At 43.1% G+C, this 283,905-nt stretch overlaps 4 protein-coding genes and 1 non-coding gene across 17 annotated transcripts; 2 read left to right on the top strand and 3 right to left on the bottom strand.

Moving 5' to 3' along the window:
* Positions 1 to 60,744: 60,744 nt before the first annotated feature.
* Positions 60,745 to 94,629, bottom strand: TFCP2L1 (transcription factor CP2 like 1). The gene is made up of 15 exons (XM_052675667.1): positions 94,450 to 94,629; positions 91,647 to 91,798; positions 78,788 to 78,864; positions 77,117 to 77,222; positions 76,722 to 76,828; positions 76,007 to 76,159; positions 74,644 to 74,754; positions 72,804 to 72,895; positions 71,153 to 71,201; positions 70,961 to 71,054; positions 69,847 to 69,937; positions 69,062 to 69,162; positions 68,382 to 68,524; positions 66,633 to 66,684; positions 60,745 to 66,187 (listed from the first exon to the last, which is right to left on the bottom strand). The coding sequence occupies exons 1-15, from the start codon at positions 94,509 to 94,511 to the stop codon at positions 66,150 to 66,152; spliced, it is 1,428 nt and encodes a 475-aa protein (XP_052531627.1). The 5' UTR covers positions 94,512 to 94,629; the 3' UTR covers positions 60,745 to 66,149.
* Positions 94,630 to 107,456: 12,827 nt separating this feature from the next.
* CLASP1 (cytoplasmic linker associated protein 1) lies at positions 107,457 to 262,248 on the bottom strand. 12 transcript variants are annotated; one of them, XM_052674502.1, is made up of 42 exons: positions 262,136 to 262,248; positions 252,251 to 252,725; positions 228,319 to 228,397; positions 228,080 to 228,183; positions 227,464 to 227,555; positions 227,300 to 227,375; positions 224,175 to 224,272; positions 223,349 to 223,416; positions 194,165 to 194,317; positions 193,167 to 193,240; positions 191,978 to 192,070; positions 190,523 to 190,668; positions 189,796 to 189,931; positions 189,047 to 189,117; positions 188,065 to 188,124; positions 187,310 to 187,387; positions 185,590 to 185,757; positions 184,997 to 185,046; positions 183,592 to 183,762; positions 181,921 to 181,944; positions 175,058 to 175,165; positions 173,608 to 173,634; positions 171,681 to 171,848; positions 166,497 to 166,604; positions 158,494 to 158,597; positions 156,015 to 156,038; positions 154,872 to 155,116; positions 151,920 to 151,983; positions 150,645 to 150,808; positions 149,682 to 149,760; positions 148,487 to 148,630; positions 142,105 to 142,200; positions 138,152 to 138,295; positions 137,043 to 137,149; positions 132,506 to 132,622; positions 128,814 to 128,964; positions 127,858 to 128,104; positions 126,896 to 127,089; positions 125,656 to 125,784; positions 115,664 to 115,870; positions 113,202 to 113,318; positions 107,457 to 111,483 (listed from the first exon to the last, which is right to left on the bottom strand). In XM_052674502.1, the coding sequence occupies exons 2-42, from the start codon at positions 252,443 to 252,445 to the stop codon at positions 111,397 to 111,399; spliced, it is 4,767 nt and encodes a 1,588-aa protein (XP_052530462.1). In that variant the 5' UTR covers positions 252,446 to 252,725; positions 262,136 to 262,248; the 3' UTR covers positions 107,457 to 111,396. The 12 variants fall into 12 exon arrangements, with proteins under 12 accessions (XP_052530462.1, XP_052530463.1, XP_052530465.1 ...); XM_052674503.1 differs by lacking the exon at positions 173,608 to 173,634; XM_052674505.1 differs by lacking the exons at positions 166,497 to 166,604; positions 173,608 to 173,634.
* On the top strand, positions 229,030 to 229,147 carry LOC128077383 (U4atac minor spliceosomal RNA). The gene has a single exon (XR_008204958.1). It is a non-coding gene; the product is annotated as a U4atac minor spliceosomal RNA (small nuclear RNA).
* An 8,172-nt stretch (positions 262,249 to 270,420) lies between the features above and the next one.
* On the bottom strand, positions 270,421 to 274,010 carry NIFK (nucleolar protein interacting with the FHA domain of MKI67). The gene is made up of 6 exons (XM_052675428.1): positions 273,868 to 274,010; positions 273,631 to 273,756; positions 272,941 to 273,049; positions 272,205 to 272,416; positions 271,910 to 271,987; positions 270,421 to 270,973 (listed from the first exon to the last, which is right to left on the bottom strand). Exons 1-6 carry the CDS (start codon positions 273,979 to 273,981, stop codon positions 270,797 to 270,799), a joined length of 816 nt encoding a protein of 271 aa, XP_052531388.1. The 5' UTR covers positions 273,982 to 274,010; the 3' UTR covers positions 270,421 to 270,796.
* Positions 274,011 to 274,309: 299 nt separating this feature from the next.
* On the top strand, positions 274,310 to 279,270 carry TSN (translin). Of its 2 annotated transcripts, none has more exons than XM_052675426.1 (6): positions 274,310 to 274,442; positions 274,519 to 274,633; positions 275,926 to 276,022; positions 276,685 to 276,800; positions 277,361 to 277,440; positions 277,754 to 279,270. In XM_052675426.1, exons 1-6 carry the CDS (start codon positions 274,377 to 274,379, stop codon positions 277,988 to 277,990), a joined length of 711 nt encoding a protein of 236 aa, XP_052531386.1. In that variant the 5' UTR covers positions 274,310 to 274,376; the 3' UTR covers positions 277,991 to 279,270. The 2 variants fall into 2 exon arrangements, with proteins under 2 accessions (XP_052531386.1, XP_052531387.1); XM_052675427.1 differs by having other exon boundaries at positions 274,311 to 274,442; positions 274,519 to 274,612.
* Positions 279,271 to 283,905: the final 4,635 nt, after the last annotated feature.

The raw sequence follows: 283,905 nt of genomic DNA, 5'->3' as shown, positions 1-283,905 counted from the left end.
CAAATAAAATTCAGCCTGATGTACGGAAAAACCCGCACTGACAGTCACAAGCCTGGCAGAGCTGTAGAGCTGTAGGCTGCAGGGTCTTCTAAGGAGATTACGGAGACAGTCACATAGAACCATAGAATGATTGGGTTGGAAATGACCTTGAAGCACATTCAGATCCAACCCTCTGCCATGGGCTGGTTGCCACCCACCAGCTCAGGCTGCCCAGGACCCCATCCAACCCAGCCTTGAACACCTCCTGGGATGGGGAATCCACAGCTTCTCTGGGCAGCTGTGCCATCACCCCCTTAGTGAAAATTTTTCACTGACATCTATGGTGACAGCCCCAACATTGCAGATGAGCTACATGCTCCTCCTGAAAGCCAGAGCGGCTTCACCAGCCCAGAGTCCTCACACCACAAACCTCAGTGCTGCAGGTGCAAAACTACCACTACTTTTCAGCACCATAACACAAAAGAATGCATATGCAAGAAACTGCCTTTTTTGTTGTTTTTTTTTTTTTTCCTACAGTTTGATTATCCGTCATGATAAGACATTACTTAAAGCAGCAGTGACACTGTCTAATCATTCTTGTGAAATATAGAGTTCTCTCTCCACTTCAGACAGAGCAGACATTAATACACATTTATGCAAAGCAGAGCTGGAGCTGTCAGGGGCTAATCTTTACAAGTATGATAAATGATGTTTATTTTCAGTGATGGAACGAAACACCCGGGCTGACAATAATTGTAATAAAAAGGACAGATCAACTTCTATAAAGTGATTGAATTACCAGTCTATTGCATTAATGCCTGGTCTTGGCTCTGTCATAAACCTGCTTTAGGTTACCAACAACCGTGTATTAGGAAACATCCACCTTCAGTCAGATATCCTGCCCTTGACCTGTGGGGGCATGCTGGATGCAGGTTTTGGCCAGGCTTACCTTCACTCACTCACAGGAAAACAGCATTTCCCTCTTATCAAGCTGCCAGTGAAGCATCCCATGTCTCCCGAGCCTTGTGGAGGACTTAGAGAGCTACAGCTCAATGGCCACTTGTGCATCCTTGGTACAGATGCAATGCTTGAGCTCCACACCCAGGGATATCACTGCCGAATCTGTTGCTCTTGGCTGCAACCCATGTAAGCTAGGTCACTCTGTAGGTCTGTAATAGAAAGAAAAATACTTTTTCAGTCTTCAGAATGGAATAGCTGTTGTGGGAAGAGGGAAAGGCAGGCAAATAGTTATAGCACAGTTATATTTATGTGCATCTACATGCACATCCATACATCTATTGTCCTGTGGCAAGTTGGTCAGTGTGAATGCTGCCCTTCAGCTGGGAATTCTGACATAAACATAAAAACTTGAATTCAAAAGGGAAAATGGAATTTGCAACCAATCCCTCACACTTTGGAAAACACTTTAGTTCAGGTCAGTTGAAACAATTGTTTTTACATTCTTTTTTTATTACTTCTTTTATAGGTTTTCCATTCCATTATGTTTATGTTTCGTATATATTTCTTGTTTAGAGCATCCCATGTTTCCTTTTCAGTCTATACTTGCATAGTAGCATTCTGTCCCATGATTCATTTTATATGTTTCATGCAATGACTCACACTGCGGTACGCATTAGTGCACAGCGGTGCCAAAGAGAAGCCATTCCAGACTGAGAACTTGCACTGCCCCTCCTGACAGATAGCTGCTGACTGCTGTGAGTTCTCTGAAAATAAGTTATTCCCATTTTTGTCGCCCTAAAACTTCACTCTGTCCAAATTGACACACTCCCATGAGAACGCTCAATTTTGGCAGAGTAGCGTTTTCTAACAGCAGAGGTTCAGCAGGAAATCTTTCAGCCTTTCTAAGAAATGTGCATACATCTGTACACGAGCCTGTGTGGTAGCACAGTGCTGGGACCAGGGGCTTATGAGCATGGCATAGATTGGGCAGCAGGAGTCCTGCTCACAGCCAAGCCCTGCTGTCACTGTTATTGCCAGAAATAATCCTACCCTTCAAGACTGGGGGCTCCTGTGCCAGTTTGGGTGGGCAGCTTCCTGTCTGATCCCCTCTCACCTGGACCAAATGTGCCTTCTGGGCCGTGCTGGAAGAGCCAGACCTGCTTGTTCAGTAAGGACTGCAGCGCAGTGAGTTCAAGGCTGGAGGCACTCCTGCCCAAAGGATCATCAAAAAGAGATATGAGTGCATCTCCTTCTCACCCCTGCAAAGAGCAAGGAGAGCTCCTGCTCCGTCTGTTTCTCTTCTCCTCATTGCCTACTTCAAGCCCTGAGATTTTCTGAATTATAGAATCAGTAAGGTTGGAAAGACCAATAAGATCATGCAGTCCAACCACCAACCATTCTAGACCCTGTAAATCAGTGTCATGTCACATCCATCCTCTTCTCAGAGATAAAGTCTCCACCACCTCCCTGTGGAGCCCATTCCAATGCCTCACCCTTCTTTCTGAAAATAAATTTTTCCTAATATCCAACTGGAAAACCTTTAGCAACCTGAAGTCGTTACATCTGTATATCCTTCTGCCTGTTAAAAGGGACTGTATCTATAGGATGTGCATCACCAAAGAGGACAAAAACTTCTAAATTACATTACAGATTTAGCAGCTCCCTTAATGCTCTACACTCTCCAGGCTAAGCTATTCCTGGAGTGAACGTTAACCTCACTGACAACTGAAGACTATTTTCCTATTCAGCAGTGAAGAAAGATGCAGCACAAACTGATCACCCAGCAGTCCCTGTGCCCACATCTGGATAGCAGAGGTGAGAAGAGAGGAAAGATCCAGGGAAGCCCTTCAGCACTGGGGGAGATCCCTAAAATGGCAGCAGGGTGAGCTGGGGCCATAGCAAGCAGGGAGTGTGGTGGGACTGCCAAACAGGGAAGGGGCTTCCGATGCTGGAGAATATAAAGAAGGCAGTACCAAGATAAAAACTGTGCAAATAATTTTTGCACAGGGGGAACACTCCTTTAATAAGTCTCCAGCCAGATAAATCACAGCTTAAGGAGAGATTGCGGTGCTATTTATTAGTCATTTGTGCATGATTTGCTCCCACCATGGGTAGTGGAATTTCTTTATCAGGTATTTAATTTTGTCAGAAATGATTTGTGCACTGCACAGCCATTCGTACCACCGTCACTGGCCTGCAGAGCTTGGGCACCTGTTGCTGTACAAGAACAGCACTGACAGTGACCTCCTAGAGGAGATACCCTGGTGGTTCAAGGATTCGACCTTCATATGCAGCTTTCATATAGTTATTTTCCAGTACTAATCCCAAGAAGTATTTTCAGAGAGCCTCATTGCAAGGCTTAACAGCTGCCTTGGCTGCATGTTCATTGCTGGGCAATTTTTGCATCTTCACTAGCAGAACACAGGCAAACAAGGTCTTTCATAGTATAATTAAGATTGGAAATGACCAGTAATATCATCTAGTCTACCAACCCATCAACGCCATGGTAGCCTGAAGCTTTCAAACTCTCTCAGACTAGCACCAGCAACAGTAAAGGTTGACTGCTTGGAATAGTTTAACTTACAAATTAAAAATGATTTCCATCTCTTGCTCTTGTATTAGTCCTAGAAACATTCACTTCTTTGCTCAGAGCCCCACTTGCCAGAAGTAGCCACAAACCAAAGGGTTTGGGTTTTGGAAGTAGTTATCTGACAAGTGCTATGAATCCCTGATGAAGATTCTGCCACTATCTACAATTCATTTTTTATCTTACTCAGACACACTGAGAAATTCAGTCCCCAAATGACTGCCTGCCCAAGTCCTTGAACTTGCAAGAAACATTGGCAGATGTTCGTTAGTGCACTGGTAACTGGAGAATTGAAGGCACTTGTCGAATCTGTTTGCAATGGATAAATGTTGGAGAGCTTCTGCTGGGGAATAACACTTTTGGGCTGGGGCCAAGTAACCATGTTCAAAGAACCTTTCTGAGGAGCAGGGGGAATTATGGCTAGCAGTTCAGGTTGGTTGTTCCTTTTGTTATTAAATAGAAACGTAACCTGAGTGTATCTACTCCCTACCTAAGCATAACAAATAGCAAATATTTGGATGAGATTAATGGTTTTGGAGGTTTCAATACAGATTTGACAATTGAAAATGGTAGATGGTGTCCTACAGCTGCCCTATTTCCTGGATCACCACACACATACAAGCATGTCCCTGCAGCCCAGTGCTCAGAGCATCCCTGACCCTCAGCCCACCACCATGCCCTGATGAATCCAAGTAACACTTGATACAGAGGCTGTTGACACCATCACTTACCACTTTGCTTTGTCAAGGCCTCGCCCAGTATCTCTCCTGTATCATTGGGAAATCTGCGGAGAGGCTCCAGGTCAGGAGTTTGCTGTGGCTCTCCTTGGAGAACTGACACCAAAATCCTTGCCAACACTGCATAAGCCATGGGAAGCAGTTTGGGCACTCATGAGCAGTCATGTGATGCCCTCCTGCTACCTGGTGGTTTCTGAGCGTGGGCTTCACAGCCATCTAATGAGAAGAGCAGAGTTGCAGAAGGAGCATCAGCATCATTTGGAGCAACAAAACATCTCCTAACCCCATCTTCTGCCTTGCACTTACCTGGCAAAACTCAGGATGTCTTCCTTCCTTGCAAATGCCCCTCCAGAGCCTGAGTTTGCTACTTCCAAAATTCAGCAAACATCTCCTATGCTCCCTATAGCTGTTGCTCACACCACCCAGCCCCTCTTAGCAGAAAGCTTCTAATCTGATTCATGTGCTTCCCAGGCTGACCTGGGACAGTGAGCAAGGTAATAACACTGCAAGAAAAGCCATGCAAGAAAGCAAGGGCAAGAACCAGCTTGTTTGTGAAGCAACTGCTTCAATTTGCAAAACTCAAGCACTTAAGCACTTCTTCTTAAAGTCATTCAGAAATGCAAGACTTGCCCACCAGGAGAAAAGCCAATGCTTCTCCCAAGGCAGCTGTCTGGGCCACAGCTCTGACTGAATGTGGGAGTGAGTTCAGTTCCTCATCTGCGAGCAGAAAAATAACTGAAAGTGATCTGCTGGCAACTTTCTTCATACATGCAGACACACACACACACACACACACACAGCTTTGATATGTGGGTCTGACTTAATTATAGCTGGCAAACATGAAGGCGAGATACGCTTGAGAAAGATGCCTGACAAATCTGTACTCCACAAAGGAGAACTTGGTTTCCCAGAATCCAGTAAAGCAGATAGGGGCCACATCTGGATTTTTCTTGCTCTCTCATCACTCTGTATTTCCTGGTCAGAGCGGGGATCTCCCCAAGAGAGGCTTTTCTTGTGGTATTTCTGGCTGGGAATGGACACACCACAAATCTCACGAGAAGGTCTTTCCTTCCAAGATTCACGAGCCTCCAGCACAGATAATTCAGGGAAGGAACTGACTGTGCAAACGCTTTCCAAACTCTCAGCCTTTTGGGGGGCCCAGTAGCACTTACAGTGATGATGTAGAGCCTCATCCTCCTCCCTTCCCACCAACACAGACACTTGATGTCACAACTGTCTGGGAAACTCCTTGCTTTTTAAGAAAGGAAAAACTGAAAGAGTTTTTTTTGCCCCAAACCCTCAGGCCAACACAGAGCACTCACCCTGGTTGAGACTGCGTAATCCATCTCTGTAATACACTCCTTTGGAGCTCTGCTTCACCCTCGCTCACATCCGTCCATGGTCTGCCTCTAGATCCTTTGAAAAGGTACAAGGAAAAGCACTTTGGAGGCTGTGGACATCTAGGACCTTTTGTCCTGCCATGCCATGGGTCAGCTTAGCTGATCTGTGCCTCAGTTCCATACCCATACAAACAGGAGGGGGAAGAGAACAGCACTTCCTGGCTTTGCTGGCCTGTTGTCAAGATTAATACATTAAAGAGCAAAGTACTTTGAAATGGTCCAAAAGAAAAGCAAGCTGGAAGGTGAACACAGTGCTGAGAAGAGTGTTTTGACACAAGTTTTGTTTATTCCTTATTGCTCATGTCCAAGGGAGATTCAGAGCCTAAAATTAGAGCAGAACAAATGCATCCCTCACTGTACTGACCAGACTGCTCCACGTGTGGCACACAGGAAAGCTCTCAGGAGGAGGAGGCTTGGAAACTATTGTGAAAATAGAGATCACGAAGGATTGAAACCAACCGAATCTCCCAAAGCGCCTTAACTCACATAGGGCTCCCAACAGCCACCACTTTGCACAAAGCCACTGCAGAGCCAGGGTTAGAAACTTCTTTGTAATGCAATCCTCTTCCTCAAGCACCTAACCCTTCTTCCTTTCACTTTATCATCCTTCAAACCCGAAGACTTGCAGATCTGCCTCTCCTGGAAGAAATTTCACTCTAACACTGCACATAGGGACTGTGGGATCATGTTCTAGCACAAGGTGATGTGTGAAAAAGGAAGGCGCTGGAAGCCCCAAGACAGTCACTGTGTAGGAATTATGGAGCCAACTGAGACTTGAGTACCCTTCAGCTCAGCCTGTGGCCACAAAGCTCATTTGCCTCCAGGACCCATGAGAGTCATATTCCTGAGAGGGGACTTTTCTCTTCATAGAAGCTAACACCATGTATTCAAACCTTCTTGAATTGAAAAGAAAAAGAAAAAAGAAAAGAAAAAAGGAAGTTCATACCTGCTGTCTCCTAGATCCTATTATGAGATGACTACCATTACCACGAGTCTCTCTGAAAAAAACAATAAGAGAACCATAGAATGATGTGGGTTGGAAGGAACCTGAAAGATCACCTAGCTCCAACATTCATTATCTACTTCCAGAACCCAAAATGATGATGTTCCTACTCAAGCATCCAACTTTGATGTCTAAGAGCAGGACACAATGCCTCTGAATCCTCATGTGATGTGATCCTCATGTGATCACCACCTCAAGGCTGCAGGGACATTCTGAATGAGCTGCAAAGACCTTCAGTTCTAAACACACTGCCACATCCTTGCAGCAAGTTCAGATCATCATCACACTTTTCTCCAATCCAGCTATTGTATCTAGGATCCCAGCCCACATCCTGCATCCCAGCCTGGTGCTGGGACCATGAGCTCTCCAGCTCTACCTGCACAGCTGCACAGCTCCTGCTCATCCAGTTTGTCCAGGAGAATTTGAGAGAGCCCCAGGTTTTGTGTCATCGTGTGCAGCTGATCCACTTTGGGCTTTGAATTATCTTAAGGTCTGGCTCTGAACCCACAGAGGAGTGCAACAAGCATGAACTAAAGTGAGCACAGGGGGAAAACTCCAGGTAGTCTTTTTTTAGTCAATAGGAGCTAAGGGTCCTCAGCGCTGACCTGTGGTGGCATCTCCTACTTGGCTCATCCCTACCAAGCCTGCACTTCATGGAAGCTTTGGATGATGGCAAAGGGCATGCAGAACATAAGTGTGAAGGATCAGAACACAGGATAGATCAGGGAATAGAAATTTCCAGAGCGGAGGTGAGGTAGTAGGCTTCAGATAGGCAATAAACTCCAGGAAGAAGGAAAAGCACAGTTTTTTGTGCCCCTCTTTGCACAAGAAGTCAAAGACTTCAAGTGCAGCTGTAAGGATGTAGGTTAGACAGCAAGAATATCTTGCCAACAGAAGGATAATGTAGACTGTGACAAAGCTGCAGAATTCCTCCCATTAGAGATCTCCTCAAACTGGTTAGACCAATACACGTATGTCAGGCAGGAGATGGGTTCATTTGATCCTGCCTTTGGGCCAAGGGATGATTTAGGTGGGACTTCTCCAAATCTGTGCCACTTTTCTCCTCTCCCTGGGAGCACTGGAGGTCTCAATAGGAAACACCACCTCCCTGAGGTGGCAAATCTCTTGCTGTCAGCCTCCTCCTCTCTCCATTCATGCTGTCCATGTCCTACCTTGGATTAAGGGAGCTGCCAGTGCATCTGAGTTTGACTTGTAGGAGGGGAGAAAGTGGAAATATAGAGCATTAATGTCAGTGGAAAATACCAAAGGTGCTGAAGCATGGTGAGCAGGCAGCAGAGATGTGTGACAAAGCTCTACAGCTCCACGATGAGATATAGAGAGACACTAAACTCCCTCGTGATCAGTGTGAACACTCTCCACCCCCACACTTCCTATTCTATTTAATAGCTGCAGACCATTCCATACCATATTTCCAAACACCAACTGTTAAAGTGTCATAAAACACCCACAGGTGACAAAAATGTTGTGCCTTCACAGCAGAGCCAGTAGCAAGCAGGACCTCCCCACTGCCTTCCCTCTGGCTCCTGCGCCGGTACATGTGGTGGATTGGGCTCTACTGGAATTTGAGATGAAACAGCCGGGTTTAATTTTATGCAAGCCCCCCTTCCTTTGTGCTCAGCTGTGGGAAACAGGAGGGTTTTCAGTCAAGCTCTCCTCCACCACCTAGTGGGAAAACAGATTTTTCCCACCTTGGTGAGTGTTGAGATGAGCAGGATCGCTTGTGGGATGCTGGGACAAGCCCTGTGCAGCCATTCAGGGGACATCCTACATCTCCCAAAGAGCAAAGCAACACCAGGTCAGCAAGCTGGGCGAAGATGCCTTTTCCAATATGTAATACTTCTAGTGCACAACAGAGACAGCCAAGTCCATTTTCTGATCCATCACAGACTAAAAGAGCACTAAATATAAACAAAACCAAAACAAAACAATGAACAGTATTTCCCATTTGTGCTCAAGCTTTTCCTGCTGCCCACCACTCCGGCCACATATGAGACACAGCCCCGCAGCACCTGTACCCTGGCCATCAGCGTCCGGCCCCACGGCAGCTCTTGGAGGAACGGAGCTCTGGCCAAGCTCCTGCACAGGTAATTGCTGTCTGCTGGCCTCACTTCCCCTGCAGATACAGCCGCCTTCATTTCCTGTCCTAAACTGCAGGGCAGCGTCACTGTGTGCTGTTAAACAGCTGCCAGGCGCTACCCAGAGGGGCTCACATTTTGGAGGTGGATATGACAAGAAAGGAAGCAAGAGGAGCACTGAGCCAGGCTACGACTTGCCTCTCTCCATGGCACAATTTGGGCACCACCACCTCGCCACGCTCTTTCGCACATGCCCAAAATTTGGATACACACACCCCATCCCCTTCCTCACAGCTCTTTTCTCCATTCACACTGAGGGGGGAGGGAGCAAAGGGTTAATGGGGTTTTCTTTCTCCTCGCAAACTGGGACCCCTGTGAGTTTTATGGGAAGGGCCAATGGAGGCGGAGGGACGGGGCGGGGGAGGAGAATTTGCTTTATGGCTTTGACAGGAACTCCCATCATGGTATAATTATGGAAGTGAGAAGTCTGCGTGTAATGAAGACCATATGCCGTGTTAAAACACACACGCACAAATATTAGGCCCCTGTGAGGCAGGCGGGGGGAGCAGGAAAGGGTGGGGGACATAGGCTCAGCCCTCCCTGAAATGCATGGGCTCAGATTTTCCAGCCTGGAGTGTGCAGCAGGGTCTGGGCACAGGGACAGCACAGCCTGAGCCTGCTTTGGGGTGAAAAACATCCAGTCTGAATTGAGTGGAAGGGCGGGCCACTGGTGCCAGAAAAAGGGTTTTTTCACCCCTTTGGAGGCCAGAGGACGCCAAGGAAGGGGAGCAGGTTGTCCCCCCTGCAGTGCTTTTCTTTTGGTTCCAGCAGGAACTGGGATGGAAATGACAACTTCAGTGACTGCCAGGGCCACCCAGTTGATGCTTGAAGCCCCTGTGCCATCCTCCCCATCACCCAGCCTGCTCTTATAACGAGCAGCTTTCCTGGCTACAGCACAATCGTCTCCTCTCAACGCATCCCACATCTGCTGCTCCATAGCTCCCACTCATCATAGGGTCTGGAAGCTGCTTTGGGGCTCCGCACAGCTCACACACTCTCACTCAGGGTTATCATTGTCCCATCTCAATTTTGGGGGTCACAGTTCCACCCATCCCTTCCCTCACTGACCAGCAGCAGACCCCGCTTATTGCCCTCTGGATCACTTTCTCTCACCTGGTGATAACTCTCCATATAAATTCTTCTTTTTCCTGCTTTTATATATGTACCACTCTGTGTCTTCCAAAACAAATAGCTGCCTTCCACCACCCTGACCTGCTGCCATGGACTAACTGTGGACAAAACAGTTGGGAGGTTGTAGCAAGATGGGGGTCGGCCTCTTCTCCTGGGCAGCTGTGAGAAGATGAGAGGGAATGGCCTCAAAGCATGCCAGGGGAGGTTCAGGATGGATGTTAGGAAACATTTCTTCTCCACAAGAGCAGCGATGTGCTGGAACAGGCTGCCCAAGAAAGCTTTGCAGCCCCTTTTGGAGGACAATGCTGTTGCACAGAGGGGAAGTGCAGGTGTGGTGCAAGCAGGGCGCATGCGGTGAGGAGTGACCTCGTCCTCTCCTGGTCCTCGGCTGCGATCCACGATTCCCGTCATGCACAGTGTGTCATTTCCCATGAGTACCTGCCTGTTTCTGCCATCTGCCACGATTTATAGAAAATGGGCAGTGATTAATAGCCCAGTCAATGCCGAGTGAAGCCATTTTCTTTCATTTACCTGCTCCTTGACCTCCCTGCACAGTCCCAGACAGGGGCTGGGGAAGTGTATTAATCATGCACTTAAAAAATATTTAAAAGGGGAGATTGGCCGGGAGCTCGGTTGTTTTTATGGAGTCGTTTTCTACAGAGGGTGCAAGCTAATTGCCAGATAAAACAAACGGGCTCTTTGAAATGGAAATGAGCCACTTGGAGGTACTCAGAGCTTGAGCGATGCCCTAACCCCACGCTCCCCATCAACTACCTGAGACCAAGCAGAGCAGTGGCAACAGCCTTCAGGCACCAGTCAACATCCTGGGGACACGGAGAAGTCCACCACAGTGAAGTCTGCACTCCTGAGGTGGTGGCACCACAATTGAACAGAGGGCAATGCAATGGAGCCTGAAGTAATACAATGCAACCCTAACCCTAGCCCAAACAGAATGAAATTCAACCTTAAACCTGACCCTAACCTTCACCCTCACCCTAGCCTTAATGTAACCCCAAGCATGCATTGCATCCATGCCCAGGTGGCGAATGTGATCCTACAACTGAATAAGGATATTGAGGGAAAAGATCTTGACTTCTTGTGACATACAAGGAAGAAAGCGTTCCAGAGGACATAGTTGTGGGGCTTCTGAGCATAAAACAGACATTTCCTTTTCCTGCAATACAGCCCCGGCAGCACCATGGACACCATGTACAGCTACTTAAGCACCTGGAAAATACCTTTCTGACATGTACCCCTACCAACAGCCAGGGCTGACAGCAGTAAAACAAAAATCCCCCGTCAAGCCAAACAAAATTATTGAGTTATTCTCACCCACTGGAGACCAAAGCTTTGTTGACAACTTAATTAACTGTGTTTGTAATGAATTTTTTTGGCCACATGCAACAGACTAATTATCAAAGCAAACCTTAATCTCTTACTAGGCACATCAAAGTATCAAGAGCAAAAAATATTTACATCAGTCTCAGATAAAATTCTTTGCACTAATTCTAACATAATTAAAATTATGTTAGGGCTAAGGTAATTATGCAAGGTGCTTATACAGCATAACAATGTAATAGGAGCTTGTGCTTTTTTTTCCCCCACCTGTATTCAATCAGCAAAGTCCTCAAATGTGTTTAATGTCTATCGAGTGCTGTCCAGAAGAGGGCCATGAAGATGATCAAAGGGCTGGAGCACTTCTCCTATGAAGACAGGTTGAGGGAGCTTGGAGAAGAGAAGGCTCCAAGGAGATCTCACTGTGGCTTTCCAGTACCTGAGGGGAGCTTACAAGCAGGAGAGGAACTGACTTTTTATACATTTGATTGAGATAGGACAAGGAAGAATAGTTTTAAACTAAAAGAGGGAAGATTTAGCTTAGATGTTAGGAAGAAATCCTGTACTCAGAGTGATGAGGCGCTGAAACAGAGAAGATGTGAATGCCCCATCCCTGGAGGAGTTCAAGGCCAGATTGGATGGGGCCCTGGATAGCCTGGTCTAGTGGTTGGCAGTCCTGCCCATGGCAGGGGGTCTAGAACCAGATAGCCTTTCAGGACCCTGCCAACCTAAGCCATTCTATGACTAAAATTTTTAAACCTTCCTGATAAGGAAGTAATGTAAAACCTTAAATTTTCATGCAAATTTGACAGCCAAAAGATGGAAAGGACTGTACCCATTCCAAGGAATGTCCACCCAAGAAAAGGATAGAGAGAAGACAGCAGGAGAGCACCAAAGGACTGAGCTGAATCCACCTGAACCCAGCCCAAATGTCCTCCTCCCTGTGGCTCACAAAGGTTGGGATGCAGACAGGAGTTCTTGCAACAATTCTGGCCATTCTATCAACTACAAACCACTCTGAACTCCGACCAAAGTTTCATTTTTGGAGCAGACATTACCTGTAATCTCATATTTTCTTGTCTTAGCAAAGCACACGTATCAAACTGAATGCAAACACAGACTAAGAGATGGGTGAATGAGCTCTCAAGAGCCAATAGCTCTGCCTCTTAGATTCAGCAGGAAGGTTTATGAGAAGACATCCCATTAAGCACAACATCCCATCAAGACAGATGAGGAGTTCCCCACAGGTAGAACAAAACAGCTTTCCCACTACCAACAAGAGTTGTCTGGTGTTACTATCACACAATGACTGGCTTTACCCCAAGGAAAAAGGACGCTGTCATATCCCAGTGTCCTCATACAGGGAGTGAGCTACTAAGAACAACTCCCGCATTCCTCGGGTTGCTGAGCAGCTTGATACTTCTTTTTTAAACCTTCAAAGTTCCTGTGGGATTAGGACTCGGTTTGACCTCTGACAGAGCTGACTGATGCTTTAGGAGCCGGAAAGATCGTTAGAGCTCTTTGTCCTTGGCCTTTCAGCGAAGGCCAGGACGTTTACACTGCTGCCAGCACAGAGGAGGAGGAGAGGTGCTGGTGGTGCTCCCTAGTGGCAGCCTGCACAAGGAGGCAGCGCGCAGATGTTACCTGAACATCTTGAATAGCAGTGGGATGGCAGAGATAGAACACAGCTGGGAGGCAGCTGAATAGCAGGGGTGCAGGGAAAAACAGCCAGGATCAAGCAGGGGAAGGGACAGGCTGCTGGTTTGTGTGGGCATTCTTCAACCAGGGTAGCCTCGATTAAAAGATATCGCACTTACCATTAGCTGTTAGGGAGTTTTGAGGTTTCTGTTCAATGCACTGATGCTTTGCTGTTTACAAATGGAATGCTGCAGTACCTGAGTCACTCCAGCTCTTTGTTGATTTCATCCTGAACAAACCATTTTGAGATCAGGAGATATTTTCCTCAATCTGGGAAACGTAGGCAGAAGAGATAGCTTTAAAAAAAATAATTCAGTAAATCCGTAGACATTTTCTACTTCCCAACTGATTCAGGGCAAAGATTACATACACCCACCCAGCAAGATTAGGATATCCACAGCCTTATTTTTTTAGAATAAAATAATAATCTTGCACTATTCACAAGTTACCTCTCCTCTCATCCTAAACATCTTTTCTATTTGGTTAAAAACCGTCCAAGGGTTGTTTGGGGTGCCAGGACCTTCACCTTCCTCAGAGCCCCGAAACTGATGCCAGCATCACCCTCAAGACAAATTGCTTTGGCTTCTCCTTCAATTTTTTCCTGGTATAAAACAAAAATACGGGTCTTTCTTCACAAGTATATTGCAAGTAAATCTGCCCCAGCTCTTGTTCCACGGGAGGAAAACACACACTGAGGGCGTACGGCGCCCTTTTTGGGATGCGCATAGCACCAGCAGATGGAGCTGCGAGATCAGGAGTGGGGTGACAGGTCCTGGAGCAGCTCTAGGAAAGAAACGTTGAGTTGAGGTGGGAGCTGAAAAGTCGCTGCTCAGCGTGGCCTTTTGGAGCTTCCTTTCCTTAATCTGTAGCAGTGAGGGAAGTCTGTGCATCTAGCATTGGAAGAAAACTTGGGAGGGCAGAGCGTGAGGGATGCTCCGAGGTGGGGATTTTGAACAGCACTCAGTTCCCAGCCCCTTACTTGTATTGCTTTGAGGACACATCTGAATCCGTTTTTACAGAACTCAGGCAGTTTCCAAACAGACTCAGCAGCATCCTTCAGTCCCTGTTCCCTCTCTTCCCCAGGCAGTCCCCTGAAATACCCTCTGTCCTGAAGCCTCCTGCGAAAGCCCTCAGGGATAGTAATATTCTGCTGTTTGTAGCCAAAAGGCAGAGACACAGCTTACCTAAGGATTTTTGAAATTCCTCAGGTCACTTCCCAGGATAAAACCAAGGTTTTTCAGATCACTCTGCACAGGGAACCAGCAGCGACCCCAGAGGTAGAGCTTTATACTGCATTATGAAGCTCCCGTACAAAGTCAGTGATCACGGTTAATGTCAGTTTTACAGACAAGGAGCACTCTTCAATGATGTTTGAGCATGTGGCAGAGTTGGAGGAGCTCCCATCAGTCGCAAGGTCAGCCCAATGCCTTTTTCCTACACAAGATTTTATAGAAGAAATAAAGCAATAACTTCAGCAAAACAGGCCTTCAACACAGTCCTCCTCAGCTTAATTTTTAACTGTGCAGGTGACAACAGATAATGCCAGTCTGCAGGCCAGATTCACACTGTCCAAACTGTCATCTCATTGATGGGCTCTGGACAGCTTAAACAGGAGGAATATTTGGCTTTCAGGGAGCCAATATGACTAACAGCTCCTCTTTGCTTCCACATCTCTGACGTGCTTCTGTCATGTTTTAAGAGTAGGGCACGAGCTATTTGCTTCACAGGCATCACCACTCACCTAATAACCACCATTCATCTCATGGCAATTTCTGAGGGAGCTGAAGTCTTTGTGGTTTCTTGAATTTCAGGGGAAAAAAGAAAAATAAGGTCAAAGCACAACTGCGTCTGAGATTTGGCCTGAGCAACGTTGTCCGCAGATCACTCAGTGGCTTGTGATATTCTAGCCTGCCCAAGGAACTGGTGGAGTCCCCATCCCTGGAGATGCTTAAGAGAGATGTGGACATAGCAGTAAGGGACATGGGTTAGTGATGGGACACAATATGTGAGGCTGATGGTTGGATGGTGATCTTGAAGGTCTTTTCTAACCCAAAAGTTTTTGCTACAATAAAAAGCTCTAAAAGTCTTTTAAGTTCACGAGGATGGAGCCCAAATAGCAAACACATCCCCTGACAGCCTCAGGTGTAATGCAGAACTTTAAGCCTGGGAACTTTGGTCCCTTTGGTAAATAAATAGGCAGGAATTGGGAGATGGCAGAAAGAGTCCTTTAATATCCTGGTTGCCCATAAAAAAGAAAGAATAGGTTGTACTTTTAATAACTTTACATGTTTTATGACATTATTGTCTGTAAACCTACTTAGTTGCCTTAGTAATCAGAAAACTGACTCCTTTAATAGAAAACACGGTGTACTCACCACAAGAGCCGAGAAGGAAAATTGGTCTCTTATGCAAATAGTTCAATTATAATCAAACGCAAACACAGAAAAAGGTCAGGTTCCCAAAAGGATGTCTATTTACATTATAAATAAGGAACTGGGAAACAGGAACAATATGACAGTTTTACTGCTTTTGAGCCATGATTTGCTAAATGGCAGTTTCACAAGGAGCTAAGCACTACTGGGAGAGGAGGCTGGAGGCAGCACGGACATCTGACCATCTGTCTGATCATCATCCTCCTGTGGCACCTTCCTGCCAGGTCTATGCAACTGGGTCCCCACAGCAGAGCAGGGTCTGCTCCCTGGTGCAAATCCAGATCCTCATGGACAATAAAGTAATAAAAAGAAACTGATTTTTGTTTCCAGTCATAGACTGTTAGTACAGTCTGACTCCAAGACACGGGAGCTTTTTTGAAAGAAGAAAACTAAAACCACAAAGTATTTTACTATTTATAAGTAATCTGTTACTGGCAAGTAATGGAGTTCTACTATAGCTTTGAATTAATGTATAACTTAAATAATGGCTAGTCTAATGCTGTTATGATGGTTTACATCCGGGAAGGCTTCAGGCAAAAGTAAAATCTGGTGGGGATGATAGAATAATAGAATATAAAGAGAGTCTAATGCTAGGAAGAGAGCAAGCCCAGTACAGGAAAATACAAACAAAAGACAGGAAATATAGATGTAAGAAAGCTTCCTTATAGGAAGGGAAAAGTTTCCCTCTGTCATTTCCTAACAGGTGCTCTGAGATTTTGGGGCTGCAAACTGAACCCACAATGCACATCCTGGCCCCAACCTGCAGGAAGAGGTCAAGGCAGGAGACGATCTACAACAAATACTGGCCAGCTATGAAACTTGCCACCAAGAAACATTAAAAGGAAACTAAGATCGCTCACCAACCAGCCAAGACTGCTACAGCACTGCAAATGTGCAAACACCACTCTGTCATAGCCTGCATCTCACCCATGGGGAAAGGATGGCCCAGACAGAAAGTACCTGCAATTTTGTGCCTTGAAACTCAATGCTGACAGCCTCAGCCTCCAGCTACACATTCAACAGGATACAAAGTCACATCCATACATGGAAAAACTGTCATACAAGTGCATATGATCAGTGGCAAAAGGAACCCACATCAGTCTGTGCCTTTAGCTCTTGAATCAACTGCCTTATCCCCAATTAATCAGGATAAGCTGCAGGTTTCTAGCTCATTAAAATCACATCAACAATTGCAAATTTTTCTGAGCACTGCCAAAGATTAACATAATTTCCACTTCCAAATGAGCACAAGAAGAAATGCTGTACTCTTGCCTACAAACAAGCTTCTGTTAGTGCTGTCTTTTTTTCACCTGCCCTGAATAACTGGGTTTTTTAGGCTGGAGGAGAAGCTCAACCCAGATCTGCCCCTGCTGCCAAATGCATGTTCAGCTTGCAGCCTGAAGTGACTGCAAAGGCAAAGGGCAGGAGCAGCCACACAAGCAGCCAGATTCCTCTGCCATAGTTACGCATCAGTGAGGATCCTGGTCTGCCCTTGGTACATCATGCCATGCTGGGCCTTGGCCCAGGTGCAGACTTCATGAAGAGGGAAAGCACACACAGTCCAAGAGTGATCGATTGGGATTGTGAGGTGATGGGAAGGACCAACAAATACAGGAATATCCAAGCCCTGAAAGACTCTGGAACAAAGCCTCAAGAGCTGAGTAAAAGTGTCTGAGTCTAAAAAGAAAATCAAACAATCAGAGTTGAAGAACCATTCTTCAAACCAAAACAGGATTGTATCTGGGGTGAATGGCCCACCAATGGACTCAAAGCAAAGATTAAGCAAGAATCGTGGAGGCAGGTCTAAGTGACAGCAGTTACCTACCATGCATTCATAAAGACTTCAGCAGAACCGTTTTCCTCCTCTTCTGCATGTTGCTGTGCAGCATTTAGCAACTACAGTTGCAGAACCGTAGGGGTGACTGCACACCAGCAGGTAAACATACACATACAGCACATTAAATGCATATATTCTCCAGGCTGGACTATGTGCATTAGCCATTGATCTAGGCTGGCTGCAGAACAGCATCTGTGAGACACTTGGTGTCAGTGCTGCACAACCATTTTAGAAGCTAGAACAAAGAAAAGCACAGATGCTTCCCAAAATCCTGCAGGATATTTTCACCCCTGCCAACAGCTGGACAGGCTTTTGCATGGTAACATCCCAGCATTGCAAAGCAGAAGAAAAGGAAGAACTGGGGCCTGAGGTGAGCAGCCAGCATTCCAGCACAATACATTATTCTAATAAGAGGCAGATGCTATTTCTGAGCAGAGCAGAATCCCTTCCTACCCACGCCTACTGTGGTTCCTTAGTCCCCTCCACTTGGTGATGGGAAGTCTACAGCCCATGGTCCGCTATCCATCCTGGTGGAGCTGTTGAAGTCAGGATCTACAGGGAAACCCATAAAGAGGAACCCATTGCATGTGCATTACAATTATAGGTACTTCCAAGCAGCAAAGCTACTGTGCAGGTGCTACAGTTTTCACATACATTTTACCTCTCTTCACCACAAAGGTAAAGGCTTGCCAGGATCAGTGTAATTGCTGAAACGAACAAAGGACAGAAAACTTTCCTCCAGGCAGAATACTAGCAGAACTGAAGTCACCCCTCTCGATTTGGTCTTCAGTGTTCAGAGAAATCTGCAACATTTTGCCACACCATTTGAACAAATTTGATTCTGAAGATGCACAGGGGAGGGAGAGAAAGTTATTAATGGGCTTAACTAATTCCACAGAGAGGTATAATTAAAGAATGAAGGCCAAAGCATAACTCATAATAGCACGTATTAACACAGGGTCTATCTTGCTGCAAATATTCATGTTTTTTATCTCCATACCACAATAGGACCTGCAGGCAGCAGCCTCCCTGCAATAGGTACTACACAAATATGGAAGCAAAGGTTAAACCCTGACCAGTTCTGAGGTAAAATCTATTCAGTAGGAAAGGTTCTGGAGGGCCAATCACTTCCTATATAGCACAGTCCTAAATAAACTGTATTCCTTATCGCTAATTCCTAGTGGGGCCATCCATAGTCAGAGCATAAAGATCCACCCACAGAGCTGCTTCTCTGGCCACACTGCATCTCCTGGAAATCTGGTCCACTGTCCAAAGTGCTTCTACTCTCTGCTTTAAGTGAGGAAAAGGCAGAGAGTGCCTCAGGCTCCACTTGTTCCAACCTGCAAAGCGATTTAGTTATAGTTTAACTCCTGCTTGAAAATGAGGTCAAGAGGTGAGGCATGCAAGCTAAGGAGAAGTCCTCTGGCAGGCATGTGGTTATTGGGTGCACTGCATAAAACCAGCTACTCTATCTCCCTGTATAACTGTATGAGTCATCATGTACAGAAGGCTTTCGGAGACCATTGAGGATAACCGCTGTCCCTAGAAATACCAGATAAACTGGGTAAAGATGTGAAGACTTTTCTATTCTTTGGGTGCTTTCCCCACAAGTTGTGACACTGAGCAGCCCAATTCTTTCCCAAAAGGAGGCTGAATTGGCAACTCAAAGCTTGCAAGAATCTGTATGCCATCAGCTCCAAGATATTGCATGTTCTCTGCCATGGCTTCTAGGACTCCAGATAATCTTTTTAGGTATTTAAGATATGATTTTACAAGCTGTGACAGCCCTCTCCACATTCATGCAGAAAAAGCCCCGCCACGTAGGTCCAAGTATGTTTGTGGAACCCTAAATTGCACATAAGAAATTGGAAAAATGGGGGCTTAAGCAATGAGCTTCCTGCTCCTGCGATCCTCATCTCATTAAAGGGAAAAGAGACAACAAGCCACGTCTCCCAAAGCAGAGACTTTTCAAAGAAACATGCAGCACCTAATACACGGCAAGCAACCTGGGGAAAAGCAGGGCAAACAGATTCAGTGGTCCTGCCAAAGAACACCTTCCACCAAAGGACACGTGCTGCCCACACTCAGTCAGAGCTAAGGATGGGACATCAGAATTCCTGAAGCAGTGAGCTTCAAGGCTTCATTCTTCATCTGACCTCCCACTCCCATCACCTTGGTATCTCAGCTCAATCTCAAGCTTTTCTAAGTAAACATTTCCACAGAGCAGCAATGGTATGTGTTAATGCTTTCCATTTGGCCTTAGTATTTCCCAGTGCTGCATACAATTTCCCATTCAGCAAGGCTGAAGAGGCTTTGGTGCCGAGGCAAGGATAAGCTCCTCAGAGGATATGACCACATATAGTATGTTTTTCTCTCTCCTTTTCCCTTCAGCAGTGGTTATACCCTTCCTTTCCCTCAGCCCATTTCATAAGTCGGTCTCTATAGTTAGATCTAATTCTGCACCCCTTATTCCACGTTACTTGCTAACACCATAGCATGAGAAAAATGCATGTTTCCAGACAAAATTCTCTGCCTGACCCAACCTGCTCAGGGATCCTCCTCAGATTCTCTTTTCAGAAATGGTTTCCTATAAATCATAGAATCATCGAGGTTTGAAAGACCAGTAAGATCATCTAGACCGACCAAATGTAGGTATCTCAGAAGGCTTAGAAGCTTTCGTGTGGTATTCATCCACATTATTGCAGAATTAGCCTACAATTCTTTCTGCTTCCTGGGATCAGTGGAAAATAAAGGGGATTTGACATTTGTATATGGATAGCTTACAAGATACTTCTGCATCTCTGAAGAGCTATTGAGCTCAGGAAGCAATTGTCAATGTAAATTACGTCTATCTGGAATATTTCTCCATCCACCCTTCTCTAAACATCTGGGCAGATCTTCATCTGGTGTAAATCAGCATAGCTGCACTCAGTTACTCCAGCTGAGTATCTGGCACATGCATCTTACAGCTCTTCCAATATTAAAAACACATTCTCTTCTTATGTGAGCTCAAGTATTTATATAATAATCTTTGGACAATTTTACTTTTTGGTGCAGATTTGTCTCCTACACAGAGATGGGTGTAAACTAAATGACTGCATTATAGAATCTATGAATCTATTTAGCCTTTACTCAGATCTTGGTTTCTGTCTCTCTTCCGATTATAGTTTGCATTGCTGTTTTTATGATGTGATGCATCCATGAAAAAACATCCACAAGACAGAACTGATGGAGGACCCGAAGCTATTCACAGATAAAGTTCAAACTATTTAGTGGGGTTAATACACTGCTAACTCAAATGGGACTATTTGAGATACACAGGTGCCATTCTAGAGTTGAAGAACAGAATCCCTGTGCCCCATTTTCATTATCAGTAATGGATCTGCACTCATTTACAGGAGAGGATACAATATCTACATATGCAAGTGTATTAATCTGAAATGATCCCCAGAATCCATCTTTAGTTTTGGTTGCATGAAAATCAGCGTAAAGCTGTTTCATCATAATGAGCTTCTCAAAGGGGAAAATCCAAGTTCTGATGGTCTCATGCCCCCAGAGAAAAGCAGGGAAATCTGGGGAAGACTTCTTCCCTAGCTGTGAACTTCTGTATCAGATATTTCTCCTGACTTCCACTGTTTTCTACAGTATTTGATGACCATCCCTTGAGTACTAGGGCAGACTTGCTTGTTGGCTTCTGAATCACGACTGCGGTTCATCACTGTTTTTCACAGTGATTGCTGAAACAGCTACATGTTAACTGCTACATAAATCTTCCATTTCCCCCAAACACAGACAGTTTGGAATCCTCTGCTGTGTGAGTATAGAATTCTTCCTTCTCATCAGTCACACTAGAAAAGTTATTAAAAATGGAGTTTTTTAATGAACCCCAGAAAGTCATACATTTCCTGTACATGTCTGGCTAGCAGAAGAGACTTCTTTTCAAAAGTGCCATATGCAAAGCTTGTATCATCTGCCAAGGGAGCAATACCTGAACTCAGAGCAGCAGAAGTCAACAAAAAGAAGAACCTGTGAATATTTCCTTTACTGACCAACCTCCAGCTGTTTCAGACAAATGAGTAGGAATAAGATTTCTGCACATCTTTAAAGCCCGCGGGATTCCTCTGTCAGCACTAGAAAGAATCCTATTGCAAAAACCCTCTCCATCTTGAATTGGCTGCCTACAGAATGAGCTGGCGAAGAAACATGGCTTTCTTGGTCTGTCACAACATCTGGAAGTCATATCGACACATCTATGCAGATGAGAGCCAGAGAGCAGCGACTCATGCAGGGAATGAACACATCTTCCCAATCCTCTCCCAGACATCACATTATCATAGAGCGATAAATGCAGCCCAATGGGGAAATGCAGGTGCAATAAAAGGAGGATATAGAAATGTGTGCCAGTGCCATCTTCCTCATGAAACACCCTTTCCTTAATTTGTGTTCAGAAGGACAGTTGAGAGTTCATACTTCTCAACATGTCAGCTCTCCTGCAGCAAGCCAGGGGATATATAGAAAAATGCAATTATGAACAACTAGTGGGGCAGTACCTTCTAAACTTCATTTTTAGCTCAGCAGCTGAAATAAAGGATAGTCTACATTATGGAGAGACTTCACTACCCTGATAGCAATGGTCACACTGAAGTTGCAGGTGATAGCATTTTGCCTTACAGTAAATCATTGTCTGGACATAGCATTTCTTCGATAACATCTACTGACTATCAGAGTTTCCATGTTTTCCATATTGCTGATTTCCATCATGGTACAAAGAGATTCAACATGAACTGCTTCAACATGAACTGCTGGGCACCATCATGCACCATTTGTTATGAGCAGCTCTCACCTGGTGCCATTAGTATCTCATCCTTTACGTCACCAAAGAAGCATTCCTAGGCTTGTCCTACTGCCTGCATTTTAAGGCTTCTAATCTGGCACAGCTGCCAAACTTGGGCCTCTAACACGCTCTGAAATATCCTATAAATTCTATCCCCCATCTGACATGCAGTTTGATGAACAGATGGTTTTGATGAAACATATCTTTAAGGCATCAAGTATTCATCAATAAGAAATCCCATGCCTCAGAGCCATCCAACAAATTGAATTACACTACTGCTTTGTTGACTTTTAATTGGCATGAAGATGAATGCCACATAATTCCAAACACTGTGTGATAACCACTAAAATGACAAGACGTGTTTGCTACTGTTGCTTTGCAGCTTTTCACTAAACACTCCATTTGACACTGCCTTGTCACCTAGTAATGTCTGAGTGACATCTCTGGAGGTGGGTGGCTGCTAGGGGCAAGCACAGTTGACTGGTGAAGGCAGGAAATGCCACTCTGATCACTTGTGTCACATCTCCACTGGCATGATGGAGATGGTGAAGATACCAAAGGCACACACCCCACAGAATCAGTCACAAAGAAAAGCTTTGCCTGGGAGCAAGACTGGGCACTTCTGCCCTGGCACTGCAGGGCAGTGAGTACATGAGAACACTGAAACAAATCCACGGCTTTGTCCTTGATAATTAAATATAAATTAAGAAAAAAAAAAAAAAAAAAAAAAAAAAAAAAAACCATACACACACACAAAAAAACCCACCACACAAAAAAAACAAACAAACAAACAAAAAAAAAAACCCTACATTATAGTTGTATTATTCAAAACATTGTTTTATGGCTAAGCATAACTCATGGTTCAAGTTAGAGGATCAGAGGGAAATAACATGCAAGTTCAGGATTAGAGAACACATTCTGCCCCAAAATGCTACTTCTGAAGCATAAATGGAAGCAGCGCTTAGACTGTGTTGCAGCTGTCTCTTCTGTGTTCTATCCTCAGGAAAAAAAAAAAAAAAAACAAAAAAAAAACCACATTAATTTAATTGATTTACAGTGCTAAGTTATTTCTCCATACAGCTGCAGTCACAGAATAGGAAAGTACCTAATTCCTGAAGGTCTCACAGACAGCTGATTGTGCAGGACTCACGCAGTTCTTTCTGCCCACTGGTATTTGGGGGTGATCCCACATTTGGCCAAGACTGCAATGGTCTGGTAGGGAATAATATAAACCTTCCTATTTGGAAGAAACAAGGAGTTACTGTAGGGGCAAATCCAGGCCCCAGCACACGATCCAAAAGTGCAAAGTGAAGAACTTTTCAAGGCATCACTCAGTGGCAACTGCCATATGTAGTTAGTGCACAGGACTCAGCTCAGGAGCCCACCTCAAGGGAATGAGGGCCAGAACTTCAACCCATACTTTAAAGATCGGAGATCAAAGAGCAACCGCTGCATAAAACACAGTAAATTCCTTCAGACAGATGAGGGACAGGCTGGTCTTTACTTGACACAAACAGTTGTGGAGCTTTGTTGCAAACTACAACCACACAGGTATTTCATTTGCTTTTACCCTTGGCTGTTATCTTCTCCCTGGAGCTGGCTCAGGCAGAACCAGGTCAGTTGGTTCCAGTCAAACCTCTGGGGAGGGGAGGAAGGAGGGATCACTTATTTGCACTGCTAAGCAAAGCCAATCTTTCTATCACCATCTGTCTCGCTCTTTTGCTAGATGGGTTAAAGAAGAAAAGAGCATAGCTAAGAAGAACAAAAATACATACCCCACCTAGCCTCCCTACACCATATAGCCACCCTAACCAAAGGTTAAAAATGAACTCGAGCCAATGAGATGGAAATAGAGAATAAATGTGCAGAAGCATCTGAGATTTACTACTCAGATATGACTATTTTCCATGGGATTTGACTAAGAATTCCTGGTGGAGGAACAGAAGGCAAATCTCACTTTTTCCTTTGAATGGAATGGAGATTTTCAGGTCTTTCTCTGGCTGAGTAAATGCAGGCATGTGCAGCTTTCTGTGGATGTTAGCAGATGTAAGTATCACGTTCAGTAGTCAAAGATCTGGAGTAAGCTTGCTGCTTTCAAGGTTCTAATTTTTAAGAAATGCCTCTAAAAACAGGAGCCTGCAAAGAACATCAGGTTGAAAGTCACAAGCTTCCCCTCTTCCCCTTCGTTCCAGCTACACAGCTCCAAGCCCCAGTGAATTTCAGCTATGCAGCCCAAACACGCGGCTCTCAGTGGTCTTAAATGTATATAGCTTTCAGAATATGCCAAATCTATTTTTATGCAGGAACTGTTGGTTAGAACAATAAGCCTTTTCCAGTCTGGAAACGTCACCATATCCTAACTGACATGTCACAGACAGGACATCCTTAATTAAACTTTATAATGAACTGTGCTTCACATTGCATTCCTGGCACCCAAGTGGGTATCTCTGTAAGATGCTACACTAAGACACATGGGTGTCTCCAGAAAGCCCTGCCCAGCACAACCAACCCCAATCCCACACACCTTCAGAGAGAAAAGGTTGACTCCACCAGATGCAGCTACCACAAGCTCTCATGGTTTCTAACCACCCATGGAGCTGTCTTACACAGAGAGATAAATTCCATCTTAGTGCAGGGCAAATAAGCGCCTTTTTTCCACCCCCTTTATGACCCCAAAAGGAACAACATAACATTTCCTGCAAGGACCTGCAGACACTGTAATGATGATTTTCTTCTCTAATTTGATTTTGGAAGCGTAGTTCCCAATGCGTGCACTAACACTGCCTGTATAAGTGAACTCCCATCTAGGAAGCCCTGATCCCTTACTTCTGTCTGCTAAACAACTTCAAAATAACAACCCCATACTGAGTCCAGCAGCAGGCACAACACAAATACCAAATTAGAAACCCCCTATCAGAAAAATAAAATGAAAGAATAGGGTCCGTCCTCCGCCAGTCATTCTTCTGTCATCAGCTGGGGAATCATTCACTTCTAGCCTTCAGTAAATTTTGTGTTCAAACACTGATAGCTCTTGTGGAGTATTAGCTCGGGAACACTGCTCAACATCCCCTCTTCCCAACAGTGCTGCTTTTATTGCAATCCTTCTGCCTTCCCCTAAGCCCTTCTGCACCCTCATGGCAGCAGAAAAGGGCTTCTGCAGAGGACGAGGACACAGGTATTGGTGTGGGACAGCACCTCCATTCTTGAATCAAGGCTGAATGCTGAGATTACCTCAATTTCCATCTCTCCTTGTTTTGTATCTCTGCAAATAATCCAGGTTGCTTTGTCACATTACAAAGAATAAAGGAACTCTCCCAGCAGCAAAACCTGGGGTAGGAAAGCTATGCTGCAGTATTTCCAAGAGAAAGTGCTGCATCTTAAACTTACTACATTCTCCCTGACGCACAAAGACCCAACTCCTCAGCTGGTGTGAACCAGAGAGGTCCAGTTACATCATTCATCTATCTAACCAAATTCAGTATATTCCCTGGGACTGCATCGTGCTTGGCAATAACCTCCTGTTCTATATGTGCTTTCAGCTAGCACAACCCACGTCCGAAGGAGGAGATTTCCAGCCAGAGCATTGTTTGAAGGTTGGGGTTTGGAGGTGGCTCAGCAAGTGAAGCATCCCGTATGACTTCAGATCACAGCAGTGGTCAGAAGCAGAGCCACACATCCTGGCTGCGCCTGAGGAAATCCAGAGCAAGCAAGCCAGACCTTGCTGAGATCAGCAAAGTGGGGCTGCAACTCAGTCTCTAGCAGTACACTTACTACGTGGCCATCTGGGTACTTCAGGAAAGAGAGGAGGGAGGGGAGAGTTAGTCTGCCTCTGCTTGAGACTTAAGAAATCCACTCTTACTATTCTCCTCAAATTTTAATCCTTAATATGGCCGTTCCAACCCGTTTTCAGGACAGCTACATTGAAGATTCACAATGTGATCCTGAGACTGTTCAAGATGCTAGTTTTTATCCTATTTCAGAACCTAAAAAGCATTGTTAAATTTAATCCAAATTAATCATTTTCAGATCTGTTCAGCCAAACCCACAGGCTGAGGTCAGGTAGGGTGTGGCCTGGGAGCAACTGAGATTCAACATTTTTAGAAGTCATCTGGACACAGGATTCAAATGCATTCTAAGTTATACTCATGTCTGTGCCCTCAGGAACACCCCTGTGTTGCTCTGTAGCATGTTTACCCTGCAGTTAGGAACTTTTGTCCTCCTGTATCTGCTGTGCCCAATAATAATCTTCCAGCACTGCTTACTTTGTGATGTTTCCAACAGAAATCCAGCATCAGTGGGTATCTTGAAAACAAACATGGGTAAGAAAAAAAGATGCAAGAAGCACTAGAGTTACAGGTACTATGAGAAAACAATATTTGGAGAATCTCTTTTTCAATTATAATGTTGCATAAATCTGCAAGTTTGAATGAACATGCAAGTCTTTTCACGCACAAGACAGCAATGCTTGTGAGTAGCTTAGTACAGGTGGAGTATAGACACATTTGTGATGTACCACTGTCCGCAACTGCTGCTCCATATTCACACCATGATCTCAATCACTCCATAATATTTATCTCCTGCTAAGACTGCAAGCATTTGAATGGACAGAGCCCATCCTTTTGAATGAAAAGAATGAAATGACTGGAATTCCTGACTTAGATTTTTTTCTCTATGTCAAAATCCCTAATATAGGATGTCAGTGTCATGCACACCATTTAAAAGATGGGAAAATTGAGAAAGGAGACTCATGTCCATCCAAGTTTGAGCAGCAGTGGCTCCCACTCACTTGCCTGTGCTACCTGCAGAAGGCCCGGGTGGCCTACCAGAAGGCACATTAAGCTGCTGTGTGCCTGGGCAGAAAGGAACATGCATGCCTTGGAGGATGCCTCAAGCATGGGTAACCAGCTGGACGTGCAGCAAACAAGGATGGCCTCAAGGCATAGATTGCAAAGCAGATAGCCCATAGGCATTTGACAGCCAGTCTTCAGAGCTGAGAGAGGGACTGCACTCTCCTGGCTCTGTTCTGTCTTATCCTTCTGTCTTCCAGTTCACAGGCAATTAAGGTCTGCCCCCAGCTAATCTAGTGCTTGTGTTTTTAAGACACTGATACTCAATCTGAGGATAATAGTTCTTTATCAACTTTGAGGTGGGTCAGAGTACCCACTGCCTGTGATAGCAATGTGTTCACCTGTCAGTTGAATGACATATAGAAAGCAAAACAAGGGATGGATGCAGAAAGGACAAGTAATCCTTGCACCTTGCAGAAGGTCTTAATTTCTATAACCACTACCCCCTCCACACCCCACCTCCTCCCCCCCCCCCCCCCCATAATAATTGTGTCGTAGAACAACAGGATTTAGAAAAAAAAAAAAAAAAAAAAAAAAGGTAGGATTTACCATTCTACAATGCATTTGAAAGTCAGGAAAAGAACATTATTTTATTTCTTGTTTTCTAATTATGTTGTACCTAACACTGTGGTATACACTAACATTACATGATGGCAAAAACTGGTTTACGTTACAGGATAAAGTGCTCCACACGCTTCACACTGTTTTAATCTGGAGCATACAAAGATTAGAAGGTATAGGGCTCTGGTTGGTATACAGTATGTTCCATTAGTCAGATAGAAAATCCTAAGTCCTAATTCAGAAAGATCCATTGACATCAAGCTTCTTCAAGTAGCATCCAGTGCCAAGTTACAATGAAATCCGTAGGTTTTCTACACAAGGTAGGGACAAAGATGGAGGAAATCTATGACAATTGCCATTTGCTTACAGAGCTGTACTACACAACAGATCTACTCATAGATAATGAAGATGGCTCTCATAGCAGTCATGAACAGGTTGGGATAAACAGAATTGTATGCCTCTGCGCTCACAAGGATCATTCCCTGTTGGGCTTTATTACATTTACTGGTTTTGAAGCTGCTAAAGATGGTCACCACCTGAATATAAGCCAGTTCAGAAAGACTGTGTATTAAAGTGCCAGCTAACAGGAGCAAGGACATCTGTAAAATATAGAGGCTGATGTTTAAACAACAAAATTTTTCGTCTAAGTGTTCTGAAAGGAATTCCACTTGTGGAGAAAAGAGTCAAATAACATACTCATTTCAGCTCCAAGCAATGCTCTTTTACGCAAGTCCTGGCTGGATATGCTACAAGGAATTGCTCATTACGACTATGGGTTTGTTCTGGAGAGTTTGAAGGTACATAAGAAATTAGACTTTACCAGACTTCAGTCTTATCTGCTTTAGTTCATGGACCATAGATTGTAGTGCTGCTGAAAAGCTAACACTACTGAGGAACAGACATTTAACACAAGCCGCCAGTACAATTTCCTCGATATAAAGTGCTAGAAATGTGCTCATAACACAGATGTCAAGTGTACAACAGGGCTTGAAAGTTCATCTAGTGTCAACAATTCTCATTCCTTGGATAGGATCTCTCCTTGGATGAATCATCCTGGACATAGAGTTCTAATTATCCACCCCAAATCAGATAATGTTCTTCACCTGGCCACAACCACATACTAGCTCTTTCCCACACTAAACTTAAATTAGAAGTGATCATCCACTACTGTATCTGGTGTAAGTCCAAGTGTAGAGGCTACTCTGAATCAATTCAATATTCAAGAAAATTAAGGAAGAAAATTACCGCTGATTTGGAATGACAATTATCAAAAAAATATTCCTGTAATCAGAACAAAAGTTGAGCAGTTGAGTTTTACTGCAATGAGTTAGTCCTCTTACTCCTTCACATGTTTCACCAGCATTCCCTTCAGTATCTCATCCACAAAGATTTCAGTTTTTTATATCACTTTGGGTGAGTTTTAGAAGGTTAGCTTAAAAATCCAAAATCTGGAAAGCTTGAGCAAACTGCATGACCTTCTTAGGTCTGGAAAGCTTGAGCAAACTGCATGACCTTCTTAGGTCTGCAACATTTTGTACTTAGTCATTAACATTTCCAGCCAAAAGCAGAAGAGCACTGACCGAAAACCAAGGTGAGGGAGAATGCAGCACTCACAGGAATTGGTTACAGCTGACAGCCACCACCCTTATGTGACAATTGAAGTGAGACTTGCACTCTTACAGACACAAGAGTGACTGCTACCAAAGTTAAAGAGCTTTTCCAACTGTTATTTTGCCCCAGCTTTCTTTTCCAAGTCAACTCCTCCTTTTTTGGAAATAGCATACAACTTTCTTCAAGGACTCCTTTGAGAGATGAAGTTTTCTAGGCTAACATTCAACCCAAAAGGTTTTAATTTTAGCCAAATTGATTTGACCATTTTTGAGTGGTGAAGGAATGGAAGAAAATACTTTTCCCATATGTTCAAGCTAGCAGAGAACGTCTGCAGAGAAGAAAGAATCCTTGAGGAGACAGAGGGGGAGAGGGGCTAAATGTCTCTAAAGGATAAAAATATTCCCAGACACAACATCACCATGAGCTAAGCCCCAACCTTACGTCAAAGAGCACAGCAGAAATGGCATTTGCATTTACACCAGAGGAGTATCTGGCCCATAGGAATAGAGAAGAAAGCTTCCTATTAAGATTTTGGATGGACTCATCAGAATCTAAACAACATCTCTAATGTTAACTCCCTCCTTGTTTTCTTTCAAGACCAAGAAACAGCATAACCCAATGCATGGGGAAGACAATCTTCTGCAAGCTCTACCTGGATAGAGTCACCTCAGCAAGACACCCCATTTTCAGGCCTGCAGTGAAATTCAGGACCCCTCTGAAGATTTGGGCTAATTAACCATGAGGGCTCACAGATGGCTGCACACACCTGCATACCACTTCTAGAAGCTCAGCTGGTCAACCTTTATGAGTCAGACTAAGCCTTTCCACCTGTAAAGGCTGCTTTACCTCTTAGCTATACTGAAAAAATAGCAAATTCAGGAAGAAAATTAGTTGGTAGCAAACAATATTCAAAACTAGAGTTGCTCAAATCTCAGCAATCCCAGTACTTGAGAAAGATAGGCCCACAGATGAAAGCTTCCTTTCCTGACCATGGAAGCTCATGGAATAATGCTGAAAGATAATCTGCTCCCAGTGCTGCTTTAGGCAGAGTTCATAAGGCTTAAGGCATCACACATAAAGAAGAAGAGCGAATCATACACAGCAAAGAAGAGATGCAGGTCTCCAAGAGCTCGGCTGCACAGCATGAAGCCCAAAAACTCAAAGCAGTATAGTAGGATTTCTTAACTTACTCTTTGTGGAGCCTCCAGGGTTTTCCAGAATCTTGATTTCATACACCAGGCTCAAGATGCTCCAGTTTCTTCAGCTTCCAAGAGATTTTCAATATCACATTACACTGAAGCTGGGGATAAAAGAGCCCTGCAGTTGTGAGCAGCACACCCGTTTTTTATTTAATATTATTATTATTATTAAATACCCTTATCATAAGTGCATGCAGAAGATCTCATGAAGACTGCTAAGCAGTACAAGTCTAAGTTCTTGCTTTAGACAGCTTACAATATATAGAGGCAAACATCACATAGAGGATGAACTAGACAAGGATGTAAGCAAAGTTAAATCATTTGACATCAGATTGCAGTATAAACAGCTATAGATATGCTTTCTATTAGTTACAAATAAACTCCTCCAATACCCCCATTTAGCTACTTCTAATCTGCTGGTTCTTTATCTCATTATCTATTGCAGATACAGACCTCAGAAGGAGAACAACTCCTTTTTGTATTCCACCTCTTCCACTGTCCTTTGAGAATCTGCATTTGAGTTTTAGCGGATATAGACTCCTTATAAGTGCTTGAGCACACCTGGAGCACAGCAAGAATGATTGGTAAGCATTTGAAGGGACACAGGTGATCTGGTTGGGGAGGAGAGGGGGGGGAGAGGGGAAAGGGGAAAGGGGAAAGCAGCAAGCCGCAAGCCGCAAGCAGCAAGTAGCAAGTTGTAAAGGACTGAAAAGCAAGCCTGAGACTTGGTACAGATACACAAAGAGGAGCAATAAAAGGAAAGAAATGCAAATGTCCATAACACCAACACTATAAATCAGCAGATCTTTCTAGTGGTGAATCAGCTTCCATGTTTTAGGAGGAGCAGTATGTGGGAAGCTAGATGAGAAAAGGAAAGGTAGCAGGAGGCTGAAAAGGGAGAGGAAGGTGAGAAATCACAAAAAGAGGGGAATCTCCTGAGGGAAAAAGCTGTGACATTTTTTTGGAGATTATATGAGAGTCTGTAGAAAAATGAGATGAGTGTATATTTTAAAAAGAAAGCCTTTGATGTTACTATATCTGTAATGAGAAAATAATTTTGACAGTTTACAAAGAAATAAAAATAAATCCTCTTGCTAGAACAGTCTAGCCTGAGTGATATGACCTATGCAATCGAAGGGCTTGTTTACCATCTTGCTTTTTACACAACAGCATTTACCATCTCAGCTCCACTGGATGTGAACATCTTACTCCCTTCTGTCAAATTCTTATTGTTGGTCTACAACATAAGTAGGTTCTTGCAAGACAGACCTGTCTTACGTTCCAGCCCTGCAACTAGATCAGCAAATGGTCATTCTAGGGAAAGTTTTATGCTCTGCAACCCTCTAAGCGACCTGCTGCTGTCAAATCTCAGTGATCAAAGACATGACTCACACTCTGCAAAAACTGCATGTTTAGGTTAGACATGATAGGGTTTAAAACAATGTTAGGTAATTAACATTGGGCAGAGCTCCACCCAGCCAGGTGTGTGCATAGGATTAGCTCTGCACAGCCCTGGAGAAAAGAGGTACTGCAATGTGCACAGATGGCAGCAACTGCAGCCTTTCAACCAGCCATCCTTCCACATCCAGCCACTGGCTGAGACAGTGGTACTAGCCATATGAAAATTCTAGCTACCATGAAGCTTTGTGGATTTACCCCTAAAAAGGAAGGAGAAATGGAACCCACAAATGGGTTCACTCAGCCTGCCCTCCATTCCTTATACCATCACATATCAAATATTTTGTTGACCATATTGCTTCTGAGAACAATCCTAATATAAAACAGATGTGGAAAAAAAATCTTTTCTGGTTCTGATTTCAAGACTTCACCAGAAGGGAGCAGGAGAGACTTGCAGAAGAGCTCCACTTAACATCTGCACTGTGGACAGTGCTGTCCTGCACAGAGGCTGATCACAGTCAGGCTCCCAGGAGATACAACTGCAACAGTAAGAAATCTCATCAACCAGCTCTTGTGACCTGGGAAATTGTACCTTTGCATGTGTCACAGTGTGTATTATACTTGCATGATAGAACAAAAGTCCAGTTTCACATACTTCTATAAAAATGTCACTGTATCTATGCTAACTGCTAGGACAGGTCAGGACCAATCTTACCTTTCTTACTGACATAGTTATACTGCTCCTCATGTCCAAGGACTAAGAAGTCAAGTCTTAATCTATCACCATGAAAAGAATAGTAAGAAGGAATCTAGTTTTAATCCTGCCTGGATAGGAAAAATATTTCAGGACTTGCTCAACAAAGAAAATAAAATACACAACAACTGAAAAAAAAAGAAAGAAAAGGAAAAAAAAAAAAAGAAACAATAGATAGAGAAAATGAAGCTTTTCCCCATGCTGAACAGATTCCTAGACAGCAGTCCATGAACCCCGTCCTGGACACAAGACTCCAGCTGCTGGCTGGCACACAGTTGCAGAGGCAGCCCTGGAGCAAATTGGACAACTGGTTTCTTGGAAGACCAACATTAGCAAAGTGTTGTAAATACATCAGGATGTAAATATAGTGATCCTTAATTGCTTGGAGTCTTGCTCTTACATACCCTTGTCTGGCAGCAGCTCCCCTCATGGGCAGGGCTCTGGAGTGTCAGTGCTGTACACACGGCCTTGACAAGAAGAGAAGGGCAGAAAGGTCTGTGATTTCACATCTGGAGGGTCACAGGCTTTGGGAAGGCTGTGGCCCTTGTCCCAGAATTCTCATACTGCCTATGCTTACAACTAGTGGATGTGGTAGCTGAGAAGCATTGGACACCCAACCCAATGCATTTGGTTGTACATAGTCTACCCACATCTGAAGAAAGCCTGACACAATGGATGTGAAGGCTGTGTTAAGCCTATCTTCTTCATGAGTGAAAATTCAGATTTATAAGCTATCCAGAATGATGTGACTCAAAACTTGGCTTTGCAGGACATTTGCTCATTTGCAAGCTGATTAAAGAGTTAAGCAGGAGAAATGCATGCAGGTGTCTTCTCAAGTCCAAGAATAACTGTCCTTGCTGGGTCTAGCAGTGATGGCCTTGGACATTTACAGCCTGCCTTTCACTCCCTGGCTCAGTGCTGGTGTTGCCAGAGTTCATCTGGCAGACAATGCCTTCAGAGAGGAGCAGCTGGCACTTTCAGGCACACACTGCTGTCCATCTGCTAGAGCTTGCTGTGAGCACTAACTTGGATTAAATAGTTTCAGTGTTGGCTCTGAGTCATCTCAGCTAATTTTGCTCCATGTGAAGGAGGGAAGAAGGTGGAAGACAACAAGGACTCAACAGACAGCAGTAGGCAGGTGGTACCCAGACTGATATCCAATCTCACCCATGAGAGCTGACTTTGCCCCACAGTGGCTGAAGGATGCTCAGAAGTTTCAGGTTCTGGGTAGCAATGGGGTTCCCCAGCAAAGCTGCAGAAGGGCACAGGCAATGCCCAAAACCTATCTAGATATCTATGGGAATGTGGAGAGGAGTTCGGTGGGCTGAGGAATTGACCCTGTTTGTCCTCTAGACACAAAGCAGAGTCAAAACTCAGGCTTTCCTAGTAGCTGGTTTATATACACAAAACACTGGGTGTTCATGTTTACAAGACATAGAGCTCATTTCTGTTTCTTTCTATGAGGAAAGAACAAAATATGTAGGTACTTTCTATCTAAAATAACATTTCTCTTGTCCTTTTGCCTCAGCCATCCAAGAATGAAACTGTGTGCAACTGGAGAAGGGAAATGCTTAGAAATCCTTCTTTTTCTACTGCGGCTGTTCCTTGCTGACATTTAGCCCAGACAATGTGAGCACCACCCTCAGCTACACCCAGCTGGGCTCACCGACTTCACATGATGCAGCACAGCTATAACCAACAGCACGAACAGCCCAAATATTTCTGTGCAGAGCATGACACTGTTTGCTAGACTTAATTACTCTTTGATTGGTATAGTGTGGGAGCTATGTAAGTTGTTTCAACCTTGCTGCACCAATCCTGCTCCTAGAGGTAACAGGATTGGATATAAAAAAGAAGTGTTCTACAATAAGAGTGGCAAGGCACTGGCACAGGTTGCCTCAAGAGGTGGTGGATGCCTGGAGACATTCAAGGTCAGGCTGGATGGGGCTTTATGCACCCGATAGAGTTGTGAGTGTCCCTGTTCATTGCAGGGGGTTGGACCAGATGACCTTTAAAGGTACTTCCAACTCAGATGATTCTATGACAGGGCAGAAGAGCCAGGGACCTAGATTCCCCTCCTGGCCTTGCCCTGAGGACAGCTTTCACCTCTGCTCCTACCTTGTCCCTGGGGAGGAGACCTTCACACTGGTATGTAGGGCTCTGCAGGTTGGAAATCAAAGTGTAGGCTGAGAAGCTGGCAGCTGTTGTAGTTGCTTTCACATGCAACTTTCAAAATACCCACTGCAAAGGGCAATGGTGGGTTACTGAAGGGTGTTTATGGGGACACGTGGGGTCTGATGAAAGAAGCAATGACTTGGACTGCTATTCTGCTGATGAATTCAAATCTCAACCACTGCAGTGTGGCAAATCTTGTCTCTGAGATTAATCAGAATGGCTGAAATATTGATCCAAACATAGAATCATTAAGGTTGGAAAAGACCACTAATATCACCAAGTTCAACCATCAACCCATCTTCACCATGCCTACTAGCCATGTCCCTCAGTGCCACATCTCCACAGTTCTTGAACACCTCCAGGGACGGTGACTCCAACACCTCCCTGGGCATCTCTTTTTTAGAATACATTTTTCCTACTATCCAACCTGAACCTCCCAAGATGTGCTAAATAGTGATACCCTAAGTGGGGAATGAATGTGGAAGCGGGAATCATCTCCCTGCCAGCTCCTTCGAGGCAGGCCCAGGCTTAAGGAGGACTCTGAGCCAGGGAGCACAAGCCACCAACCTGTGTGTGGCAGGAAGAAAACCCCATTGCAAGGGCTGGCTCTTCACTGAGGGCCACCAGAGCCCATATGCCATCGCACACAATACCAAGCATGGAGCACATCTCAGCCAGCATCTCGAGACAGCAAAGCCAGATCTCCATGTGAGGAGCAGCTCATTTTACGCATTTGTTCACCACAGCCCTGTTTTCTGTTCTGGGCAGCCCTCAGCTTAGTTTTGTGGATGCGAGAAAATACGTGCTGCAAACAGAAGGCAAGGACCAGCCTGAGGTGCATGCCTGAGCACTAGATTTCTGTGTGCATCCCAGCTGCCCCATCCACACCTCCCCTCCCATAATACAGAAATAAATTTAAAAAAAATTGGCATCCAGATTGTCCCAGTTAATGCTTAAGTGGTGACAGTTACACAACTTCCCCTGGAACGTCTGTTCTGATGGCTGCGGTACACTGGCGGGCAGGAATGGTGACAACAGGCAGATGGTGAAGAGTGAGTGGGACCGGGTGTCACAGTGGACACAGCAAGGCTTGCAGGGACAGACCTGCCCTTGCATGGCGGGGGAGCAGTGACCATTAGTATGGCTCAGCTCCAGGCTTTGAAAGAATACCGGAGTCCCACTGGTGTGGTGAGATCTGTGCAGCTGGGTCACTCGCGAGCACAGGTCAGTGCAAAGCAAATGCAAAGCTGATGCCTCAGTGTCCTTCTACATGTGTTTAAAAACATGCAGTGAGCTCATAAAAAGGCCGAGTCTTCAGGGCTAACTTACAAGCGCCAGACAAAAATCCATCAAGATTGATTAATCCTTTTTTTAATATGGCGTTCGGCACGTCCGACATTTTAGTGGGCTTTAAAAAGCACGGCAGGAACTAGGGCCATTAAACATCTAGGATAAATACAGTCACATAGAAATTCAGGCATCCAGCTGTTCGTTTGCTTGGGCATGTCCTCTACTTGGAAATATGGTAAGCTTTCAAGTTAAATTCCAGGGAAGATCAGCGTAATGCACAACACCCAGACCACAGCTCATGAGAAGAGACTCTAATGCAACACCGTCTGAGCAGCCCATGCGTGCACCAGCAAGGCAGCTTCTTGCAACAGCTATTGGAGACAAAAACTGCCTGGATGGTAAGAGATGTCATCCAGCCACAGGCAGCACCTGCCCAGAGCTCCAGGGTGATCCAACAGCATGTCAGTGTGGCAACATCCTGTCCGGATTTTGCAAACCTCCCTTGCATCTTCCTTTATATTTATTTGGCTTGCTAAGATGAGCAATGCCAGTGAAAGTCTTGGGCCGAGACCTCCACTTCTGAACACAAACAAGCTGCCCAACATCTCCCTCCTAATGCCGCCTCCTGGCTCACAGAGTTGATCTGGTTTATCTGGGAACCTGAGCTGGGAATCACAACAGCTTGTCACAGGGAGTCAGAAGTGCTGTGTGCGTGTGCAGTTAGAGGGAAGGAGGGGGCCAGATGTGACACTGCTTCCAGGCACAGGTGGTGTTATGGGTGTGCACAATGCTCCCCTAGTTTCCCAGCTCTTCATACCCAGTGCTTTCCTAGCAGCATGGCTGCATTCATCTACGTTTGTGGCCTCTACTTGCAGCACTGGCAGATGTGCACACTCAGTTTTGGGTATGCCTGCCATTGTTCCAAGGCTTTTACCTACCAGTATAAATCAATTATTTACATCTCTGCTGAAAATGCTTCTCAAGATGCCGTTCATGATGCATTTAGTTTTCTGATTTTCTGAGTATGATCTTCTAACACCCTTTTAAGCCTTCACATCAATTAATCTTACAGGAAAACTTTTTCTGTTCTCCAGACATCCAGTAAAGGGCTTCAGATGTCAGAGAAGCAACATCTTAGAAAACCCCATATTTGCAGATGCACCAGTTTTGCATGCACTGCATGCCTTTCTAACCCAGGAAAACACCATTTCTAATAGCAGCACTGATGTCCATGCAGCCACCCTGACATCACAAGGGCTCGTAGGAGTTGGTGTCCGCCACGAGATAGTAGCATGCTCCATATATCCCAGTGATAGACTTAAGCACTCTCATTTCCACTTCATCTCAGGAATACCTGAGAACTAACAAAACTAGGATTTTGTTTCCATTCTTGTGAGTTCAGGGTTTACAGTGCATTAAAACAATGCAGTATGACTCATCCAAGTGTTTAAAGAGTACTTTTCACATGTCTGTGTTTCTTTCCCATGTTTTGAGTATCAAGCAAAAGGGTTTTCCCTGTCATTTTTTCCTACCAGCACATTTGTGGATTTTTTTCTTCTATTTTTTTTCCATTTTTTTTTTCTCTTTTTGTTTTGTTTTTTTTTTAGCCATAAGGAGGACTACGTATGTATGTTTGCCAAGAGGCAGTGTACAAAAGCTCTGTATATCTACAGCATTAATACCTGAAGTTTTAATTTTCGGGAAATATTCATCCTAGTAATATGCAGCGGGCTGATGTCTCATAGAAAGCTTAGGGAGCAGATCTCCATCACACACCCCATCCTCACTGCAAGGCGCATGCCTCTCCAAAAGAGGGGAGAAAAAAGCAGAGCACACCTATGCAGCCTCTCTCCCCAGAAAGGATCCAGGGACCACCTTCTGACTGGAAAAAAAGGACCAGGGGGGTTGGAACTACATGATCCTTGAGGTCCCTTCCAACCCGGGTGATTCTGTGATTCTGTGTGATTCTGTGACCATAAAGAGCACAGTGAAGTATAGTGCAACATAACATAATACAATATATTTACTAGAATTGCAGAGATCAATATCCACGTTTAGAAGAAGTGCCCTTTTTAATCTTTGAGAGCCATCGCTCAGCCCTTTAACAAGCATTTAACTTTATGGTAGTGCCAGTATATCTGTGCTACCGCATGTGATTTAGTCTCTCATACAAGAGATTATGATTTGGTTACATTTTAACTGAAGTAAGAATACCAGTCATGCAGCTGTTTCATATTTGGTAGAGTCTCATTTGTGCAATGTAATCAAAGTGCCCCCTGAGAGCTCACACTCATGTTAAAGATGTCATTGATGAGTGCTGTAGAACTGGACCACGGGTAACAAAGCAGCTAATAAAACCATTGTGGAGGTCCATAATGCAAACTGCATTAGATCACAGAATGCCAAGAACAATCATGTTTAGGTGATGGATAAATGTTTGTGATGACTGTTGGTGCTACCCTCAAAAATCTCTGTGAATTCCTGAAGCATCTCATCAAGTCTGTATTTCTGACTGCTCTGGAAGAGATTTCACATCTAAACTTCGTATCATCCCTGAGGAGTACATAAAGACATACTTCCAAATGGAATTATGCTCAGCCATACAGTGTACAATCCCAAATGCATTCCTTTTTTTCCATGAATATGGTATAAGAGCCAAATCAAGGCAAGCAACAGACAGTCTGATTGTCATATTGGGAAAGCTTCTCTGAAAGAACCTGCAGAAACATGCATTATTCCAGAAACTCTCTGGGGAAACTCCAGCTTTTGGCCAGGTGAATCATCCTTAAGTGTAAAAACTGTTGCATGCATGCATCATGTTGAATATTAGGAAAAAATTCTTGAATAGGATGGTCAGGCACTGGCATAGGATGCCCAGAGAGGTAATGGGCTCATTAATTCCCTGGAGGTGTTCAAGAAACATGGACAAATGGCACTGAAGGAGGTGGCTAGTGAGTAATATTGGTGGTAGGACAGTCAGACTAGATGATCTTTGAGGTCTTTTCCAACTTTGGTGATTCTGTGATTCTATGGTCAGCAATCAGAAGTCAAGAACACCAAACTACAGACCACTGTTATTGGAGCTATCAGAAAACTGGTCAGCTCTGTAACCAGCTGCTACCCACGGCTTCTCTAAACAGTCTGGAGTCTCTGTATCCGCAACATGTGAAATTCTGTTCGTGGGTCCTTAGAAGCTTAAAACTGGCACTGAGGAAATATGTTTCACAGAGGAAGTCCATGCTCTGACAATGATTTTATATTTCTGAATACACTGATTTTCAAGTATAGATACTCTGAAATCTTTCAAGAATGGGTGCCAGCCCTTTGCACGTTACATAAACTCACTGAAAAAAAACAGGACTCTTTCTCAGTGAAAGGATCCCAGCAGTAAATTTCAGATTACCATATTTATGTCAGAATAATTTTCAACTTGTCCCCGAAAGATCAAAAATTGATGCAACACCAATCAAACGTTTAAAATATTAAAATGCAAAATTTCTATAGATGATTTTTTTTTTTACTCTTGTCAAAACGAATTAGTATTGTTAATAATATGCAGAGATCTGTGTAAATGAAAGTAATATATATGTGCATACGTATGTGTGTGATGTTCATTATGCAGTCAGAATTTCCCCAGCCAAGTCGGTTTGAATGTATGCCTTTCCCATCTCACTACCTTTTCTAAAGAGCATTCTTTGGTTTCAAAACTGCAATATGTTTTATGGAGAACTAGCTCCAACCAGTTCAAACTGGTAGAAAATTATGTTCTTTCTATCAGCAATCAGTCTCTTGCAAGGAAAGCTAAAGGGAAATGATCCTTGAAACATCACTGCGAGTGGCTATGGAAATCCTTTTAATTGCATGCAACTCCCAGCAGTGACAATAAGTAGATATGACTGCCACTAATGTTGATTGCCATCAGTTTGAGCTGCTATACTTTCACACATATGAACTGCACCTCAGAAAGTCCGTATATAAAAGTATGAGTGATAGTAAACTTGTCCTCAGCTAACCTCAGCTACAAACACCTCCCACAGAGCTGGAGGCGGGCACTCATCAAAGTGGGCTGGGTTGGTGGGGTGCAGCCAGTGCTACTGTGAACACAAGCATGCATGTCATCCCTCCTACTGCAAAATCATGAGCGTTCTACTACAGGTGATGTGTAGATGCACAGGCATGAAATCACTGTAATCAACCCATTGGAGAATTTTAGTTTTAACAAGTGTGTACTCCATTTTATTTCTACTAGCACATCGCTACCTTGAAATACTGGTAGGAGAAGAATGAGGATGCCTGATAGCATAATTCAAGCTGGGCACCCAAAACTCATCAAAATCTTCAGACAGCTGTCAATTTAGACAGCTTCAGCCAAGTAACCACTCCCCAGAGATCTTGGAGATACAGAAGCAGACAACTGCAATCCGGCTTAGATGGTCACACCGGTCACCTCCTGTCACTACCATCCAGGATGCAGGGGATACAGAAGCCACAGCAATGTGCCAAAATGTCATTCCAAAAGCAAACCCTAATCTCCACAGGACAGCCCAGAGCCTGGCAGAAATTCTACTGCTGTTACCAGGACCAAAGGAGAATACTATATGCCTGCATGCTTACAAGAAAAGTCACTAAAGTTAGAAATGAGAGACATGCTAGGTGAGTCAGTCCTGCACCCACTATTTCTGACAGCTGCATGAAACGAAACTGAGGGGACAGTCAGTCACATCCACTCCCATCCTTTGCTAATTCACTTGGTTTGTTTATACGTTATTGCTATATTGAGCAAAGTTCTTTCACCTCTCCCATGCAAAACAGCCTTTTTGTTATTTTGGTTCTCCGCTTCTCTGACTCTGTGCTGGTCTCAGTCTGTTTTCCCTTACTGGAAGTCACCACAGTTGCAAACCACAACTACAGAGGATGCCTCTGGAAGTTTTTCTATACACTTTATAAATGAAATTGGAAATATCTGTCCTATAACAACATCGAGCTTTTGAGAAGTCTCTTCCTATTCTTTCACTGCACTGAGGAACTGTCTTCTATTTCATTATTACTGCCTTCATACCTACAATACTTCTAGATGTAATGTTGTATCCCCACTTTTTTCTGCATGTAAGAGAAGCAAAGCACATTGAACAAGGTAGTGTCTTTTACTAAGCCAGAAAACGAAGTCCATATTCACTTCCCAAGAATTTCATTGCTCTCCTCTTGTATGGCCAAAATAGCTCCCTCTATTTATTTTGCTTTCGCTTGCAAAATCCAACTTGGCTTGACTTTTGACAGTTCCCCCATTATCCATTGGCTTTCTGACCTTTGCCATATGTCTTACCCAATCCATCCTTCCAGTCCTTGCAGGCTTTCTATTTACTGCAATGTAACTTGATTAGAATAACCAAGGTGACAAACAATAAACCCATATGTTTACTTTGACTTGTAGCTTGTATATCATGACATATTTTTTTCCCAGCATGGGTGCAAGAGCCAGCTCTTCTGAAGGAAAGATCAAGAGGTCAAGGCAAAGCAAAATAAGAGGAAACAAATGACTAACATATTCATGCTGAAAATCCAGTAAGTTCTGGTTCTCTTAGTGTCAGGTTTCACTAGATTGACAGCAAAGGTTGGATAGAGTCTAGAGGAAGTATTGCAGAGAATAACTAATTTTAACAGCTGACTACAGAAAAGGGACCCAAAATATTTTGTTAGTAGTGCAGTGTCTGAAAACACCCTTTTTAGGAATACCTTGATGCTCCAACTGTACGCATACAGTTCAAACCAGGTAAAACTAGTCACGTTTCCACTTCCTTCTTCACTGTTATTTATCTAAACCTCTCAACGCATTGATGCCAAGTGACGAGCACTATCAGAAGAGCTTCACTCCAGTGGAAGAACTTGATTCTATGTTTTAAATCAAAAATTCCTGCAAGATATCTTTGATTTTTAGCCTGTCAGATTGAAGAACAGAGAAAAACGTTATTTTTATCTTATTTATTTATGTTACCATGAAGGTAGCACAAACTGTCCTGCTCCCCTCTTTCTTCAAGCAAAGAAAGATTGCATCAAGGTATGTTCACCACAAGCTTCAGTACAGCTGTCAGCCCTAGTGCTCTGCTGATTTAGAAACACAGAATTGAGTTGGAAGGGACCTTTAAAACCAAACTAGTTCAACCTCCCCGCAGTGACCAGGGACACCTACAGCTCAATCAGGTACTCAGAGCTCAGTCCAGCCTGTCTTTGAATGTCTCCAGGGATGGGACATCTGCCACCTTCCTGCGCTACGTGTCTCCCTGTAGCCTTCTCCAGGCTGAACAGCCCCAGCTCTCAGCCTTTCCTTGTAGGAGAAGAGTTCCATCCCTGGTACCATTTTTGTGGCCCTCCTCTGGCTGCATTCCAGCAGCTCCATGTCTCTCCTGTACTGAAGATTCCACATCTAGATGCAGTGCTCCAGGTGAGCTCTCACAGCATAGAGCAGAGGGGCAGGATCCCCTCCCTCACTCACCCTGCTGGCCACTCTGCTTTGGATGCAGCCCAGGATACAGTTGGCTTTCTAGACTGTGAGAGCACACTGCTGGCTCGTGTCCAGCTGCCATCCAGCTGTACCCCCAACTGTTCAACTTATAGGTTCACAGAGGATGAAGTTTCAGAACACGGTAAAGATGTAAGCAGGAATTAACCACGACCTGTCCCTACAGTGGTGGCTGGTGACAGGGCTGTCACACTGGGACAGCTCTGCTGAGCAAGAGACACCCCAGTGCAGGGGCACACTCTGTACCCATGTGTTAATCCTTGCCATAAACCATCTCTTCTCATCAGAGGTTTTACTGGAGAATGCTTCTGTTTATGAGGCAATAACCATCTTCAGGCCCAAGTAAATTTGATAACCATAGGTGGAGGAGATTAATGGATAATGCTGTTACTGAGCAAACAGAGAGAATGCCAGTCATTGTGGCTGGCACTAGATAATAAAAATATAATTTGTTCTGGCCTCAAACCATACATACATACAGGTTAAAGAAAAAAAGTCTACCTAAGACACAAAAGAGGCAGTGACACCTCCAGGTATTAGGATCCTTGACGTGTTTTCTCTTCCCAAGTCTCAAGACATGCAGCACAAAGGCTTCTTCTGTTCAGAGGAGGCACTGCTCCAAGATCTGTCCTGACACTTCTGCAGCCATCTCAGGTGTTTGCAAGCCTTTGCTCCCCAGCTGGGGCTGAGCATGGGCACAGCCCACTAAGGTGTGCCCACACCTGCTGCAGGCTGCTGCTTGGCTCAAGCTTAGCTTTTGATGGGCTTCACCAGAAGAGGGATATTGGCAGCCATGGAAGTGATAAACGACATAGGGAAATTGTGTGTCCAGAGCAGAAGATTGAAGTCTGCTTTGTAAGCGTCTGGCAAAATGGAGAGGCAAATCTGGAAAACCCAGAGAGCTGACCAAGCACCAGTCTTCCAATAGTAAGCAAGAGCATGCAACCAAGATATTCCCAAGACACACTGGAATGAAACAATAGTTCAGTCCTCTTGGAGCAGCAGGAAGAGCAGACACAAGTGGTTTGTGTGCTCACATTAATAGAAACAGTGCCAGTGCACTGAAATACAGAAAGCAGCTTTGGTTTAAGGGGTAACTATTACATTCTCATGTACAGTACAATTTGCTATGAGGTATCTTGTGAAATATTGCCTCTAGTTCAGAACTATGTGCTCTACAAATGTGGGAAAAGAGTGAGGGACTGAAGAAATTTTCTTTACAGTGTTTAACAAAAACATAGAGCAACAGAGGCCATAGAGAAAGTAATGGTTATGTCAATAAAAGACTTGTCTGATCTCAGAATAAATGGTGACTGTAATTGTCAGAGCTACTGCTGAGAATTAGACAGTAATTAAAACACAGTTGGGTCAGGATACCATATTCCCTACAGTTCAAGGTGGAGGTCACAATTGCATGCAAGATTTTGTTGAAAAGCATCAACAAAATATTCAATAGCACTTTACAGTAAAATAGTGATTGACTCAGCTAATTCCCTTTCCATCATTTGAAAGTCATCAGTACAAGCTGGATACCTTGGCCTCTTCAGAAGATGATTCAACAATACAAGTTAATATATAACCTGAGTTGCTCCGTTCTACCTGAGCATAGTGTAATACAGTATCACTGGCTTAGATAAATCATTCAACTTCAGAGTACCTAAAGATGAATTCTAGCCACAGTTTGCAATTTTACCTGAAAAGGTCTCAGTACCAGGCAGCAAGCAGTGCAGCACAGACATAAGAACTAATGCTATGTGGTCTACTGATCTTATTTTCTCCATAAAGTTCAAGAATGAAGTAGATCTTCAAATCCAAGCAGCTGTACAGAAAACTGACCTTCAGTAACCCAGGTTAGGATTTAAATTGTTGTTCCCAGGCAATGGAAACGGCAGTATTCTGGAAAACAGAGAACCAGAGGGAGCTACATTACTGAAGACAGAAGGCTTCTTTCAGTCACTTCTGCCCTCAGTTACTCCTGGGATCCATTCAGCTTCGCAAAAATTATCATCTGACTACCTCTAAACTATCTTAAATTCTCCCTTGAAGGATTTATTCTCAACACTGACAGTCTCTGCCTGATAAATTTGTCGTAGAATATTGTCAATAGTCTCATTAAGTATAACAGTTATGGACATTTAACAAGTCTGGATCTTCAGAAGAACACCAACTTAAGTCAGCATGCTTAGTAACATGAAGCTGTCACCTCCAAGTAAATACTGGGACCCACAAAAAGTAACATCTGTATTCCTGAGTCAAAGGATTGGCAAATATTGCTTTCTGAAGGCTACTGCCTCATCCTTCCCAGCATCCACAAATGGCTTCCCTAATGTTAGAAGGCATCTTATTCCTTTTGCACATCAGGCTCTCTCTCTTACTTCCTCCTCAGGAAGGTTTAGCTCCTTCTGCCCATTTCCTTCCTTAACTTCCATTCACAACAACAGCACATAACTGGTTAATTTCATACTAATAACTCAGAACCTGTTCACTGTTTTTGCCTACAATATTGCTACAACATTTGGTTTCAGTGCTCAGGTCCTGCAATCAGTTTTGCTGCTGATACATTTTCCTTTTCTTATTTTCTATGTGCTTGTAATCTCTTCTATTTCATGGGTCTCTGGAAGAAGTGAGGTTTCTGGCTTACAAATTTTCCTTGGAACCTCTCCAACTAATATTTTGCTAGTTCTAGTTGTATCCTTGTGACTGTGTTGAGCTGCCATTCCTAAAGCAATTTTACTGTATTTATTTCTTCCTCTCCCAGGATGAGAACACATAGTTCTTGTTCACATTGTCTTGAATTCAGTCTTCACAGCACTACACACATTTTCAGCAGTTTCCTTCATTGTAGCTCACTTGAATTGTCTTAGGATACATCCCAGAACACTACACATTTTCTCTTCCTTTGTTGGTGGCTGCAGTAAACCCACGAGACCAGAACTGGCATCCTAACTGTTGCTCACCATACTCCATGCAAAGAGACAATTTATTACACTAATGGATTTAACATTCTGTGGCTGAAGATTTACATTCTCAGCCATGCCTGGCACGCAGGGTTGGCAGCTCTGATTACATACCAGATTAGCAGACCTGAATGGCACAGCACATTCTCAGATCTAAACAAAGACCTTTCTAAGCCCCCCCCAAAAGGAAGCTGTCAGAGGGAGTAAATTATCGTGGCTCGTGGAAGACAGTGGTACAGTTTCACCAGCCAGAGTTCAAGCTAACTTCATCAATTTCTGAGGCAACTAATCAATGCTATGCAGTCATCTCTTTCTGAAGCATTTCTATCATTTGTTTTTTAATTTCTGCCTGCACTTCTGGTCCTAACGTTGATTTTCAAACTGTCAGCTGAACAGTTCTCACTTCTTTCAATATCATTGACAAACTGTCTTTGGTTACAGTAATGATTTTTGTCTGCTGGTCTAGGTACTTGGCTTGTATTCTTTCACTATAACCAAATTTAGCTTTGCAGTTATGTTGCAACTTCTGGTTAATGCCATATGTTACCATTCCTTTCCAATTAGCTTCTCTTCTAAACATGTGTGATGGAGAAACCTTTTATTTCTAAGCACACACTGCCAGACAAAATTTACATACAGCATCGCCTTTGTCTCTCAAGTGAGAGCGGTGTATTTATGGCCAAAACATCAATAAAGTTATGACAACACAACTCAGGAGATTACAATTCAGAAGCTGCCTATTGGTGCCACAGGTTGTATTTTCTTTACACAGAATTCCTCTTGCCCCTGAAACCAGGAAAAACAAAAACAAAAAGATAGAAGAAAACAAAGATAAAGGCAAAGGCAGTCGAAAAATAGATGAAGGAAAGGCAGATGTTCTACAGTCCAACACAGATAGAGCCTCTGACTCTGCACGTTCCCATCCTTTATTTAGGTAAAATGAGATTGAAGGTCAAGGATCTCCTTCCCAACAGTCAGACAAACAAATGAGCCAGCATCAGATGCCTGTGAGAATCATAGAGAGGACAGATCATGTATTTTGCTAAAGCCCAGGTTACACCCAGCTCTTTGGCCTCATCTGACCCCAACATAGAGAAAGATAACAAAAGTCACAGCATCATAAAGAAAACTTCCTTCTCCACCCGCTTTTCAGCTCTGGAGTCCTGTAAGTTGACATTGTCCCTTTACAGTAGAAAGCCTTAAAAAAATTAAGTCTTTCCTTAGGAATGTCAGAGCTTTCATATAACTAGAAAATATTTATTTTTGCAGAAATACTTTGTGCATCTTTAAACTGGAACCTCCTGTCCCAGAGTATAAGTTATCGCTGATCATAACTCTCTTCACAGATAAAGCCTTGTAAATGAGGAAACTGTAAGAGGCTTTCAAGTTAACAAGTTTCAGTGCATCCATGTACTTTGCACGTGTATGTTTTCCCTGCAGAACTGCATATGTAGGAGCAGGGCACCACTATTACCATCTTTAATTAAATGCAGTGTCAAAGTACATTAGACTCAGTCTTAGCACATGCAGCAACCAGTGCACCTGTGAGGTGCATGGCCATTTTCTCTACCCAAACAGCAGGAGGATGAAGAAACAACCTGGAGCAAGTAATTACCTAGGTCAAGGAAGTCCTTCAAAGGGTGAACATTTCTGATATCATGTAAAAGATTTTCACCAGAACTTAAAGTATGAGGAAACTATTACTGAAATAATACAAGGCTTTATGATTCTCTACCTGACTTAAATCCCTAAATCGCACCCAAAATACAATTGAGACACTGTAGAGATTGCTTCTCTTTGCCTCCTACCCCTAACGTAATAACATTTTACAGAGATGAGAGCTGAGCATTCAAATTGCAGAACTGGCTTTTAAGAGGAGCCATTGCAAACTCACAGGGCAACAGGTCAGTGCCTCTCCAGCAATTTCTTAATTTGCTTAATGAAAGCTCATAACTAATTTAAGTCATCCAAGCCATAATTTAGAGTAGCTGTTCATGACAATGAGAATTCAAAATTCAGCTTTATATAAAATTAGAGGAAAGGGATTTAGAGAATGAATGGAAGTCCTCCTGCATTGCGGCTGAAGCAGATGAGACATCTTGATGTTTTGTTTACAGTTACCAAATGTCAGACAACACTCAGTATGCACAAGCTGTCATACACACAACAAGATTGTGCTTTGCTGCATGACTCTATAGCTGTCAATGAGAAGGAGGCTGCTGGCTTTCCCTCTGACTTTCAGAGCTCAGCTTCTCATCAGTGATGAGATCTGCTAGCTAAGGACTCCCAGAAAGCAGGGAGCACTCAGCCTGGGTGGAGATGGACTTGAGCCGTGAAATCTGGATGCAATCCCATGATGTCAATGTCTCTTGTACATATATGTCTTTCATTAGGAATACATAAGGTGGCTAGACAACAGTCTGATTCCCACCTTTTCCATGTCCCGCAATAGCTTCTTTAAGGCCTCGTCACTGCTGCCTCTTGCACAACACATGCTTCTTGTGCTTCTCTCCAGTTATGTAGGGCCAGGCCATCCTTATGCAATGCTGTTAGCATGGCCCTGGCTTGCTCTCTGCTCCTGCCCCTTGTTCACAGGCAGTGTCTTATATATTTGAGCCCAGTCCTTGACCCATAGCCAAGGAAGCCATGAACACTACCCTCTGCCCACACCATGGCCAGTGGAGCCTCCTGGGCCCACCTGCTGGCCCCCTGCCCTAACTGCTAATAAAGGGTGAAGTGGAGGCACAAAGGTTAAATAGTTCCTTCAAGCTCTGGAGCAGAGCTTAGTTAGGAATCTTAGAACTGGGCTACAGTTAGACCAGTAAATTTCAAATAATCATTCCCACAAACTTCTTCTGTGGTGATATTTCTAAACAATACCAGGGAACATTCCTTCATAAATTGTGCTGTGTTCCAGTTTCCACATTATAGCTATGATGTAACTCAATAACACTTTGTCCCATCAAGCCCAGCAACAATAGATTTAATCAGGGCATTTGTCTCAGAGAGACAATGGGGAGTTTTGACTAATCTGGCACCTAACTCTGGCAGTTGCCTATGAAGGATTTTTTAAGATTAATTATTTATTTAACTGGGTGCCCTTGGTGGCTCTTCAGTATGCAGTGTGCCAAGGCTGAGGGCTGCCAGGAGAGCTGCAAAAGTGTCCTATGCCATTTGACGTGCCAAGAACATACTTCATTTCAAAAATACATTATTTCTGCAGAAGCACAAGGAAGACGACGCTCTTCCCCATATCTCCCGTCATCCAATCAAATGATCATCAAGGACATCACAGTCAACCACAATGGCTGATCTCTGAGACCTCACTGGTGGAAACCCCACTGCAGTGACTGAGCACCCAAGTGAGGAGAGTAGACGAGGGTAGTATTGCATCACTGCTCTGCAGTGGGCTGGTTGGTCCTTTTTGCAATTCCACAACTCTTCAAGCAACTCAGACCATGCAAGTCATATAGGCTGGATCTGCACATTGAGTAGGTGTGGTTGAAATTCCACCTCAGAAGCCATAGTTTATCCTTGGATATGATGATTGACAAACATTGAAGACGCAGGAGCACAAGATACAGGCTGGCGTGATTGCAAACAAAGGGAAGACCCAATTCTGTTTCCCCATGTATTTCTGTGAGGCTTGGTATTGTGGCAGGACAAAACAACCCAGATGGTGGTAGACTTAACAACCTGCAAGGCTCCTGATATCTCTGTCAGCAAGCAGTGCCTAGAATTTCCCTCAGGCCTGCAGGGTGAGATAATATTTTTCAACTGAGACTTAGGGATAACTTACATTGTACCTTCTCACAGTCCTCTCTGGTCAATACCGAGCAGTCCTGGCCAGTCCTGCTCCCCAGCTCACATGCCAGCAGCCTCCCCATTCACCTGTCCATCCATTTGCATGCGCTGTTCTCACTACCCATGGCCAGGCTGGATCCCTGCAGCCACCTACCTCCCTAGCAATGTAGTCTCACAAAGCTTTTCTGTGAGAGGTCAGGATATATAAAAACTAAGGTTCAAGCTTATCCTTAAAGTGGATTATTGCCAGACAGTAATGTTTAAACATTAATGCTTAAGAGCATCAACACTTACGAACTGAAAATTTAGTGGGAGTTTCTTTCTCAAATCAGCCTCTGGCATTTGCAATCTAAGAATAATTGGCATGAGGTAGGGAGATGATGATAAAACAAACAAACACAAACCCCAGTGAATAAGACAGAAGAAATATAGTAACAAAAGCAAGCGATCAGGTCCCAGTGCAGTTATTAGCCTGCAACTCTCACTACATCCACAAGACCCTTCCACCTCCTGCTGCCACTACTTTCTCTGCAAGAGCACAAAGGAAAATGACTACTGGTATAGTGTTCAGAGAAAGATAGGGAGCTTCTCCATAGGTCTCCATTAGAGAAATGATAAGTAGCAGGAGATGCCAAACTAATACATGCAAATTGTCCTTCTTTGGCCAACTTTTTGTTTTGTTTTGTTTTTAATAAAAAGCAGCTTTCCCAATATTTTGAGACACAATAAAATTCCATGTTTTCCATCAACACCTTCTTCTGCTCTCATCTTTTTGCTGTGTTTACAATCTGCAAAGCACTTCTGCTCTTGCAAAAGATTCCCTACATGTTGATGCTGGAGCTGGAGACAATTCTCTGGATCAATGTAGTCAGCCAGAGAAGGAGCTTGATAGTTACTATCAGCATATTACTCATCTGGGCCAACCCCCGCCTCCTGTTCATTTCAATAAAATATGTTCATTTTGTCATAAATCTTGGTTTGATTTGTCAGGAAGTTAAATGCCCACCCCTGCCAAGATAATATGGTACATTGTACATGTCACTACTACACCTTCTATTTCTTAAGAGCTAGAAGTTGTGAAAGAGAAAGATCAACTTATATTAATGCCAGATTTTTATCAGATTAAGTCCTTGCAGTAGAGGACATTTGTGTATGGAAAAATATATTAAAAGTGCTACAAGAAAGTTACCAAAAAATTAGTCTCTGCTTAAAGCATATAAGCTATCCCCTTGTTTACCATATGATTTACCCCAAAACCCCTAGCCTTCTCATGATACCTTCTGCTCTATTTGTTTTGTTTTTAGGGCTTTAAGATAACAAGTAGAAACCTGCCTGGTTTCTTAAAAGCCTGGTTCATCTCCTGCCTTGGAGAAATAGACATGTTTCTCTAAGCAGATACTGCTCCCAGAAATTATTATATGGGTAACTGTACCCACAGTTAGTCAATGCTTATCTGATCAGACACCAGCTACAGTAAACAAGGATTGAAAGCCAGTGATCCCCAGGTGAGTTCATCATCTGAAAATGTTATTCATTCACTCTTAACTCTTTTTAATATAAGGCATTTGACATGTATATTTGGATTTCTTTTGAATTTCTCATTTCTTTCAGAGTCTAGTAAGTTTAATTATTTCCAGATTTCACAGCAAAAATTAGAATGCTGAAACTTAAAACGTATGATTCGAGCATATTTTTTTTCCTCCCTTAAAACATGATGAATAATCCATTACAATTATTTATGTCTTTGGACTGAGTCAAAGTAAGAAAACAACTGTGACATAAATGACATCTTGATATATTTTGGTATACCACTGAATTGCGTCAATGAAGTGACTTTTAGCTTGTTCAGTTTAGGTTCCTGAGAAATCTTATCATGATTACTGTTGAACACAAGCCAAAGTTGATGTTGTTTGCTTTTTTTATTCAAAGTGGCAAATTAAGGGAAAATGCAATTTGTTTAAGGTAACTCTGAAGGATAACTCAAACAATGGTTGAGTTTGGGAAAGCAGCAATGGCTGTGATGATCTAAAGATACGGGCAACAAGGTACCTGGAGGGAGAAGACAGTATCCCCAAAGTTCTTCTCTTGTGCTTGAAACAAGATACTTTTTCCAACAGTCAGTCAAACAAAAGATGGGGTCTCAACCCACAAGCCTTCCTATTCCAGGAATCCAGTTGCTTTATGTCAGGTGGGATACGAATCAAATCAACTGATGACCTGTTTTGCCTTAAGATGCCAAAGAGTAATTGCCAGATATATAGGTGCCTTGAGACATGTGACATTGAAGAACATCATACAGCATGTACCTTTCATCCTTTCTTAGTCAGAATTGGCTTGTCAGTGAATTGACTTGTTTTGATTCAGTTTTCAGTTTGCCATCCTGTTATAGCAAAATCCACTTTTTTTTTTTTATTTCTTCTGCTGAAAAACTTGATGATGGAGCACACTCTCCTAAGTGAAAGCTGGTTCCTAATCAATTCTCATAGAATTTCTCAGGTTGGAAAAGACCTTAAAGATCATCGAGTCCAACCACTACTTAACCATACAACCCTAACTCTAACAACCTTCTGCTAAATCACGTCCCTGAGCACCACATCCACACAGCTTTTAAACACATCCATGGCTGACGTGTGAGGATGGCTGACTCAACCACCTCCCTGGGGAACCTATTCCAGTACCCTTTCTGTAAAGAAGTTTTTCCTGATATCCAGCTCAAACCTCCTCATGTATAACTCCTCCAGGAAAACTTTTGTTACATTCTGCAAGCAATGCTTTTATGCTAGCAAGAAGATCAGGGTACACCTTTCAGCTCTGAGAGGTAATTTCCCAGATCTAATCTGATTAGCAGTTTTCTCCTTTGAAAACCTACAGGTTCTCCATCACGACCCTTATTTTGTTTACCATTTATGTGGATGAGCTTCCAGTTGCAATTAGCATTTGGGCTTTCAATGGCCTGTGAGTAGACTAGAGGAAGTTGGTCCATTCATTCATCAGAATTGGTCAGCACAGAAAGGACAAAAACCACAAAGGAGAACTTGCACCACACTGAGTTCAAAGCAAGTTTGTCTTCTTACACATAACCTCTCTCTCTCGAGGAAAATGGGGACACTCCATTTTTCTGAACAAAACAGGCAAACAGGAGTGCAGAAATAAGGTTTAAATAAAACTGACTATCCACACTGCCTTATAGAACGACAGGTACTCTGCATTGATTTTTTTGCTTTTCTCCAGTTAATGCCACCCAAAAAAATACCACAGTGCAAGGATTTGGCACCAATTCCTTCACTTCTACCAGGTCACTGTATCTCCCAGATCGTATTTGTGCACTGCCAGTGCCATGTGGGAGCTGTTTTGCCACAGTAGGGCTACCTGCAATGATTAACAAGCATGTGCACTGAGTCTCTTCTGCAGTCACGCTGCTTTGCTAGAACTTCGTGCTGCCATAAGTCATCTTGAAAGAGCAGCTCTGATTTGAACCTTATGGAAGAAGATTCACAGAAGAAATGAAGCAAAATTAGTCGTGCTGGCATCTGTGTGTCGCTGCAGGTAAACAATCTTACAACCAATCTACGCACTCCATGAACTTTACTAAAATGACTCATCTTGAATACTTTAATGCAATGTTATGGTTAAAAGAAAAAGCCACATCAAGCTGTTTTCCATCGTTACTTTCAAAAACTAATGACACAATGTCTGTTGTTGCAGATAAAAATGAGAGCAGTGTGCGTGAGGTTTCCTGGTTGGAGCAATCCTAACTCTTTACATGGTATGACAATTCCAAGGCTCTCACAAAGTCACTGAGAGACAGTAAGGGCTTCCCCTCCCTTTCCTCTCCTCTCCCCCCACACACAGTTTTCTCTTGAGGGAAAACAAGAGAAAAAGAAAGCATGGGTTTGTTTTTAAGTAAGTGCAAGAGGTGTGGAGCTGTAAAAAAAAAATCAAAGAGCTAAGTTTAAGAAGGGAGCAGCAAGGGTAGTCATGGCTTCTTGCTCTTCAGCCATAAGTGCTGTGGTAGCACAACAGCACAGGAGAGGGCCAAGAGGACTACCTTCACCCAACAGCTCCTCTGCTCAGAGATACCCCTATTCTGTGATCCTCTGGACAGTCACCCTTGGCACAGCTTGCCCCTTACTCAGCACCTCTCCGCCATGCTGGTAGCAGTGTATTATGGTTACTTCAGATAGCTTCCTACTGGGACAAGCCCTTTAATTTTACTGTGTCCTGCAATAGCATGTACAAGATTTGATAAGCCAGGAGCTTCCTATTTTTCAAACATCAGTTTGAACAGATCTGCTATTTTTCAGTTAATGATCACAATACACTTCATAAAGTAGTAAGAAATAGGTTTTCTCAGCTTCTCTTATCAGCTGGATCACAACCATATGATTTTTACTCCAACTTCCAAGTCTTGTAGAGCCAGACACCAGCCTGCCCACCTTTACATAACTAGAGGAAGAACTAGATGATGAAATTCTCCCAGGTCAAAGCCAGTCATTTATTTGTAACCTAGAGCAGATGCTGCACACGTGCTGGCAAACAGTGCAGGCAGCACACCACAGCCCAGGCTGCAGCAGGTCATGGGGCAAAACCATGCTGAGGGTCACTGCAGCAGCTGAACATCCCCTGATGCAAGAGCCTATGGCAGCCCCCTGACAGCTCATTCTGAGACAAGCAGGCAGGACCAATAGTGGAAGCAAAGCAAACCATAGGTATGAAAGCTGAAAGGAATAGAGAATTGAGAGGAAAAAAAAAGGATAAATGTACTGTGAAAGAGAAAGCCATTTTGGCAAGGTTTCTTCAGTCTTACTGAGAAGTATGTATTGATGCATTGCACCAGTGGTATATACCAGCAATATGAAAGCTTTGTTGTTAAAGTTTACATCAATCATTGGTTCTGCCTGACCAGATCACACTTTAACCAAGACAGTGTGATGACATTTGCAAGAGCAGGGAAGTAGAAGGTTTTACTCAGATCTGTTAAGAGCGCAGAGGAGGTCCACCACAATGTTTACATGAGGATCTTGCCTCTTGGCAGGTCATAAGCTTGCAAAGCCTCTGAAGACAGGGGAGGCCCACGCTGGAAATGTCACCAGCAGGTGCTCCAGTTGTCCACAACTCCTGCCATACCCATGCAAAAAGATGAAAGACTGCCCAGGGCAAGGAGTCCCACCTCCGAGCCCTAAATCTCTGGTGACAGTGGGAACTGGTGCAGCCTCAGCTCTCCCCAGCTCCATTTTCCCATGTGGAGGGCTCACTCTGTATGGCATGATACACTATAGCTGCTTGGTGCTCATCCAGCATTTGTATGGCTTCTCTTCCAGGGCACTAACCTCTAGGCATGACTGCCATCCAAATACACTCTCTCTCCACCACAGTTTTTATCTCTCCAGTCAGTAATTGCACCTAAGGAGGCTCTCAGATAGAGATCAGTAGTAACACTTTCTCCCTCAATGCCATTGTTCTTCCACAGCTCAAACGGCTTCAAGTGACAGATTTGAAAAACAGCCAGGGCTTGTAAAGTGTGGGAATGGAAAGTTTCTGAATGCTGGCAAGCGCTTATCAATCCCTGCATTGTAATATCGGCAACCAAGTGGCACTAGAGCTGTGCCAAATTAGGTGGAAAAGGAGTGCACACAAAGAAAGATTGATAGATTTCAAGGCAGAATTGCTATGAACGCAAATGCTCCTGGATAATTTCACCCACTATTTGCTGCAGCAGGTGTTCCTCTTTGGTAGCATCCCTAACAATTGCTCCCTTATGGAAGGGGACAGAAACACCCAAGCTTTCCTGACACAGGACAATATCTACTGTACCTAATTTTGCTGCTTTTAATCCTATACTCTCATTCATAGTTACTTGAGGGAAATATTTTATGAATTTATGACTTGCTTATCAAATTAAGATTAGCATGCTCAGGCTGACCTTCAAAGAGAAGCACTAATGGGTATCAGTTGCTTCATGATACCACAGAAGATGTCCTTGCTCAAGAATATGCACTGAGTGTGTTGATGCATGTGCACTCTGGCCAGTTCAGCCACGGATGGTGTAATCTCACTGATTTGCATTCAGCACCCAGGTTACAGCACATGGGACATCAAACACTTTGCAGTCATACAATGCACAACTTTTCCCTGCAGTGAAGAGCACCCAGGCACAATTCACAATGAAATTACTTGACGTGACTGAATTTCCATAAGAAATTTTCAGGGGGAAAAAACAAACACAAAAACCAAGAAACAACAACTCATTCAATAGCATAACAGAACAGCTTAGTTTGGAAGGGACCTTAGAATCATTCAGTTTCAAGCCTCTGCAATGGGCTGATTGCCACCCCCAGATCAGGCTGCCCACAGCACCATCCAACCTGGCCTTGAACACCTCCAGGGATGGGGCATCTACAGCCTCTCTGGCAGCCTGTGCCAGTGCCTCACCACTCACTCAGTGAAAAATTTTCCTATGACAACTAATCTATACCCCAACTCCCCCACACTAAATCAGCTTAAAACCATTCACCCTTGTCCTATCACCATCTACCCACATAAAAAGTTGGTTTCCCACCTGTTTATACAAAATCCAACTAGTTAATAAAGTCTGGGTTGAAAACTAATGCTACAGTTACTATTAGCCCTACAGAACTCACAAGAAATCTCAACTGAGAGGCTCCCAAGGATGCTGGATGTCCCCACAGCCAGGTGACATTTAAACATATCCAGCATAATTATTCTTCCTTGAGAGATGGGCAGTAATCACACTGCGGTTTGTTGGTAGAGCAGCTAAGGAGCTATTTCACCATGAAGAACATGTTAAGAGCCAGGAGCGAAGGGACAGAAAAGCTCAAAAAGACAGCTTGCCCAAATTTGATGTAGTACAGTGAGTTATGCTTGTTCTGTTCCTTTTCTGAAGGCACAAGAAACATAACATTCACTCACCCCATCTGAAAATACATCCTGCCTAAGCCAAGCCTGTGGCACATACAGCTGTAATGTGCCAGGAGGTGCTTCAGCCAAGTCACCAGGTCAGGTGCTTTTTAAAAGACAGCCTGCATACTCCAGGCAGTGAGAACAAAGCGTACAGGCTAAATGACTTAATAAGAAAATGTGTACCTTCGCCAATTGGGGTTCTACCCTCCTCTGCTGCACTTCATTTGCTGAGGTAAACAATGAATTAAATTACATTTAGCCAAGGGGGAAAAAGTCTGGTGAGTTATGTGAGAATATCCCATTTTGGAAATGAGGCAGGAGAGTTTTGAATAGTAACGCCTAAATTTACCATTGGTTGAGTCACAGTTTGGAAGTGCTGCTTTCACCTTAAGTATAGATTACACAAGGGGTTGGGAAGGATTTTGCCACTGCTTAAAGAAGTTGCCAGAGCATGTGCTAGAATTTCCAGGGGTCATGGTAATGCCACCACCGTGCTTATATGCCCACAAGGTAGAACTGAGGTTCTCAGACTTCCCATAACTTCATGACATCATGTCCTGCCTATTGTAGCCTCTCTCTTTAAATTAACATGCACAAGAAGATTTTCATCTTCATTGAATGTAAGCCTGTGATTTAAGCACTGGTGTCTCTTATCCACCAACTGCAGTCATTTCTCTTGTGAATGAATAGCCTTTCCTAAATACAAGAAAAGGTAAGTTAGCACACTTCCTCACAGCTACACATTAAGGTTGGAAAAGACCTCTAAGATCATCTAGTCAATTGAGCCACCCACCACTAATTTGCAGCAATACTATTAGTAAAACCATGGATGATTTACAAGCTATTGATATGTATTCAGCTCTATTGTGACTACTTAGCAACCATATCTCCCCAAGAACTCTCAGGCTTAGGAGAAAGCAATTACCAAGTTATATACATTTTGGTTTTTTGTTTTTTGTGTTTTTTTTTTATTTGCTGGGAAAAAATAAAGTAAAAAATACTCCCTAGTTCAATTTTTAAATTGCCTTTTTTCATGGATGAACTGAAAGATGATTACGGCTTGGTGTGCCTGTGTTATTTTACCTTCCTCCCACCCAACGCTAGAAAGACAAAAGCTTTACTTAGTGGATGTATTAACAGATAACAGAGGTAAGAACTGAGCATTATGATCTCCAGGAGGATCCCCTGGCAAGCATTGGGGAAGTCTTCCCTTTGCTGACCCCATAGGATGCTGAGTAGCCTCTGGGCTGGCCCTGTTTCCAGCAACCCTGCACATAGCATGGGGGTTGAAACAAGATGATCATTGTGGTCCTTTTCAACCCAGGCCATTCTACGATTGCATGATTCTATGAAGTCTGGGCCAGGTGACTTTCAGAAATTCCTTCCACCCTAAATTATTTTATGAGTCTATAATTTTATAGCCTTCATCACAGTCACAGGTTGACGTCAGTCATGCAAGCTGGCAAGGGGATGAAACATGAAACAAGTTTCATCCATATTGCCTGTTTTCAGGAGCAATTAAGTACAGAATCACCAGCTTGTAATTAGCTTAATCTCATCATTATGCCTCTCCCATCACCACCAAGAGCCATATAACCAACACTGGGCTGGTGATGGATTGGAGACCCACAGATGAACCAGACCATAAGAGGCCAGCTCAGTACAGGGCAGCAGCACTCTTGGACACCCCAAGACTTTGGCTTTATGGTTTGGGTTCTGAAACCTAATGGCCTGCATGATTATGTTCCGACCCTTAAACAATCTAAAGAAGATGCATTTTGCTCTGACTTGCTCAGGAATTGACTCATTTATCTCACTGGATAGGCAAAACCCCTGTTCACACAGACTCTGAAGAACAAGCAGATGGCATATTACTCACTGTATAAAGACCATCAGGATTCCTAGATGTTCTCATAACAAATTTTCTCCAAACTAAGCTTTTAATTTCATTTCTAAGGAGGTAACACAAGTTACTATTGACACAAATCCCCATTGTAGAGTCAGCACAGACCAGGCATGCTAATCTCGAGAGAATAGATGGGTGAAAAAATAGAAGTGGAAAGAAAAGGAGAAACAAAGATTTCTATGTTGTGAGACCCCAGTATAAGTGAGAGCTTAATGCAACGCTGAATGAAATGCAGTACACACCAATGATCAAGCCCATACAAATCCAGCCACTCACCTAGAACAGTCCCAGCACAGCCTCCCCTACAGCCATCATGGGGGGGGAGGGCAGCTGGTTTATAAAGCTCTGACCAGGTGCAGGGAAGGCTCCTGCTCTGTGGCAGCAAGGCTGACCCAATCACAAACCAATCTGTGAATCAAAAACACCTGGGGATGCTTGGCAACTTGTTTGCATCTCTGAGGATTTATTCTATCAACAGGAAAAGGGATTGCTAGCCCTGGCTTTCTTACAAGACCTCCTCAGAATTCAAATGTGTAGGGAAAGAAATGTCATTCTTAACCAAGGGTCATGATTTTTTTCTCCAGTGCTTACTAATAAAAGGTTTCTTGCCCACACCACCTGGCATCCTCCTGATGGTGTCAGGGACAGGTGTCATTCTGAGCCTTGGGATTCCAAGCAGTGCAGGGATGGGATTTAGAGTCCTTGCACTCCTGACTACCAAAATATCCTGTTAATTTTTTACTTAATGGCCTCTCCTGGCTTCAGCTATAAATCTCCACAAAAAGAATCAAGTTAAAAATTGCCTTATGCACAGGGACACACCCTAAATAGACACTGCAGACAACACATGTACAGTCACAATGGATCTGTATATTCAGGTCAATTATTAACTCAGTGATGCACATGAAGTTTAAGGTCTTACCATTCTCTGCTTAATGAGTGCCAAATAAGATTTCATTTCTTATTTCAACGTATGTACTTTATGATCTTTTATTTCACACCTGAACTCACCCCCACATACATATTCGTATATTCATTCAACTGGGATGGGTGGCAACCCATCAGGACTTCATCACAAGTTGGCTGCTTTGGGTCTGAGTTCTACCACGTCAATGTTTTATGCTAAATGCAAGTTCAGAAAGGCCCCTGACAACCCCTCCTTCCTGTTGAGAGACCTTTCCCAGGGGACCTGGTGGACAGAGGTGGTTGAGCTACTAAGCCCTGAAGAACACATACATCTCTTCAGGCCATATCCTTGGTTTCAGCTCCCGATCCTCATCTTTGCACCACTGGGGCTCAGAGGCATTACATTTAACTATTACCTTTAAGAACTTTCTCACTGAAAAAAAAGCAAGAGAGGAACATCACCTGCGTCTGTGAGAGCCCAAAAGGTCATTGATTAACGTTACTTGGTGGTGCTCATCACATTCACCTCCTGGTATGAGTAGCTCTCCATGGCTGCTCTGCCTTAGAGGCTACACAAGAGGGGCAATGCCTATTTTCCTCGCAGGTTGCTTAACAAGTCATGTGCTACCAGCCAGATGACTGCAGTGAGTCAACAGCGGATTGCCACTTTGTCCCCGTGGCACTAAAAATGATTCATGCTGTGTTATGAGTGAAAGCTAAGTTGCTTCACTGCCTTAGTCGCTGTCAACTAATAGTGGTGGATTTGCTTGAATTTGCCATAGTGGATGGGCTGGGGACCATTTTTTTAATGTGGGCTTCAGCTCCAGTCCATCCAGTGATATACTGGCACAGGCCACCCAGGGAGGTGGGGGGGGGGGGGCACTGTCCCTGTCCTTAGCGCTGTCCTTCATGTATGCAGCCTCTATGGTTTCACGCTGAGCCTCTACTGCCAACACAGCCTCATGTTTTTTACTCAAGTTTTCCCTGATTTTTCTCCCGTGAGTTAAACTACTGGGTGATGTCATGGAGATCTTAATTCCCAAAGTAGTGCCAATCATCCAGAAATTTTTCCTTGGGGAAGATGATAGATTTTGATATCTCTTTCATGAAGAAACTCCTCCCAGCATTGCATGTGTTCAAGGCCATCCAATGTAAGATTTCTAGCACCTCTCCTCCTACAGTCCTTGCTGTAATATACTAAAAATAGATGCAGAAACCATTGCAGAATCAAGTATTTCCCGTGCAGGTAAACCTGGAAGCATTCAGCTCCTTTCAAAGAATGAGAATGAGGAATGTTATTCCTCTGCCTGCTCCATAGTTGGGACTAACACTTTCAACTGAAAGACTGCATTGTTTTATAAATTGGAAAATTAATTTTGAAATGTTTGCTTGCTGTTGAGGATTTATATGAGATTAAGCCACAGCTTTGGCTTAGGAGCTCTACTCTTGGACCATAGCTCTCCTCACCCACGACCAGCTCTTTTCAGCTCCCGTCCAGTCATAACCACAGCTTCTAGGCGTGTTCCCAAGGAGGTCTTTTTCTTGTATGCTTCCCTCCCAGTGTCTGCATCAAGCAGGCCTCACAGATTATACACGATCTTGTTTCTGCACTGTATCACTGAGAAATGAAGCCAGTCCCAACAAGAAGAGATGGCTGCAGGACATTTTGCTATGGTCAACCCTCTTTCCCCAGCACTGTTCAGACTTCTCTCCTGTTGATCCTGAGAGGGCACACAGCACCACGTGGCTGCAACACATGGCTCTCCCGCACAAATCCACGCCAAGCAAAGGAGAAACAAAACACAGGCGTCTTACAAACAGGTTTATTTGCATTTTGACTGGAGCACAGATTCTAGATACAGATTTCTTCTGCACAACAGTACAATAGCCAGTGCAAAATATGCTTTTTTTTTTTTTAATTCATGTACAAAAAAACCAAACAAACTATAAGACAAAAAGTGTGGCAGTATTTACTCACAACTGGTACGCCTCAGCCTCCAACCCATCCTCCTCTATTCGCCCTCACCCATCACGCCAACTTTGGGGTCAGCATCGCCCATCTCCAATGGCTGCATTGTCAGTGACAAGAAGTAACTCCCATAGCCCTATGAAAGACAAACACTTGCCCCAAGCAAACTGGGAAAACAGCAGGCTACTGAAAGAAAAAAAATAGGCACACCGGCTGCTTACCTGCTCTCCCCACACAGAGCAGAAGTATTTTGAGGGATGGCAAAGAAAAAAAAAAAAAGGTACAAATCAGAAATGCACAGAAAATTAGGTACCAGCTTAACCTATTTTTAAACAGAGGCAAAGATACTGAAATACATCTCCAGTCTGCCTTCTGATATTCACCCACAGGAGCAATGATTGACAGCAAATGCACACTCCCCACTTGGAGCAGTACCCTGTGCTGTCAAGCAGGTTATAATCTTAAGAAAATATGTGCACTACTAGCATAGGGTAAAACCATTTCATAACTGAAGGAGAAAGGCAAGCCACAGTCTGAATACAATTATTTTTCTGAGAACAGTCAAAAAATGAGAACAGAGACAAAAAGAACTGTCCCAGTCATCCACCAGGCAGTTGCTAGAAATACAGCCAGTGCTTAAGCAATATAACATCAAGGTAGGAAAGTCACTGTACAGCTGTTCTGCTTAGGGAGTAACTCTTACTAACTTAAAAGCATTGGGCCAACAATTTATCCTTAACTAATTTTCAGAAGCTGTAATATAAAGCTGCAGTGTTAGCTCAAGAACGTACTCATCTTCATCAAGGCTTGGAATTTATATTGCAGAAATTTATAAAATTTACATGACTCCAAGTGTTCCACTCCCAAATCACCCAGAGCTTCTATTGTAGACTTTTTCTACCCAAAAATGACTGGACTTCGAAGCTTGATCAACGAGAGCTCTTTACATTGAACTGCAGTTAAACAAAGTAGAGTACCACTTAAAGGACACAAGTACTCAGGACAGATATGTGTGAAACAATACAGCATGTATGTGTATATGTCTATATGCATAAATATGTATATGTTACACTATAAGGAGAGTGCCGTTCAGAACATCTCAACTGCAAGGATCTTTTTACCACCTGCAAATCCTGAAAGTTCAGTTCAGTACATTTCACATCAAGCTGATGAAACTTCAGTATTTTCTAAATTGAATTATTTTTAATATTTTACTCAATTCAGCTATTCTTCTATCCTTTCATCCCCAGCAGGCCCACTTTTACTCATAGGCTTATGTTAAAGGAGAGCCCACTGAGAAATGGACAGGCTGGGACATCACACTACTTGTTAAAACTTGTACCACCCAGAGCTGATAAGCGTCTCCTGAGCTAAAAAAAGTCTCACTTAAATTACTTTGAGCGGGAGGTTTCAAATCCTACTTTTGAACAAAGAATTAGGTACTGAAAAAAAATAAAAAAGACTGCACTTAAGAGCAGTGTAAATGCAAAACCCCATTAATCGCAAGGAAAGCAACTTATCTCCCATACCTTTAGACTATGTCGAATTTAGACATTTAGCCCAGATTAATTATTTGTGCTTCTTTTATTCTTGAAGAGAAGGTTTTCTTAACACCCAGAGATGCAACAAGTGGAAGTAACTTGTCATTCTTCTAAATGACCGAGCTAGTGGTGTCTAGATCTTTATCGGTGTGTATGCTACAGGAATACAAGCCTCCAAGTTTCTGTTGGGACAAAAGCTCAGCAAGGACTAGGTTCAACTCTGTCAAGTAAGCATAAGCCTTACATACACATTAGTTACACAGCTTAACAAATAAGCTAACACAGATAAAAACAGTAGAGCCCACCTAGTAAGACAGTATTCCTATTCTATGTAATTGTTTACTCTGGAATACCTTCTTACAGTATGGAAAGGACAAGAAGATACATTGTCAAATTTGTCCTTACATCAGTATAAAATTATTTGATTTAAAGAATCTAAATGTAACAAAGCCCTAACAGAGTTATTTGTATTCAGAATTAATCAAGTGCTACTGAAATAGCATTAGGACTGCTGCATATACTTCCTTGTAGCAAGACTTGTTTCTAAAATAACTAAGAACAAGTTATACTCTTCAAACATAAGTGAACAGTCCTTAGTTCCTAACTTTGAGAGAAACGCTGTCTCTGTCCTTCCTTTGCACTGCTGTGTTTCAGTATTGCCATGTCCCCAGAATTTCAGGGCCATCACGTGCAAGTGAATCAGCTACTGACTACACTCTTCCTACCAACTCCAACGAGCCTTTTAAATCGCTCTCATCAGGTCAGATTCACCTCTCTGAGTTGTATACACAAGCAGATATGCCAGATATACAGTACTGGGCCAATATTACAAGAAAGCATGAAAAAACATAGCCAATCTTCTGAAGCATCTTCCATAAAAGAAACGAGGTAACAGCCCTGGTACACAATAGCATGTATGTTGTGGCATGCAGAGCAGGCTGCAGCGCCTGGTGACAGAATAAGGAACATCTACAACATCATTTAGTACAGTCAATAACCACAACTTCTATCATTTATGTACTTTCCTCAGAGCAGTGACAGAAAAGGGATAGATGAAGGAAACACAGATGTAGCTCTGCAGTGCCTACATCACTTGGCAGCAAGTGCATACTGGAAGAAACGAAACTACCCTCACTCTTTAGGGGAGTTTTGAGCTGGGAGGGTAGCTGAGAGGGGAGGGGTCCACCTTCCACTGTGGCTCACCTTGGGACAAAACTCCTGCCTGCTTAAGTGACACAAAGGCCAGCAAGAACTGCCCAATCAGGGTGAGAAGACAGAAAGGAATAGAAGAAAGACAGAAGGAGTAGACTTGAAAAGGACCTTCGAAGATCACCTAATCCAACTGCTTGCCCACTGCAGGCTAGTCAAAAGTTAAAGTGTGTTATTGAGGGTATTGTCCAAACGTCCACTCACAGGGATAGGGAAACAACCACCTCTCTAAGAAGCCTGTTCCAGTGTTTCATCAGAAATAAAAGTTTTAGTCACACATGGGCTCCCCTGCAGCTGCAGTTTCACTTCAACGCAAGGGTCAAGTTTCATGTGGCCTCAGCTTTCTCTCAGAAAGATGATGTTTTCCAGCTTCCAAAAGGGCATTTCTTCCCCCAAAGACTCCCCCAGCTACTGTTTGGCCACACCTCACTCCATGAACCCACTTGCAATCTCCTCACCTACACTGCCTGGTCCTTAACAAAGCAGCCTCAAGTTCCTTTACATACTTCAAGGGGTGGAATTGCCATGTCCCAAAGCCTGAGAGTCACTTCAGATAAATGCTACAATTCATGGAGCATCAGGACAGCCAGTTGTGCAAGATCGTGCCTAAGCATGCAATTAGAGAAGTTGGCTGAAGCTTTTCCCATTGTAACATAGTTTTCTATTCTAGTATTATTTTTGGTGTAAAGAAACTGGTAGGGATGGGTGGTTGTTTTTGCACAAAACTTGATGTTTTTAATGAAAAAACTGTTGCTTTTCTCAGTATTTTGCTCTTTATTTCTGTAGGGAAAATTTGAATTCTGTCAGAAAAAAATATCCATCCGTGTCTGTTCGAATTCCTCCAGTGTCAGCTGGGAGCTGTAATTCACGGGCTGCTCGTCCCCCTCTCTCCCAGAAGGCTGAGCTCCTGGGCACCCCTCCAGCCTTCGTGACGCATTCTCCCTTTGATGAACCCACAGTAAGCACATCATGGGATCTGACATCCAGCCAAAGAGCTCAACCCCAAGGGAGACATGGCGCTCAAGGCACTTGAATGGTAATTTCTGAGGTCTGCAACAGTAGCTGAAACCCATGCTGCATTAAGGGTCAAATGGATTTAATTAAATATTTCCATTTCAAAATGCTAGAACATTTTATTTAGCGTTTTTCAACTGATTATTTCTCATTAAAAAAAATAAAAAAATAAAAAAAAAATTCCATGCCAGGAAAGTTTCTGGTATTTCAGCTTGCAACCCAGGTGAAATGAAAGATTCAAGTGGATCAGTTTGATGCTAGATGGCCATTTGGTTTGGGAGACAGCTTATTAATTACCAGCCAAAAAACCAAAAGACTCCCTCCATGCAAGAAGGGTGTGATTCAGTTTGCCTTTGGACATCAGTGGAAGCCACTTTTTTTAGCTACATGGAGCCTGGATGGTTTCCCAAAAGACCACGAGAGGGTGGGGTTGAGAATAGTTGAGAATATTTGAAACAGGAGACGAGTGAAAAAACAAGAATACAAGAAGCAGCAACTAAGATGATCCATTACCCACACTCAATCTAAACACTGTTTTACATACTGTACTAATTTTCTCCTCCCAACTACTCACTAGGATCAAAAAATCTAATTCCCAGTTACAGTTAAAGATAGCAGTTAATTAATGTTTTGTAGCGTGGAATAAACCATGGTATGAATTTGTCAACAGCTCTGTAGCTTTCAACATTCAAAACATTTCCTTGGTAAATCCTCACACACTCAATTCAAGGAGACTATTTTAAAGCTCAAGATAGAATACAGTACTGAACTGCTCGCCTCAGGTTATATATTCCCCCTTGAACCCTGCAAAGCTGTTCTGTTGGATGGGTGTTAAAGAAGCTCTATCAGGTCAGACCAAGGTCTCTGGACTTTAAGCATATCTACAGGTGGAAAGCAGCTAATTGCAAGCTTCCAGGATTGATACTCTGAGTAGGCACTGGGAATCAATTCTATTCTCTGCATTGCTCAGTCTGATGCAGGATTAAGCCCCAAGCCTTCCACCTCAAAGAGTAAAAGAGGATCCCCAGGGAGCCTATGCTCATCTGCAATGGGGTGTGTGGTGAAAGACAAAATAAAAACAGAACAAAAACAAGCCACATTCAGAACTGTAAATAAATCAATTCACCCAACCACGAGGGGTCTAGAGAATGTTTTTTTGTTTATCTTTCCCTTTAGTACAAGGCAGATGTTTCTAAGCAATGTGCAGAAACCTCAGTTTTTAGGACCGTAGAGGAAGGGAGGGAGGAAGAAACATGTACAAGCTTTGAGAGTGTTCTCAAGTTCAGGTTCAAAACAAAGAAAAAAAAAAAAAAAAGAAAAAAAGAATATCTGCAAAAGTAAGGTTTTCCTTAAGCTGTTTGGTAATTCTTAGTTCATAGGAGCATTTTATCCAGAAGGTTCTTCATGTTTCCAGTCTAGGTTGTAGCAATCTCAGTGAGGCACTAAATTTTAGGCTGTCAAAGTCTTTCTGTGCAGCAGGGTCATTTTAAAATGATGTGGTAGCCATCATTGCTTTCAGCTGTAACAAAGAAAATGCAAAGTATTTTTTCATCGATTTTAGAAAACAACACGGATGAATAACTCCAGATTTTCTTAGTTTTCACTAGTTTGCATTCTTGTTCCACAATCCATTCACGACATTCAATGCTGAACATCTAGGTCAAAGCCTTTACATCATTTTACATTTAAAAAAAAAAACAATAACATACTAGCATTCCTCTTTGCTTTAAGACTTTCTGCTCGTTTATGTCAGAGGTGTTGGTGGAATTATGGAAATCTTGTAACAGTGTAACAAAGGAAAATACATATCAGTCTATCTGTAAACTGATGCAACTTCTTGACCTCCTTCAAAAATTACATTAGTTTCCTCTTCAGGACACCAGCACTGAGTTTGTGAAAAAGTTTAGTTCCATTGAACAGAAAAAATATCTTCAGAAACATGGAATAAGAGCACCAATAGTTACCTTTTAATGTGCTGATAACGAAACAAGATTCATCCTGGAAGTTTTGCACCATCTGAAGGGAGAAGAAAAAATATTTTTAGCCATTTAATTCAAGTTTCTTTCAGTGTCAATACTAACTTTAAGGAAAAATTATTGAACAAAACATGGTGTCTATATATTTCTCAGTAATCCTGTCCACAGATTATTAGAAGTACATGAGTGATTACATGTGGTCCTTGCAGCTGCTAGTGTGCTTAAGAGAAACTTACACTGAGGTGTTTTGCTAGGAACTGATCTGGCTGGTTCAGCATTCTACCCATCCTATTTGCAGCTCCTGGTGCTGTAATTTCTTTCAACACTCCAGCAAATCTATTAAGTCTGCTAAGGGACATGATCTTTACATGATGCTACAACATTTCAGTCTGAAGACAGGCCCTCCTAAAAGCCAGCAAGTGTAATACACACAGGTGTGTGTATACATGCACACATTCAGCAGAACCATAAAACTCAGTTGTGTTTACATTAGGCTCTGGGATAATGCCTAGAGATGTCCAGCCCTGAGAAATATGCTCCTTGCTGAGTAAAGAACTGTTGCTAATATGAAATCATTTCAGAAGTGTCCAACCAGTTATTCTGATCAGATAGTAGCTAGAAATGCTGTGACTCAGTGGTTAATGGAGGTGATCAGAACCTCTCTATAATCAGCCAGAAAATCCAGCTTTATTCAAAACCTTTCTCCTAACTACTGAACAATATTCAGTATATAGAGTAGAGCATTTTCCAGCTGCAAGCTCTCACAATAAACACCCTCTTCACCTGCTCCTGCAAATCAAACTTCACTGGCCAGTCTGTGTGCCTGCATCTAATGATGCATGAAGTACATTCATACAGCACCTCACTCTTGCCACTACACTACCAGAACAAGGAAAAAAAAAAAAAACCCTCACAAAAATAAAGCAATAGGCATTGTTAATAATTGACTTAAGTAAATAGTTAGAGTCTTATACCCAAGCTAGTTCAGGCAATTCCCCTACCTAACGTTGCCTTCAAGCACTTCACGTCCATAAAGCATTAAGGTTTCAGATTTAATCAGGCTGAAATAGCAAGGAGCCTTCAGGAATAAGCATTACGTCCTTCATTTTAGGCTCCTGTTGAGACCTATGCTCTGCTTCATTTGTTTTAAAAATGTTTCTTACATATGAAGCTCCCTAAGTGATTCTGGTGCATTAATAAGCAAGTCATTTAAGGGGGGGGGAAAAGAGGAAGAAGGGCAACTCGCTATTAACCTACAAGTTAATGGAATGGACTAAATTAAGCCATCATATAATGGGACACAAGCAGTTAGCAGAGGTTCATGAAATCATAGTGCGCACTTACACAGCGCTAACTCTGACCCAGTAGTCAGTCGGTCATTACTTGGCTCTAATGACTGGCCAAGATGTAAGATTAATTGCCCTAAAGATTTGCAAACTTGTCTTCTCCAGAAAACTTTCCTATTCATTTCTAAAGGACCTAACTTCAGATCTTCATTTAGGAATTTGTTTAAGCAGCCAAAATGAAAAGGAAATGCATGTTCTGTAACACAAAAACTTTAAAATCACACCCAAGTCAAAGTTATGCATGAATGATACAAGTTACTTGTTTTAACTTTCTGGGATTGATGATCTTGCAAAGTTTCCTCCAAAATTCATTCCATAATTTAAAAGCTCATTCTTACTTCAAGAAGTCAGATAGCTGTTATAGCTCTGATAGTTTGCTTTAAACCCTTACCTCATTGCTCACTAATACATGGATCCCTGTGGGTCCCTGACGATAGATTCGATTTATCTGCTGTGGAGAAATGCTGTACAAGTTTGCAATCTTCTCCATTAATTCCAAGGTGGTCAGCTCTTCCAAGAAGATTGCATGATATACTGCAACAAGTTAAAGTAATTATAGAGTAATTATAGAGTAGTAATTACAGGTAACACCAAGATGTTCAATATCAACAACCAAATGGATTTAAGATCAAAGTTCAAATCCTGACAGCAAGTAAGCAAGCTTAGTATATTCAAAGGTGATCAAAATAAGCCACTTGATGATTTGTAGAATACTTAATATTTGGGTTCATCAGGCAAATAAGACCCATGTCAAATTTGTCCAGAGAAAATCATAGGGACTAATGAAAACATGTATCATAGGGCACAAAAAAATAACGATCATACAGGGATGTTAGTATTGTTGGATAATCTACTTTTAAATTTTGATATTTTAAGCTTCTGATAAGTAGAAAACTACATTATGAGATGTTTCATAGAAGTATTATTTTATTAGATGTCATAACCTAACAGTATCAAAACTGGGATAAATGGGGCCTCTTTAAACACATAGGAACCCAAACTGTACCATGCAACAGAGCTCAGGCAGAAAGCAGTCTTTTCAGAAAACAAAATCCATACATAAAAGCTTACCACAAAGACTGCCATCTCCATTCTCTCGTTTTTGGTGGAGATGGGATCTGTTTTGCTCTGGTTCTTGACAGACATAAATTGTCATCTTGGGCCTTACATTTCTATGGATTATTAAAAGATAGTAATGAGTTACTAAGATCTAAAATTGTTCCACTCAGCCCCAAACACTGAAAGATAGAATCATCCAGACTGTGCATAAATAACCAACTAAGAAGAATAGCCTTGATTCTGGTGGCTAAACGATGCAGGAGGTCTGGTAAAGGCCCTTTGGGAGGTGGTGGCAGACTGCAGAGCACCTTAACCTCCTTCAGGGATGGATAAGAATAAACAGTATTCATCATTTGCAAAGCAGTTCATCAAACCCTTCTGTACTGATTTAAATTCTGACCAGATGAAGAATATAAGATGTTGTTGCCATTTAAATTAAATTTTAGAGTCATTTGATTTATTTTTTTGTTCGTTTGTTATATGTGACAGATATGCCAGATGGAGTATTATAGGCTGTGTTGCCTATGAAGTCGATGCAAACTATCAGCTGATAGCAAATAAACCACTGGAGATCCACATTATATTGCTTCATTTTTAACTCAGGTGAGAGTTTGATAGCACTTCTGGTCTCTGCTTGGATTTGAATACCATTGTCATCTCCAGCCTTTAAAACTATCTTTTGAGGTGTTAAAATGAGGTCTAAGTGCTATAGCTCTAGGATTAACTTATAATTAACAACAGAAATATATCAATTGGTGCTGCCATAACAAGGAAAGTAGGAAGGAAGAAGTACAAACCTTCCTTTGATGGCATTAAACAGCCGAATTCCATCAGCAGGCCCACAGATTTGAACAAAATCTTCTTTGGACATCTTCAGTAAGTCAGCACCTACATATTTCAAATTGATTTTTTTTTCAGAAGTTAAGCAAATCTTAGCTTCCAAATTGCATGTATGGGCAACAGGAGAGGGAAGGGAATCCACAAAGTTAAACTAGACAGATTGGAGAGGCTGCAGATTCAGACAGTTGTACGCTACAGATCAATCACTGAGAAATAGAGTGCAAGAAGCCATCAAAAGAGCAGTGGTCCACAGGAAGATATTCAAACCAATACAGAACCAAGCTTCATTAAATGTTTCAATTTTTTTTGACTGCTACATTCACCAGACTGCTTCAGAGAAAGGCCTCTCAAGGCTTCACTGTCTTTAATACTACCCCATTCCACCATCTTACTGCTGTGTACAACTACCTAATGGAAGGGTACAGCGAAGATGAAGCCAGACTGACAGGGCATGAGACAGCAAATGGAAGTCGGAAGACAGAAAAAATACAGATCAGGTAAAAGGGAATTTTTTTCACTATGAGATTAATCAAATACTTGAAGAGATTATACAGATCACAGAATCATGGAATGGTTTAAGTTGGAAGGGACTTTTAAGATCATCTAGTTCCAACCCCCTGCTATAGGCACCTCCCTCTAGACCAGGTTGCTCACAGCCCCATCCAGCCTGGCCTTGAATCCTTCCAGGGAGGGGGCATCCACAGCCTCACTGGGCAACCTGTTCCAGTGTCTCACCAACCCTCACAGTACAGAATTTCTTCTTGATATCTAGTCTAAATCATGGATTGCCCAGCCTTGGAGATACCAGGAATGCAACTACACATGGCCCTAAGCAATTTGATCTAACTGGACTTCCTTCAAGCTAAAGAACTCAAGAAGTCCCTTCCAACTTCTATTTCTACAATGTATGTTTTACCAAATGCTAAGCAATTTAAGAACTAAAGAACAAGTATATTGGATCACATCAGTGAATCCACCAACACCGACCAGCAGTAGATGCTATTGATAGGGAGCATGAGCTGGACTTTTAAGAGAGAATAAAGACAAAATAATTAGATTATTTAAACTCACCCGAAAAACTTGAGAAGAGTCTACAGAATGGAGAGAACCTATTACGATGAAGCCACTGCTGGGCATCTTGAATAGAAGCAGAAGGAAGGAGATGCTACATTGCAAAAAGAATAAGAAGGTCTTGAAATGAACTGTGTTCACCAGTGTCCTAAAAAAGAAAAGCACCACATTAACATGATCTCAAATACTTACATCATTGCTGGGAGGCAGGAGCTCCACTTGGTGGGTTGGAGAACTGTTGCTAAAAAAAATTGTATGAAGTTGGAAGAGAAAAAAAAAACAAAAACATTATTTTAAATTTTGCATTGCAGTGCCCAACCTCCTCCCCCTCCTCTATTTGGTTCAACTGTTACAAGTTACATACCAACTTGGCTTTAACCTCTACCAGATTTTTAAAAAGGTGCCCAAAATCCAGACCAAGAACAAAAAAGAACTGATTGAATATCTGCTTGAGCTTTCTGTTGCTCAGTTGAGCTCCTACTCAACACTGAGAGAAAAACATCAGTTCAGCCATCTCATTCAAGGTATTCCATACAAGTGACTAAATAATGTGACGCCATCTAATTATGCAAGTTGTGACACACCAGCAAGGCTGAACTCAACCATTCTATGAGCAAGAAACCCTCTAACATTGTCTAATAGCAATTCTTACTAAATTTGAATAATAAAGGGCCTTCTAACTCAGTCCTGATGTTATTTTAAACACAGTAAGCTGCAAGTTAACTGTATTAGACAAAAAGACATTTCTAATATTTCTCAAACTATTTATACGATTTTCATAGAATCATAAAGGTTAAAAAAGGCCATTAAGATCATCTAGTCCAGCCATCAACCCATCACCCATGCCCACTAAATCCTCAGTGCCACAGCTACCCTTTTCTTGAACACCTCCAGGGACAACAACTCCAACTCTGGGCAGCCTGTTCCAATACTTCACCACTCTTTCAGAGAAGAAATTTTTCCTAATATCCAATCTGAGCATTTTCCCATAGGATTAATAATCTACCACTGGCTAAAAAATGCTCAAGAGTTCTCTCTGCTAACACTGCTTTCTGCCATTTCAGTGCTCATCTTTATCCATAGGTTGAAGTTGCTCATTGAAAATCTGTGGCACGACATCAATTAATTAACAACTCATGTGGGAATCTAACAAGGTTGAAGAGTCCTGGAGGAGGAATGGAAAGGGCTACACCAAAGTACTAAGGGAAAATGTGTTGCAGAGATGACTCAGAGATAATGAGGTTCATTGCTGTGTATTTCAGCCATCAACAATAATCTTGCATATTTTTGATGGCAGTATTAATGAATTAATAATGAAACGTCTCCTTTTTATCCTTCATCCTTGAATGGTTTCTTAGAATTCAGGTTGTTTTGTTCCTCCATACAGCTTCTTGAAATCCCATTCAATTGGGAATGCAGCACACCATCTAAAGATAAAAAGGGAGTAATACCAGCTCTGAAGAGATGCTGAATGCCCCTCACACTATTGTTGGAAGATAGTAGGAATTGCTGGAACAGTGCGTAGTGTGTTTCCTGATCTCCACAGAAAAGTAAGAGAGAAAATTCATGGCAGGAATTGCCCCGGTGGTTCTCTGATGTTCACTTCCCAGCCATCACACAAGCAGTGGGCATACACATCATAAACAGGCCTCTGCATTGCGGGGAACTTTTGCCTGCAAGGTCTTAAAATCTTCGTGAAAAATCTCTCTCCCTTTCTAGGAAGGGTGCTCAGAAGCTAAAGTGCCTCTTGAACTCTTCCAGGATATGAAATGCCTGGATACATGAAACATACCCAAAGGCTACCATATCAACAGAAAAGATAAAGCATTTATTTGTTACATACCCATCTCCAAGGTTGAAGCTGTTTGGAGAACTGTTGTAGCTTGGAGATGGAGCACTGTTCATTTGATAAGGCAGATCTGGCCAAGGAGAGCACTGTTGGAAGAAAGGCAGCGGGGATACTTTCATGAGGTTGGAAATAAAGGATTTGATTCTCCTCTCATACCACATTCATGCTGTTGCCACACCACTAACTTCAGCTCATCACTCCTGCTGGGAGGAGGAGACGGGCCATGGATCCTACGCTGCACTCCAAGCAGGCTGTCAGGGAGCCAGATTGATTCCAGTTGTGCATTCCACATTTCTCCCATTTCACAAAGCCTGTCCCCAAATAACACTGGGCCAAAGTGTGCACAGCTGTAAGTCAGAGCAACGCCAGTAAGTCAACTCAGACTGAAAGCAGCAATGATACAGAAATACCACTGGTCTCAATTATGCATCCCTAATTAAATCCAGGCAAGAGTGACAAATACACTCCAGTGGCATTGCTTCAGGTTTATACCAGCGAAAAAGCAGAATTTGAACCAGCCTGTTAAAACCTTTGGCTATCAGTTGAAAAGCTCGAGATATAAATGCTTAATACACAGGAAAAAGTTTAAGATAAAACAGACACAAAGCTACTAAAAGCCTTCACAAACTCAGGACAAATCCTATACTTCATCATAAAGCCAAAGCAACCAGCTAGAGCTGGTGACTCTGCTCTGTATTTATGCCACAGTAATCAGTAGGAGAAATCTAGCCCTTTAGAAGCCCCTGCCATCAAGAGCTCAAGAAAATGCTCTGCAGGATCCTTGTTTGTAACGATAAAAAGAAGACAAGCTGGAGGTTTGGAGTTTTATTATCTCCACATACAGCACTAGCAAATATTTAACTCTTTAGCAACCCACATTTCCCTGTGCAATATGTCAAAGTGTATCAGAGCTAATAGCAAGAGTTTAGGATCTGCCAACTCAGTAGAATTAAGTCTGTACACAAGAGCCTCATTAACAATCACCATGGTGAGTTAGAAAACACCCTGGTCGCTTCTGGCAACTTGAGGAAAATTGAGTGGGAGGGGCTGGATCTCAGTGGAAGTTTACTTAAATTAAGAAAAAAATCCTCAATTTCAGAAGTCCAGCAAGCTACTTCAAAATAATAATAATAATAATAATAACAATAAGAAGAAGAAGAAGAAGAAGAAGAAGAAGAATTAAATCAAACTACAAAACATTCCCATAGAGAGATGGAACAGTGCTTTTAAAATATTGTTTAGAGCCCTTTTGCTTAGTAATTCTGCAGCCTGGGATGAGCTTATTCATACTTCTTTGCAATGAGGGGACAGGGGTTAACACGTTAATCTATACTGGAAGAGTCACATCCACAGAACATAAGACATTCAGATATTCCTAGAGAGCGAGCCAGAATCTTCTAAGAGCTGGTATGTGACAGTAGCCTCCAAGGAACAATCGCAGAGAAGCAGATTGATAATTCAATCAGTTAGGCTATTCATGTGTTCAGTGGCCCCACGTCCAACACGAGTCTGTGCCAGGCAGTTCTGAAGAAAATACCTCATACAGTTGGCATCTGTGTGCCATTACAAGTGCCCAGAAGCATGGCAGAGGATAGAGAAAATGTTTCTTTTAAACACAGGCTGTAAAGGGCTGTTTTATACCCTGAAACATAGGAAAGTTTGACATCTTTTATAACACTGCTGAAGTTTATAATTTCACCAAGCTCTCTGGTTCCGTCAGATCTTGGTGTAACAGTTCCCACAAGAATCTCCAAGGCTCAGTTACACTGCATTTGCTCTGAAATCTGTTTCCCAATATGCTGAAGTGGTACAACATATGTTTAAAACATTTTACCTCTGTGAGAATAGTTGTCTCATAGGAAGGCTGATACTTCTCTTTTTCTTGGGTGGTCTTCTTCTCCATTTTTTCCCTGTCAGTCTTCTGTTTTCTGTCTGCTCCTTTAGGCTATAAGCACAAGCACAAGCTTTGCCTTATGCCAAGTATTACAAGTTTGGAAACAGAAGCCAACAGATTTTTTCTGATCTGTTCACAGAAGACTCCTTAAGATTTATGGGGGCTCCACATACGGAGCAAGACCAGATCTGCATTTTCCAGACAGAAAAATTAATCTAACATCTCAACTGTTTCTATAACACCTCCCCTCCCAATTAACTCCTACTGCAATTCCAAAATAAATTGACCGTGATCTTGAGATTTGATAACTATTTCAGATCATGAACCCTCTAAGTTCAACCTCAACTGCTTTTGCACCACCTCTTCAGGAACAGGAAAGGCATTGCTTGTAGGAGAAGAAGTAGAGCAGCAGACCCTTCAAGCAGGGTCTACAAAAATCTTGTTATTAAGTGGCTCCATGTTTGCCATGTCCATTTAGGAGCTCTGGAGATGTACACAATCATCTTTCTCTCCTCCAAGTAGCAATGAGAGGAATTGTGTGGCGAAAAGCAAAGGGTATTTAAGATCTCCAAGTTATGCTCTCATTGTTTATGGAAGATTGAATCAAAGAAACTGTCGATGCCCGTGCTTTCTTTATTGCGTGCAGACATTCAAACACAGTGGATATATCCTGAAAATCGTCGGCATAATATGTTGACTCAAAATGACATAAAACGGTATCATCTATATTCCTTAGAATCTGGACTATGTTTGTATCACTGATGATACACAGAATCACAGAATCATAGAATGGTTTGGGTTGGAAGGGACCTTTAAGAACATCTAGTCCCAGTCTCCCTGCTATAGCAGAGATACCTACCTATACATCACCTTCAGGACAAGAACTAGAAAAAGGCTTCTAGACACTACTCAACTGTATTACACAGAGATTTGTTTTGTGCACCAACACATGTCTGATGGGCTTTCATTTCAACCAGTCAAGGTTTGAGATCTTGGTTTTCATTCAGTATTATTTAAGACAGCTGCACAGCCTAGATCTCCATGTGCATACTGTTCAAGGCACAGTGGACTGGCACCAGAGTAGGCATGACACTCAGGTTATTTGAATTTAACTAGAATTGCTGTGTAGTTCTGGGCTTATTGTTGTTTTGTGTGCAAGAGTTCTGTTTAAGATTTTAAGCATATCCAGTTGAAAGTCTCTGTTTTCTTACTGTGCTATTGGCACTATTCCTTCATGGTTTACAAACCAAATTTAACTGTTAACTTTTCTTTAGTTGATGACAAAGCCAAAATTACTTCTTACCTTGAACACCTTGATCTGGCAGCTGGCAGAATGCAAATGTTCTGTGTATTCACCATTTTCATTCTGCTTAAAAGTGTCGATTTGCACCCGGAAAGGCACCCCTTTCTCTCCTCCATGTTTCCGTGGAGTAAATTCTGTGCTGATACAATGCACCTGGGAAAACAAAATTTGTGCTCATCTCTGGAGAGTGTTCAAAGCTGTAAAAAAAATAAGTTTTAGACTTCCTGAACTTGCAGGGTTGCCTGAACATGAGGTTTTGACTCCTCTTCAGAAACTAAGAGACAGAAGGGTTCAAAATATTTTCATTTCTGTTCCTCAAGTAAAAAAAAAGAATAGAAGAATAAGAATCCTAGAGGGAAACAGGGCACCAGGAAAAGCATCCTTTGACTTAAGTAAATCCCACATACAGATTAAAAACAGACGGTTTGCATTTCAGATGAGAAATACTCATGAACAAGGACAGCAAGCAAAACTAACAGGCTGTGAACAGCTTCCTCCATGCTTGGAAAGCAACATCAATGTGGATTTCTTTTTTTCCCTTTCTTCTAAATAGCCCAGCTAGAGCAGATATTACTTCAAAACTAACAAGTAACTAGAAAGTATCCTATCATTAGCACCTTTCTCTCTTCTTCGTGTGCTGGCTATCTTAACCCTCCAGGTCTTTGTAAGATACTTCATCGCTGTATTTACAATAGGACTATCACTTCTCTCTTACCTGAATGAATGCTGAGGCTCTCTTGGATGGATCCCACAGAAATTCAACAGTGTTCAACTGTGTGGGGCTGGCCCTGGGATCCAAGATTCCAACTGACAGTGGAATATCTGTAGAAGAAAACCCCTAAAATTTTAAAAATATTACACTGAAGAAGGGAAAGCGTTCCTATACAGTTACGAGGTGCATGTGAAAAGCCAAGCCATCCATAATGTATCTATTTGTGACCTGCAGTCCTTGACTTATTTCCCACCCAAAGTATACAGATTTCCTAAGAGAGGAGTATATTTAAAACAAACAAACAAACAAACAACAAAACCACACATGAAAACACGTGGTACAGCATTCAGCACCTCACTTCCCAACTCTGCAAAAGAACCAAAATGAAATAGTCTCACCTATATCAAGGATGCGGTCCCCAGGCCGACTCCACCTCCAGCCCTCCAGCTGCTGATGCTCTGTGTATTGCAGGCGTCGGTCATGGAAAACGACACGAATTATACTCTGTTAAGAAAAGATGGCAAGGTGAACAACATGATCTAGAGGCCCTTCTCTTGAGATGACTTTGGTTTTCCAGTGTAGGAGTAGAAGCTGATCTGTTACTTCTACGTGTTTTTAACCCCCATTCACGATGAGAGCAGAGGTTTCCCCTAAGAGACCCGTTTTCATGTTTCCCACATTCCTAAGAGACCCCTGGAACAAGAAAGCAACATAATTTCCCCCTCACAGGGCACATCTGCACTGGATAACACAGCCCTACACAGCTCTCTGGGCTTTGGTCTGGAAGCACTATAGCAGTGTCCACCTAATGTTAGGTGCCACGCCATGTAAACATCACTATACTGCCTCCACATCCAAAATGGCTCACATGGGAGTTGCATTTAAGGTGTCAGTAACATGCCCCATCCCCTGTATATCCCACATCTGAAAGCCAGTCCACTTATCCCTGCACTGGTGGAGCTAAAATGCCCAGATACCCTGTCAGTGGGAAATAAACTTGATTCCAGCCATTAACCACCAGTTGTTGATAATGAATTTGCCCAGTGCAGTAAAGGAGTGCAGAATAGGAAATCTCCTGCAGTAGGGGAAGGTTCTTCTCTGGCCTGCAATGATTCGTCCTCGTCAACAACTGGAGACAAAAGGCTGGAATAAGGGCAATTCCCAGGGCAGACAAGTTCAAGGTATCCCTAAATGATAAATCCTTTTGGACACTCAGAGTTCTACACTAGCATGAGATAATGGCCCCTTACCTCCCAGTTTCTCAATTCCCTGCTCCTACTGGGGCCCTGCATATCAAATGAGTGAGTAAATTTTGCCAGTGAACCTGAGAAAGGCCCAAATCAAACCCAAGCTACGAAGCAAGCAAGCCACAGTGGGAATGCCTGCAAAATTGGAATCCAAATTCATATGCTTCCTGAAATGGGCCAAAAGCCAAGTGTGGACCTGCCTAAACTTGGACAATTGAAGTCCAGATTGGAATCCAAATTTTGCAATTAGTCCCAACTTCTCGTAAGAAATCCTGAGGCAGAACAGCCAAGAATTTGGGAGAGGAAGGCTTGAAGGTTGGATCCAGAAGCAAGATCTGGAGCCAACTTTTTGAATTTGAACAGAAACAACCAAGTTCTATATGTTTCAAAATAATGCTCATTACTGATGTATATTGGAGCTATGCAGAATCTGTGTGGCAGAACGGTGTGAAAAAAAAAGGCCAGGGTCTTCTGCATGACATGGAATTGAACAACACAGATGTGCTGCTTGGGGTAAGAAGGGAAAAAGGCCTGCGGTTTTGACCATGTTCACCTCTGAACTTTGGGATTCCCCCGAACCCAATATTCACAGTGAAACTCTGGGGTCATGATCACAAACAGAACAGAAGTTCCCCTGAAGCCTTGTAAAGCCAAGCTGCATAGTCCCGTGAAACTCCAGCACTCAGAATAACTCCATCAGCCCTGCTCCCATTAAAAACAATGGCAAAGTATCTTCCATTGTCTCAGTGTGAGCAAGGTCAGGCCCTTCATTAGAGGCTATATGTAGTAGCAGGAAGAAAAGAAATCTATGTTTCTCCTTACCTTTACATATTTTGTGTTTAAATCTTGAAACTCTCCCAATTTCCTATTCTCAAGTAGACGGATTTCATAAGACTGACCTAGAGTTTAAGGAAACATTTCCAAGGTGTTTAATATGTTGTAGCAATGAGAGAGTCATGCTGGCATTTACGTGGCTAATAAAGCATACGTTTGATCAGGGAAAGCTCATTTTTGTTAACATAATGCATTTGCCCCAGTAATAGAGTAGGAACTAAAGCACAGCAGAAATCTGAGGGGAAGGTTTGTCTGTTGGCTGCTCAAAGCACTCGGGCACCAACTGCCTGTTACAGCCTTCTGGTCACCCTCCACAAAGCCACCACAGTGCTTGAGACCTGTTTTCCCTCTACAGTGGTGTTGCCTTCATCTGCCCCTTCTACTGAAGCAAAGTTGTGTGAAGAGCTGCTGCACAACAGGTCTAGTCACTGTTCTGCTAAGGACAGCAAGGTCAGGGTTGCAATGCGTTTCAGTGAACCAGAAAGACAAGATTTGTTCCATATGGCCTCAGATGTGGCTGCCCAGTGCACAAATCCTCCTTCAGACATGTGTGAAAGCAACTCTGCATAGTACAGTAGTGCAAGGACCGATCCCTTTGAAATCCCCACTGGAAGGGAGTTAGACCCCCTCTCCCCCCACTCCTTAGCATAACAAACTCAGTTCAGTAGAGTTCCTATAGCTGGTTCATGAAATACCATCACTCTCCACGGCTGACAGTAGACCAAGAAGACTGGCGTCCCAAAACCTTATGCACAAATGGTTAAGGCATTACAAAAGCTTATAGTATCAGACCAACTGCACAACAAACCTATAGCTGGTAATGAGGCAGGGCAGGAACATATAACATATCCTCAGTACCTAGTTTTTCTTGCTCAACGTGATATCCTCCCTTTTACTGAAAAAATGTGCAGTTACAACAAGGCAGGCACCAAGAGGGAGAGCAGTTTGGTTCTTCTGGTTCAACCAGCTTCTCCTCTGAACCAGCCCTGCAGAAAACTGCAAAGCAGATAGATCTCCCTCTGAGCAGTTGCTACCAGCAGAGAGAAGAATGCTACACTTCTGGCCCTAGAAATAGAAGACTTACATGTCAGAAGGGCACTGCATTTCAGTCAGGTTCCTTTTTGGGAATTCTGGCTCTCCCATTTGCCCTTGTGAACACAGACCCTATCACCAGAGCAGAGATAGATGGCTGGGGCAGGGGGTGGAGGACAAGAGGGGCCATATTGGAGCCTCAAATGTTTGCACAGCACTCCTACTGATGTCAGTAGAGGTTCTGCAAACAGGAAGTGACCCTTGAATCCAGCATGTGGCTTAAGGGATGCAGAAGGGGAAGAATAAACCATTTGAAGTGCCAAATTAAGCACTGGAAACACACACAGATCTTAACCCATCTCTCTGCACATAAGTAAACTGAATTAGGAAGAGTGACCTCCCTTTAGAGATCACTGGACAACAAAACTGGATGTTGTAAATTACAGTGTTGAAATGGAGGTCTCCCTTACTAACACAAGAGAGTCTCTAGTGTTACCACTCATACAGGTTATTATTATTCACTTGGCAGTTTTATGAGAGATGTACAATAGCTCTCCACATAACCAATACCACTGTATTAATATAAAAAGTCAGGCTCAGGTTCACAAAATCAGAGTGATGCAGTTCATCATCTGAAATGAGTTTACACAGCCAAGCATCTCTTGCATTTGCAATTCACTCCCAAGCAAATATCAGTCTAATCATTACAGAAAATTAGTTTAGAATTTGAGACTATAAGCTTCTGTGAGACAGTAGAATATGTCTGTGACCATACTCAGATGTTGTTACAGGGACACAGAAGTGACATGACCTGTGCTACAGAGGAAAGCAATGGCTAAGCCACAAGCATTTCCATTCAGCAAGTATTGCAGGCCTTAGTTTGTGACACCTTTACATGCTTATATATACCCCACTCTTTTGGCAGCCCGGTTTGCATTTCCTATGAGATGAAAGAAATTAATCTGCATAAGCATAATGCATTAATCTGCATTGAGACATCATGTTCCTTTCAAACTGATATCAAGCACTTAAGAAGTGTGCAACATGCATCTTCCAAGCAGTTGTGTGGGACAGGAGCCATCCTGCAACCCAGCAGATAACTTGCACCATACACCTCATCCTGATGGGAGGGATTCAGCTTGGATAGAGTCAGAAACATATTGTGCCCACTGGTAAAACAGAAAACTGTTGTGGAGACAGAGTTAATGATAAATGGAAAGTCAAATAAGAAGTAAAATGCTTTGATGAAAGATATATGGGTCATCTGATGTAAGACACGGTACTCAGTTCATGCCATGATATGCCTCATTCAGAATAGTATTTTATTCTACTTTCCCTTCAGCCTCCAAGTGTTCAACTCCAGTTACTACACAGAGCAGCTATCAAAACAAGATGGCTTTCAGCCAAAATTCAATTGCAATTTATTTCCCTCTGTGGAACTCTCAGTGAGAATGTGGTCCTAATTCCTCATATTCCCATTGGCACTGAAGAGCCAAAAGCTAAGAAGTAGCTCAAGGCTCTGGCACACAGAATCCAATACCAGTGACTGTCCAGCTCTATCACGCATGGGCTGTCAATGTTCTAACTAAATTGTTGTTACTCCAGTATCTAAACCTGTAGAGAAATACAGTTGCAAGTGTTACTAAAACAAACCCTATTCCCAGTTCCCATGACAGGCCGCAACTGGCAAAGCCCAAAACATACAGCTGAAATACAGTGAGTTCACCAGTACTGTCTTTCTGTTTCTTCATTAATATAGGCTATACTAGATAGCTACAAGTCAGTGCTTGGTAATAAAGCCAGATAGAGTTGCTGAATGTCTGATGCTGAGACTTTGAGATGATATATAGGATCAAACAGCCTGACCTTGACCAGGGCAGTAGCTTCTCCTCAACTGATGAAGTTTTATCATATGCTGGGCTTAGAGGGAAGGAAAAACCCTATGGAAACATCTGTGGCAATGCAGAGCAGCGGTGGCAGATTCAACCTGCTGAAACCTTCTCCCTATCATGCTCTCAACACCAACCATACCTGCAGGAAGGCAGCAAGGGCTCACAACAGCCTCACAGCTGTCAACCTACCTGGTCTCAGGTTATTATGCTGCAGTATGGTACACACACAAACAAGGGCACCTGAAGCCAGCTATCAGTGTTTTTACCACTATCCAGTGTGAAGAAAGCATTTTGAACACCAAATCCCCAGAAGAGCTGATGCCAATGCACAACCCGGTGCTCCTTGTGCAGAGCTTGCCACAAGCCTTCTTCCCTACCTCAGGCAGGGAACAGAATGGCAATAAATATTTGAATAACCACATTAAATTCCTGAGATGTAATTTGTCTCCCAGCTTCATTGGAAGCTTTTGGGGCACCAATAAAAACCTGGGCGGGTGATGATACAGTGCAATTTGTATTTTGAGCAGACAGACCCTGAGCAACAGCACATTTATGCAATCACCTCCTAGGCTAGGGTTTGAGCAACTCTGCTTTACAAACAAGAGTAATATCCAGCAAAATAGTAACCACCCAAGTCCACAGAACTCCTGCTTGGTGATTCATAAAGCCATTGAGCCTACCCTAAAGAGGATTTATAGACTGTTTACTCTCTTCATTTTTACTGTCTTTGGCCATTAATGCATATTAAATGCAGGTATGGCCACTTATTTTGGGGACAAAATAACTGAAAGTCAACAATTTGATATAGCTGATGAAAAATTTGGTTCAAGAAAGAAATGCTTTCACATACTCAGAAGGCACAAGCCATCTCAGTTCCCGTCACCAGTAACTCTTGAGAGCTTCTGATTTCAAAAGATTATCCTAAACTCAAAAGTTACATTTTGTTTTATGTTTATTTGCTACACAATCACAATATCCAGCTTTCATTTTTGAGTGTTTTGATGTTACGTTTCCAGGGCCACTTCCACTATGCATTCTGTGGTTTTCTGCACAATGCATCAATATGATACACTCACTTTCTATTAGGCTGCTGCTGTTCCAGACCAATCTGAGTTTACTTAATCTAGCCAAGTTGTCTGCTTGCCTTTCCAGCAATTAATTAAAACCTAACCTTACACTGAGCAATATCTGTGATAGAAGTCAGTAGACAAGAAAAAAATAATAATAATTGCGAGTTCTCTTTCACAGAATGGATCCACACAGCACTGGACAGAACCAGCCTGGAAACTGTTTGATTATTAAGCCAAGCTGGCCAATAAAAATTCCATTTAGCAACTTTATATGGACATCCTAAATAGCGCAAAGATAAAGGCAAAGGAATGCTGACAGATGAATGCAGCATGCAGAAGGAGGGGGGAGGAAAAAAGAAACAGCTTTTACCCCCCGCCCAAGGCACATCCAGCAGGCAGGAGAATCACCTTTGAAGCAACCAAATGCAACTATTTAGGCCATCAGGCACACACACACACATTTATCTGACAAGATTAATGGGTCCACAGAATAAACAGGCAAGAGTGACAGAGCTGGCATCTCAACTTGCATGCTTGATTGCCCACACCTTTTTAGACAGGTAAAAGCAAAAGTATAGCTTAGCATAACACCTGCCAAAGTGTCCCATGTGCAGACATTCTCAAGACGAGGAGCAAGGGCGGAATCCTCCCTTTCCAGGCCACAAATGGCACTGGATATTCTGCAGTTGCTTATTGCATCCTCCTTTGACAAGATGCTCTAGGAGATGTTTATCCAGAGGATATTGTGAATTCAGCTGCTACACAATAGGCCACCCTGAAAGCTCCCGCTACGCTAGGAGCATGGAAATCCTGCAGAGGAGGACCAACTGTGGGCCAGGCAAAGCAAAAGGAACATAAGAGTCATCCTGAGACACCAAATCCATCATGTCCCACATCTCATCTTCAACAGCAGCCAGTTATAAGTGGCCAGGGATGGGGCAGGGCGAAGACAGTCAACCCTTCCCTGGCCACAGCTTCCCAGCAGCTGGTATTCAGTGTTCAGGCTGCATCCATATCAAGCTGTCCAGTCAGACCAACGGTCATAAACTCCTCGTTTGCAGTCTCTCTCTCTGAATGTGGTTATACCAACCACGCTGCACACATGCCTTACTTCAGTATCTGCAGTCTCAAGCATCCTTCCACTTATTTCCTGACTGTTTCTCTTTGCAGCAAAGCCATCTTGGTCCCACTGTTTGGAGCCACTTCCAATGGAGTTCGCTACCCATCTGAGTGCAATATCAAAAATAGCTGCCCTACTTGCCATTACCACCAGAGGAACCTAATGGACCAATTCCATGACCAGTTCTTCCACCATGCCATAGAGCTGCACTGTCATCATGCCTCTTCCTGAGCTTCTCCTCCTTTTACAATCTCCTCAGAGCTCTGGGGAGGGGTTTCTTTGTCCCCTTCTTTCTCTTTTTCTGCCTCTTTCTTGTGGAAAGCCAAACACATGCCTCAGAGCAAAGTTTGCTGGAAGAAAACTCCAGTGCTCATTTACTATATGAACATTTGGCTGAACACTCATCTTCCCAGACTTCTGAGGATAGCTCATTTTACAGTGGTGACACTTCATAGCTAACAGGCATAAAATAAACACTTTTCATTTACAGTGCTTTCCACTCAGATGACTGGGACGTATATGTAACTCCTCCAAGGCTACAGCCTAGCTTCGAATCAAGGATACAAAAACAGCTAATACACTCAGAAACACTCTCAGTTGCTACTGTCACTGTGTGCACTTGTTCTTCTCTTGCACACACCTTGTCTACTCTGCTGAACCCCACCAACTAATCTGCAGGAAACCTGCTTTAGCAGGGGAGCTGGACTTGATGGTCCCCAGAGGTCTCTTCCAATCCCTACAATTCCACAATTCTATAATCTCACCTAATTGAAGACATGGTATAAGTTTTGATTTTTAAAACAAATCAATCACTGAAGAAATTATGGAGTTCTAATGGAAAAGAGGGGAAAAAAAAATCTGACTTGAGAAAATAATTTCTTCCTGTACTTCCAGCTCTCTAGCATGTACACCCAGGACTATCTGGGTCACATCTGACTAGCTCAGAAAAGCTTAGCCCCCTCTGTGTAATTAAAACAGGCAGGCTTTTTCTGGTTTCAACCTGTACTGAGTCAATTTGGACAACAGGTTTTATAGCTCTGCAAGACTAGCTTGGTGTGTAATATTTACTTGAGCTTCAGATAACTAAGAAGAATGGTCCCTGGTGAGGGTGCTGAAGAGGGATGCAGAAGGGCCGAATGTGACTGCTGACCCCAATCAGCCCTCAGGGAAATCAGCCCCTCCACCACATTTCTGCAGTAATGTGGAGAAATGTGCTAGAGAAAGGAAGCCCCACTCGTGCACCTGGCTACTCCAACTGACAAATGCCCCATCACAGCAAGTACAGCTCAGAAATACGACAGCAAGCCAGGATGAGAGAAATCTTACTGCTCAAGTACGTGCTATATAGTTTCAGAAACATAAAATAAATGCTTGGTTGGAGGCAAAAATGTTTTTGGTTTTTTTTTTCCAGCCTCCTTAGAGATCAGGTATCATATATAATTCCTATAGAAACAGTTAACCTTGTCAAAAGGACACTCTTCTGTAAGTTTCTTACTGTTAACATATGTCTTATAGGAAGGATACTGCAAGTTGGGAAAAAGTGTGTGGAAAATTGAAATGTCACCTCAGATTGACAAGTTCATTGATACAGTCCAAATGTAGAAACTTAGGCAAAAGTTTCTCTCAAAATTACAGAAATCTCAAAGGAGATATGGATAATGGAGAAAAGTTAAAAAAAAAAAAAAAATGACAAGGAAGGAAAAAAAAATCTTGTAGATATTCTGAATTTTCACTATACTCACAGCTACTTCTGAGCACTTCCTTCCTTCACAGATATTGAAGATTTATGGAAGTGGGAGAACAAAATGCAGTCTAGGGGCTTCCAGTAGGAGTTATGCACAGGCTACGATCCAGCAAGTTCACAATCCCATTTGAATTTCATCCAGATGTTAACAGCAGTATTACCAAACGAACAGAAAACAGGCTCTTGGTTAAAAGACAACTGAGATTCTAGCTTCCTAAGGGCAACAGAAGTCAGATGCTCTACTTATGCAGAGGTGCCCTGTCATCTGAAGCAAGATTCATAGTGAGTTTAGGGATAGTGTGGTTTGGAGACAGGGTTGTTTATCCCGGGCTGCCAAGCAAAGACAGAGCTGCCAAGCATATGGGGAAATCGCTGCTAGCACGAATAACAGCTTCAGCTGAGACATCAGAGCTGTCTTCAGAGAAAGGTAGGAGACAAATGCCTTCTCCAAAAACAAAGGAGTGCAGCACAAGAACCAAAAAGAAAAAAACATCCTCAGAAATAGAAAAGACAGCCTTTGACAGGCACTTCTTGAAGCTACTCAAAGCCAGGATAGGAGGAGAGGACCAGAACAGCATGTCACATTGTGTGCCATAGGGATGATGGATGCACAGGTGGGCAGCCACCAGGAAGCACCTGATATTCACGGCCTCAGTGACACTCAGGCAAAGGTAGAGTGCATGTTCACAAGGGACAGGCCACCAGCAGTGTGAAACACCCGGGAGCTGGCCAGTGGCAGCAGCAATTTATAGGGAGAGTTGGTTCTTCTGATGGGACAAAGCAAAAGTCTCCCCACAAGCAGAGCTATAATTAAACCAGAAGCACACCCAGTCAGAGCTGGTCAATCAGCCTTCTCTACACTTCATTTAGGCAAATAAAGAACTGTTCCAGGAAAACTACAAACATTCCGACAGTTGTGACCCCATAAAAACCCAATTACGTATGAGTTAACGTCAACAGAAAACAGCTTTTTTCATTTACTGTAAATCTCAGTATTTAAAACTGAGTTCCTTGCCTGTAGAAGATTAGCCAACTGTATGAACTTTAAATTTTTAAGGGAGGCAAAGGTTTTGTTGTAAGCAATGACATCCACCCAAGCAACCACCTTCCATTTGTCCTCTGCGCTTTCCACGCCTTTCCTTGGAAGGGAAACCACAACATGTCTCTAGTGAGCTGAAGCAGGACAACAGCCAAAAAATCTACAACAGCAGTTTCAAGTGTACAAGTTTACACAAACACATCTTGGACCCGGATCCACTCCTGGGGACCCAATATCTGGAGCTTTTGTTTGTGCGTGACAGAACCCAACTCAGACCATCTTTAGCTTCGTGAGGCATCTGTTGCTTATGCACCACAACAGCTATGCTCCCAATAACATCACAGGTCTTCTCGGATGTTCGTGGTTTTCTCTCATGGTTTGGGTTTTTGGCTTGTTTGTTTTCCGAACTGTCTAGGACTGGCAATAAAATTAACTAACTCTTGGAAGACCCTGCGAAGCAGAGGTGGCCAGCCTTCCTAACCCCAACCGGCTGCATGTGAAAATCCTCACATGGCTGAGGACCACAAGTCATAAACCACAGACCTGGAGAGCAGGAAAACTTCACAGGCAGGTGATGGCCTGTTACTCTCAAGCACTGCTAAGGGACAGGGCTGGGTCTGGCACACAGCTGGGTCTCAGTGACTCCTGCCATCAGCCCGGACCCACCCTCTATTCCGAGCAATTTAGATCTCTGGCTCTGAGCCAACCCAACACTGGTCATGAAACAAAATCACGACTGGAACAGCTCATGCTCCACATGTGGTTCTGGCACTACAAGCCAAGTCCCTTGAGCAATGAGTTTTGCTTTGTGTCGTTTGTTGGGCTTTTTTGTGTGCGAGTGTGCTCTTTTTTAATTTATTTTCTTTTAATGATTTTATTTCCTCACATTTATTAGCATTCAGATCTGCTGTAGAGTGCTTGTTTCCTCTGCATTCCTCCTGGTACAGTTTCTGGAACCACCTCCATTACTCCCGTTTCTGTCCATGTCTGAAACTAGTTTCAACCAGCCCTGCTCAAACCACACCCCATATGACTGCAGACCATGGAACATGCAACTGCACCAAGACCGCTTGCTAAAGCAGTAGTTTGTAATATGGTTGCTGGTTGATTGTTTGTCTGAAAAATCCCGATCTACAAGAGACATTGCAATAGTGCTAAAAGGCAGGCTAGTTCCAAAAAACGTTAGGTGATGAAGTGCTCCCTGACAGAGGGAACAGTGCCAGCAGCAGCTCCTTGTGTGAGGACACACCTTTACCAGCTTCGTGGACCAAAGGGGAAGTGATTTTAAGGCACCATGGTAACATGTCTATATTACAGCTGTCAGATGAGTAATTCTAATGCAGTCCAGTAAAGATCTCTGACCATACGGACTGCCTTAAGGATTACCAAACTAAGATCACGTTGAATTGAGACTAACAGAGCTCTGGCTCCAATTTCTCAAGGAATGTGGGACACAGAAGGGAAGAGATCGGGAAAGACAAGTGTAATGAGTCAGTCTTTGGAAAGCGAGCTGAAGATTTGACTCTAGATGCCTGATTTACTGGCTAGTTCTAGAGCTGTGGCCAGTGAGCCTTTGTGGTTTCAGACCAGAGCAGACAAGCTTGGGAGCCTGCCACTAGTGAACGTCCCCAAGTCAACTTCACACGACCTTCCCCTTTGCGACCTCAGCCTTGCTAAGAACAGCCTCTGCAGATCAGGACTCCACTTGGATTTTTCCCTCGTCTTTGTGGGGAGCTAGGGCTAACGTCCTCTACCTCCACAGTGCCACTGACCAACTCCCCAGGGCCACCCAAGGCTCAGCAGAAGCCATCATGCTCTGGAAGACCAGACCTTTCTTCTTCCTATCTCTGTACACGGGCTATCTACTGAGCCGGTCATTCTCCAACACTGAACTGGTCCTGAGGGAGCATCCCAAGGCAGGGAGAATAGCTGCTGCACAGTGACAGAAGGTCTGCTACTGAGTAGTAAAGAGCTCCAGCCAGGGAAGCATTTTTGGATAACACATTGCAAGAGTCAGTCAGCCAAATAGTGAAGCAGCCAAAAACCCCCAAACCAGTCTTCATAGTCTGGATATGTCACTGCACTGGAGGTGAATGGGTTTGTTGGAACTGGGACAGCCACTTTTTCTTTGTATCTCTGTTACTAGGAGCCAGCTGTAAGCTGAAGCTCTCAGCATAGACAGGGTAGAAGGACACATTAATGAAGTTAGCCATTTGCTAAGGTCATCTGACCCAAAACTCAAGCATACACGCAAGAAGGAAGTTTTGTGTAACAGTATTTAGCCAGACCACGATAAGCACAGAAAGAGGGTAAGGTGCAAGAAGTGTCCCTTTTCTTATGTCAGTGTAAGGCAATAAGGTGTAAGGAATGGTCTGTGCTTTCTGGAATGGTACCACAGTCACAGCATGCTGAAGTCAGTCAGCTCTTCTGCTATGCTACAGCTACCAAGACCTGCCCCGAGGTTCCCTCCATGTCCCACCTCAGGCTCACACAGCATAGTTCTTCTAGTTTGATGATGAACTTTGTGTTAGTCTTACCTCAGCTTGTACTAAGAGCAATTCAGAACTGCATGGCAGCACCTGGGTGGGATTCCCTGGCTTCTGTTGAACAGGTTTCAACCCGTGAGGAGTTGCAGCACTTTCCTCTGACTTTGGAGGAGTGAGAGGAAAACAACTGCACAGTAGGTATCCTTTGGGAAACTATTCAGTTCAAAAAAAAAAAAAAAATCAAAAGTAGTTTCCACAGAAGTGTTTCTCTTCTGCCTCAAGAATTTTCATTTCTGCTGTTACTTTTTATTCACGAGCTCGACAGAAAAAGAACAAGTTCTTAACACAGATGTTAATAGAAAATAAATCTTCTTTTACATAGGCATTCCTAAGCATAAAAATCTATTGCAAGACAAATCCTCATAACTTTTTAACCCCACGCAACATCCCCACTAATATCACATCAGAGAAATATCTGTTGGTTCTGACCACAGCTGATGGAAACGTGTGCTTAGTATCCTCTTATTGTATACACAACCAACCTCACTGACTACACCAGCTCCTCACAGCAGGTCATATCCCTACAATCCCTTTTTCCTAACTAGCACGGGCAAGGGATTTCAGTTTAAATGACAAAGCACAGAGGAAGAGGAGGTTAGGGCCAAGGCCTGCCCTTCCTACCAAAAAGGAATCAATGCTGGGAACAGGAGTGCAGCTGCTGGTGTTGATTCTGAAGCAACTTGCCAAGTATGGCAGAACGGCTTTTAAGGCAGGCATACTGCATAGCCTTGAATTTCAACTGAATGTCAAGAGGATCTTAAAGAAACTAAGAAGAGCACAGTGTAATGTGCAAAAAAAATTGCTTAGGAACTTGAAGAAGTGAGGTAAGAATGCTGCTAAGAAGGTGGCAGGAAGATGTGAAGTTTCTGTCAAGAATAGAAGGCAATGAGCTGTTCAACTTAGAAGGAAGGAGATGTAGCATGTTTTACAACTAATTACCTTGAAGATCCCATAAGAAAAGATGCTTTGCCATGAAAGATGGAAAGAGCAACAGCATTACAGTTCTTCCCCAAACCCCTTCCCAGCTCTTGCCTACTGCATGGCTTCGTCCAGTCTCACCCCTGCTTTGTTCCTCTAAACTGTCCAGCCTCACTCCCCAGGGCACATCCCCAACTGCCCCCTTGGGAGATGGAAGATGGGTGCAGAAGATACCTGACATCTGGTGGCCTGTCAAGGAATTAAGTCAGTACTGTGTCAAGATGGAGCAGGAGACAAATATTCATGACAGTAAGCAGAACACAGTCTATGCTCATCTCACCCTTGACATGCCCCATGTCACCTGCTGGGATTTTGCTGTATTTGAATGGATAAATCAGGAATACAGTCACAAATCTTAAGCAATCTCCAATCTACATGGCATCTGAGCTTCTTGGGTAAAGCCTGCAGCACTTTCTAGCAGGGCTCTCTGGGCCTACCAGCAAAACAGATCCAACAGTGAGACATACCCGGAGGGTGTCAGAGCCTGTGGGGGGGGAGGAGGGAGGAAAGAGGGGGTCAGGGCTCTGTTTTGCACAAACACTGAAAGAAATCCAGACAGAGACACTGAAGTGAGCTTCACATTCAATGCACAGAGCTTGAGGAGCCGGGGCAGTGCTCAGAAGCTAGAGGGGACACCAGTAACACAGGGCAAACAGCCCTCAGACTGATGCTATTGTAATGCCCTTGTTATCAAACTAGCAGAAATTAAGTGTAGTATGTTTTTGCATAGTGCCTGGAGATGTCTTATCCCTCTGGGACCCATAAGCAGGAGGTACTACAAAGAGACAGCCAATCTCCAACCACAGATGCGTATGCACAAATTCTGACAAAGATAAAAAACATCCAGGGAAACTCAGGGCCTCGCATAAAAATTATGCTATGAGGTCAGTTATGGAGGACATTGCTACTATGAACCCCATAAACTCGTCAAGTCAGGGACTCAGCAGATCAGAGCCACATAACCCAGCCAGTGGGAGCAACACCATCCTCTGCTGAGAGCACTGAGAAACCCACAGGTACTTGCTATCTCATCCACTGCATCATGATGCCCTCCAGTAGCTCTCAAGGGCCTGCAATGTCAAGGTCCCTCCCCAAGTCCAAAGCTTGCCCACCTACTGAATTCACCTGGCCTTTCAAGACGCAGGTAGGAGGCCGTATTTCAGACTGCTGGAGATCAAGCCAGTACCTGGCTATATGAAACTCTGCATGATGTTTTAAGTCAACAATTAATCAACGGTACTTCATCATTTTGTATCAGTTGAGGAATCTTTAATTTTTTACTCTTACACGCCACATTGTCCTTTCCTCCATCCCCTTTCCCCCTTCCCACTGCCCTCCCAGTGATGCACCAGTATGGAATTCAATCTCTCTCTCTCATGAATCATTCCCAGGGTATGTGCCCTCCTCCACGCAGTACAAACCCTACCTTGGTTGAGGTAGGTCAGGGTTTCTTCGTGCAGCTTCACAGCAGGGGATGTGGCTGTGCAGAGGACGTACTGAAAGGGAGGCAGTTTGGCTTCATTCTCAGGAGACAGCTGTGGTTCCTCCTGCTTGAAGATCGGCAGCGCAAGGACATCTCTGAAACACACAATTCACACACATTTATTTACAAAGACTCTGTGGAATATTCTGCTCTCAATCTGGATTTGATTGTATGCTCTGAGATAACGGAGATGATCTCCGGAGGAACACTGAGTTGTGACAGCTAAGAATAAATTTAGCCTCCATAACGTGACCAGGCAACTTCTACTTTCATGGAAGCACACAGGTGCTCAGCAGCAGCTTCACAAGGAGCTGGGTGCAGTCCCAGATCTCGCTCCTTTACAAGACGTTTGCACTGACCTGCATGCTGACTCGCAGCCAGACTGCTCCCGGCCCACGCTAACCCCAAGAGGAACAGATGTCAGCAATGCTGAGAGCACAACAGAACCATTAGCACAAAGAGATGCCAGGAACCAGCATCCTTATCTTCGCACATCTAACCCTGGTGAGCCACATTAGCCTTTCCCACACCTCTAACTTCTCTGGTTGTTGTGTCCACCTACTTAACACACCGTATCCTTCCCAATTAGAAAGATTATGTAGAAAACAGAGACAATTCAGTGTAAGTAATCAGATTTTCCTCCCCCTCCCCCCCCCAGTCCATTCCCTCTATATGCATGAAGACCCAAGATTCCCAGCAGAGGCTGCATGCAGTTCTGTTCCCCTGGAATTCCCACACACAAGCAGCTCTAATAAGAACTGTTCAGGAGCATGCCCGTGCATACAGGCATGCTCCCTATGGAAAGGCCATTACAAATTTTCCTGGCCTGTTCTGTTAATGATCCACCTTGCACTCAATCCTAACACCCACAACCTTGAAGGCTGCCTAGGTCACCAGTGAAATGGGGCAGCAGTTTGCAACAGAGCTGAAGTACCCAGCTCACACACAGGGCTCCTGTTGAGAAACAAAACCAGAGAGCAAACCGTGCCACTCCGCTTATCAGCGGGGACAAAGGAAAACCCCTCTGTTTCCATTCTCCCCCCTAGCTGCACCCCTCTGCGCTACCACCAACTCCAAGGCACCCAGCCCCACTTACTTGCTGGCATCACTGAGGTAACCACTGCTTGCTCTTACCCAACTGTGGCCATTGAGAGGGTTTTTTCCTCTCGGTGATGATGATTTACCATGATAATGAAGTGAGAGAAATGCCTCAGAAGATGACTGAGCAGATACTACAGCTTTGGATCAACCCCCTATGAAACATTTCACCTTGCCAGAAGTGCTCGCAACACAGAAAGAAGATGCGAACAAGGGGCTGAAAGAAGCTCTAAGGTGTAAGTATAAAAGACATGGCACTATTTGCTCAACTTTTAGCTCAAGGCTGCAAACCAAGTCTTGAGAAAAGCAGGTGGGTGAGATCCTCAAACTCTCCCGATGTTCACCTCTGTGCTGAAGCACTGGGGTTCTGCCATTAACCAAGGATTGGACAATGTACCGGGGAAGGGAGAAAGGTGTCTGTGGCAGGGCTCAGAGTGAGATACATGCAGGGTTCCCGTGACAATGAAGATCTACAGGGTTACTCTGCAGCACTGTCTTACTGTCATTACAAATACACACAATGCTGCGGTACATCAGAACTAACACAGCTGTCGCAAAGGCTTTGACTGTACAAAAGTATGATCCATGGGAAGGGGTCTGCACAACTTCAGCTTGCTTGGTGCAGTCTCAGCCAGTCTGTGGGCACGGGCAGCTCTGGGAAGCACAGCCCAGAGCAGAGGGCTCTCTCTAGAAGCGCACGTCTCAACAGGCTCCCAGGAATTGGTCACAATTACAGCTCTCCACGAGAACTGGGTGTTTAACCCAGCTGACCTTCCCCAAAGCATCTGAAGCCATCAGTTAACATTCCAATCAATGTGAGTTGAGGGCTTTGAGCCCCAGCTCAAGAACCCTCATAGCTACAGCAACAAACATTCATTCAGTATGACCCAGACAGGATGATCCTGCAACACTGTGATGCTGCAAACCCACAGAGAACCCCGCAATAGAAGGAATCCACAAGGAACATCAAGTCCAACTCCTGGCTCCACACAAGGCCAACCAATAACCAAACCTTATGCCTGAGAGCGGTGTTCCAGCTCTCTCTGAGCTCCAGCAGCTCAGGGCTGTGCCCACCACCCTGGGCAGCCTATCCTATGCCCACTGCCCTCTGGGGCAGAAGCCTCTCTTGCTGTCCAACCTGGTGCTGCCTCGACTCAGTTTGCTCCTGCAGCAGCCTTGGGGGTGCACACAGGGTGCCACAACTCAGCACAACCGCAGCCATCGCTGCCCTCTGAGACTCCGGCCATAGATATTCATAAAAAAACAATTCATAAGCACCCAGCAGAAAGGAAACTCCTAAAGTTGCCTGCTTTGTTGTCTTCTTGGGGGGAGGAAACACGGGTTTGCGCTACACATGTTGCAGACTATTGTTTCGCAGCCCCTTAGAGCTTAAATTAGGAACACTTAATTAAACGCGACTGTGCAGAGGCAGGAAAAAGCTGGTTTAGGCGAGTCGAGAAAGTGAAATTGCGAGCTGCTCGCCCATCGTCCCCAAAAGAGGAGGCAGCTCCGCGCCGAGCGGGGCAGGCAGCAGCCGCGGCACCGCCGAGCCCCGCTAATAGAGAAGGACGGGAAAAAGGAGCCCGCGGCTCCCAGCGAGAAGGGCTCCCCCGGGCCGATCCCTGTGCGTTACCCCGCGGGGACTCACCGCAGATAGCTGCCGGTCGAGTGCTGGTTGTAGTGCTCCGGCTGCGTGTGCCAAAACAGCATCTTGGGGACAGCGGGGAGGGGGGGAGCCCGGCGCGGTCGCTGGGAGCGGGGACGAGAAGTGTCCCAGCCGGGCTGCCCACCCCGAGGCTCACAACCTACTGCACCACCACCACCTCCCACCAGCTCTAGTCGCGGCCCCGACGGCTCCCGGCGCTTTTATGGCCCAACCTCGGCAGGCGCGGGTTGGCTGCGCTGCGGAGCACCGGGACCTCCCCCGGCCCGCCCCGCACAGCCGCGCCGCCGCCGCGGGGCGCAGGTGGTTCCGTGCGGATGGGGCGGTGCTGCCTGCCCTGGGACGGCTTTTGTGCAGACGGTGGTTTGTAGCCACTGGAGGCCAGCGTTAGGATAAGTGGTCGTACGGTATCAACCTCCTGGAAGGAGGTTGTGGCGAGGGGGTCAGCCTCTGCTCCTGCGGAACAGCGATGGGACGAGAGGGAATGGCCTCAAGTTGTGTCGGAGGAGGGTCAGGTTGGGTGTTAGGAAACGTTTTTTCTCTGAAAGAGTGGTGATGTGCTGGCACAGACTGCCCGGGGAGGTGGCGGAGGCACTGTCTGCACCATCTTTGGAGGTGATCAAGAGCCGTGGAGGCACTGAGGGATGTGGGCAGCGGGCGCCGTGGGGATGGGTTGGACTGCATGATTTTAGAGGTGTTTTCCAGCCTTCCTGATCCCGGGATCAGGTAACCCCTCCAAATCTACCACACTGCTGCCCATGCCTCTGCTCCTCTGTGGAGCACGCAGCACTCCCTTCCACTTTCATTGCCACAGCCCTAACCCAGTGAAATCTCACAGCCATAACGGTTAGATCAAGATGACGTAAAGAGGAGCTAGATCTCTAAGCACATAGCCTTCTGATTAAAAAATAAAATAAAATCAAGCAAAACCCACCCTTCAAGCATCAATATATGTACTTTCATATCAGGGTGCTATTGTTCTTCCACCCAAAAGTTTGTTCTACTGCTTCATTGGTCTTTACAGTCCCCACAGCTGAGCACTGAGCAGAAAACACGCATGCCCTCTATCTGCTTCACTGGGTCAGTTTCTCAGCACTTTGAGACAAGACTTTGCACTGACGCGACTGAAGTGAAGACGCACATTCTGCTCCTTTTTTCCCCTCTGCAAAAAAGGAAAAGAAAAAAAACCAACAGTTTCCTTTTAGCCAGGAGACTGAAGGGATGTGAGCACGGGAGTGTCATAACCCTGCAGGGCTCAGAACTGCAAAAGCAATCAGGCACTTCTCTCCCACCAAATTAAAAGGAAACAAAGCATCCAATTCTCTTTGCGGATTCTACCACAAGTATTTAAATTACTTCTGAAAATCTAACTCGAGATCCTACGTCAGGTGAGCAATTTTGTTTTCATGAAGCCGAAAATAAACTGAGTTCAAGGATCAAGGTTGAATATTACCCTGTACTGAAAAGCTTCCAAAAGCTGCAATTAGCTCATTATGGCATTAGTCAAGGTTATTTATTCAGGGATTACTCCAACTCTCTCCTGTTGTATGGGCCAAAGCATCTGCTTCTGCACCAGTCTGTGTGTTCTAATATAATATCATACTTCAAGAGGAAGAGCATTCTCTCTCCCCTCATTGTCCTGGGGATCTCTGTATGACCAAACCTTTGTTTGTGTGCATCCTTAATAATTTTGTCCCTGGCGAAGAGCCTGGAAGGCAATGCTACGGAATTGAGGAATGGGGCAAGAGTTAATCCAGTCCTGTGTCTGCCAAGGGAAAGTAAAAAGGAAAATCTGGCCCACATCTTCTTGCCTGCATCTGATTCACCAGATCAGGCCTTAGTGTTACAGTCTGACTGGATGATCTGCAGGGAGCTGTGATCAGCAGAGACCTGGGGAGGCTTGTTGGGTAGACACCCAAGTACTACGTACTCCTGAAGGAAAGAAAAGCATGATCCCTTTTGTGTTGCTTCTGTACGTCAGCTCCTAGGTACTCCTAGGGTACTCCTGGAGGAGCGACGTCTACACTCTGCAAGATAACCAAGATAAGTGTCAGCACTGTGGCTGGGTAGCTTGGTCTGCTTTTCCTGGAAAACACTGAAGGCACCAGGAACTAGAAAAGAGTGAAAACCTGCAGTTCTAACAGCTGCGATGTTACACACAAAAATTTTAGCAGTCATTGATATGAGCAAAGTAGGGCATCAGTAGAGAAAGAAGTCATTTCCCTCCACTCTGCAGAAAGGTAAGGATTACCTGTGGCTGTATGCCTTAAGTAAACAACAGCTTCTACATGGCCATTTTCATTCTAAAAGCTGGCAAAATCATCACCATGCCTTTGCGTTTGGGACAGCTTTCAGTGGCAGGTGCTGGCTTTTCCTGGTAGCCCACCATCCCAGGTGGGTTCCCATTGACTTCTACTGATCAGCACTTCCAGGCCTGCAGTCTGGGACAGTGGCTACCACCAGAAGTGCAAATGTAGGACACTGGGTTGGGAAGGGCCTTATTCATTCACTGAGAATGAATTTGTTCTTGAAAACATGGAAAGAAACAAGGAGCTCAGTTTGGTTTTATCCAGCCAAAAATTAACAGGTGACTCAACCACTGTCTGTAAATATTCGCATGGGAAATCATCATTTCATAACCTGTGCTTCTAAACCTCACAGCAAAGATGCAAGAGCCAAGGAATAAACATTGCACATTAAGAAACTGAGGCTAAGATCAGACTGCATAGTTTAGCAGGGAAGGTTATCAAACGTACAAACACCTTTGCCAAAGTCAGTGACTAAAGGCCCCTTTCCCCATGCCCATTTTCTAGACCTAAACAAACTAGACTTCACTCCCTAAAAAAAAATACATTCTGGCTCAAAGAAGAGGGAATGCATGAAGTCCTGTGGCATGTGTTACAGGGGAGAGCAAAATGCTCAGCAGGATCCTTTTCTATCTTTATGACAGTCTCACAAAAGGCTTCCCAGCTCCTTGCTATGACAGCCACCTCCCTGTTCTACCTCACGTGTCCAAGGTGATGCCCAACACCCAGAGGTGCTCACGTGCCCTGATGCTTTGTCAACACAAACGTCACGACACAATGAAAATGCCACTAACTGAACTTAATAGCAAAACAAATATCAGAATTAATACCGCACAGAGTGACTTATTTCTTATTCAAGTCATTCATTAAAACCCTCACTGTTTTCTCACTTATCAGAGGTCACCATCAAATTTCCAGCTGACACTGAATTTCCAGGCACAACCGAGCACTCATGAACCCATGAGGTGGCGGTTGGGTTTTTCTTTGCCACAGAAATTAAAGCTTGTTTGCAAGCTTTCATCAGTGTCACATTCATCATTTTGACTGTCCTGATTTTATCAACGGGATCAAAAATTTGTTCTTCCTGGTGAACATTTCTCTTCAAGTCATTTTGTTGTGGAAACAGAAGTATTTGCACAATGAGGATGATAGATGATTAGATGACAAATAAGTGCTTTTTAAACGCTCATTATACATCTTATTGGCATTGGCTTTGTCATTGTGAGCTGCAGGCTGCAGTTACCAGCCCTGGCACTCTCTCCATCCCAGCAGATGCAGGAGCTGTGCTGGCAAGGCAAGGGGATGTCACTGCCTGATGCCATGCAGGGGTGTGAATCGCCTTCACCTATGGCAGACAGCAGCCTGGCTCTGCTTACAGCTTTACTGTCAGAGTCATTCTGCTTCACAGCAAAAAAACCCCGGTATCTGCAGCCGGGACAAAAATATCTGTGAGGGCTGCATGTATTCCACATCCGCCCACCAATCTGGTTTGCCAGCCTGCCCCCAAACAGCTGTGTCAGCATAAGTGGAGAGGGAAAGGGAGGAAGCCTGCAGCAGGGACCACTTAAAACAGCTTTGCCAGAGAGAAGAGTGTGTGAAAGTGCAGGAAATGGTGCCAAGAGATGTCTAGCAGTGGAACCCACAAGAGGCAGAAGCACCCTCTGCAAATGTGCAGACAACAGCAGATGAGGTGGTTGGCGGGGTGAGCACCAGCGGGACTGAGCAGGACTTGGACAATGTCAGGACAGAAAGATCCTGGAGTTGAGCAGAGATGTGGGTTGGATGGGCCCCATGTTTGGGCTGGGAAGCAGCTGGCTGAGGAGTTGGACCTGTGGACAAGGACCCATGGATTACCTTAAAAGCATTAAGATTACCTTAAGCAGCTGACAGCAGTTCACTGGTAAGTGCAACACTGGGATGTGTGACCAGATATGTGGTGGCATCTCCATTCATGGAGGTATTCAAGATTCAACGAGACAGAGCCACAATGGACTCAATCCAGTGCAGACCCCAGCCTTGTTTCAAGGTGCAGGTTGGGACAGAGACACGCAGAGGTTCCTTCCCACCAACATTTCAGCAAGTGTGTGAAACCCAGCCGCAAGGGATACTGTACTCCAGGCAAGTTTTACTGCATGTGCCCTACTGCCCCGTTCCCACTGAAGGCAATATCCAGGTTCAGCACACCACTAATGGCCAGGCACATGGGCTCTTTGTAGCTTCCTAGCTTTTGAGGAGACTCATTGTGAAAGGTCTTACTCTACTGCATGTGCTTTCCTGCCCCATTGAGACTTGTAAGCAAAAAGCATCTGAAAAGTGGTTATTTTTAACTCTGGAGGAGAGGCATTATAATAATTTCAACCTGGCAAAGCAACAGCAACAAGCAGACACATCCTCTCCAAAGTAAACTCCTCAAATATGAAATAGTTCCAGGACAATAATTAGACAAAGTTGAGCATGTAGAAGGATCTGAAATGCTCCACCCCAGGGCATGTATCTGTTGTAGGGCAGCATTAAGCCTGGAAAAGTACATTACTGAGCCTTTCATCTCCCCAAAAACATTTTACAGACAGTTTTGGTTCCTTGAAAGAAAAGTATTAAGACCCTCCATGTACTTAAAACATCCTCTGTGGGGCTATTGGGAGACATTTTGTGCCATAACAGAATCATAAATAACAGTTCACATGACCACCAATCCTTCACAAATACTATAACCTGTAAAAACTCGAAATACAAGCAAATAATGAACATCATTATTATTATATTTGACCCTCACTTCAAAGCGTTCTTCCATTAAATGAGGTTTTCTATACAGAAATACTCTAATTAGATGATTCATGAAAGAAATTTATAACCAGGAAGATAAACTGGAAGAGGAAGTGTGGTTTTCATGTCTTACCTATGTGTAGTCCGACTGTGATTATTCCCAGCTGGTGTACCCACCCATAAGAGCAGTTTTGCAATGACAGTAATTTACACAGTTATTCTAACAACATGTTATTCCTTTATTTTTTGTAAACTCATTTTAAGACTCTTTGTTTGCACAGTGATTCTGAAGTCCGAGCAGTGGCACCTCCTGGGTCTGTGCGTTGGCTCGCTCAGTTCCTTTCTCATTCCAACATCCCAGACACCAGTCTGCCCAAGGTGTCAGATCTCATCTCTGCAAACGCTGTGGGGAAGGTTAATACATTTGTGTGAAGTTCATGTGATATTACACACTGTGGATCTTGGCCATGCAGTAACCTTGATGAGATCAGCAGAAATTAGCTTGACTAAGATGCAACCAATTTAACTTGTTCCCACAGAACCTGGGGCGGGCGTGCTTATGGGTTAAGGTTCTGTTATTCCCAAATCAGTTAAGTTAAATCAGCATCGATTCCAGATCACTTCAATATACACATCACCTGATTGCTGAGGTTCCCCTCTGGTGTTCATGAGGACTTCCAGGATCGGGGTGGGATGGCAGTTTGAGGGCATGAACCACAACAAGTACGCTCAGATAAGATGATGCAAGCAATCCAAGCTCAGATCTGCCCCAAACCAAGGTTTACTATTTGTTTTCATAGTGAAAAACCCCGCCTTGCTGCTGAACCCCCCCATGGCGTAGTTAGGCAGGGCAGCAGCAGTTCAGCTGAGCAGTGTTCAGTACTGATAACTCCATCGTGGCACACTGAAGATGTAACCAAGGCAGGGTGTGCCAAGCAGGAACCACTGACTTTGAGCTTAAGTGTACCCTTATTTCACAGTAAAGGCAAGCCTAGAATTTCAGAGGACGTTTTCCTGTGTTCTGCTTTAATCAATAAGTGTCAATTAACCAACAATTAGGTTGAGCTTGAGGAAGGAAAGGCAAAAATGAGACAGATATGCCGTCAGCTTCTCCAGACCTATTAAACACCTCAGATGAATTGGTGATCAATTAACTGAGATTAAGAAGAGACATCTAGTGCACAAACCACCTGATATTCTCCCATCCTCTAGAACAGGTGACTACCCAGCCTCCTCTGTATGTGGTCATATAACATAACTTGGCCCATAAAACAGTTTTGGTGGTTCATTACAGGACACGGACCTCCTCTGACACTGAAACACACCATGGATTTGTTCCAGGCTGTCCCTGGCTGGGAAACAGTAAGCCACTTCTTAGATGTCTGTCTGTATGGTGTCAGCTGCATAGCTCTATGATCGCAGCAAAGTACATTCAAGTGTGCCATAGGTTCAGGTTGCCCACTGTAGAAGAAATGTGTAGTTCTAAAGACTGCACCATTGCAGGTGGAGTGAATAATCAGAGATGTGAAAAAATACTGGTGTGAGATGGGAGGATAAGATCATCTCACCCAGATTTAAAGAAAGGCAAACCTACACTTTTTAAGCATCTGTTTAGAGCAGGGTGCTGCGTTTTGGACTCCCTGCACCGTGCTACTGAGATCCCACTGTCTATAAACAGTGGAGATAATCAGATCAATCCTTCCAAACATCTGCTTTCATTTATCAAAACAAGGTTGAGACACTTGATGTCAGTTTATAAACATCTCTTGGAGAAGGAACTCACCATAACACAAACAGAAGAGGTGGTGACAGTGAGCTGGGAGCTGCCCCAGCCTGCAGGTGGTCCTGTCCAGAACACCTGGTGTGAGCAGCAGCAGTCATGGAGATTATTACGTGAGAGAGTGCCGTCATCTTTCTCATGAATAAATAGAACAAACCCCAAGTGACAGTACGTATTTGGCAGTGTCGAAAGGTCAGATTTGTGTCCAGTTTTCATAGCTGTTCTCCACTTTTTCGGAGTGCCCAGCATTTTGGTTGTGTCTGTATCACCCATGTTTTTTTACTTCAAATACTCGAATGGTTTTTAAGTCTGGGCTTCGAGTACCTTCTACCCTTAGAAGAGAGTAAGATTGCACCTTTTTGATCTTGCAGAGTTATGCAGCGATGTGCCGATGAGCACCCTGCATTGCTGGTGATTGCGTTCTGGATGACACAGAACCTGTGGGGAATTCCAGAAGAAAATACATTGCAATAATATTTACAAAAGAGGAATAGGAGGAAGTTAGATGGGAATAGCTGATATAGGACTTAAATGATGCTATAGCAGAGGCAGAGAAATCGGTTTTGAATCACAGGACAACAAATCAGGTTTAAACAAAAGCATTTTTAAAATGAGATTGTAATTCCAACCACCCAGAGTCATAGCACTGATGCAATGCACTTTTATAAGAGACTTCACTTCTGGTCTAAGTGCTGGGGAAAATACTAGAGCATAGGAGCAATGCTGCATGTAACACACAGACTTACGCTGCAGAGTCATCAGCTGAGAGGTGATCATCACCAGTAGCACTTAGAAAAGTCTAAATCATTACGTTTACAGAAGATCCAAAGATGGCCTAAGTGGAAGACGCATGAGTGATACCAAGTCTCCTAGTTTGCAGTAGAGGAAGATCAGATACAGCCAGGCAGGAAAGCAGGAGATGCATAGGGGCAGAGAGCATCAGCCACACTCCTAGGGCAATCTGCATAGGAAACACTTGTCTGTTGGGTAACAATGATAGAAGTATATCTCAAGATAAGACTTTGGAGGAGGAGAGGGGTTTTATTTTAAAAGCAAGCCTGCTTTCGCTCACGTTCTCTCTACCCATATACTCACAGTCAGTACAAGTGTTCATCAACCATGGGCTGCTCAGGATCCCTCACAATGACACAGCGCAAGGGACGTGGCTACGCACTCCTCACCCTGACTCCTGTGGCTGACATGCTCTGCTCACCCTGATGTGCTCTGGAAGGCTGGGGCTGACACCAGCTGTCCTCTTTCATCTCCCCATCCTGTCTTATGCTGTAGGCCATTGGATCCAGCTCACTGCCCTTTCCTCCCTGAATGCCCTAAGGCTCCATTCCAGCCCTTATCTATCACCCTCCATGATCTCAGGCTTGTCTCAGCCTAGCAGTAGGCTGTCTTTTGCTGCAGGCCATCCTTTCCTTCTTTGCCTATTCCACCCTGAAAATCTGCATGTAGGTGCGCTATGATCTCAACAATTAGCTGATAAGCGCGCCACTAAGTCATGCTTGTCTTGTGTACCCTATCCCCTGCTCCTGGTGCTTTCTAGCCAGCCACTACCATCCAAACCTGTGTTTATACGCCTGTTTCAGATCACTACCAAGTGAAGTTATCAGGAACACCTTTTGAACATCCATGGCCAGGACTGCTGTGAGCTTTCCCTCCAGTCCTCCTGCCCAGTCACAGGCGTGCTAATGCCAGAGCCAGCCCAGGGGGTGCTGCTGTACCACCTGTAGTGATTTGGAGCAGCAATCACAGCTGTGATCCCTTGCCATCAAACTACAGTGAACTTCACTCAGCAACTCTGAGAGTCTCCTTGGGGTTCTGTGGAAGGTGACTGCACCAAGCTGGCCAGCAGGCTGCAGATCTGACTTCTTAGGGATCCCCATCTCTGCTGGAAATTAAAACAAAATGTGTTGGAAGACATAGAACTAGATAATGCAAGAGACAGTGGCACTGAATGTGATATTCACTGCAGTCAGAAGGTGCTATGGAATTTTTCAATGTGTGATTGGATCTCTGCAGCCTCAGCTCTGGAGGTGGAGGGAAGGAGCCCAGGAGCCAGTGGCAGTGGGCCCTGGAGGTAGGGAAGGAGCATTTTGATGGCACTTGGCAGAGATGTTGATCAGTTCCCACATGGTACAACACCTTGCTGTATAGCTGGAAACACAGCATCAGGCGAGGTGCCTGAAAGGCCAAAGCTGTGCCCTGTGGTGTGCTCATGTTTGGTCAGACGGTCTCCATGCCACATCCCTACAGCTGCAATCAGGCTTCTGTGGCACAACACAGACACCACCTCAATAGCAGAAAGGCATCGCCTGACAGCAGCTTGCAAGGCCTGATGGCACCATTAGGAAATGAGCCCTAAGGAATCAGAATCAAAGAGATGGGAGAACATCATTTAAACATGCCTTAGCAGAATGCCGTGTCTGAGCACACGTTCCATCTCCCTGCAGGCACAGCACAGCTGCAGAGGGCCTGGGGAGCACAGGGGCACAAAGGCCTTGTCGCCTCCTTGGTGACAGAGCATCCATCCCTGAATGGCTCTGGGCAGCACTGGGCCCCATGTGTGCGCCTGCACTGAGCACAGGCCTCAGCTATGGGGAGGGGAGCAGGCTCAGGTTCCACCACGTCTTCTACGGGCGCCCTCTGTGCTGCCTCCACAAGTCTTTGTGGCAGCACAACATCAGTGTCTTTTACCTTGCTTACTTGCCTCTTTTGATAGAGCTTTCTTGCCCACATGGTTTCCCCACCTGCCCAACCCAGGAGCTGGGCCAGCCCCTTGGGAAGATGGATCGGTTAATATTTACTCCATGCTCTGGAGATAGCACTGTTTACATCTAATTACATTTTGTGCCCTCGTGTGATAATGTTCATCTTGGATTAGAGGGGATTAGTTGTTAATGACATTCCTGTACATACCAGTCCCCTCCAGGGCTTTGATTTCTGCTGAGGTTTTTCGTTCTGTGTTCAAATCAGCAAACTGCCCCTGGTTGTATTAACCATGGAAACAAAGATTTTTGGGTGGCTTAAACCAAAGCTGGATGGTAGCTGGGTATGTCCCAGCCAAGCACAGGTGGAATGTAGGAATGCTGGAGGGCTCTGGCACGAACTTGGAACCACAGTGCTATGTGCCTCAGCATCCTTAAACCTTCAGCAGGGCAGGGAGATGTGTGCTGGGCTCCAACGCGATGCTGTCAAGTTATTAAGTGCAAATCTCAGTTAATATTTAGCACTAGCCCAAATGGTGCAGATTACAGAATTCCAAAGCAAATGGAGTGAAAACTCATATGCTGGGCAAAATACTACAGAGACAACATTCCCGGTGTCCCCACCACCACATCCCCAGTCTGCTGCAGTTTTCTAAAGTGGGAGCCTCTGCAACCAGGTATAAAATATGCACCTGCAACAAAAATTTGGTGGGAACAGGTCAAGTGGGATCTCTGCAAAGTAGCCAAGGTCCTGCAGACCTCCCTAAGGCATGAAATGGGCGCTCAGCACGGCTGCATAGGGATGGCAGGCGAACCCTATCAGCAAGTGTTGCTGAGACCGAGTGAAACACGTAGCCAAGTGCCAGGAGGAGATTGCCTTCCCTGACACTGCAGCTGGGAGCAGAGGCTCACGGTCTTACCTTGGCATGGCAGCAGCATCTGTCTGAGGGGGAAGATGCTCACAGATCAAGGTAGGCCACGTCACATCAGAAACTGAAAATATCAGATGGGATTTTTTGGAGAATGCTTTATATCAGTAAGCTGAGGGTACAGCAGCTCTGGAAAGTGAGTGGCAGGAGAGTGAATTTTCACTGAAAAAAGGAGAACCCAGAACAACAACATTATAAAGAAAAGAAGTTTGGATCAGCACCAGAAATTGGAGGCATTTGCTTTGCTAGAAGCTAACCTGTAGCACAACAAGCACCAGGAAGATACAAAGCAGGATTCTGGGGTCATGGAAGTCACCAGGGTGGCTCCCTCCTCCATTTTTGGCTATCCATTTTAAATAGGGGTGGTTGTGGAAGTGTTGACAAACAACGAGTGCCATGAATGGGCCCTTCCAGCTGCGTTTAGGGCACAGCAGGGCCAAAAGCTGCCCGGGGCTGCAGGTACCTCCCTGCAGGAAAAAGCAGGAAAAAACTGGTGGGGAGTGGAGAGCAGTGGGAACAGATTAAGAAAGCAGCTCCTATTTATAGAGCAGCAGCAAGAAACTGCCCCAACAGCAGGGCTGCTGCGTAACCCTTCCAGTACTGAGCATCAGTGCAGCAGGCTCAGCTGATGCCAGGCATGGACAAAGCAGAGGAGATGCTGCACCGGAGTGCCCTGCAGGACAGGGGCAGGAGACTGGGCCTTACCAGGGCTCTCCCCAGAAAGGAGCACAGTGACCAAGGGTTGTGCTTCTCCAGGAACAGAGGAGGGATCAGGGTGTAACTGGATCACTGGGGCAGAGGACTGCTTCTGGAAGAGCCCATCCCAATGGTGGCTGGGGCAAGGAGCATGCAGCTCTCAGCACAGGGAACTTCCCCTGAGGACCCCACAGATATAGGTCTCAGCCCGCTGCTGCCTCTTCCCAGCAAGACGTTCCAGCTGTTCTCCCACTAGCTTGTGATAATAGCTGTTTTTACAAGATTTTCTTTACTTCTTAATTGATCTAAATCCTTTCCCTTGGCTTTCTTGTTAAAGGTGGATTTAAAGAGGAGTTCATTATCTCAGCCATTTTTGAGCTGTTATTAATTTCATCCCTCTCCTCATTAATTACTCGTTACCCCTCTCTACACCCCGTAATCCCCCCGGTCCCATGTCAGCTCATTCTGGTTCTCGCTGCCCTCACACTCCCTTGGCTGCTCCCAGGCGATGTTTTTCCTTCTCCTGCTCCTGAGCAGTTCCTTCCTGCTGCTCCTTGTCTTGCTCACATGTGGCACTGAGCTCCCGGCCCAAGGAGATGGGTTCACTCTTGGTATGCTTTCCCAGCAGCTTTAAGCCCAAACATCTTATTCTTTAACTGGAGAAAATGAAGACGGGGCCCTTAGTCCAGATCTGCTTAGCAGCTCCTCGGTATATCCCCTATAGCAGGGATATGGTTGCATGGTGCCAGGCTGCAGGGAGACCAGCTGACAGAGCCTGCAGGGCAGGGCGAGATATGCCAGGATCACACTCTCAGCCTTTTCACTGACAGCAGCAACTTTGCAGCGCACGAGCACCCCCAGCATGAGCACCCCCAGCATGAGCACCCCCAGCAGCAGTCAACCCTCATCCCCCATCTGTGAAGCAGTCAAGTAGTTTAGGGCTACAGGGTGCTTTGCACATGAGAGCTGCGAGATTCTCCGAGAATGTTTGGTGAACAAACATCCCATTGTCAAAGCGCTGCCGTCTTCCTCCACAACACGCTTTGGCATGTGCAGGAGTCAAGGACAGGAACCAAGAAGTAAAGTGAGATTATGTTCTTCTGCTCCTTGCTGCAGGACGCTCCAGGTGGGCTCCTCACTTGCTGCAGCTGCATCTCACAGAGCCACGGCTTCATCTTAGCATTCACTCTGAGTGACAGATCAAGGAGCCAGTGGAAGCCAGGCGTGGTACACAGATGCTCTGCATCTGCAGGGTGGTCCCCTGCTAAGCCCTCCCAAGAGGGTTTTCCATGGACTGACCCTTTAAGCATTGTTAGTGACATCCAACTGTCCAGGCTGCTCATCTCAAACCACATTTGTGATGCCTCAGCCTTCAGAGCTTTTCCAAAGCCCCCACAACTCTACGGCAAAATTAAGCCCACATCCGGAGCTTTACAAGACACAGACACGAGCGCTCTGTCATCTGTCCCCTTTCTAAGAGCCACAGATGCCTGGCCCTGCAGTCCCATGGCTGCTCCATCAGGACAGAGCTCCATCTCCAAGATGTGCCAAGTCCCCACTCCCAGAGCTGCAGTCCGGTCCCTGTTCCCGCACACAACACAGGAGGTCCATCTGCACGAGGCAGCAGCAGCCCTTTGCCAAAAGGTTCAGTGTATTTTTCAACACAGAGAGCGAATCCTTGAGAAGCAAAAGGTTCACAGAGAGCAAAACTTTTACAAGCAAAGGCTGCTGGAGTGGGAGATGCGCTGGACAACGCACCTCCATTGATGCTCCTCTCCTGAAAACAAACCCAAGTTCCACTTGCTCTAGGGCAAACTCAAAAGGTTTTATTTTATTTTTTTATTTTTTTTTTTTAGCAAATTCTATCACGTAAATGTTAACAAAAAAACATCTGTACAATTGCCATGATACACTCAAAAGTGAAACAAACAAGATATAAATACAGATATGGATGAAACATGACAAAAGCAGAAAAAATAGAAAAAAATACATGCGCATGAACACGGTGCCAACAAAGTCATTTCTCAAGGCTGGCGTTTTTAGAGAGGTTTTAATTCCCATTTCAAACATTGTTAGCAACATTGTTCTGCTGTATTCTACAAAGGTCTATTTTCCTGTCCCTTAGCATGTAATATTATGCTTGATAAATAAAGGGGTGGGGAGAAAAGGTTCGGATGACAAAGATGTGAGTTAGGTTACTTATAGAGGTTATTGGAAAGCTAGTAGTAAGCGATAAAAAAAGACAGTCTCGTATTGTAATCCAGGCAAGCACACATAGTGTACCTTAAGAAAGCCACATGCCTCGATAATTCTGCACTACATGAGAACTACGGTACGCAGACCAGGGGGCAGATGGATCCATATTCGCCCATGCCCACGGAGCACCGGCGCAGCCAATGGCAGAAAAACGCATCCGCATCTGAGATATTTCTGCAACCTTGCAGCCAGGAGCCGCTCGCTGTCTGCTGAGAGTTCTCTCCCATTCAGACTTAAAGCATGGTGGGCAAGGAAAAAAGAAAAACACTTTTTTTTTTTTTTTTTTTTTTTTTTTAAAGTATGAAAAGTTGAAGCCCTGCATAATGGGCAGCAAGGAAAAAAAGGCAGCTGCAGTAGATGGCTACTGCTGGGAGAGGGTGAACACAAGCTTCACCGGTGCGGTGAGGCACTGCCCGCATGCAGATCGTTCTCTGCAAACATGCGTGGACACTGCGGTCTGTAGCCAGAGAGACCTTTATGCTTGCTGAAGAGAGAACAAAACGATTGTACAGCTGTTTGAAGTCAGAATGCTGAGATCAGAGAGGTGACATTCAGAGCTAGCCCTTTGAGTACTTCAAAGGAAAAAAAAGATCATGTTCAACATACTAAACGACCCTACTATGTACATTATACGCAATGTTTTATAAATACCTAAGCAGAATGCCCCCTACTGTATACAGGTATAACATACTTCTAGAGTACTCAAAGGATGAACAGTCCTCGACTGACTCACGTAATGAAAGAAAGGAACACAATGAGCATCTGTTGACAAACAGAACGGCATCTGATTACGAAAGTAAGGCCTGGTTCTACTATTTTGCAGCCCCACGTGTGCCAATGGTATCCGAGAAACAGGCGTTCACCTCTGCAGCCACAAAGCACGGCAGATTTCACACCTATTCCCATAGGACGAGCTGTTAACTCCTTCTTTAGTGTCAGCACAGGCGCCAGGGTCAGTTCAGGGACATTACAGTGCGTTCACTCTCAGTGCATACTAACAGGATTTTATAAAACACAAAATCATTTGAGAAGGAATTCAATTCCTGGAGGTTTGCTACAGTGTGCCATTCAAAAAAAACCTAAACAAAACAAAACAAAAAACCCCAAAAAGCTCCATCACAGCTGGAAGGAACTAAGCGCCATGTAGTCAGCTATGCTGACTGCTGAACCCCAGGACTGGAACAGAAGATGGTGAACTGAGATGGGGAGAAAGAGAGGCATAAATAGTAAGCAGTTAGAGTAAAAATTGGGGAGAAAAAAAAAAAAAAAAAGGAAAAAAAAACCCAAACCCACTACTAAAATTCAAACAAGACAGCTAACTGCTGCCAACGAGTTGGCTGAACATTTCCTCAAAAGGGAAAATAAATTCACATTAAACTAAAATAATTTGAATCATTCAAAAAAATTAAAAATAAAAAAAAAAAAAAAAAACACACAAAACTCTAACAAGCATACTGAAAGGTGTTGAAAAGGAATGGTCCACGGACAGGGAGACACCAACCATGGAGCAGCCAATCCTCTCCCAAGCAAGGATGGCTCTTCTGAGCCAGCAGAGAGGGCCTGGAGGAATCCCACTACCAGACCACGGGTTTCCCCTCTGGCCACAGCACTGGGGAGCATAAGGGATCAAGCCCTGCAGTCAGCCCAAGCCTGGACTCATCCCAATGACCTCAGGAACAGGTCACCTCTGCTGCCACGGCAGCCAGGTGACGAGGCTGGGAAAGCCTCACAAACCTCAGCTCTTCTGGAGCTGCACCAGTCAGCACCTTCCAGCACAACTCCTCATGGCTGGGGCTGAGCTACAGGAGCACAAACTGATGGAGAGGGAGGGCCGCAAGGCTTTATCCTCTTTACTGTGCTTCCCTGCTGCAGTTCTGGCAATGCTCACATGCTGCCACTGAGTCTGCTACCAAGGTGTCCCTTCAGCTCCTCAAAGGGGAAATGAAGGGGGCTGCAGAGAGACCAAGGCACTGAGAGCAGCCTGGGAACACACACTGCAGGTCCATCATCCTCCTGCAATCACTGTCACTGGGGGAAAAAACCCAGTTCTCATCCATGGCAGGTTGGGGTGGGCCTGTCTGTCAGCCAGGATCCAGCCTAGGGCCAAACGCAGCACAAGCATCCTCCTGCTCCCCCCAGTCACAAGCAGCAGGCACTCAGCCACTGCCAACAGAAGCTTGGAGCAGGACGGTGCTTTGGGGTACCTGCTGCTGCTGGTTTGGCTCTTACCTGGTCTGTGTCACAGTCTAGCACATCCCTCCAAAATGCAAAGCACCCAGCAGGGTTGTGCGTGGGAAGAAGGAGGCTTCTAAAGGCAGAAGACAGCACTGCAGGCTCTTCGGGCACAAGACAGGAACAGCAGCAGGTGAGCAGCACTATCCCAGCCAACTCTTAGCTTCCACAGGGTTGTTTTGTCCAGCTTCAGATTCCCTTTCTGTCCTCTTGGATGAACAGTCTGCCCAAAGCACACTGGATTTGTGTGGATAAAGCCATTTACCACCAACATCGATGGGTCCCGGTTAAAGTGGCAGATCAATCCTTTGACGCTACAGACTTCAGGAAGAACTCAGCCAGCCTCACAAGGCAGCACTGCAATACAGCCTTGGCAGCTCTGACTGTCCACCCAAGGATGCACCCAAGCCCAATCCAACACCCACTGTGCTCATGTCCAAACGCAGGCACCAGTCTCAGAACAACATCTGAGGTTCCCTTTGGGGAGTAACAAGTAACCTGAAGAGTCTCGAGCACATGAAAGAGCCAAATGGGTTGGAAGAGGGGAAATATTTACAGTCAACAAAAGTAGCGAGAGCCCAGTTGCTCTACAAAGCACAGCTGGCTGGAGAGCAGTTAGAGAGATCAGCCATCAGAGGTCTGTCAGAAGAACTATATACAGAAAACTCAGATATTTAAAAAGAACCTACTTTTTCATTACTCACTTGATATCTCAGTATTAAAGCATTAGAGGCTGGAACCACAGCCACATCAGCAAAGATCTCCTCGTGGAGAACCCTGCACATTAGGCAAGCTGCGATAGGAAGTACAAAACAGGACCACAGGACTTGTGAGAGGAGATCCTAGCCAGAAAGGCTGCGGCCACAGGGAAAGAGCAGTAACTAGCGCACAGAAACCAAAACTGGGTATGAACTAAACCAAGATTTGTTTAACTTTTACGCGTATCCAGGTTTTTTGACTCTTTTGGAATGCTAACCTAAACATATTTCCAAGATTTCAGCAGGCTATACAATATGTTTAAGTATGGCTTTCTGTTGTTCACTTTTAATGAAGACTGCAACACAGACCTTGCTTCCTTTACATTCAATACCAGTAAGGTTTTACATGAAAGCTTTAAGGGACTAGAATACTGATTGCAATAAATATCTGCATGGCCTCCTTTAGCTGATGAAGTGCGCCAGTGAAGAGTAGCAGAAAGGTCTCTGAGAGGCACCGTTGATTGCTTCTAAGTCTACACATATGTCCACATATCTCCATTAACTGTGCGTTGAAACATCTGAAGAGGAGCTGCTGTTGCTGTTGGTAGTTTGGGCCCTCTTTATGTACAAGTTTAGTAGCTTCATCTGGAAGAAACAACAAACATCAGGAGAAGATGCCAGGAAAAACAGATGGACAAAAACTGACTGTGAGTCTTAACTACAGATTCAGTGAGCACTGTTAGAGCAAGTTAGCACCAGGCATTTCAGAACATGCAGAACCAGGAGAGGAAGCCTGGTCCAACTTAGTTTTAATTTAATAATATTTAAACTGTATGTAGAAAAACAGTTGTGTTTCACTTCAGCAGTCATCAATTCACAGCCCTCAGCCCTGCAGATTGCTCTAGGAGAGCAGGATTCCCACAAAGGTCAGTGGGACTGCAGACAGGTACGGAATTCGCTCACACTGCAGTAATCCAAGAGCTGTGGTCCCTCCTAGGAAACAGCCTGAACTCACTATGCTTGGAGAAGAGAGGCGAGATGGGCTTTGTTTTTCACAAAACATTCATTTTTAATGATATTTAAGTATCTTCACTACTTGGTTCCTCTAGTGAAACTGCAGCTGTTATGACTACGCACTTCCTTTGCAAGGGGTTGCTTTCTCATTCTGCCTTACCACCTTAGGCCCAGATCCTGAAATAATGACTCATGCACGTATTTAACTTTAAACACGTAGGCAGCCTGCATAAACTAGGAAGAATTACTCACATGTTTACAGTTAGTTATGTGGTGGAGTATATCCATGGCACCCAGGATACTGGGATTATAAAGCCCCTACAACGTTTTATAGAGGAATCTCCCAACCGCCCAAACATAAATGAGGTAAGTCTCAACATTCACAGCTCTTTTTCCAGAGCAAATGGGAGGTGAAAGTAACTTAAGGACACAACCCAGAAATAAAGTCCAAGTGTCTTAAATCTCAGTTCTGTTTCAGCCTAAACCACGCTTCCTACCCATTAAAGAAACCACTGGTTCAAAACATCCAGACGAAGCCCTCTGAACTAAGTAGCTTTTCACATTCAGAGACAACAATGCAGAATTGATCTTAAAATGGCAAAGAAATCTCAGGTATTATGACTTCAATCGGGAGAAGCCTTGTGACAGCTTCCTGAATGCCAGCTTTTGTCTGAAGGACAGAGCTGAACTGAAGTCTGACTTCATCTGCAGCATCAGGTCAGAATTCAAGTTTTGCTTCTAACATAAGCATGGGTAGAAAAGCGTTTGAAAAGTCATTCAAATTTGCCAGTGTCCAAGAAGAAAAGGACACATCTGCAATGCTATTAAGAGCAAAGCTCCACCTGCTTTTCTACCAGCCCTAATTATGACCTGCTGCTGAAAGGAGCAGTCTTGCTCTCCCACCCATCCCAACCATGCATTCTCACCACTCTTCACATTAGATTAACTGTCAAGCCATAGAGTGAGCTACAAACAATTTAATATTACAGATTTGTTTGTTTTTTTTAACAAGTGAAGCCAGCTGATGCAACTGACTGCATTTTCACCTAACAACGCAATGCAGAAGAGCTAAGGAAAGCATGACTGTCATGGGAATGACCAGCTCAGTAGCAGCTTGCAGTTGCACAGGATCAAATGCATCAAGAAACCAATCCCTGAATCCACTTCAAAAATTGCTCTGCAGGGTCCAAAATGCTCACACTGCTGGACAAGATCTGTTGCTCTAGTGGTGTTGGCAGGACCAGTTAGTCTAACACATTAGGGTTTAACACAGTACAGGGAATTTGACCCAGAGCTAGCATGAACGCATTGGCTGTTGTCATAATACCAAAGGCATTATACTCCCATACCTTGCTTCCTGTGAGTTGTGCGAGATGAGGTTTCAGTTCTTCACCAATTACTGAATAAATTGCCACCAGACAAAATACACTAGCTTTACGGACACTGCTCTCTGTATTATCATAACCCTGGGAAACAAGAAAAATGGTCACAAACAGCACACACCAACATCCTTACCAATCAATACACTGAAGAGTAGTTTAGGCTACCAGATTAATAGAAAGGCTCTGGCAATATGAACACTCAAAGAGCAAGAGAATACAGCATATCCAGCACGTTCTATTTATTCTATATAATATCCTTTCTGTAATGTCCTCATATTAGGCTATGAATTTATAAGTTATTAATGTCTTAGGTTTTATGTCATTAAGGAAGAACAGTTTCCAATCAGGCGGATTATCCTGATTCCAATCTGCCCAATCATTTCCAATCATTCTATCAGTTACACACATTCCCGTGTCCAGTTCAGATGACCTTATGCCATATGTGATCATCAGGACATCTTGGACACAGTGCTCTGAGTGTGCCCACAGGTAAGTCTTTCCTGACCCAAACCCAACCACCTAAAGGAAATAGGTGAGCAAAAGACAGATGAAATTTCCAGCAAAATGGCCTAATGATTTATATCATTTAGAATATGAAAAACAAAACATTGTTTGGTGAATAGATGTTCTATCCAGATAAGCATTTGGATAGAATAACTGTACTCAAGCATTCAAAATTGCAGAAGTCATCATCATTATGGATTATTCTTTTGCCGGGAAAGCCATGAGGAGTGATGCTACAGGGCTGGGGCTGCCCACTAGCAGGGCTAATGTTCTAGCTGCAAGGCCAAAATGCAGTCTGACATTACAGCCTGCAAACTCAAAGAGCACCACATCCCAAAGAGCAGGAGTTGGTCTGGATGCAGCTGAGAAGTTAAAGGCCAGAGTCACACACAAAAACTATTTTTGTCAGCACACCAGCTATTTGTTGGGATGCCTCATTTTCTACAGCACAGCAAGGCCTCTACTGCAGGCATATCAGTGTCCCATCTTTACCCTCACCAGGCAGCCTAACCACCGCTAACACAGCCAGGCCTCTTCTTGCTCTCCTCCATTAACGGTGCATTCCTTTCTCTAAACAATCAGGGCCTGCTTCAACAGGAGATGTGGACAGTGCCTCATCCCACAGCAGCCCTGCTATGTGGCTAGGGCATGTCTTTGTGGAAGGAGCAGGAGTGCTGTGACTCTGCCAGCCTCAGATCACTGTGACAGCTACACCCATCTCCATGCCTATGAGGCCCTGCCAGGTTGGGCTTTGTCTCTCACCAGTAGGAGACACCTATGGGCTGCTCCCCCTGCAGCGTGGGACCCAAAAGAACAACAGCTGAGACTGAGGAACTGCAAGCACTCCCCACCAAACCCCTCTAAGAGCTCTGCACTGCAATTTGCACCCAAACCCAGGTTCTCGACAGAGTCACAGCCAAGACTGTTTTATGTACTGAGATCCCTATCTGTTCACATGGGCCATGGGCATCCTGCTGTGGTGCTGAGCTGTACACTTGTATTCACATAAGCACTGTTGGACACCTTGCCTGTTCACCACTGCTGTTACCCTCACCAAGATAAACAGCCACAGTGCATATCCCTACATACTTTCTAAATATGAGAAGTAGATTCCTTTGATCATTATGATTCCTCATTCAAGGAAATAACACTGGCAGCCCCAAGGTGAAAAATCACAAAGACACGGAAGCCATTTAATAAAGCAAATATATCTTTTTGTGCTTTTAAAGGCATGATGTTCCCAAGCACTTCCACTGCACTGAAGCTCCCTTGTCTAGGTTGTTGTCACCAACAACAATGGCTAAAAACTTCTTAAAACAAAAGTTCACATCAATACAGAATTGCCTGATTCCCAGAGTTTAAGAAAAGAACTGCAAAAGCTTATGTGACAAAGTTGGACAAACACTAGGATGCATCAGGGAAAATCCTGACTTTGCCCTTGTCCTTCTGCTCTTTATGCTCACAAAAAGGATGCTTCTTTATCCTAATTCTCCACTGAAGTTTTACTCGCCTACAGGTATGAACTCTTTCACAAGGACCAATTTGTTCTTGCCACAATCCCCTCCCCCCCCCAGTAAACACACTGGTTCACTCCTTTGTTATTTTCATCATGCTTTGTCTCACTCCAAAAGCTTAGTCCTGCCAGCTGCTTGTGCAAGGGGACTGAATACAACCCCACTACGGCCAGCACTGAAAGATAAATTCACAATGTAAGATCAAGTCTTAGTGCTGGCAAAAACACAGCTCCCCACCCAGGGTTATGAAAGAGACTGAAGATTGAGCATTTAGTCTTAATTTCAGAGAGAAAATAGTCCTTCCTATCTGTCCTGCTGTGCTCCAAATTCATGCGCAAAGTACACTCAAAGTACAGAACATCTCAGTGTTCGTTTGTGCTCAACGAGCATTTGTGATGTGAGATTCTATACCTGTAACAATCCAGGAATAATATCAGGAAGGAGTTGATGCAATGATTCCTTGGAAATCCTCTCTATGACCTTTGTCTGCATCTTGATGGCAGCTAAATTAATTGGATAATCTGCTGTCTGAATGATGGGGCAAAGCACCTTGATGCATTGCTCAGGATGGATGGAGCTTGCCAGGGTAGAAGCAGCTTCCTCAGCAGCTCTGACGACCTGAAAGGAAAGCACAGCAAAACCTTGCATTAATGAGGCTGCACAGCCAAAAACACCTGTGCATATTAGGAATGAATACCAGGAAATACTTGGGGATGTTTATTAATAAAACAGCAAGAGGCTCGTCTGAGAGGAGATCAAGTATAAGAATTCACGTTCTTTACCTCCAGAGACATGTTTGTTCCAGCCAGACAGTGGTACACAGTTCCTCCTGCCTGAAGTAACCATGTCAAAGTTTGAGAGTCATCCACCACCCAAGACAGACAGGCACTGCTGCCCTGTTAGGTCAGCACTCTAGCCACTGGCAGGGAACATAAACCCATCAGCTTAAACTTAATACGAAATACAATTGCTTAATACTACAATGAGTGACGTTGTGCTTTTTAATATGCATCTGCCTTGCTGAATGCTTGGGTGTCCAAGCTGAGAAAACCATGCCTGCACACGTGTGTCCTGCCAAGTCCCAGCTAAGCACTGCTGTGCTCAAATCCAGGCTATGGAGCCAAGCAAGATTCAGGATAATCTATAACCAGGCAACAGTGCTCTGAGCATATTTAATACATGAAGGCAGTGCTGGGACACTATAAAACATGAGAGGAAGAAGAAGTGGAAACAGTGGCAGCACCCACCTTTAGTAGGTGCTTCACTCTGTAAAGCAGACACACAGGATGAGAGAGGTCCTAAACTCAGTACTACCCTTCACCCATGAAAGGGAAATCCACAGATTTCACACTATTCCCCAGTGGATAGGACAGTTAGATGAAAGAGGAAGGACCTGAATTTCTTCTCCGATGAGAGTTTATTTTACATTCTGCAGTAATTGGATTAAAAAAAAAAAAAAAAAAAAATCACAAGATGGGAAACAAGTTTTCTTTCTTCAAGTGTATGTGCCAATTGCCAGGCAACAAACTCAAGGAAAATGTGTCCCAGACAATAAGGAAAAAAAAAAAAGACACCAAAACAAGTGAAGCCACAGGTCAATCACTTAGACTGAAGCCGTGACTACTGAATTCTCTTCAATCCCTTCTTCCACACAAAATGGAATCAAACTTGGCGGTTTCTCTTTGACTCAGGCAACTCATAAACAGATACAGCTCTATCAAAGCCCCAAAAGATGAACTTTTGAAAGGAACTAATGTGGATAACGTATGTAGCAGGAGTATTTGGAAGTTTATCCTAGTCCTCACTAGGACAGCAATCTCTCTCTGCCTGGACTACAAAACATTTTTCAGAAAGGACTAATTGATTTTAAGACAGAAGCAATGAAGAATGACCAGCACAGATACACTACTGATTTAACAGAAGAGATTATCCCCATCTACAAAACCTGCTTCACCCACAGCTTTAACTCATCATGACTACAACACAGTGACTGATCCTCTACTCGTGTTGACAGCTGCCTCCCTGAAACAGGTATGGCCAAAGGTTACTTGTGCACCTGTGGAACATCCAACAATAAAAGTGATTTTAGATGGTTCACGTGGTACAAACATTGTATTTAGGCAAGGCACAGGCAGGAGCCAATCTGAGACTCTGATTGCTGAAGTTGTCCACACACTCATCTATCTCAGGCCTTTCTCAGCAATTAAACAGTGTTAAAGCACATTCCAAAAATGGCAATCCACAATGTGGTCAGCATTCAAAAGATTTCATCCTGCAAGATCTGTGAATGAGTAACCAAGCAGAACAGAATGCTTGTTTAGCTCTTCCAGATATTTCTTTGCTAATTCCCTTTTCAATTTCACACATGAGAAGCATGAAAGTTAACATTTTTCCATGCTAGCTAGCTTAGGAGGAAGTACTATTTTTTGAGAGGGAGGGGAAGAGAGAAATACCCAAATAATACCCAAATACTCAAGGAAACCTAATGCCAAAGTTTGGTACTGTGGCACTGAATTGCTAGAATGGCTGCAGTCAGGGGCTCTCAAAAGGTCTCTGTGGAATGTAAGAAGGTTTCTTCAAAGAAATTCACTTCTTGGCACTGCAACTTTTGATGATGTCTCTCCTAGCACTGAAATACTGCTGACATCAAGCTCTCTACAAATAACAGTACAATTACAGAGGGTATGAATACCTCATAATCAGCCCAACGACATTCACAGGCAAGTCATTTTAGCTAAATAAACATACAGATATATATTTATTAAAAGCTTTGTAACTGACCAGACACTGGCCACTTGGAATTTTGCCTTTTAGCAACTCCAAATGCTTTTTGTAAAAGGAAAACTTAGACATACATTACACACATTATCACAAATGACTAAAAATTTTTATTTTTTTATTTTTTTATTTTTTTCCTTTTTTTTTTCTTTCCTTCTTCAGATCCTCGTGGGTCCAGAGAGGTTGTGGATGCCCCGTCCCTGGAGGTGTTCAAGGCCAGATTGGATGGGGCCCTGGACAGCCTGGTCTAGTACCAAATGTGAGGGTTGGTGGCCCTGCATGTGGCAGGGGGTTGGAGATTCATGATCCTTGAGGTCTCTACCAACCCTGGCCATTCTGTGATTCTGTGATTTTACAAGTAATAGCATCTTAGTGTACTTACAGTGTGTACTTACATAGTATGTATGTATGTAGTATGTACTTACAGACGGACTTCATCTAATACACTTCAGTAAATTTGGATTAGGTAAAAATTTCAGTGAGTAACTCTGAGACAGAGCTCTACAACTACTGGCACAGTTATGAGGAGAGTGCACGAGACAAAAACCTTTGTTTTAAAAGCTTATTATTATTTCAAGCACCAAGGCTTGAAATACAGCTGCAATTCTTCACAAAATGAGCCAGGAGTCAAAAGTACAAAGAAAGTCACATGTATTTTGCACATCATAGGGCAGGTTAGAAAAACTGTATAGACATAAGTAGTCTTGCACCTTCACAAGTCCTCCTTTCAACAAAGCTGGCCATTTCTAGCACGCATCTGGCTGTATTTGCACAGCAGTTGGGTATTTCACATCACTTCTCCATGCAGTGCGCATCCTTTGAATACAGAAGGGCAAATTACTCATGTCCAGAAGGCTTCCTGCTGATACTAGCTTGTAAACGTGACAACACCAGAGACATTTCCAAGTCTTTCAAGAGCACATCTGGCAGACAGCATCTGCATCCAAGCCACACTTCAGCATCCCCCTTAAGCGTATATTTGGCTTTAATAACATGCTTGAATCTTACTGACGTCAATCGGACTCAAGCGTGTGCTTACATGCTTGCTTGATTCAGAGGCTCTGCAGGTAACTAGCTGCCATGCAAAGGAACAGCAGGAAACAGGGTGCAGATGAAGGTGCAGGGCAGTACCAGCTGTGGGAGAACCCAGAGGACAAGCCCTTTCCTTCATCTCCACTGACATAGAAAGCCCAAACGCCACCACTCTGCAATGCAAATAGCAGTCCTGCCCAGAAGGTCTTTGATTCTGACTTTGACAGAGAAAAGCATTTAGCCATCCGGACCAACTGTGCAACCCATGAGGGAATGCTTGTCTCTGAATACTTGCACAGCCCTGCCACAGTTGCATCCCCAGTAATGCCAAAGAAAGGCAGCAACATTCCTGCAGTGAGGGAAACGCATTATCAAAAGCTATGAACTGCCAGGTTTTTTGGCATCAAGGATATGCAATTATAGCTGAGTTTAGTGAAGATATTTTGCCGTGAGGCATAACAACCATGTCTTGCAAATTATACATAACATACAATATAAAAAGTCAAATATCTTTTTAAATCAGGGTTTTAATCTAACCAGAGTAAAACAAACTTAAAAAAAGAGTGGAAGAAATGAGGCAAACATCAAACAACAGCTCTTCCCATCTTTGGGGGGAAGATTGGAAGATAAGACACTGCGGAAGCAATAGGAATGGCCCCACTAGGTTCAAGCTACCAGCAGACACCACCAATCACTATATCCATAAAATGCACACTCTTTAAATGTGGGGAAAAAAAAGTGCTGTTCATTACATGCTCAGATTGAGGAGCTCACTGTCATAGAAGGATGCAGATAATAGATTAAAAAAAATATATAAGGTCACTGAAGAGCCATTAAAGGTAAGCAGACAGAACTTTCAGCTTGGGCCAGGGGGGCTGGAGATTCATGATCCCTGAGATCCCTTCCAACTCTGGCCATTTTGTGATTCTGTGATAGGGAGGGAGGAAGTCTTTGATGAAAAATCACTGCATGCTTGCTAGTCACTGTCTAAAGTAGGATATGGAGCAGAGTTTTTGTCTAACCTAATGCAATTATGTTCAATTATTTCAAAAACACAGAAGAAAACTACTGGAGTGTTCAAATGATGATAACAGCTGGAAGAAAGAAGTTCAAAAGGGTGCCTATGACGCAAGATCTGTAAGACCAGGGAGAGCCTGCAGTGCTTTAAAAATACTGACACTAAGCTGTGTGCAAGGTATGTCACAAACATGACTTTACCTCTAGTAAAAGCTTAAAGCAAACCATGTCTGGAACTGGATAGTTTGATGCCATTCAACACAAGGCAGGTAGACCAGGAATGCAGATCTAAACGATAGCACTTTGCCTTAAAGAAGCAGGTTTTTCTCCTTTCCAAAGGCTTACCTTTTGCTCTACACACACACTAGAGACTAGATTGAGCCTCACTTCTGCTGGCATAACATAAGCTGTTTCCTAGTGGGCTCATTGAACAAATAACATGCCCGCTTCATAGGGATCAGGGCATCAGTGTAACATGTTGAGATCTGAGTAGAGCAGCACCCATATACCTAGATGAGAGTTGTATGGGAGTACATATTACACTGCAAGCTGGAGTACAAATACTAGCTGCACCACCTCTATAAAACACACGGAATTAAGGAGTGCATGTTTTTGTTGTTGTTTCTAAGAGGAAAAGATAAAACACTCAAAAACCTTAAGAGGCTTTTTACTCCACTGTGAAACAAGTAAAGCACCAGAAGTTTACTAGGCAGAAAAACAAGGTTTTGCTTTTGGGCTTACAAGGCACACAACTTTGTTTTTAGAACCAACTTTTGGCATTTAGAGGTGGTTACTTAAAGCCTGCACAACGTAACTTGGAGGGAATGGAGGCTTACCGCTGCCTAGCCAGGCAAACTCCCATCCCTGAAGGGTATACAGTCTAATCCAGACAGGAACAAACAATTAAAGCACTGAGTTTCAAAGCAGGAAGTGGACTCAGCAATGGGGAGCGCTAAGCAGATGAAAAAAAATTAAGAGATTGAGAGGAGGTGAAGTAGATTAGATTGCTTCTCCTGGGTGCTAAATATTTCACGTGTCGGGAATTAGAGGAAGCACAGAAACGTATACAATAAAACATCAACTCCCAAACTGCAGTGCTCGGCAGCTTCCAGCATGGGCTACCAGTTAACTAACCTTAAAGACTGATCACTTCGCATTTTTCTCTAGTAGGCTATGTTGTACTGAAAGTGACACAGAGTGTATCATCATTGGAGGACATTTGCAAATAATCTTATAAATGTCAAGGGTCAGTCTAAAAGCACCTCAAGCCAGTAACAATTAAAGTTAATGGATAGCCGTGATTTGCTCTTTTCACCTTCCTTTAGATCATTACAACAAGGAGTGTTACATCCTAATTATGCCTGTGGATTTCCTGGATAGTAAAAGACCAAAGTTAGGTACCTCATACATGGCTCAAAGTCTTTTCCTTGAACTGAGAAAGTACCAACCAGCTATGTCTACAGGTTTTGCTGCAGAGAAAAACAGAGCAGCAGAAACAAAGCAAAGCATGAGCTGCCCAATGATTAGCAATGGTGAAGATGTTCCTTAACATTTTCACAAGATTTCTACTTTACTTTAGCAAAGAATAAGAACTTATGCTCATTTTGCTGCTATGAATCTGTAGCAATGTCATATCAATGGTACTGGGTCAGCACACAGCATCTCTCCTTAGTTATGGGTGAGTAAGTACACTGGAACAAATGAGTTAATATTAACCAATTGGCAACAGAAAGACAGCTCTTTTCCAAGTAACTCCAAACAAAGAGTGATAAAAATCAACAAGATTTAATACCATCCACAACTTCAATTACATTCTAATGCTCTAAAAGTAAGTGAAAGGCATTTACATGTCAACTCCCATAAATATTTACAGTTCTGACTGAAGCAGGCTTGACTTTTCTCATCATCCCATTTAATTAACAGTACTGTGCAGACTATTATACAACAAACAGAGTAAAAAGAGGCTAGCATTAAAAAGTGCAAACTAAACATGAATCCCAAGTCAGAGACTCCTAGTCTGTAGCCCAGGGTTATGTTAATTTTGGACCTGCATCGAGGTCAGCGCTTTGCTGATTTTTAGTTGCACCCACAGGACAACTCTCAGCATCCACTCCTCATACCAAATTTTCTTCTCTGGTGTCTCTTAGTTGTGCTGCTTCATTGATGCTACACTTTGCCTTCAACAACAGAAGGCCGAAGAGTTCTCACCACAGCAAAGATTCAAGCAATGAAAGGCTTCAGCTTGATTTGGCAAAACACATTCAGACATCCAAATACATCCAACCATGCTAACTTAACATCGATGCTTCCAGCTGTAATAAAACCACAGCCCCTTTTGTTTCAGACACTCTTTTAGCTAGATACTGGCACTCAAATGGAGGAAGATACGGTATTTCACAGGATTGTAGGGGCTGAAAGGGTCCTATAGAGATCATTTATGTCCAAACCCCCAGCTAAAGCAGGTTCCCTAGGTGCCTGTTGGGTTCTGAAAGTGATGATAGCCATGCTGAACACAAGTAATATTGCATTTGTGAAGTCAAATTAACTTTCTTACTGATTTTCAAAGAACTGCCTCTAAGTGCAATGACTTCTTGGAGCCATCTGAGGTTAATGGCCCTGCACTGTGCTCCTTTCCAAACTCCTCTTTCTTTGCTTGGTCATTTTACACTGATTGCCCATTAGCCCAAACATTACAGAAAATGGCAGCAATAACATACAGGCAATTAACAGTTCCTGTGCTGAAGGGGAAACTCAGGTAAGCAAAAGTGAAGTAGGTACAGATCTCTCCAAACAGTAATTTTCTGCTGATTCATGCAGCCTGTCTGAAATGATTTCAACCACAAACCAGTTTTGTTTTCTAATGCAAAGGCAGAAACAAACCCTAGTGAGACGTCCTGTCAGGGCATTACGTTGCTCAGGAATTAGCACTTTCCTAACTTTACTATATAGCAGCTTTCCTCCAAATCATTTTTACAGTATGAAGATTTTATTTTATGCAGTCTAAGGAGAGTATATCCACTGCTCTTAGTATCACTCAGTTTCAGTGAAAAGTAAAACTACAAGACAGATGACTAAGATCTTTCCATTCTTTCTTCAGCTATTCTAAAAGACTTCCAAACTGGTGAATGTTCACTTAGTCTCTCACTGAGTGGGATCAAGTCAAAGGGCAGCTCCTCCACAACCCCAGGAGATAACAGTGCTGCAAAGTCAGCACTGAGTGGGAGCTGGAGAGCCTCTGTTGGATGGGAATCTGTGACATAATGGCTCAGGACTATGAGTTTGACCAACTGAGCCATACCCAAATGGACTCAGTTGGTTTTTGTTTTTTGTTTGTTTGTTTGTTTTTTTTAACAGACATAATGGAATCAACAAATCCCAGCTACAGGTAAAAAAAATACCTACAGCATTTTCACAGGTGTATGTTCATGTAGACACACAAGAGAAGACTGAGAAACTTTTCTTAACTTCATGAATGCTGATGTCCTGAAACTGACAGAGAATTGCCAGTTTTCATGAGTTCCATTTTGGCTCTGAGAACCCCATTTACACAGGGATGAGAAAATAGACATACATAGACTTAAAAATACTATGTTGCAATGGCAACATCCTCAAACTCAGTGGATAAAGTGGGTGGGATACAAATATCATGTACTTGGTTTATTTCTAGAGTGTTGGGGGTTTTTTTTGTTTTTTTTTTTTTGTTTGTTTGTTTTTTTAATATCAGCACATGCCAGGTAACACCAAACACCCGTTCTTTGGGCTGTTCTCTCCTATTACACCACCAGTACCAATACTTAATACAGCTGTACAAACAACTGCTTAGAGATAGAAAAATGGAACTACACCTGCAGTGTCCTGCTACGACAGCCATAACCCAAAGGTCTCACTGGAGCAGTTGTAAATGTGATCTTTTTTAATGATAACAGTGCTATGCAAAACCACTGGGAAAAAAAAAAAAAATAAAAATCAAAGGAATGCTATGTGCAGAACAGCAGCTACTTGCTGAGAGCAATACAGCTCACACTTACTCTTCTATAAAGAAGTGCCAGAACTCATGACTCTTCATTCCTGGCTTGAGTTTTACTTTCTGTTACAAAAGCTGATCCTTCTCTGCTCTTCCTCAGAAGGCATCTCACATGCAAATCTTAAAAAAAACCTGTCCATACTACAAACATGAAGTACATTGTGTGGGGGAGTACAGAGACATGAAAAGTTATGCTGTCAACATTACACCTGATTTCAGTAAAAACTGTCAGTCATACAAGGACAGAGAGCTCTGAAGGGCATTAAAAAACATCAGAGACCATCTGAAAGGTGCTGTAAGTTTGGAAGATTTTGTGGGGAAAAAAAAAAGGGCACTGAGTCAAGGTGAGATGAGAAGTATGTAACCAGGAAAACTTGCCAATAAAAGGCACTCCTTCAGAACACAATGTTTTGTCTGACTATTTTATCAGGAAATCAATTTACAACTGCTTCTTATTACTCTGAACTGAGAACGACAGAAGGGTAAAAGCTCTACATCGAGGAGGACAGGCAGATTGTGGCAGTCTTCATTCACTTAAGGATTAAACATTTTCTGCCTTTGTATTTAAGGGATATCCAGCCTGTTAGGTTCCTTCTTCCCTGTGGGGGTGTATTTGGTTTTGTTTTGATTTTTAAACAGTACAGTTTTGCTATGCACACCTAATGCAGCTTTGTGTCAGTTATGCAATGATCTGGAAGCAGCCTGATCTATACAGTGATCTTTTCCATGGCCAAAAACAGAGATACTTAGCATTGCTAGTTTAGGGCAAGCCTTTTGTAGGGAAGATGAAGAGCTTTAAATTTCAAAGGAAGAAGTTTGGTAAATAAGTCATTGCAGAAACGGACAGAAATTCACGTGCTGTTTTTCAGGGCTTGGTTCAAACTTGCAACACGTGTAAGATAGAAAAGATCTATCTTGGAAGCCAATTTGCAAAGACTGACCTTTAATGTACTTTGATCTACTTCCAATATAACCATCACGTCCCTGTATTTTTTAGTCCAGAATACTTCTAATTTTGCATGAGTTCTCTCACAATAGGAAAATGCATTTCACTCTTCCCTTGGCTTCCTCCTTACTGCCTCAGCTTCTTTCTAGCAGCATGCCCTCTTTGTCCATTTTCATCTGTTATTCCACAGTTCAAATTCTCAAATGTGGCTCAAGTTCATAATTTTCACACAGCTCTGCTGGAGTACAGCCTTAGTGTTCTTCAATACATTTCCCAACCTTCCCTGCACAGATTGAGGGACCACAGTGCCCTTAATGAGCTCCAATAAATTAGGAAAAATGCACCCTCCTACCTCTCCCAGAGCAACCAACCAAGCCCTGGAAAACCAACAGACGGCCTACAACTCCAGATAGCTCCAAATACACTAAAAATGAGTCTGTTGGTCTCAACATTTTTCTTCTTGCTTCAGCAAGTATACATCTTCAGCACTTAGGTGACTTCATATTGTTCTTTTCTACTGTCAAGATGGGTCAGCATGCTTGTTTGTTAAATCTCACATTTCTTCAATATTATTTTCCCAGTAGCAGTGCCAAAAGGCTCACTCACCTCCTTGTGGGAATCCTTGTGTGCTTCCAGTGTCTTCATGATGGTCAACTCTGCGTAGTTTTTGAACCTTGCTGGCTGATTCCGTAGGATTTCTCTAAGGACTCGCAATGCCAACGCTCGTATTGAATGCTATGTCAAGAGAAATTGCTGTTAGAGAATGTAATTTCTCAACAAAATTGCATTTTGAAGCAAATTCTCATGGCTCCCTAAGCAGTATAAATCTTACTTAGCTCTACCAGCTCCAGTGGATCAAGCAGTGTGATCAATAGCTGAAAACAAGAATTGGTCTGCTTGCTTTCTGTTGCAGAAACATTTATATAAAATGACTGTTCCTACTGACAGAATCAGAATGATTCTACATTTTTAAATTCCATACTCTTCTGGCAATTAAGTATAAATTCATAACCAAAACAGCATAACTGCACACGAAATTATAAAGACATTCAGATTGTATTTGATTTGTTCTTCCCATTCTGCTTAGCTCTGCAGAAATCAGATTGAGCTCCATTCATGCAAAAGCTGTTTCTCATGTACTATTAAGAAGCAGCATTGATTTACTGCAGCGCCTCTGGAAATTACTTTCAAGAACAGTCAATTTTTGTAGTCACTACTGACCTGTGTGTTAATCCTTTATATATCAAAAGATCCTTAGGAGAAGGGATTTATAACACTTGCTTTACTTACACAACTGTTACCTTAAGTTTTTGGTCAGTAGCCATTCCAAATAGATCTATCATTTCAGCAGAGGAATACTTTACTCTATACTCAGCCTTCAAATTATGCCCTTTGTTATCCATCTGCAAAACTCACAGATTAGCAAACTTACTTGTACTTCAAGTCACCAAATCTTCCTACATACATGATGATGCTATGATTAAACATGTAGGACTACCAAAACTCATGTTGATTCTAAGAAAAATGATTGTGAGGAAATATCAGCCATACAGACTGCCTTAGAAAATAACTTTATTTCTGATTCTAGTTCAATTTCCTAGTTGTTACTAGACACTCAGACGGGAGCAGAGAACAGACACTACAGAGAACCTTGAAATTTGTCATGGAGTACATTAACAATGAAAGCAGAATCAATAGCCTTAACAGAAAAAAAGAAAACAAGCAGTGCAGCATCACTGATGAGATGCCATAGAAATGTAACAAATTTCAGTTGAATTAATTTGCAGAACCTATCACCCTAAATAAAGCAATGCTACAAGAGAGTTAAGAAAAATCTACATCTCACATCTTTGTCTCCAAGCGTTTCCAGGAGCAAGAGCAGAATGGTTTTGAAATGCTCCTCCCAAACTCCAAGATTATCCTCCCTTGTGATTTTCAGCAGCTCCAGGAGAGCTCCTTTCCGCTCCTCCACCCGCTCATTGTGATTAGAGAGCTCTTTCAGAAGGTCAGCCACCAAATCTGAATGGTCAATGGGTACTTCTAGGACAAATGGAAGCGAGTCACTTGGGGAAATGGGGGAAAAGGTCAAATATGTCCATATTACAAACCTTCCATAGAACAAGTGCACAGAAAAAAAAAGACCACTCCCAAAAAGGCATCAAATCCCAAGTGGACTCTGTCAAGAGGGAAAGAGGACCAGAATAGCCCTAATTTCACCTAAGTTCCTAATGCTGCTCATGGCTAACAAACAAAGAAGAGATGACGACTGGATTTTATCCAATTCCAATAATTACTTGTACAAGAGGAGAATCACCAGTTTGTCCCAGACACACACCCAAAACCAGCAATCACATGCGTGACTTTTAGATCAAAGTACTGTGAGTCATCAATATAATGCAAAGGAATAAACTAAGGGGTGCAGCATCGTTTAAATGAAGTGAAACACTCAATAACAAGCTAATGAGTCATTTAGGTTTTAGAGTAGAACGTCCCTAAATAAATGTCCCTTGAAGATATATTTAATTTAGACTTTAAGGGACTAGTTTGAGGAAAACTCCAAAGGAGAAAGTAAGAGAGAACAGTAACAAAAAAAAAAAAAATTGCAGCAGAGCCTCCTCTCCATATCCATAAATCAAGTTCTCATGTCACACATCAGAACAGAAAATATTTCATGCCAAGCCTTGACTCACTTGCAAAGTAATACACAACATATACGTGGACAGGCATGTATCTCAGTACTGCACAAATACAAATATATCAGGAACAGAACAAGCTGCCAACAATTTTTAAAGATACGCTAATACAAACCATCCCGAAGCTGATCCATGTCATCATCAAAAACTGCTTCCTTGAGGGCAGTCTTGTCATAAGTGTTAATTGTGTCGGAATAAGGATAGGGGTTATACTCTCGAGCTCGTGGCCCTGAAAAGGCGCGGGGTGGCTGTGTGTTAAGTAGGGAGGTTTTGTTATCTAGAGCCATCCTTCCTCCTTCTACAGTATCACTGCCTCCTCGGACATCACTGGTAGGTACTGCAAGGCCACCATCTCGAGACACCTGGAGATCAAATACAGAAAAGGCTTAAGACCACTAAAAGGCTACAACTTCCACAGAATTTGAGTTCACCCATCAACAGGATCACATCCATTAATTTTGTGTAGAATTCTCTATATACACATAATACTTAGACCGCCTCTTAATTTAGGTAACAAAAGTATCTCATGATCATAGGGCAAAAAGCTGTGCTAACATTTCTAAACAGAAATATTTCTAAAACTGCAAAGGCTAGGAAAAAAATCAAACAAGGAACAGGACCAATCTGCTAATAAGTCAAAGGAAGGAAGGAAAAGCAACATCGTTCTCACAAATGATGCTTAGAACACTAATGTGAAATAGACAACAGCAGAGCCCCAAAGAAAAACATCAGATTACCAAGAATTCTAGCTTCTGAGACTAACAGTCTACACTTGTTTATCCACACAGGAAACAAAAATACTGCTTAATTCACAGATTTTGAATTTCATGTACTTAATTAAAACAAAGGGCATCTCACATGTCACAACAACCTCTAGGACCTCAGTGTCTTTCTTGTTGTGAGAGGTTCAAATGTTGAAGTGTTAGAAACAATTGAGAATAAAACAGTTACAGGAAAAATCCAGTTACCAAAAGCAACTGGATTTTGTACGCTAGTTAACATTCCAAAGCCAGGCTTGAAAACCATAAAAGTTTCGCATATCTCCAAGTATTAATCAAACCAAACACTTACCATGTCACAGTCTTTCTTCCCATCACGTTTGATTGGTTCATTCAGGTCCTCTTGACTACGAAAACTAAACTTTTCAATTGCTTCTGTGACTCCACGAAGAGAGCTGTAGATTTCATCAGAATTTAGGTTCTCCGTGTCATAATCCAGCATACTAAAGACGAAACGTATATGAAATGTTACACACAAAATTGGGATCAACTTTTGACTTAACAAATATACGTCAAGTTGGAAACAGATGATTTGGTGTATCATTTCTAACAGAGACTTTTAACGAAACATGAATGGAATTCAAAGCAGACTTCAGGTCTGAGTCTCCTAGATTTATCCCAGTCTGAGAGGAGGAGCTCAACTGAATGAAGTGGTACCATATTGCTGCAACTGAGGAGAAATCAGGTCCACTGTTTATAACATTCCAAAGCAGTGAATGTGGTAGCTTCTATCAACAAAATATCCTGCTCCCATAAAGGTAATGGTGTTCATACAAAAGAAAAATAATCACTATGAGAACTCAAAGGGTTCTGACCGCTAGTGGACGTGAAATCAACAAAATTTAAGCTCCATAATATGTAAAATATATTCTGTCCATGAACTGAAATGCAGTAGATTTAAACAGAAATGAAAATGTATCTTGACATAAAGCTTTGTCTATCATATTCCAGTTCTTGTTTATAAAGTAGTAAAAACAAAACCACTTGCAAGAAGCCTTGAAAAAAATAAGATGCATTTCAGTAATGAGCCTTAATTTGAGAATTCTCTCACTCAAATCAAATGCTTTGTTGCGGTGAGTCTGTTTTTCAGAAATTCTTCAGGAGTATAAAGCCTAAGAGTTATCCAAAATTAAGTACTATGAGAAAAATGACCAGCAGGCAAGGGCAGATGATAAGAGGGAAAAAAAAAAAAAAAAGATAAAAAGATGTAGCGAGGGCAAGAAGGTCCTGAATGCCTTAAGGAAATTAAAAGACAGTATTGGCAAGATTTTGCCCTATCCAGACAGAAGTTCAATCTGCATGACAGTTTTCCAAGACAGATTTAAAGAAGAGACCCCAGTAACTGAGAGGAATTTCTCTGGGGGAGTCTCAGATCTTAGCAAAGCCAGAAGCAAAAAACTCAAAGGAATTTGAGATATTTACATCAAGTTGTTAGTCAATAAATGTTAAGAAGCAGCTCCCTTCAATTATCAATTTATATTTCTTAACAATTTGTGAAGGATGACAGGATGGCCTTGGAGGAAGATGGCTGAACAAAGAGTAGTGTTGCTTTCCTACAAAAGAACAATCACTTGTGAGGTGGTAAGAAAACTGATACAGTAATAATTCTCTTACAATCTCTTTTGAATCCTGGGTACACAGTCATTATTTTCAGTACAACTAAAAGTAGGATGTTTGCTATCTGGAACTATCACTTCTCTGTCTGAAGTTCCTTGAGAACTTCAGACAAAGGATAAAACTTGTGTTGTCCAAATCTTTTGGGATTAACACACTGAAAATAGCCATAATCCCTGGCTCCAAGCAACGCTATCACCCTGCAGGCACACAAGCACCAGCACAATGCACTCTGGCAAAGAAAACAAAGCATTGCTCCCTGACTTTAAATGGTGTCCATCCAGCCAGGCCTGGCTAAAAAGAAGTCACCACTGAAACAACAACAGACCTAAACCAGGAAACAAAAGCTGTGCATAAACCTATAAAAGAAAGAATATTTAGGATCTTCCAGATAACTGAATGACATCATTGCTTTCCAGACTCCCCAGAAAAGTAAAAGCAGTTTTAAAATTCTTTGTAAATATTGGTAATAGAAAAGACAAGCTTTGCTCCGTACCATCTTGAAAGTATCAGTCGTGTGTTCAAGCATGATTAATCCATACATCTTACAAGCTTCTTCAAGTGACCAATGGAAGAGCCATTACTAGACAGTATATATTGATCGTAACAGCGTACTCACACTAAGAGATGAAATGACTTACCAAAGGTCACACAATGAAATCCATGGAGAAAGAAAATTAAGATTAAAAAAAATAAATCGACCAACAGTCCCAGATATACTGACATTAAATCTGCCCAAATCTCTGTTTCTTTCCTCAGGAATGAATTTTGACCAATGCTGCTCCCAAAGAACACATCAACGCACATATTCTACAGTGCAAAATGACTGCAGCTATTTATGAACAAAGAACCACTAAAACTGAGGTGTTTTTCAAAACACAAAACCACCTTTTACTAAAATCTGGAGAATCCAGTGATTTCATATGTCAAGAATAAGCTCGTGTAAGAAATCACGTTATGGTTGTGACAAAACGTTACATGTAAACACACATCTACTGACAGTATGTGTGCTGCAATAATTCACAGACAACGTGATGGAGAAAATAAAATGAAGCTAAACCCACCTTTGAGGGGAAAAAAAAAAAAAAACAGCACAAAAAAAAAGCAACCAATCAAGAAAACTAGAGGAAAGTCACAGGATGAAATAAGAGTAGAGATGAGCAGTGTTCAGGGATGTCACAGCATTATTTTCCGTCTTCCGTCGCACTGAAACAATACAGCCCTCCACAAGCTTATCAAAATAAAATTTGGCTGTTTTGCAGTCTGTCATAAAGATTTTATTTTCATGAACTTTTATTCATTTTCCAATCCAAACTATGTATGAGTAAGTAACAGTTGAGCATCCTCAAGCAGTACACAGGGTTTCTTGCACTTTCATGCTCTGGGCTGGAATGATTCCCAAGCTCAATGCTGACTAATGAAAGGAGGAAAACATTGTTCTCAACTAGCATAACCCCCATGCCCCAGTCCAAATTAACATTAACCTCTTCCATAGATTTCTCAGATGGTCCTAGAACCTGAATATTGATTTCATGCTTCACATCCTCTGCTATTCACAGGGATGCAGAATGTGTGATTCTATTTTCTATCTCAGTTGTCACAGACTCCCAGATTTTCAGGTTTCCAAGAACTATTTGTTTGGTTTTGCTTCAACAGCTTCCAGTTAGGAACTTCTTTCGCCCTTCTTCAAGTGAGACTCACATTTAAGTCCAAATAAATCACATCCACAGAAAGCCTGCTGATAGGGCTTAAACTTCATAATAATCCGAGTAATCTAACAGACATCTGGCAAATTAAATTTGGTTTTTGATCAAAACAAGTATGCAGTTTTAGTTTCGTACACAGGTTCAATATCTACAAACAGATAGAAATAAAATGTGAGTGTACAAGAGGAGGAATAGCGACCAAAATTAACTGCCAATCCCTTAAATCTTGTGGGAAGGACACATAATACAGTTAATTTCAATACTATACAGTTCTAAGATGTTCCACGATCCTCACACAAACAGCTGGTGAATCACATACACACCACCCTCACTGGCCGCCAGATACTACTGCAGATGGGAAATCACTGTCACAACAAGTGCATACAGAAAGTGCTCAACAATTGTGTTCTGCATTCAGGAAACCCAGCAGGGAGAAATTAATTTGGAAGAATTCACTTTGTTTTTCCACTGGCGTGCCACATCTCCCTCACAAAGAGAGCAGTGGCTGATTCATCTCCCCAGTCTGAGAACTAACATCATCCCAATTTCTTTTTCAATCGAAGCTTTTGGAAATCATTCCCTATGCTTGAACAAATTATAAAGTATGAAAGGGAAATAGTACTGTGACATCTCAGACAAGTTGGTTTAACAGGTAGCTTGTTACCTGGGAGAATAAGAGCGTCTGAAAGTCTTGTGGGAAGGAGCGGTGGGGATGGAGTTAGGCTGAGAAAGGGGAGGGGGGTGCTTCGACAGCCCATCTGCACTCCAACCCCAGAACCGACTGCAGTGATCAGAGAAACGAAAGAGAAAAACAGAGAAAGGAGAGGGAGAAAAAAAAGAAACTATAATCTGAGTGGCATAGTGCTGTCATGCTGCCTTGAAGAGAGAAAAAAAATTAATAGGAACGAAATTAAACAAGAATACTCCACTGAGCCCCTTAAGTCATTGCTTTGGCCTTTATTTTCACTTTTTTCTACCATAAAGATACGGCTCACACAAAAATAGTCTCTCTTAAATTGCACAAATAGATATAGTCTCTATAAACAACACTTAAAATGCTTTAAGTGAACAATCCCTGACCAAACATCTGTATCCAAATTCTATGCAGGTATTTGCAAGCAACAGAATTTCCTGAAAGATAAGAGAGCTGAAACTGAACTTCATGAAATAAATGAAAATCAGTCCAGAGCACACATGAGTCAGGTAAACCAGGGGCTTGTTTTGTCTCTGCAGACAACCTGGAAAGACTGAATGAAAACCCAGCCTCAAACTCAGTTTGTATTTCTCTTGAAACCTTTACAGGGGCCTCTTAGTTACCATCTGGCACTGCACCTTTGGTCAAGGCAACCAAATCTGTCTGAATGTGTTTAGTTTTTACTTTTGCCTTGTTCCCTTTCTGTCACTGGAATTATCAAAATCATCTTCTAAACAATACAAATGTTTGAGCTCGTGGAATATTCAGCGTGCCAGTTTGTTTCTACTAAAATTAAGCATACTTGTCTCAGAGAGTCACATGAGTATACACAAGTGAAAGATGCTACAAGATCAGATGTGGCAAACAGGTTGAGAGTTGCTTCAGCACAAACAGCAGCAATGCCAGTTGAAAACTCATCTGAAGTGTGATGACAAATTCACGTGTTAACCAGCAATCAAAACCATAGCTATTACATTCAACTACTACAGAAACGCACCAGAATTCAGAACACTGAACAAAAATCTCACAGCTCAAGATCACACCTACCTGCCAATGGGCCTCTGAATAATGCAGGCTTGTCTTTATTGTATAAGGTGGGTGATTTAATTCTTTTTCCATGTCCTGCCTCACTCAATTTAATATAGATGTCATTAAAGTTTATTTTAACAGTATTTTTTTTTATTTTCAGTGAAAAAGCAAGCATATAAAGCTTTCAAGGCCAAATAAAGCTATCGGCATTTTTTTTCCCCAACTATGCACAAGTTTCTGGGCTGCTAATAGAGGCAAACTTAGCCATTTGATTTAATTCCTTCAAATATTCCTAATGGATTGTCAGCGAAAATTCACAACCTGTATGTGGCATCTGAGCTCACAGAGGACGGTTTTTTATTCAAAATAGCATTCACACACTGGAGGAATTCTTAGCTTAGTATTTTTCCTCTTGCTGTACTACATCACTAAACCTGCAATTTTCTCCATCCAACACAAACACAAGCCATTCATCTGTGCATTGCCCAGGAAACATTCATTATTCTTACTCAGAAATGTGGTTTTTTTCCCTATCATTTCATTTTTCCAAGTGCCTTCCTTTCTTTTCTTCTCCAGAAAGATCTCTCTTGCTCTGTAACTTCCCTCCCAAAAAGCTATCTGGACAACAAAAGTAGGTACAATTGCAGAAACAACTCACAGATGCAGTGGATATATTCTAGTCATCATGAAAGCAGAATAGGATGGAGCAAATGAAAGCATAAGGAAGGGCTCTGTCCAAAGCCCCATGCTATGCTTCTGAAGACACTAATATACATATTTATATTTCTAGGCAATCCAAACTAACCTTTCTACATGGAAGATTAGATATCCATGCCCCAAAAATACGCATGGCTCTAAATACGACTCTTCCAATCTGTGTATCAAGAGAAAATTCAAAGGAAAATAAAACCTTCAAGCCAAAACTGGCACTAAGAACTGGAGATAATCTCTCAACTCGACAGCACTCAAGTTTCCTATAAAAGGCAGAGGCACAGACAGGGCAAGCAGGCAACAGTGCACCACACAGACAACCTTGCTACACTTCGGGAATGGGTCCAGCAGAAGGTATGATCAAAACCTGGTTCAAAGAAGGGCTCTACAGTGAAACAGTGCTAACTTCATCCTTTTAGATCGCTAGCAGAATGACTTGGGTCTGCTCGTTCTTCAAGTGTGTAGACATAAAAGTCACATTCTACACCGTAAGCTGAATTGCAAACCACAAGTACTTATAATGGAAAGATGACATAGAATCATGTACACCAACATCATATTGGCATACCACAACGTACCCTACTCACAACATGTTAGTCTGCACATCTTCCAAAGCCTTTTCTTCTTAAAGAACAACCATACAATTTCCAAAAACAGAACTGAGTTCCCCTTTGTTCAGTAAGTCATGACCTCAAAGTGTGCTGCATCAGACACAGTGATGCAATCCAGCACAATGTCATAAACTACTGCCTCTGATTTGTAACACTTGCCACCGCCTCTTCTACAGGTGGTAAAAATCTGCAGCTATTGCTATTGCCCATAGGTTACAAAAAAGGTGGATAACTGATTAGTTTAAATGGCTTTTAAAGCAGCTTGCACCTTCACCCACCACTGAACAGTAATTATTACGTAGTCTTACCTAAATCCAGCAACGAATCAAGACAGATTAATTGAAAAGGCACCTAAACTTTAGGGTCAACAACTTCAAGAATTCCATGGAAAATCAAAGGAATTATTGATTTTAAAAGGACATTCCTGGATCAGAATACCAGTAACAATTTTGGTCTTCACAACTTAATGGCAGAATGTTCTAGAATTAAATGTCCTCTCTAACCATTCCTTCAGAATATACTCCATGTAATAAACTCTCCAGTTGCTAACCCCCAAAAGCTTGGAAAGAGCAACATTAAATTGAGTAGATGATGGAAGCTTTAATCTGCATCTTGATACGTATAACCTGACATCAAGACGTAATAAAGACATAAAGCTAAACAGAATAGCAGTGAGTGAAGAGGAAAAACAAGTCGTGTCACAGTGGCAAAGCCCAAAAAGCATGGCAAAAGATCATAAATTTACAAAAAAGATGCCACATGCAAGTGTGACTCGCAAAGTTTCAGCGTAACCATCAGGAGATATAATCTGTTTGTAATTCCAGTGACAAATATCAATCAGGAGAGCAACAATACTCAAGTTAGTAGAAAAGGAAGCAACATTGTTGGAACCATTCCCCTGAAACTCTATCACTTAATTTCTTAATGGAACCATTGTTGAAAAGCCTCATAATAGGCAACTTGACCTTGACTTGCAAACTTTCAGTCTGGTTTTGGATTACATCAGATTTAGGATTACAAAGATTTATTCAGATACTCAGAATTTCCTCAGGAAACTTTATGTGGTCCCCATACACTGCTGGAATAGTCTAACTACTTCATTAAAAGCAAACAACCTGTGTTTTTCTGACACATGGAAGTGCTAAGCATCCCCCACGGATACTGTCTAGCAAGTCATGACAAGGCTGATTAACGGATTTCAGTGTAAATTACTAAACTGGACTGTGAATTGCCATCCTTGCACGGTATGTTTCCTTTTGCTTCTGCTTCAGCCACAGCAAAGTGACTTCTCATAATGAGGCACAGCATTTAAGCTTTCCCAGCATGAATCATCAAAGCATGACCAGGTAACAATCTAATACTTCCCATACTTCTAAGGTCCCAGAGCACACTGTATACATGCATATCATCTCTGCTCTAAGTTTTTCTTGTACCAAAAAAAAAAAAAAAAAAAAAAAAAAATTAAAAAAAAAATTTCAGCACACAGAAGTTCATGTACACAGAATAGAAGGTTTTGGAGAGGACTAATATATTCTAGGGTAGCACCTGCAGCTTCAGTAAGATACCTGATTGCAACAGACATACTGCCCAAAGGATCAGGATGCTGTTCTGCCGGTAACCAAGCAGGGAGGAGATTTGTGAGGTGCTCAGCACTGAAATACAGTCACAACCTGTATTTTGCATCCTCACAAAGCATAAAAGAGGAACAGGGGAAGTTCAGCATTTTTCTCTGCAGTGCAAGCACTGCAACAGTCAAATAAATTACTGAACATAACAGCACACCCAAAAAACAGACAACTGAAACCCTTGACTTGAAAGTCTTACATTCTTTGTGGTATTTGTAACCTACACAACACCTCATCACTAATCTGCCATTTAGTATTACCTTTATTAAATCCACAAATGTGATTCTGGAGAAGGCCTGGTTATGAAAGAATTAATATAAGAACAGACATTGAGATTACGCAGATCAACATGAGGACTCAAACAATGAAGTCAATCACCAACCATGTACTATCATGTTTGAAGCCTGCTCCTTTGGAACAGTTTACTGTAAACTTCTGATCTCTAGTTTGTTTTTAAAGTGAGTCATATTTTGCATTATGCATGCTCAGTGTTGAAATCCTTTAAGTGGTTTAATTAACCTGCCACATTACCTTGGAGACAGCCCACCATGGGAACAGTTGGTAGGTGAAGTCAAGGGGCTGGTTCTGCTGCTGGAGTGCCGAGAAGGAGTCCTACCAAGAGTATTGCTGGGGGAACCCTGGCATACAAACAGGAAAACAGGGATTAGCAACATGTTGCAAAACAAGAACAGGAGGACACAACAGCAGCAACAGCTTCAAACACTGCCTTTGTGCTAGACAAGCTTGGCATAGTTTTCACTCTTGCTCTTGACCCAAAAATCTGCAGCCATGGTTCATGTAGTCAGTAATGTATTCTTAATGATACTGTGCTCAGAGAATGAAGAAGCACACATGTACCTCTCTACTATTCATAGAACCAGCAGTTTTAACTTTGCAGCATGTATGGCCTGCAAATACTGCCAGGAAAATGGTTTATCAATTCACCAAACTACCCAGTTTCTCAAACACTATTTTTTCAGCTCCAGAGCACGCAGACCATTACTCTGTCAATTTAGCAACTTAATTATGCAGCTATTTTACACATTGTCTAAAGCATTCTGAGGGCTTACAATCTTAACAAGCACAATCAATTAACTTATTTTTCCACTGGCCTGCATAATAATTCATACCACAGGAAAAATGAGTAGAAACCATTCCCAAATCTGACTCACTCCACAGAGAGGAAGATAAACGAGGTGGAAGGGACTAGAGAATCCAGTCCTTCCCCTTGGAAGCCTAATGCTGCAATTTGAGTTTACACAAAGGTCTATCATTGCTATGGAAGGGCAAAGATGAGAAGGTTCAAATTCCAGCAAACTTCACAAGATTTCCATGCACAGAAAAAAAAAAAAAAGGCAAAAAACCCACACCCCTAAAAACTCATTGTTGCTGAGGGAAAAAAAAAATGTTTGGAAGCAAACTAAATCTCCATTAACATTCTCTCAAATTATATATGCAAGCACTATATTAAAAATAACTGAATTATTTGTTTTAACAGACTCATTAAAGTAACATCGAACAGAAGCCTCTGCTGATACACTGTTTCAAGACAACAGCTACTGATAGTGCATGCTACTGGACATCTGCAACAAGTTGCAGTCTTTGAGGTTCTGCTGTTTGCAAGAACATGGGACTCTCACCACACTGGTGTTACTGGAGTTCTTGAGGTGGTTGTGCAGGAGCTTGGTAGCACCATCCTGGAATGTTTTTGGCAAGGCACCAAGTAACATGGTAAACTCGGGAGTGTTCAGTTCAAAGAGAGAAATCAGGACTATTTGTGCTGCCTGAAAAGAAGAAAACAACGTTAGTTTCTATTTCAAGTACACAATTTGTTGGTAACAATTCTTATGGCAAATTATACAACATCACTTCAGAAGATTCCCATGTTCAGCTTCTAACACATACCTTGCAGTGCGTCACAAGGAATTACTGTTAGAGTTACACCTTCTTAGCTTCAAGCTTACAACACACCTTTACATTTATGCCATTTCTCAGATCTGTACAGTGTGCTCAGGTGTACTATCCCACAGCAAGTGAGAAAATCTAACCATTCTCCCATCCAGCACGTATTTCCATTGAAAAGTTACTGCAAAAAATTTCAAGAACCAAAAACCAAGAGTTCAGATAACGAATCTGGGACTGCAATTTGTCATTCCCATACTTGCTACCTTCAAGTGAAAAAGAGACTAGTCCCTTTCCCACACAACCTCTCCTCCTCTTAAGGATCCAATAAATTCGTTTCATCAGACAATCCCTGATCCTGCTTTCTCACTTCATGCTTCACTGCTGTGGCTGTTCCAGCAGCTCAAGCTTCTGGCTCAACTGGAAGACCTATCAGGATGGTGAGAAGAATCTTTCCCTAATCCTTGTACAGGTTAAACCCAACCAGATTCCCTGAATTCACTAAGTAAAACAAAACAACTGACCATTTCACTGGAAAATGTTTTAACCTATCTACCTAAAAGACTGGCTGCCAGAGTAAGTTCTCCACTAACTCCAATAGTAAATGTACACTATATTGAGAAGATACGAAGATACAACATAAAAACTCATTCCAAGAACAGTCAAAATAAAGCAACAGTGAAGAACTTCTGATGATTTGCAGCACCATCTTCTCCAGCCAGTGTCACTGTCATACCAATCTCCAGAATACTTATCTGGATACAAAAGCACCAGCTTAGATTAACAAAGAAATGAAGCTATGTGAGTTTTTATTTTGGAACAGCATACATGCTTAGGAAGAGCAGACACTTCTGTCTTTTGTTTTGGGAATTTTCCAAGACTTCCTAAGAATCAAAAATAATTTTAAAGAGGGCAAAAATATAATTCACTATTGTGGTAATAACTGTACATTCATTGTTCTCATCAACTCAAAGGAAAAGGAGCTTTTAGTAAATAATGCATCTATAAAGTTGTGATAATTAAGTGTATCTGCAGTTCCCTCTGAAGTGGAATCCATTATCAAATGATGAACCTGGGTACACAGAAACCCTTTCAGGGTGGAGAAGCATCAAAAGTATCTCATTGTTTCAGTATGCAAATTGCAGTTTGAGCTACACTGATCCTTTTACTCATCTGGTCAATTTGCAGTAACACAGCTTTACTTATAAGAAAACATTTTCCACCTGTAGATTTCAAAGTTTATTAATATCCTTTTCATATAGCCAACAAAGAAATTGAGGCACACAACACCCAATGGGCTTTCTTTCCATGGACTGCACTGAACAGGTCTTCAGACTCTTCGTTTCATACAGGTCATGCTGCATTCTACCAAAATCCCATTGACTTGAACAGAAACACAGCATGTCATCATTCACTTCACACTTAATTCTAAGGATGAGAAATCGGGAGATAATTTTTTCCCCATGGCTTTCTTAGCTCCAAACTCAACTGTCCTTTGGCCTGAGTTTTGGGCAACTCTGTCATGAAGTTTGCAAGGTATCCAACTGGCATCTGTATTTCTGTCAAGTTTTGATCCAACAAGTTTCTGTAATGAAAATATTACTACAAACAAGATCTCAGATCAGCATGTTGAACCAAATGCAAAGTGACAAATCATGCCAAAGTACATTCCCAGTTGTGAATGGCATGCACATCCTGGACTGTTAGGAAATGGACATGCAGATCTTCTGTGTCAGAACAAGCAGATCACATGTTCACAAGGATCAGAAAAACAGGAAAACTGATCAAGAAGGTTCCTAGGTTTAAAGATTGCTCAAAAACTAGAATATCTGGAGATATTCTAGCAGTTGGGTGCTGCCCAAGGTACAGTGAGGCAGGAAAGGATTCAAGATACCTTTGGTTCCACACATCTCTCATCGATGGGTTAAAAAAAGACCATCCTTGGAAAACTCCTGTGTAAAAACAGCAAAAAAGGCACAAAAGTATGTGCACTCCAACACACGTTATTTCTGAAGTTACCTTTCTTGTCATATGCCAGAGGTGTAGCCACATCTCATCTCTGAGCAAAAATTTCACCAAAGCTCTGTCAGGGACTATGTGACACCCTGAGGCTTTACTTTAAAGCAGAGCATTACCTAAAACTTACAGCTGAATACTGATAGCTCAGCTGCTGTACTGCAGGAGTATCTGGAAGAAGTACTAGCTCCCTGAAATCACTTCAGTTTCATTTTAGTTTTCTGTGCTGGCTTTAATGAAAGCAGATCTCTGTCCACACTCCCTCTTTGCACAGACTACAGTTTGTTTTTAGAAATGTTTGCTAGTCTGCCAGTATTTTGTGTACACTGTGCTCTTCAGCAGCTTTGTTATTGCCTGCAAGTAGGTCACTGGGCTTTGAATGGAGGATTGAGCAGCCGCTCACAATGCTGGTACTCTTATGTGGCCCAAAAGAAAGCAGACCTACAGTCTACATTATTTGAAAAAAAGCCAAGTATTACTTACAGCCTGAGTGATGCTCCAGCAAAGCTCTCAAAAACAGCACTAGAGTTACGTGGGTTAATCTTGGCTGTGTTGCTTTTAAGTAGCCCTCATCCAGTATATACTTAGTCAAAGTTTTGTTTTTTTTCCCCTAACTAATTCTTTTGAACTTTAAAATCTGTGGATTTTCAGCCTCTGACAGACTATAGAATGTTTTTATAACCATTGGTTATTTCCAAAAATCTTGGTGCTTGTTTCATTACATTACTAAATAGGTAGAGAAAAACAGTCAATAACAAATTTCTGAACACAGCATCCTCCATGCAGCACATGTGCCTGATGATACATAATTAGAACAATTTTCCTCTGCCTTTGTATCCCCATCCCATTAATGTGGAATGCTAATCCATCTCCTATCAGTGACAAATAACATAGACTCTATAGATGACCTAATCTTAACCAGGCAGTTCTCTGCTAGCTTGAGCTAGAGAAACTCCAGTCAATTCAGAGCCTGTCTGCTAGTGAGGGGGTCTGGCTCCATGTCAGCTTGCCGAATCATTTGCGAAGGGCTGCTTATGTAACTTTGTTATTTTCCTTAGAACAATGCAGCAGGGGATCAGGTTCCACCAGCTGGCAACAGCTCCCCACATCTCATACTTACGCCAATGCAGAAGTCATGCTGCCTAACCACCAGCTGCTCAATGGACACAAGTGCTTTAGCAACTTGATGGGGGTGATTTTTTGATTTGTTTATCAGAATCTAGTAACCTCCACAAATCAGTTGAAACATTAAAGACTCTGAAGTAATTTGGGCTTATTAAGCAAAAAACATCAGGCTAACTGGAGAAATGTTAAGGGAAAATACAGTCAGTGACCTAAACTTAATACCAGTGCCTGGTGATTGCTGCTGCAGCTGGTCTGCTAACAACCAAGCAGAATAAGCAGCTACCTGCCTGAACTACCTAAAAACAGTTTTCAAGTTATTCAAAACCTATAGTGGTGATGAGCTCACTACATTGTGACCTCCATAAATGGAGAGAACCCCTAACTCTGTTTCAGAGACACAAAAACAGGGGTTAACAGAAAAGCAGAAAGCCAAAAATTATTTCACACGCAGACACTTTTTTAGGCCCCCAGTCAAGGCCTCTTTACACAGCTAGACAGTGGCAACTGCAAACAAGATTAGTGTGATTAGTGCACACAGCTTTTAGTCTACCTGTTTACATTTTTCTTCCAAGTTTCCTTCACCGGGCCCTGAGGAAGCTGTAGTTGTCCTAGCTGGCAAATCCTCACCTACCCAACTATGCATGGTCTGGGTTTGACAAACAGGAAAGGTGGTATTATTAAGAGAAGGCACAGTTTTCAACTAAACCATCTGAATAGTACACATGCTATCTTTTTGCAGATGAGTTTAATCAGTGGCTTGCCTTACTTGAAAATGCAAAAAGCATTAATATTTGATTCAACCAAAAAAGCATTCCTTTCAGCAGAGGGCAGCACTGAAAAATTAAATTCAGCCACAACTCCCATCCATACATATCATCCCTCAGTGCTGCTGCGAGGCTTTGTTTTGGCAGCTTCCTGATGACCTCCACAACAACTTGAGGTACAGAGCCCCAGCAAAACACTGGACTGAGATGGCACCAAGGTGACATGGGATCTGGCATCTGCCCACACCCATCCTTGTGGATGCATCTCTCAGGAAGGAAGAGAGGAAGAAACAGCTGAGAACTTGCAAGCTCCTGACTCCAGTTTGGTTGCTGTTTAATAGACCATCATTAGCTACAAATGCCTTTTGGAATACTGGTGTGGAATGATGACCAAAAATCATAAAACCATGACAATGATAAGATTGGCCTGAGGAAGTCCCAAAGCCAACTTCTGACAATTATAATTACACTCTATACGCATTATTCATTTCACCATCCAGTCTAAGGCAAACGCATTAATAACTTAAGGCAGACTGGAACAGAGAAACACTCTCTCACATCCCTTGGAATTATACTGCAGATCCAGTACAGATCCACAGAGATGGGGAGGCATCAGTGACACATTCAGCAGCTTGCATTAGCACGCACTGGCACAGGACAACGTTTTGATTCTCCGATGAGCAGAGCTGATGCTGAGTTAATTCACATCCACGGAGAGTGTTTACAGCCTCTAAACAAGTGTTATTCTGTGTATTTTCCAGCAGACAGGTAAGTGTTAGCTGGCACTAGACAAACAAGCTATCTGCCAAACCAAACCTCCTCCTTGTTCTTTTGTGAGACTATAATCAGATGAATATAGACATCCACATCACTAATACAGTACTGTGACACAATGGCTTCATCAATTTGTACATAACTCAATTTTCCCATGATTTATATTAGAATATGCTCTTTATATCTGCATCCTAAAAAGGAAGAAATTGTTTTTAATCAGATTTACATATAGAATTCATATACAAAGTCCACATTGCTACTGTTTTATACAGTATTTTATATATGAGAAGTTTTTGCAAGTCATGGATGGTTGCATTACATGTGTCAAAGACATCTCAAACAGATGCTAGATAAAACTGCACAGCACTGAATCATCACATTCCTATTACAGATCTATAATAGATAAAGATTTCTTATATTCTCTATTGTCACCTAGTCATAGCAAAGACTATTCATTACTTCTGCAAAGCCAGGTGCTATCCCAGAAGTCAGGCTTTTGAAGGCTACCCTGATTATCTTTGCTCCATACAATGTGGCATTTACAGCAGAAACAAGTGTGAGAAACTGTTAAAGTAAATCTAGCATGATGCAAAGCTGAACTCTGAGGGGGAGATTCCCAGATACAAGTAAAGGAGGAAGAAAAGTTTCTGAAGTTCTGTTTGCAACAAAAACACGCCCTTGAAGCTGCAAGAAGTTTCAAATCCTGGTTTTCCAAACAGACCTGTTGCTTATAACCATGCAGGTGTGCATATATTTCTATATACGTGGCATCTACACAAACATGTTATGCCCAGACACATAATATAAGCATGAGTATACACATCCTATGAAGCAATTTCTTATCTCCTATTATCAGACAGTAAGTTCTTATTGTTTGAAGCAAACTGAGAAAAGATAACTACTCATACTAAAACTGCTTCCAGCTCAAAGGATGCTAAAGAAGCTGTAAAAATCCAAGAGATTCACTTTAAGGAAACCTACCTCTGATACCATGTTTCCAACAAGCACGTGATGATTTTCTGGCAACTGATGCTTGGAAAAACAATTTGCCTTACACTAAGTACACTAAAAATATTTGGGTTCTCATAGCTTTGTAGCATCAAATTCAAAACAAACGAAATGAGGGCTACTGTTTTGGAAACATAGTTAGGACACCAAGATCTTTCTGTTCTAACAGCATTAAGTCAAGTAAACACTGAAGTCCACCAAGTGGCACTTACAATGCATGACTCTATTTTTCCTAACACCAACTATTAAAATGCCTGAACAAAGCTCCTTTTTGCACTGAGATCTAATTTGACTTCTTTAGGACCATCCTTTGGCAAAAAGGCTGAACTCTGCATATGGGCACAGACCCTACATAAGCTTAAGGTTTCATTCTCTCTGGTAAATCAGCTACTCGTGGGGGTCAGTGAAACATTACACGCTGTAGGAATATTGCAAGAATTTTGGAGAGCGCTCCAAACAAGAAAGGCAAGGCCCAGCCCACTGGGGAATACTGAAATGATTTGCCATTCAAAAGCGTTCCTGCAAATGCCCTTTGTGTCACTATTACTGTAAGAGGCCACAGCCAGCTGTATTTACTGCCCAACATTAAGGGCAAATGATGCCATTTGAGCTCAATGGGAGGCTCTGGGCATGCTTTCACACAAACTTCTGTCTCAGAACTGCTTGACACCACTAAAAGATTACAGCTCCAGCAGAGGTTTTAGAAGCTTCATGACATCAAGCTGCAAAGGAGTCCAATTTCACTCCCTTAGCAGTGTTTGCCAATCTATTGCTGGTCCTGGTACAGACACCACAGCAGCATCTAAATTATCTATGCTATCTAAAACTTTCTTCATGTTTTAGACATCATTTCCTTTTTAAAGCGATAATACCAATATTTCTTGAGAAATGATATTGAGGACTACTAGTTAAAGAAATAAATTTTATCTTCATTGGCTGTTTGAGCATATGAATAATTTGTTGACCTGCAGCTTCTTCTCTAAAGTCTTCTGCATCCTCTGGTATAACTCAGAAACAATCCCTCAATTACTCAGCTAGAGTCCAATTAGAGGCCTCAATCTAATTTCCATTCTTAAACTGATGGGCTCTTCTCCAAGAACAAAGTATTTTCCCACACAAAGTCCAGTAACGTTACTCCAACTCAGAATTTCACCTACGTAAAGAATGTACAATAACTTTACCAGCAACATGAGTGGTGGCTCCTGACAATGTCCTCAGACCATTCATCACTATCAACATCACCATTTTGAGTTGTTTTTCTCTATGCCATACCCAGTGGTGTATCCTTGCTTGGGGAAAAAGCAGGATTCAGCTGAATATGCAGAGAAGAGCAACACTTGACCTGCATCTCAGTTTCCCATGCAATGCAGCATGAGCTGCTTCTACTTTTTGTTCAGCACAAAGGACAAACGCATTTCACCTTTCTTCTACTACTGTTTGCAGGAAGTAAATCTTAACTTTAATGCAAGGTAAACATCCAAAAGTATTAACAATCTTTAAAACAAAACAAATATTTACCCGTAGCACATTGCAGATCACCTCATTTTAAACATAATGCCTGACAGTAATTTTGACCATATATTCATTGCTACTGTCAACAGCTTAAATGGTTTCTACCCTGAGAGTGGATCATGACTTTTGGTCAATATCAACGCTGCTTTCCACAAAGTACATCATAGTTTTTTTGTGTGATAACAGAGGTTATTGTTCCATACAAGAACAAGCTGACTTCTGCACAACAGCATTTCCTCTAACTTTGTTTCTTTACAATTTCACTTGCTATAAAACATGATCTGGAGTTCAAGTCAGACAGGTTAAGTTGGCTCATTAAGTGTGCTTAAGTAGTCATCATAAGAATATGCAAGGTTTTATTAATAGAATATGTACTGTTCAGTTAAAAAAGGTCTTCGGACCAGATGCCACTTTTTGTTCTAATTTTCTCCAGTGCCTTAACACTATGGGGTTGGGACCTCCATGATCATCACACACACAACTGCTCCTGAGCACTTGGAAGAGTTGAGACAAGTTCAAGAATTATCTCAAAGCTAGATTTGACTGAAAAAGTGCCTTCTTTTACATTTGTTACACACCTCTTGCAGCACCTAATCATTTGGAGTCTGAATTGTCCCTCCTACTCCATAAACTCAACTGCTCCCTCCAAGGTTATATTTTGACAAGAGTTTCAATTGCACAGCCTGCTCTGCATTTTGAGAACTTCAAACCTTTAAAGTTTTCTGTAGCGATACCTTCCACAAGGAAAAAAATGTTATGATCCATTCCTAAATGAATCTTCTTGTTATAAAAAGTGGTACTTCTTGCTCCAGGTATAGTCTTCAAAAGTGGAGGACTTTTTTTTTTAATGTTCTTCAGAACGTTTCACCTGTCTAGGCTGGTCCTTGATAATCCAGATCGTTTCTGCATAATGAATTTATTAGTGTGTTAACTATAGTCATGACAGAGATTATGGCCAATGATCGCTTATAAATCCTTTGCCGCATTGTTTCTTCTAAAGCCTGTAGTTTGCACTATGCTCTTAATAAAATCATAGTACAGCAACTGTATGATGTAATAAAGCTCACCTGTGCATTCCTTTCTAGTACCCTAAGTTAGCTTAACTGCACTATAATTAAAAAGCTAGAGGCAAAGACAAATCTAAGTCACACGCAGATTTAATAAAGAGAATTTAGATTTGGTCGCCTCTTATCACCTCCAAGGCACTTGCCCAGGTCCCACTCAGGTGGAGCTTGCTGCAGGTCTTTGAGGCAGACAGAAGGACAGTCACTGCACTGTGAATACACATGCCCCACATCCCACAGATTCCCAGCTGACATCCAGAATTTCAGCTGCTACAGAGACGCTCTTCACTCAATTTTTCATGCAGCACTGATGACCCCTAATGGTGGAATATTTCTTCCACTGAGAAATATGCAGAAGTTTACTTTCCAAAGTATCACTCTAGTTAGTTTACAGCTCCCTCTTGCCTGCAACTACCAGAGTAAACTGCTTGGGTCTTACTTGAACTGTAACAAAAGCAGTCTTTTCCCTTTTAATTCTGACTTCATATGCAAAAGTATCATAATAGAAATACATATTCCAGATTTAATCCTAGGACTTAACGCCACTTTATTTTCTGAACTGGACTATCTTGAAACGAACTTCAGTCATGCTAGTGCAAGTAAACCCTGCAAAGAGTCTTCTAAAAGCAGATGAGACATACAGTCAAGTGTACCAGAAAGCAAACAGCTTGCACTCAAAAACCTTTTCTGAATTCTTGGGTGAGCTATGAGATAATATTGCAGCTTCAGCATCTTTGATACTCAGTCATCATTTCATTAGAATTGAATAATCAACAAAAATAATTTTATTTCCAAAGATATAAAATAGTACTATTCTAGCATTAAATCAGTAATAAGTGCACATAGAGCATAAAAACTTCATACAGTTTTTATATTCTGATACCATTAAAGTTGTTTGGGATTTTTTTTAAATTAAACTCAAAAACATTTCAAAGCCTACAACTCCTCCTGGAATTGCCAGGGGAGATTTCAGCTGGACGTTAAGAAATACTACTTTTCTGAAAGAGTGGTCAGGCACTGGAATGGGCTGCCCAGGGAGGTGGTGGAGTCACCGACCCTGGAGGTGTTCAAGGAATGTTTGGATTTCGTGTTGAGGGACATGGTTTAGTGGGAGCTATTGGTGATAGGTGGATGGTTGGACTGGATGATCTTGTAGGTCTTTTCCAATATTGGTGATTCTATAATTCTATTCCTACATCTGGGCTGGGAATTGGAGGTAATTTTTAACTGTGTTACAGACACCAGGTACACAAAACAAAGTTTCACTTTTCTCTTGGGAGGGATGAGTATCACTATCTGCTCCATTTTAGCTTACTTGGCACTTGCATCTATAGCAAGAAAAGGAAGAAGTTAACTGCATTATCTGGGTCTGACCTAAATGTGCCATTATTTTTCCAGGTTGAGAAAAACATGCATTTTTGAAAAGAAAAAAGCCAAGAGCCCTTGGCAGCTTACTGATTTGTTTACTTTCTTTTAACAATATTGCAAGACAAAAATTGTGCAGATTTCATTTGAGTCTGCAAAGCAAGAAAATAAACAAGAACCTACAGATATTTTCAGACTGCTCAATAAAATGCCTATTTTCAAACTCTCTTCCCTTTCTGCACAGTAATAGCAGCTAAAGTTACATGGCTAAGTCTCCTGAATAGGCAGTTCAGTTTGGAAGCTAAGGTAAGTAAAAATCTAACTGATTAATTTTTAATTACCTCTGGGATCAGTTAACTTGTGGGGGGTTCTTTGTTGTTGTTTTTATTTGCTTTTCCTTTTTTGGAAGAATAAAGGACTGCAAATACTTCATTATTTGGATTACCTTTCTCACATCTGAGCTCTTTGGTTCTGTTGTCCAAGTTATAATTCTAGACACAGCAAGTCTTGTCTCACTAGAGTTCACAAAGTCCGTCGGATCCATCTGTCTTGCCAAGGACTCAATATATTTCAGGATAGCTACCTTCACCTGAGAAGTGAAAAGGCATCCGTTAAAATCCCACAAGCTAGCAAAAATAGAATTATCCTTTCATAAACAGATATTGCTACAGATTGACAAGACTTGTGTCACAGTGGGAAAAAAAAAACACTTCCCTGCTGCATCTCTATGTCAGTTATCAAAACCAAACAACTTCCTACACAAGAAAAATTTGGTCTGGAATGGTCCATCAGAATAGGCTCAAAATATGCACATGCCTCCTTGTGCATTAGTGTGAGCACATGAGGACTCCACCACACTGTTTCCAACAGCATGGAACATTTTAAAGTGCTGCAGTTTCATCTGATTTCCAGAGTTCATGGTGTTCCCATAGCCTTGAAACAGCAGCTTCCTGAAAAACAATCTGCACAGCAGTACTCTCTTAAAAGGATTTATTAACAGAAAGCTCTGCATCTTCTCCAAATTCTACATGGACTCTATGGGTTCTGTGCAACAAGCATTTTCACCCCTGTCACTGTCCAGAGGGACCCTGGTCCCTGCCGTCCTGCACAGGCAGGTTTCTTCCCATCAAGATCAGGATGAGGAAGAATTTTCAATGTTTAAACTTTAATATTTTTTTAGTGTGCCTAAAGCCCAACATTGATTTGTGACAAGTCAGAAAGTCTTATTTTTCAAAAATTTAGATTTATTAATATAGAGAACTAGAGAGTGGGTTTTTCAGAAGTGTACTGGTAGCCAACCTCTGCAGAGGTTAAAAAAAAAAACAAAAAACACAAAACAACTCTTCTAAACCTCACCATGGCTGTCTCTATAGCTTTGGATATTTAAAAAAAATACAGACAACCTCAGTATCAACAAAAGTCATCTGAGGAAATAGGAGTCAGGCTTCTGGAAACTATCTTTCTTCTTTAACAAGATATGCAAATTACTGCAAAAATTTAATCAAAGCTGCTGATATCATTCTTAATAGCATCAGGTGCTGGCAATTAGTCATCTTGTCACAAATTGTGTTTTCATTATACGTGAGAAGGTAAACTAAGATGACCATGCTTACGCCTCATTGAAAAGGTTTGATACTGACCTTGAGGTTTGGTGTTTGCGTCTGATCCACAATAAACCTCATCAAAATGTTAAATTGTTGATCAAATGGAAAAGAATCCCTGTCCAAAGAAAACCAAGCCAAAAATGTGATGCAACACACACTCCCAAGACTGAATTAACTATATACATAAGAAGGTACATAGCCAAGTTCAGTATCTACCACACTTTTGTTCTGAAGTTTATCATCAACCATTCAGAAAATTCCAAGTTTAAGAATCAGTTGAGTATTGTTTCACTACAGGCTAAACACTGCTAAATCAATATCCACTGTACACTGTTACTCTGCCTTCTGTACACTTCACCAGTTTTTGGCATACCTGGCCATCTTCATTTCAGGCTGTGTTTTTTTTTCAGTTTCTTTTTGCCTCATCTCTAATAGGAAACTGGTTTCTCTTTCCCACAGAGTCCATATGTGGCTTTCATTTCTCTTCTCTATCCTATTTTCTCCTGGATAACTACTACTACTACTACTACTACTACTACGTTTGTTTGCTTTTAAGTTACTCTTTTCCATGGCAAGCTGAACTTCATTGTAACTATGTCCAGTGTTGGAGGTCCTTAGATGAGGACAGGGAGTACAGAATTGGTGTGCAAAGAGCAGTTGCATTCAAGGTGTTATCTCTGACATTATCTGTCAAACACATTTAAGATGTTATGAATTTTGTGTTAAAGTATCATTTGTTTAATGAACATGTAAAGTAATTGTTTTCAATAAAAATGAAAACTGATGTCCAAACACGTGCAAACTAGCATAACTGATCAGTTATACACTTGAAACATTATGCTTTAGGTACTGTGAGATAGTTTTGTTCTCATTTATGCTGGCGTTCCTCAGGATTGAGGCCTTAAAATACATGGTGCCACTGGGTTTCTAAAACATCCACCATGTGCCTTCCCGTCATCCTGTAAAAACCTGCACAGTGTTGCCATTTAAGTACTTTACCTGGTGACATCCAGAGCTTTCTGAACTTTTGCCTGCACAGAGCCCAGCAAATCTGCTCCCATTTTCTTCAGCAACTGTGTCAGGAGAACAAAAAGCCAATCCTGCAAGTCATCTTTGTGAATGATGATGAAATCAACCAGGGTTTCCAGAAACATGCTGAAGACCTATAAGCAAAACAAGCATCACAAGGAGGAAGGCTGTGCTTCAAATAAAAACTAATCAAAGTGGAAAGTTTTAAAAACCTGGGTTTCAGAAGTATTGTTACAGACAGTTTCATGAATGGATGATTTTAGTGACCTCACTGCTTTGAAAATAAAAATCAGACAGACATATATAATGTGCAGTATTAAAATACCACATGAAACAAATGAAGGAAGAGGAACAGAATACACTTACTCTCTGTTGTGAATTCCACAGCAAAGCAGGCCATGCAACAAAACAAACAACTTGTTAGCACACAGTGATCAAACATGATTGTTCAAATGCAGTTTGTCAACATTAAAGATACATTCATTCCAAGTTTACATTTTCTCAATACAAAATACCTTCTCACTAGAGTTATTTAAAACATTATATACCTTGCATCAGATTCAGCTCATGACAAGTTTTTTCCTCACTTCCCCCAGCTTATTCTAATCTCTGAGACTCTGGTCCTATCTGCTGGCCCAAGCAGTGTTTAGTAACAGCAGGGGCGGTGGGTAGAAAAATCCCTGATTTTGCAATAAAGGACTAATGTCTGACTTCAGTTATACTGTAGCAATTTTGTGATTGTAATTTGCACTTCAAACTGATCAGTTTTTGGCAATAATTCTATAAAAGCAGTGAAAAAGAGAGAATCGCTGTCATGGAGAACATACTTTGGTTAAGCATGTAATAAGCCATCACCTTATTTATACATTGGAAATATTTGCAAGCAGATAACTGTATCTATGCCTTTCCTACAAGGGACTGAATTTTTGAGAGTCAAAAAGTTAACACCTTACAGGTAGGAATTGTCACACATGTGACCTGTTGGCCAGCTGGTCCAGACTACAATTACTTGAGGAGTTGACAGCCAGAAGGCATTCAGTTGCTTGGGAAGCACAAGGTAACCAGCTCCTAGCATCAGCAGACAGGCTGGCATCCATACTTTCACAGTAAAACAATTTGAGGTTTATAAATGCCAGCTTTCCCCAGCAGATGGCAGGGGTAGAAATACAAAACATTCACCTCTGAAGAATATACAATGTAGATACATGGTAATTCAAGAGAATGACACAGTCTTTGTGATCTTACCTTGCTGTGAGGATCAGCAAACATGCGAGTAAATATTTCACACAGCCTTTTTAATTCCACTCGGCTAGAATGCGTAATAAAAAACAATATTAATGCTACATCTTCTGCTGACAAAAAAAACAAAACTAAAACAGTGCCACCTGAAAGAGATCAGCTTTCTTTTAAACATTCTTAAGTCACACTTCTGAAAACTCCTACATATCTCTAGGCAAAGCCTTGACTGGCATTCCAGTTCACGGTGCCAAAGCTCTTAATTTCCAGTATATTGAAAAACACAAGTTCTAGCTTTGCTTTAAAGTGTCAAAGAGTGTAAAAGTTTTGTTTGTTTATCATGCTAATGCAAACAGAGTGATTAACACTTCCTGCATACTATGGATGCAATTAGATATTTTTCCACAATTACTATGAAGCCAGAGCAACTACTAAAATGCACATCAATTGCTAGGGCAACAGCCATTTAGATCACGATTACAGGTACCCCCCTTTTCCATAAAGATGTAAATTCTACATTGCAGTCATATATACAGCCAGAATTTGCCAGTAGTCTATAACTGCTTTATGTTAGCTTGCAAAGATATGTGAGATTTTTTTCAATAGATCTGTTTAAAACAGCACAAAGACAACAGTCTGCCTATGAGTTGGATATAGAGAAAAAAGTACTTGTAACGATGCCAAAGAAAGCCGGCAGCTTCATTCAGGATGAGAATGCAATGTCTCAAAACATTGTCTTGACTTAATGCAGATTGCTGTTTTCTGAATAATGCTCCATTTGTTACTCTAATTAAATTTATTTGTGTGCAAGGGTTATGTGGAAACCGCACAGTAGCCAATCTGTTTTTCCTTGCTGTGCCAAGGTGACAGTGCAAGAAACAAACTGACGAGCAGTGGAAGGCCATTTCCTTATCAGATTTGTTGGTCCCATGTCATTCAGACAACCTTACTGGGGAGCCCAGCCACATAAAGTTGTAGGAAACAATGAGGAATATTAAGTTCCGTATGACTTTGCATGCACATCTTTCTGGACATGTAATTCACCACTGATGTAAGATTAGACGTCTTTCCATTCAGAACACTAAAGAAAACATATTAACATTATTGCTTTATATTAAACTTGTTATGCCTGAACAGAAGATACCAGATTTCACTAGAAGACAGGCTTTCCTCTTATACTAAAGGCTTTGATTATGTTTTTCATGATACTGTGAGAGCAGGATGAAGAAATCTGATCATTAGTACTGGCACCAGAACATCCCCGAACTAAGGTGTGAGCAGACCGAAAGCAAGCTGAAAAGAAATATAATCTGAAGAACTAAAACCAGTGCCAATTAAAAAAAAAAACAAAAAAAAACCAACCTCTGCAAGGGTGTACTTTCTGGGAAAGGTTTATAAACTATTCAGAACCAGAGCCAAGGAAACTTGCTAGCTCAAGAGACTACTGACATCAGTAATGTTCATATACTGCAACCAGAAGGAATGAAAACAGCAGCACCTCTACTAAAAGTTACTATGGGGGCAAATAGTCTGTCACCCCAATCGTCTCAGCACTTCCTGACTTGAAACATTCGCCCACAGTGTTCCAATCTATGATGATAATCCTTGCACACCTGTGGGAAAATCAAAATCTCACCCCAACTTTTCATACAAGTATGATAGGTGTCAGAGTTTTCTCAGAAAATTTGCTAAAATAGAGAAAGAAAAAATGACATCATTCACATGGGAAGAATCTTTTAAAATACTTGTAAATGGACTACATAAAAAGCCACTGCTGACCTAGGGACTCCACCATATTAAAAACCTGTAGCACTTCCCACCTCAGGATTGCAACATATCATGTGAAGTGCTGAGTATTTTTATGATGGCAAGAGGACGACCTTTGCAGGCTAGCTGTCAGTACATATTTATCCAGACTGTTAATGAGGACTGACAAACGCTTTCAGTCAGTATAAAGACCTTTTAAAAGCAAAACAGCTACACAAATACAAGCAGGTAGGAACTAAACCTATACAACAACTGACTTATATATCTAGCCGTAATTCAACTTCATAATATTCATAACATGAAAATAAAAATGTCATGGCTATTAGTAAATGCTACCTTCAAAGGAGTCAGAAGGAACAACTTATTTCCAAACACATCACTATAAACCAATAACAAAAAGCCTGCGGCACAGGAGTCAGTGAATGTGATCTACTCTATAGTTAATGTCACACGTAGCCATGTGAAGCTTCCCCATGACTGTTGTGTAATTCTAAGATCTGGTCTTATGTGTGACATGTCAAGGGTGTTGGAAGAGTTTATTTGGCTTTCAACAAAGGGAAAACATCTCTCTCCTAGCACACAATCTCAGAGTTGGCACATCTACTTCATTGCCTTATTAAACTTCCCTCTATCCTACAAATTACACCATTTATAGGACACTCAGGCTTTTGATATTTTTGAAGAGCTACAAATAATTATACTTGATGTGCTAGAAAGAGTCATGAGTAATTATGCCTAACACAGCCTTCACTACGAGTCAAAGTATACCCAACACAGGGCACATCATTTGATCTCATCTTTTTGAAACACACACACCCTGAGTTTTTATAGTAAACGCAGTCAGTATTTGCTTCTAAGATGCAGAGAAAAAAAGTACTGAAGGTTCAAATAGATTAATGTGAAAATGGTACCACCCATGGAATGCATTTTCATTACCATCACTGTGGGAAATCTCACTGTGCTGCAACAAGATGGTATGCTTGAGTACTATCTATGTTATTACTAAAAATTTCACACAAACAATAGCGATGACAGCAGAACCTCTTCTGAAAGTAATTAAGTCCCACATTGTGGAGACAAAGCTTCCACAGCTGTGAGAAGCACTATCTGTGTACGTGAGGGAAGTACATATTACTGACTTCTGACAAGAGCCGTCGCCCATGCACACCAACACTACAGAGCTATGAGAGTCACCTCAGCGTCCGCTGGCTTTTCAGTAAGTTCTGGAGACCTATGAGGCCCTCCTTCCTTTCAGACCAGTTGGAGCTGGCACAGTGGTTCAGGACCTCAGCCACATCTTCGGTCTGCCGCAGATAGTGAGGAATGCCTCCATTCCTGGAACCATAGGAGCGCTCTGAGCAAGCGCTTGATGCATCACTGTTAGCGTCATCGTCGGAGTACATCCCATAGGGTTCATATCTTCTTCTCACTGGCTTTTTCTGGGAAAGGGGAAACTGAGACTGAATAAATTATATACAGTGACATCACTTCTAAAAGAAAAATGTTCTACCCATAATCATTAATCAAGGAAGATTAATGCTACTGTTATAGTGACATGTTTTTAAAAGACATCACTAAGCACTGCCTGCTTGTCTCTCTCAGCAGAGAAAGACAGATCTCATTGATTTCAATGAGCATGAGTGGCCAGGGAGAGCAGGACCTGCTTTTCCCAGCATGAAAGTTCAATACTTATGCCCAGTGGAATTAGCTATATTAGCTATAACAATGAAATCGTAAGTTTTATTGTAAATAATAGTCAGTTCCATTGTTACATGTTCTGTGATGAAATAGCCTCTATTTCAAGAAAAAACAAAGATAAGGAAGAAAGAACTGTAGGAATCTGTGCTGGCACATACAGACATTTTTATATTGATGATGGAGTAACTCTAGAAATGCACTGGGATACAGAACAGTCTGTTATTTTGAGCTGATTTTTTTACATTTATTTATTTAGAGAGGTTCCTAAAGGTGATGAGTAATCAAATCCCACTATTTTCCATAGCATGGGACAAGTGGAGCACATCCTTGACAACCTCAGTCCTTACAAAAAGGATATTTCAATAATTTTGATAGCTCTACAAATTGTGTACTACAAAATAAACTTTTAAATGAATTTTAACAGAACAAAATAAGACAATGTCAGAAAAGATTGCCTAAATTCTAAAATATTTGATAGAGAATTCCTTCCAGAGTCCACTCCTGCAGTTCTCAGACTTGTGAAGCCAATAGAGATTTTCTTTGAAGTGAAGAAATCAACTCAAGTGCGGTATTATGGGTGTTAGCAATAGGGTAGGGAAAGTTGAAAGTAGAAATAAAAAGTCAAGAAAGCACTAGTACCTTGCTCCTGGAGTCTCCTAACAGCTGTAGAGGCAGGAAAATATTGAAGGGTGGGAAAAAGCATAGAGAATTATGTCAGAAGCTTATGTAGGGTTTTTGTTTTTGCAACACAAATGTATAGCAAATGCATCTTAGCAAATTAAAAAAAACACAACAGTTTATGCAAAGCAAAAGTGGGTATAATAATACCTGGCTTTATTTCCTATCAGCTGAACTTGTATATCTTGCACTTTCTATTACAGACCTTGGAAGTGAAATCACCTGTTATGCTTTTGATGACATCTACTAATGCAGCGCCCCTGCCTGCATCTCAGAAATGCTGTTTCTGGAAGATACCAGTTTTGGGTAGTGATTTTTCTCCGCACATTCTCAGTAGCTTTTGATTTCTCAAGTCTCAAAGAGATTCTGATGTCAGGAAACCACTATCTACAGTACAACACATCTAATCCAACTTCACTTAACCAGGTTTTCTTTCAACACGTAGTTGATTCTTTTTTTTTTTTGAAGCTTAACTTCTTCAAAAGACAAGCTGGCGCCCACGACTTCAAGGCCTTCACACCAAAGATTCCATCACCCTTTGAGCTTTCCTGACAGATCCAAGCACTGATTCAAAGTATAGACTGTGTTCTTAGGCCAAGTTCAGCTCTCAGACAGAAGCAGTGGATCCAATGAGAATTATATGCATGGAGCAAAGGTTACAGAATGACCCACTGAGTTTTGTTTAAACTTGGCTAAAGACATCTCTATAGCAGCTTTTTTTTTAAAAAAAAAATCTTACTACAGGAAAAAGAACACTTGTTTGAGAACAAGGTTGCTGTGTAAAAGCTGGCATCACACTAATCTTTCAAAATGAGCCCAAACAGAGTTTGTAAATTGCTTGTCAAGAGGAAGCAACTAAAAAAAAAAAAAAAAAAAAAAGAACAGAGGAGGTGAGAAAGAAGGGACAACAAGATCACATTACATCCATTAAAGTCATACGAATTCAGATTGATCATCTTACACGTATCAAGGTAGCTAAAATGCTTTCCACCTAGACTCACAGACTTCCCTTTTAAACGCTTAACTCTTTAAATAACATTTTAATATTCCAGCATAAAGTTACTTAGTTTAAAACAGTGAAATACTTAGAAGTGAACTTAGAAGTCCAAGCTGAAGTCACACCAAGAAATCTTAAGTGATCAACAGTGAACTGGAACACCACTGCTACCCTCTCCACCTCCGTCAAGTAACCAAGTGTTCACTGCTCACATTCAGGGATACAGCATGATTCATTTACAAAGGCAAACTATCACCTATAACTATGCTGTGAACTACTATGGTGGCAAATTTGAGGAGCCGGGAGCAAAAACTGCCTCATGATCTGCTGAATTTAGTAATGAAAATGCCCACTAAATACAACAGCGCCATTATATACTGTCCTAACTCAGTATGATTCAAAAGAAATTATTTATTCAAAAAAAACAACAACAACAACAAAAAACATTTTTCTAGGAGTACTCTAATAATACTCTAGAAATGGAGGTGAGGTAAGCTACATGATGATTGCAAAAAGGAGAATGATGTTAGCCAATATTAGAGAAAGTAAACTAGGAAAAATGGAAAAAAAAACAAACCCAAACCTTTCACAAACTCTGGGGACATTATTTGTTCTCCAAGACAAACAAACAGATATCTGCTTCAGGTATATCAGGAAATCCTCATCTCAGCTTATGTCTAGAGGTGAGGAAGACCTAAGGTTCACCCAAATAATACTTCAGAGTAAATGTTCCTGCCTCTTAAACACCCTCTGTCTCCTCAAGCCCCAAAGTAAATCCAAAAGTTTATGACAGCACTCAGCTTCTGAAGAGCAAAAAACATCTTCTGTATTCTACCCAAGAGATTTTATATTGCTGTAACATTATATAGGACAATACATTTTTAATAATGACAAATTTACTCAGAAATGCACTTAATATTTAGAAAATAACGGCCGTATGTTACACAAACACTCCAGTTTAACTGCATGAAATGATATCAATTACAGAAAAGCCAAGCTTTGAGCTGATCTAAATACCTAGCTAGGTGTAAACAACAGAGCAGGACATGACAGAGTTCTCAGTTCTTTCCCAGACAAATGGAATCCCATCTTTCCCAGACAGTTAATGGACTCAATGGAATTCCCTCACACCACAGGTGGTGAGCACCCACGCAGTGCAGCAAACAGCTTCCAACAGCAAATCATAAGACAATCAGCTCATTCAGCTTCTCCTGCGGCTCCAGTACCGAGCCTCATTAGTCTAACTGTGGAGAACTAACATGGAATGAGGAAAAAACGTTGCTGCTCGTATACTCATGCACAGCACAACACAAGGTAACCAACTCGACAGCATCAGACACTCAGCACAATCAGAACAAAGCTACTTAGAAAGAGGAGAATGTACGTACAGGTAACTTTAAGCCACTTTCCGGTGTCGGAAGCATTTTGTATTTTTCCCCTTACCAGTGCATCAGCCACAGCGGCCTCCAGGTCTGTGCTTGTGCTTAGGACTCGCATGGCATTCACAGAAGCAGGCATCCTGCCTGACTGTCCGAGTCCAAACCGGTCTGCACAAAAGACAACATTGAAAGGGATTGTTAAGTAAATTCACATTCACTTGGAATCCTAATCAGGTGTCTGAACAGTCCTCCCCAAAGGATCTGGGAACTCTCAGTGCTTTTTCAAAGACTCTTTCATCCACAACTCTACAAGAGTTTGTCATGACATTAAGAAATAAACTATTGTTTGTCGGGCCCCCAAGACGATTTCAGATCCTCGGGGCATGTCTTTTTTGTTTTTGCTGGGTTTTGGTTTTAAGATGGGAAGAAGGGTATCTAATTTGTGTTTATTTTTAATAGAAATTATTTGGGGTTTTATTTTAATGTCAGAGGCAGACATGCAGGTCCCAGTCTGGCTCTCTCAGGAATCAACTGAAGACTTCTCATTAACTTCTGAGAAACAGAGCTGTGCCCAGTGTCAGAGTTGCATGTTAATAGCAGAGCACTCATCTCGTAAGCTTGTTCTCAGGCAAGTACGTGAGATCATCAGCAGCAGTACATTAGCTCTCTTATGTTGCAAGGCTTGATTAACCAGAACATCTCCCTACGCCTCAAAGAACAAAAATAAGGTTTATTATTTGTTTGTGAAGTTATTCCAGCTCTGTTTTGTTGTTGCTCTTGAGAAGCAGCTTAAAAGTACACTGAACTGAAATGCAATTCAAAAGTTTTATGATAAAACAAATCTTTCTTGGGGGCGGGATCATACAATATCATGTCTCCCTATGAATTGATGGCAAAGCTCTCAACACATCCAAAATAACAGGATTAAGTCCCAAATGCCACTTACATCCACAATAATCACTAGCTTACTTCATCATTTGCCCAGAGTCTGATAAAAACATTGCAGAATGAATTTCTCTGAGCAAAAGTCGTATTTGGAAAGCTATCACTAGCAGTGATACAGCAGAATCAGCAACCGGAGCCACAGGCCAGGCTCCAGCAGGGCAGCCCCTCCAGATCAGAGATCTATTTCTGCAATCCTGGCTCCAGTCAATAACCAGAAAGAGCCTGGTTTCAACATTTCAAGTTTTTGTTTCCACCTGGGGCTGTCTTTGCTCCAGAATGGCTGGGAAAGATCCCTCTGGGACATATCTTACACCATATGTGCCAATAAGAGCTCTACCAGCATTTCAGAGGTGCACAAATGAAGCTGCACAAACAGATCATCAGCTGATCCACATCTTTCAGCAGTTCATCTATATTTAATTTAACGAAGGAAAAAGACTGATTATTGAAATATGTGTTTCCGTCGTGGATTTGCACAAATTGAACGTTACATTTAGCAGTTTACTGTATTTATTTATTTTTAAAAACTCTGCTTTACTGTATTTATTTATTTTTAAAAACTCTGCTTATCACACAGTTGTGTTGCTTTTCTCTTTAGAAGCCTATTGCACTGAAATCTCTTTTAGGGAATTTGCTCAAACTGCCTTGCATAACTGAAATCAGGGTCTGAAGCCTGCCCGTCTGTCATCCTAATTTTAAAGCTTTACCTGAGCACTTCAGAGCAAGGATTAAGATACAGAGAGGAGAATAAAGACAACTTTTTAAAACCTAAAATATTTTTGAGAAAAAAAGATGAAGATTAGCATTTATTTCAGAAGTGTTACCACAACTTGCTCTTTCTCAGTTATGCAACCAGACGAGACATTTCTGATTTACAACAAAAGCACAATTTCTACAAAACACATTACAAGAGGAAAAAAAACAAAAACAAACATCTTAGAACTACTGCCAAAAAGTAATCAAATGATATTTCACAAAGAAATAAAAGTTGTATGAGTTATTACTATCCCCTTTTTTAATGCACTCGGGTTGAAGAATCATTTCAAACATGTAGCTGAAACCATACTTGATCCCTAAAATGGAAAGATCTGTTTACTCTTAGTGGAAGCACAGAAGATGATAAACTATTGAGTCAGACTGAATTTGAAGTCACTGTTACAGAGATACATACTAGAAGATGTACAAAAGATGAATATTTTTCTAAGTGGAAATGAGACCTGGTACAACACAAGGGCTGTAAATGTTGAGACAAGTTCTGGACTCAGCTGCATTTAAATCTACTAATTTGACAATGTTATTCAAGTCTTACTGAGATCAGAATTTGGCTTTATAGCTTTCAAATGGCACAATATCATATAATATCACTGTTACACGTTTTCATGTTAATTTAGTATTACATTAGAAAAGGGAAGATAGCTTTGTTTTTATTTAAATAAAAAAAAATGAAGAACAAAATGACAAAGTAATTTAACTGTAGGTCAGTTTAAATACCCAGCATAAAAAGGAAAAACAACAAAACAAAACAGGGCTTTTTAATCAAATTGAGTAAGCACAAGGTGGCATGCTGTCTTTTATCCATCCCCAACAGCTGTCAGGAAATCTTTAAAACGCTTCTTGCAGTCACTATTAAACCCATAACATCCATATCAATGTGGGCTTTTCCCACACTGCTGCCACACCTCAATGCACACATTTGATCTTAGAAGGAAGCTCTCTGCCATAGGGCTGGGAATGTATTTGGCTCCAAGAATAACCCTTAGAGACAAGCCCAACGTTACTGTCAATAAATAAGCTGAACAGTAGGTGCTCTCTCTGGTCAAACTCACTTTTCCTTCTGGCTATGTTAATTACAGTTGTTGCTTGGTGAAAAATTCCTTGATTTTGCTACTTCTTTGGCTTTCTTTAGAATCAAGATAAGCATATATAGTCTCATTATGCTTTGTACCAAACCACTGGAGCAAAGCATGAATTGACTATCACGCAAAGTTGAAGGAAAAAAGCTTAAGCTTAGATCTCAATTAGATTTGAGGGCCCTTTTTGTTCTTGACAATTTTTTTCAATACGAATTCAAACTGCTGCTTTGAAACATGCCAGAATCAAACCCGCTTGCATCATTTCTGCAGTAGCTCGATAGGGGAAATGTTTTGAGTTTAAGTGACAGAAATTTAACTGCACTTAAGAGGAACAGAACATTTTTCACTGCCTATTTGAAGAAACTTTGTTAACTAACTTTTAGTGTCACTAATTCCTTATGCAGTTTTAGCCTCCAATCAAACACTGAAGCTCTAATTCATCTTCTACATCATCTTCGTACCCACATTTGAGTTTCTGCTGACCTAACACTAGCAGCACTCATTCGTTTTTGCTTAAGACTCCTAGTGAAATATCCTGTTCTCAAAGGGAGTTGCAGGAATTCCACAACTGCAAATCCAGCATAGGAGAGGAGAAGGCATCTGGAATCTGAAGGTTTTCCTCGCTATTTTCTACTATGCAAAACCCACTGAAATTAAAGGAATTATTTTTCCAGCAACTTCCACGTGCTTTGCATAAGGTCTTCAGTAGAACACAAAGGATGAATTAGCACGTGTTATGCTCCAATGTTCATTCTGAAAACTCATCAGATGCTTAATTCTTGCTGCTTTTGTGAATATCAGACAGGATCCCAAAGCGCACTTTCATTAACAGACAGGAGTCTGAAAAACTTAGTAATAAATGGAATGAGACCCACTGGGATCCTGTCCTAGACACTGGAAACTGCTACAGTGCTGAAGAGGAAACAGGCATGAATTGCAAGGACTCTGCATTGTTCAGGATCTAGCTGATCCAACTGATCCAATTTACAAGAGAACTGAGAAAGCCCTGGATCACCCTTTGTTCAAATACTGCTCACAACGTTCCTGAAGTATATAAAATAAAAACATTCAATAAATGAAATTTTCAAAAAGAAAAAGCCATGTTGAACAAAACAGAACAAAAAGCCTCGCAGCGGTGAGAAGCACATGCCAAGTGCTGGCTGATGCACATGACAGCAAATGTTAAAATGGTGTAAAACAAGACTACATATAAGAAGCAGATTCATGCAGTTAGCGCTTGTTCACCTGACTGCCCAACAGAATCAGCAGTGGAGAGAGCACTAGTGGACCTGGAATGACGTCGAGAAGCTGCAAGTAGAAGGAATGGCAACACCCACAGGATTAACACACATTTAACCCAAGACAGAAAATGCCACAATCCGAAGGGGATGCATGTGAACATTACCAGTAAACGTGTTTCATAGTGACAGGAAATGACGTTGTATATGAATGCACAACAGATACAGTGCAAGCCCCACAGAGTCATCTCCATCTGTAGCTTCTCTTCCCCTTCCCTCATGACCATAAACACGATGCATGACAAAACTCATTTGTAACAGTTGCAAACCCAGTGTAGTTTCAGCAAAGAAAACCAGTGTGCGTCAGTTCCATTCCAGAACCACAGATCTGGAAGATGGCCATCATGACAACGTGGAGCACATAACCATAGAGCAGGATTTAGATGTGTCTGATCTAAACCCCAATGGGAAGCCATGAAAAATGGTTACAAACTGTGCTTGCAGGTCTTTTTCCAAAACATTCTAGCCTATGCAAAAAAAAAAAAAAAAAACAACAAAAAACAATGCTCACAAAAAGAACGAATAACCACAAGTTGAAAGAGTACAAGGAGTCATACAGGGAGGTCAGCCAACAACTGCTTATAGCTCTTTTGTTTTTGACGTAATTTTCTTTCTTCAAATAAACACACATACTGGAGCTGTTGCTACTACCAAAAGTCTTTTGCTCAAACAAATTTTGTATACATGCTTTTTAATCTAATTCACGTTTAATGTGAATATGCACATACATTTATTTAGGACTGTACCATATGTATACAAACAAATTGTTAATAGCAACAGAACAGACAGTAGCAGAAGAGCTGACGCCAAATATAGCTCCTATTTCAATTCTCAGCTGTCAGCAGCACATGAATCACAAAATGCCTTTGGACAGATTTTCAGTTACCGGATTCAGCATAAAGGTGAGTTAGTTCTTCATGAAGGCAAATGGGAAGCCAGCCCAGACATTTCTGAATTACAGAAATTTAACTTTTCTGAAGAGGATTTTCCCATGTGCAGCAATGATACATTCACCTAACTTAAAAAGCAAACACTGATCGTCTGTGTGAGCAATTTGTCACCAGACTCACCAAAGGCCTTGTTGATGCAACATCATAACTGATACTGTCAAGAAATTGAAAAAAAAAAAAAATAAATCACTATCCAATAGCTTTGTCAGTTGTGTGTTTGTGTGAGCAATAGAAAAATTGTCTCCACTTAAGCATTAATAAACAAATGCTAGTAATATAAAAAAGTGTGCAAAATGAGAAAAAGTTCAAATTTCCTCCCAGTTGTGACAAGTTGGCTGAAGCTCCACACAGTATGCAATGTGGTCTTTAAATACGCAGGACACTTGCATTTATTCAGGAGAACAATCCCGCTGACACCATAAGCAAGCCATGACAGATTTGCAGGATCAATACAGAACCATGGTCTGAACCCTCAACTAAAATTCTGAGCTTGCAAATGTTTTCTTCTGAGCCATCCACAGATGTCTCATAGGTGTCTCTATAGATTTCATTGCCAGATCAAGGCCCAAGACAAAACAGCAATAGAAATAATAAAAATCACTTATCCTCAATAATGTTTTTAAATAAATCATATCATCGACGCTTCCAGGGAGGGGGCATTCACAACCTCGCTGGGCAGCCTGTTCTGGTGTCTCACCACTCTCACAGTGAAGACTTTCTTTCTAATACCTACTCTAAGTCTACCCTCTTCCAGTTTAAAACCATTTCCCTTCAGCTCACTCAAGCCTCCTAACTTGGAAAGAAAGACAACACACACATCTGCATGGAAGCTTTGAAAATAAGCAACTTGCAAGGCCAGGATGCCAGTGCTGACACTGATCATTAATACTGCTAAATGCAGGAATCCTGCCGTTTACATATAGCTAGCTTAAGTAAAATTCACTAATACAAAGTTAATCTTCGTGAGCAAAAATGGACTACGCTATTTAGGGATTAATGTAAGATTAACTGGATTCTAAAAATACAGTAATGGAACCATCTTGGCTTAAATTGCTATATATACACACACACAGAGCTTACTTTCAAATGAGTTACAAGCTACAGAATGAAGTTTGTGAACTTAAGCTGTGTTCCAGCTTACAGCATTCAGTGAAAATACAAGAAAAGGGATAACAGAATAGCAACTATATTAGGTTACCATTACACTTCCATTACACTTCCATTACACACTACCACTACCATTTCCCCCCATCTTCCATTTTCCCTTTCCCGACTGTATAACAACTGTATCCCTAGAAATGAATTAAGCTTCATTAAAATGAAACACTCCTCCTTCCCACTATGAGATTTGTTGAAACCACTGTAATACATATATGTAATTGAAATTTCATATTCAGTGCACAAGTCAGACTTGGTGGTGGTGCACAGAATTCACACCAACTGTGGTACTGGAATGCTGCATTTAATTTTTTAGATCAAAGGCTCAAGATGGTATCTCAATGTAATAATAGAAGAAACAGCAAAAAGACAGAATACAAACAAGTTAGCCTTGACATGCAGCATGCTCAAAACATTTTGGCTGGAGAAAACAGCCTCATACAAAACTGAAGCTACACAGTTAACTATAAAAACAAGCTACAGTTGGATATTTACCATTCCTTTATGGCTCTGATATCAAATCAGCTTCATTTAACCGATAAAAAGCCTCTTTGAATTATCTAAAATATCTGAATGCTAAATTGAACTCCAGCCATTCTTCAGTAAATTTGAGATATTACAGATAGATTATATTTCATAAATGAATTAAATAATGAATTTCTGAACCCAAAACCTTGTTGAAGATTCTACTCTGCATCACCAAAATCAATAGAAATTTTGGCAATGATACGAAGACAATTGCACTCTCTCCTCTGACAGCACTGGAAGTCAGCATGAGTAAATGAATCAATATTGACAACAGCTATGTAGGTTTAACAGTTTATGCCAAGTACATTAACTAGGAGAACCAAACAGGAATATTTTGCCCATTTATCCTTTCTTTTTTAAATAACCTTTTCTTACCAACTGATTTGATGCAGAATTAAGTCCAAAATATTACATTTTACTTACATAGTATTTCTTACAGTTATATTTTGTCACTTACGTGCAAAACATATCTCGAAATAAAATTATTCAGCCCTAAGTATATAAGATCTTCCTTCTCACTTCTACACATGCACAACTGTTAAATTACTATATATGGGAAACGGGGCTGGAGATAAGCTATGCTTAATTATGTCTGAGATGACAAATTTTTCATACAACAAACAATGTAGTTGGTTGAATACATATGACATGATATTTGATCAGAAACATTAACTATCCTGTTTTTAGCCTCGTGCAGAAGAACATCCTGCATGTGGTAAGTGTAATGAGATTTCCTATTCATACCACGCACCCAAGCTGTATGATAGTGGTGCTCCTTTAAAACTTTAGCCTTTTTATTTCTGCCTGCTTGAAAGTCTTCTATGAAATTGCACGTGCTACTTATGATTAAGAGTGTTGAATAAAACCAGTACAAAAAGAACACTCTCTTCGTTGCAGGATTTATAATAGAAAGGACATTGCACCTACTTGCAAGAAAATCAGATCATGGATAGATTTAATCAACAACAGACTACAGTGGTACTGACTACTTCACTGTGACCTAGAAAATGCAAGCTTACTCTCCCATAAATTTGCATCAGTGCTGTAAAGCACGGCAGCCCCACACAAGCTGATTTAATGAAACTGAAAAATAACAAAATTCAGGCTACACTATTTTCATACTAATAGTGAAATGCTGAGAACCAGAATTGAAGCATGCAAAAGAAAACAGAAGGGAAACAGGGTTGGAAATAGGGAGCGTGTCAGAAATCTAACAGAAGATAGGAAACAAGCTCATTTCACCTGGCAGTGCCTTGATCTTGAAGGGGCAATCAGAACAAGGAAAAAAGGGGAAAAAATTGATCCTTAAAACTCCAATGCCTACAAAGTACTCACCAAGTGGAGGAAAGCCCCGAGCAGGGCTTGTATCTCGACTGCTCTCACGGCTGGTATCACGGCTGCACCCCTGACTCATGCTGGGTCGGGGGATACGACTGCTCCGTGCTAGCATGCAGCATGGAGAGTTTCAGAGAAGGTGAACAAGTTTAATGAGGACAGAAAAGCTCAAAGTCAAGTCACATTTCTGTTAGTTAAGGTAATTATTACATTAGTAATCATCAGTTTTAGCAGCCAGCTCAGGCTCTTACAAACCAACTATGCTACGTGCTGAGCTGCGTTTGTGAAGTGAAATTTCATCAGTATTAAATGTCTGGCTGATAGTATCCTCGTTTCTTAAGCAATCCAAGTTGTGTCATTCAAGTGGAGTAGGACATCTTCAATCATTTAGGGAAGCTCTACAATTACAAAGCATGCAAAACAGATGAAGCTACAAAAAACTCTCATGAAAGATTTTTTCCTTAATTAAAAGATAAACATCCTTCTGGAACAAAGAAGCAGCATTTTTAATCAGATTAAAGCGTTTTAAAAGTCTGTCTCAATACCAGTATAGTAACTTTGAATAGATTTCGTTTTTACAAGGATAACTTTGTCCTGAACAAATAACCTAAGAAAAAAAACCAGTACACACTGAAGGAATTTTCTCTAACAAATGATACTGGGAAAAATCATTCAGACCTAAATACCTGAAAGACAGCTTTGAAAGTGGTTTGAATTTCAAGATAGCAACAGTTTCATTTTCATTTTTATTTTTATTTTTCAAAACAACAGCTGTCTAACTTCTGATCCTCAACATTTCCAAGCCTTACACTTATGGATGAGACATATGCACATATAAGGAGAGTCTTTAACTACAATCTTTACTTTGACAAAGCCTTGCATCAAGGAGACTTATCTGTGGTCTGGCAGCTATAAAGCGTTCCGTTTCCCCTAGCAGATTTCCATCTATCAGCCATGTCAAAGCAACTCATCATATGCAGCTTTCATTGGGCCAAATGCACAACAGAAGACAGAAGATGCAGCGGCTTTCTTTGTAACAAGCAATCCCACCTTACTTCATTGGAAATTTTGTCCATGGAGGAGAAACAGAACTACAGTGCTTTCTGAAAAGTTACTTAATATTCTGGATTTGAATTTTAGTCTTTTAAGGAGAACAATTAACTCCTGTGCAAATTCTTTGCCATTGATATGAAAGATGATAGCAACATGTTATTAAAAAAAAAGCTCTATGCCCAGTAGAGAATAACACATTTTTGGATGCAAAAAATGGCAACTAATTGTCATAAATTTATTTTGAAGAACTTAAGAGCTTCTGTGAGCTCACCAAGAAAGCAGATCACACACTTATGCAGCTCCTCTTTTTGATGAGGAGATTTAGATATACGAGAAAAACCTTGCCAGAAAATAATGTCTGATTCTGAATGGTCATTCATGCCTTGGATGTGTTAGTATCCTTTCAAGCAAAACAGTACAGTGTACAATAGAAACTTTCATATCTAAGCTTTAAAATTTAAAATATAAGCTTTAATATACTGCCACATTCTTGGTTTGTCATATCCCTTCCAAATTTGTTAACTCCAACTAAAATCTTTTAGATGAATTAATGGTTCTGATGCTTGAACTTTGATGTCAGACAATACAAGATGAGATAGTGACCAAGCTGATTTGATCAGTGCATGTCTAAAAAGCCTATGTGAATTAGATGGTCTTGTAATAAATAAGGCAGAATAATAAAGAGTTTGAAATTAGGGTCCACAAGTACAGTGATCCCATGTCAGGCTTACAGGAATAAAGCTGTAAGGTGAACTACAGATAGAGGTAACAATCTGAAGTCTCCTGCACAAATACTTGCTTCAAACTGCAGGCTCTCTAGAAGCTAGTTCCTCATTCTTGGGTCTCATGCTTCTATGTAGATAATGGTAGCCTTCACATCATGTTTGCACAAGCAGTCATTTCTCTCAAAAGAGATTTATCAGTCTTTTCTATAATGCAACCCTAAGTCCACCAAAGGCTCTTCAAAGAGAGGGAGTTGTGAATGATTAAAAAAATTGATGTTCATAGTACATCCTCCTTCCATTACTGATAATCACAGCAGCATGAAGTATGAAGACAAAGCACTTTAAACTGCATTAAAGCAGTCTAACAAGACAAAGCCAAAGATAAACCACAATATTGACCACATAGAGAAAGCCCAAAAGCAAACAGTGTATTTCATGAGCAATGGTCCAAAGATTTACACGTTACTAAAGAGAGAAATACAACAACAACAAAAAAAAGAATGGATTGAAAAGAACAAAATGATGAGTCTGTTGCGGACTCCCAGGCATCTGCCCCACCATTTGTTGTTTTTTTTTTTCTTTCTGTTTTGTGCAGAGAAGATTGAATATCAATTATTCAAGAGTATTTTGTTCAGGTACTACCAAAATCAAGGGCCAGCAGCACTGTCATTTAGACAAACTTTTCATATACCCAAAGCCTGACTGTCTTTTCAGAAGACAGACGAGAACTTCAGAATTCCCAAACTCCACCAGCAGAACTCAATCATTCCCCTGTTTATCAATTTACCACTTGGAAGCCTACATTTCATTAAGGTGTGGTTTTTAATGATTTCTAAGTCTGTAAAGTCTGTAAATGCCACCAAAGCAGCCCATGCCAAGCACAGCAGTAGGATACACCCAGCAGAGGCAAGCAAAGAGCTGCCTTTGACTTTCCAATAGATACACACAGCATAACTACTGATGAAAAACTGCGTGCTATATGTTCACCAACTGCACCTGCACCACTTTCTGAAGAACAACATTATCTCACATCTCTTGCTTCTTTCAAATCCAACTTGCAATCAAAGATCTGACTCCTCACCTCCTAAGCTCAGAATCTGGGAGGCGCCATGGAAGCTATATCCCCACTCTGATGATGGGCTCGAGGGGAGAAGCAGGTAGCTGGCCTTCGGCACACACCCACACTGCAGCACCTGTCAGGATACACAGCCTACTGAGCATCCAACAGCATCCATTTCCAAGGCTTCCAGCAAACAAGAAAAATACAAGAGTATGCATGGACACCTGTGATCAGCAATGAAATTAATCTGGCAACAAGCTACTGATGCTTACAGGCATCCACATGCAAGGCTCTATTAGCTTACACTGTCTTTGCTTTCCAAAAGGCCTTATGAACTCCAGTGGGTGGCTGTTCTGTACAGCCCCACCCCATACACACACTTGCATTGTATGCTTACTCTTGCACACAACTGCAACTTCTAGTCGCCCTTGCAAAATACTACACGTCAACTCAATGGATGAGTTATGAACAGGACCCAGAAATCACCCATTTCTAACAGCTTGATCTGCAAGATTATTCAACACCCTCTGCACTGCAAACATGACTATATAAGTTAAGAGAGATTTCAGTCCACGGGTTAAGATCATAATCCCACAGAGCTTAAAGGATTGCACGCACATTTGATGCTGAATGTGAGCTCAAATATTTGAATTAGAGTGTGAAGTTTATTGGCATCCTTAAGATCAAGGTGAATGGGAGTCCATTTAATGAAATGAGTGAGTGAAAAAAAATGTGTCACAAAGACAGAGAATGAAGCAACACAAAAAAACAAAAACTGTAGCTACTTGTAAGTCATAAACACAATGGGATAATGGTATAAAGATCAAAGTTACCTTCATATCATATTCAAAATTCGATAGAGACCATTTCTGCAACTGAAAGCTAAAGCCAACACAAGTGTTAAACTACTGCTCTCACGAGAGCCTGAAAGAACAGGCTTTGGTCAGTCATCAACTTGGGAATGGGTAGAAAACATACATCTGATAGATGACAGAGTTCTCTCACTCTCAAACACTGACTGTTCACAGACAGCACATCAGAGCAGTGAGAGACATGCTACATTTCCAAAGGATTTCACGGCTCCCATAATATACCTGAAAGCAGGCAACCCAAGAGTGAGGATTTTACAAAGTTAATTCAGATGCTAAACACCGTTTCAAATCAGACCACGTAACACGATGATAAACTTAAGCATAATTGATGGTGCTGTCCATCATTCTTCATTTACTTTCAAAATGTGTGTTCTTTTGCAGAGTGACAGCACAGTTGTCTCTATTTGGAAAACACCACATTTTGAAAGTAATGAACAGAAGAGCACAAAGCATTCATACTGAAGTCATAAAATAGATCAGACTAAGAATACTACTAGAACTGGAAAAATAATCACAATAACCATGCAGTATTTTTTATGACCCCTAACAGCATGTATACTCACGTGCTTTAAGTGCATTTCAGTATATTTGAATAAGACACTTCTCTAGAAATGCTCTAAACAGAAATGCAGCTTACATTTCAAATATAGTTGCTAATGTAATAGTTAAAAATTCAACTGCCAGCACTAAAGTCATTATTTCAATTTAATCTACCAATAAATTTTTTGAAGATACAAAATATAGTAACAGTTCTTTAAAACGACTGAAAGCATTTCCATTTCAGAAATGAAAACAGTATTTACTTGCTTAGCCCATTTTTTTTTTTTTTTTTAATCTCAATTCAGGTACACAAAAATTTCTATACAACGATGCTTACCCACCTGTTCATAAAAAAATGAGTCTGCTGATAAATTTGAAAATAAATATTATTACGGATTATTTTCACAGCAGTCACTGAGCCAAAAGAACTTCGGAAGCAGAATAATTAAAGCATAAGTTTAAAATACCATCTAAAAAGTAGCTCCAAGACATTCCAGACAAGAAGCAAACATTTAAGCTGCAAAAATTGTTAAATGATCACAGAAGATGCTCAGCACCCTTGATTTCAGCTAACTGTAAAATTGCTCAGCTGGTCCGAGGACTAAGCCACTCATGTAAATGAGGTATTTTTGCTTTGAAAGTTATTCATGGCAACTGTTTTTGCTGCCTGACCTAAAAATATCACTCACATCATATTTCAAACAGGAGATACAAACATCTTTGGGTATTTTGAAACTATGCCTCAACCTGGAAAATTAGAACTACTTTCCTACAAGCCATAATAACTAACAGTTCATTTCTGGAAATAAAACATTAACTTGCCAGTTGAGGAGTTCAGAAGAAAGCCAACAACCACATACATGTTTTATGTTCAGTAGGAAAGCCCACCCTTTGAGCACGCTGGCCAATGTGTCTCTGCAGTGACTACTCTTACCTAGTCCTATTCTGTTGGGACTCGTCTCTCGACTGCATCCCTGGCTCCGGGGGATCTTGCTGCGCTTCTCTGAAGATGATGGCACAGGTTGAACTCTGGATGTTCCACTGCTCAAGCCACCATAGGTGCTTCCTAACAGCTTACCCGGAGAACTAGACCGACTACCAGCTGGAAGAGAACCAGAAACGAGGAATACAAGCAGTTAAAAAAATAAAAAAAGCAAAACCAAAAAACCCGATACCTCCGACACCTTAAATACTGATGGCAAAACTGAAACAATCAGCTCTAGCAGTGTGACCCAAAGCACACAGAAAATTAATGGGACAGCTTCCCACGGGCTTTAAGAGGATGACTGAAGAAAGCCCGTGGACAATAAACACTGACATTAGCAATTCTGTACATATGCATGGTGCTACCCAATCAAGATCAAGACCAAAACAGACACTGCAGTGCAGGAATATACTAAGCTGAATATCAGTGAGCTTGTGGAGATGCCGGGAGCAGCCTTGCAGCAGCAACATAGGGTCCATAGGCTGCTTTGCCTCAACAAGCAGCAACAAGAATTAGCTCATGTGGAGCGCTGTGCAGCAGATAACCAGCTTTTGGCACAGGTAAGCTGCTGCAAGCCCCATCTTCACATTATGCTACAGTGGTGACATTGTATTCCTACAGTAATTCAGGGAAGAAAAAACATTGCCAACAAAAAAAAAATACTGTCTCAACAGCAGCAAACCAGCATGTTGAAGGGTAAACCAACTAACCCTGTCACAATTGTAGAGATGCCAGTTTACTTGGGTCTGACTATAGCTAAATAGTTATTTTTCAGCTGGAAAAAGAATATTTAGCAAGTTAAATAGTTGGCTGGGTTTATTTTTCATTGTCATTTTGAATTGTTCATGGTAAGTTTACATTTTTTCTAAGCCATGATGTCTGGTCCGCTGACCAAGATTTAGTTACAACATTTACATTCCAGTTGCAACAGACATTTGCCCAAAATATTCATGCTGTCAAACTCAATAGGTTGAACAATATAATTATTTTTATCCAGGGAATCTTATTTTTGTAGCATGTTTCTGTTGAAAATCAAGTAATGCTGGCTTTAAGGTAACCAAGGAACTATAAAACTAATGGATTTAAGACCCTTTTGTTTCTTTAGGTATACAAATTACACAATGAACATTTGCCACTGATATTATCATCCCTAACATACAACATTTTGTTGTTGCTAGAATAGGAAGGAAAACATCTAAAAAAAGGTTGCAAAAATATTCTCTGGCAAGTTCATATTTTGTACAAATACCCAAGTTGCTTGCTTTCTAAAATGTACACATCTCAAATATTTAAGTCCCAAACTCTGTTACGATTAATAAGAGACAACTAAGAGATAAAGAGTGTTCTTAATTTAAAGAAGGTATGCAGTTTTACTTGTCTGATGGACAAAAACATAAAAGCATGTATTATTTTAACTTGCTTGCTCCCCTCCTTTCTTGGATAAAGCCATTTTGAATCAAATTATGTATTCTAATATCCCCCCCAGAAGTGAGAGCAGTTGTGAAAGATGCCAGTTTCTCTCACAACATCCACACCCTGAAAGCCAATGCTCCTATCAGTTACTCTGCTGCATTCATTGATGTCAGTGGAGTCTCACCAAGATAACTGTAATATGAGGAATTATATGCATGAAGTTTAAGCTCCAGGAGCTTCTCTGCAACGCTTATAACAATGAGCCAGCTTTAATATACAATTTATTTATTTTGATTACTTTGAGAAATCTAGGTCATCTGCCATACATATTGGTTTTCTAATTTTAGGAAAATGCTTTTTAAGCCTTGATAACCAGGAGAGAATGAAGGAAGCTAAAAGCTTAGCAGTTAAAAAAACTGAAGGAAATAACATGAGAAAGCAAGAAAGGGAAAATGTTTCTTACCACCAGCAGGATTAGCTGATCTGGATCCTTGATTATGAGGGCAGACCAAAGGACAGGCAAAAAGTGGATTAAAAGACATGAAGACAGTACAGCGTTCAGCATGCAGTTTATGCTATACACAGACAGATATATTCACAAACGTGCCACTCCAAGAGCCCCTGCAGAACGCAGTGAGTTAATGTGCAAATGCAAGTGATTTAATTTCCAAAGGCTTAACAGCTTCTCAGCAGTATCAACCCACACTGAGACATAAGTTCTGCTTAAATTATACCCCAAGCCCATGCCGTAAAACTGAAACAAAGCTACAAACGCACAGGCATACAAGTTTGTTCCTCTGGACATGTTATACATTAATCCATTATTTACTTCATGTAATGCTTGGATTAGGAGATTAAAGATCACATCTAGTTGTGCTAAGCTGGAATCAAGATTTAGCAAAGTAGACCAACAACAGGTACAGATGTGACTATCCTACAGCCTCATAAGTACATTGCATGAAAAAAATTAAACCCATAATGTTTGAACCACTCCACACTTCCTTACATATATCTGAAACTTGTCTCATCTGATCATTTCTCACTCAAGTAAAAAAATATATATATATTAAGATAATTTATGGCTTTTAATCAAGTTTTAAGTTTCAAATGATAGGAATTAAGATCAGAATACCAAAGCCCCAATTGCTTCATGACTTCAACGTAAAGACTTCCATTCAGCCCCATCCTAGTTATAATGCTTCTCTCTTCAGCCATCCCTGGTGTTATCATAATGCTATAAACTGATTTCCCATATCTCCAGCATGATAGAGCAAAGCAATGATGGCACAAACAAAGCAGAGCCTGCTTTGAAACAACTTGAGAGGTTCCCTCCCCCCCCCATTCCTTCTGAAGTTTGAATGACAAAATTCTCTTTAGACACATGACAAATATGTAGCAATGTCTGCATGGCTCCTGGGAGAAACCACAGCTTGTAAGGAGGTCAGGGAGCATGGATGCATCATGTGAATAAAGAGAATAGAACCACCTCCCTCATAGGTAGCATTCTATTCTAAACTGATGCTAAAGCACACATTAACTTTAGACAGTTCACATTACACATACAGAAATATTGTAACATAAGCAGGAGAAGCTTGACAGGGCAAGAACCCAGGACAGCAATTAGCTACAGACACAGAGGGCATCTCAATGGGACCCAGTACAAGTTTAGTCTAGCGTGTCACAAAAGTCTGCAGTTCTGCTGCACAACAGCAACTAAACATTCTGATTTTGGTGCCCTTTGTCAGTAAGAGCATACACTGAAAGCTAGCTAAGCGGGGATTCATTACATTATACGTCCAAATATTATTCACCAAAAGTGAGCCCAATTCTCAGCTGATGCTACCACAATTCAAGAGAAATGTAGTATTAATAATTGTTTTTTTCTCCTCCCCCAGAAATAAAACACTTCTTACGCTGGGACTGGGAAACCACTTTAGCCCGGCTGCGGCCTCGGGTATCAGCAGGTGTTGAGGTGACGCTGGTGGCACTGCCAGAGCTCTGCCTCCTTGTACGAATCCGACCTGGAGGAATGCAAAGACAAACTGTTAATAGGTTTCTTCCAAAGGCAACAGCCGTTTTCAAAGCACCATCTGTTCTAGGCTCGCAGTGCTGCTATGCACATAACTAAACAGACTCAGAAGGCAAATTTTACAGGGAGACACGATGAAGAACGAGGGGATATACAGTGATGGTCCACACATCCAAAACTCTTTTTGCTTTCAGTAAAGCTATCAGCTGGCTCGATTAAAAAAAAAAAAAAAAGTGATCTCTTGTGCCTGTGCTTCTGTTCTGCAGTACCTTCTTTCCTAAAGAAGGGTCATAAGAAAATTCAGTTATCTAACCGCGACTCCTATGTAATTACTTTCTGATGAGGCGATCCCCCTTTCGCAGACAGGCACAGCAGCCGCAGCCACAAATTCCATCGCTGGGATTTGCGGACAGCTCGGTGCTTTCCGTCCTGCTCTCCATGTGCACCCAGCACGCACTGCAGTGAGGCTGCCAATGCTGCCCAGCTACGCTTTCATTTCAGCCCTGTTCACATCTCCCCGCTGTTTACTGATCCCTTGTATTTATACTGAGATCAGTGCAACTTTACTAGTAACGGTGATTCCCCTTTAACACAATGAACATAGTGGAAAAAACATTCCATGGTCTGCCCTTTATTTAGGCAGAGAATGGATACAAAGTCTCAAAGTGTTCTTGGTCCTTTTTCTGTCCTTTCCTCGTGAAAAAGCCACAGTAATTTGAGCTAGAACAGCTTACGAGGTCATCAGTTCACCCCCTTCCTGCAGCAGAGCTGTTCCCCTCAGAATGTTCTTTCCAGTGCTAAGGTTCAATTATCAGTCTCTAGCTAATGGGAAAGAAATGATAATTAAGAGTAACACAAAGAAAGCCTCCACCAGCACTTTCAACAACTCTGTTCTCTGCCAAATCTGAAGCTGTTTCTCAGGACCAACGCCAAGGCTATCCTGCATTCAGAGGATGATTTCAAGTTGCAGGCATAATAATAAAAGGAAAAACACAACAGGTAAGATAACAGTCTTGACAACTGCATCCACCAATTAGATATTTATCTCCCACCCCACATATCCACCATAAGCAAAGAAACACAAACAAGGAGATATATACCTCCCACCCAAAAACCAGGGAAGTTTCACGTGGAGAACAGGGCAATGGCACGCAGCCCCAGGCTGCGCAGAATGGGAGCTCTGTTCTTTTGCCTGAGCTCTCAAAATACTCATAACACAGGCTGCATCTTTCTGATAGACAAAGTGACAAAGAAAACTTTGAGAACAAAATCTAGATTTCTTTTCAGGGGGGAAAAAAAAAAAAAAGGCATATGTACTTCACAATACACCTCATTTTAAAATCAAACTGGCAGGCTTAAAGAGCTATTCTAAAGCCAGCTAAGATGGACTGAGCCAAGATGAAGCAAGCCAAGAAAGACTATATTCAAATCATTATTTATAAATGTGAAAGTAAAAATGAGTAGCTCAAAACCAGGAAGACACAAACAAACTGGCAGCTGTTGGTGTACAAAGCAAACAAGAAGTTTAACTCAAGCAGTTTAAGGAATCAATAATGGAATTGACCATCCATCCTTCCACAATGCCAGCAGAAAGCCTGTAACACAAACTGGAATTCAAGGCCCAGTAACAGGCAGCACTGGCAAGCACAGTGATGTGCACGGGCCATGGATGGGTCAGAAGGGACTGATGCTTCCTTCTATGCATAGTCTACTGTTCTCACACTTCTCACAATTACCTGGTTTTCCTGCATCCACAAGATCACGGTGGGGTTTTTTGGTTTTTTTGTTTGTTTGTTTGTTTATTGGGTTTTTTTTTTTTTTTTTGCTTCATTAAGTATTAACTAAGAACAAAATTGAGACAAAATATAGCGACTGCCCAATCTTTAGGAAATAGAAAACCAAAAATAGTACATAAAGAAAAATCAAGATCTGCTTCTGATGTCAATTTTTTGGACTTCAACAAAAAACTGAACCAAAAACTCAAACTAAATTAACATGCAAATAGCAGCAAGATTAGAAAGTACTCAGTCTTATTTTGAAATCCCTAAAGGTCAGCAGAGAGATGCCTACAAGTTCATCAGTTTCTGAAACAATGAGCAAGATATTGCTTCATTCTGGGCTAGTAGATTTTGGCTTGAACCCTGATGTGACCCAGAATGTATCAGGGAGAAGACTGGGAAAAAAAGTGTCTCTTGAGAAGTTACAAAGTTTCATTAATTTACACTAATCCACCAGACAAAGATGGAGAGGGATGTGGGGTGTTTCACAAGGTACCTCATCTCCACACACACACGCACAGTCCGTGAATTAGTCTTACAATATCCAAAACGTACTTTGCTTTTGTAATAAAGCAAAATGAATCAGTAACTACCTGAGTGGAAAAATCAAGGTTTTAAGGTTAAGTTTTCCAAGTACAGTATACATGTTAAAATGTTCATTTACACAATGCAAATGTCTCTATTACATTTCCTTAAGCATTCCATCTGCAAACAAGAGTCTGCACGCGTATCCACACTTGCACATAGGACTGTGTCATTTAATCCCTATCATTCTACTGCTGACAAAACATTTCAAGACCAGAAATAACATAGCAAAAGTTCGGCAGACGTTTTGTTGTTGTTTAACGCAAACAAATCCAACTCCTGAACACATCTTTGCTTTCAAAGAGGTTTGTTTCCATACTCAGCTCAAACTGCAGATGCAGCAATTCATATTTTATAGCTGATATTTTTTTGCTCTTCTTAAAAGTATTACTTTAATCTGAGAGCAACAGCACAGCAAATGAACAGATAAAGTCTGCCCCAACTAGTTTCCAAAAAGCATTAAAGTGCTACCATTCAGAAACGCCTTTGATCTAAGTTTGACATGCAAAGGTGACACTCTGCTGGTACAGAAAGTATTTTGGAAGACTCCACATATATGTTTTCTGTTAAGAAATCATTTGTAGGCTTTTTGTTTGTTGGCCTTTTTTTGCTTGGTTGGTTTTGTTTTTTGTTTTGTTTTGTTTTTGTTTTAAGTTACTGCCATTTTTACAACAATTAATGGATCAGAATCAACTTCGAGGTGTCTAACACATGCCTAAATCTAGCAGGGTCTTAAAAAAAAAAAACACAAAAAAACCCCACAAAGACAACAACAAAGGAACAAGTAAAGTAATTAGTGATTAGGAGCAGCTTCGCTCAGCAGCACTGTTCTGAACCCTCCTGGGTGGATACTACTGCATCACCACTCCATGACTCAGAACAAACACAGGCTTCATGAGATTCAGCTTGAGAAGAAACTGCTTTTCTACTACTCCAGAAATCACAGATAGTATATAATAGACCCACAACTAAGTTTAATCAGTTCTGTGCTGTGAGTAACAATGGCTACAATCACACAAGTTATAAGCAGAAGCACTGGGATGGTAAGGGTATCCATCATGGATCAGTTCATGCATTCCCTGGGTTTTTTCCTCAACTTGGAAAAAGAGAAAAATCCCAAAAGAGCCCCTGAGACCACCGTAGGTGTACATGTATCACCACCAAATGACACAATTGTGAAGAATACACAGTTATTTGATTTGTATGTAAACCTATAAAAATATATCCTTCTTACAGTATGCAAGGTACAGGTTCCATACATAGCACAAATCCAACACTACCAGTACATGACCTGACTTCACAGCACAATTTCCCCTGATGCACACCCTACCCTTACCATAAACCATCAGTATATGCTATTGTTTGGTTTTGTATAAGATCTTCTGACTGAGCAAAAGCAGCATGGTGCTGCTCTACACCAGTATGCACAGGCAACTCATGCCAGCACTTGCAAAGGGATCAACCAAGAGAAGAGAAAAATCTACTACCTGAGCATTTCACTTTAAGTTACCATGTTCAGTCATATCTTCGAGTTAAACCTTGTTGCTGAGGACAATGAAGAGCTTTAAAGCAGAGAAGAAAACAAGAACAGTCATTTCTTGAAACTGTTATCCAAAGCCTTCATTAAGGCTCAAGATGCTCGATCTTTTAAAGTCCAAATTATTTGAGAGCAATGATAAATCAGACTATTTTCTTTCTGGAGTGTAATAAATATTATTAGGAATCGTGCCACTGAGTCTGGAAACTGCCAATTGTTAGTTATAAACTTGTCAGTTTGGGGACAGTCTTGAAAAACTTCCATGATAAAACAAGAGGAGACTTCTCTGAAGTTTCTGTTTAGTCATATACAAAAACAAGGATTTAGAGCACAACTGTTACTTGGATGGCACAAGCTGTAAAACCCCCATCAAGACTGAAAAAGTTTAACTCTTACAGGCTTTCTGCCTACTGAACTCTTCATGACATTCTGGAGACACAAAGGGTCTGGGTTATCAAAACATACCCTGCACGAAGACACAAACTCACAGCACACAGGCAAAAGATCTATCCAGATTAAAGTCGTATACAGATTCATGATATGTTATGTGACATGATATGTCACACAGAAGAGCACTTTTGCAGCATTTGCTAACTGAGGTGACACTACTTAAAACCAAAGAACCAATACTCTCCTCAGCTTGCCAGTGGCAACAAGCCACTTTTATCTTGCTCCTCTTTTAAGATGCCTGGCTCAAAACCAAAACACTAAGGAGAACCAAGGGCAGAGCAGATGGGAACTGCCAAGTTCGCACAATGCTGGCTCCCAGCTGAGGGGAAGGTGCAAAACTTCTACACTGCAGCTACAAAAAGCCATGATGGGAGCCAGATTGCAGATTAAACAATGCTGAACGACATGCACATGCACACAAACATACAGAGGAAAAGAAAACAAAGATTTGCTCTTGTAGTAGATACTAGTAACCTGCAACAAAACAGAGGTACACATGCAAAAGGAACTTTTGCTTTCTGTTCAAAGTTCATCTCCTGCCCACACTGCTATTTCCAGAAAAAAGATCACACTTGGATCTGCTAATTTTCATTTCTAAGAATATAAAGTTCTGCCTTCTCTACACTCTGCAAGATCAGGCAAAAGGCCCCTCTCCACACCCTCATCTGAAGGACACAACAAATTGCCATCTGAAGGCTGTTTTTTGCTGTGACAAAGAGAAACAAAGATCACAATGAGTTTCAACCACTGATTAAACTCGTCCAGGGCTCTGGCTGTGGTGTGCCACAATGCTATAATCCTTTGTGATCCCTGCTCCCCTCACCAAAATAGAATCCTACAGCAAAAGAGATGAGATCTCGTATTTAAGGTAACAAAGGCAACAAAAAGCAATTTTTGGAAGTTTATTCCCCCATCTCCCCCCCCCCCCAGCAAGTGACTGGCTGGTTTCTATTACAGATTTTTTTTTTTTTTTAACCAAACCACATCTGTATCCAGTGTAGTCAAATTGGAGGAAAACAACCCTAATCTAAAAAGTATTCTGCATAGTGACAATAGAGCATTTAATAAACTAAAAGTGAGGGCATACCAGAGGACAGCTCCCAGAACAGACCTCCACAAACACCATTACAGTCCAGGAGAGGATCTGTACGTTGCATAGGCTATTTCATAAATTTACACAAAACATTCAGTGTTTCTACATTAGGGGAAAAAAAAAAAAAAAAGAATTTTTGAAAACTATGGAGAAGAAAAGAAATGAAAAAGAAAGATCAGCAAATTAAAAAAAAGCTAAGGATTAAAACAGCTTGGAACTTTCATTTAATCTGACACTGACTTCAGTACAAGCATTTAGGCCAACTTCATATTCCTCATCACTGAGAGATCATGAAGGATAAAGAGCTGTTCATGATTCTGAACCAGTCCACCTTCCAGTCATAAGTTTAAGAGCCAGTTCTGGAGATGGTAGACACTTCTCCCACTACATATTAAATCGATGCATCAGTAATAGGAAGGAAAGAAAATACGTGATAACAGCACAGCGGCACTTCTCAGAACACCACATCCAAATACAAGCACTCATCAAGGATACTGACACAGTCCCATCAAACAGTAATAGATCCCTTGAAAAGAGACTTCTAACAGGAAAAAATTGGTTGGGCTGGGAGGAAGTGTCTTCATTATGTGTAGAAGGCCTTGTTTTCAATCCCTGTCTGCCTCAAAAAAAAATTTCCCAGTGATTTTGTTTTGCTTGAGAAGAAGAATAAGCTTTGACAAAAAGCCAGACAGCCAACCAGACTGCAGGCCTTCCCAAACTAGCAGGCTCAGTGTTCTTGAAAGAAAAAACTTTCCTCCAACTGTTTTAGATGTAAGCCATCTCAGTTAACAATAAAGAGAGAGAGCTCAGGTTTAAAGAGGGTGACTAAATGCTCCTTCCCTAGAGATCATTGTTTACTGTCCTCATTTTTCTGCCATGTGATCATCTCATTCAATTCTCTTGCTGCTCAGTCTCTTCCTGAAAGCATTTGGCAGTTGTGACCTGAGCTTTGGATGGAAAAACACAGCAAACCTTTACACAACATGGAGTAAGAAAACACAAGCCCTGCTTTTGCAATCTGTGCTCAGGTCACCGTCAACCAAAAGCGCTGCTGTAAATAGGAAGACACACATGCAATTCTGTGATTAGAAATCAGTCATGAAACCAGAATAGTGCCATTAGCAGGGAGCAGCTTGAAGAGAAAGTGAAGAACACCCCATGGCATCAAAATGAGCAGGACAACCATGCAACACTTCATGCAGGTCACCAGTGAACATGGATGAGAATCAGTAACACTTTGAGAACAGACCAGGTAGAGTGGTACGACTGTAGACACATCTCAGTTACATAGAGAGACTGCTTACCCTCAGTTTTAGTAGTAGTACCATCTTTAAGCAAATTAAAAAAAAATAAGGCAAGGATTAATAGGGAAGAATTATTAACATCAACAGAAATGGGCACTATATATTAGCTAGAGAAGTATGGAAAACAAATTAACACAAACAAATGCAAGAAGTTTGAGCAATAAATTAGAGCTTGATGAATCTGTAGAAAAGGTTACAAGTTTTTCTTCCCACATACATCTAATGTTTGTCAAACCCCACTTTCTTTGTTTGCCTCACCATTTCTCTCATGGAGACGCAAAGATAGCAAATATCCCTGCTGGCTCAAAAGGAAACAGACAGACTCCTTTAGGAGCAGCCATGCTTGCATAACGTGAACAAACACTGCGCGTTTCCTGGTTTTCTCTTTCAGTGCCTTAAGAGCAACAGTAACACTGTACTCAGTTTCCAGGCTTCAAGGACAAAACCAGCTTTTAGATTTTCTTCCCCACTTTCTGTTCTTCTTTGTGACATACATCAGTGCAAAAGCATATTTGCCATTGAAGCCAGCACACCATGTATCTAAAGGGTGGCTGTGTCCTTAAGTTCTGAAAGCACATTTTTAAGCAATCAACTTCACGGATCTGTATTAAGTGCTCACTGCAGTGCATCTAAATCTTGAACTAAATATGAACTAGCAATATAAATCAGAATAAAACATGAACTTCTGAAGCAAATACAACCAATACATTAAAGACACTATAAAGGACTTCAGATACAGAAGAAATATATCTACAAAGGGAATCTATGAAAAGCATCCTTCTTTAATCTGAAATAAGATCAAATGCTCAACACTAAGGAAAAACTACATTTCAGCTGACTCAAAGAAAGAATGAAGGCTATCTGCACAGCTAAAATCAAGAACACTGACTTTGACACTCACTAGGCATCCAATTTTTCTCCTTCTTGCGAAGGTAAAAATCAATAAAAACCTCAAGAATTAGATTACTATGCAATCTGCAGAATTATTTGGTGTTGGTCACTGCCTTGCACTTCCTACTTCAGCAAATTAGCAGCATCATCTCCAGGAGAGAAAGATCAAATGCAAACTTTGCTGTAAGAAACACTGGTGGGTACCTGACAGCGATACACAGTGCTTGGACAAAATAGCACAGTGTGGCTATAATCCAAGAAGAGTCAGCAATATCTTACATCCCAACTGTGTGATGAAATGAGAAGGCCTGCTTTTCTTTGCTTCTGTATCTTTTACAAAATAAAGTAATCAAACTCAACAAAGATGTACTCCTCAAAGCACCGAACAATCCATAGAAAACAAGTGTCAAGGAAAGGAAGGAAGGAAGAAGAAGAGAAGGGAAAGAGACAGAAGGAAATGTCAGAAGTAATAAAGCACTAAGCATTTTCCTCAACAGCACCATGGAACCAGAATAAGATCTACTTTTCCCCAGAAAGAAGGCTGAGACTATCAAAACAATTCACAAAAATGGAAAGTTGTTCCAAGACAGTTCCTTCGCAAATTTTTTGCTTAATTCCAAAAAGCAAGAGGTCACACATGTACGCCCAAGAACTGTTAGCCAGCTCAGAGAAATGTTCTTCCAGTTACATTTTGTAACTGTTTGACATTCAAATCAAGTTACCTAGGCAATTCCTGAGAGTAAAGAAAGCTCACTGTGACAGTAGAACATATAGGTTTACCTAGTGATGCATATGAGCCTGGGGGCAGGGCTGCAGCAGAACTGAAGGGGGTGGATGCTCCAGAAGATGTCACTTTTGACTTGGCACTAGCTGCTGCATTCACATCAACGTCACTGCGGGATCGCTGCAGAGATCCTGGTGTTGACACAGATTTTGTACTTACTGTAGATGCTGCAGATGGGAGTGGGAGACCCAGATTAAAGAGATTAATTTTTTGAGCTGTGTGCTTCAAAGAGCACAGCAAGCAGTTTAACGTACTATTTTTAACTCTCTCTAATTGCACTGAAATACTTAAAGAATGTCTTATTAGGGTAATGTGGGTTTCCCCACAGTGACTGAAAAGACATTTCAAGAACTTCATCAGACACTAAACCTAAATGACAAGAAAAGGCCACCAGGCCAGCATTACAACAAAACTCAGGCAGAGTACCCATCACCAGCTTGTGAGCTGCCATCTAGAAAAGACTCACAAAGATCCTTCAACCTTTATACATTGCTGGAAGTACCTTCCTTCTCAAAGCATCTTCTCATGAGGATCACTGTTCCCCCTATTCCATGTTATTTACCCTCTCAAGCAAAAAATTTGCCTATTCTGCTGCAAGCATGCATGCATTTGTGGGCACAATAAAGTAGGCGCCACACAAAATTCTCCTTGGATCCAAGGTGTCAGCAAAGTACGCTGACAGGGGCAGAAGGTGTCTCTGTTATGCTCTGTATTCAGATGTACTACTTAGGTTATTATATATGCATATGCTTAAGACAGGAAGGTTGTCTGCATTTGTCGACAGGAAAATACAGAAGCATACAGGTTGGGTTGGGTATATGAATGAAGAAAACAAACATGCCTATTGAATAAGGAAACATTTTTTTCTCATGTATTCCCTTGTTGCTGCACTTATAAAGCAAAATCAGCAACTCTTAGTCACACCCAAATATTCTACTGGTAAAAATATATTAATCAGAAGATGGAATTTAACACTGTAGGAATTCTGTGCATACAGTGCCTCCAATGAGTGCTGAAACCATAAAAAACAAGTGAGAGAAAAGTGTAAGGGTGCATGCTAGGTAGACTACTTAGCTGCATGTACTAGCATCAGTAGGAGTCAATTCCAGCTATTTCACCCCTAAACTTACCTTAGCTACAATTTTTAAAGCATTTTAGCCTTCCTTCAGGTGCAAGCAGCAACAAAATACAAGCTTTTAAAGGCATCACTGCATCACATGCCAGTGTACAAAAATGGGTGTACAATCCAGAGCTGATTAAAAACTACATAATAAGGTGCCATTTTTAAGGAGTAGTAAACAGAAAAGTTGTCCTTTGCACACTATAGTACACAAAATACTCATTTTACTTCTTCACAATTCCTCAGCAACATCTCACCGCATTTTCAGCTCCTATTCTCACCTCTTGATGTAGTACTTCCAGTAGGACTTCTTTTGGCAGACAGTGGACGGCTGGAAGTTAATATAAGTATTTATTAAAACAAAACTGATATATCACAGTCAGCAGTAACAGTGCTTCTCTGTTCCCTCAGTACATAACTGAGTTAACAGGAAGTTATTTATATTCAGGAATAGACTAACAAAGCTTACTTTTTAAAAATATAAATACAGCATCGTTTTGAAATTTTCTGTGAAAGAACTAAGGACTTATGTATGTTAATTGGGAAGTGATCATTAAGAACAGGCTGTAGGTTTAAAAGGTTGTATCAACATTATGGGTATTTTTCAGGTATCTTCAGTTGCAGATATTTGCAGCCGAAGTTGATCATCTCTTTAAGAGAAGCAAGAATACATACATGTATCAGAATAATGCATTTTATTTTAATATAATGTAAGCTAGATCTTAGTATAATCTAGTGTTGAGGCCACCGATAACCAGACGAGATAAGCAAAGCACAGAGTACCCAAAGCAGCTCCTGTGAATTTGAGGAAGCAGTCACGTTAGCTCTGCAGTTGTTTAAACCAGGAGAGAAGTAACGATGCCCAGTGACTTACTTGAGACTCTCCTGGGAGCTGGAGGAGGAGCGATCCGACTGTGGCAAGGACACAATGCTGTCAGAGTTCTTCAAATGCGACTGCAGGGCCTTCTGGTAGGAGGACTCCAAGGTGTGGTACAAATGGTCTGCCTCTCTGCTGAAGTGACTGTGGAAACCCCAGTAACACCTGGGAACAAGGCACGATGCTGTTAATATTTCCTTGCCACATTTTAAAGGTCAGTGAAGCACAGGTACAGTCAGAGCCTTTTTCACTAATGGCTGCTTAGTCCAGACATTTCAATCATCCACAGCCTCCATGCACTTAAGGCATACCACTGAGTAACAAGATTGCAAGAATGACAGCCTCACAGAAGACAAACAAAAATAACAAAAAGGGGAACTTACCACCTGGGGCTCTGTACAACATAAATTACCAAAAAAGCTTTGTCACAAAGGAAATTCTCATATCTCTCCAGCTGTCTACCATACATAAGTGACAGACTGAGACTAGAACCATAACCAGAATGAAGTTAGCATAGGACTAGCTGATCAACAGACAGTTCAAAAACAAGCCAAAAGCAGAATACACATGCATGGGTCTGATTCAGGAAATCACCAGCAGGTGCTTTCTTCCTCAAGTTTAACAAATAGCTCTCATGCATCGCTGCAGAGAGAAATCTTTTGTAGAGTTAAGGCTGCTGACTATCTTTTGGGAAAATTAAAGAATAAGATGCTTCAATACACTTCCAATCAGTACCATACTGAAAGTAAAAGAGCATTTAAAGTAGGAATTCCTCTCTGGTCCTCATCTCCTGACTGATGCTAAAACACCATTCATTCTCATCACAAAAGAGATGAAGTCTCTCAGCGCTTTTCAGGGGCCAACTAAGGGGCAGTTTGAGAGCAAGACCATTAGCTCAAATGAATCAAGAATTGTTTGTATGAGACAGTCAGTTCTCAGAGAAGTCACATGCGTTCTCACAGCAGTAAAAGGAAACAAATTTCTGTCTTACACACAGTAATGCTTAATTAAGAAACATGGGAAAAGAGAATTAAATTTGTTTTCTAAGGTTTTATTCCATTTTCCTTGCTGCCTTTTCAGCTTAACTAGTCACCCGCTGTGAAACCTCAGTGGATGCTGTATTTTTCCAGTAATGCAAACTTTCCCTTTCAAAAGGATTTCAACAGTCCTGCTGTAAAACACCTCTGCTTACAATATAGCATTTAGATTAACAAAATATATTGTTTAGTGATTTCTTATTTAACAGCATCCTCTTTCTGAAGAAAGATGTCCCTGTTGTCTTCTGAACAGAAGATCACGATCCCAGTATAAGAGCACACTATCTTAAATACAGACATTGTAACAAATGCAAGGGATCTTCAACAGAAAAAAAAAAACTAATTACATTCTCTGTACACACAAAGATATAGTTTCACTGTCAAAAATAATTCCTCTACTTAGATAATATTTAGCAGCATACCAGCATAGAGACTTTTATTTCAAGAATAACAAATACCACAATATTGTACGTAGGTAAAAAGAAAAGAAAAAACAACAGAATAGCTTTTTTGCAATCACTTCATATGACATCTTCTACTACCTATTCCCTTTGAAAGGGAAGAAGTGCTAGCCTCAGTTGCCAGAACATTACTTATCTTTCAGAGTCTCCAACATGTAATACCATAACTCACAACATAAAGAAAAGGAAGAAGAAAAGGCAACAATAGCTTCTACTTACTTTCTTGCTTCTATCCTGGCTTCAGAGTCTGCATCATGAATTCCCTTCTTTATTGTTTCAGCTAACACTGATATGTGTCTGAAATAAGAAAAGATACATGGTCCAGCAATCCAGACCAGCACACTACCTTTACAAACAACTAACTTGGCTTTCCATAGTGTCCCTGAACAGAGTTCTTCCCATTTCCACTCCATACATTTTGTAGCTCCTACTCTTCTAAGTCAGTTTAATTTCATTCACACTGCTGAGTAGAAAAAGGCAAGCAGCATTCTTCATTGGTCCATCTTTAGTCAGGTAGTTGAAGCTGCCTGGGTCTGAAAATACTTTTCTCAACCCTTATGAAGTCTTGGTCAGCCAAGGGCTAAAGAAATTGGGTCCCAATAGGTATCTCACAATTTCTTCTACTGTTCATTAGTCTGAACTACTTTACAAGCCTCAGATGCTCGGGATAGATGTATAGCAGCCATCACCTCATCTTCTCACTTTAAGGTGCAAAAGGAAAAAAGATTTATCAAGTTCAGAGACTCGTTCAGACAGGTTTTCTAGGGCTGGCATAAGAAACAGACTCGCTGAACTGTGGCTGCCAGAACTACATGGATGAATTGCAAACATGCACACACACAGATGCTTTCCTTGCCACAAATATATTTATTACTAGAACTCTGTGAATCTCACCTCTAAGACTATTCTTTCTACAGACCTCACCTCTCAGACATTAATAGGCTAGAATTAACTTCTCTGTTTTCAGAGCTTACCTTTCTAGGGAGTGGGTTTGCCACTCTTGCAGCAGCAGGTCTAAAAATTCAAAACAGCGCCTGAGAAGAAAAAGGAGAAATGTTGAGTTCTCAAAGTGAAGAGGCACACTGACTTCATCATACCTGCCTCTGCACAGTAGTCACCTTTTGTTATGATGGTTCCTCAGGACATTATAATTCAAGAAGAGCCACAACAGAAACATCAAGAACTCTACAAATACTGTCAATAAAAAGTGCAAAGTAACTGGATTCATCTCTCTAGAGGGTCTCAACAGAGAGATGTAAAACAAACCAAAAGGCACCCTTAGATAATGGCAAAGAGACAAATTAGAACCACCCTGTACTCACAAGAGTTCAAGCTTCACAAGGAAACTCTGCATCTTGCTTCTTTTCAGCTTCGCTCTTCATTATTTACAGAAAGGAAGGCATTTGTATGATGTGATTTTTTTCAAGTTTTCTCACAAAATTCATCAACTACAAAGACCTTTTCATTTAACTAGAGAAAAAAAGAATCAATCTGTATGGCACAAGCAAGAGTCTCCCAGCGAGGCTGGCAGAGTGTACCACACCTTGATTTTAAATGTAGAGGGAGCTTGTATTCCCCAGCAACACCACAGAGCAGCATCTCTGCTGACAGGCTCAAAGAAAATACATCACTGCAAAGATTAGTAGTGGGGAACAAAAGCATGTCTGTGGAAAAAAAATAATTTTAAAAGCTAATGTGAAACTGTAGGTAAGCAGAGAGATTAAAGAACATGCTTCTTTCAGAGAAACTGCCTTTTTCTCTCAGCGATGCTGCATCTTACGTATAATAGCTGATTTTGAATTTGTTCCCAGCTCACTGGGGAGAATAAGACGAATTCTCTGGAGCAATGTCTGTAACAGCTCTTTCCACAAATAAAAACAAATATGATTTTTATCTAAAGTATACACAATTCTATTTACTGGTAAACTACAGCACGACTTCAAACTAAATGCTCACCTTCTAACCGCAACAGACTTGGAGGTACAATTGCTGGTTATGATGGGTATTAGTCGGGGGATGTGTGTATGCTGGAACAAAAGAAAGAACAAAAACAGGAAGAAAACTTTATAGTTCCGTGGAATGAAAAGTAATTTGCAGTAGACACCTGAGCTCTGTATGCTTTTTTTAAAAATCGAACTGCTAAATAAGGAAACACTTCTGAATGTAGACAGATTCTTCAATATATACATTTTAACAGTAAAAATACTTTCAACAGATTTTATTTTTTCTTCTGCCAAAGAGCTGGAGTCATTTCAAGAGGATCTGAACAGTCAGTGTTTACAGCTTAAGAGTTGTCAGGCTATCGCAGGTTCCCTAGCAGAAGCCACCTCTGCAACCTAACTGTTTTAGGCAACATATTCTATCTCTGAGGAGTTTTATAGCATACTAAGTCTGTATTGCAAGTCAAGATTTAAAGCCAATTAAAAAAAATTTGCTCATCTCTGAGGGATAGAAATACCTCACTCTATAAAGAAACATTTTTCTTATCACTTCTGCCACTTTTTCCTGCTATGTAAGAATGGCTTACTTATCATCATCTACCTACACAAGGCTTTATTACAACTGGAGACAGACAAGCCTAGCTCAATCAGAAGAGTAGATTTGACATTTAATCAAACTTTCATGGCAGTAACATCCATATTTTCTCAGAAACATCATAGCATTTGGAAACAATGAGATGTTGTTCTCTTTTGACTGATACTTACTCGAATGATTAATCTAACTGCTACAACACCAGAAGTGGCCATGACTTTGGCACTATTTGGAATTAGATTAAAAATTGTTGGCATAATGGCTTCTGCCCCATGATCAAACTTGTTTCCCAGAACTGATGATAAATGTCTGTAAAACACAATGAAGTCATACTGTTAAGAGTGCTGAGGATTAAGCAAGTCAGATTTCTACAGAACATAACATCAGCACATGTAATATCTCACTCTTCACAACTGTCACCTCCTCTCCAACTCTAAAGGACAGAGCAATTTGTTTTTGAAATAGTTCCTTTCATTTCAAGTTCATGTTCTTCGTTGAACTGAACTGTGAGAAATATTTACTAACAAACAAGTGTGACAGTAATAACAGAACTATTTCTCCAGACTTGTTAGTTTCTTTGAAGTGATCAGTTCTGCATCATATGCATGAATTTCCACAAAAAATACTGTTAGAAGCACTACAAGCTTTTTCTTAAATCATTTCATTAAGAATAAAAAAATCAAAAATATAGCTCAGTCTGAACTAGAACAGAACTCATTTTTGCATCTCTCAATCACTAATGTTTAAAACTCAACAATATGGGTTTGTTCAACTACATGAACATGGTTTTAAATAGCCATAGCAAAATTTCAATCTATTAGTTAATTCTTGTGTCTTCTATCCATCATCTGTTCCATGTTCCTACAACCCATTTCAAGCATGTTTGGAAAGCAAACTTACCCCAGTGTGATACAAGCTTCCCGCACTACCTGAGATCGCAGGTCTTTAGCAGATAATTTAAATGCTCCATCCAGGAGCCGTAAGTGTTGGAAGAAGTTATCATATTCTGCAGCTCCAGCCAACAGTAAGGAGCGGATCTTTTTCAACTGTTGGCATGACAAAACAAAGCAGTGACTGTTAATGAGCAATGTACAGAAGGACAGTTAGGTTCAGAGCTTGTGTGTTGCTCCCAGGGTCCCTGTACAACCCACTTCTTAAAGAATACCAAGCAACTTTATTTCAGACCTTACATACAACTCACAGGTTAACATACTAAGAATACAAAGTAATATAAACACAGTAGCTAACTGTTACAGCAATCCACAAGTATTACATATGGCTTCTACAACTGTATTGTTGATGACCCAAACATTACTTAAGCCAACAGCTGTCAAAGGTTCATTTTTATTCCTCTTAGTATCGACCTACTTACAATAGTTTCTAAAAGCATAGAACCTCACATGGCCAGCTAGCATCTTTGAAAGATGGATTAACTCGAAACGCTTGACTTACACTCAGAACTGAGTTGTACTGACTTATATCTAGAATTTGTTCATTGACTTCATGAAAGTAAATAATTATATGGGCCTATTAGAAGTGCAACCCCTGACCTTACTAAAGCAGCGTATTTTCTAGTGATACTGGGACCACAATTTCTTCATAAAGAGTTTATTCTGGATATCTCCATGTGACCTCATGAATACAGTCCCTCTATTCAAGCTTACTACTCTCACTACAGCAAAGAAAAATGAAGCTGAATCAGCACAAGCTGATGCTTTCCTGTAATAGATGACTCGACAGACATGTCATAGCTGCTGTACCAGTGATCAAGTCTACTATATAGAAAAGTGTATGCATCTATTTGTATTATGCAAATGCTCATCTCAGAAAACAGTACAATCTTGGTATGCATACAACACTCACTTTTCCACTAATGCATTTCCTACATTTATAACCATTTATTCAAAATTTGTTTAAATTTTCTGAATTGTTTGCTTTTATTTCCGTTTTGCAAAAGTATAAGTGACCTGTCCACAGGCAAAATGACTTTCTGCCTCAACAGGAGGTTTTAAGAGATTCTGGATATCATTTTTGATATTTCCATCACACCATTTCAGCATCTGTTAGCAAATTCTAGCTTTACATCTAGATTGTCTGCATGACTTCCAGTTCAACCTGATGTTGGCTTACCAGATGCCTTTATATCAAAAACAGCATCTTCATCCAGAGACGTGGTTTAAACTCAGTCTCATAAGGAAATGTTTCCCCTAAGCTTGGGGAAATACAACAAATGTTCACCACTTAAACTGCAATTCAGTCTTAATCTGAGATTCTCTAAGCAAATTCTTTCATAAGATAAGCTCAGCAAAGGAAAACCTCATATTAATAGAGTTCATGACGAAGTTAACTACTTACAGCAGATACTCTCTGTTCCCAGTCATGTTTATCATCAGATAGTATCTCTCTTATTTTGTTTATGGATTCCTCAAGATCCCGGCTAGAATAAATCTGTAAATTTAAATAGAGTAGAATCATAACATGGGATTTGCATAATGCAAAAAATTTACAGAAATCTCCTTCAAAAATTATAACATGATCAGAGAATAACTAAAGGATTGTCATCTACTCTTTTACTACAGTTTCAGAATTTTAAGCAATATTTCTGTACTGCATACAGCCAAAAAAGTTAATGAGAAAAGTTAAAGTCAAATATATAACTGGCATCTACAATAAAACAGTCAGTAAAATGCTAAAATTCCTGCTTTATGGAAGAGATAACTGGATATGCTTTACGGAGCTAGTCAGCAATCACTGTGCATAACCAGGGAAAACTCATTCCCACATAGAAGTGAGACCTTAATCTAAACTGGTTATTAAAACTACAGGTACTAAAAACATGTATACAATTAAACAGACAGCCTGTATTGGAACACAGAAGAAAGCTGTCAAAAGAACAAAGCCAGTCAGTTTGAAAGCAATTTCACTGAAAATACACAAGTGTATCAAAAGAGTAAGGCTAACTAAGTCACCATCCTACCCTTCAGCCCAGGTTAGGTTCAAGGGTGAGCTGGTAAAAATCATGAGCACACTCATGTGGTTTTCTTGCCCCAGCAGGTAAACTGTGAAGGAGGAGAGGTGATGCACCCCACATACCAGCTACCTGACTAAACCTGCCACCAAGCATGCACTATTCCATCATAGCACTCAAAACAGCAGAGATCCTGGAGGCACAAATCACCTCCATTGCTTCCAGTTTCCATATAAAACAAATGAAACAGAGAGGCTCCTGGGGACTGGAACAGTGCTGTATGATCACACAAAACATCAACAGGCCCCATCCAGTGCCAGCTCCAGTATCTTCTCCTATGATGCCTCTATCACAAACCTCCTGGCTCCCTTCCCTCCGCTTCTGAGCACTTTACACCAATCTAATGGCATCTACCACCATTTTAAAGTTCAACCCCTACATCCTTCAACCTGCCTTTCCCTTAAGGAAGACTCGCCAGCATTCAAGCAAAGGGAGAGCTATCAGCGATAAGAACTGGACTCTACACCTATCTTTTGCTGTTCTGTGTTATGTACTTTAGCTTATAATTCTACTTACTTGAACTGTTGGGACATCTTCAAATGCCTTAATGAAGTCTTCTTCATCCACAGCACCTGCTCCCTCTTTGCCTGCTGACAAACAACAAAAAAGTCTTTTCGATGTTCTTATCAAGAGAATCAATTAAGAATCCACAAGCTATCTATCAAGGCACCTAATCAGGAGAAAGTTCACTATCCACACACAACCTCAGAGTGCTGCAAATGTAATAAAAATAGAGGCAGGAAAATTCAGTGCCAGGCACGAACTGCACATTTGTAGAATCCTTCAGCTCCAAGGCACAGAGGGCATACTACTAGTCATTATAGTAGTCACTCAACAGTTAGGGGCATAGTCTGAAAGATGAAAGGGAATATTTACTTTCATTATATGGGAGATTTTATTTTAAAGGATTTAATCCTATCTATAATAGATGAAGGTGCAGATCTTCTGACACCTGCACAAGCAGACAAACGATAAGGAAGATAAACAGTCTCTGGAATATTAATCACATTAGAAACCATGAAAGACAACTTCCTCCATTTCTCTAGATCTTATGTAATGACATTTAGAATTGATCACATTCCAAATTATCACTCCCTTCTTCTCTTTCACCTCCACTGCTAGCAATGCCTGAAGGTCTTAAAACAAAGTCAACATGTTTTAGCCCTTAAGTTTTATCACGTAGCTGTAAGCTGCCTGCATCAGTACAGCTGAAGAGTAACAGCCATAAAAACAAAAATTCAAATTATGCATCACTGACACGTTTCACCCAAAGCTCTCACTGCAAAATGACACAGTTCCAACCTCACACAAAGGCAGTGTATGCTAGAGGGATGTGAATAGTGTTTGCAGACTCACGTACATTGTACAGACTCACTTGCATTCAGGCAAACATACAAGTAACAATCTTACATGGGAAACAACTGCTTCTGGGTACCGGGAAAATGATATGGCCTGAAAATCCTGGAAATAAGCTCAAACATGAACACTACAAATATTCCATGTAATCAGCTTACTTGAGGACTTGGATCCCAGAGCTGCAGACCCAAGCCTGCGAGTAGTCCCCATTCCAACTCTACGTGAGTTTGCAGGGGCCTTTGATGATGTAGAGGAGTTAGCTGAGGAAGGTCTGTTCCCATCCACAGAGTCTTCATCATCAAAATTTTTATCTGCCAAAAAAAGAAAAAGCATAGTCAACCATATCAGGGATTTCTAAAGGAACATGCCAATGTGATGGCAAACACATTGCCTGGCCTGCTGAAACACGAGCTGGATCTGCTCTGCCAGTTTCCTTCTAAGCAGCTTCTTTATGATGGCAATCCAGTTATTCAGGAATGACCACCAGCCAATGAGACCATTTCTACACTACTGCAGCCACTACCTTATAAACCTTTCAATGACTGTGTTCTGACAGAAGAAACCACAAAACAACAAAAAAAAGATAAAACCAGAGCTAATACTTGAGCTGCCTACAGTCTATATCTCCAATTTATGTATTTGTTGCATGTAGTTTAACATGAGCTGTTTCGTAAAAAAAAAAAAAAAAAAAAAAAAAAAACCAACAAAAACAACAACAATAGACACGAGGAAATCCATGCATGGAAAAAGATCAGGAAGAGCCAGCTGCCCTTTCACACCATGCTAACTGCCTGCACAACATCAAGAACAAACAACAGACTAATCCAGGAAAGATCACATGGCAACACCTATGCTGCTGATAAGCCACAGAGGTTTCCTTTTGGGCCCATTAATCACAGACCCAACCTAAAGCTGTACATCCATTCTATGTTTTTAAGTTACCAGCAAAGCTTCCCTGCAACAAAGCAAGGAAACAGCAAACGATTATCTAAAATTAAAAAAAAAAAAAAAAAAAAAAAAATTAAGGTGAACTGAAACATATAGAATCCTTTGTATCCATCCAAAGGCCCTACTTCCAAACAAGACATAAATTAACTTCAAATGAATTACAGTCACTTTGATTTTCAGTGAAGGTCAATTCAATTCCAAAAGAGTGCTTATATTGCAGTTCTATACAAATTAGCTAATCCACTTTAAAAAATGGCCTTAGGTTGAGAGGTGACAAAACATTTGGACAGCTGATATAGATGAAGTGCATAATTTATTCAGGGTAGAAAAAGCCCCTCAGTCCCTCATCATGTAGCTTTTCCACACTAACATTTAATTCAGGATTTGAGACATGATCCATGCCCATCTCAACCCAGTGATTCATGGTATGGCCCAGTCTCACTGTTTCCTTTGAGAAATTTCACTCAACAAACACCACAAGCAGGAGCTTTAATCCATCCCTACTCAGGAAAGCAGCTGGGAGCATCAGGTAACCAATACAGGCTCCTATTGGACACTAATGACTAAAACTCAATACACGTTGAGCTTCTTGTTAGAAAAACTGGTAACAATAAATACACATTCTAGTCAAGTAAAAAAAAAAAAAAAAAAAAAAAAAGAGAGAAAGAAAAAAGACTGTATTGTCCTTACCCTTACTTTTCCCTCCCCAAAAAGGCTCATAACAGCTACATAGAGCTGTCAGAGTTTATCTGAAAATCTAAAAACTACATCTGCAACCTGTACATTTCTGCAGGATGGCACACTCCAATCACAGCACTGAAACAATACCAAGACAGCATCCAGGAAGTTAAGGAAGATGGCCAAAGATGCTTTCCCATTAATTTTAACATTCAAAAAGCCTTGGATTATGGCAAAGGAAAAAAAGAGTAACTTGTAAAGGAAAGCAGGGGCAGTAACAGGTATTTCAGTTGCTGCTCAGGCAGAAGTGAACAAGACAAAAATGAACACAAACTTTATGATTAAGAAATTTAAAGTCACAGCAAGAAATTCGAGGTCAACTTAAGGAGAAGAGCAACCATTACATTTAGGACATGGGATCCATCACACAGTGCCCTAAGGCAGCCATGGAGACTGTACTACTTCCCACTGACACTTGCTGGTTTGTTCTGACATACATAATTGAAAATATGACATTCTTAAAAAGAGCTCAGAGAAAAGCCATGAGAATGACTGGAAAATACATTTTTAATCCCCTGCAATGAACTTCCACTTAATTTGTTTACCCTGATCAGATGCTTAGCAAGTTGCTTGACTGTATTTGTTAACACAGCAGCTGAAGACTGCGTGTAGTTTTCCAATGTGATTTATTAGTGTTGTTTCTCCATCTAGTAGAAAAGGTGCCTTACTTGGCAAGTTCCGCTACAGGAGTATATTAAAAACACTGAATTCTGTAGGTTGTTTTTTCTTTTGCTTTCTTTGCTGTTTGTTTTTTGTTTGTTTGTTTTGTTTTTCGTTTCCCCTGAAAGATACAGCCTAGTTCAAACAGGAATTTTACTTCAAAAACGTTATTGGTCAGAGTTGCACAGAATGTCACGGTAGATGAAAATAAGACTCTAAAATGTGTGATCTCTGAAGCCTACAGAAAGGGGTTTAAGGGAGGATGATAAACTCATACAGACCTTGAATACACCCAGGCCAAATTCATCCAATTTACATTTATTTCAAATGCTTACATTTAGATATTAAGCAAATATTATTTATAATATATATTACCAGCCAAGAGAAAGTCAGTCATTCTCGGAAAGTACTTCATTACTTCAAAACCACTTTTATCTGGTAATGCAATTCCCCATCAGTTGCATTACAGGCTATCTAAACACTATTATTTAACTTACTTCCTCTTCTACCCGTACTCTTAAAACCCCTCCGAAAGGGAGTGAGGGTGTGGTTTGCTATTTTATAAAACATGCAAATTCAGAAAAACATTATAAAGATTGCACTCCTGTAGTTTATTTAATTGCTAAAATGCTATGTAAAACAGGCTTCTCTGAGCATTAGCTATAATCAACACACACAAAAAAGAAATACAAAAAACAACCAGCCCACAGTTTTGGATACGTTTAGGTTACAATCCCATCTCTTTTTCATTTAGCCTGCAAAAATATATATATAGTTATCAGAATAGTTCAACAGCCAAACAGCATTTTCTAATCTGAACAGTGAAGAGTAACAGAGCCACATTCAGAACTGCACACTAAGTCTTCCAGCAGCACGTGTGCAGGACAGAAAGAGAAACAAAGAACAGAAAGAAACCTGAACAAGAGATCAGAAAATAAGAGAAAAATAAACAATTATGCATTACCATGAAAAAGCCTTCTCCCCCCTTCACTGACTGGGATCACAGCAATCATTTCAACTAAGATCGTTGTGGGGTTTTTTTTTGTTGGTTTTTTTTTTGTTGTTTTTTTTTTTTTTTTTCAGTCCATCTGCAAACCACGAGGTACCAAATTCAGCATGGGTGTAACTCATCACGCTGCCAGAGGTGCACCAAAGCAGAATGTGTACCAGGCTGTAACATTAATATTTTCCCACCTTACGAACCCCCGGCGCTCATTTAGTGGGGACACAGCGCTCTCCGCCACAGCCGTGCCCTGATAAAAGAGACCTTTGTCTGCTCACCACTCCGCTGTCTCAGGGAAACAACACAACTGGCTTTAAATTTTTCAACTCCTTTACATTATTTAAGAAGAAAAGAAATGCTTACAAGTACATATCCTTCTGCAAATAAGCTTCCTCAACATTCCTTCATATTTTCCATAGCGTGCCCAGATGTAAGAGTGCTTCGCAGAGAGCCGCGGCTTTCAGTCCAGAGCATAATCAATCACTGCCCCCTGTATTCATTAAGCATGCTGTCTTCGCACATGGATTTAAACAGCTACGGCCTCAGTCCTCTCTAGCAGCTCTGTGGGATTCTCAGGAACATCCATTTCAGCCTGGGAACTGCAGTGCACTTGAGGAAGGGAGCAAGGGGAATGAGCAGCACACGCTGCAGCTGAGCTGCTCTGCCCGGCTGGGCTGGCTTGCACCAGGATCCAGCCTGGCTTTATCCCCTGGGAAGCGCTAACAGGAGCATCTCAACAGCTGTCATCATTTGGCCATGACGAATAAATTTAGTCATTATTCATTTTAGAATGTAACCCCTTCATGGCCTGGCCAAGGTGTAAAACAGGGCAAAGAGAGCATCAGTTGGTCACGAATTGCAGCAGATAAGGACCAGAGCTTTCTCTGCCTGAACCATCAACTGGGACCTTTTAAAGCCAAGTGTCTGGGGTTCAGACTCCCTCCTTGATGAAGTGAGATGCTTTCTGGCTTTTAAAATAGAAATCACCTCTGCCCATACTGAAGATGCCCTGCCACAGCCTGCAGGCCTGACCACAAGGCACCACACCTGTCCTCGCCCCACTGCACTCGTTTACCACATGCCCCAAATCCAAGCCTTGGTGCAGAAGAAAAGGGCTGGCAACTTTTACACATCTCCTTTGACAGCACATCTCCCTTCTCTCTTCACTTGTACACGAAATGTAAGCAGCTAAATCTTTATGTAGGCATCTAAGCGGAGTGGGCATGCAGAAGCGCTGTGTGCTCTGCTCTGGAGGTTTTCCACTTGGTTCTCAGCTCCTGACAGCAAGCTCAAAGGAGAACATTGATTTTTAATCAGAAAATATTATCGAACAGCATGCAAAACAGTAACTGTAAAAAAATCAAAACTCAGACATTTGCACCTGTAAATCACTCATTTCAAGACCGCTGTCAGCTGGCTGTACAAAAGCATTGCCACTCAGCACTCTGGTACCTCCTGCGAACAGAAATCAGCCAACACATCTCACATCTTACCACAACTGCTGGTCTCTGACAGCAGCCTCCCTCTGAGGTTCAGGTGAAGGCCAGCCCTGGCTGAGCCCTCCCTCCTTCCCTCCCTCACACACAGGGATAGCACCACTTGCTGATGCTGAAGCACTTCATTCCATGCTCAAGCCCTGCTAGCAGTTAAAGCTCAACTTTCTGAAGACCCAAGGGCCCTCTCTGAATTCAGAGGACACAGAATGCAAAGCCACCAAAGGCTATACAGTATGCTTCCAAGTCCCTCCTTACTCCTCCTCCCAACCAACAAAACCCAACCTGCATTTAGCCAATGTTTTTCAAGCAGCTTCCTTGGGCAACTCAGCCTCATCCTCATGTTCACAATACAGCGACGATCATCAACCTGAGATAAGGTGGTACTCAGTGCCAATCCAAGGATATCATGCCAGGCCAGTGGATAAATGTTTGGTTTTTATTTTTAACAGTCCTCCTAGTATCAGCAGGCTGTACATTAATCCAAAAAGTTGCTAGAAAATGAGATTCATCTTTTTAGCTGCTGCCTCATTCTGTCTATTATGAGCAAATGAAGGTGCTCATAACCTAATGAGTCAACTGCCATCAAAAGGTAAATAAGATTCCTGACAGAAGTAACATTTGGAATTGCTTTCTGCTCCAAATATATCACACATACAGACAGGCAATTGTTTTGATATACATTCTGCTCAGTCTGCTAGCAGACACTGACATTTCACAGCGCATTGCTTTCTGTCATCCCTCTCAGCAGAAAAACAATTGGATACTAATGGCAATAATAAACAAGTCACATTTCTGCTAGTGCATTTATTACACCAATTCCAGTATAATAAAGTTAACCAAGGAAACGTACATAGACCCTGACATGACATCCCACAGCAGACTAGGCAGACATAGGCAGCCTACTAAGGAAAGTAACTACCAACTTTGTTCTAGCAGAGAACATAAGCAACAGCCCCTGCAAAATGTAAAACCTGCTTTCAAGTACCAGCCTGGTAAACTGGACAAAATCTTTCAATAGAAAACCAATCTGAAATCGTGCAACTCACAACTGATTCAAATGATTTTTCCGAGGAGATTTCATTTTACTCATGTTTTACTTTACTCGACTCAAACCTTTACTCAAGTTTTACTCATGATGCCTGTGCAGAAGAGTGTAAAAAAGCCTTAAAGATTTGAAAACTAGAGACAAGTTAAAAGGACCTAATACTTAATAATACTTAATGCTTCCGAATATGGTCTTTAAAATCCTAAGGTTGATAGTGTTACGCCTTTAGGCTAACAAGTCACACAGTGCGCTCTCTATAGTGCAGGGACATTAACGTGACTAAGAATACAGCAGCCACAGCATTTTTCAGAATCTTGCTTGGGAAACTAAACAAAAGAATATGGGAATTAAGTTAAACTTCCAGAGTGTTCAGTACTGTGACAGTTCTCGTTATCTTTTAGGAGACCTGAAAAAGAAGCAGTGAAGGATTCCTAATATTCCTATAAGTATTGTAAAAATAACAATAGAACAAAACAGCTAAGCTACTGAGCAACAGCACACACAAATCCTTCTGCTCAAAGAATACACAAAAGGACCAAAAGTTAAGATGAAGCCGCCAAAACAGCAAGAACCAATTAGTTCTAGTGATTATTTTAGTGAAGTTCACACAGACACCTACACAAGGATCACAAACCCGTGTGTTAGAGGCGCACAGATAGAGATTTTGCTCCATAAAGATTAAAAGAGAGACAGAAAAAAAAAAGTGAGACAGACAGATGTGCTCACAAGGCAGAATGCAAAAGGAGAAACAGATTTGCCTTCCTCAAAGACGTCCTTGGGAACCTAATACTGTCACGGTGCCCCTTCCAAGCAGCCACACAACAGCCTTCCACCAGACCGCAACCACAACACACACCTTGCAAAAAAAAACAAACAACAAACAAACCAACAAATTGGCACTCACTCAAAAGCCCATGTTTGCATAGAGTTTCAGCATCAAGAGCCAAATCAGCCCTGCCTACACACAACCTTCCTGTCAGCTGGGCTTCTGGTTGGCCTTTCAGAGCACAACCTGCCCACACAAAGATACAACAATCTCTGAATGCAGCCTTCCACAACCACACCGATTATTTCCGAGTCTATCCCATGCTCCACAACAGGGAGTTCGCTCTATGTTTCACTGCTGCAGCCTTCCTTGCTGCCTTCACTTTTTTTTCTTCTGGACCCTGGAAAACACCCATTAAATACAGCAGCAGTAGCTGCAAGCAAAATGCACCTCCTCACAGCAGCCTCGTTAGCATAATCTTCACAGATAAAAACACAAAGTGGGTCACATAACCTGAGCCCCAGAGATACCAATCAATGAGAGAGGCTATTTATACAGGATGGAGCAGGGGGATTTTTAGAGTCAGGAAATATCCTTTTCCAGAAGCACAGGCATTAATTGCCTTATTGAAGGACTGGGATAGCTGCAGGAAAGCGTTCCTCAATTTCCAAACAGCAGATAAAGCACAAAGCTTTCCATTTTAACTAATATTAATCCTCAGTGCTCCAGTGCTGATGTTAGGGTTTCTCTGTGTTCTTAACAATATCCTAAAATACTAAGGCAAATAAATTTAAAAAATGAAGTGAATTATTCTGACTTTGTTCACAAGACATTAAAAATTAAATTCTGCAGCAGCAAAGGGGTTCCCTCTGGAACCACCTCCCCATGCACACACAAGCAGTGAAGCTCAGGTTGAAAGGTAAGGTCACACCTCTGATCTTATTTAGTATTTAACTTCCTTTCCACTCACAAAGAAATGCACACAGCAAGTCCCCGTTGTGCTAGGAAGTCAGGCAGGAAAAGATACAGGCAGTGACATCTTTCAGCTACTGGTCATTCACACAGACTGCTGTGCCTGCAGCCAGCCTGGCACAGTGCTCCCCTTGAAGTGAAACAAATATGATTAAAAAGCACAAACACCGTACTGCAGTGAGAAGTGCTTGGTAGAACCTCAACACATGAATAAAAACTCACTGAGATATTCTCAGGGGCAAGGAAACTTCAGGGCATTGCCATAATCCAGATTAAGTTCCATTTCTAAACATACACTTTATTCCTAAATCGTTTTTTCTCATTCCTACAAAGGATTAGTGTAGCGTTCTAAAGATGTTTGATACTTTAACGTAATCATTAAATTTGGTTTGTGCATATTCAAACAGAACACCTGCAAGTGGCTCAGCAAAACCAGAAATCACATCCCAAGGTATTCAAGTTTTAATTTAGCTGTCCTCAAACCATTACTTGAAGTCAATCCATAGCATTCTCTGTATCTTGCAGGGCTGGTTCACAGTAATGCTGTACAGGAGCTGCTCAGCTGAGCTCCCAGAGAGACATCTGCTGGTGAGGGCTTGGTTTTTACTCGCCAAATCCCATCTGAAAATGCAGATTACCAGAGAATCAAAGGGCAGCTTTGTTTAACCTGAACTGTCTACATTCTATTTGAATAAACTGAATCAAGAGGCACACCAGGAATGGAAGCCTTTAAATGGACAGATGCTTTTCAGCCAGGAAGGACGTGAGCACGGCATGCCAGCTGACCAGGTGCCTCCAACCCACAGACCGTGGTCAGGTTTCCAGCTATTAGCACCATCTGTTGCCATGACGTCATACAAAAAGGCATCTCTTCCAGCCTGCACAAATCCTAGCCTGGCCTGCTAATCATCACTCAGTTTAGCTCACCTAGATGCTAACTGCTCTGTAACTCACATCATTGTCAACAAAAGAAAACTGCATTTTCTATTGCTCTTGTATATTGCTTCCTGAAGGGCTGCTCCTTTTATGTAATACAGCACTTTGAGTTGTGAAGTGCTGACAACAAATACACAGAAATGTATTAGGTAGGAAAGAGTAGCCTGACATTTTTAGGACAAACCACTATTAGAAAAAGGCCGTAAGCATCTTATTGCCTTGGGTTTCCCAGAGCACACTGGAGCGTGGGGAGGCAACAGCAACAGTAAGCTTTCCAAAAATACCTACTCATAAACATGCCAAACTGCAGCCTTGTCTCCTTCTGTGATAAGTCTCAGGATAGCTGGGTTTGTGAAGTTACCCCAGGAAGGTGCGCAGAGAGCCCTATTGAAGGTACAGGCCTGGCCCTGTCCAAGACCCGTGTTTCCTTCTACAAGACACTGGGGCGTTTCAGAACTTCCCAAGCAGGCTCCTCCAAGCCGACAAACACCAATGGGAGCAGTTATTGACATCCAAGGAGAAGACCAAGGCTGTCAGTCTGCATCCCCCGGAGCCACAGACGAGAGGAGCCAAGGCTTCTGTCCTGAGGCATTCATCTGCCTGGCTGAAGGCTAATGCAAGAACAGATACTGCAGCTGCAGACGCTGGATGGTGTTATGCACATTACACGTCGATGATTTCCACCCCGAATGCCTGGCCTGATGCATAATTAATACATTGTAATTAGTTAACCATTTAAAATACTCAGTGGGCCAATAAGCATGAGATTAGACTGTCTAAGACCACAGGTGGTTGAGACAAAAGAATCACCATAAAAGGAACGATAAAACAGCATTTCTACAACCTACATACATCTTGAGAAAGACTTAAGTACAACAGGTATGATCAGCACACCCCCAGGAATTTATAACATGAGGAAATGCATAATAATGCAGCATATTGCTACAGCCCATGAAGGCCCTATAAGCAAACACTGAAGTATATAGTTGAATTCTCGTTTATTTAAAAATGATTCAAAGTTGGATTTCATGATGAAGGCTATACTATAAACAGTTACCAGACATGGTTTGAGATGCTTCCGCTGATGGCAGACGTGGCTGGCCTTTTTCTGCAACCAACAGCAAGAAAAAGCACTGAGGGACCTGCCTTGATGCTGATTCTTGCTCCAGGGTATTTGTAGCAGCAACCAATAGCTTGGCACTCCATCACCTCAACCAACTTGTGTATTCCCAATCACAGTCCGGCTTGGATAAGCCACATGCACACTGGATCTTACAAAAAGTGCTTTAAAACCATTATGCCTAAGCTTGCATGCTGCACCAGCATTTGTAATGCCTACAAAGTCATATTCAATAGCAATCTGAGCTTACTTAAGCATCCTCTTTGAGACGGAGGTAAATATATATTACACACAGGCACAATACCTTTTTTTTGGTATACAATGGCAGAAAGCAGCAATGGTTAGCCATAAATCTAGCCATCTTTGTTCACTCTTTTTGACACAGTGGGAATAACGAAACACTAACTGAATAATCACCATTTTACATTTCCCATAAGTACTGTAGAGGAAAACAATGAAAGCAGACTCAAGAGAATCAGTGACTTCAACTGTAGCCTTGAAAAACATTTGTTTAAAAAGTAGAAGCCTGTAGATAAAAGCACAGAAAGATTTTAAGCAAAGTGGTGGTCTATTTAATACAGGTTTCAGTAGAGTACATGGTTTCATAACAACTAAAGAGAACCAAGCTTTCAATATAAGCACAGACTGAAATCCTCATTTACAAATGTAAAGCTCCACATCCAGACACCAGTTTCATAAGTCTTCTTTACTTACCTTCAAAGCTACATTTTAAGTAAACCGCTGCCTTAAGGAAAGTAGTCTTAGGGAAAAAGGCTCAAAAGCCAAAAATATGTCAGAGCTTATAAAATATTAACAGTCCCCATGGCTTCTGCTTCCCAAAGCATGCTCCCCTCCAACTCCTTTAAAACAAAAGACATATTAAGCTTCTACCCTTCACAGTCCTTCCTCATACACAAACATCATCATTAGGCACAGAAAATAAAATTATCATGTGTGGACTGGGGAAAAAAATAGACGGGGTGAGTCAAGATCTTGTTGCAACTTTCTTTCCTTTCTGTCATTAATGATGTTAGACTACTGAATTTATATTCATATTTCAGAGGGACTGTTAAACCCTGAGCAAGCAGGGACTCTAACGTGCTACAAAGATGAAAGCATCTTTCTCAGAGAGCTTACAATATAGCTGAAGAGAATTACTGCTAATCAGACTTCATTTTGTAATAAAGATAAGCATAAAGCCTTTCTTTTAAAATAAAAAGGGCACTTAAAGAAATTCAAGTCCTTGTGTCCTCATCAGTTATCCTGCCCAACTCATTCCACCTCTACCCATGGCACCACTCACTTTCTCTTCATGGCTCAGTGCCCATTTTCAAACCTTCTCAGGTCTCTGTGCCCAGGTAAAATGCAAGCCTATCACACAACTGTTCCAAACTTCCTGCCATAATTGAAGGATGATCCCCAAGTGGAACTTAGTAATTCACTTTGATGTCACACAACTGATCATTTCAGTTTTGGTAGCCTCCCATAGATTTTGGGTGTAGTAGAAGGCTGTTCCACAGCTGTTACATCCTTGATGAAACAAGTCAGTTTCCCCACACAAAGCTCCATTCTGTATCATGGGAGACAGATTAAGTTACAAAATCAGAACTAGGACGATGTTATGACAAACAAGTTCTGATTATTCTGACCTGAATTGCAGCAGTTCCCCTACCACATCTCTACCACCTGACTCTAATCCTGAGACCACCCAACCAGCAAAAAGAGCAAAACCAAGGGACTAAGGTAGGAATATTGGTAAATTCATTTTGACACCTGTTTTAGACTGAAGATCAGAACTCGGTAAGAAGTAGCGGAAGCTACATATAAATATTTTAGAACCAGGCAGATCTCCTCTGGTACAAGGACAAAATCTGCTGGGTAAAATGAAGGATGAATTTGCCTCTGGACTCAGACCCACAATCAAATTACTGCAGCTTAACAAGTTATAAGACACCGCTGAGTTGCAGAAACAGCCCTTGTGCTGCTCTTAAGCTACAGCAAATGCAAGGTAATATAATTTCACCTTCTTTCTTGAGGGCTGAGTTAAGCCAAGCAGAATCACCCACATTTACCACAGACAAAGAATACAAGCATCAAGCAACAACCAAGCTAAACCAAGCAAAATATTACCCTGGATACAGCCATTACAGTCTGCACAAAGCAAACATGGCTGCAAGTGGAATTCGAGAGCTTAAAACCCAGAGAGGCTTACATGTCAGAGCAAGGAACACTGACTGCAGAACCTGCCTTACCCATTCTCATCACTGTTGGGGGAAAAAAATCAAATCCTCTTTCACTGTAACACTTCCACATAACAACCTGCAGCAGCTGATGTGGAATGAAATGCAGGTGAGCAGTACTGGATTTCATCCTGCCATCCTCACTGCTTCAGAAAAATCACTGAAATCACCAGGTGGGGGCAACAGCAACTATTTGCATTCAGGAAGCTAAACATCCCAGATCTGAACAGTTGTGAAGAATTCCAGATCTATGCTGATGCAGAGAAAATCTTAAGCCCAGTCTTATAGAGATGGGGATGAGTAGAGATGTAGTTTTCTTACACTAAACAAAACTGATTTACATCTATATAGATTTATAGTTTCATACTGGCATGCTTGTCTCCTATAGGACTTGAAAGAAATGAAGTCAAAAAGAAAATGTCACTTTTTGAATATAAGGAACCATAATTGTAAACAGCTTGAGGTAGCTTCTCTCCCTTAGGCAAGTTTGGATGGTTTAGATTCCGCTGCCATTTAATACAGCTGTGACCCTAAAAGATCACTGCACTAATAATACAGACACATTAGATAGCAGCTTTTTCCCCCCTGCACTGTGTTTGTCCTGGAGAGAGCAATTTCCCGTTATATATGACATTTACATTTTTTTTCCTAAATTGCAAACAGTGAAGTGTACTCCATATTAAGAGTTGCATTCTAGAAACAAGCTTTGCCCTTTTTAGCACACTATTCATGCTGAAAAAAGTCAAGACTATTGCAGACTCCATTACACCACTGTGCTTCTGCTTTATAAAGTACTGGTCAAGCAGTAAATAAAGCCATAAATATATGTGTTGGTAAGAAACATCTTGTTTCAGTTTTAAGATGTACAATCCACCCTAAAGCTTATACTCACAAAGCTCAAAAATTACAGGGATTTTTACTACATAGCCTCAAATATGGATTAGCCAACACCATATCCTGCTCCACAAGCAACAACCCTACGTTCCAGCAACACCTACGCAGACCCCACACCCTGACAACTTCTCCTGCCAAGCGCAAGGAGTGAGGAAATTAAACTTAGGAGATTACTCTCTCCACTTGGCCCATCAGGCACCATCCATCCATATTTTCAGTTCACTAGCTAATTCTGAGTGGGGGATTTTTTTGCAAAAAATACTGGATTCAGTGATCCTTATGCATCCCAACTCGGGATATTCTGTGATGATTCTGAGTGAAAATGAAGGCAAAACACTCAACTAGGTGATTTTTACTGTCAGCATAGTGGGTATTTTTGGCCTTGCTGGGGGGGGGGGGAGGAACGTCAAGCAGTGCACATATTTGGGTTACCAGCACAACGTTCAATGCGATACCTGATATATGTTGCCTGAGTTGAAGTTTTGAGAGATAGAAATGGCCTTTGGGAAGTACCAAGGAGAGACAAAGATTAAGTTTTTGTAACACACAGGGTAAGAGGGATGGTTGACAGAAGGAAAAACATGGAAATCACTGCCAAAAACAAACAAAAAAAAGGAAAACAGACTTCATTACCTGTGCAAAGCTTTGTGAGACATCCTAAGAAATTACACACACGTGCATCCTTATTTTGTCAGATCAACTTTCATGCTTAGAAAGGAAGATGCAGGAATCATTTTCAGTTCAGTAATCCAATTAAACTTCCTAGCAAGTGAAATCACGATCTTGTACCCTCTGTTATAAAATCTCTTCACAGAGTTTGATATTTAAGGAAAAAAAAAGTGATGTTATCCTTTATATCATACCCAAGCGATAATTGGGTATGGTATAATTGTCTAAAAATCCTCCCAAGAATGTCATTTGCATGCATTTTTTTTAAACTGTTAAGCACATATGTTCAATTCAATAGGATAACTACCTAGTATGAATCAAGGTTCAATTTAAACCTTGTTTTGGTTCAGATACTTGTGGTGTGTTGTTTAATACATGAAGACTCTTTGGTCAGGTCACCAAAACATCAGGTCCACCTCCTTTCTGTGACCTGCAATGTTTTGAGGCATCTTAGTACTGGGAGAGAGATAGAAGGACTGAGAAATCAAGATAAAGCAGGTTCATAACATTGTAATAACTGTAAGAGAACAGAGCATGTGAGCAAACAACTACAAAACATTTGGGCATAAATCTTAATTAGGACTGTCAATAAAAACTAATAGATTTCCTTTGTTTTCCAGGCTTTTTCAAAGTTATTCAGCAAACTAAAATAAATAAGCAAGGCTGAAATTTTAGACACTTCTATAACGGAAACTCCAGAATGGCTCCTAGAGTGGGAATGTTCACTGCAAAGAGTCACCCCAGGTAAGTATCTACAGGCAGTGGGCAAGAGATGACAGGGGCAAACTGAGGCAAGCAAGCTCCCTCCAAACACCTATTGAAAACAAAAACAGAGGAGACTGTTTCCTCACATTTGTACCATTTCCTGTAGCCCCATTTTTTACCAAGTCTCTCTTTTTAGATTATTGTGTTATCATCTCCCCCTCACACTGCATTCTTACATAGGAGAAAACGCATGACCCACAAGACAAGAGAAACAAAAGAGCACCTTCTCTGCTTTGCAAGAGGCTAAACTGATTATTTTCTATATAAGTTGAGCTCACACAGTGAGCTCCCTGCAGCTTCCCACTCAAGTACACAATGTTCTGTAATACACCTGTGTATTAAAAAGCATCAGTTCAAGCTTATTAAAGGCACTTTGCATCTTGGGCACTGGAAGGTCCTCTGGACATATCTAAACTTAACATTCCAGGTAAGAAAGAATAGAAGCACAGCAACACAGAATTGCAGGGGTTGGAATGGGCCTCAAGAGATCAAGTCCAACCCCCTGCTGAGGCAGGTTTCCTGGTGGGCATCCAGGTGGGCCTTGAATATCTCCATGGAAGGAGACTCCACAACCTCTCCTGGCAACCTGTTCCAGCGCTCCATCACTGCCACCATAAGTAATGTATTCCACATGTTAGTACAGAACTTCCTGTGTTCATGTTTTAGATCATTACTCCTTGTCCTGTCACTACAGAGAACAAGAGATGTCAGAACAAGTATTTTATTTTAAACATAAACGTTTCTGATTCAGAGGCAAACCTATGGCTAGAGGAACAACATTATGGGGATGCACTGAGACTCAGCTGGTTTGGGTGTACTTTCTAGCATTAATACTTAAAAATTCATATGGGAGACCTTTTAGAACATGACTGTTCCTTTTATACACACCCATAAGGAGTATATGAAGTGGAGAGAATTTTTAAAAAACGAATGTAAGTTGTTTAAAATGAAATATGTTTTATATGTTCAAACCTAATGAGGAAAGAGATGTCACTTGTATGCCATTCATTTCACAGTAGCCTCTCACTTGGGTGTGCAAACCTGTGTGCTTTATTCACTGTTCTGTAGTTATTTGTACTGCAGCAACACCAAGAATCCAGATGAGGGCAACACCTTCCTTCTGCTCCCTTGGAGAGGGCAAGACGAATTTTCAAGTTACAGCAGTCGGCTGCAAAATTAATCCAACCACATCATTCCTCAACTTCCAGCTTTTGGGTTCATTCAACATGGGCTTTTGTACTGGCCCACAGCTCTACAAGTGGGTTTGTCCCAAAGCATAAACAGCTTCAACAAGATGCAACAAGCGTTTGAGAGTAGAGCTTCACTATTTCCACTCATTAGTTGATCAAAAGCAGCTTAACCAGCAAGTAATGTTTAGTTAAATATATATTTCAGTTACAATATTGTTTAAGAGCAAAAGTCAGGATTCCAGACTGTCATGTATTTGCTTTTTTTCCTGCAGATCAGAGCAGAATGAGTAACCATGTCAGTGCTGTCTATGCAACTAAGCGTTAATAATCACTGTGGCAGGCAGGATGACTATCAGTAGGCACATGAAATAACACTCAAACTCTATGACTCAAACACTATCAGGGATAGAAGTGGCAATAGCATGGAGGAAGTGTGAAAGTGGAGATAGAGCTGACGACCAAATTAGCAAGTCTTTATTATTAGCAGCTGTTTCCAGGCATTGCTTAGACTATCTGAAATCTCAATATGAAGAACTAACCATTAAAATAAATTTGCATAAGTGATTGACTATAGACTGTAAAGATGTGAACTGAAGGAAAACAGGAGTATACCAGTAGTAGCAGATCAGAAAATGTCAGACTGAGTCAAAGAAGAAAATCTGGTAACTCGCTCTCCAACCAATTCAGCTGTTGCCAGCACGCAATAACAGCAGGCTGTTGGTACCCCAGCTACAACAGGCAGTGCTCCAAGGGCACTGTCATCCATCAACAGCTGCGCCCAAAACTGAGCAGTGCAGCAAGCAAGCAGCTAACAGCACACTGCTTACAAACTCAGAAGGAAAAGGACTAACATTTGTTGGAAAATATCATCTCAAATCCTGAAAATCACACTGTACACTTGAAGTATAAGTTGACCTTCAGTGCTTCCAGAGAATCAAAATGCTGGCTTGGGGCCCTGCCAGACTGAGCTGCTTCTTTGGCAAGCACATAGCATAAAGCCCCAGAAGCTCACTGGGACCCCATGAGGTTTCACCTGTAGTCAGTCATTCCTATCAGACGTAGCATTTGAATTTTGGGTGGTCCTGTGTGGAGTTGGATTCAGTGACCCTCACAGGTCCCTTCCAACTTACGAGATTCTGTGATTCCTCAAAGCAGGGCTATCTGCTTTACCAGCTCTCAGTTTTCATAGAGAGTTGATTCTGGGCCTCCCCCAGGACATGACAGCAGGATGAGTCTGGCTCACTTGAGGCTCGTAACTCACTTGGGTCTCCTGAGACACTCGAATCACCCACCTCAATCAGCCAGCACTTTACTTCCAGGCAGCAATAATTACTATTTTGCACAAGCAGAAGCTGAGCAGTGCAGTTACACAGCAGCTGGTTGCTGACTGCACTGCTGCAGCAGCACAAAGCTGTGATCAGTATCTGCTCCACGTGCACGAACAGCAAAAGATGGAGCCAAGGCACAAAAACTTTTAGCCTACCTGAAAGTTTTTGAAGCAGCAGCACTGTAAGCACAGCATGCAGTCCCCATAGAAGGGCAACCCATTGTTAATGAAAGGACCAGGGCTTCTGTAGACACAGGCAAAGCCACAATGTTGAGCAAGGGGCAACTGAAGGACAAAGCTCAGCACAGTAAGCACAGATAGCTTTTTGTCCTGCTAAGCTTCAGCTGAGCTCTAAATACGAAACCATGCTGCTGCTGCCCAAGTGAGGTTTTCTTCTTGGCATCATTTAGACTGAATGATACAGACTGTTTAAGGGATAAGAAAATCTTTGCCTCCTGACTCTACAGCTGAAGTGAGCCATGCTTTACATTTGAACCTCTCCACCCAAGTCCTGTTCTCATTTAGGCTCTGCATTTAGAAAGAACAGTTCATTAACAAGGATGACCAAAAGGTCAACAAGCACCTTTTCAGAATGGAAAAACATCAAATAAATCCCCCTCAAATTGAAAATAAAGTAACAAATGAGGAATTCCAACTCTTTAAACGAAGAACCCGAAGTACTGACATCAAAGCAGCCTCAAGCCATTCCAAGGCTCACTCCTGCAAGCACACCACCACGCTGGCAAGTCGTCTGGTTCTTTTTAGCAGCCATCTGTGCCTGTCTTCACTCACAGAAGAAACAGCAAACAGAGGAACAGGCACATGAAGTACAGCACGTGACTGACAACTACATTTACATTGCTTGCACTCCAGACTCTGAAAACAAGTTCAGGTGTTTTAATTGGCAAAGATGGCATCACCTTCACATACTGGCATTAATAAGAAGTCAGTAGCTAAGTAAGTAGCCTCATCTTAAGCTGTCTGCTTTGCCTTCTTTCCCATGCAAAGCTTCATGGGTCCCTACTATCACGCAACCTCCACTTACATGGAGATAAAAACCAATCAAGTTTTCACCAAAAGGCAGAACACAGGGAATGGAAGTTCACTGTCAGATAGCCCATGTTTTATTAGTTTTTGTTTAGTTTTTATTTTTAATATTAAAAAAAAAAACAACAGGATCCTAGTAATCCCTGCCAACCTCTGAGAACCCCTTCCCATTCACACATAGAACCACTGACCACTACTTTGTTTGGGAAGGGTTGTTTGTTTTTTTTGTCTTGGTCACAGATTGCATTAAAACATACATTACTTTGGTTTCTTTTGTAAACATCATCACTGAAGACCGTCAGAAATGAGTTAAAAAGCATTCACTTTTCCTACACAGGAAACTGCAGAGTTCAGCCACCAAAATATCTTGCCATTAAAAATAAAGGTTCAGGAGAGCTGAAAAGGACATTTTTAAGTATGACATGAAGATTTAATAGAATGAAACATAGCTTCATCCATAACAAGCAAATCTTCTGAAACAACTGGAATATATCCATGCTAAATATCAAACCTCTGGGTTTCCACATTAAAATCAAAGAGTGATCAGCATCTTAATTCTTCATTGAAATACTCTCATGTACATCTTGACAGTCATCGTGATGACTGATCAATAAAATCAGAATAAAGTATTCTCATCAATTCTATTCTAACTTCAAATTACCAGAGGTTAAACAGCATTGATGCACGCTGCCTTTTTTAGAGGTGCCTCTCTTGTGGCTTGTAGGTGTTTTATGCTGACATCAGGCTGTGCTGTTGGCAGAGGTCACATCTTCTCCTGCCTTTAGCACTGTTATCACTTTGGATAAACCAGTGTTCAGTAACAGGCGAACCCGCTGTATCAAGTGACACCAGCAATCTTTGCAGCTTACTAACACAAACAGCTATGGAGGTGCCTAGCCAAAAGCAGCTGATGATTTTGAAGTTCTTACATAACTCCTGTCTCCTAATGAATGAAAAAACAGAATTCAGGTCAACAAGGACCTCTGGAGGTCAAGCGGTTCAACTTCCCACTTTAAGGAGGGCTCAGAGCTGCACCAGGCTGCTCAGGGCCTCATCCAAATTTACAAGTCTCCAAGGGTAGAGATTCCCTAGGCAACCTGTTACAGTGACTGACCATTTACATACCAAAAAATTTTCACAGCTCATGGAAAAAAGCAAGCATAAAGCTGTCCTGGCAGTCTCCATAGTACACAAGCGACTAGAACTTGCATAAAAGTTAAAATCTCTTGCTAGAGGTCTTACTTTTCAATTCAGTGTCTTCTGGAGTTAGTGGTATGTGGATTAAAGGTACAGAAAATGAATATCCTACCCCAAAAATTAAGAGATGAGATGCTAGCCAGAATCTACTTTCATTGCCATTTGTACTATCTCACCTTCCAACAAGTGAAGGGAGCAGAGACCACCTGCCTTCTGATGGGATCATCAGTGGCACAGAGCACTGTCAGACACTGCTCAGGTAAATGCCCACCTCCAGCTGTTAGTATGAAGCATCTCCCAGGGAAGGTAAGGAGCTGCTTTAGAAGGCTGTGTGCTGCAGTCTTTTAGGATGGAAGCTAGCAGAAAGAACCTAACTGTTTTCCTCCCACACTCAGGAGGCCCACAGGGATATTCCCACTGCAGCTGATGGTGCACCATGCCTGCTTATGCTAAATAGCTGTTCCCCATGGACCTTTTCCCCACCAAGAGTTTCAAACAAAATCCTAAGGTTTTTACTTTATTTTTAAAGCACACCAGCTGGACAAAAGGAAGGCTCCATGTTTATCTTCAAGTGCTCTGCAACATCTAGCACAGCTCAGTCCTACCAGATCTGTCAGGCAACAGCACATGTAGAGCTGCTTTTACCACCCTGCTATGAACAAAGAGTGGCTTGGACAAAAATAGGGACAAAACTGCTCTAGAACTCATAATAATAAATAGGTGTCAGGAAACAAAGTGGAGAGGAACAGCAAGCAAGGAGCACACTGTTCATGTGCATAAGCAAGAACTTAGACTCTTAGAAAATGCCCAGAATAGTGAGACAAGATGCAGCATATTACAAAAAACAGACATTTGAGGAAAGCACCAGATGAGTATGAAGCTTAAGGGGTTGGTGGGCTAGAGAATAAGTTCCAGGGAGCTGGTGCATGAACATTTTGCCTGTGGAAGTTCAGGATCAGGTCTTATTTAGGTCTCATGTGAAAAAGAGCGTGATTGTCTCTCCACATCATAAAAGCTGCATGTGATATGAAATCTCTGCAGACTCAGCTCAGCCCAGCACAAAGCTCAAACAGCAGGACTGTAAATCAGAGCTGAAATGCACTGGCACAGCTACAGAGAAAGAGATGCATCCCCAACCACTGCCTCTGCAGCTCTGGCTCCTGGACTGCCCTGTTCTCACATTCACAAGCAATAATTTTGGGGGGGCGGGGGGGGTAGTGGAAGAAATCAAATAATCTAAAACAAAGTCACACCCATTCTTCACAAAGTGCTCCTAATTAGAACTGTCATGTTTCATTATGAGCCAGAGCCCCGCTACACTGGAAACCCATTACTCAGGAGAGATGGATATGGAAGACGTGCCTCATTCCTTGAGAAGATGAATGCACCTTTCCCCTCCCCTCATCACAGCCATGGAGTACAATCTCATTAAGTGGGATAGCTACAGGAATAGCTATATAGAATCTCATATAGTGGGATAGGAAATGTACTGTCAGCATCATTTCATACAGGAATGTATGTCATGATACAGTCATGTCTACCACACGCATACAAGGCTACTACAACACAGTCAAGTAGCATTTTACAAAGCACCCTGTTCATTTCCCACTAAAATCCTCGATCAGCTCCATTAACACCAAAGAGCAGATCTGGAGTAAAGGAAAAAGTGTGAATTTGTCTTTCCCATGCCTGTACATAAATGCTCTATGCTGTCAAATCACCATTCAGCCTGGCCTCCAGAGAAATCCCAGGATGCTTCATATTTGTTGGACACAAATACTAGTATCTGCACCTATACCAGGCACCTCCTTGTGAGCACCACTGGTGTTCATTACAGCTCTGAAGAAAGGTGGGTGAGAAAAGGGAGCTGGGCTCGAAATCCAACCACTATAGGCTTTGCCATTCAGGTGACATTCAAGGTGAATGAAAAAGTTCACCTCTTCTTCTACAGTGCATTGTGTGCACTGACGTTCACCTGGCTTCACTCTGAAGGCCAACTGCAATGAAAAGAGTCATCAGCATTCCTTCTCGAGGCCTTGGCTGCAGTGAGCTCTCTGCAGGCTGCATGTACATGTAAACCAAGTACAAATTATTCAGGGCTGTCCGTGGTCTTGGGCTTCAGAGGAATTAAAGAAAACATTCAAACTGCTTTGCACAATGCAACAAAAGGATTCCTTTGTCAGAGCAGCAAGGCAGAATTAATTCCTTCAGAGGGCAAAAGAAACCCAGTCATTACACAGCATTTGCTGTCTTAATGCTACGCTACAAAAATAGGACGCTCACTTATTACAGTTGGGTTGTGCTCTATTTCACATCACTATATCTGAGCAGCAAACATAATGAAGGAGGAACATAATGTAATGCTAGAACAGGGCCAAGTACAGACAACTTGTTAACTGTACTTCATACTGAAGTAACAAACCAATGCCTGTGTTTAGAGAAAATAGCCTCTTCGTGCCCCTGACTTACAGGGCTGTAACTGCAGTGACTTGCTCTACAGCTGTATGTTAGAACCAGTCAGATACACTATCTGTACCAGTATGCCTATGTCTCAGAAAGGCACTTGACAGCATAATCAATCTAGTGTAAGATAAGATCAATTGTTTGAATATGTAAAATGACAAGATTTAAGGCTACCCTTAGGCTTGCAAAAGCATTCTTCAAAGATCTTTAATAAACAAGCATGTGCTCTTTAGTCTAGATACTGGAATAAATGATTAAAATCTCAAGCTTATGGAAACACCAGCTGCTGTGGGTACATTACAAACACCATGTCCATCCACAAGGTAGTGACCCACGTCTCATAATCTAACTGCTATTAAAATCCTATCCGGTGGGCTCACCAGTTACCTTGGGATGAAAGCTGTCCCTTCAGAAGCTGATGGCTGCAGCAGCCAATCTCAGTTTACTTGTTACATGCTTAACCCTAAAACAGATCTCAAATGAATGAGCTGTCACACAGAGTTACAAGAAATTTCAGTTCCTCCAAGCAGCTTATGGCCACTGCTGAGGCTGCTGATTAAGGACAGCAATTTAATTCTAACTGGAACAGTGATTCTATATAAAAACAGCTCAGCACATCAGCTTACAAGAACTATCAAGAGACGACTTTTAAGCACCCAATATTCAGGCTGAGCTGCAGAATCAAAATATGAAAGGAAAAAGGAGAGAAAAAAAGAGAATAGGGCAACAATCCTGAGCTGCTTTTTGAGGAGACTAAACTATTCATGGACATCATGCACAGTTATCTGCATCAGATAACTGTCATCCTTATCCTGGCAGCAGAAAGCATGTGACACCATCATTTTGCTCAGTGAAATACTTTCCTGTGTTTTCCCAACAGCACTGAAGCCAAAGCATGTAAAACACAAACACAAGTCCAACCAGCTTCACTTCTGATGCCAACCTTCTTTTAGGATATGTGAGTAATTTGTACTCCTGCCTCTTTGAGAATCATTGAGAACTGAAAGCCTGGCTTACATCAGTGCTACACTCAAAGTGATGTGTGCACACACGTGAGTCATTCTATCGACAAATTTGCCCCCTTGTATAATAAATGTCAAAGCTAACAGATCAGGATCATGAGATGCAGTCAGTCCTTTTATCTGAAAGTTGGAGTTGATATTGCTCCAGCCTTAACCCCTCATTCTCTAGCAGGAGTGCTAGGGGTACAGGGCAAAGCAGCACAGAAGATACCAGCACACTGGCTCAGAGACTGGAGAGGCAGTAGCTGCAAACTTCAGGCTTTGTTTTAAAGATAAAACCAATATGACACATATGAAAAAAGTTGAGACAAAAGTCCATATTAGAGAACACAGCAATGTCTCCACAGCTCTATCAGATATTACCGCAGTTTCCATGGGAAAAGTATGGTAGCTTTGGTAATTCATCCTAATTTTTGTTATTGACACTGGACTGTAGTGACTACAGTTGAGAAGGTAAATATCAGCACACCCAGCATCCATGCAATTCAGGCCCTCTCAAACTTCCTAAATTTCATCTGCTGACTCCACAGAGCAATAGGCATTTCAACAGGACAGCAGTACACTGAATGGAGAAAAAGGAAGAAATAAGACACAGCTTTTGCAAAGATGGCTAATAGAAAGCACCTCCTCTCAAAGTAAAGAGAAGAGGCACAGGCTTCTGATATACCAAAAATAAACGCAGTACATATTTTCACTCTATAAATTAATTTGTCACAAGTGCTTAGATCCCAAGCTCCATTCCAGAGCCTTTCCATTTGCCCTGGTTCCCTCCTGCCTCTCTGACTTCCACAGCCAGTCTGTCACAGAAATGTAGCTAAAACAAAACCACATAAAGATGGTGGTATCTCAATTCAGCACGCTCTTGGCACTACAATTCACTGTTACCTGAAGGAGCTGCAAATTAAATGAACTTCCCAACTGATAATTGCAAAAGGCAACAATCAAAATGCCTTAGCAACAGCTCGAAAACATCACAAAGCAGACTGAAAACAGCTCCCCTTCACCTCATCATAATGTGTTCTCTGTCCTTACGAACACATGCTTTTCCTTTACCCTAGTCAATCATATGATCATAAATGATCAATCATTTATCATAATTTATAGCAGCTTACCCTGAACACAATGTCACCATGCTACAGATGCTTGCAGGCTATTTGTTGAAGTTTCACTTTTACTGCGAGCTGCCTCAATCTCTTCAAAATATTACAAAGAAAATTAACAGGAGAATATTGAGAGGCTAACAAAGACACCCACCAGCCCCACGGCACATTTATTAGCACTTACCTTTGCCTGTAGTCATTATCTGCAGTGCTCCCAAGCTGCTGGGAAGAGCTCTGAGCCCTGCAGTGCACATCTCTGTAACTTACCCACCAGCAAACTCTCCACCTCCCAAACGATTTCTCCCTATGACCGAGCAGACTGCCACCCCTCCTCCAAAATAAAAGCCTGCTCCGCACTCAGCTGAGCGCTGCTCGTCCTCCTCTGCCTGTTGGCTCACATCACTTCACTTTAAATGTAAGGGTTTAAAATCTAGAGGGCAGTAACATGCTTATTTACAGTGTTGTGTAATAGGAAAGAAACAGAGCCAGCGTGGCCCATTTCTATCCCGCACAAGGAGCTAACAGTCCTGATTCAAAAATCACAGCATCACTTTCCCAACCCCTGTGCATGTGAAGGAGCATTTCCTTGCTTTTTTTTTTTTTTTTTTTTTAAACACATTTTTGTTTTCTATTTCAATGTGAAAACAACATTCAAAGAAAACAACTCATAATGGAAAATTAATTTGCACAGTGAGGCACAAATACATGAAGCTTCAGCACAGAGCGTCAGATCTAAACCTGTGTTATCGTAGCCACCCCTCCCAGTCTAATTCTGGTGCTGGGATGCATGTTGACAAATCATTTCCCACCCACAGACACGTGGCAACATCCCTCATATGTAGGTTAGCTTTCTCCTTAGAATAAACAGGAAAACAGTATCCAATGACTAGCTTTCCTATCAGCACAGCATGGGAATCCAGAATTATTCATTTTCAGCTAATTGCCTCTAAGCTGTCAGCTTCATCACCAACCAGGGAACAAACTCAGCAGACAGCTTATTTACTTTAAACAGTACCTCAAATACAGAAATTGTTCTGTATTTCATCTTCACAAGACTTCTGGCAGTTGGAATCACCTTCGCTATTTCAACACTGTTTAAGTCTGATTTCTCTTCAATTCTCAAAAAACCAGGCAACTACTAAAACCACATCCTCCCCTCACCTTACTCTGCATAAACATATCAGGGGAGAGATCTCTGCTCCAGACTTCTGGGTTTAGATCTGCTTTGAGTTCCCTGCACGCAGCCAAAGACTACTACCACCTTTTGAGCAGAGTCAAAGTTCCACGCAGACAAGGAAGTTTAATCTCCTCCAGACTGACTAAGCCAGCACAGAGGCACACCACCACACTAAAGGATTTGCAGAAATCATGTCACTTAGGTAAAAATAAAATTGAAGAAGTTAAGGCACTGTATTATGATGTCATAATGAGAAAGAGCGCAAAAACGCACTACAACATGTTAGTGGCTAATAGCTTTGGTTTGGGTCACTTCCTATCAGTCTGCATCTGTCAGCAGATCTCTTTCTACATTCCCAATCCGTCCTGGAACTTCTTCCAGAGTCCCGGTCAGACTCAGGATAACTCAACCCACGGAAAAATGGCAAGCTTTATGCTCAGGTCCTTCCAGACATGAGGCCAAGGAAACCTGTGCCGCACGGATTTCCTGCAATAAATAGAACTGTTTACATCCAGCAGCTCCTCTCCACATCACAGCCAATTACAGATCATCATGCAGTGCCACATGAAGATGGCAGCAGACTAGCAGGCAATTATTGGGTCTTTCATGCTGAAAACGTATTTGTCCCAGGGGAATAAGGCATCTGCATAATTAGCAATAGCAGTTACACAAAAAATAATTAGCCTGCTGAAAGCTTGAAGGAGGAAAAACTGTAATTTTTGCTTCAAGAGGCTGGCTAATTACATGCCAAATAACAAAACAGGGATGCACTAAGAATCATCGAGAAACCAACATGGATTTTAACTTCATATTCTAGACAGAGAAAGGTCCTCTGGTAGCCTAGCAACAAGCAATACTTCAGCATACCAAAGCTTTCCTGCCTTGATGAAACCCTGCGCATACCGTGCAAACCTCCCCCACCCCACTGCTCATTTGATTCCTGTATTATCAGACAGTGAAAACAAGATCTGGCAAAAAAAAAAAAAAAAAAAAATTCAAGATAAACTCAAAGCAGCACTAATGGTTCATGGTATATATATGGTATATATGGTAAATAAATGTCTGAAAATAATCATGCGTAACAAAACTCATTCTGATTAGAAATGATTCGCAATACTTATACATGGGGTCAGGATGTGACCTGTTCTTTTAAGGACCTTTTCTAGTAAAGGTGAATTAATTTTTGTTCACCTGGGAATTTGTCTCTCAGGAAGCATGAGTTAAGAGAGATCTTAAACCAGCAGCACCAGCACTCACCCCACCCATCACTGGGAGCAGCCCAGAAAGCTTATCACAAACAAATCTCAGAGCTAGAAGATGGTTTTAATTGTAATTCACCTCTGACAACTTATTATGACATGTTTCATCACTTCAGAAACAATTCTTGCTATGCCAACCTGCCCAGCTCTGCAAGAAGTCAGGTTTGGCAACCACCAGTCACCACTACTGTCTTTATTCCATCTTCCCTACCCAAGAAGTACAGATTTCGTGTACTCATACATAAGATCACAAAGTTAGACTGACACTTTGCTAGTAATATGGGAAGTCCAGACACAACTTTAGCTGGTTTTGCCATTTCAGAGGCATGCCTCAACCCTGTCCACATAAAGCCCTTACCTTAAGAGGGGAATCTGAGAAGAAATGTGTTAATTTTCAGACAGGTCTGTTCCGTGGCCTGATCCCTGCCAGCAGCACCAGCCCCTGCCCCACCTAAGTAGCTTGTGGGAGCCAAAGGCAGAAAATCCACAGCAAGCAGATGCATCTTCTGCAATGCCATATTGTGCTTACAGGTGCTTACAGAACTGAAATCTGCACAAACATTTGCCCATCTGCCTTCCCAAACCTCTGGGAGACACGCAGCTTGTGTAGAGCTAGAAGTTGCACAATCTAGCTACAGAGAGGCACTTACATGAGCTTTTCAGACATAACCAGCTTACCATAATGCCCGAACTCATCCAATCCGCACTATAATATCAACTACCGCATGCTGGTAGTGTGCTCACACAGCTGCTATGGGCAAGGCCTGGTAGGGTTACAAACTAAAAGGAATGGCAGCAATGGCATCAGATAGGCATCCATAATCAGTACTGTACTCTGCCAGATACAAAGGATTAACTAGACAAAGTTGTTTCTTGACAAAGGCTAATCTTTTGGTTGTGCAATATTTATTTTCCCTAATGACTGACAGATACTGAAAATGTCACCTTTGTTCAAAAGCAGGAGGCGTGAGGGATGTATGAAACCCTACAAACTTAACTTGCCTTTAAGTCATAACAAACCTACTAAACCCTTGATGAAGGTAAGCCTTGCCCACCAGCTGACACAATCTCAAGATAAACTGGAAGTTGGACAGAGTTGTTGACACGTTAGACATGAGAGCAAGCATGCCATGCTTGTGTTGCTCTTGGAAGACAAGGAAGAAGCAAGGACCTTGCCTACAGGACTATGGAAAACAGAATTCTACCTCAAATGCATATTAAAAATACGTATTAAAAACTAATGCTCTCATTATTAATATCACAAATGAGAACTACTTTAATAACTCATGCAACTACAAGTTTTTTCACTCAGACAAAAAAAAATAATCCTGTTAGATCAAAAGGGAGATCCTTCCATACTATGTCATGCTCTGACCCTATAAGCACCCCACACTCCTCTACTTATTTCCTGGAGAGATGGCACTCTAAGAATCAGCTGTCCATAAGGGATCATCCCTATCAACCCACCTTGCTTCTTTTGACATCTTCAGTAGTGCCAGCAGCTACAAATCACACCCAACATGTGCTGGGATGGTCACAGGTTGGAGACCAGAACCACCTCTAAAGCCAATGGTTAGCAAGCAATGGCTCTGATACCACTCAGGATCATGCATATCTGCACTATAACTGCATAATAACTAATAACTGCACAGCTAACAATCGCACTGCAAATCTCAATGAACTTCAGTCTCTCACTTGAAGTTCAGTTTTTACACACATCTCATCTATCTCGTACTAACGTTGCTCTTATCAGTTGTGACACACACTATTTTCAACAAAGAACACCTTCATTTGGGTTAGAAAAGCCCATGTAAACTTTATTTAGCTGATGCCACAATCAACTCCTAAATCTTTTCTCTCCTCTGAGAGAATAAACCCAACAAAAATCCCACCCTCAGTCATCATCCCAGCATATTTGTTTAAAATGATACCACAGCAACACCTCTCACCACAAGACACAGTCTATCTCCTCCAGCTCCACAGAACAGCAATCTACAATGCATCAAAGTGACTTTTTGTGTTCTGAAAATCCAGTCTATTCCACAGAGTAAATGAAGTTTGCAGAAATTCTACCTTAGCCTACCCAAATGGAAAGCAAAGAATTTGGATAAAGTGTATGCTTGTTTCAGTTTAAGCTAGGATCTCAGAAGAACATCTACATGTTGTACCTATTAAGATGCTTGCTAACGATTAAATATTTGCATCCTCTTTTTACAAGGGCATTTGCTTCTCAACTGTACTCATAAACAGATGAGCATACCATAAACCACAAGCATCATCTACCTACACAGACCTACTTTCCTACTTTACACAAAATCACAGAAGTGTTTTATCCCATTCCATCACAAAGGAACCTGCAACAGGTTTTCATCATTCCCAGATGCAGAAGGTAACATCACACATTTTGGAATAACTCAAAATATTACGTAATTATCAAATACATCCATTTTATTATTTCCTGTACTTTACTACTACTGTAGTTTAAAAATGAGTATGGCAAGAAGAAGAGCACCTTGGAAGTGGAAACACATTTTCCCCCCCAAAAGAGCAGAGATCTCTACTCTCTTGGTTTCTAAGACAGCTGTGGAAAAGAATGGAGACATCATCTCTCCTACTCTCAGCTTTGCAGAAGGCACAAATCCAAGAGGCACCTGCAGCACCGAACTCAGGTTTTTCATCTCTGCTCTTGGCAGAATGATGAATTCCCTCCTTTGAACCAGAAATTCACTCAAAAACATTCCTAAAAGTAAGCAGTACATGAAAAGCAGCAACAAGCCCTTGTTTAAAAAGCAAGTAAAACCCAAGTCTCAGATAAGAAAACAGAATAAACCTCTGTTGAGAGCTTTGACCTATTACCAGTCATACACATACAAAATAAATGAACTTAAAAACTGCAAAATACAATTCTCAAGCAACATTAACGCAGTAGTGTTTGATGTTCATCTGCACACCATGTGCTCTGTAGAACATTAAAACTGAAAAGGCTGCTTCCGTTATTTTTTACTTTATTGACAATTTAAAGTAACACGCACAGAGACTTGAAAACAGAAGTTCCATTTCCCTAATGACAGCCAAGGAAAAGGAAGACAACAACAGCTCATATCTCAGAATTCTTCTTGGTGCTGCTAGGAATGCAGGACTGACCAACTAAACATCAATTTTGGTTTCTGCAAAAGCGATGCGGACATTTGTGAATTATCATTCAGACTTGTTTCTCTCAGCAGAACATTGGCTTTGCATCCATTTGAATGTCTCACTGATTGAAAACTACTGAAGATACCAAACAGAATACAGGTACTTCTACTCACCACTTGAGCTCTGGATCATGTTTCCAGATTTTTGGACCTCGTCAAATTTCGTGAAAATTACATTCAATCTGTTTGTAAGTTAAAGAAAGAAATCCACAATCAACAGTTGAATTTAATCTTTAGGAACCTTCTACTTTAAGATGTTACAGGACAAATTTTGTTTCAACTCAGGTCATTGAGAACACTGTCAGAAACGTCAAGGGGGAGGGGAGTTACTGCAAAATTAAAAAAATCACAACATGCAATGACTGATAAAAAACAGAAGAGGGATACTGCAGAGATGAAAGAAATACGACTGGAAATACAACACTGAAGATGTGGCAGATCTCATTGTAAAAATACATTTCCAGTTCATGATTACTTTGCCTATTTTTAACAATTTGCAGGAAAAAAATAAGAAGAAATGCAAACTTTGCACAACACTCGTTTGGCCGTGACATTTCTTTCCTAAGCATATCACAGGCCCAGCAGAGCATGAGATCTTTACAGCATCTCATTATTCTTTCCTAGAGATCATACTCTGAGGCCACACTACAGCAGATGTTTCCACTGGAAAACAAGAGACAGCAGCATTCCTTCCATCTGTGTGCACCCCGCCTCTGAAACAACCTCTCCCAATGCTCCCCCTGTGTACAGTCTGTCATCTATGCCATCCTCAGGTTTAATTCTGTTCTGTCCTGAATGTCAGAGACTAAGTGCATGTAGGATGGAAGAAAAACTCTGACCCCGGGAAGAGGTTCAATTATGCAGCATGAGAAGCTTCATAAAGGAAAGGAAATAAAAAAAACCCCTAAACAGTTAAAATATAGGGACATTCTCAACATACCGAGATTGGGGTAATCCTTTTTTACTGAGATCAGCCCTTACACGTTCACCGACATGTCTGTAAATTTCCACAAGGCTGTTTATTGCTGCATCTCGAACCTGAAAGAGAGATGTGAGAAGTCAATCATCCGCGCAGTCTAAAGAAATAAATCCCTGCCATACCTTGGAGAAAGAAATTTGCATATTTCTCAGCAACAACAGTTGCCACTATGTGCACAACCACAGCATCCACAAGAGCTTCCATTCTTTCATTTCAGATAGCAGCACGATCAGTAGGTCTAACTTTACCAAACTTCCACAGATGATAAAAGTATATCAGAAGGGTAATCAGTCACCCAAGTCACCATGTGGACAACTGACTCAGGCTCAGTACTCAGCTGGCCTGCTACAAACAAAGCAATTTCCCAATCAAAACTGCACAAAGTATCCCTGCAGTAAAGCTCATTCTGACCCAGATGACATTACCCAGCACAAGAAAAACAATTCATAGAAATACATGCAACAGAAGAATGAAGGCACAACAGCCCTTGTAGTCCTGCTGTACTCCTGGTCCTTAGTCACATACTTCCACTGAAGTCCAGACAACAGGCAAAGAAGCAAAAAAAAAAAAAAACAACCCAACTACATAGACAAGAACTAAAAACTCCCAACTCTCTGGCCAGTCATCAAACTCACTGTAACGCAACAGAAAGGCAGTATCACAAATGGCTAATTGCTTACTTTTGAGTGTCCCAGGCTTTAACTGCAACCCTAAGTATCTCACAGGAGCAAAGGCTGTATGAACAAATGTAGTTTTACATATTTTCCAAGCTGACTTGCAAAACTGACTGCTGGAAACCCCAGTGCAGTGACACATTTACATACCAACACTCCCTTCCTCTGGGAGGCAGACAGGTAAGCAATCTGCTCTGTCTGCTGGATTACCATCAAGCCATGCACTTCTGTTTGCTTCCAACATTAACCTTCCCCTCCACACACCCTCACTCAACAAAGGGGGTTCCCAAAGCTAAGGCTGGTTGCTGACTACACTGAAACCACCAGTGCTGGAGCAGAGCTGCAAACGGAAACAAAGAAAGCATGGAAGCAAAACAGCACTGGGCCTGAATACATCAGGGCTAGACACAAGGTATTTCTGTGGGTCCAAACTAAAATTAGCTTTGTGTGGCAATGAAGGACAGACATGCACACCCTACTTCCTAGGGAAGAATGACTAACACTCTTCTTTCACCCTGCTCTCCCCCTTTCTACATCATTTCCATCCAGAACGTTCTGAAATGCCACCTTCATGTATTTCAGCCCTCATTTGCTAGTTTTGCCTTTCTGCCCCACAGTCCAGCACTGCAGCACAGGACACAGCCTTCCAGGTGCCAATAGGGCAGCTTTCAATACTGAGCATGGCAGGAGGAAGTGGGGAGGCCAGCACGTGCAGACTGTGCCTCCACAGAAATGGAGGCACACTGCAGCTGGTCAGAGGGAAGACACACTGCTCCTCAGCAGTGACTACACTGCACATATCTGCATGAATCAGTCACCACGGGCCACACACCAGCCACAGCAGCCAAGGGCTGTGACTGCCCAACAAGCAGCCCTGCTGCTGCTCTGTCCATAGCAGCAACAGCCCCAAACACACCAGGCCACAGGCTGCCTAGCAGGGAAATTCTGGAAGGCTCGCAAGGCTGTGTGAAGCTGAAAGGGCAATAAGAAAACAGCTTCTGATACCCACAACAAAAGGGGAAAATGCCACACTTGATGGGGACCTTTGTTTCTCCATCATGTTTCACCAAGAGAGGGCAGCACTGACCCAGCAAATGGCCCAGACGTCCCAGAGCTCAGAAGGCAGTACGCTGCTGCTGACAGACTGGTGTTCGACCAGTTCAGGTATGAACTTTGCGCAGATGAGGTAGAACAGGTCCCCAAGAGATGAGTCGTTAAATCAGCTTCATTTCCCACTCCGTTCTGGAAGCTGAGATTGGGCTGTGCCAGGCACACAAAAGGCAGCAGTGAGGGAACACACTTCAGTCCCCTCGCCGGCTTTCTGGTTTCTGCAACAAGCTCACAGGTACCAGGACCACAATGCCTCTGCACAGCAGCAACTCAGCATCCCCACAGAGTAACACCTTGCTCAGCCACAGCTCAGGAACAGGGAGCACCCTGAATCTTACACTTCCTTAGAAGCCTTCACGGAGGAACCACTTATCCTCCCTGTGTTGGCAAAAATGGGAGAAGCTGCTTCTCACTCGGCCCTCCCCTTTAGCAAGGGGAGGCTTCAGAGCCACTACAAACCCATTCCCCAGCTGTCACCTCACGCTTCCCTCCAGCTACATTCCCACTCTAAACTTGGATCGTGAACACCACCACCCAAATTGGATGGAGATCTGAAATACTCAGAACCTGCAGGTGTCTGCACTACCTCACATTAATCTGAACTCTGCTTCCTTATCCCCTTCTCTCACTAGCCTCACACATTTCCAGTTTCAGATTAGGTTACAAGCTCTCTTTGGCAAGAGAGCTCTCTCCTATGTAACAGAACTGGGACAACCCCAATTTAGGATGTTAAAATTGTAACAAAGCTAGCAGACAAGATACAGACAATTGCATCTTCCAAAGCAGGATAGAAAGCACATAGAAGCAACCAGATACTTCTTACAGTATGTACTGCTGATGTAAGTTTCCTATACAACTTATCTTCTCTCTGCCCCTTGTTCACAATCTCCCCATACAAGCGCTGGCAGTGCACATGGCCAGGCTGTCAGTCTGGTCCCATTTGCCCTCCCTGCCCAAACTGGTTCTTATCTGAAGGTACACAGATGCTTCACTGAGCCTGAAGGGATGCCTGCAGCTTCCCATGCACTCAGCTGTAAGGTACAGGAGTAATTCCCTTCCTAGACAGGTTTCCTGTTCTGTTCCACATCATCTGCAGATTGATGCTGTTCCACTGAACTTATGATTCTACTGTAGGCATATTACAACTCTGACCCACGCAAAATCAACCAAGAGCTTTTCATAAACATCATTCACCAACAGCAGCACATTTTTCAGCTAATTTATCAGCTAGAATACAGAGCCCCACCTACCAACAATGGTACTCAACACTACTTTCAGAAGCAACTCACAGCAAAAGCTTACCTGGCTGTTCGGATCTCCAAGTAAGTTACATATATGTGGCACTATCTTACTCAGTGTTAAACTCTGAGCTCCAGATCTGGGAATAAAGAACAAAAAGGGGATCGGTGTGAACCACGGAGCAAGTCTGCAAGCATAACTTAAAGTTGCAGGAGGTTCTGACTTACGCATTGAGTGTTGCAATAAGGCAGAGACAGATCCCTTCTCTTGTCCGGAAATTCTTGTGTTTGAATCCTCCTAACATCCTATCCCACACATACTGTGGGAGACAGAAAACAAAGTGAGACAAAACAGGAGGCCAGGGAAGAGAGATTCATTCTTTCATACACTGTAACATTTTTGCATGACAAACTTTACATCCATTCAAGCTGAATAAGACAACAAGCAATAAAACATTTCTAAGTATGACTAGTTCTTTGCTGAATTCATACTAACTTGCCACAAACTAAAATAACAGCACTACACAAAGCAAGTGCCTTCCAGCACCCAGAACAATTACACTGACTGCTCCTTGATAAATCCAAGCAGCATTCACACACTCCCATGCATACCCTGACCACCCAGCCATCCAATAGCATTCTCACATAACATGAATCATTCATAACAGAGGCATAGGGAGACGAGGGCATTAGAGACTGCCATAGGAGAATACTGTGATAGAAGAGAAAGTAAGGAAAAGTTAACATCTACACAGAGTACCAGGACACCAACAACAGAAATACTCAAACAGCTCCGCTTCAAGCAGCTCCTCTCTCACATACCACAAAGGGCTGTGAAGCATACCTGAGGATTAGCAGCCTGTTCCATGATTTTCAGCAGCAAGGTCTGATCCTGCTCCCGCACAGAGTCCTTGGAATCCCCCAGCCTATCCAGCAAGCTGGGCAGCACTGCAAAAGGAGAACAGCAACATCCATATCCCTCAGAAGGAAACCACCACAGCCGCACAGCCCCTCTGCCCCTCAGAAGAGGGTGAGACATCAGAGCTGCAGGAGGGGAAAGGCAGCATTACTCCCAGCCCTCACCTGTGCCGATCTGAGCCTTGAAGCGGTCCTGCAGGCGGGACACCAGTGCGGAGATGATGTCGATCCCCAGCAGCACCACCTGGAAACAGAGGACAGGTGTCAGCATGAGGTTGAGGGCCGGGCAGGAAGCAGACCCCGTGGGCTCGCTTCACAGGGCTTCCAGGAGCACGGAGAGCACTGAGCTGTGGCGCAGAACCCACACTGTTGTACACAAGGGTGCGCGTGTGCTGTATGCGTAGAGACCGTAGCACGTGGGAACAAACACCTTAATTAATTGTTATTACACTTGTAATCAGGAAATGGCGTGCACTGACATCCGTCTCACCATTCGCCTGCAGAAATTAAACGCGGCTTTGAGGAGGTAACCAGGATCTGAGGAGGGCGGTTCAGGCAGTGCGACTTCGTCCAGGCGAGGCCGGGTGCTGCCGGCAGGGGGCGCTCTCCGCCACACTCCCGCCGCGCGGCCCGGCCCCCTATGCAAATCGCCCGGCGGACGGCGCGGAGCACGCTGGGTAGCGCCCCTCCGGCCCACAGAACGCCTTCAACCGAGGCCGCGAGGGGGGAATAGCGGGGCCCAGCGGGAATACGTCCCGCGGACCGCGCCCCCGAGCCGATGGGGCGTGCAAGCAGCGCCGGGAGCGCGCGTCCCCTCACCCTGACCCGCGGTGCGGTCGGCTCGCACTTAGGGCGGGCGCGCGACAACCACCGCCAACCGTCCTTATCTTGGGGTTGCGCGGCCGCTCGATGAACGCGTGGTGAGAGCGGCACTGCTAACGCCTGAGCAACACACGTAGCGCCCGCGTGCGCGCGCGGCGCAATTTTTGGAACCTCGCACCGGCGCGTGAGCCCGGCGCGTTTCTCACACGGCTGCGCGCGGACCGACCAGCTGTGCGCGTGCACGGCGGCCACCACGTTCCCTTAAGGGCTGCGGCCCTTTGTCCTGAGCTTCGCCCCGCCCCCACCGCTGCAGGTGATGTCAGAGTGGGGGCTGTACGGAGGTCACGCAGCAGCCGGCTGTGAGGACCTCACAGCAAAATTTAACGACACCACAGAGCACGAAGTCAGCGCTGTAGGAAATCAGCGAGAAAAACAACCTGCGCTACCGACTGGTGCTGCTTCTGGCTCCTCCCAACTCAGTAGTTAGGTGTCTTGCTCGCAAACACGGCCACTGCACCATGCACAACTGCTGCCAACTGAGCATTACACGGCCAGGTCCTCAGCCAGGAAAATGCAGCTGGCCCTGCAAGCACTGAGATCACGCATGTGTCAGACGGAGCATGAACTGCAGCTCTGCAGACAAGGCACCTCTCAGGTGCTGAAGGCAGCACGAAGCATCGCACAGAACCACATCAGCTATAGCAGCTCAAAGCTCCTAGCACAGAAGTGCTGACCCCAACTCCACCTGCAACGCTACAGAACAGAAAATGCTGAGCACACTGTAGGTGAAAGCAAAGTGCTTGTGAGGGGTTAGCTAGCACCTGGAAGAACAAGGCAGCCCAGCACAGGAGCAGCCAGGGGTCTGCTGGGGGGCTGAGCAGGTGCTGCTGTGAGGCACCCATAGGCCAGAATGAACAGGGCAGAGGCCATGCACCAGGTGTTAATGTCCATTGCTAGATCACACCAGTAAAGGTTTTTCTTGCCTTGTTTGGGAAAAACACTTATAAGTGTGCAATAGCATTCTCAGCAGCCATTACTTTTGCAAAGCTCTGGAAAGACCCTAAGAACTGAAGCTTCCCCAGCAATTCCCAGCCTTGCAAGCAGAATGCCTGAGCAGGATCTACACACACCTGTCTCCAGACACTGCCATAACCTGTAACAGCCTCATCATCCCACAGCAGCCAACTCCAATTGAGAAAAGAAGCACTCAAGGTACTTTGCTAGCTGCAAAATGAAAAACTGCATAGACAATAACCCAAGAGACGGATGTAAGGTACAGAAAGGAGCCACAGCAAGCAAGAGGGAGCATGTCATCCACACAGGAAGGCATCATTTCAGCAGGAGCCTTACTCCTGTGAAGCTGCTTCTTTAGCACCCTGAAATCTTTCTGCCAGGCTGCATGGCAGGGTCACTGCCAGCAAGTGTGAGGTCTTCCCAGAGATGAGCTGAAACATCCATCAGCTGACCACAAAGGAAGCCCATAATCACACAAGGACAATGACCTAAATTCTGCTAAATTCCACCTTTGATTATCACAAAATTCCTGTCTGGAATTCCCCCTTGGTTTCTGCCAGAGTCCTTTCTTCACTTTTTGTTGCTAAAGGCTGCAGGAGAGTGCTGCCAGCATCATAGCATTCCAACTGCCAAGTGAAAGAGTACTAAGTATTCTACTGGACAGTGGAGCTGGGGGAAAAGGTGGGAGCAAGCAGGCTCCTGGCTCAGCATTCAACCAGCAGAGCTCCAACCAGTCTGTAACCCATGCAGGTCTGTTCCAGCTCTTAGTACAGTTCTTCATCAACTCATGCACAGTCGTTACTATTTTAACATCTGGCAAGTAGATATCTTTCAAGAATTTGAAATATCTGGTCTAGGAAACAGCAATCAAAATAATAATAATAAAAAAAGTATCCCCACTCATTCAGAAAGTAATGTTAACTGATGACAATGCTTTCTACATGCTCCAGGATCCAGACACCGCAGCCACAAACACATAGGAAATCAGCATTCTTCTGCTTCCTGAATACTTTCCCTCTCTTCAACTCCCACTGACCTCTGAATCTGTCCCTTTGCCTTTCTGGCTGTCACTGGTGAGATCTGGAGCAACAGCTGAAGCATTGCTCCACTGAGCTCCCACACGAGAACAGAACATCTGTTTTCCTCCCTCAGACTGCAAACAGACAGCCCTTCCATCGCTTCCAACACATACTCAGCTATATGAGAGAATAGCAGAGCACACTGCATCTACATTAGGGCACACCTATGGGCCACTCTGGCACACAGCATGCAGTCAGAAACCCAGAAGAGGTTTCTCAAGCAGACTACCTGCCCCCAGATGCTGGGGGCTGAGCCAGCCACCCATAGGCAGTGGCAGACTTCTCACCAGGGCACCAAAGCAGCAGATGCCTGCAGAACAGCTCTGGAGCAGAACGTGCACCCAGACCTACACACACTGCAATTCAGTTATGTACTTACAGCTTCTCTAACAAGCTACCTAGAAAATCCAGTTACATACAGGTAATATTCCACACCATCCTATACACCTGATATTCCAAGTCTGAAGTGGGTGACGACCATCACCACAGGGCAGCTATTAACAGAAGAGAGTTAGACTGCTTTACTGCAGCCCTGTTGGAAGCCTACCACTACAGCACTCTCCCCCACGCCAACAGCCTGGCAATATCTGGGTCAGGGTCCAGCTGAGGCATGTGGATGGGCTGATGCTGGTGAAGACACACACCTTCCTGCAGCTGAAGCATTCCAATCTCCAGAGCTGCTAAACCAGTGAGACGTTTCACAGAAGTCACTGAATTCCTATAGAGCAAAATGAAACAGAAGTGCCGCAAGAGAAGAGGAGGGAATGCTTCCTACCACACTGTTTGAAGGAACCAGCATTTTCCTAAGGGAAACCAACATGCCCAGATAAAACAGCTGATAGCACAAAGAGGAAAATCAGTTGGAAAATTTTAGGGACAGGCCACATACATTTACTTCCAGAAATGCACATAAACATGGGAGGCAAATGCTTCCTGTCAGTGCTCCAAGGTCTATGACACACTGAAAAAAGCACTCTTAGGCTGGAGATGCACAAGCAAGTGTCCCCCAGTTCTTGTGGATTAATATAAGAAGAGAATTAATTCAATGTTTAACTGAACCATTAGCTCTTGGATTAATTATTTCAAACGGAACTCTTAAGAAACTGAAATAGCTCAGAGGAACAAAAGCTGCAGGCACTATACAAGAACCCACTCAGCTCAGCCTGTGCACAATGCTGGCACTCTGGGAAAGCACCGAAGCCTGCAAAGGAATCAACACAACTCCAAAGAGACAGCAGCTCTTCAAGCCTTGGAGCCAGAGCAGAGCTCAACAATAAAATCAGATTGTGGAGGTCTCCAGGGGCCAACCAGTTCAACATGCTCCCATCCCACTGCTCAAATTTAGATCAGGTTGCTCAAAATTATACTAAGCACTTTGTTTTGTTCGAGCCTTAATATCTAGGCCTTCAACTGCCAGTGATTTTAAACATTCATTAACACTTGAAACAGTTTTATGTGTTCTAGTTAGAATCAGCCCTGTCCATTTACGAATGGATTTAATGAGCTCCTCTGTCACCAACACCAAGGCTTTGCTGGCAGACTGTGAAACAGATGTGTTTTAATCCTTCTGTAGGCACAGAAGCAGATGAGACAACTCTTTGTAGTCCTCCAAGGCTCCAGCTACGCGACCCAATCCATAACAACCGTAGATTTCTAGTTTTCTGTAGGTACCAATGACCTAAGAGACGGACCAAGCAGCAAGAGCAGGGGTGTGTGTGTGTCTCAAGTTCACACCAGCCACAGCAGGCACCGGTACATTCCTCACAGTAATGAAAAGGCACAGCGCTTTTGGTTTATTTACCTAGGAGGTTTTGTTTAACTTGACAACATCTGATAAAAGTAAAAAGTTCAAAGCCGTACACAATGATAGGCTCCAATTACTGCTCCTCTCTATCAGTCTGTGTCAAAGCAGCCTGGCTCAGGAAGGAGGCTGCTGCCTGCCAGCTCCTTGCAGTATGCGGCACTGAGAATAGGAGGTTGAGTTTCACAGATAGCAACTATGTCAGCCTAGGAAACAGCACTTAGAGAAACAGGAGTTCAGATAAGGCGATGCTCAAAGATAGAGCCAACACACACAAAATGTTTCCCTGATAACATTGCTCCTGCTGCTTATTTAGAGATCCAGCAGCGGCCTTTTCTTCAGTAGAGGCTCTGTAAGAAAAGCCATGCACCTCAGTTGCTACGTCTTACACAAAAGGAATGACATCAACTGATTACGGAGGGAACCCGACTACAGTTGCGTCTCTGTGCCCTTCATCTATTTCCTCCTGTAATGCAGGGCTAAGAGCAACCTGGCAGGATGGGGGAAATATAAACTGATGTTTTCCAAGAGCTTTCATATCCTCATCTGGAATTACAGAGCATTATTACTACCATAAACTTGTCATGGTGAGATCTAGCAGTCTCATCTGTATGTTGGAACAAGTGTTGCTTGGCTATTCCATATACATCTGCCTGCAGTGCTGGGGCTGTGCCAGCATGCAGTCCAGTTATAAAGTTCAGCCTAAGATCTATACATGCAGGGAGAAAAAAAGAAACACGCAGAGCTACTCTGTACACTCACATCACCATTTAAAGAGATTTCTCCTCTCTCCTTCAAAGGACTTAAAATGTTTTGAGAGCATATATATACATTCTGTTCCTCATCTTCAAATTCATACATCAAAGAAGATGCCACAAACACAAAGCACCATGGAAGCAAAGCACAAATATCTTCATTAACTCTTTCTTTAAAGAAAATAGCTGCAAGAGACACAGGCCTTGCATTCTTCTGGCACATTTTGACTTTTTGTCAAAGGAGTTACCTACTCCAGCAAACTTGCTTTAGCAGGGTGTTAAACTAGATGATCATCTATTCTGTGACTCCAAGCTGGGGCATACTGCTGCAGGCCTGATTCTGACCCATCACGCTGGCACAAACCCAGAACATGAGGTGGTTGCCTGCACCCATATAATTCTCCCCAGAAACAGAAGGGCACAACAATCTGCAGTCATTGCACATTTCTTACCCGCAGATGACTTCATTCAGACCTTTAAAACTACCTAAATGTTACTAGGAGGGAGAAAAACAGTTGCAGAAACACATTTTTGGATCCTAAGCTGCCCGAGTCCGCTGGGCAGCCTGTATGCTCTTTGAAGAGTCGCCCAATTATGTGCTGACCTCACATGTGCCTTGCTGGTTTCTTGGATGAAGTGACTCATTAAATAACCCAAGAGAGTGAAAGCTTTTTACTTTGTAAGACAGATTAATTCAGCTGCATTGTTTTACCACAAAATCCCTCTGGTTCACTAAATAATTTGGCCTAGAAGTCAGGATATGGCAGCACCAGCACCTCTGGTGTCATTAGTACCAGGAGAGAACAAGGAACAACATCATGACAAAGTAGTCTCACTCCCTGCTCCACCTTAAGCTGAAATCCCTTCTTAAAAGGGTTTGAGAAAGGCTGTAATACCAATCAACACCAGCACTAATCGTATTGTTCCTTTGCCTGCGTGAGGCAGCATGCAGGCAAGATAACACACAGGCCAATAATGCTCTTCCAGTTGACAATGCCTCTGTGAGAATGTGGAGAGATGCTGTTTTGCTTCCTGGACAGGAACCAGGAGGCTGCCAGCAGACTTGCATGCATCATAGCCAGGGCTCAGCTCCAATCCTTCAGTGACCCTCCAGTCCTTCCACAGGAGATGCAGCTCCAGGCAGCCCCAGCAACAGCCACACTGCATTACGCCTGGCAGGAGGCAAGCAGCAACATCAGGGAAGATCTTAATGGACCTCCTGGGCCAGGAACCCATGTGCCAGTCCACATAGCAACTGGTAGAAATAGCCTGGTACAACATAACCCACTGGCTGGGGGATTCTGAACTTTGAGCCTCCGCTGCCTGTGCTCCTGGAGCTGTGACACCAAGCGCTATGCAAAGAGCCGGCCCAGCACATGCCCCACTGATCACACTGCAGCTCTCCTTTTCCACAAAGTTTAATCAGGAGAGTCCAAACCAAGAGAGCTTTCTGCTCACAGGAGTTGCTCAGAATCTTCTGGAGCAGACTTGAAAGCCACCAATTGCTCCTTTCAAGCGCTTGCTATGTTTTTCTGGCCTCTATCAATATAGCTTTCCAGGCTGTACAGCCAAGAATTTCACTCAGACTGCCTTGGGCCCTTCTGTCTCTGAGGGTTATGATCTCAGTGCACGTGTCAATTGCCTCATCTTTCATAAAAATGCCCTTAATTCACATAATCACATTCAGTTGTAGCACAAGTTCCTACACTCAGGGTGACAAATCAACATCGTGTCCCATTTGTCTGCCACAGCACGAAAGCTTCACCACGTTGTCTCCTCAGTATGACTGGAGCTGTGCTCACCCCATCTGCCAGCCTGCTCTTTTCCCTGCCACATGCTGCGGCCTTTCCAGAGATTAGAAGCATCTCTGCCCACGGTGATGCTGTTAGAGCTCCATCCCACATCTCCCCCCACCTCCCCTTTGTTAATGACACTGCTATAGAGCTAGAGCAGAAACCTGGAGAGCATGGAAACCAGAGCAGCAAGCATAAAACAAAGACTTCTCTAGAGGACCTTTTTTGAACAGTGATGTCACACCTTCAAGGGCATGCAAACCATTAAAGAAAGGACCCTGCCTTTGTGCAGCTCTACCTGCAGGCAGGAGAGGCCCTTTGTACCCTTTGGTTATTCAGCAGCTTTCTAATAGAAGTGCCTTGATCCCAGAACCTCACCAAATCCAACAGTTAGAGATGTCTCAGCACAGACAAAGCGCTGCCATGCACTGCACAACAAAGTACAAACTGCCAGCTTCAGCTGACAAGCACACTGAAGAGATTTTGCTAGCATGGACTTCAAGAAGGGTGGCAATCAACTTTTCCCTCTAAAAGAAGGATAGAGATAAATCCTCTTAGATTAGCTGGAAAGGAAATTAACATAAAGAGGAGGACACTGAAACCAAGTAATTCAGAAGGCTTGGAAATCATGACATCATGTATCCTAAGCACAGGTTGAGCAACTGTCTGACAGAAGACATTAAGGCTGAGGTGAGCCTTACACTGCCTTTCCCCATGCCTGAAACTCACACTACATCCTTTCTTACTTCCCTTCCCTGCAGGACTCCTTCACCAACTCCACACCAGTGACTCCAACTTAAACAGAAAGAACAGACTTTTCTTCATCACAGAACTATTGTGGGCCCAGCTCTGAGAAGCATGCGTGCTGTGACATTTCTTGGCAGGATAGCCAAGGGAAGCTCTTCTGAGAAACACTTTTTTTCTTGCTGCAAGACATGAGGAGGCATTTGGATTCCATCACAGAGCTGCTCTGAGACCCAGTAAAACTCCTCGTACTTGTGACATTCATTATTTAACAGCAAACAATAGGTCATAATACACTTCTGGCTATTCTGAACACCCATGCATCTAACTTCACAGACCACACATGCTGGATACTGTACGAAAAAAATCTACATTAGCATATTCAGCATGCTCTAGACTGACTTCCTTTACAATACAACCCAGTTGTGCTGCTTTGCCACAGCAAGGCCTGCTTCTGAAGCCAGACTAACACAAACCAAACCTCTCCCAGTTAACTGAACTCTTTTCTGCAACACTATCAGTGAGCTTAAAACATTTAGGAAGTCTCCAGGCTGCCCAAATCAATATAGAAGTCAGTTTAGGCTTGCAGCGTTTTAGTTCATTGGGGACATTCCAATTCCACTGTACTAAATTGTGTCAAATCAAATGAAGAACGTATTTTAAAAAGGTCTCAAGAGTTTGTTGTTCTTCTACAGGTAGGCACCAAACCCTCCATTCATCATTAATGACCCTACAAACAAGCTGGCTGGATGGCTCTTTTGTCTACACAGCACAGCTCAGCTGCAGTGCAGGCCCGTAGTGTTCAAACCTGGAATACATCATCACCACCTCTGTTTTACAGCCTCACAACTGAAGTGCAGTAAAGCTTTTGCCCAGCAGCAGAGAATAAGGTCGGCTGCAAGCAAAGGGTCAACAGGAGGCTCCTCAGTATTGAGTGCTCTTCACCATCACCCTCCTCTCCTTCATACACCTGAAATGAAATCCACACAGCTCATTTCAGGTCTGGCTGTCAGCAGTCCTCACCAACTAACAGAGTTGCAATCTAAGTTTCATTATGCCATATTCTAAGTTTGCAAGATGTTGAGGGCACGAGTGGGGAACAGCAAGGCTTCGCCCTCCACTCGTTCCCTAAGAGCCCCAAGGTGCCAGAGGCAGCACCCACCAGGAACCACCGCCACAGCCACCAGCTCAGCAGCAGCCAAGCCCTTCCTGTGGCTCCTGAGCAAATTCACACAGGTGGTTTTAGGAACAAGGCCAACAGAGCAGCCCGGGTGCTTGAATCCTGCCAATGCACTTCTCCCTTCTTTAAGCATGCTCCTCAAGACCTCGGGGAACAAAGCATCATTAACCTGGAATGAGAAGCAGCTGCACGTGGTATTAGCTCCAACACCTGTGCACCTAAGCAAGAGAAAATACCTTTTCCCCTCAGAGCTAATCCCTGTAAGGGTACTGCCTTCCCAGCAAGCATTTACTCCAGGAGAAATTCACTTCCCACTCAGTTCATCACAATCCAGCAACTCAGACAGATGTCTCTAATCTGTAACTGGAATCTTTAGAGATGCACACAAAACCCAGTCTGCAGTATTTCAGTCACATTTTTGTATCTCAAGGGACAAGTGATCCACCCAGACTTCTCCACACTGCTAAGAATCTTTACCACAGAAACCTATGGAGAGGTCTTTATTCTTCTGGGACTAGACTTAAAACTTCAGAGAAACTATGCATAAAAAGAAGAGTGTAAGAAATGACCAGGGGTTTCTTCCCTGCTGCAGCATCACTCAGCCCAACAGCCTCCTTGATGCAGATGGAGGAGGGCTCTCCCACCACTGCTGTGCTCCAGGAACTTATTCTCATCACAGCAGGCCAGTGAGGCTCAATAATAACCTGGAAGGGAAAGCTCTGGGCTCTACGGTGAGCAGAGCAGCAGTGACAGGCTCCAGGAACTACACAGCCTAACGCATCTGACAAAGCAAAAAAGGGAAGAAGTATCTCCACACAAAGTAGGCAACACCAAGAAAGAACCTGTATGTTATTTGCAAGGGCTTCTACATCTTCAGGGCAAGTATCCTGCACCGCTTTCCAGTCAAACCAACAGAACCTGAGTTTTGTAGCTCAGAAAAAGACTGGGGAGGAGAAATCTTAGAGAATAAAGTCAGAGAAAGCAGCCTGTTAGCTCCTGCCTAGCTCAGGAGCACGAGCAGAACACACACCCTCAGCAGGGCTGCAGGACAAGGATGCTGCTGGCTTTGGAAGTCACATCTTCCTGGGCTCTGGGCTGACACACAGGCTGCCTGGCCTGTGCCTCACTGATTTCCCAGCAAGGAGCTGGGGCCAGAGAGAGCAGAAGTTCATTGGCCCATTTCCACATTTTTCTGTAGGACTGTCCTGCTACTTCATTTGTGAGCTTGGGACTACATGCAGCCTCCCCATCAGTGCCTGGTGATTAAAGACCATCCCATCAATATTTAAAGCAATCCAATCTCCTTGACAGAAGAGAGTACGTTTGTGCCAAGTCTATCATTAAGCCAAGTGAAAAGCTGCATGCTCAAGTGATGGGTTTAGCCATTTTGCTGGTCTGAAAATACTACCAGATCCTTTTGGATGAAAAGCAGAACTGAAAAAAAAAAAAATAAAAAAATTAATCTCATCCTTCCAAAACAATTTTATTTTCCTTCTTTTGATCTAGCATCAAAGACTTCCAGGTTTCGCCTATCATTAACTATGGCAGTCAGAAACAGTGCATCTCCAACTTCCTTCAGAATATGTCAGGGAAATGAACGTGCATTAAATATTTCCACATCAGATCCTGCAAGGAGAAGCAGAGGCCTTGCCTCTTACCAGGCAAGGGGTTTTTGTTTGCTTAAGTACTGAACAGCTCTGGTGAAGGCCTGAGCTCTCAGACATCACTCAGCCTGAGGGCTCCAGGCAGACGCAGTTCATACCACCTTAGACCACTACACAAGGCATGCTCCATCATCGCAGTCTGAGGCCCACCAAGTCTAGAAAACTACACAAAGATGAACAGAGGAGGCTCAGATGTCCTTCCTTTAGTGCACACAGACCACATACTGTTCTTTACTAACAGAAGAACATCAACAAAACTGGGAGACCAACAGATGCTCTGCAAAAGGAGCACTTTACCTCCCTTTGGCTCTTCCCTGAGCGCAGACACAAGCCTGCTTTCAGCAGAAAGGCAGAGCTCACTGCATTAAGGAGGAAAGTAGCTGTGCAAGTCAAATGAAGAAAGCATCCTCCTTTTCAAGCTTCTTTTTAATCTTTTGATACCAGATAAAAGAAAAATAAGATCTTGCAGGTATGCAAGTGTTGCTAAAATGAACACTGAACAACAGAGGTTCAAAACCCAGACACAAACAAAAACAATATCCAAATACAGCCTAACTGTGTCAGCTGCAAACACAGGGAACCCATCAGTGAGCACAGTGATCCTGTGGCTCAGCCTCACCTGGGGGCAGCGCCCACCTCCCACCCTGCTAAGCCTCAGCCCTCGATTGCAAGGAATACAGTGCACCTCCAACCCTGCAAGGATGAGGGCATACCATGGGTCCTGGGGCAATCCACACAGTCCCTCAGCTCTTACATCTGCTGCAGAGCACAACTGCCCTTTGCAATCAAAGGCATAACTCCAAATGACAATCCAGTTAGCGATTCCAGTAAGTCAGTCACTCTTTTCCCTGCTAGTTACACCTATACTGATTCTATTCAAGCCAAAGGAGATTCTCAATTTTCTCCAAAATAACCAAGAACAGAATACAGAATGTCAAAACAGCATTGTTTGGAAGCAAGGGAACAGCCTTCTCACACACTGCTGGGAAGGGCAAAGGAAACAGCAAGGACATGGGAACAAAAACTCATTTGAAACAGTGTTATCTCTCATCAAGCCATATTAAAGAACAGAGCCAGCAAAGACCATGACCTCTTTACTCCTCTATTATTTGCACCAAAATCCGATTTTTAGAGGCAGAAAGGGCTCATTAGGTCCTTTAATCTGACAGCCTACACAGTACAGTTCGTGGAATCCCAACCAGCTCCCTCTGCTCCAACACCAATTATGTTCTGTGAACAGAGCATTTCTTCTGGAACAGCATCGGGACTTAACCTGATTTAGGATCTTCAAATCAAATAAAGGAAGATGAGAACTAAGAATTCTGTACAGTGATTTATTTTTTGTTAACAATACAACCGTTGCATATACCTCAGAAAAACAGACATGAGGATCCTCCACCCCACCAAGATCCACATGCAGCAGTTTCCAAACTTCTGAAGCATACATTACCTTCATACCTCTCTGATAAGGCTATGGATTACTCCAGAGCAAATGCAAGCAAGCAGTGGTCTCACTTCTTTCTAATTATCTTTTATAGCTCCCTAAACAAGGATCTGAGCTCCACAGGCACCACAGGTGTCAAAGCTGCAGTACTCCATGCAGCCTGCACACACACCAAGAAGGCTCACACTGTCCCCATATCAATTCCCATGGCAGTGTCCTCCCTCCCCCCCAAACAGCTGAACACAGAACAGCCACAAGTTTTCCCCATCTTCTGTTCTGTATAAGCTTTATACAGAAAACATCATCTTTCACAAACATTCACAGTGCTATAGTAATTGGTATAAAAGATGATTTCTGATAAGCCTACATTTAATTGGCCATTAAAAAAAAAAAAAAACACTGTTAAGAAAAGCAATGTGTTTTTACTTCAAAACCACCAGGAGTATAATAAGGAAACGCAGACTTGCAAGCTTCAAAAGAGACTGGGAAAATCTTAATCTTCCATCACACACACTGACTTCTGTAACAAAGAAGCAAACAGGATTTGATAACCCCAATTACTTATTAAAGGTTAGTGTGAAAGGAAGCATCTCCTAGAAAAAAAAAAAAAGCCATAAGAAACAAAATTCAGACAAATTATCCTTATAAACAGATATTACTTCAAGACACAGATGTTATTTCAAGCATTTCATGTGTTAGCTGTGTTATTTACCCAAAGTGATGTCCCATCTCCAATCAGGCAGCACAGGGGCTGTGCTAAGCAGCTGCTGGGGTCACTTTGAGTTTCTCCTGACTTCAGAGGCAGCAGGAGCTGGCTGTCAATGAAGCAGCAGTTTCCCACTGTCCCAGCCTTACCACACCTTTCCTGAATACAGAAGACAGCTCTTGAGAATTTTCAGTTGCTGCTCAGACAAGTCTGGCTGCAGAGCTGTTTTCTGCATACACTCTATCATCACACGGCTGCTCTCACAACCCTAAGTGCCTGCCTAATCCCCACAGAGCAGCCCCCAGCAATGCCTCCTTTTCCCCTTAGCTTACAGATGCCACTCACCTACAGCTGCTGATAGCTTTTCAGTAAGATAAACGGGCTGGAGCAATCTTCCTACCCTCCCCAGAGCATCTGCTGGCCCACTTCTCATCCCAGTGAGCACCATCCCAAAGTCCTGCCCTCAGCTTTCCCTGCCTGTGTGCTTACTTCCCTCCTCAATTAAAAAGAGGCACACGACAACCTGTCCTCCTGCTCTGTTCTCCCGGAGGATATATGCCATGGGGAAGGCAGGTATCCACCCTCACCTTTTGCCACAAATCCACCATTTCTCAGACCAGCAGCTCCCCTCTTCCCAGTACACACAATCTCCTGGCTCCTTCACCCTCCTCACATTCCCCACAGGACTTTCCCTGAGACTTCAGAGCTGCCAACACCACTTGGCCTGTGTGACAGCCAGATGTGAGACACGGCCTCACACACTACTCCCCACATCGTCTCACTAGGTGTCACTTCCTTCAAAGCACAGCCAGAGCACAACACTGTATTGGAGCTGCAGCAGCACCAAATGAGGATGACAGTAGCAGGACCACCTCCGTCCCTCATCCAGTAATTATGCTGATGTAGGACCAACAACCCTGAGATCACCATAAAACACATTCCTGAAAAATCCTTGGGATAGATTTGCACTCAGGTTTTAAAAAAGGAAATACAAAGGCACATTGCAGCAACTAATCCCAACTCTCTAACTTAAACTCCCTTCCCTTCATCTCGTTCCCCTCCTTTACAGTCACTCAAATGCTTGGGGAACCCATGAGATCTGCATGCCCAAGATGACCAGCAGACATGGCAGGCAGCCTTCCTTTCAGACAGAAGTCATTAAAACACCTTTCTTCTGACCTCATAACAGAGCCACCACCTACAAAAGCATTTCCAAGTGATCTTCCATCTACACCACACTCTTCTGATCCAATTCCCATGCACTAATTCCTCCTGAAATGAAAGATGCCTGAACAAGCTGTTAAATACCATCAGCCAGCAGTACTTCAGCTGCAGCACACTGAAGGGTAAACATCTGGGATAAGACCACTCTGCTTCCTACTATTCACCTCCTTCTCAAAGAAGCAGGCCTGCTGAATATGAAGCATCTTTCCATCAGCACTGCATGCACACTCAAGAAACACTGTGTGGCTTTGACTTGATCGATGATCAGTTCTTTCACTGATGATCTAAGGCAGCTGGTAGAGCTCTCAAAATTAAGCTGTGCTATAATAAAAGCTAATGAATGTATGTATAGTAAACTAAGGGGAATGGTGTTTTTTAACATGCATCAAGGAAAAAATTTGGTAGTTGCAGGAGTGAAATACAGCCTCAGTGTTAGTGCCCAACATCAGTACCCACTGCCAGGGACAGGAGCAGAACGTATGCACAGCCAAACCCTTGCAGGCCATGAACTACTCCAATTCTGTCTTAAGAAATTTTTTAAGTGCTGGAGATTGAAGGCTCTTGATAGAAGGAGTTCTGTACCACATCATTCTGTTGTCTGAAGTCCAGCCCAGCCTAAAAAGGCACACTTACCCAGAAACGCTTTAATTCTTTCACCAAGGACCTTCAGGAGAAGATCAGAAGTGACACATCCAACTGATGCACTCTGCACCCAGGCACAATGAACTGCCTGCTCAGAGGTATTACAGCTGCCAAAAGAACACATTTCTTAAATCCTCTGAATTTCTGCCCACCACAGTGAACAAAGCAATACCAAGAAATTTCCAAGTCACAGAAATTACTGTAGAAATTGCTCTTTATAAGAATCATTTTTCTAAGTTTTCCTCAGAAAGAACAGACGTTAATGCTCAACAATTCACACACATTTAGATCAAAAAGGCAGTGATGTGGAGAACACATACTTGTCCATCCCAACTCACAGCACTGGAAGAACAAAACTGCCGGGTAGCTCAGCACATGGCCTATGTGGGTGAAGGCACAAGGAGATGCTACAGGCCAGCCCTGCAAGCACTACCTAACAGCAGCTCTGCCTCAGCTCTGGTGTGCTGAGCCCATCAGTCACACATGCTTCAGCTAGCCCCCCAAAAAGCCAGCTTCCCTGCTGAGCTCTGCCTACTTCCCAGCCTTAGTTCCTCCAGCCTTCCTTCTTAGCCTTGCCCCTTTTCTCCCAGGGCTCCACACTCCCTCTGCTCCTCAGCCTCCAAGTCACCCAATTCTTCCAACATTCCAGACCTAAATTTCTTTTCCCATTCTCCTTTCAGCCAGCTTGTCCTCAGAGACTACATTAGTCTCCACTTCCACAATCATTAAAAAGCAACAGTAACAACAAACTCAAGAGTTAGCACAAGAGGAACAAATAGGGATTTCAGCCACTGGCACTATGCCAACGTGGACCACCACCAGTGTCAGGACAGAAGAAACCACTACCCCAGGTGAGACATGCTAGGAAAGAGGCTTTCAAACTCAAGGCTGGGGAGTAACAGGCCTTGCACTAAACAAACTAATCTTGTATGTGGGAAACAGTGATCTGCCACGCATACACTGCTACTTCTGCAGAGAGAAAAAGTTCTTATCCTGGTATGCTGACTAGGGTGAGCCTTCACGTCACACGTTCATCTTACTCCAGTATTCCCACACATTGATGTTCTCATCTCTGAGATGTCTGCTCTTGCTTCCCCATTCACCTGCACTGCATTTCCTACTACCCCCACCTTTAAGCAGAGGTTTTCAAAGAAGCACCGCTGCACTTTTCCTCACGTGTGCCCTCCTGCTTGGGAAAAGCACCTCTCTGATTTTCATTAAGCTTCCAGTAGACAGACGAAATCACCTGGAGACAACAGGACCTGCACAGCATGATAGCAGCAGTTCTCTTCAAGACCAGTGAGAAAGCTCAGGTTCTGACGGGGGCTGGAGCTTGTGGAGGCTTTCAAAAGCACTGGTATCTTATTCACAGCTCACAGCATTACACAGGCTTCACTTTCTAAAGACTTTTAGGGACAGATAAGGCAGAAGAGGTGGACGGTACACTACCTGAAAGGCCACCAATGCACACCTGGAAGAGAATCTCTATCCAGACGAAAGAAAAGAAAAGCAAACACTGCAATCTGTAAGAGCAGGTACTTTCTAAAGCCTGTGCATACATACAACTTTCCACACAACATCCAGAGAAGAGAAATTCCTTATGGAGGCCAAGCAGCTCAGGCATACACACCAAGCAGCACACCATGGCACCCTCCGTTCCTCAGGGCACAGCACTGCTACATTCCCTTGCATTTCTCAGCTAAATGAGCTACACAGATATCTTCTCCAGAGCCTTCTTCAATAAGCCAGAAGTACACTGCAGCACCCACCCAAGGACTTATTGTCCACTGTAATTAAGCAGACATAGGAATGTGTCCAGATATGCTGCATACCAGAGAACAGGGGTATAAGCAGTAAGGTGCAATGGGACCAACTGCATCAACTGTGAGCAAACAGGATTCTCTCCAAAACTTCAGTGTGCTTTATTCCAACGTGAAAGCCTCAGAATCATCTGTATTTATAACAGAAATACAGGAATTGCATTCTTGAAAATTAGGTTACATAAAACCTGGGGGTAGGTAAACATCAGGAAAAGCCTCTAAAATTTAGCTATAAATCATACCAAACAAGTAACATCCCTAAATGTAAGCACTGAATAAGCAAAGACCTAACTGTTAAAAGCAGGTATTTGCTACGTGTCACTGCACAGACTATAACTTACTCCACTTGCAGTAAGGCTTCCAATCAGAGCCAACATGACTGCCACCTGCTATTAGTCAAAGAGGGAGCCATGAGAATACAAGGCAAGAATCACTACCTTCCAGTGGAATACAACTGCAACAAAGAGCTGCTATAATTAGTAGTAAGAGCTCATTTCTAACGTACAATTTACGGTAACTACAGAGACATCTCAAAGGTGCAACAACAAAACACACTGAATAGAAGCAACTGGAGGTTTTCCGTTTGCTGTTAGCCAATTCTCAGCCTCTCAGGCAGGCACAAACACAGCCCAAGCAAAGTGGTAGCATCAAGGTTAACCCTGCACTGCTCCCACTTCCCAGAGGAGATGCCCACAGCCTGTATGCCATGCCTACCCTGCACTACAACAAGGACACAACAGGACAGGGTTCTACCACCTCTTTTCACATTGTCTCCCCAAGTTCTCTCAAAGAAACTATTTTTGGAGATGAAAAAGCACTACTTTCACTTAGGCAAGAAAATTCTCACACTTAAAATTCAGGACTTGATCCTACAGACTTCTTCCTCTAGCTAAGCTGCCAGCCACGCTGTTATCAAGAAATGATCTTTCTTTCTTCCATGTTCTGATAACTGGGACTCTGCTCTGGGTCGTGAATACTCAAATGCTGCTTTGTTTTAAGGTTTCATATTTGGCAACAAACACAGTACCAAATGAGGAACAACAGAGCAGTCTCGTTAAAAATGAGATCTGATCTAGGAAGTAAGTAATGAACAATTTGTAGGTGGCAGCATTCACCTGGAGAAAATAGAGCCTGCTTGTCTGCACTGTGATCCACACCTCCCCTCCTGTGCTTCGGGGTCTGGTCCCAGAGCACACAGGATACAAACAGAGGCAAATTATCCTGCAATTCTACAAGCTGGTCCCCATGCCCTGCAGGAAATCTTACTTTTCAGGCTCAAAGGAAGCTGCTGCCAAAGGAAGGCGAAGCCAGAATCACTTATCTGAAAGGGAAAGCATCCCTGCTACACACCACTGAGTCCAATGGGCTGCTGCTCCAAGAACCAATGTAGCTGCACTTACAGCCATGGACGCTGAGCTTTTTTTTTTTTTTTTTTTTTTTTTTACTAAGTGCCAGGATGAAAAAAATGCATCCATTTGCATTACTACACATCAATGCTTTTTCAGTTAAACTATTAAGGAAGAGACATCAATGTATTTGTACCATGCATTTATCATTCATATGCTCTACACTCTCCCCATAACTTGGAAATTCTTTAATAAATTTCAACAAACATCAGGACAATCACAGCATCAGATAACAAACTTGCATAGAGAAAAATATAAGGAAATGAGGCTTAACAAAGACAACTCTGCTTGTAAAGAACTAAAATCAGACAGAGGCAGGTAGATTCCACTTGCCAGTGGGACTACCAGTAGGCAATTCTTCATACTGAAGTTCAAAGCAGGAGACAAGAATGGCTTTCTAAAAGAATTTGAGGAACATCTCACAAAGAAGACAGACTGCTGGTAGGTCCTTTCAGCTGAGAAATGAAGAGGCAGGTAAAACTGGTGTTGGTGAGGACACCCTTGATAAATATTTCTTTCAGCATCAAAAGGACAGAATAATTCCACTGAGCCATTTTAGAGGCCCTGCTCCCAGCTTGCCAAAAATCAGGATGCCAGTAAATCCCACCCTGGCAACCAACCTCCAGTTCAGGTTACAGCTCCCAGGCACCAGTCCCAGCAGCAGGGAAAGCAAGGGCTCACAGTGCCTATGGAACACCGGGGAGCCTGATCACATACACACCTAACAGGCCTCTCCTCCATAAAGGCATTTCCATAGGGGCACTCAGCACAGCATGAACAGTCTCTGTAAATCTCTGTGGGGATTCTAAGGACCCAAGCCAGCACACATTTTAAAATATTCATGCTTTTTCCAAAGTGATAGCAGTTTCACATACTGCTCTACCAGAGAGACAAAGGACTGCAGTGGGCTTTCCCTGTAGCCATGGATAATCCTGTTATTCTATGATGTATTTTATAAACATACACTACTTATAAACTACTCCAAAGCATTACAGGAACAATCCTAAAACCAAATACATGTCTTACTCTCACCCATTCCTCTTTAAGAGTTTTCCAGTCCCTCATCTCACATCCAGCCTAAATTTACTCTGGCCCGTCCATACCCATCTGTTCTTGTGCTGACCTTGCCCTTTAGCTCCAACCGTTCGCCCCCACCCCACGTCCACCCCTCTGATGTGTATTTATAGACAGCCATCACACTCCCTCTCAGCCTTCACTCCACAAGCTAAGCAAGCCCTCAGCCTCCTCAGGCCAGCCATGCTCTGCAGCCCCCTGAGCACTGCACTGGCCCTTCCCTGCACCTGTTCCGGCCCAGATTCCTCCCCCGAGCACACAGCCAGCACCGCACAGCACATTCCACAACAGGGCCCAATAAGACCCAGCACAATAGCATTAGTGCACCCTTATCACCAAGGGACTAAATCCCCAATAATCTGCCTTTTCCACACAGGCATCAGCTGTGACCCTCAGGCTGCAGCCAGCTAATATACCCCCTGGCTTCCCAGGGGACAGCAAATCATGCCAGACCTCTGAAAAAGCCCCAGTGACAAGCACCACAGCACTGCAGCTGACACACTACACTAGCATTAAAGGAATAGCTTTGTCCTCTCAATTTAGTAACAGTGATGGTGGCGAGACCCCGGGAGGGCTGGCTCTGTCTGCCCTCACAACCCAGCACCCCAAAGCTAAGGGCAGGTCAGCACACAGCCTGAATGGCAGCTGCTGCAGTGCACATCCCAGCACTAACACCCAAAGTGAAAAGGGACTGCAGCAGAAACCAGAAGAGGGGGCTCACATCCACAAGCCAGATGGATTTACAAGTGAGAGCACTCAATGACCACCCAGAGTGAGCCCCAGAGAGAAGAGACAGGAAACAACACAGACCTTTGGACTGACCCTACCCAAATTTGTGCCATTACAAGAACAAATTCCTCTATTTATTTCAACATGGGGGCTCTTCACGCTCCCTAGGGATTTCTGTGGCTTCTCACTATTTATATTCCATTTCATAACATGTTGGTGAGTAACTGAAAGATCCTCTTGTCTGCACCACTTGGGATCACAGGCTTATCTGTTCTTGCTTTACAGGAGCACAAACACACCACATAAACCAGTCAGAAAAACATTACCACCCCACTGTCCAGTTCCTGCCATTCCAGGTGCTAGAGGACAATCCAGAGCCACTGCTACCTAGGAAGAGGGGATGATGAATCCATAGGAAAGTTCTCAGTGCTGATTTGCTACAGCTGCCACACAGAGCAGTGAGGGTTAAAAAAGCAGCCACAGATACTGCACATACACAGAGGAAAAACAGCCCTTCAGCTGGCCTGGGAGCTGCAGGGAAATAACTTCAATGCCTACAGGAAAATGGATATCCTGGAGCCAAGCCTCTGCTCTTTCCTAGGTTTCAGGCAGGATAACCCACCTATTAGCAGCTTGCCAACACCAGCATCTTAAAATCAGGGCCATATTCTGCAAATACAGGTGAAGCCCATTGATTTTTTTTTAGCCCTTGCTAAGATAGCTTTTCTCCCCACACAAGAGTTGGAGTCAGACTTCATTTCTGCAATATGAATGCATACATTCAGGTACAGATCTCAAAACCACTCTTGGTGGCCCATTTTCTCACGTCTGTTGTACGTCAGAATAATTCTAGTTCATCTTCCTTCCTATTAGGAGTTACCTCTCCACAGTAAAGAGGTTTTCTGGAGAGAAACCATTAAATAAATGCAGCTCTCACTGATGTTCACATACCCCTCAGCATCCCCAAACTCACCAGCTAACAGCTGTTTGGAAACCCTTTAACTCTTTCCTTCTTCCCCAGATGCCAAAGACTCCTTTCTCTGTGCATTAAGTATTCAACAAAGCCCACCTACCAAATTACCACCTTAGTCCATAACCACGCTTGAGAATTGCTTCCTTCAATCAGGACTTTTTCCACTGAATTTCTTCTAAAATAAACATGGTATAGAGAACAAATGTATGCCTACAGTGAACAACCATTCATCAGCTTAAGTAACTCTAATGGATGCCACTTTAAACTAAGCCTGCACCATCTGTTCTACCCCTCAATTAGAGAAGCCAAAAACATTACTCAATACAGAGTTTAAGAAAGCCAGCTAATTTATGTAAGTTTTCCTTCTCCTCAGCTCGGCGAAGCACGCTCTTGTAACATCTGATATGCAGACACAGATGAGAAAGGAAGGCTGCCTTCTCTAACATGATTATGAGTTCTGTCAGGGGAAATAAGTTTCCCTGCAATACTTCACCACGTGCTTCATCTTGTTATCTCTGTAAGTAACGAAAACCTTCAGGAGGCAGAGGGATCAAATCAGGAGTCCCACACACAGCCAGAGCAGGGCACAGCTCATATCCTGACAGACTTGTCTATGCGCCGGGTTCACCTGGGAGACCTCTGAGAGAAAACACCTTCAGCCACCGCCCAGGCTCTGTGACCATAGCCAGCTCCTCATGTCTCTTACAGGCCAACCTGCTGGGTACAGAGCATGACTCAGACCAAGCTGATCTGGAGCAAAGGGATTGTCCTATGCAAGGGTAAGAGGATCCTCCCCCTGGCAAGTGCACTGAGTACAGCAGCACCAAAATGATGATTACTTGATTAGAATAAAAAGCAACAAATCTCATAAAGTTCTTTACCTATTTTCACTTCAAACTACCCTCTCCTGCCATTTTTTTTACTGCCAAACACCCTCAGCCCACTTCCAGAAGCACAAACACCACTTTAAGATCCTAGATGCATTCCTCTGCATCCCACCACAAAACATCACTGGTTCATCAGTCTGGACACAGAGGAAGTCACACTGGCCACAAATGCATTTATCAGGAGATCCTGTACCTACTTGACAAGAGTATACAAGAGTATACGCTGCTGCAAGCAGCTCAAAGTAAGGTGGTCTATCAATGACTTCTGCTGATTTCAGCATCCTCCCCTTGCTATAGAGTTGGGAAGATAAGACAATACACCAAAGCCCCTAGTATCACCACAAGTCCCACAGCACATGCCTCAGTGCAGGCTTTAGTTATTCTCAAGTGAAAGAGAAGATGGTATTGTCTCCTGTCTAATGCTTCACAAAATACTGTCAGGTTAAATAAAAACAGCCTACAAAAACACCAACGTCTCAAACTGTCAGCGATGGTCATGATTTACACAGCTCAAACCAATGACAAAGACAACTCGAGCCCCCCTGTAAAGGCACAGCAGCAGCTGAAGCTCCCTTTAGTGCAAACTGAGCTGAACTGTGCCAGAGATGTCACATTTCACAGCAGCCTGGAGGAAAGTTACCAGGAATATAAATACAGGCACTAAAACAAAAAAGGGATTGGCACATTGAGATGAAACATCAGCTGGATATTAAAAAAGTATCACTTAACTCCAGGTAGTCTGCTTGTCCCACTTAAAAGCTTCACATACTCGATTACATCCATTTACTGAGAAAACAGTCTCCAGAAACTTGAGAGAAGTCCATGTTATGCTTACTAAAACTTAGTGAATGAAACCAAATGCCACCTATAGAACATGAGTGGAATCACTCCAGTACAGAAGTACCACTGTTTTGCTCCTGGATAATGAACACTGCCATGGACATGGTGGGCTGTAGTTCAACTGAGAAAAGAAAAAACACAATCTAAGTGTGACGCCAAAAGTGCAAAGTACTGCACAGTTCTGCAGTTCACATCAGTTCATAAAGTCTAAGCAAATGGCACATTACACAATGTCAAGTTTACTCTGTTTGTGTTGGCAAGAGCAGTTTCCACCAAGAAACATGGAAAGAAAGGCAGGTAGCGAGAAAAAGGGGAATGAAAGCTCTCAGGAAATTGCACAGACAACTTTTGTTAATGACAGCAGATTTCTTCGCGTGCTCAGCCAGAATGGATCCACTGGCTTTGGGTTTTTGGGTTCTGTATACCAAACAGCTTTGAACACAGTAATTTGTTGACAAACAAGAAAAGCAGACATGCAGCCCCACAGAACAAGTTGGCCAAGATGCATCATCCTCACAGCTACCTTTCAATCAAAATTTCTATTAAAAAGCTTAAATGAATCTGAGGATGTTCTGCTCCAAAGCACTCACAACCCACACAGTCAGTCTTTCCCTCACTTCTATGTGCAAGAGCTCCAGTATAACTCTTGTTAATGAGCTTCACCATCAAGTCTGTAGGAGGTTTTACTCCCAGATTTTTCTGGACTTACCAGAAAATACCAAAACCTCTTCCCTGTAACAACAGCCTAAATATCCTACCAGCCTTGTCAGCATGCCTGGGAAATGACCAGGACACAACTTTTCCAAAGCACAGCTGCAAACCCCTCCTCAGTGAGGAAACTGCAGACAAGGGATCAGAAGCAGCATGACAGGGATAACAAGGCAGCTGAGTTCTAAATCCCACTGCTCACCCACTACTGTGGATGCAAGGTTGTTCAATTCAAGAGAACACGCTCATTACCTTTCCTGAGCTAACTGCAGTAGATCCAGGAGTACTTAAATTATCTCCAAAAAACATTTAGCAAGCATTAAGGACAGTATGAAAAAGCAAAAAAAAAAAAACAAAGGCTGTATATATGTGTGTGTATATATATATATATATAAAAACCAGGTGTATATATATGTAGATACACACACACACACACTTGCTTTTCGACATTTTTATTTGGCAAGAAATCATCCACACTGTCAATTAATGGGATGATCAAAGCATCCCACAGACAAACAAGATATACAAAGAAATCAGGATATCACAGAGTACAAACACCCAAAATAAATCTGGTTTGCTGAAGTGTAACTGCCATGAATCCTTAATATCATATCAGCAATCAGCTCCCCAGAAATGGGACCAGGATGGTTGACTCAGTGCAGTGATCAGCTTTCAGAACAGCATATTAAGTACAGAACAGCATATTAAGAAGTACACAACTTCCACATGGATCAAGCACCACTTGGAATTCAATTACAACTAAAATCTTCATTGTAATTTGACAAGTCTTACCTTATAATTGCTGGAATTCACCCAAGAGGTGGCCAGTCCATCAACCATTTTATCCAGCATCGTCTGATCATGTTCCAGATCAGCTGACTTCTGTTTATCTGAGAAGTAATCTATCAATTCCTGACCAACCTGAAGTCTCTTCCCAACATCCTTCTGCAGCACCTGCGCTAAGCAGTACTCCATACTGGGCTCCATAGTGTCTCAGAAACACAGCACTAACAAAAAAGCTAGAGGGCAGACAGTCCAAAAAACCCCTCTATGAATGTACGCAGGAGGTCACTTCTTTGTTCAGTGAAGGTTACTGAGGGCCTGGGTTTCAAAGATGCAATTCTGAGAATGGCAACAATGCAGCATGTGTGTGTGAACAGCAGCTGGCAGGATATTAAAAGTCCAATTTAAATAACTAGTGATAGATGAAGCAATGAGCAGTGCTGTACTGTTGGGTCTGCAATAATTCTCAATTCAGCAGTCCATTCTGAAAGAAAAAGAACAGTATTATAGGTTAAATTAAGTACAGAGGGAAAAAAAAAGATTGAAAGCATGTCACAAAATGGGTTATTCACATACAGCTGCAAAGCTGTGATAAGCTGGATATGAGCATTGTTCTATTTTAAGGAATCAGACAAGGTAGGTCAAGACAAAAACCTCTGGTTATTCTTCACCACAACAGTTAGCTAGCAGATCCCCAGCAGCAGCTTTAGTGACAGTCAGCAAACCTGGGCCTTAAGTAAGAATTAATAATATTCTTCCAAATACCACCACCACCATTCATCCACAAAAGAAGAGACAAAACCCTTATGCAGGCCATCGGGAAAACACATCTGTTTTAAGGAGTGAAAGCAGGAAGGCATCTGGATCCTGTTTGTACCACAGGCCACCAGCAGTCAGTGCCACCAGCTGCCTGCAGGATTCAGCCCTAATGCTGGGCTCCAGGAACCTAAAGCAAGCAGTTTTCAAATACCCGATGCTCAAGCTTCTTCCAGGCTGAATCCTGAGGCACCAAAGCACAGACCTAGGAAAAAGCAGTCTGCTGCAATAGCATAAGCAGGACTTAGCCAGCAGGGCCTGTGGCTTCCTGAGAACCACAGCCACGGAGAAGAAAGGCCAGGACAAATTTTGCTGCCATTCACAGGCACAGCATCTTTTTTAAAAAGAAAGTAGTTGCACATCTCAATTTGGCTATGCTCCCCAACATCTGAAGTTCTCTTCTCCATAGACTGCATTATAAGCTTTTTTTCTTTAGGGTTTTTCCCAACCTGCAGCCAAACCATCCCATCCAGGCACAGACCTCCCAGCTGTCCTCCACCAGCCCACGGTTCCCATTGCATCCATGCTGCTTATGAAGCACTTCCTCTTCCAAGTTAGCACTTTTAGTTAGAAGAGGATAAAAACCCTGTATACCTTTTTGTTTCCAGCCTAATAATAGCCAGAGCTTGACGTCTGCTCTGCTTTCTGTACCACAACAAGGAAAGCAAGCCAAGCTCAGTATGAGGCAAGAGGCTGTGAAGCAGACACCTGGTTCAATACACTACTGGAGGGAAGCAGGAGGCACACGTTCACTAATTGGAAGCACTGGGGCTGCAATTCCAAATACCTTCCATTTGAGCAAACAAGGCCTTCGCTGAAGCTAATAAAAAGCAAAGCAGGTCTGAAAGCAGATGAGATGCTCACAGAATCCCTTGTCTGGAAGTAAAAGCACAATTGTACAGCACGCTGTATCAGATCATTATCTCACCTCCATCCTCCCCAGCCACATTTGCACACTGCTGCATCCCACAAATGCCACTCACAGCTCCAGAGGCAACAACCGAGTTTGGGATCTAGAGCCTGCAGCTCTACTGTGGCTGCCCACACCAGCTGCACCACTACTCACCAGGCAGGAAGAGCCCCGAGAGTACGGATTCCCCCTGCCCAGCCCTGCAGCTCAAATCCCCACTGGCTGACAGTGATCCAAACTGGTTCTGTACAGCCAGGGACATACCTGAGCCAACTGCCTGGCAAGCCCTGCCATCAACCAGAAGGGTTGCTTCATGCCCTTAGACTGAAATCCCTTCTCACCAGCAAAACCTGACCCTCTGGAGCAGCAAGGAAGCATCAGCTGCGTCTGCACAGCACCTGGGGCTTTGTCAGTGCCATGGGAAACGACCAGAATACAACTTTCTGCTTGCTCCTGAGCTGTCCAGAGAGCATATCAAAGTCTTATTGTTTCATAAAACCTATTTATCTACCTATTAAGTAGGAAATACAATCATGTCTTCTATTACTAGCTTCTCTGTCAGACCATAGCTAAGACCTCGACCTCCAGTTCTGAAATTGTCAACAATGGCTCAATCAGCACTCAAAGTCAAAGCAACCCTTATTTTTTCCTTTCTAAATGAGACCCTGGTTCCAAACTAGCAGAAAGCCATACCTCTCCTTACTACTGGAGCTGCAGTTTGTCCATTGTGTCAGCTCAGCACCAACTGAAATACTCTGATCTCTCCCATCCTTACAGAACGCAACAAATTTCTGGCAGCCAACTGCAAACAAGAAGTGATAGTTTTAAACTGATCTTGACAAAAAATTAAAAGAAAAACCACTCCCCAAAATGGCACAGGGGAAGAACTGGGCCACTTCAATCACAAAAGCACAGAAGTCTTCCACTGAGTCTCCTCATCTGTGCCTCTGAATACCGGCCCATCCCTGCCCTTCAGCATGGGCTGGCCCTGCTGCTCCTTGCTCAAGGCACTCCTTACACCAGAGGGTCCTTCACATCCCGCACTGCCTGTCTGAAACATCCCAAGCCAGCTGTGTGACCTGCTTCTGGATTCCACGAGCTGCCCACTTTCAACAGGAGACCTCTGTTAAAATTAGGTCGGTGTGGCGAGGAAAGCCCCCTAACTGCTCTTAACATGGAACCTGCTTACACCTGAAAATTAATTCAGAATCCAGGAGGGTGTGAATGACTGACTTACCACAGAATAGCCATCTCTGATTAACTTCACACCAACAAGTCCCAGCACATCCAACAAGCCATTAGGTGCCCACAGGGCCGTGAGAAAGAAACAGCCAAACTTTCAAGCCTTTCTTCTATGTGGTTTTCATTTAAGAGTATGTAAGTCTGTGCCTACAAGCAGAGAGCAATCTCTTAAGTGAACTAATTTAAGCAAATTTCAATAAGAGCTCCTAATTTTTTTTTAAGACATTTGAAGGAAAACATGGGACCAAGATTACAGTGCATTACAGAAGAACAGATGGATGCTATGGACTCAAGGGCTGTACACTACAGAAGACCCACTGCACACAATGGCACCGCCTCATCACATGCAGGAGAAAAGAGCCACAGACACCTTTAAACCCTGAGGCAAAGCTGAGCAGTAAGCCAAAAGGAAAGGCTGGTGGCTGCCTAGCATCTACAAGCCAACAGGTGTTCAATTTGCACCTTTAAAAAAAAGCTTTTCTATACATGAGGAAGCCTGCTAATTACACCCCTTTCCTCACAAGAGCAAAAAGTACCTCATGAGAAAATCAAGACCCAAACTCCAAAATATGAACTTCCCAGGCAGCAGAGAATGCGGCAGCTGCATCTCAACACACCTGAAATTGATCTGGCAGATACTCCACACATAACAAACTCTGGGAAACACAAACTCACAATCTCAGCCCCAGGAGGCCACTTCTTTTCCTGCAGAATCTCATCACCACTGGTTGTGGGCAGCCATTGTTACAGGACACAACCGTTTCAGACTAACATTTGAAGTACCACCTCTTCCCCTGAAGCAGGGTCACACAGGCTTGGAAACCAACAACTCAGTGGCACAGATCACGTGCATGGATGTTTCAGAAGAGCTGTGAACGCAGGCTCTGGAGCACAGTCCTCCAGCTATGCTTGCAGCTTCTAACAAGACTGACAATGTCAGTATGGAGGTTAAATAATGAGAGGTGGGAAGGGAGAATATCCCAACCACCCCAGCTCTGCCACTGCAAAAATACAGCTCCTTCTTTCACTACCAAGCCATGAAAACTATGCGCTTAACCAAAGCCCCTGCCAGCAACACCTACATTTTCCATCAAGAGCTATCCAGCAGAAAGCCATTAGAGAGGCTTAAGTGTAATGCCAGCTTGGAGCTCTCCTCAGTTAAAGGAGAAAGCTGACAGCCTGAACAGTAGTATCAAAGCTAAGTAACTTCAGGCTATCACCATAACTTCACCAAAGCTGCCACAACTCACAGCAAAGCAATTGGAATAAGTCAATTCAAAGAGTAAAAAGGAAATACTCGTTACCCAAGATGCACCCACTTTCATGCCATCGCATAAGCCAAAGTCTTTCCAGTGCATAGCAGAATCCCACTCACTCCAGACCAACTCCCCTGCTCTTACCACCATGCTGAGCTGGCACCTTCCAATTATATGGGCACCTTCACACACTGACACCAGCGCAGGTCACAAGCTCCCACTGAGCCCCCAACACAGCTACCCAGGAGCTCACAGCCAGCAACGCTCCCTTGTCCTCACAGGTCTTCCCAGCCCTTCCTGAAGGTTCCCCTGCCTGCTTCCAGCTGTAAGCTGGTCTTCTCAGCAACTCCCAAACCAGACAGCCCTTTCTGCTGCAATGTTTTGTACGTGGTGGGGTGTAGCAGAGCAGCTGTATGAGTAACACAGCAACACAGGAGTGCCAACCAAGCTCCTTCACAGGTCTCGGGACATAACTGCATGCAAGATTCAGCTTAAATTTGGTTCAAGGTACGAGACAGACAGTCTTGAACCTTGACTTTCCACAACAAAGAGCAACTCCTCCCAATCTCCACCCCAGTCAAATGCAGCAACTCTTCAGGTAGCTTTTATCAGCTTCAGCAGCTGAGCACTGCAGGAGGGCTGTGCCTGGTCTCAGCAGCCAGAGCCCTGGGCATGTTGCATGCAGAGGCACCTGGAAACCATGCCCTGCAAAGCCCAGACAGGGCCCATCAGCATGGCAGCTCAAAACCCAGGCTCTGCAGGAAGGGAGGTCCTCTTCAGCCTTCCATCTCCTCTTTCTCCTTATGGTCCTCTCCACATGCTGCCCAGGGGGCTTTGATATCAGCCCTCACAAAGCAGGACACTCATTAAGCACCCAAGTGGACCTGCTCCTCCCTAGATATGCAAAAAGCAGCAGTTTGCAGGAGACGCCCACCCAGCACTTGGCATGGAGGGGCTCTCCCTTCTCTTCACCTGCCTCCATATGTAGCAGATAATGTTTATTTGGTGCCCGGGGGTATTTCACAATCACTGACTGCTTTAAATCAGTAATTAGTGCTGCCTTGTACTTAAACCTCCCCCTAATCCAGTGATCCTCAGAATTCCAGCCTAACAACTCTTGCTCCTCTAAGGAGGAGCTGGTCACCAGCCGAAGGGGCAGCTCCTCTCCCCTTGCTGCAGTGCCTGCCAGGTGCCCTGGACCCAAACAGCACCAGCTGCACTAAGGCAACTCCTCTGCAGCCCTGCTGCTGGGCTCACCTGCAGAACCACCTCTGGCTGAAGGCTGCTGGGACCCTGCTATGTACCAGCTGTTCTTCAGGCTTGCTTGGAGTGTATGAAGGGGCTTTGTCTTTGAAGAAAAGACAGTAACCAACCCACACCAGCACACAAATTCACTGCCACAAGCAAAATCAAGGCAGATTTCCAGAATGAAGTCTGAAAGATTTCCAGGGCTTAAGCTAAGACCCTGCAGTCCCCCTGCAATTCTTCCAGGACAGATGCTAGCTGTGAAAGTTGCATTACACTGCCCTGCGTAAGATAAGCTTTTAGACAGCAGGCCCTCTTTCGTGCCTCCATAAACGTTTGCACTGCTGCCTCAGCAATGGGACAGCTCACAAAGGTGCTGATTTCAGCAAGGCCTCATCAATCTCCAAAAACATCTCTGCAGCAAGCCCAGACTACCTGCAGGCTTACAACCTCAGTGTGCTCCCAGTGCCTGGCACTACGGAAACCACTGCACTGAGCAGGAGCCACTCCTCCAGAGCACGGCAGGAAAACACACGAGTTCCAACAGCCTTTGTTTTCCTAATACAGATCTCCCCTAGTTTCCCCTCTTCAAAATTAGCACTGACTCTGGACGATATCCAGCCATACAGTTACAGTACTTTAAAATGGAGGTGTCTGGCTCCCTTCCTACCACAATCAAGTGCAGGGCAGTTTCCCAGCACCAGGCTCTAAACCTCTCTCCGTCCTCCAGCAGCAATGGGATCTGTTGGAGAAATCTGGGAAGAAGAGAACACTTTCACCTGAAGCCTTGCTGGACTGTGAAGCTTAGCAGCTGTGCAAGGTTTGAAAGTAAAACATCACTAAAAATGAGTGGCGTCCCATTCATTCCCTGCTCACCAGGAGCACTCACACAGGAGCAGGGACTTCCAGAACACATCTGACTCCTGCAGTCCCTATCTGCACTGCAATAAATGAAGTCTCATAGGCTCAGACCACTAATTTACATGATCTTGGAGATGAAAAGCATTTCTTAATGTAAATGAGAGAAAAGGTGGGAGAATACCAAGAGCCTATTTTGCAGGCAGGAATGGGGCAGAAATTCACTGCCTTTCCCAGAGTCACTGGGAAAAAAGTCTGCAGCAGAAGTAGGAACCGAGGGCCAGATAGCACCATGGGGAAATAAAACCCCACACTACCACATGCTGGGTACAAGATCCGGATAATCTAGTTCTAAGAGATCAGTGGGGTTGTGGTAGAAATGCCATATTCCACAAATCCTCCAGGAGCCTGTTATCCCCAGCAATACATAACTGGTTGGAGGCACAGAACACAGAGGTAGGCTTTTGTGTGCCAGCCCAAGCCAGAATCACCCTGGCAGCAAGTAACAGAGAGGGAAGCCCCAGTGCTCAAGTGCCTGCTTGTGAAAACCATCATTCCAAGGCACTGGTACTCTGAACACACACACACACACACTTCAAACTGAGCGAGACATTCACTCCAGCAGGCCTAGAGAGAGCCTTCAGCACTGTGGAATGGGGCACCAGCAGATCCTAAGTTAGTCACTTTGCAAGGTTTATTTTTGTCCCGGGCTCCAGAGGCAGCTCAGTGACTGCTGCTATAAGAAGCCACCTGCAGAGGAACAGGCGCACCTGTGAACCCTCCCTGCTGCTTAGCATCACCCTGAAATACAGGTCAGAACCAAACTCCAGCTGGACCAGATCCCTGCTTCAGCAAACCACCGTTGGTTCAATGCAGATTTCTGAAAGCTCCTGGAATGGAAAGCACCTGCAGGCAGAGCTGAGAGAAAATCCCAGCCCAGACGTGAAACACAAATGCTGCTGTTTATCAGTCTGCTGGCAGGGCAGGCAGGTCAGACGCTGTAAGATCTGACTTCCAATAGGCCACTGATGATGATGCCTTTTTAACATGTCTACGACAGAGCCAGGTATTTAACAGCTCAAAATGCCACGGAACTCGTTGAGTTTTTAGATATCCAGCTGTGCAAAAACTCTTCATTAGCTCACTTCAGTGGTTCAGACAGCTTTAAAGACTGATAACAGGTTGGCCCAACAGACAATACCCAAAACACTGAAAGAGCTATAAAGAAACATGCTCTAAACTTCTGCATAGGCCAATGAGAATGAAAAGCAGCGTTAGGGCTAAAGCTGAGGCTGTTCTGCATGAGGCTGCCACAATCAGTAACCATTCATCAAAGAAGAAATGAACTCCTTTCCTCACATGCAGACTTTGTTTACAATTTAGTAGAGTTTGAAGAAATCAATAAACAAATTGGTTTCATCTACTAATTCAGCTGCACAATTTTTTGATACTTGTCAGCATTTTTAACACACCGACAAGAGCTGCTGGAAGGTGCCCTGGCCCCTTCAGGATCCAGGAGGGAGCTTCAATTCGGCGCAGATGAGGCTATGGATGCCCCATCCCTGCAGGCATTCAAGGCCAGGCTGGATGTGGTTCCAGGCAGGTCGGTGACCCTGCACATAGCAAGGGGGTTGAAACTAGATGATCACTATGGTCCTCATCTTCCCAGACTATTCTATGATTCTATGAAGACTGCAAGCCCCAGCCATGGCCCAGCCATGATGATGAGAGGCTCGGAGTGACACATGTGCCTGAACCAAGTAACCTGAGGCCAGACAGGCACCCAAATGGCAGCTCTCTTCAAAGCCACATTGCTCTGCCATCTGCCTGTACAATGGAGTGGGGAGATGTGTGGATGCCCTTACTGCATCCATCAGAATATTTTTATGCCCAGCCTGTTTCACACTTTCTATTGCAGTACAGCATGACAAACTAACTCAAAAGGTTGTGAAGGACAAGATTTACCCCAGTTTGTAACTCACCACAGCACCTGGACCTGCTGTCACCACCCACCCTCTGACAACCTGCAGCCCCAGAACTAAGGAACTTGTGGAAAAAGGAATACAACATTTCCATTTTGTTCTTTAAGTATCTTCAATCCTAACAACTACAGCTATAGCTCAAATTTAAGGTTCTAACAGGACTTCACAGATGAAGTGTTGAGGACCAGCTCACTTGTTCACATACATTCTCTGCAAGTGTCCCTCCAGGGAATGTTAAACGAATAGAGAAACCCCTCCTGGCCCACAAGCACACTGTTGTCTCACTTTCAGCACCCTATGATGCCAGCCAAGTGAGGCAAGGACTGAGTGTTCTTCTTGGAACACAGACATTTTTGAACCTGTCTAATCAATCGCAAGCATTTCACAGGAATGCTGCACACATCCCTGTAGAAAAGAGATCCCATTTGTGCTGGCAGTCATTTAAAGAATAAAAAGCACGACTATGAAATAGAGGCTCACAGTGACACAGTCATTACCCGGTCCCTCTGGTAACTTCCAGACTTTCATCCCACTAACCGATGGGATTCCACGGTGAAAAGAGGCAAGAGCTGGACTGGGCCAAGCCCAGCGCTGCAGCACAAAGGCTCATCCCATACAGCAATGCTGCTGCAATAAGGAATACCCTGAACGTTGCAGTGCTGTGGTTCCACCCTGCTCGTGGTTCACTCCTTGACTCTATCAAAAACTCCACTTTTGGAAGTTCCCAAACCCATCCATCCCAGATCTTTCCAGCAAACCCTCATTAAACCCAGGTCAGGACCCTGTATAAACAGCTGTGCTTCTGATGCCTTTGGGAACGACTGTTTGAACGGCGGGCTTGTACTATGGAGCATCAAGCAACGACATTCGGCTTCCTCTAACACCAGCGCCCACCGGACGCCGCCAACAGAGGCAAACGACAGAGACAACTCATCAAAAGAGGTAGAAAAACGTTACGGACTATTAGGCTCCGATAACAAAATGGACTCCAGCACATCTGCACGAGACGCTGGCACACCACCGGGGCGGAGACTGCGCCTCTGCCCTACCGGCTCCAGCTTGGCACGCGCTTCTCTTACGGGTTCTCTTCTTCACCAAAGCGCTCCGAGCGACGCGCAGCCCGCCGTGCCGGGGCGCTGCCGGGGAGCGCCGCATACAGCGCGGGGCCTTCAGCTCCCGCCCGGCGCCCGCGGAGCGGCGCGGCCCTTCCCTTCCTTTCCCTCCCCTGGCGCTGCCGGGGGCGCGCGGACAGCGCCTCGCGCAGGCGGCGCGGGGCCGCGCGCAGCGACGAACAGCCGCGAGTGACCCTGCCCAGAGCCCGCATCTCCGACCGCCCGCGCGGGATGCGCCTAACGACGGCGGGGCTCTTCGTGCCGATCCCCGGCCCCGAGCCCACGTTCCGAAGGTTCGGTTCAATAAAGCGCCGCGCACACAAAAGGGGCGGAAGAAGCCCCGACCGCCCCCCCGCCCTCCGCGCCCCCCGGCGCTGCCCTCGCGCGAAGCTCCCCCGCGCCCCTGAGGGAGCCCGGCCCCGTCAACCGCCGCCCCGCTCCCCTCGCGACCGCACTCCTCTCACGGCCGTTACCTGGCGGTACGGAGGGGCGGGGGCCGGGCGGGCTCAGTGCCGGCGGCGGCGCCCGCTGCGCTGCATGGCTGCGCCCGCCCCGCTGCCACGGGAAGAATGGGAGCCGGCGCGCATGCGCCAGCCTCATCTCACGGCGCAGGTGCGGCACCGCCCCGCGCCTCTAGAAGGCTCCCGGACGGGCAGCGCGCATGCGCAAGGGGGAGCGCGCGTCCATCCCTCACGCGTCTCTACCACAGAGCGCGAGGCGGTGGCTGGGGGGAACGCGCCTCTCATCGGTCTCTATGGCAAGGCGGGGCAGCGGTGAGATCAGTGCGCGCGGCGCGCATGCGCGAGGCCGGCATTCTAGCGGCGGCCGTGGAGGGCCGGAGTCGGAACGACCCCACCACGGCGCCGCATCCACTTCCGGAGCGGCAGGCGCCGTTTCGGCGGGAGGGGGCTCGCCCCGCCCCCGCGGCCGTTACACGGGGCTGTGCCCCGCCGCTCTGCCCGGTCGCCGCGGCTACGGCGCCTGCGCAGTGCGCGATCTGCTGGACTCCCCGTGGGCGCGGTCCCGCCCTGCGCCCTCAGAGCGCGGCGCCGGGGCTGGCCGTGGCCGCGGGCTCCGCGCAGCTCGAGCGACTCGCTGCCGCGCCGGGGACAGCGGCGAGCGGGTGTTCGTCTGTGAGGAAAAACGACTCCTTCTCCTCGGCTACTGCGGCTCACACGCCCGTCTGCGCAGCCCGCTGAGCGCAGGGCCGCCTCGGTACGCGGCTGAGGCGCAGGCAGCGCTAGCTCGGCTCCGTCAGACCGCGTTTCCCAGATCGGTGCCGCGCCCCCGCGGCTCCCAGCGACCCCGAGCCGTGCGCGTGTGAGAGCTCACCCTGAGAGCTCACCCACGGCCTCTGCAGGGCTCCCACCGTGCCCGAGTTCCGCCTGCCCTCCCCTCAGGCTGGCAGAATGTCAGCTTCCGCGGTGCATCAATTGTATTTGTTCTAGCATCATCTATGTAAGACCCGCGTGTCCGTTGCTGACAGCAAATTGGAACAAAAACCCATCATGGGAGCACATCGGGCTACTCCAAAAGGAAAGAGATTGAATTTTCCTGACAGAACCAGATCTAAATCAGTATCTCAAAAAGATGTCTCCAAAGTTATTGATAGATAAGGGCATGCTTTTCCTGTCAGTCCTTGAGCATTCGTCCAGGGGTGCAAAAAGGACTTAAGTGAAGGAAACAGCAGTATCTCATCCACAGGAGCTATGAAAAGCACACACGAGTGCTTGACATAGGCTTTAGCTGGTGGTTTACCAGCAGGTAGTGTTACCCTTGTAACAGATATACCTAAATAAAGGTACTTGCTTTCACTATGCTCTCATTTCTGAAAGATCTGCATTTACTCGTGCATCTCACACATGGATCTCCTGCACAGACAGGATTAGCGCAGCACAAATGTAGCAATATCCACCTCCTGAGATTATGCTGTTCCCAGCAAAGCAGCACAGATTTTTCTCAACCACCTGCAAAATGCACCACTTCCTGCTTGCTGAAAAGAGCTCTGTTTTGTCCTAAGGAGGTATGTGCAAATATATATATATACACACAGTTCATTTGGAAGGTGAAACATAAGCTTAGAGATTTCTGCATTTAGAGCCCAGAATGCTGGAAGTAGGGGCAAAGTCAAAAAGTTTTTGTTTTTTTTAATATAAAGGAATATACGGATATAAAGTAGCTTTTATTTTAAAACAGTGCTCTTTCAAACAAAACACATCAGTGAAACAGAACTAATGGGAAGCAGAAGGAAGAGCTGGGAGGGAGAGGGGCTCTTATTTAATAGAATCACAGAATGGTTGGGTTGGAAGGGACCTTAAAGCCTACCCAGTTCCAAGCTTCTGCATGGGCTGGTTGCCACCCATCAGATCAGGCTGCCCAGAGTCCATTCAGCATGGCCTTGAGCATCTCCAGGGATGGGGCATCCAAAGTAGAAACAACTCACTGTACCTGAACAACTTGCTCCTCCCTTTTCCTTTAGGGCTCTTTTGCACAATGTCTGCACAGGAATCTGAAGGCTGAGCGCTCCAAGGTGAAACACTCATTTACAAGTAACATGAGGATAGTTTGCTGCCCATGAGAGCACAGGACTGGAGCCAAAGCATGGCTGGCCCTGGGTTGTTTTCCTAGAGTTGAGCATACACTCATGCAGACTCAGAAAGCCACATTTCTTTTATGTGCTGTCACAGCTCCACTGCTTGCATAGATAAGGGATGGCACAGCTTTGCCCAATTCTTGTAACTCTGGATCTTTCCCTTTGCCCTAACCCTGGCAATAACACCTCAGGCACTGTTCACCTGAACACACCCATGCTGTGCTAAGGAAAAGGCAGCACTGCTCCTGGCACAAAGATAAATAGCACAGACTGATGCAAAGTGCTGACCAAGCTTCCAAGTGGCGTCGATCCGTTCTAGCAACATCCCTGGGCAACTCACCTTCTCTACTCCTCTCCTCTGAAACAGGGAGTAAGCTCCTTGCTTGTACCCTGACAGAACACTTGAAACAGAGAAAGCACTACCTTGCCTGGATCAGCTACTAATGTAGCAATTCCTCATTCTTTCCCTTGCACGGCACTTGTCACAGCTCCAGATTTGAGCACTTTCAGCTCAGACAATATGCTACCTTTAATTGGTGCTTTCCTGCCAAGCCTTACGCTCTGCATCAGGCTCTTTCCACGTGAGAGCTGCCATTAACAAAACAGCTGACCCACTTAGCTCCCATGCAAAGGCACATGAAGCTGTGCTTCAGTCACCAAAGAGAAAGGAAAATCTGATAGCAGTAGGCTTTGATTAAAGGGAAGTGAGCAAATGGCATTGAGGCATGTGTATATGGGCACATCTGCGTGTGCCTACAAACTCACAGTAATTTGGCCGTCCAATGGCCAGGAGAAAGATCCCACATAAAGGTCACCCCCACATAGTATCAATTGAGTTTGATTTCCCATTGACAACGAGGTCCCACAAGCCATGCACACATCTCCTGGGCCTCCTGCATTGACCTGCAGCCCCTGGGGGCAGACGATGGTCACCTGGCCACAACATCAAGGCAGTGTTAATTATGGTGCTTTTTTGTTTTGTAACTCAAGCTGAAACCCCCCAAAAACTGGGTGCTGGCTACTGGAAAGCTGGTGCTTCCAACTCTTTCTGACCTGAGATGGACTGAATGCTGCAGCCTGGGAGGCGAGTGGTGTCCTGCCTTGGACAGCCATAGGCAGTGGGTCTCACGGGTGTGCTGCAGTGTGTGTGTGCCCCTGCTCTTCCTGGCAGCCCTCAGGCCTCTGGGAAAAGACGTTCACAGGTCAAACTAACAGGCATTCTATTTTTGTCTCACATTTAAATTGACATTCAACAACATTTCAGCCCCATTTCCTCTTCCGTCATAACATCCCATTTACACATTCAGATGGATTTTTCCCTTCCTGTTCTTGTTCTGTTTCATCATCTGCTGTTTTCATTTTACCTTTTTTTCCACCATCCAAACACTTATAATTACGCTCACATCTCCTGTTTTATACAAGCACATCACACACACACGTACCTTACCAGCATGGATCTCTTTCATCTTTGAAAAACATTTCCTTTTTGTCCTCACCCAAATATTAAACCAACTGGAAAGTGACATATCAAGGTTAGCAATGCAGCTTGCTCTTGACGAGGGAAAAACGCTGAGCTTTGCAAGAAGCTAAGTAAGTGGGTTAAGACCCTTTCTAAAGATTAGCTCACCCTTCACCCCAGATGCAGATTTCTACTGAAATTAATGGATGCTCTTATAAAATTCAGTGGGAGGGCTGACACTGAACAACAGCACAGCACACGCACACCAGCGGCCCGCTCAGAACTGACTCCAAATCACCAACTGCAAATGGTCCTTAACAACCAATGGATTGAATGTCTATCATGCACTGACACAGCAGGATTTCATCTTGTAAAATTACAAACCAGTGGAAAAAAAGATGAGCCGGGAGTTCAGGACCAAAACAAGCGCTGCAATTCATCTGACGTGACTGCACTGACATTACACCAGAGGATAAGGTTTGCCTTAGGAGTGTGTGTACTGCCTTTAAACTGAGCACTTTTCACTTGCACAGCTCCCTCCTGCCCAGGCAGAGCCCTGCAGCTCCAGCAACTGCAAACTTGGATCCTTTGCTTTCAGGAAACAATTCAGTAGAGTATCCTTGAAATATCACCCAATTAATAAACCACAGAACATCATACTTTACATAGGAAACCTGAGAGAAATGCTTTATAGCTTTGTTTTACATTTTCCTCTGCCCATCCTGCAGGGTCAGCCTGGCATTTGGAGTCATGCTGGGTTTCTTCCAGCTCTCCCAACAGAAATCCAAGCCCTGACAAGCAGCTGCGCTGCTGCTGTCCTGGTACAGACCACGCTCACTCCCCCTGGTGCTTCTGCCTTCTGCAGGGCGTACTGACAACAGCACCATGACAGAGGCACTCCCCTTTTAAAGAAACAGAACCACACACAAACCAGGGGAACAGGCAGCAGTGTCCAACTGTAGAGCAATCTGAGCCCCAGGTCGGTACCTGCTCACCCAGCCCTCATCTCAGCCAGCACCAGAAAAATGCAAAGGAAGGAACAGAGCATTTCCAACTCACTGAAAAACATTTTGTTTTTCATCTGTGCCTCTGAGATACTGCCAAGGCTCAAGTGAGCAGATGCTGTGCTGACATCCAGCTTTGCACATCTGGGTGGTGCTCCACAGCTCCTGCTCCCTATCTGCTTCATTGGTTGCCTCTCTCAAATAACAGACAGAAGTGTCTGTGTTCTTGTTTTTCCCCATCTCTTACAAAGCTATTTTTGGCTGCACGTCCCATTTTCACCTCTGCATTATTCAGTACACTGGAGCTTTAATGTGAACCTGCACACAATGGAACTGTTTGCAGTAAGGCAGCCCAAGGGTTGAAGAAAACCATAAACCAGCATTTTCCTCTCTGATTAGAGCCAAGATCTGTGCAGGAACCCCCTCACAGCATATCCTTTCCCAGCATATGAGATCCACATAGCTACTGGCCACAGGAACTCAGCTGTGTAAGTAATCCACGGCTCCCAGGACAGCTAAGCAGCTCCATCCCTGACACGTGCTTAATTAATGCTGGGTGTGAAGCAACGAGAGGCCTCACCATCCCCACACAGGAGAAAATGTCTCACTTCAGCAGTTCTCACCGCTGCAGTGAATCGCTTCCTGGGCTCTGACAGCTGCTGCCCTCGGGCAGGAGGGACATGCCTGGGTTAGCAACGTCAGGCAGAATCGTGGCACGGGATCCTTCTCACCACATTCCCACCTTCTCCATTCCAAGCAGTTTAGAGTGGTCTCCACGCATCCTCAGCCAAAATGGTGCAGACTGTCAGTGCCTGGAGTTGGATGTTTCGTGGGGTTCGGATTACGGACTTTCCAGCCTAACGGGATGTGTTTGAATGGCTTATTGGACAATGAGGGAATCTGGTGTGAGAGAAGGACCTGTAGGAGATCCTGGAACACATATGACAGCGACTGCGTCCCACACGCTTCTGTTACCCTCCCTGCAATACCTTGCCCAGGATCAGGGACTTGCACAGCACACGGCACAAGCAGCCCTGCCCAGACTCCTGCATCGCACAGGCACAACGTGGACCAAACAGCTCAGCACAGACAGCTGGGAGAGGGAGAAGATGCCAGAGCCCCCCACCCTTGCTGGTACTTTGCATGGAGAGCAGGATGCCACTTCTCAGAGCCGCAATTCTTCCCTTGTGCTGTGAACCATTTGCAAACTGGTTTTAACCTTGTTCCTTGGGGCTGCAGACATTTAAAAGCCAGGCAAGCAAGCAAACAGGGTAGTTATTGACAAGAACAAGTCACTTGCCCAGCCTGCTCTCCTTGCTTGGGGCTACAGGCAGGCACTGCCATCCAGACCACCCATTCCTAGCACACTGCTCATGCACTGTGAGGTCCAGGGAGCCTATCCCACATCTAACAGGTGATAAAAACAATTCCATTTCATTTCTTCAATTTCTAGCAGTATAACACTGCCAGGTTCAGACACACCTTTTCCTCCAGACTGGCTTCATCATTTCTATGTTCCCTCTGTTTTTCAGCTAAATCTGCCTTTCTTTCCTCTTTTACTTTCAACGTTTCATGTACTGGGGAACACTGCGTACTCCTAAGCTGCATTCCCCTTCCTGCAAAACAGAGGAAGCTTAATGAGTGTAAATGAGCAGGCTTTGCTAAAGAGCATCTGTATTTCTAAAGCTTGAAAATGGCACTAGGTACCAACTCCAGAAAGTTTCTCATCACAGAAAGGCAGAGAGCTTGCAAGCTGTGCCTTGAAAACAAAATCCCCAGCACACCTTGCATCACTGTAAGAACAGTGCACTGCCTGCCCTAAATCCAGGGCATAAACATAAAATTCATGTTTGTGCAAGAATGAACCAACGACTGGAGAGCTGAAAAATGAAGATCAGTGCATGGACTGAGGCATAACTCATGACACAGCACGTCTGTTCATTTGCTATGGAAAATATGTTTGGCAAGTATCAGGTGTCTGAATTTCTGCTTATGCACATCTCCCAGGACAGCAGTATATTAATAACTCAGGCAGCCTAAAAACAGAAACTGTCACCAAGAAAACTTACCCTTCTGCTGAGAGCTCCCTGCTTAGTGACTGTTACTCGAACGGCACAATTTTTGTTTCATTTTAAGAGTCACCATCTAAGTCAATCTCAACTCAAAAACCAACAAGAAAGGAAAATTCTAGCAGGAAGCAGATCTTATTATAAACACAGTTTTCAGGATTATCTTCTTCCTATCAAGACTCGTACTGCCACACAAATATGAAGAGAGCAGAAACCAGGGTCCTAGTTCAGATACACAAACCTTTCCAAGAGACCCACAGAAGCATGTGAGTAATGCTCTGGAAGCTCATGCAACCAGACAAGCATGACAGGCAGCGTGAAAAGAAGCCACAGGGTCCAGCAGGGAAAAAAGCAGCAAGCACACAGAGGCTCCCAGGCATGGGCAGAAGACCTGGCACCAGGAGGAGCAGCAGAAGAGAGAGAAAGCAGCACAAGCTTAAAAGGCTGGGAAGGAGTTACTAAGACCTCAATGAAAGTGAAACTATACTGTGTAAGTTACACTGTCTTAAGAGCAGCTTTAACTGAAGAGCCTTGGCAGAAGTAGTATTAATGGTGGCAGCACCAAAGGAACAGGAATATTTAAGATTCATCTCAGATTTCTCCTGTATTCTTATTCTCCTGTCATCTTAGAGGTGCAGCAGGCACACCAATGCAGGTCACTCCAAACGGCTTGGCCTAGATCAGTTTCTCTGTAAATGTGGGAGGTCAATTCCCAGAACTAACGCTGCTTGCCAGAGCAGTGTGTCCCACACAACTGCAGTGCTGCCCTCCTGTGTCAGGCTGCATTCAAGGGACCTGGCTCCACACAAGACTGAGTGCATCACACTGCTCGCAGCCATCTCGACTTCCACAACACAAAGTTAAAAATATGCATTTTAAAAGAAAACTGTTCATTCTGGGCAGATACATTTTATTTCTCTTCTGTTGCTCTGTTGTATGAAGTCTTGCAGTAACCTTTTCCAGTGCTGCTTATCTGTTCCTAACACACTCAAAGCGTGTTGGCATTTCTGCCAACCACGGTGGTCACATTAATTAATCTCAAAGCACACTCCAAACCTTAACTACATGTTCTAGAGGCCTGAGGTGTAAACACAGCCTGTTTCACATCAGTAAGTAGATGTGCCCACCCCAAAAAACAGCCAACAGTGGCTGATGGTGGTCATCAGGCTGTCAGTGGAACTCCATTGCGTGCCTAAGGTGACGAGTGTTTGGTGTAAAGACAAACTCAGCCAAGTGGCTTCCCCAACAGCTCCCCAACAGCAAAGTGATTTGAGTCACGGAGAGAATGTCATTATAATCACATCTAGCTCCATCTCTTCTCACCTTCCTGAAGCCTTTTCAAATCCTTTGTCCATTCCACATTGTGGCAAAGGGTGACGTTCCCAGCATTGCGGAAAGCAGGACTGAAAGCCAATGGCTTGCAGGGGCAGCATGGTGTCCTGTTTCTGCCCAAGACAGCTCTGGGAAAACCTGACTGACCACCAGCAAGATGAAATGCAAGGAATGTCTTTCTTGAAGGAGGAAAAAAAAAAACAACAAAAAACCTCTCCCCTTCTATTTGTGTAATTATGTGAGAATTCACATACAGCACAGACTTTCAGTTAAACAGAAGCACTACAAAAGCCAATGAAACTTAAGAACAGTTAGAAATTGTATTTTAAGTCATCATTAATAAGTATAAAATACAGATGCCATCAGCAGGCTCAGCATGGATAACCTAACATTGCCTTTCAAATCTGTGTGTGCCAGGGACAAATTACAGAATTAACACAAGGTTCTGGCATGACTGCAGGCACTCATGAGTGCAAAGTCAAGAAAATCTTCACAGGCAGTGAAGATACAGCTCCCCAACAGCTAACAGGAGGGGAACTATTTGTGAATATTTTCCCTGCCCATGAAAGACAACCAGTCTGGTCAGAAAAAACTGAGACAGGGCAACAGAAGCTCCACCTCATCATTTTGAGTTGAGAAAGAGGAAAAACACGGCTATGGCTGTCAGAATTTTAAGCCTACTTTTGTTTCTTCAGGTCGTTTTTTTTCCTTGGCTGTTTCTTTGGTCTCTGCACAGCTTTCTTAACACTCGGAGGGGGCAGTTTGATCATTATTTCGTTGTCATCTGTGTCATCATCCGCTTGCTGAGCTTTCCGGCGCTCAAGCACTGTAGGCGTACAGACCGGAGTAGGATCCTGAAGAGATCAGAAAGACATCATTCACTGCAAAGCATCTGCCAGAGAAAGTTGTCACTGCCTTCGTAATACCACAAGGCACCTCAGTGCAGCCTTCCTTCACAACTTCCACGTCCCAAGAAAACCATTTTGTTTTTATAACTGCCTTCAGGCAGTCCTTCTTCAGACTGGGAGTGTCATCTCCAGAAGAGCAGATGTGAAATGCAAACCTAAATTAATGTTTTCCAGTATGCCATTATGAATGTTGGTTTTCTAAACTTTTTATCTCCTGACTCAAAGCACTAAAATTCTAAGATGGAGAAAGTCAGGAAAAAAACACACCGAAGTTATTAGCGAATGGCAGACAAAAACACCACGTCCAAGCCCACAGCAGAGCAGAAACATTACAGTCCTATCATTTCAGTCATTTCTCACAACTGAGTTTTCCTGTCTTTCTAAACACAGCCCTACACCAATTATGAGAAGTAAAAAGAAATTAAATAATTTAAAAAAAACAAAACAGTAATGAAACAAAACAAAAATGCTGATACTTTAAAGATTTTGACTGTTGGTGCTCTACATCTCAGCGCTGATGACCTGACGCTTCCTTTTATCCTGCTAGTTTCAGCTGTTATCAACTTCTAAAATATTGGAAAATCACGCCTGCAGAGCATGAGGGAGATGGCAAACTGCTCATAATAATGCGTACGCAGAAGCCTTTGCTGCTAATTACCCCAAGGGGACAAAGAACTGAGGGGATTCAACCGCTGTCTTCCATTCCAGTGTGTTCATCCACCCCTAACAACCCTCTTTTGCCACACACACCTCCCAGAGGAAAACAATGCCCACGTTTTCAGGCACTGAAATCAGCAGAAAGAAACCAGTTGCAGACTTGAACCATCTGTCTCAGGGTGGACGGTTGGGGTGCTGGGCAGCACCAGCACTGTTTGCTCTTACCTGGCTACTCAAAGAAGCGTTCTGTTTGGCTTTTGTTGTTTTAGCTTTCTTCCTCCTCACAGGAAGGCTCTGTGCAGCCTGGGAAGCAAAACAAATAAGGTGAATCACTACAAATTTCCCATATGAAGAAACTCTTACCTAACAGTCTATAGGTTTGGTTTTTTTTGCTTTTTAACTACAAAAGCTTCGCTACAGGAATCACCCAAATTACACACAGTCCAGAGCTTAGGAAAAACCCCTATTGCTCTTCTGTGACCTATGAATCAAAACCTCATCAAAACCACCCCAGACTTACAAATCCAGGGAAGCTGTACTTGATCCCCTTTTCGGCCAACCTCTTCCGCAAGCAGTTCTCCTTCCGCAGCAGCCGCTTTGCCATCTTTGCCTTCTCCACGAGGGAACGGACCTTATTGTACCGCTTCACTGCGGGCTGAGAGGGCTTCTGAAACATCCGGTCGCTGTTTTTGAAGAGGTTTGCGTGCACCCTTTCAGGAGGCATGAACTGACCTGTACCACAGGCATACGACAGCAGGTGATTGATAGCAAAGCTGCTCTTCTCACCAACGCCAGTCGGGTCCCTTTGTAACGTTACCCACAGCAAGTGCTGTTACAGCACTGTAGGAACGCAGAAGGCAGAAAGTAACTGAATGTGCAGCAGACAGGGAGTGGAAGAATGGAACAGAAGAGCACTCGGAAAGACCCAACTTTCAGAACTGATGCAGCTATCTGGCTCACATTCCTTTAAGAAAGAACACCTGAGAAGCTTGCTAATTTCATTAACCTTTTAACCAAAAGAACGCCTAACTACAACAGGTTAAATGAAAAAAAAATCTGCATTAAAGGAGCGGGCTGTGCAGCAACCCCACCCCTCCCTGACACTGTGCTATGTGATCAACACAGAAGAAAATACCTTGGGGACAAAGAAAACTATTACAGAAACAAGATTCTTCATACAGCTCCCTGAGAAATAACACGCGTGTACAGGGATTTGCTCTGCACATCACAGACCGTGCGCTTTGGTCCATACTCACACTTGAGCAGTCTTTCAGAAAAGAGGTAATTGTTCATTGTGTCTGCGACAATCTTGGCCACATCGTCACACTCGAACTCGATGAAGGCGTAGCCTTTGCTCCCTCCTGTCTGCAAGCAACAGCAGAGAGACCTGAAACGCTGCTTTGGTGCCTGAAGAGCTGAATTAAAATGTTTTGTGCTCCCAGAGTTAATGCACATTTTCAACTGCATGTAAGCATTTTCACACAGCTCAGTGAGTTCTCAAAAAAGCACCAGGTTCAGTCCCACACTGGCCAGACAGAATTCTTAAGTATATACCTGTGCGTGAAACAAACTGTTCAGCAACGTACGCTCACCTTCCTGTTGCTATCATACAGCAATGCTAGATGGTAAATTCACAAACACGAAGCCACAAGTGAGACAGCACAGCCCTTCCTGGGACATTTCAGGTTCTACCGCGAATCAGAGCGCTCTGCTCACGCTTCTCACACCCCTACATCTAGGTGGGGAAAAATGGGGCGCCATTTCACAGCCACCGTGACCGCCCAGCGGCGGTTCTGATACCGCCGGCCCTAAGCCCTCACCCTCGAATTCAACTCAAGCCCTCATTTCTCAGGCACGGCGAGTAGCGGGGAGCCTCCTTCCGCCCGCTCAGGAAATTGCAGCCGAGTTCCCCCACGCGGTGCCGCGGCCCGCCATGCTCTACGTACCTTCTTGCTCCTGGAGAGCCGCAGCCGCCGCACGGTGCCGAACTGCTCGAAGTACTGCCGGAGCTGCGGCTCGCCCAGCCCGCGCGGGAGGTGCCCCACGTACACGACGCCCGGCGTCAGCTCCTCCTGCGGGGCACAACGGCCGCGTCAGCGCCGAACGGATCGGGACGGGACAGAGCAGAGCAGAGCAGAGCAGAGCGGCGCGGCTCGGCTCGCCCCTCCCGGAGCCCCACTCACCTCGGCCACCCGGTTCTTGCGGACGCGCCGCACTTTCTTCTGGACCGTGCGCTGCAGCTGCGGCTCCAGGGACAAAAAGGACGCCGGCGCCCCAGCTCCCGCCGCCGCCGCCATGCTGTCCCGCTCGCAGCCGGAAGCGCGTCATCCTCCCTCGCGGCGGCGGTTGCGCGCAGGTGGTGCCTTCTCCCCAGCGGCTCCGTGCCGTCTCCTAGTAACGGGGCGCTGCTCGCCCCCCCGCCTCGCGCCCCGTCTCCCGGCAACGGGGCCGCGTCCCCGCGCAGCGCGGCCTTCGCGCGGAAGGCGGCAGCGTGGGGAGGAGCCCTCGCGGCTCCGCGCCGTGACGCCGGCCGCTCCCCGCCTTCGCTTCTTCCTCGCCTGTCCGGGCTCCCCGGCTCCCTCCGTCAGGCGCCGCGCGGGGCAGCCCGGAGACGCTCAGGCGCCGCGCGGGGCAGCCTGTCGCGACGGGAGCCGCTCGGAGGCCCCAGAGGCGGGAGCCGGCGGCGGGCGCCATGTCAGTGAGCGCCATGTTCGTGGAGCTGCAGGGCGCGCTGACGGCCGACCAGGACATCCGAGAGGTGCGCGCGGGGCCGGGCCGGGGGGCGGCGGGCGGCGGGCGGCGCGCTGAGCCGCGGCGGCGCTGTGTGTCCGCAGGAGATCCGGAAGGTCGTGCAGGCGCTGGAGCAGACGGCCCGCGAGATGCTGACGCTGCTGCAGGGGGTGCACCAAGGGAACGGATTCCAGGACAGTGAGTGCGAGGCCGTTCGTGGTGAAGGAAGTAAAGCCGGCCAGCGCAGGAGACGTTATGGGGACGAGTAGCCCGGGCTTTGTAGCACCGAGGGGTTTAGCCCTGCGTTCTGTATCAGTATCTGTAATTTGAGCTTTCTTAACCCCAGCAACTGCTCGAAGGTGACAGGTGGCAGTGAAAGTAATGGCGGTTGGTCACTACAGCTGTATTTCCGTGCCGGTTGAGCTGGTGCTGCTGCCAAAAGAAGCCGTGCTGTGTGCTCTGCCCTCTCCTGTGCCGTCACGAGTGCAGCTTGCTGCTCCCTGCTGCAAGATCCGTTATAATGAGTCCTTTATCAGCAGTTGGAGTAGAGAGATGGAACTCGAAGAGAGCAGAGAGCCAATGAAAGCACTTGGCAGATTTAAACCAGACAAGGCAATCTGTAATGCCAAAGGGAAAGGCGAGGGGTGGCTCGAGTTACCTTCATAGAACTGTGTGATAACTGGAAGTTTGATAGAGGGCAATTTTCTGTACTGTTTGGTGGTACTTAGAACATTATACTGCACAGTGGCTTTCCCCTGTTCTCCAGGGATTTAAAATACCTCTTGGCTAAACCTGTTCCATGGAGCTGCAGGCTGACCTCGTTCATTGTGGGGCTGCAGCTCTTTCGCAGTGACTGATGATAAAACCATTCAGGGCAGTGCTGCTGCTGAGTGTGTCAGGCTGCAGTACTGCACGTACAGGCCTTTAAAAGTACAGCTCTTCTACCTCAGATGGGGTCTGTCTGACCTTGCACTCGATGCCCCTTTTAGCCTTTCCCCATCTCTTCTCATCTGTCCCTCATCATTACACATTTGTAGCCCCGTTACACACATGGGCACCAGCCTTATTCGCTCCTTGGTTCAGTCTGCAGGCGAATGACACAGTGATCCTGTGTTCATCCCTTCCCTCCTCTCTGTTTGCATCTCCCATTACTTCTTTGTGATTGCATGACCTGGTGTTTCCTTCAATCAGTATCCTCTACAAAATGCAGACTTCACCCACAGCTTAAGTTCTATGGCAGAAGTAATTAGTCACCATTAACAGTGTTCCTTAAGTAACACTGGAGTGTCTTGTCTCAAATTCAAAGCTAAGGAGCCGAAACTCTGGGGTATTTGTGACCTACCTGTGCCTGGTGCTGTAGCTATGACTGCTCAGAGCAGCCTGAATGTTGGTGAGCTGTCTTGGACAAAAGTGAGCAGTGTCTTCAGAGGAGCATTAGTGCATTTACAGCTCTTTGTTTTCAAAACCCTGTTCTTTGTGGAGCACTGAATGTTGCACTGTTTCTTTTTCAGTACCAAAGAAATGTCAGAAGGCTCGGGAACACTTCAGTACAGTAAGAACACAGATGGAATCTCTGAAGACTAAGTTTCCTGCTGATCAGTATTACAGGTGGATCTGAGCATGGGGCGAGTGTATTTGGCACCATTACTTTAGAAGAGTGATTTTAAAGGCTTATGGGCCCAGTGGTTCTGCTTGAGAACTGATGAGCAGTAGACAAGTGTGAGATCTTAGAAAGGAAAACTTAAGAAATTGGTGTTCTGTTGGTGCATCCCTTGTTTGTGAAAGCATCCGCTGCTCCATTAATTTCAGTTAAGCTGTTAGGGACATTTCTGAAAACATAGCTCTAAATCTGCCACAAAATAGCTGCTTGATTCTACAGATCGTAAATGAAGTCACCGCCTTTGTTTTATTTGCCGCCAGAAGGGGACAGTGTGTAGCAAGAACAAATCATAGACCAAGAATGCCAGCTCAGAAATGCTGCTGGGAGACAGGAGGGAAGGAGGTGACTGTCTGGCGGGTGTGAGAGCCTGAGAAACAGCGAGCTGAGCAGCTGTGTGAGAGCTGTGAGCAGTGCTGATGTTCAGCACAGGGGTAGTTCTGGGGGACTCAGGAGTGGATTTCAAGCTCAGTGTAGTTTGGTGAGCAAATAATCTTGCAGAGTGCGATGTGTAAAGGTAGAAAGCAGTCTGTACTACAGACATTTGAAATGCTCGTTCCTCGATAATGGATGTTGCTTATTTTTTATCATGATTTGGTGTTTCCTTCAACAGATTTCATGAGCACTGGAGGTTTGTGCTTCAGCGGTTGGTGTTTCTGGCAGCGTTTGTAGTCTACCTGGAGACAGAAACGTTGGTGACCCGAGAAGCTGTTGCAGAAATACTTGGGAGTAAGTTTGTTGTAACAGAAGAGAGAAAACCTGTGAAGTTTTCAGGTGGTGTAGCTTGGAATTGGAGAACTGAATGTAAACAAGAGTAGTTATGTGTTAGTAAGTTCTTCATTGCAAAGAGCGTGCATGCAGACCGCCTCTCTGCCAAAAGAATAACACAAGGGTGACTGCTTGTTTTTCTCACCTTTTGGTTTGGTGCTTAAAAAGAAAAGATTTTTTTATGCTGTGAGAGAACCGTTGCCTCACAGAGCACAGGATTTGAGGGGGGAAAAAAAAAACACCAAAAAAACTGCAGACCTCTCTGCTCTCTGTAAATTCAGTTATTGTGTTAGATTAATTATGACCTATTGCAAGTCTGGTTGAGGATGTAAAAGATGCTAAATCAAATGGTATGAAGAGGCGGTGATTGCATCATATGCAGGAAGAGGATGCTTTTTATTTTGTAATAATATTTCGTAAATTTGATATTTCAAATTAGCTCCAATAAATAAATGCAATTTCAGCTTGCTGGTTCTGCTCATGTTCAGCATCACCTGATCACCACTCTGCTTTTTTCTTAGTTGAAGCTGATCGGGAGAGGGGCTTCCACCTGGATATTGAAGACTACCTTTCTGGTGTCTTAACTCTGGCCAGTGAGCTGGTAGGGAAGATATCCATGCAAACATTTGGGTTGAAACTGACACAGGAGTAGCCATTATTCTTTTAACCGTCCCAAGTAGTTTGTGTAATTATGGTTTGTATTTGAAGGAGTCTGACCTTTAGCCAACTGCTTGTCTGTGTGTCAGGGTTGTTCCTCACTGATACATTAAGTGTTAAACGAGGCTCTGGATTGAAGATTCACGAGTCTGGTCAACAGATCTGCTACGTTTGCTAAAGGATCCGATGGGAAAGGGGGAGTGGCTGGAGTGTGTTCCTCTGGCGTTCTCCCAGCTGATGTGTGCCTCTTCTCCCAGGCCAGGCTGGCAGTGAACAGCGTCACAGCCGGTGACTATTCTCGCCCGCTGCGCATCTCAACCTTTATCAACGAGTTGGATTCGGGCTTCCGTCTCCTCAACCTGAAGAACGACTCCCTGAGGAAGCGTTACGACGGCCTGAAATACGACGTCAAGAAGATTGAGGAAGTGGTTTATGACCTGTCCATCAGAGGACTCAATAAGGAGGCAGCGGGTGGCGCGGGTGGAGAGAAATGAAGGATGCTGATTTTAACAGCGTCGTTGATTACCTCACATGGTTGCCAAGTTTGGAGGCATGCTAGCAAAGCCTTCCTACAGTAGTTTAGAAGAACTGCAGCCGATAGCTGCTCTCTATTTTCTTACAAAAGGTGTAGTATGGGTGTTAGATCTCAAAATGTTTTGTAAAATCACGTGTAGGTTAGCGCTGCAGGCCCTCTGTTCCCAGTTAAATTCCTCTGTCAGAACACACGTTGCTGTTCTGTGCACAACAGCAGGTGGTCAGTAACTCCCACCAGCCAGAATTCTCACTGGGTCTGTAGTGTTGCTTCAGTGCTCTGGGAGTTGTGTGCTGCAGCTGTTTCTACTCACACCCCTTTAAAGATGTGTGCACAGCATGCAGCTTGATGCCCATGTTTGTGACATCTTAAAAGCACAGTCTATAAACATCAGTATGGATTTTCTAAGACACTGGGTTATTTTGCTTTTGTTGTTTGTTGTTTGTTTTTTTTAATTTTCACCTACATCAGTTAAGTTGAACAGATTTGCATACCTTTTATTAACCAGATCTGTTAGAATGGCTCCAGTTAGCCTATCTCCCTTGGAATCAGTGCATTACACCTGGGTGCATCTTCCTCATTTTTCCCCTCCAACATGCCTGCTACCAGAGTGTACAAGGCTTTCTCAACTATCTGCTTTTACTGGCTGCTGTCTCATTTACTGACATGAGTAAATGTTGAGTTTGAACACAGTCATTTACATTAGGAACTCTGTAGCTTTTTTTTTTTCTTTTGAACTAGCAAAGTTTATGAATAGAGAAGTGTTAACTGACAAAGTGCAGGTAGGATTTGAGTTTTAACAATCTGTATAGGCCATGATTGTTCTGTTTCCTGGGTTTAAAAAGTTCACATAGTAAAATGTGTTCCCCTCAAAAGGGAAACTATTAGTGTCAGATACTTTGCATGTGAGATATTTGCAGATACCAACAGCCTTTTCCATCTGTGCAGATGGACAGATCCATACCTCCCAGTGCATTTGTTCTCTTGTCCTCGATGACTTTGAGTCTTTCCACTTCCTTACTTCAGGGGGTGCAGTAGCACAAGAGAGAAGCAGCTTGTTTAGAAGGAGGAATATTTCCAGAGGATGAATATGAACAATCAAGCTTACGTGGGTTAGTTAGTGTTTCAATTAGTTGACAAACGTTTCCCATTGTTTCAGTTATGTTTTTATTTTGTTTATTGGAAGGAAATGGTTTCTTGGTTACTTTGGCCAATAAAAGCTGTTCTTTGGCCATTTGGTAACTCTGCCTGTTGTCTGATTATCTGATGTTCCTGTCTTTCCTTCCTGGGAGCTTAACTTGACATTGTAGTTCAAATTCAGCCTTTATCTGTATGTGGGTTCACTTTGGGTGTACGCTGTTAAATGGAGCACAGTCACAAGTGGCAAGCAGAGTGCTGGTCAAGCTGCACACAGATTTGATAGACTTAAAAAAATAACTAATTTTGACTTGTTAAACAAGTTAAAATAGAGAGATATGGAGGAGACTATTAATGCCATGTCCAAGATGCAGCAAGGTTTATCTTCAGAGTGTCTCATAATATTTAACATTTGTCCTCATCCTGCCACATAACATAGCCAGATAGCAGTGTGCCCCTATCACAGCTGAGGAAAATGAGGGTATAACTTCCTGAGGCCCTTGGCGCTGAGTCCAGCTTTAAAAGCGTGTGTTTGTTCTCACTTCTTTCTCACTTCAACCCTGTGGAGGTGGGAGGAAGGAAGGAATTAAGCCAATCTACCATCAAAAGCAAAGGCTCATGAAACAACGCCCTTGGGCTCTGAGACTGGGGCCAAGGTTACACAGGAAATGTGTGGGAGCAGAGGAATTAGAGGCTTCCTGAGCATCAGACTGGTGCTGCTCAGGTTGGAGGGTTCTTGGCATGTGGGCTTGGGATGTGAGGCCACCTGGCAGGATGGGTTTCTTCTTGCAGGACATGTGCTAAGGCTTTGTGCTGGCTTAGTGTCCCAGCAGCTCTGGATGGAACTTGGTCACGGAACAGCTCTGCTTCCTGATGTGGAATCCCATATACTTACACAGTTTCTCAGTAGATACCAGATCCGCCAGCTTCTGCATCTCCTGTGGCTTTCTGCAGCTGGTGAGACAGCAGCGTTGTGCCACACGTGCAGACATGCAGGAGCTGTGAGAGGGACAACTGGAAGAGCAAGTCTCAGGGCTTCTAAAGTCTGCAAGTCGTGGCATTGTTTTGTTCTGTATGAAGAGCAAGTGCCTGACACTGCAGCGTCACCTCCCCCTCGGGTTTAGCAAACCCTTGTTCTTTCCTGTCCCTAGGTTCTGTGAGAGCTTAGCAACTTCCTCTGGAAAAGCATTACTTGCAAGAGGCAGTCTGCATAGTGCACTTCCCAAACTGGGTCTGGGGAAGGGAAAAAGAAACAGCAAACGTTCTCCCTAAGCAGCAGCAGGAAAAGGGGTACACGCATCTTTCTGCAGCTTCCTCTGGACAGATAGCTCATAGGATCTCCTGGCCTGGATGGTGAATCTGCATTTAATGCTGGTGCTAAATAAGCTGTTCTTATGTCCCACAGCTGGGAGCAGAGGGAAGAAGGGAAGACTCAGAATGGAGTTGGAGGTCTCTCCTCTCTAACCCTCCCCTTTCCCAGCAGTAATGGAGTAGGTGAGTCAGTGAGGAATCACAGAATCACTCATGTTGGAAAAGACCTTAAAGATCATCGAGTCCAACCACAGCCTAACCATACAACCCTAACTCTCACAGCCCTCTGCTAAATCATGTTCCTGAGCAGGAATGCCAAGGAGAAGCAGAGCTCTGAAGTCTGCAGAAGCTTGATGGCTCATAACAGAACTCTGAACCAACTCCTCCTTGGTACTGAACACACTGCAGCGTGTGCGGGCTGGGAGGGGAGGCAGTGAGTCAGTGCAGGAGCACCAGAGAGTCTGACTCAACAGCCAGCACAGCTGTTCTCTGAACCACTTTGGCCTGAAATGTGTTCCAGTGAGCACTCTCTTGGATTGCCTTTGTGTTTGCTTACAGTTTTTTTCCTCCATCTTGACGTCATTTCTCTGCTGCTTCTTTGCTTCAGTAAAAAGGGCACTGAAATAGTTGATTAACTGTTATTTGTTAATAGCACTGCCTGTTCAATCCCTGCAGATCAATGAAAGTACTGACCTGAAACCATTCAGGAAATAGGGGTGGGCAGCGCCATAGCACAGGATGCAGCGGAGACTTCAGGGTGGTTGTTTAACCAGCTCTGTCTGCTGGAATTGATAAACTGTAGCCTGAGCCCAGCACCCTCTTTGAGCTGGCAGTCGTTGAAGGGCACATCATCACCTCCAGACTGCCCTTTTCTGGTGCCAGCACACGTCTTTGTGCAATGGACTGGATTAAGGAACCGCTCTAGCTGAAACAATCCTTTTCAGAGGTGCTTGCTCCAAGGCCGGTTCACTGCACAGCGCTGCACACCATGTGCCAGCACACAGAGGGAGGCTCCTTCCTCACCCTGTGGTGCCTGATTTAAGTGTTTGCTGAGCTGTAGTGCTATCTGCTAAGTTGCCTGATTTTCTTGCAGTCATTAACTGCTTCCAGTGGTTAGGAACTGCTGAGGATTTTCTCTATGGGCAAACAACATGCCTTCCTTTACTGCAAAGCAGTGCCTTCAGTGCTGTAGAACCTCACTCCCCTTTTTCAGCCAGTAAAGTCATTACACACCAAGGCAATTAACAAGAGCAGAAAGTAAACATGGATGATTCCTGGCTCTGCTGCTGACCTCGGCTGCTCATCAGCAGCCCATCCTCCCTCATCGAAGGACTGTCTGCTGTCTGCTGTTCGGTCATGTGGTGCAGCTATGTAAAAATGTAGAGGCTGTCCAGAGAGCTGGCTGCCTGTTCAGTTCAAGGGGTGTCACTGTCTGACTCTGAAAGGAACAGTCTTTTACAGCACAGCATCTCCTGTACACTTGCTGTGGGCCAGGCATAAATTACTTAAGATACGTATTTCCAGGCAGGTTTTTCTTCCTTTGTTCACTGCCACTTCTGGCTTGCTCCTGGCAGCCCTCGCTGGGACACTGCCCTGCCTGACAGTGAGTGTCCCAAACAAGCCCTTGCTTGAAAGAAGGGGGAGCATGCTCTCGTCTGAACATTGGTTCAGCTGCACATTCACACTATGGGTATACAAACGTCCAAACTGCTTCTGTTGGGGAAAATGTAAGATCCTCAGCACATGTACTAAGAGGAAGCAAAACTGACATCCCAAAAAGATGCTTTGTCCATAAACCTTGAAAAGGTATCTGACATGATGCCAGAATATGTGAATCCTTGTCCCCCTGAGGATGCTGGGGACAGAATGAGGTTCACCAGTTCCTGCAGCCTAAAAGACAGATCTTTCTCTAAAGCAGAAGTCTCTGCTTTCTAAAGCTGTTACTCTTTTCTCCTCATGTTTGTTGTTCTTTTTTCCCCAGGCTTTCCCACCAGCATGCTTACTCCTGAAGTGGATTTTCTCTCCTTCTTTGGGTCCTGATCTCAAGGGGAAATCTTAATCAAGCACTGTCTTTCTGGGCGCCTTTTGATCTCAAATGATGATACAGACTGGCAATTTCTTCCCCTCCTTTTTTTTCCTGATAAGTTACAAGTAAGATTCATACTAAATTCCTGCTAATGGTTCTTTATGATTTGTGATGAATTAAGGGAGTAATCTAACTTTCTTCTTTTTTTTCCCCTTTATCCCAGAAGGATCTCTCTCCCTTGTGTCCTCCTTACACCAACGAGATCAGTTGGAAGGAGTCTTGAAAAGTAATCTTAGTTTTGTCAGTCATGAATTCTGAGAGGCATAAAAGTATTGTACAGCCTTAAGGAGGCCAGTTTGGAACAAATAATGACTTCCTTGGCTTGTAGCCTGCTCCCAAGTACCATGTGTTATGACAGCATTTTGTCAGGTTAATGGAAAAACACCGCACGGCTGATCTCTAGGGCTGCCCAGGAAGATGTGTGCATGTGATACTGAAAGACCTGCAGCTTCCCAGGAGACAGACCATCCAGGTTCAGAAAGGTACTTGAGGATTATGGAAACTTACTGCCTTGTTAATGTGCTGGCACTGCTCACCCTTCCTGCGCAGGCTCACCCCACAGCAAGAGTGTTCGCAGGGCCGAAGAGACCGCTCAGTGCTGTGCTCCCTTCAACACCTGTAATTTAAAAGCAGGCAAGCAGCTGAGCACACACTGGATACGTAAAAGATAACATTCAAAACACAGCTGTCTAGTGGGGCATGTTCCACAATCAGTCTGTCCCTAAACGTAGCAGATGTCCCAGACCCAAGAGCTTGTACTGTTCCCTTGTTTTAGGACAGGGCTCCAGCACCAAGTACATGTTCTGTTTGTAACAACACAGGGCAATTATTTATGGGCTTTCTTTGGGGAGTGTGCCTGGTGCAGAGGAAATAGCCAGGCAGGCTGCTGCAAACACTGCCTATTTCCTATCATACTTAGAAGAACCCAGAACCTGAAAAACAGAATGATCATCCAGATGCAACATTGATAGTGAAAGTTAGACCTTTTCCATTTACTTACTGTTCCCTAATCTTTTGGAGCAGCCAAGGGGACCAGCGATAGCTTGATTTAAATACATGACTGCACCAACAGTTCACCTCTGGTTTTGAGTGTGAATTGGAGTGAACTGGTAAAACACTGGAAAGTAATTGGCATCTCAGGACACAGCAGCAGGTCTGTGTGGCTGTGAAAGCCACTTGCCATTTGGATAATATATTACGCTTACTGCCCTTATGTCTTCTCTTAACACAACTGCCACGGCAGGTAATGAAGAGAAGGACGCTGCGTTGCTCTGATCGTGGAAGAGAGAACGAAGGCGCAACAAGCTGTTGTTTTTTGCATGGTATGAGAATGAGGCTCAAAG

This window comes from Tympanuchus pallidicinctus, unplaced genomic scaffold (genome assembly GCF_026119805.1).
Source record: "Tympanuchus pallidicinctus isolate F22 unplaced genomic scaffold, pur_lepc_1.0 scaffold15, whole genome shotgun sequence".
NCBI classification, from domain to species: Eukaryota; Metazoa; Chordata; class Aves; order Galliformes; family Phasianidae; genus Tympanuchus; species Tympanuchus pallidicinctus.
This window is presented reverse-complemented; position numbering and strand designations above follow the sequence as displayed.

Coding starts and splice junctions, on each gene's coding strand:
- TSN (XM_052675426.1), top strand. CDS start 274,377: ATGTCAGTGAGCGCCATGTTCGTGGAGCTGCAGGGCGCGCTGACGGCC. Junction 274,443..274,518: donor CCGACCAGGACATCCGAGAG/GTGCGCGCGGGG, acceptor GTGTGTCCGCAG/GAGATCCGGAAGGTCGTGCA. Junction 276,023..276,684: donor CCTGCTGATCAGTATTACAG/GTGGATCTGAGC, acceptor TTCCTTCAACAG/ATTTCATGAGCACTGGAGGT.
- NIFK (XM_052675428.1), bottom strand. CDS start 273,981: ATGGCGGCGGCGGCGGGAGCTGGGGCGCCGGCGTCCTTTTTGTCCCTG. Junction 273,757..273,867: donor GCAAGAACCGGGTGGCCGAG/GTGAGTGGGGCT, acceptor TGTGCCCCGCAG/GAGGAGCTGACGCCGGGCGT. Junction 270,974..271,909: donor ACGCTTCTTTGAGTAGCCAG/GTAAGAGCAAAC, acceptor TGATCTCTTCAG/GATCCTACTCCGGTCTGTAC.
- TFCP2L1 (XM_052675667.1), bottom strand. CDS start 94,511: ATGCTGTTTTGGCACACGCAGCCGGAGCACTACAACCAGCACTCGACC. Junction 76,829..77,116: donor GGACCGCATCCTTGATATAG/GTGAGACTATTT, acceptor TTTCTTCTACAG/ATATTCCACTGTCAGTTGGA. Junction 66,188..66,632: donor CGTTATCAGCACATTAAAAG/GTAACTATTGGT, acceptor TCTTTGTTACAG/CTGAAAGCAATGATGGCTAC.
- CLASP1 (XM_052674502.1), bottom strand. CDS start 252,445: ATGGAGCCCAGTATGGAGTACTGCTTAGCGCAGGTGCTGCAGAAGGAT. Junction 189,118..189,795: donor CAGTTAGATTAATCATTCGA/GTAAGTATCAGT, acceptor CTTTTGTTCCAG/CATACACACATCCCCCGACT. Junction 171,849..173,607: donor ATCAGCTAATCCTGCTGGTG/GTAAGAAACATT, acceptor GTTCTCTTCCAG/CTGGTAGTCGGTCTAGTTCT.